General features: G+C 38.2%; 15 protein-coding genes and 10 pseudogenes across 29 annotated transcripts in view; 1 reads left to right on the forward strand and 24 right to left on the reverse strand.

Annotated features, from left to right (window-relative positions):
- LOC109109133 (protein diaphanous homolog 1) overlaps nucleotides 1–5,190 on the forward strand; it is a 20,917-nt gene extending 15,727 nt beyond the window's left edge. The window contains exon 9 of the mRNA XM_042737870.1: nucleotides 3,034–5,190. Coding sequence (XP_042593804.1) covers nucleotides 3,034–3,221 — 188 coding nt within the window. The 3' untranslated portion in view covers nucleotides 3,222–5,190. The remainder of the gene's footprint in view (nucleotides 1–3,033) is intronic.
- Nucleotides 5,191–16,356: 11,166 nt separating this feature from the next.
- LOC109079679 (protocadherin gamma-A11-like) lies at nucleotides 16,357–175,599 on the reverse strand. Of its 15 annotated transcripts, none has more exons than XM_042737885.1 (5): nucleotides 167,087–167,811; nucleotides 140,955–142,745; nucleotides 23,550–23,608; nucleotides 19,370–19,467; nucleotides 16,357–18,505 (listed from the first exon to the last, which is right to left on the reverse strand). In XM_042737885.1, the coding sequence occupies exons 1-5, from the start codon at nucleotides 167,669–167,671 to the stop codon at nucleotides 18,231–18,233; spliced, it is 2,808 nt and encodes a 935-aa protein (XP_042593819.1). In that variant the 5' UTR covers nucleotides 167,672–167,811; the 3' UTR covers nucleotides 16,357–18,230. The 15 variants fall into 15 exon arrangements, with proteins under 15 accessions (XP_042593819.1, XP_042593820.1, XP_042593818.1 ...); XM_042737886.1 differs by lacking the exons at nucleotides 140,955–142,745; nucleotides 167,087–167,811 and adding exons at nucleotides 117,669–118,398; nucleotides 137,618–139,459; XM_042737884.1 differs by lacking the exons at nucleotides 140,955–142,745; nucleotides 167,087–167,811 and adding an exon at nucleotides 173,058–175,599.
- Nucleotides 45,373–48,603, reverse strand: LOC122139590 (protocadherin gamma-A11-like). Its single transcript, XM_042737897.1, is given in 2 exon segments — nucleotides 45,373–45,618; nucleotides 45,621–48,603. Coding segments are annotated over 2 exon segments (2,292 nt in total). The 5' UTR covers nucleotides 47,815–48,603; the 3' UTR covers nucleotides 45,373–45,520.
- Nucleotides 53,759–56,623, reverse strand: LOC109108266 (annotated as a pseudogene).
- LOC109086844 lies at nucleotides 56,971–59,698 on the reverse strand (annotated as a pseudogene).
- Nucleotides 60,296–63,573, reverse strand: LOC109108548 (annotated as a pseudogene).
- LOC109108547 lies at nucleotides 63,580–67,061 on the reverse strand (annotated as a pseudogene).
- Nucleotides 70,964–74,043, reverse strand: LOC122139592 (protocadherin beta-1-like). Its single transcript, XM_042737899.1, has one exon. The coding sequence runs from the start codon at nucleotides 73,359–73,361 to the stop codon at nucleotides 71,109–71,111; it is 2,253 nt and encodes a 750-aa protein (XP_042593833.1). The 5' UTR covers nucleotides 73,362–74,043; the 3' UTR covers nucleotides 70,964–71,108.
- On the reverse strand, nucleotides 74,836–78,294 carry LOC109108544 (annotated as a pseudogene).
- On the reverse strand, nucleotides 78,523–82,202 carry LOC109048865 (annotated as a pseudogene).
- Nucleotides 82,252–85,625, reverse strand: LOC122139591 (annotated as a pseudogene).
- Nucleotides 86,706–88,570, reverse strand: LOC109086823 (protocadherin gamma-C3-like). The gene has a single exon (XM_042737902.1). The coding sequence runs from the start codon at nucleotides 88,097–88,099 to the stop codon at nucleotides 86,846–86,848; it is 1,254 nt and encodes a 417-aa protein (XP_042593836.1). The 5' UTR covers nucleotides 88,100–88,570; the 3' UTR covers nucleotides 86,706–86,845.
- On the reverse strand, nucleotides 94,831–100,853 carry LOC109108265 (protocadherin beta-15). The gene has a single exon (XM_019121449.2). It carries the CDS (start codon nucleotides 100,004–100,006, stop codon nucleotides 97,613–97,615), a length of 2,394 nt encoding a protein of 797 aa, XP_018976994.1. The 5' UTR covers nucleotides 100,007–100,853; the 3' UTR covers nucleotides 94,831–97,612.
- On the reverse strand, nucleotides 153,110–155,074 carry LOC122139594 (protocadherin beta-15-like). The gene has a single exon (XM_042737901.1). It carries the CDS (start codon nucleotides 154,478–154,480, stop codon nucleotides 153,125–153,127), a length of 1,356 nt encoding a protein of 451 aa, XP_042593835.1. The 5' UTR covers nucleotides 154,481–155,074; the 3' UTR covers nucleotides 153,110–153,124.
- LOC122139596 (protocadherin beta-15-like) lies at nucleotides 160,755–163,751 on the reverse strand. The gene has a single exon (XM_042737905.1). The coding sequence runs from the start codon at nucleotides 163,113–163,115 to the stop codon at nucleotides 161,988–161,990; it is 1,128 nt and encodes a 375-aa protein (XP_042593839.1). The 5' UTR covers nucleotides 163,116–163,751; the 3' UTR covers nucleotides 160,755–161,987.
- LOC122139593 (protocadherin gamma-A10-like) lies at nucleotides 169,945–171,888 on the reverse strand. Its single transcript, XM_042737900.1, has one exon. The coding sequence runs from the start codon at nucleotides 171,826–171,828 to the stop codon at nucleotides 170,080–170,082; it is 1,749 nt and encodes a 582-aa protein (XP_042593834.1). The 5' UTR covers nucleotides 171,829–171,888; the 3' UTR covers nucleotides 169,945–170,079.
- A 9,881-nt stretch (nucleotides 175,600–185,480) lies between the features above and the next one.
- Nucleotides 185,481–208,782, reverse strand: pcdh2ac (protocadherin 2 alpha c). Its single transcript, XM_042737872.1, is given in 5 exon segments — nucleotides 185,481–188,690; nucleotides 197,484–197,569; nucleotides 200,774–200,832; nucleotides 205,247–207,790; nucleotides 207,792–208,782. Coding segments are annotated over 5 exon segments (3,039 nt in total). The 5' UTR covers nucleotides 207,843–208,782; the 3' UTR covers nucleotides 185,481–188,391.
- A 13,697-nt stretch (nucleotides 208,783–222,479) lies between these two features.
- Nucleotides 222,480–224,198, reverse strand: LOC109101876 (protocadherin alpha-3-like). The gene has a single exon (XM_042737714.1). The coding sequence runs from the start codon at nucleotides 224,196–224,198 to the stop codon at nucleotides 222,480–222,482; it is 1,719 nt and encodes a 572-aa protein (XP_042593648.1).
- A 339-nt stretch (nucleotides 224,199–224,537) lies between these two features.
- LOC109101877 lies at nucleotides 224,538–228,456 on the reverse strand (annotated as a pseudogene).
- A 151-nt stretch (nucleotides 228,457–228,607) lies between these two features.
- Nucleotides 228,608–231,479, reverse strand: LOC109101882 (protocadherin alpha-3-like). Its single transcript, XM_042737889.1, has one exon. It carries the CDS (start codon nucleotides 231,017–231,019, stop codon nucleotides 228,623–228,625), a length of 2,397 nt encoding a protein of 798 aa, XP_042593823.1. The 5' UTR covers nucleotides 231,020–231,479; the 3' UTR covers nucleotides 228,608–228,622.
- A 4,282-nt stretch (nucleotides 231,480–235,761) lies between these two features.
- LOC122139587 (protocadherin alpha-3-like) lies at nucleotides 235,762–238,713 on the reverse strand. The gene has a single exon (XM_042737891.1). The coding sequence runs from the start codon at nucleotides 238,153–238,155 to the stop codon at nucleotides 235,762–235,764; it is 2,394 nt and encodes a 797-aa protein (XP_042593825.1). The 5' UTR covers nucleotides 238,156–238,713.
- A 498-nt stretch (nucleotides 238,714–239,211) lies between these two features.
- On the reverse strand, nucleotides 239,212–242,147 carry LOC109075528 (protocadherin alpha-3-like). The gene has a single exon (XM_042737890.1). The coding sequence runs from the start codon at nucleotides 241,603–241,605 to the stop codon at nucleotides 239,212–239,214; it is 2,394 nt and encodes a 797-aa protein (XP_042593824.1). The 5' UTR covers nucleotides 241,606–242,147.
- A 446-nt stretch (nucleotides 242,148–242,593) lies between these two features.
- On the reverse strand, nucleotides 242,594–245,851 carry LOC109101886 (protocadherin alpha-3-like). Its single transcript, XM_042737892.1, has one exon. The coding sequence runs from the start codon at nucleotides 244,985–244,987 to the stop codon at nucleotides 242,594–242,596; it is 2,394 nt and encodes a 797-aa protein (XP_042593826.1). The 5' UTR covers nucleotides 244,988–245,851.
- Nucleotides 245,852–261,338: 15,487 nt separating this feature from the next.
- LOC109101528 lies at nucleotides 261,339–278,497 on the reverse strand (annotated as a pseudogene).
- A 9,292-nt stretch (nucleotides 278,498–287,789) lies between these two features.
- LOC122139589 overlaps nucleotides 287,790–288,358 on the reverse strand; it is a 3,441-nt pseudogene continuing 2,872 nt past the window's right edge.

Here is a 288,358-nt window from a genome sequence, read left to right on the forward strand (position 1 = left end):
CAACCCTAGATTAGTTAAAATATTTAAAAATACAACTGCATTGTTTTGATTTGTGTGATTAAAAGATAAATTTTGTCATTAAAAAAAAAATCTTAAAAATATATGGTCTCATTCTAGTGAACCAAGTATCTGTATATCTCATGAGCTAAGTGTATTGTCACACACCCTAGTGTTGATTAGCGGGGATATAGCTCATGATTTCCCAAGTGTATGATACAGCTTTCATTCTTCAGGTCAATCATATTCATGAAAAAAAAATTAAAAGACAGTTTGAATAAGGAAAGCGATAACTTTGCCATAGTATTCCTTTAAATGTTAAATTGCCACAGTCATTGCATGCTTTTGCGCTGCACTTTATTTGTGCCATTTAGTTTTATTAGTTTGTTAGAATTTGAAAGATAATAACAACATAGTTTGATAAGTAAGATCTCTAAGATTTTAGTCCTTGAAAACCAAAAAAGTAGTGCTTGAAAAGTTATTGAAAGTCCTGGAATTTCATTTAGCAGTTTCTGTACGAACCCTGTAATGATCCACTGATCAAAGTCTCAGAAGACTCAATCTTTTATTTATTAAGTTAGCATGACAGTGGAGGTCAACATTGTATTGTTTTACTGTAATTGAGTAAAAACTACCTTTTCCATAACCAATCTGATTTTTTTTTTCTTAACCAACACTATTAAAAGTAATGTTCTTTAATATTTTGTCTTATTTTCCATTACAAATACCAACACATTCTTAAATCAAGATATACATAATTGAGATGCTAAATGACATCATAAGTCTTATTTTCTGAATTTTTTTTATTTATATTTTTTCATTTATTTAAAAAATATATATATTTATTGCCTAAACAAGAAAAAAAAACTGAAAAACTTTTTTTATTAATATTTCCCGTATAATTTTTATTAATAATAATTATTATTATATTATATAATTATACATTATTATATAATTATATACATAGAGATGCAAAATTACATCTTAAGACTTTTCTTTTTCTTTTTTATTTATTTATTGCCTAAACAAAAAAAGGGGGGAGGAAACAGGTTTATTTTTAAAATATTTTTACATTTTAATATACCCTTTTATTATTGTTGTTGTTGTTGTTGTTATTTAGAATTTTTATTTTTCAGACCACATTAGCAGATATTCCATCTTTTTAAAGAGGAAACTTTCCTAATACATTCCTTTGATACATTTCTTTTATATACAAGTGGAAACAAGACTTAAAATGTTACTAGATTAAGCCACTGTGCATCTCAAGTAAATGCATCCTGATTTAAAAAGTTTTAGATATTTGACCTGGAAAACTAGACAAAAATAGGTTAAAGAGTAAACTGTGACAACTGACTGACTTTTTTGTGTTGTCTGTTTCTGATTCATGTCACTCTGTAGTGCTGCAGTGAAATGTCATTGGTCCGAAATCCACATGACTGTATATTAAACATCAAACATTTTCCAATAAACTGTGATCATATGGTTGCATTTTAATAAGAAACAACCTAACAAAAATACTTCTTTTTGGAAACCTGTTTAGACACAGTGTAGTAATAGAAAGTGGCCATCATTTTAAAGCAGAAACAACTCTTATAAATGTTTATAGGGTCCCATCTGTCTGACACTTACAACCCAAAGCTACAAACACACCCATAACGACTTTTTCTCCCCAACAGACTCTGTACTGTCCTTATCACAGCTCACACTGGACACCTGCTTGGTAACGTGTGTGTGTGTGTGTGTTCTTTACACCTCCGCATGCTTCATTACAGATGTTTGTTCAGAGATCGTTATCAGTGGCACTAGGGATTCTGCGTGTGTGTGTGCGTGTGTGATCATGGTTTCCTCTGCATGGTCTTGTTTTGCATACAGGCTGGAGAATGTGAATGGAATATGACAATGACAATATTTTCCTATGAATGTCGCACCACAGGAGATTTGTTTTGCAGCTGTTACTGGAGTGTTTAACTTGTGTGTAAACTCTCGATTCTCTCACAGTGTCCTAAATATACCAACATAACTGCCAGCGCACATATCTGATGTTATGCAGCTGTCTCTTATGTCAGGATATCAATCTGATGGTGTTTACAGGAATTATTCCAGGTTGTTATCAACTTGATGTGGATGAATAGCATGTGTGGCATGCTTTAGATTATCACAGACAATAACTTCAACTCATCCCTCAGTTGTAAAAGGTTTTTATAGTATTGATGTTGAAATAATAAAACTAGAAACATGCTAGATTGTGACACATCCAGTCACGTATAGTGCAAGAAATTATTTTCTTAATCAATAAAGTCGTCGTTTTTTTTTTTTTTTTTTTTTTTGCAAAAATAAATAAATACATAAAAATTACCTTTCAAAACTTTCAATCAGCTTATTTCCCCCGTGATTGTTTTTTTTTTTTTTTTTACAACTGCAAATTCAGACTTTTTAAGATATAAACTTGCAAGATATAAACTCTGGATTGTGAAGCAAAAGTTAATTACTCGATAATACTTGATATTTTTCGGGTTTTTAGTAAAACGTCTCTTAAATTTGATATTTTCCAGAAAACATGACTTAATACCTCGTCAATTTCCTTCTCAAGTAGATGTGTCTTGATTTCATTATGTTTAGATATTTAAATAAATTGTTTACAGTGTTGTAAAGTAATCCTACCTCAAAAAATGGTTCAGACATTTACATTTTAATACATTTACATTTTAATTATTAATTATTTATTTATTTATGTGAGCTTCACATTTATGCTTTTAAACCTTTCAAGCCGTAAGCTTATTTTGTATTGTAAAATGTGGTCTGTTTTTCTAACTGAGGAACGAGTTGAAATCTGAAATTTTCTGTAGGGATCATTAAGTGGAAAATAACCTGATATATTCATGTAAACATGTAAGTTGTTGGTTGTTTTTGACTGCAGTGTTTTAAACAATGACCGTTGAACTCTAACACCTGTGTCTGACCTCACAGAGCTTTCCAGCTTGTTGTTTGAATATCTTTTTAATTGCCCTTCATTTACTATTGCCCTTTCCATTTCAGCCAACAATCGTAGAGGAGCTGGTCACGCCGTGACAAACATTCTCGCCAAAGAGCTTCTTCAAGAGGACGCCCCTCGCAGTGCCAAGAAAAAGACCCAGTTGGAAACAGAGGACAGGAAGGAGTCCTCTCCGGAAGACACGGGCTCACTGGAGGACCTCTTAGATGATGCGCCGTTACGGTCAAATTAAGGACTTCCTCTGCTGATCCTGCCGGTTAAAAGACAGACTGTGTTTGGGGACCAAGTCTGCGAGGGCGGGGCTCTCGTTAAACCGCACCCCTTGAGTAAGCCTACATGGCTTCCTATTGGCCGTCACACTGAAGGAGTGGCCTCATCTCATCACTGTCACAGTCGTTTTGTCATTTTCTAGCACTCTTTCTCTAAACACAAGGTTTCATCTGTCTATTGTCTGCATTTAAAAAGATTCCAAAGATTTGTATATAGATTCCAGAACATTTTGTTCCTTTCCAAATTTATGGGTAAATTCATTTTAAAACAAACATCTGTTCCTCTTAAACATTTAGCTTTTTTGTTTTGCTCTTTGATTTCATATGGCTGAAATAAGTTACATTATTGTACTCGAAACACAACGTGCCAATAATGTCGATCCCATAAATGCATGTTCAATTACATAAGGTGTTCTCACTGAGGTTCTGTAGCCATCACAAGGAGGCCTGATACCTATTCACAAGATTATTTCTCTCTTCCTGTGCTCTCCTGTTAATGGGTATTTCATTCTGTCATTTTAAGTGAATGGTGGTGTTTGAATCTCAAAAATACTTGGATTTTTTACGGTCTACAATTATTGAGCCTCAATCATAAAACCATTCTTGTATAAATCATTGCATGGAATTAAATGTGACAATTTATGTAAAAATGGTTTTAGATAGAACTGATAAAACATTAGTAAAAAAAAAGTGCATAAATTGTTGCATTGAATTTAATGCAATAATCTACTTCACAGTGGTTTTATGAATAATTTGTGTGTTGATTGCTGCACTTCCTACATTTTCATAGGGTGTTTCATGAACGGCATTGTTCAGTTATGCGTGTTTTCATAAATGTCAGTTGTGTGTTTTTGTGTTTGTGCTATAGTTGATATGCTGTTTTCATCACAATGAAGATCCAATCTGCTGATACATACATCACACAATTTTCAGTGGCGTTTCACCATCACAAGATAAATCATTTTTTCATTTTCTGGCAGACATTGAGTAAAAAGTCACTGTGAACTGGGCAAATGTAACATTGACAGGTCCTTTGGCTTTTTTTTCTCTGATAAACAGTTTGATCAAGACAAATCTGAGGGACTATAGCAGAGCACTTCTGTCATTGGTGCTGAAATATCTGCACATACTTATTAAACTTTAGTATTTTTCATTGCAGTCTTCAAAAGACAGTGTGCGAATGTCCCTGCCTTTATGTCGACTGATCACCAGCAGATACTGTTTAACCTGTTGAGCATTGAGATTGTTCTCGAGTCGTAAACTGAGTTTGTGTCAGTGACGCGGGGAAATATGACCTCAAGAGTTTCAGCTTTGCAATATGACTTACCTGAATGTTGATGTTGGCTGAAAGTTTGAGGGTAGAGATCACTGTTTAAAGCCATAGCTCGGACTGCATTTGTCAAGAAATCCTGAGAAATATATATGCATTTATGTAATGTGTGTAAAACAACGTCAATGTTTTGGCAGTGAATCGGTATCTAAATGATGCCTATAAACCAGCAAGTCCGAGAGAGCTTAAGAACATCCTGTTTTTTTTTTTGTTTTGTTTGTTTTTTTTGAGTTTTTGAAGCCAAATTTCCGATTTTTGAATTTTTGTAGACTGCAATTTTGGAGAACTGGGAGCCAACAGATTCTGCTTCAGAGCCGATTGATCGTACTGATGGTTGTGCAAGTCAGTTTCACTTTATTAAAAAAGCTGGATAAAGATCACTGGAAAAACAAAGAGACTGTGTGTTTTCTTTGTTTTGATGTTTGTTTGTTTTTAAGAACACGGTTTTTCTTTGTCAGTTTTTATTGTTTTAATGTAATAATATAGAGATTGTTTTGGTGGGATTCATTTGGTCAAATTGGTCAAATGGCATTTTGACTGTAGAGATGTTTATTCTGGCTGTCTCTAAAACCACACCATTAAAATATCATCTTTAAAATTTATTCCACATTTTGTGTTTGTTTGTGTGTATGTATATTCGTTTGTTTGACAGGTTTTGCTATTATTGGATTGATGGAAATATTTGAAAATGGTACTTGTAAGGTATTTGTAGTAACTGAAATTTACTTATGGACCCCAAAGTATTTGGACACTTACAATAAAAAGTATTAAATATTCAAAACCTTTCAAAAAGAAAAAGAATGAAAATCCAAGATGTAGATGAGTTTGTTTCTTCATCAGAACATATTTGGAGAACTGTAGCATTATTTCACTTGCTCAGCAATGGATCCACTGCAGTGAATGGGTGCCGTCAGATTGAGAGTCCAAACAGCTGATAAACACATCACCGTAAACAACAAGTAATCCACATCAATCCAGTCCATCAATGAATGTGTTGTGAAGCCAAAATCTATATGTTTGTAAGAAACAAATCCATCAAGATGTTTTTTAACTTCAGTCCATTGCTTCTGGCAAAATACAAGTCCTCTATGCATAATAATGCTTCCTCTAGTAAAAATGTCTGAATCAGGAGAGAAATATGCACAGATCAAGCCAATACCCTTCTAAAAAATATAGTGGTGGGATTTTTCTGTGAAAGGACAACTTTTTCATGAAAGCAAGCATTATTTTGGATTCTGGACTCATATTTTTGGCTAGAAGCAACTTCAAACACCATAATGATTGATTTGTTTCTTATAAACATGCAGCTTTTCAATTCACAAGGCATTTATTGATGGACTGGATTATTGTGATGTTTTTATCAGCTGTTTGGACTCTCATAACGGCATCCATTGCTGAGCAAGTGATGTAATGCTACATTTCTCCAAATCGATGAAACACTCATCTAAAATGAAAAAACACTCATCTTCATCTTAAATGACCTGAAAGTGAGCACATTTCTGGCTGAACAATTTTTTTAATGTGATATACATTTACAATTTATTTCAGTTGAAGAAGTACAGTTTAAGAACATCCAAAAAAGTATGAGGTTTTACAGAATACCATAGTAAATTTCCATAATCATGTTATCCCTATGGTACACTTTTCTGGAAACACATGATAATACTATGGTATTTTATGACTTTTTTTGTTTGTTTGTTTGTTTTTGTTAGTGCCTCAGATATATGTAAAGAACTTGCACAAAGTCAATTTAACTACAGAACACAAATGCGTGTTAACGTTTATGGAACATGTCTTGTGTGTTTAATTTGGTATGACTGGAACAGCATTTATTTGACATTCCTGTGTGTGCATCTGTGCACTGGTTTTATGTCTCATGAGTGCAGAAAAAATGGAGCTATGATTTGGAATTTCCTCTCAGCAAATCCCAGACTAACAATCACACACACACACACACTTCTCTGTTTCAGCTCATACAGACACAGGGAGAAATGTCTCTTACATTAAACACACAAAACATGAAGTCACACAAAATCTGATTTCCTGTTTGTGAGTTGTTTAGCACATGGGTTAATTGGGTTAGCAGTTTCTGACATGTGCTGTCGAGGTCCATCCGTCTTTCTCAGTGGTATAGTATGTGGGGTTTTTTAAGAGATGTTCAATGAGACGAGGAGTTGGGAGAAGGGTGGAATGTTTGCTTTGGAATCCCTCCATTCCCTGTAACCACAGTGATTTTTCCTCCAAGAATAGAATCAGACTCATCCACAGAGCAGCTCATGCAGGATGTGTTTCACTCACAGACTCCCGACAGCATATATGTGCTTGTTTGTTCTGTACATGCATCATTATTACTATCGTTTATACTTGGTGTTAGGGGTTTGTTAAAATCTCTAACCTTCAATATAAAGACCAATAATAGTTAATGTTGTTTTGTGAATTACAGTTGTTTAATGGAGTGTTTGACGTTCTAGTTGTCAGGAAGAGTTTGACTCAGGTGTCTCTGTTTGTGTCTTTAGTGCTTCAGAGCCTTTTTTTGTGTGTGTTGTTGAATGGGAGTGTGTTGAAGCATGTGAGTGTTTCATGTCTCTGCTTTTGTGGCAGGTTTTCATTAAAGCTTGACCTCTGACCTCTCTGGGAGTTCATAAAACAGTGGCGCACCACATTCTTACACCCTAACATCACATCGCAGGCTTTGTTATTAAGTAAAATTAAAACTATTAAAAATTGTTAAATGAAATAAATATGATATTATAATTGTAGAAATTAATATTAAACTAAAATTAATAAATGCTGCTGAAGCTCATTGAATGCTCATTGTTAGTTGTTCAACTAATGTAGTTAATAATTTATTAAAATAATACTTTTTATTAGTTTTAATTTATTAACATTAACTACATTAAATAATAAAAATGACAAATGCACATAACAAAATTACTAAAACTTAAACTAAAATTAAAATAGCCTGAAAATCTTAAAATAAAAACAAAATATTAATATCTACTATGATAGTATATAACTTATACAGAAATAAAACTGTCAAAATCACTCATTTACTTAGAAAAAACCTTATAAGGATAAGTGAAGCATGTATTTAATTTAATTTAATTTAATTTAATTTAATTTAATTTAATTTAATTTAATTTAATTTAATTTAATTTAATTTAATTTAATTTAATTTAATTTAATTTAATTTAAAATTAGAAAGAAAGAAAGAAAGAAAGAAAGAAAGAAAGAAAGAAAGAAAGAAAGAAAGAAAGAAAGAAACAGGAAAGAAGGTTCAGTCTTACTTAAAAAAAAAAAAAAAAAAAACATTTAACATAAAACATTAAACATTGTCATTGTGTGCAGTACTAGCAATTCCTGAATGAATATGTACACTATTTTTTTTTAAGTGTAGAAACCTAGATTTTCAACAGAGAGAAAGTGAAGTGAAAGACAGGAAGAGAAAAATAAACACGATGAACTGATTAGAGCTCTTAAAGAAGATAAAAGCAGCTCAGAATTATTTTGTTCATGATGAGATGCTGTGTGTTTTGTGTGTGTTGACAATGCACATTTGCTTTCATTTAAACACATTGTTTAAACATAAAGGCATAGAGCTCTTTGTTTATGTGTGTTTCTCATTACAGATCCTCTTTGTTTCTTGTTACATGGCTCTTGTTATATTTCACCCTCTGCTTTGCTTTATTATCTGGTTGTTTGTGTTCTTCAGGAAAGACTCTTGGCCAGTAATTGGCTCAGCTGTGGCCAGACAGCACAATGACGGCCGCATTGATGCTGTAATGAGAGCTGGAGCGGCCGGCCAATCGGAAGGCAGGAGTTGAGTTCTCAGGCAGCTGATTGGCTGGCTCAGTGTCATGGTGTCTCCAGGTAGCGAGTGAATGTGGGAGAGTATGTGGCTGTTTTTGGAGGGTGGAGTCAGAGAGAGAGAAGGATGGACTGCTAATTTGTGTGTATTGCCAAATTCTTGAGTCTCTCTGTACAGGGGATATAGATGAAGGCTGCCAAAAAGATGGATATGAAACACAGTGATGGAAAATAGAAGGAAATGTTTTAATCCCTAATTCAGAGTGTACTGGTGTATGGAGTATACTGATGAGTGATCAAAAAAAATAAAAAAATATCCGTTTGGGAGAGCATCTTCAAAAAGCTGGGCAAAAATGCTGTCTCTGTGTGGACAAAAGGCCAAAATGTAGAGAAAAAAATTTGTTTTCAGATATATCTGGATTAATGTGAGCACAGCCTCAGGCAGGGCAGACGCATATTTCATTTGACCCACATGAAAACAAGGTGAGAGCAATAGACAGTCTGTTCAAACACTTGACTTCAATTATTCAGCCAATGAAACAAAAGGCAACTGACAAAAAACTAGATGTGAAAATGAATTGTCTCTCATAGCCCTGTTTTTATTTGTGTAGAATTAAGTAGAAGTAAGTCACCTTATCATAACTAGTAAGTCATCATAACTAGTGTTTTATTAGTAAAACACTATTTTATTAGTAATTTTATTACTAAATATCATCCGGTCTTGATGCCTTGATCTTCTCTTTCAGTCCTGTGTGAGAGATGATGATTATGGTGAGAGACAGAGATGCTTTGATTACAGCTGATCTGAAGATAACAAACTGACCTCAATCAGTCCTGCTGCTCTTCAGCGAGAAAGAGAAAATCTCTCCCAGTAGTTAGATGTCTTCAATGTTGACCTTCCTCTCTTTTTACAGGAAATAAATGGCAGACGGGACAAGTCTATATAGCTTGAGGTCAGTATTTTTTTAACAATCATATATTTTTGTCAGCAAAAGTACATTAGAATTGATCAAATGTGACATCAAAGACATTCATATTGATGTTACAACAGATTTTGATTTCAAATGCTCTCTCTCAGTATAGTGTCTCTTAACACTATTTTTATGAATTATCTGATTTAGTTGCTTTACATACTGAATGCTACGTCCTCTTTTTGACCCAGATAGTATAGATCCAATTTGTGTGTGTGTGTGTGTGTGTGTGTGTGTGTGTGCGTGCCTGTGTAAGAGTGAGTGAGTGCTGAGTGAGAGAGTGATTGAGAGAGAGAGAGAGAGAGAGAGAGAGAGAGAGAGAGAGAGAGAGAGAGAGAGAGAGAGAGAGAGAGAGAGAGAGTGAGTGAGTGAGTGAGAGAGTCTCTTTATGTCCATGCTGCTGTGAGCCTCATCAGACTGCAGGTCGTCTAAGCAGAGGGCAATTGCCTGAGGACATGACATGTCATGTGAATAACCAGTGACTGTTTGGTTGACTGATAAAGACACATTGTATGTTTTGTGATGTGAAGTGTCTGAATGATTGATTGTTATATTTAGATTTTTTCTTTAATGTGTTGTGATTTTTAGTTTGGGCTCCTTATCATTTTCTTGTTTTCCGTATCTTATCTTATCTTATCTTATCTTATCTTATCTTATCTTATCTTATCTTATCTTATCTTATCTTATCTTATCTTATCTTATCTTATCTTATCTTTTTTTTTTTTTTTCATTTTGACTCCTTGTAATTTTGTTGTTTTCCAAGATTAATTAAAATGAAACCATTTTATATTATTTTATTTATTTATTTATTGGAGATTTGGACTCCTTATAACTTTATTGTTTTCCAATTTTTATTTTATTTTATTTTATTTTATTACCATGAGTATTTCTAAACTTTTTTTGTGTTTTGGTGCAGGCTAGTTTGTAAATGTTTGGGGTGGAGTTTTGAGTCAGGAATGTTATTTCATCAATAGTTTTCCATGATGTTACCCCTTTAGTCTGAGACCCAGGGGACTGTTGCAACAGTCAGACAGTGTAATTAAACTTATTACACACACAGACGTTTGCATGAGGATTTTTGGTGACTAAAGGTGAAATTTCTGCAATAATTTCATCATTCCCCCTCCAAAAACTCACAAAAAACTCTTTAGATCAGTGTGAGTCACTTGTTTGTTCATGGCTGAGTGTGTATGTGTTTCATGGGAGCTGACACGTGTATAACTGAGTCACTCTTATATCCTGCTTTATTTATGCTCCTGGTAACTTGGACAACTTTTTTTCCTGCACTGTCATTGTTCAAAATACAGATTTCCCTCATATTGTCTTCCTACAGTAGTTGGGCGGGACTGTGGCTATGTTTAGAATTGCATATCTACTACTTATACTATTTTTGAAGTAATTGTTGTGGTATCGATGGTTACCCAGCATGCAATTGTGGCTGGTGTCAAGTCAGAGTGATTTTTGTCTCTTAGTGCACTATACTTAGTATAGCTTTACATGATCTAAAGTGTTTTGTGAGTAATGAATATTTAAAACGTGCCTTTTCATCTGGCTCTCTTTTCCTCGGTTCTTTAATCTTTCCGGACAGACTCAGAGGGAGGGATTGTTGGCAGAGGGATTGTGGGTAAAGTAGGGCAGTAGATCTGTGATGACTTGACACTGTAAAGGAATTTTCTCTGGACTTCCTGCTGTTATTAAAGGAAGCTTTTGTTGCTGAATTGCTGGACTGTGTTCAGTCACTGTCAGAGTTCATTTGGAAAGAACACGGTCCAAAATAATCCATCCAGCACCACCACAACCACAAAACCCTTTTTTCCCTGAGTCTGTTTTCACCATAAACATGCACCAGCCCATGTTTCTATATAGAGCCAAATGCGCCAAAATAACAGCATCAATGTATCTATTCCTCTCTGAGAATGTAGAATATTTTGTAGGTCTCTTTCTTAGATTATTCCCATGCTGATCTTTGACTTGACAGAATGTTGCCACGGTTCTTTTTTAAAATTTAGAAAGGCAAACACCCTCGGCAATGTTTACCATGAGTCCTAATGAATTCGTTGTTGATATATTTAGTCATGTTGAGCACACATTACTTACAGCTGTTGTGTGTCATTTCTGCAGCTGTTATTCCACTCTGTAAAACCTGAAAATGTTGTTAATAAAATATTTTAGTACCTTACTCAGTTTGCAACAGTTAGCAGAAATCATTCACAAAGTATGCCGAAGTTATTCAGAAACCTTAGTTAAGTTGAGTGAGAACTATTTTATATACTACTGTTGTTGGGTCACATAATGTAGTTTTAAGAGTTTTTTAAGACAAGAATGTACTTTTTTACATTTACATTTAGTCATTTAGCAGATGCTTTTATCCAAAGCGACTTACAAATAAGGACAATGGAAGCAATCAAAAACAACGAAAGAGCAATGATATATAAGTGCTATAACAAGTCTCAGTTAGCCTAAACACAGTACACGTAGCAAGGACTTTTAAATAATATAATAAATAAAAAGAAAACAGATAGAATAGAAAAAGAATAGAGCAAGCTAGTGTTAGAGGTCATTTTTTTTATAATTGTATAATAAATGAAAAGAAAATAGATAGAATACAAAAAGTTTAGAAAGGTAGTTAGATTTTTTTTTTTTTTTTTTTTTTTTAATTTTTTTAATAGAATTAGAATAGTGAGTGAAAAGGTTAGAGGGTCAAATAAAGATGGAAGAGATGTGTTTTAAGCCGATTCTTGAAGATGGCTAAGGACTCAGCTGCTCGGATTGAGTTGGGCAGGTCATTCCACCAGGAGGGAACATTTAATTTAAAAGTCTGTAAAAGTGACTTTGTGCTTCTTTGGGATGGCACAATCAAGTGATGTTCACCTGCAGAACGCAAGCTTCTTTTTTAGACTTAAATATGTGGTTTGCTAATAAAGATAGCACCTATTTGAAAATTTGCTTCATTGTTCTCGGAGATGTGAGCTCTAGGGAATCAGCAGCTGTTAAGCTCTCATGTACCCACTGTGAGTAGCCTCACATCAGCCTGATCTTCTGGAATTTGCTGCTGGCTCTGGTGTCCCTATAGCGACATATGATGTAATTTGTTTGGGTAAATCTAACAGGCAGCCTTTGGTCTCATTAATCTCTTATTTGTTTCAGAGCAAACAGTTTTGGCTGTGGGCAAAGTTTCATAATTTTATATTTTTGTATATCTTTGATGCTGGATCAGTGGGCTGTCTTTGTACTTTTGACTGAATTGCCTAGCAATTCAGACAACACAACTGACTTCCTAGGGGATGTCGTGGCCTAATGGTTAGAGAGTTTGACTCCTAACCCTAAGGTTGTGGGTTCGAGTCTCGGGCTGGCAATACCATGACTGAGGTTCCCTTGAGCAAGGCACCAAACCCCCAACTGCTCCCCGGGCAGACTCCCTGGGCACCTCAGCATAAATGGCGGCCCACTGTTCTGGGTGTGTGTTCACGGATTAAATGCAGAGCATGAATTCTGAGCATGGGTCACCATACTTGGCTGTATGCCATGTCACTTCTAAGCAATTTTAAAATGGCTGTTGTGGTTTATTAAATGTAATAATAATAGTAATAGTATTTGGAATTGAGAAACGGTCTGTGTATTAGTGATGGTGATTTTGGTTACAATGTTTTGTCATTAGATGGTGACAAGAGTCTGTCTTTATGAGTCACGAGCAAAGACTTTTATATTATTTTTACTTTCAGAAACACCTTGTAAATGCATTGACCACATTTTCATGGGAAATTCCTGTAACAGTTGAAAGGATACTAAGACAAAGATATCGCTTTCCTCGGCGGAAATTCAAACTAATGTTTTGTTTTGAATGTGATTGATGCTGTATCAGATAAAGGTAATCTCGCTCAGTCCATCTCTCTCTACATAATATGATCTTTCAAGTTGCTCAACATTCATTCTAGTTCTAAGGTGTTTTTTTTTTTTTTTTTTTTTATTAACAGTAACAGAGGCTTGGGCTCATCTGTCAACTTCAGATTTGAATCCGTTGCAGAAGGAAGTAGTTCCGAACACAAAATGTTTTTTTTTTTAAAAACACTCTATGGTTGTATCTTATTTATTTACATACTGTGTGACATTGTTCTATATCAGCACTGCTGTTATTACGGCACTCGGATCACTGCTGTGCTAACATAGAGCACTATCACATGGCTACTCGTGCGATATAGCTCATTTAATAGGATATTCATAAGGATATTAATAATTGTATATATAGTTAAGGCATTATGTTTGGGTGGAAATGAGACTGAAGCTTGATTGGTCAGCATGATTATCAGATGATCTGTGATTGGTTGTTTGTTGCATTCCTCACAATTCTGTCAAACCATTTGGGAAACAGTATGAGGGCAACATCCCAGAATATCCTAAGCAGCTGCCTTATTGCCTTGACAACACCTGTCGCCATAGTGCTGAAGTCTGAGTCTGCGTGTCTAATGTTCTTCGGATGTCACACTTTCACACACACACACACACACACACACACACACACACACACACACACACACACACACACACACACACACAATGGTTCTTAAATCAAATGATCTGGTTATTCACTCTCTGTGTGACATTAATATCGTTGTTCTTACAGACCTGAATCTGTCCTCCAGATGCTGTTCACTGCAAGACTAAAGTTCCACTCAGAGAAAACAACTAAATTGTACTTGCTCTTTTGACATTAAAGTTAGATGTACTATGTAGACATGGCCTACCATTCACATTTCTCACATTTAAAACTTTTAATTGAAATTATAAAGCACACTGAAAAAAAAAAAAAAAAAAAACAACTTCCACGAAAGTCAGCAAAGTCTTTTTTAAATTGAGACTAAACAGAATTTAACATTGGGTAAGAAGAAATCTTATGTAAATAATTGTTTGGACAAAGCATGGGGAGTTATGAGGATGTGTACAATTCTTATTTAATATAAAAAGATATTTTAGATAAATTTAGTTTTTTTATTATTATTATTATTATTATGTTTGCTTTTTTCTCCCAGGTTTCTGTGTAACTATGAATGTTAGTTCATACTTGCACTTAAATGTGTGGATCAATAAATGTGGATCAAAAGAGCTTGATTTAAGGTTTAAAACTATTTGATTTTTTAAATAAAGGTGCCCAAAGAAGCAGTTTTGAGTTTTGATGTTGACTTTTTATCTCCCACTTCTAAAAGTGGTTTATGTGAAATAAGGTTAACTACTGTCTCCAAAAAGCTATTTGGCTATTGGTTACTCTCTTTACATGACATTAGCCTTTTTTAATAGTTTTCAGTTTCAGCAGTGGAGTGAGTTATTACATTGTGATGAAAGATTATGAAGGCAATACATTTTTTTGGACTAAGGTGCACAGTTAAATGGTTCAGTATAACATCAGGAACATATGAAGGTAAAAGTTTTGAATTTGATATTTATTTGAAAGAACTTGATAGGTTTAAAAGAGGTCTAAAATAGCTAACTAAAATAGCTGCAGTTTAAAATTTGTCATAGCAATCAAACATATTTAAATCGAACTGAAGAGTTAATAATGTGTAGATTGTGGCCTCTTTAATCCACTTTGTGATCCAAGTAGTGATCAAACTGTTAAAAAGAGGATTTCCTCTGATTTGCATTCCCGATAATCCTTCAGGAAAAGCTTCAAGTGTGTCTTCTCTGATCTGTGTATTTCAGTCCTTCCCCCACACCTTCACTTTTCCACATGTCTGTATGTTTTGTTGGTCTGTCCTCTTTTTTTTTTTTTTTTTTTTTGCTCTGTTTGGATTCTAAGCACTCTTTCCATTCGAGACTCTTGGAAAAGGAAGGGGTTTCCATGGTAATGCCAGCTGAAGTGGAAAAGACATTTTTTTGTAAGGGTGCTGATGCAGTGTGTGTTGGGTGAACAGATGGGCTTCTCTGTGTATTCTTTTTGTGCTTGACAACAGAGTGATTTTTCCCTAGGGTTTTATGACAGCGAAAATGAAGCACACTTTCTTTTTGTCTCTGCTGGATTTTTATTGCCATCTGTTAATTGTCTCAGGCTAAAATCTGGCTGTGACCCTAATAAGGCTGACTGTAGAGAAACAACTTTGACCTCGGACCCCTGCTGATCTTCACATCTCCTAAATCAGATCCGATCCTGATAACCTGTTTGTAACCTGGTGAAAATCTTTCGTTTGTTGTCAAACCTCACAGCTGTGAAAACATTGAATAATTTTTGGCAAAGGAAGCAGAGATTTGAGAAAAACACAAAGTCTTTGTGCTTCTGAAAGAGAACAGTGTTTCATCTATTTTAGTTAGACTAAAACAGAGCTGAAAATGCAGATCACTGAACCAAGGGTCAAATCCTTTAACTGCATACATTTTTGAGGCCATTTAGACCACTGTAGAGAAAATACATCTTATTCAAGACTGAACAGTGAACTAGAAGTAGATTCATACGTTTATTGAAGTTCAGTTGTTCGTTAATGCAAATCAAACCCTCAGGAGACTATTGCTCTTTTCTTTTTTTCTTTTAATTTTTCTATTTTTCTTACTCTTTTAATGCATTAGGATTTCAAAGAACATTCATTATGCAAACTATTTAATTTACAAGTCGGTGGGAAAATCTTTTATGGCCTTACATGAAAAACATATATATACATTTTTTTAAATGGCATAATGTATGTGAGTGCGTATATATCATTGTATAGTACTGTGGTAAATACCTTATTGGTTTGATATATGCAGGAGTATAGTGTCACTTAGAAGTTGGATAAATTTGGCAAACATGAGAGTGTATATACATATACACACACACACACACACACACACACACACACACACACACACACACACACACACACACACACACACACACACACACATTGCTGTTTAAACATTTTTATTTCATGTGAAACTATAACTTAGATTCACCCTTACTGTGCTATGGTGTATAAATTCTGAAAAAATTCAAACTTTTACAACTGAAAAAAAAAAAAAGACAACAGATAATTTGAGAACCTTTTATTTGAAATGTCAGTGTTCAGGAAAAGAAACAAAAAAATAATACAGCAATATAAATATTAGCATATAAAATGCAAGTAGCACACAGGAGCCGGGACTCAAAGCGTCTTATCAGAGATGTTACAGCAGGATTACAGCATCAGCACACACACAGATAATAGATCTATTCAGATTCTTCATATAGACATTAAGAAGCATTTTCACATGTAAGCATGACAGAGAGCACAAAATTAATAACGGAGGACTTTAGGTCTATTTGCCCTCCTTTTTGTGTCTTCTCATGGAAAAGTGACAGGAAAAGAGGAAGATGAACACAAAAATATATGCATAACATCACAACTTCTAGACTAAGAGTGTGTCACTATTTATTTTCATAAGTAAGTTAAACTCTTTATTTACAGGTGCGTTAGTTGGCCTTCATAGTACTAAAGAACTACATTGGTAAGTGTGTCAAAAGTGTTTGTTTTTTTCTTCTTTTTCTGCATTTTTATATTTTTGTGCATTTCTTTTTGTAAAATAAAATGACATTCCAGTAGTAAGCCATTCCTTTTGAGCTGAATATCATGGGTTTTTAAGGGCAAATTTCTATTTACAAAGGAACGTCATGCCAGTGGTATGAGAACTGTTGTATTCAGAGGGAAAGTGAACTGGAACCAGCATTTGGATGAAATTTTAGCACTATAAGTATTTTCTAGAACCAGCTTTCAAAGTTCTAATAACTGACTCTAATGACAGTTACTGTGCTTGTTGCACATTCAATGAGGGCAAGTTGCCTCCTAAAACAGCATCAATCCTAACTGGTATTGGATTTTAACAGTATTCATATTCCATCCGTAATTTCTTGAGCTTGATTGCTGCCTAGATCAGCAAATTACAAAGTCAGGAGGTTTTGAAAACAACAGACACTCACTGAAAGTATCATAACTAACCCATCTAAGTACAACCAGCGCTGATAAAGAGCTTCAACACTTCAGGATAACCTGGAAATACTGAATACTAAGGATGATATGCCACTGCGGGCACTTGTGGACTTGTGACTGGTTTTACAACGCTCTCATTATGGCTCGGTCTTCACTAATGCTCCATAAACATTCCGTTAACATTACAAAAAAGCAACAACAACCAAACTCAGGCTCAGTGATACACAGGGGGATCCATTCTTTAAAAGCAAATGCAAATCATCATAAAAGCGGATGGTTTAACTGCTAACCTCCACTGTGAGAAGGTAAGAGGGGTGTTTATAGATGTCAGGTGATATGGAGATTATCTATAGCGCAAAAAACAGCATGCAGCAATAATCACCTGACTTGCATCTACATCAACACTTCTCCTAAAACGATCAATTAAAAAAGAGTCCATAGTGGTATTTTAGCAAACAATAACAAAAAGTTAAGTAATCACCATGATGCATTTTACAAACATTGCAACATCCACAGCACTGGACACTGTGTCTTTGTAGAAACAAGAATGTGATTGTTATAAGAATACATTTCCTCTTCCTGTCCAGATGTCAGTTTAACATGATCACGGTAAAGTACTGTGGTAAATACAATATTGGCTTGATATACGCAGGAGTATAGTGTCACTTAGAAGTTGCATAAACTTGGCAAACACGAGAATGAAAAACAAATTTCTCTCCAAATATGTGAACGTCCAATGAATCAGGAAACAATTTTACAGTACTTAAAACAAATGCATGTGTGAAATAGACAAAGTGGTTAGAAGGGGGTTTACATTGACATACTGTCTTATTTTTACACTAATTTTTTTCTCTAAACAGTTACCGATTTCCAGCAAACCTCAGAACAGCACAGAATAGAGTCATCCAGCTATTTTAACCTCCCTAAACCTACGACTCTCTACTTCTTATCTTTCTTGGTGGATTTCTTCTTGCTGGCGGGCGTCTGGGCGGCTTTGGGCGGCTCAGGTTGGGCAGCGGCAGCGGCTATGGCGGCCTGTGGAGGCGGCAGGGCCTGCTGGGGTTGCTGCTGGTTGGAGGTCAGGGTGGCGGTGCTGCCAGGGATGTAGACATTCTGCCGGTAATCAGGGACGTGCTGCAGGGTGAACTGAGGGCTGTAGCGGGTGCTCAGACCCATGGTGCCCGGACCCAGAGTGTTGGTCGCCTCGCTGACTTCTGCAGAGAGAAGAGAGGTTTCTGTTAGGTGATTCTGAGAGGATTTCACACAGCTCCTGAACTCTTTTTCAAATTATTTGTTTAACATATTAAGTCTCAATAAACCATCTATGCAACAAAGCTTACTCTACAAGATTTCAATCTACAAAAAAGAACAATGATGAATTCAAACTGAGTGTTAGTGGAAAACTGCTGAATGTCTGATCTCAGAACAGTGCTGGACAGAACAGTGGAAACAGTGACGCTCTCCAGTGGGAACCAAATAACTCAATAATGTTTGTCTCAGAGTCTTTGTGAACAAATATAAAATGATTCCACTTGTTCTCATCTGTCTGTGTGAATGGCTTCAGGATCTGGCCAAAACAATCTGCTCTAATTAGCTTTTACATAAGCTAATGTACACTACAGTTCAAACGTTGGGGTCAGTAAGATTTCTTTCCCCTTTATTCAGCAAGAATGAATTAAATTCCACAAGAAAAGAGACAAAGACTTTTATAGCAGCAGCATTCGTCAAAATGATTAAGAAATGCACAGCAACGTGAATGTGCGATGAGTCACTTTCTTTTTATTCCTGCTCAGTCACAGCAGCAGTGAAAATAAAGGAAACATGAGAGAGGCTGACGTCATGCTGCTGTGTGTCAACAGCTTTGATTTGCTTTGTATAGATATGGGCCACTGAACTGTGACTGTGCTTGTGCTCATTCATTGTCAATCATGCATGCAAGCATATATGCAAAAATTTGTCTGATTAAGATGTAAATGACTGATTAATCAGATAGCAATGCAATAAAGTCAATGTTGACTGTTAGAATGTTAGAATGCTAGATGCTTGACACCATTAAAGAGCAAGTGAGAGATTCTCACCATTAGCAGCGGCCATCAGAGCCTGGAGCTGCTCGGCCTCGGTTGGGGGGTTGGGCCAGGGTCCTGTTCCCATGGCAACCTCAGGAGTGGCAGCAGCCCTGCAGAGAGGAAAAGGAAATAGAGTCAGCAAAACAGAGGCCGTTCTGTAATGCTGCTATCAGCAACAGCTGCAGTGAGTGTGAGGCGCTTTGTGCCCTAATTTAATACACACACACAAAATCCTCCATGTTACTTTTAACTACACCATGTTGGAAAACGAAAACGAGCGGAGAATGAGCAGTAACAGCTGCTGAAAACTACAGCACATGCACACAAAACCACTGAACACTTCCATGTGCTCCTACTTGATCATCAAAGGCTTGTTTTAAAAACTCTGCATTTTGCATCCACGGTGAACAAAAGCCCTGATCGCACTAAAATTCAACTCATTACACGCACCAAGCTTGCTTCGCTGTCGGTAACCAGGAAAAGCAACAAATACGCTTCCAATTTACTTCCATTAATTCCCCACAAACACAGGAGTTTAGTTTTGAAGATTACAGCACCACAAACAGCACATAATGCGTTAATTAAAACATTAAAAACTTTCCTTAATTAGTAAAGGCTACGTGAACAAAGGACAAAATCGCTGTTCCACATAAAAAAACATCCCGGATGTCTTTTCTCTGCGTGTGGGAAGAATAATGGAGGTTCCTCATCCTGTTCCCAGTAACATCAGGAAACACATTTCCTCTTCAAAATTTTAAAAGAGTTTTTTATATAAATGTTTTTGGAAAAAAAAAATGTCTTCTGCTCATTAAGACTGCAATTATTTGATCAAAAAATATGGTAAAAACTGAAATATTTTTAAAATTAAAAATAGCCATGTTCTATTTGAATATATTATATAATATACTTTATTCCTGTGATACAAAGCTGAATTTTCAGCATCGTTACTCCAGTCCTCAGTGTCACAATCCTTAGAAATCAATCTAATATACTGATTTCCTGCTTAAAAAAACATTTCCTGTTATTAATTTCAAAAAGAGTTAATATACAGTATAAAGTACTGCTTACTATTTTTGTGGAAAAAATGATACTTTTTTTAGGATTCTTTGATTAATAGAAAATTCTAAATAACATCAAGTAGTTTTATTTTTTATTTTTTTGTAATATCATAAATGTCTTTACTGTCACATTTGATCAATTTAATGCAATCTTGAATAAAAGTTTTGATTTCTTAAAAAAAAGTACAAGCTTCAAGAAGCTTCAGTGTGAGAAAATCTAGATCAGTTCAAATTGGGGAAAAAATTGCAGGAACTTGAAACTTAAAATGCATAACAATGCTTAACAATTACAGTTATTAACAATAAACAAACAATAAATAAATCACTGGGCTAAATAATTAGCTTATTACTGCTGCCTGTTTACTGTTCTGAAGCCTTTCATTTGGTTGAAAGCAAATGAACACAGATGCTGGAAAAATCAGGTCACAACGAACAGGAAAAAAACCACTGAACCCACCATCTCACAGTCTGTATGGACAAAATTCAAATAAGTATGAATTACTAACAAGCTCCTCTAGCACAGAGAGAGAATGTGATGCTAATGCTAAAAGCCATCTGTCTCTGAAGTCGGGGTCTCGTGGGGTCTCACTTCCTGTCTTAAATGAGCCCAGCGGCTGTAAAACTGTCTATCACCACATACACCAGACAATCAACCGCAGCGGCACAGCACAACATCTGCATACAAGACACAACCACAGGACGGGTGGGAGAGGAGGCTAAAACAGACCCAAAGACAGGAAAGACACTGGGAAAGAAAGAAAGAAAGAAAGAAAGAAAGAAAGAAAGAAAGAAAAAGAAAAAGAAAGAAAGAAAGAAAGAAAAAAAGAAAGAAAGAAAAAAGAGAAGAAAGAAAGAAGGAAAAAAAAGAAAAGAAAGAAAGAAAGAAAGAAAGAAAGAAAGAAAGAAAGAAAGCTGAAATTTTGGGCATGTGAAGGAAAGAGTGACAGAAAGAATGAAGGGCAGAAACACATTTGAGGAGGGAAAGACTTGTTTTTGCCAAGCATTTCAAAAGAGATGAACTCACAGTGCCAAGATGAGGGAAAAACAGGGTGATGTTTTAAAGTGATCAACCCTTATGAGAACCAGAGCAATGATCTATTCAGTTCATACTGACAATACTGAGATCAAACTGTCTTGAGACATTTGGGCCACCAGTTCAGATCCTTAACCACTTAACCATCGCTACTTTCAAACACAGAACAAAGCAAACCGGGTTAACTCGCCATATCCTGGCACAACACTTCAGGACAACAGTCAAGATTTCCTGTTTAGTAGCATGAAAATTAAATGCCTCATTTCTCTACAATCAGCGTCTAATTACACTTTCAGGAAATCAGACTTCCTGTGGTCAGCATTATCACATCCTGTGGTCAGATAATCACTTCCTGTGGACCAGATTGTGAGTTGTATAAAAAATGTGAATGTTATAGTCCAAGATGTCATTGTTTGTAGCTGTTCATTCATAAAACCCCTTACAAATGTTTACACAAAGGACATTGTGCAATTCCCTTCAAGAATCCAAAACCGTGGGATGCGCTGCAACAAGGTCGAAGATACTAACGTACACAACTCTACACACTGTTTTCTATTCTATTCTATGAGCAGAACGGCCCCAGCATCACTATTGGACACTAACACAGCACCAATAGCCTCAGATGAGGAACCTGATCCTACAGGAACGAGCAGGGACTCTAGCTACACTTCAATACCTCAGCCTGCTCGGCGGCGTCCACCTTACATGTGTAGGCTGGAGCTTGAAGGAACTGAAAGAAAAGACTGATATTAACTATGGTATTTTGACAGAAACTAAGGTAAAATAAGTTTAAAACTGAAGCACTGTGTTTTTTTAGTATCTTTGAGATACTATTATTGTTTTAATTAATATTTTAAATTAGATTGTATTATATTTTTAGCTTAAATTTGTGTATTTTTATTTTATTTTTGTAATTTTTATTAGTTCTTTATTTATTAGTTTTATTATTTCATCTATCTATCCATCTATCCATCTATCTAGCTATCTATCTATCTATCCATCTATCCATCTATCTAGCTATCTATCTATATAATTTGTAATGATATTTATGTATTTAGATTTATATGTATTTAAAATTTATATTCATTATTTATTTTTACCTATTTTAGTACGTCAAATGAAAATAAAAAAGTATTCAGTATTTACTTCACTCTTTCAAGGGGGATTTATATGGTTTTAGTTTTAGTTGCCTATACCCTGAAACTTTGAAACTATTTTCACTCCAAAATTGCAAGAAAATACCCAAATAATTAACATATAAACATACTCCCATTACCTTTGATTTATTTACAACTTCAAAAAATTATCTTTTACAGTATCATAACCTTGCTAACAACACACAGATCTTTGGGCTTGCTGCGATATAAATAGCGCTGCCAATTTAAACTAAACAAAAATATTTAATTTCTTCCAAATGGATTCTTTCAAACTGGGTCCTGTCAGGCTGGAATGTGTTGTGTAACGTCTGTTATGGAAACCGATGCGCCGTGAACACTGGCACACAAGAGAATCTGGACACTATTGGCTGCCTGTGGTCGACCCCTCCCCCTCCCCCTAAAGAGCATCTGATTGGACGATTCGCTGTCAATCACACTGAAATAGTCAAAGTTCTTTGGCATCTTAATAGTTCCAATCAGTTTCAGCACAATGCATGACTATAACAGGCATTAGCATGGCAATAAACTTCACTGTCCCGCTTTTTCTCTTTCTGGCCTCTTTCTCTTTCTCTTGGCAGATTGAAGTGTTGGGGGTGGAGGGGAAAGTGCTTGAAAAACAGCAGCCATTTTGTTAAGAAGAAAAGAACATTAAGATTCAGCACAGCTAGTTTCTTTCTCTTTTGGCTTCTCGCTTTCTATTTGGAATTGCATTATACCTGTCTTACATTTACGTTAACAGCCTATATTTCTTATACACAAGCAAATCTACATGCAAATTAATTTTTGTATGTCTTCTATTATTCTATACACACACATATACAGTGTATATGCACCTCAGTGTGTGTGCTATCCATTTATTCAATGCAAATGTTTCTGCTCTCAAAAGAGGGGACTTTCTGCCTTTGCATAATGCAAATCTTAGTGAACGTGTGTGTGTTACTCACCCACTGGGCCCGGGCCTCTGGTTCTGGGTGAAACGCCAGTCAGCGCTGGGTGGTTTTTGCTGTAACGAGACAAAAGGAAAGCATGAGTAATGACATATAAAAAGAAAAGAAAAGTACAGCACCATTCATTTGCAAGTCTATTTGTGTGACCTCGCTGTTGCCATGAGGACAGAGAAGTGATGTAAGAGCGTATCCTGTATGCGGTGACGGCCGTCAGTGTGACCTTGAGGACGCAGCATGTGACCAAACCACGAGAACAAGAGACTTGTTCACTTTATTACATAGTGCCAAAGGAAACATGAGTACGATAAAGTCTAAATGAATGTCAGAAGCAGCTTTGACAAATGACTTCTAGAGAGGTTTCATTTGAAAAAGATGGGTGCTTCACATACACAAATATACAATTAATAATGATAGCGTGTCTGAGAGATGGCTGGGATGAGCAGGAATTCTAGCGTTTCAGTCTGAACACACACACACACACACACACACTTGATTGTTCCAGTGAGCAAGAAACAAGCTCTGTGACTAATTGGTCCAAAGACAGAAAGACCATTGTGATTCCATCCTCAGGACAGCACTCCTCTCACACACTGCATATTATCTCTTTAACACATCAGAAACACACAAAATAAAACTACTTATATGATAAAAAAAAAAAAAAAAAAACAGCAATGATAAAAGCCTTTTCAGTTCTAGAATTTGGGATCCTTTTTCATCTGCATGCTCTTATTGTGCAGTGAAATGGAGCACTGCCAAATTAGCTAATCAAGATCAAATTAACAAACAACTGAAGTCTTACGTAAATTAACTGTAACTAGAAATTCACACTGAACTTAAAGCCCATTTAGTTCCATATTCGCACATATTTCAACAATAAAAAATGCAAGACCATGTACAAGAAACAAACAATACACACACAGACACACAGTAAATATTTGCATCAAAAGCAACACCCACAAATGCAAACATCAGCTGAGTTCAGAGAATACACACAACACATACACATATCCTTAATGAACTATATAAATGGGGGCCGACTGTTTTATATACATTTATACAAAATATTGTTTTATATAAAATGTTTATTTTTTCTAAATGTGCTAAATGTTATCTCATACAGGTCAGCTTTAGTAATCCAGTTATTGCAAAAAAATACATTAATAATAATTTAAAAACTGCCCAACTTGCATAACTTTTGGGGACAATTTTGGTCTTAAAGTATAGCAAAATAAGCATTTAGCTATAACATTTTTTTTTTTTTTTTTTTACATTTGTAAACATCCCTACTTTTTCCTTTTAGTATGATTTAGACAACCTAAGTAACCTGGCCTGTATGAAAACAAAATGTTACAAATGCATTTTCAAACAAAACAAAACAACACAAAAAAAACAAAACAAAAAACTAAACTAAACTAAACTAAACTAAACTAAACTAAACAACAGTTATTTACTTATTTTGGGGACAAAAAAAAAAGTATACAATATCGATTTTTCCTGAATTAAGACTAATTACTACCAACCTAAACCCTAACTGTATGAAAATCTATGAAACTAGGCACAAATAAAAATAAATAAATAAATAAACCCCCTTCTTTTCTCCAATTTAGACTACTTTTGGAGACAATTTTGGTCACAAAGTATAGCCAGGTAATTCAATAAACACACAATCGTAAACACAACAACTGCAAGACTAACCTAAACCAACCTGTATGAAAAAAGTAAGTATTTAAGTTCATGAAAAAAAATTATTTACATAGTTTTTAAATTTGCACCCATTTAGGTAATATCTGTGAACATGTTTATTCACAATGTAAAGCCAAATAGCCAAACAGAGCACAGGTTTCTCTGACCCAAACATAAAAACACATAACTTTGCACACAGAACATTATTCACTAAACCACATCAGATTAATCAGAACAATCACAATATTAGTCAGATTCAGGGTCAGAGTCTTTCAGACAATAATGATTCCTGCATATCCTCATGTGTACAAAACACTCATTGGGCAAGGACACAAAGAGTTTAGAGCGAGTGAGCATGAAGGTCAGGAATGTCAGAAATAAAGTCAAATCTTCCATAATGAGGTATCTGGCTTTCTTATGAGCATATGTTTTAAAACATTATGCAGTTAAAACAATTAGTTTTTCAAATAGTACATTTATGCCATGAGACCAGGTAGCAACAGTTACATTGCTGCAATAAGACTTCACTATGTTCCCTTTCTAATTCAAGATTCACCACAGCCATGGTGATCAGAATGAGGTCACACAACTTGACCTTGCCACACTAACTCAAGGTCACAACTGCAGGTGGTAATTGTCCACTCAGAAAATTCTATTTACATACTGAATATTTATACAAATAACATACAATAGATGTGTCACGCTCCCAAACACACACACACACACACACACACACCAAATTCGCCTAAAGGTCTGTGTGACATCTGTAAACACACTAATGCTCTGCACACATGCTGAAGCAGGATGAAGCACACCTACTGTATGTATGAAAATACACACATTTGAACTATTGCAAAACATGTGTATCAAATCTGTCATGATAAAACTTGAGCAGCAAATAAAAGGAATCATACTTACTCTTAATTCTAATTGAATGAGCCACATTCAAAGCCACTGGACTGCGATAAATTAACACATTGAGCTTACAGATATAAGCTTTCATAGATGAATTACATGTTCTTATTATAACTATAATTCATAACCCTTCAGTCTTAATCTGTAGCTTTACATCTGGCACACACATATGAACCAGAAGTATCTGGGTCAGTATATCAACTCTGAAAGATCCTGTGAATGAACAAACTATATTTATATAAGACATAGATCACATGGAAAACATCTGTATGTGACATATATCCTGATCACACAATAGAAACATCCCTAAGCATTTTCTACACACTGAACAGGAAGCTACCTGATTCCAGAAAGATCTATTTTACTTTGTATAACTTGTAAACACTTTGCAGGCCGCTCTCTGTAAACTGTACACACATTATCACTAGAAACAGAAGGGCAGATGCATATGTCTAGAAACCCTGACAGACTTAACGTGTACATTTTTGACTTGAACCACCTAGCAACCACCCAAAACTCCCTAGCAACCACACAGCAAAATGCTAAAACCACTTAGTCCAACCAACCAGAGTCTGATTGTACTGATCAGGATGGTCACAGCTGAATAGAATAAATGTAGGACACTACAAGAGCTTCAGAGAAACGCAATGGCAACATGATCAAAGTGAAATGGGTGAAACTAAAAACATGGACAAATTTGGCAGAAAGTCATGAAATGTGTTTACTGTCATAACATGACCGCAGAAAGTCAACAAATACAGAAAGTAACAAATTTTACAGAGTATTGGTCACTGGTAGTTTGGAGCCTTTCCAACAGATTGGCTCATAAAACTGTCTGGCATGTATTAAATTGGCGTTTTAACATAAATATTGGCATATAAACAGATTAATTTCCCATAAATTTGTCCAGGCCACATTTTACCTTTAAACCAAAAGGTAAAGATGGAAAATTATATATATTTTTTTAAATTAAACATATTTCCTACAGATTTATCATTACTATCATTTGTTTTGGATATTTTTATAGTGATTATTCTCATTAAAGTCTGAATCAATATTTAAAAAATACATTTCATGCATATGTTTTGCATTACAATAATGAGAACTTGTAGTAGGTTGTGCATTAATTGTAATGAAAATGCAAGAGATTTGATTTCTAAAATTCTCATTAGTCTATCATTTCAAGAGATTTGATTTCTAAAATTAGAAGAAAAGGTAAAAATAACAATTTATGACTATTTAGGAACATTTGACATTTTTACAAATACAAATTACTGTAACTTTTAAATTCTGAGCTGAGCTGAGTCATTCTCATTAGATTCTTATTCAATATTTTACATTTAAAAATACAATTTACTGCATGTTTTAAGCAATACAATAATAATAATAAAAAATGATGTAGACTGTGCACAATTGTCAAGAAAAGACAAGAAATTCTAATTTCTTAAATTCTAAAAGTTTTCATTAAGCACAATATGATCTAGTAATTTTTTGGACAGATTACGTGAGATTCCGTTTTAAAAAAGTTAGAAAGAAAGATGCTCAAAGTAAAGTGAAAGTCAAAAGATGTTTTTGACAAGGTGAAAAAGAAAAGGACCACACACACACACACACACACACACACACAGGTGAACACCCCCATCTCTCTGTCCTCAGGTCCATTAGTGATTCTTTCATCTCTATTGAAACTCACATGCCCGCCTCCTCACACACACACACACACACACACACACACACACAGAGAGAGAGAGAGAGAGAACACGTGTCATGATAGCAGAGCCAGATGGAAGCCCAGCGACCCGAGAGACAGAACGACTCTCAAGGGACTTAGAGATAGGACATTAGGTCCCGAACAGAGAGAATGGGAGAAAGAAAGAGGAAAAACTCAATTTCTCAGGCTCATCCCCTACAGACATAAACACATGAGATTACGGAGGAATTCAGTTTCAATAAACAGCAAACTTGTGTAACATTTGACTAAAACTCTACAAATAACCGCTTCACATGCTAAAGAAACACAGAAGGAACTTGCAATAAGAAACTGGCAAATCCTACACAAGAGCTCATGTAAATGAGAATTGACTCACTATGGGATATCCCAGATGTGGGTCACATGACTCAGACGTGTGGAAGCAATAACATGAGTTCAGCACAACAGGAAGTCAGGGGTCAATGCATGACCTCTGGAATCCTGTTATTCCGTCACCTCTTTTTTCCACTACCTACTTCCTATTTCTCTCTCTCCATCCCTCATATTCCCGCCTTTTCCTTCCCCCATCCAAATCCTCATTTCTGTCTGTCAGTCTGTTCCTCTTCCTGTCCATCTGTTATCCATGTCTCTTTCAACCTCACTTCAGAGTTTCTGTTCTGTGCACTCACTATGTCTGCTCCTTATTTCTGTTCATATCTTTCATTTTAACCAGTGCACTCCAAAAATGTTTCCTTACTCAGATTTTTTTTTGTCTTGTTTTCCAGTACAAAGTCATTAATGTTTACTTTTGTACACTAAACAATTTTGGTGTCTCCACTTGATGTTGAATTCACAATCTGGGTCTTGAAGCAAAAATAGTTTAGAACCACTAATCTAGATGTTTTTCTCTCTGACAACCATGTTTCCAAGTCTAAAATCCCAAAGTTCATGTTATCCCAATACTCTCTAAGCCTCTTTCCTTACTTTGACTTAATTTTCTCCTCCCTTCTTGTCTGAAACCATCCAGACTCTTCTAAATGCTTTCATTTTTGTTCTTAATATGTCTGCAGCCTTTTCCTTTGTGAGCCCACATCTTCTAACTCCCTCTTCCTGTTTAGTCACAGGACTCACACCCTGCCAGTCTGTTGCTGCTTTTGGAAGCCAGTTACTAAATCATAATAATGGCACTATGATGTACAGTTGAAGCATATTTAACAAATTACCCAGCTGCTTCATTTGAAACAAAACTATGCTCATAAAACATCAACAAATCAGAGAACCCAGAGAAAACAAAACACAAAATAGGCATCAACGTGTGTTAACCAGCTCTGAGGCTGAAACATTACCTGATATATTTTTCCACCTGTACTACCAGTCAAATGTTTGGATTAACTACAATTGTTTAATGTTTTTGAGAGATATCTCTTCTGCTCACCAAGGCTGCATTTATTTGATCAAAAATGCAGAAAAAATAGTAATATTGTGAAATATTATTACAATTTTAAAAATTGTATTTTGAAATGTAATTAATTATTGTGATGTACTGCTGAATTTTCAGCATTACTCCAGTCTTCCGTGTCACATGATCCTTCAGAAATAATTCTGATATCTGATTTTGACATGGAACATTTTTGATTATTATCAGAATTGAAAACAGTGCTGCTTGATATTTTTGTGGAAACTGTGATACACTACCATTTAAATGTTTTGGGTAGTTAAGATAAAAATCAATACTTTATTCAGCAAGGATATATTAAACGGATCAAAAGGACCATAAAGACATTTACAATGTGACAAAATATCTATATTTTAAATAAATGCTGTTATTTTGAAGTTTCTTTTTATCCAAGGATCCTGTAAAAATAAATGTACACAATAAATAAATAAAATTCAACTTTGAAAATAAGAACAATTAGGTTTCAACACCAACATCAACTCGATAATACAGCACCAAATCAGCATAGAATGATTTCTAAAGGATCATGTGACACTGAAGACTTGAGTAATGACGCTGGAAATTCAGCTTTGCATCAAATTAATAAATTCTATCTTAAATAATTTAAAAAAGTAATTTTAAATTAAATGAGTAAATAATAAGCAAACGAACAGCAAAAAGCCTAATTAGATGAATAAATAAATAAATCCAAACTTTTGAGAGGTAGTGAAAAAAAACCATTAGTGACTCCACAGTGAAGAACCTGATTGGCTGTAGGGATGAGTATGCTCTCACCTCATTGGTTGAGTTCATTAAGTGCTTCCTAGTCAAAGTCATGTTTAGTGTGTTGTTATGACTCAACATGGGAGTCTTGACAAACACAAAATCACTCCTGCTGGAGAGCGTTGAGTAGCAGGGCCTGTAGGTCCTCATGTGAGGTTCCTGAGGCCCTCCAACCACCTCCATATATCTAATGGGTCCATCAGTGTTAAGCTGGAGGTGAAGGTCCTTATGGACTCTCTGCTGATAGGAGTGCCTGGAACGGAAGCCCGTTCTAGAGTAGCAGCACATCGAACCATCCTTGTGCCTGATGCACCGTACCAAGAGCACCGTCATGGTCAAGAGTGACACCAACGTCACACAGCCCAATGAGATGATGAGGTACAGAGTGACGTCCGTCATTCCCGCCCCCTTGTGTGGCGTTATATGGAAGTCTGTAGATTTGTCCGGGCTTTTTTCTTCTATGGTAACTGTAACCAAAACGCTAGTGGACAAAGCTGGCTGGCCGTTGTCTCGCACAACCACTATGAAGTTATAAGCTGGGTGGGTTTTACCACCCTGTTCATCATCCATGAGTTTCTGTGCGGTAAGCAGTTCACCCGTGTGAAGTTCGATGTGAAACAGTGATGAATCGTCTCCTGGAGCGATGCTGTAGAAGAGCCAAGCGTTGTGGCCACTGTCGGGGTCAACGGCGACGATCTTGTTAACACGATGACCGACAGGGGCACCATGTGGGACGGTCAGCTGGAGCCCTGTGTCTTCAGAGTGGGTTGGGTAAAGGATGACGGGTGGGTTGTCGTTCTGGTCGACCACAAAAACATGAACGGTGACGTTAGATGTCTGTGGCGGCGCTCCAGCATCACGTACCTGCACTTCGATCTTGAACGCGTTCATTTGCTCATAATCCAAAGAGCGCATGGTGAAGATGTTCCCGTTCTCTGGGTTGATGTAGACGTATGAGGAAATGGGGCTGCCGTGGATGATGGTCGGTAGGATGGAGTATGACAATCGGGCGTTGTCTCCGACATCTGGGTCTGATGCCAAAACGGTTGCTATTGGAGTACCAGGAGCGTTATTTTCAGCTACATCTACTGAGTAGGAGTTCTGTGAGAACACTGGAGCATTATCATTAACATCTGATAAATGGACCGCAAAAGTCTTCTGAGAGGATCGCGGAGGTGAGCCGGAGTCTGTCGCAGTGACAACAACAGTGTACTCATCATTGACTTCTCTATCTAGACGTCCGTCGGTCACAAGTTTGTAGTGTTCTCCAAAGACCGACTTTAGTTTAAACGGAAGCCCTTGGGATACTCTAAGTGTGAGTTTTCCATTATCCCCAGAATCTAAGTCTTTCGCACTGATTAATGCAATAACAGTGCCGGTTTCAGCATCCTCCCGGATGGAGCTGGTTAGGGAGGTTAATGTCACCTCTGGAGTGTTATCATTCACATCGATTATTTCCACTTTAATGTTGCATGAGCCCTCCATGGCGGGAGAGCCTCCATCCCTGGCTTGAACTGTGATGTCATACATATTAGCTTCCTCATAATCCACATCCCCCACAACATGGATTTCCCCCGACTGAGAATCAACACTGAACATTTTAAGTACTCTCTCTGTTGTATATTTACTGAATAAGTAAGATATTTTCCCGTTTATCCCAGAGTCCACATCAGTGGCATTCAGTTTAGTCACAAGCGTTCCCGGAGGAGAGTTTTCCAAAAGACTAACCCTTTTCACCGGCTCATCAAACACCGGCGCGTTGTCATTCACGTCCAGAATCTTAATGAGCAGGAGGGTGGTCCCTGATTTCTCCGGCTGTCCTCCGTCCACGGCCGTGAGCGAGAGGCGAAACGCGGCCTGCGCCTCCCGGTCCAGAGCCTTTTCCAGGACGAGCTCTGGAAACTTACTACCGTCGCTTTTAGTCTCCACGTGTAAAACAAAATAGTCGCTGCTGGAGAGGCTGTATGTGCGTAGGGAGTTAATGCCCACATCGGGGTCGCGTGCGCTCTCCAGACGGAACCGCGTTCCTGGAGCGGCCGCCTCGGAAATCTCTATTGATGAATTCACGTTTGGAAACTGCGGCGCGTTGTCGTTTACATCATCAATTTGAACAAGAACTCTGTGAATTTCTAAAGGGTTCTGAAGAAGAATTTGAAGGTGCAAAGAGCAAGTCGAACTTAAAGCGCAAATATGCTCTCTATCTATAGTCTCTCTAATAACTAAGACACCGTTAGGATTTACCTCGAAATACTGCGCGTTAGATCCCGACACGACTTCTAGGTTTCTTTCAGTAATCCTCATCGCGCTGAGACCCAAATCGCTCGCTATATTCCCAACGACAGACCCAGGTTTCTGTTCCTCCGGTACCGAATAATGGAGCTCACCGGACGCGATTGAGAGGTGCATGAGGGAGAGCGCGAGGCAGAGCACGGGCCACGAGCGTCTCCTCTCCATTATGTGCGATCCGGGGAGGGGACAAGTATTAACTTTTTCGTCTTACAGAATCCATATTCCAATTAAAGTGGCGCTACCATGTCGCGCGTAACGCAATCCGATTTGCGCGGAGTGAAGGAAGAAGTTTAACACAATTCATGACGTCTGTAAACCTTTCGGGAAATCACAAGAGAGGAAAAACAGTCCTCCATCTAGCTTTCTCCAAAACTCCCTGAATTAGCTGCGCCTCCGCTGCGCAACAGGGCGGAGACTGAGTCACAAAGTGGCCCGTCCTAGTGCTCGCACACACTCACATACACGGATCACACACACAGAGCGAGAGAGACACCCACACACTTCTCCTAGCGCTTGGAGAAACTTTCACTGCTCAGGTCAACCTGTTTCCAGCACACATGCCAGTGATCCCATGTGGTTTAAAACATTTACGAGTCGAGATAATGAACATTAGAGACTCAAAGGAACGCTGCCAATTTGTGAACACGGCCACAGACCACAAAACCATTGAAAACTTCTATGGACATCTCTGGCAATGTTGCATTACAAGGTAATAAATATGCAATTGTATATTTTATAATGATAAAATACTGACGAGACAAAATACGAGAGCCATTTAACACATACAATATTCTATATTCAGTATTATACAAAACAATATTCTACAAGTCAAAAGAGAATTACAACGACACGCCACTAGACGGCGCAGTTTCCCCTCTTTGCTATCTCATAATATTTGAATAGTGCCCGAAATGTTCTAAATATTGTTTTTATTTCACGGCAGATTATTAGGATACAAATGCATATTTTTAGGCTTAAAGGAAAGCAATTCCTACAGGCTTTAAGACCTTACTACAGATGAATTACTTATCTGTCAAAACATTACATAATTCCAGTTGATCAAATACATTAAGCTTAGTCATATGGGTACTCATACTATATCTCACCCGTTAAAAATCTCAAAAGGATCAAAATACATTTTTCTTTTTCATTTTTTTTCCACTGCAGCTTTGTGTCTACAGATGCTATGCAGAATAATGCATATCTTTCTCTCTCCCTCTGACTATTGGTGAAAGTAGACTGGATGAATGTCTTGGTCTGTGCAGTTCTGCTGATTCAGAGTTTTAACCATTTAAATATGAAAAAAATGTGGTGGTTGTATAAACTATTTAGTTATTATATGTAGTCAATAATAGCAAAAAATACTATATATATATATATATATATATATATATATATATATATATATATATATATAATGATAATGTAATAAACATGCAAAATTTTATACGCCATAATTTTATACAGTTTCTGTATATTTAAATGGATGATAACATTGTCCTATAGAAAACAAACAAAAATGTTGCTATTGTGTAGTATTTATAATTATACACAATTATATGTATATTCATTTGTATTATATTTATAATTATATTTAATTTCTTTATAATGACAATAATGTATTTATAAGTATTAAAGATACAGAAACTGCATAGTAGTTTATAAGTTTTTCACTGTAAAAGTCTATTTTTAGAATGATGCAGATCACACCTGTAACACATTTTAAATTTAATTGTTGTTATTGTGTGATTTAAAATGTGATTCTTTAAAGATACCAAAACTGTTTAAATAAACTGCATGGTAACATTCCTAGTATTTGTCAATAATCATTATTATTATTTTGGTATTTTGTAGTTTCTATAAATATAATGGAGTAAATCACTGATGCCACCTGGTGTGAATAAATCTTTATTTGCGCACGGATGACATATTTGTAGACCTCTTAAGAATGTATGTTAAATTATAACCATGTGACTGACAGCTGCACGTGTGTTTGTGTGTTATCTTTACTGCCGCCCTGTGGTGAGTTTCATGAACTGCAGCTCTGAGCGCACGCCTTCAATAGCAGAAAATACAGTACAGTACAACCGCATATACAGGCCTGTGTATAAATGACACAAAACAATACAAACCTTTTTTTCTTTTAATTTAAACTTATAAAAAATGACAAATGAACATTAAAAAAAAAAAAAAAACCTCAAACTACTGTTAAAAAGCAAGCTGAAAGGCTAAAAGACAGCGGATCTGAAATGTTGCTAACAGAGACACTGAGAAGGAGGGTGATGCAAGAGCCCGTTTCAGCACTACAGCGGCGGACAGCGACACTCAGTTTAACGCCTGCTGCTGCACGCAGCCAACCCAGCACACACACACACACACACACACACACACACACACACACACACACACACACACACACACACACACAGGCTCCATCTGTAATCCAATCAGCTCCCAGTAAACCAGTCAGCAACCTCTTCATACAATGAAATTAAGCTCGATCCAAACAACAGTACAGTCTTTTGGTATCACAGACTAACTATACAACATACTTAGACAGCTCTATCACATACAACAGTACCAAACTACAATGACGCTGAAAATCTTAAAGATACCATATTTTTAAATCAGTTTCAGATGTAGGTGTGTCAATTTTAAAATACAACAGTACAGTATTAAAAAACACCAGACAAACCGCACTAAAAGAAACACAAATGTTTTGTAAAGACAATACATAGACCATTTGTCTACCAAAGTAATTGCAAGCTTTTAAGTAAAAGCCTTTAGAAAATAAAGATTGTAAGATTATAAGAAACAAATTGATTTAAGTGTATCTAAACTGATGGCTAGCAGCATATATTAAAGAATACAAAATACTATAGAAAACAGATCTACGTTTTTACCTTTAGAAGTGGAATAATAAAATGTGTGTTTGATTAGACTATTTCTAAATAAAAGAAACACAATTCAAACACTGTTTGGATGAGAAATGTGTGTGTTTGTGTGTTCTCCAATGTTTTCTTACCTTGATTTGCAGACACAGGTATGGATCAGACACATGAGCAGGAGGAGAAGATACCAAAGCATCAGCATCAGCAGCAACATGAACATGAAAAAGAAGAAGAAAAAGAAAAAACAGATTTCATTAGAGTGACGCAACAGCATATGTGTGCAGGACCCTCATACTTACCAAACCTTTTAGTCTGTGACTTTTAACAGGTCTTAAGACACTTCAGCAAGGACAGAAATACATGATTATTTATTTGTTAGTTAGACAGAGATCATAATGAAAGAAAAAAAGAAAAGAAAGAACATGTAAAGAAATATCTCTGATGAATAGTAGGTTCAGATATTAATAATTCAAACCTCCTTCATATTGCTCTCTCTCTCTCTTTCTCTCACTCTCACAGACACACACACACACACACACACACACACACACACACACACACACACACACACACACACACACACACAAATCTCATCCTTCATAACTGCAGATGACATTGCACATTGCTGACAAGGTGCTCAAATTGATTTTCTTTTTGTGCAAACCTTCAAAATATTGATATTATGTGTTAATAAAAATTAAACAATCAAAATAATCCTTATATATATATATACATATATATACACACACACACACACACACACACACAAATATTATTATTATTATTATTTTTCAAAAGCATTAGTTAGAAACTTTTAATGTTTTAAGTATGGATTATATTCATGAAATGGAAATAAAATATTATTGTAGAAGAATTAATCAAAGAACCATAAAGAAAATACACTAACTAATAAGAACAGAATTCCAACTCTCACTGAGACAATCATGCTCTATATAAAAATATACACGTGTTCCTTCCCCCAACTCATTAAACCTGAATCTCTGGCCATTGCATGCCTCCATCTATAACAGGGGTGTCAACGGGCTTCAGCAGCACCTCACAACATCACATCCAGCTCTGAAACTTTCACTGCCCCCCTGTGGACTCAAGAATAATGGTACAGCCCTACCCATGAGTCAGCCTGTTGCCATGACAACAAGACCCACCAAGGGATGGAAAATGGGCCAGAAGAGGAATGAGGGAAAAGCACCATAAGAGGGGCTTTTGTAAACATTTATAAACACAGAGCAAGGCATATTTATCCTCCACAAAAACAACATAGGAAATGACCATCATATCTCATTTAGGCACAAACATTACCTCTCATATATCATACCAAACAAAGCAAGAAATATAATCAGTGTGACCAAGGCCAAAATTTAAGGGTTTGTGGTGAAAAATATGCATGGTTTTGATGTGCATTTTTATTTATTTATTTTTTTGCGCACTGACTGACTATCTGTGCATAACCCATACATATATCAGACAAAGACTGCAGGGAGGAGCAGGCGGAGAGGGGGAGGGGAGAAATAAAAGACAGGATGAGAGAAAAAGATGTGAAGGAAAGACAGCTTCCCTTGTATAGGGATGATTCCTTTGCTATAAGTACACAAATTATATATTAGGACATACGATTAAATTTAGTTTTGTGTTTTATCTGGAATCCACAGAAAAAAAGTCAACCATCAAGAGATATGACCCACATTCAGAAAAAACAGAACAAAAACAACTAGTATAAATGGCTTTGCGCCCACGTGGTTTTAGTTTACTGTCTGTAGACACAGGTCACTGTATATGTGTGTGTGTATGTGTGTGTGTGTCCCCTACTGTCTCACTGGCCTTGATAAACCCTGTTTAATCCTTTCAGAGGATCAGTGTGCTGCAGGATGAGGACACACACAAGCTCACGTGAGACAGATTTCTTAAGGAGAGATGCACTGCTGCATCAAAGTGAGAAGCAAAATAGGACAGAAAATAAAATAATTAATTTAAAGATGCTCAAGAGACAAGAAACATAAACTGTTTTTCTAGCAATAAGGACATTAAATGCTTCCTTTTTGCTATAACCACCACAAAGACATTTTAAGATTTTAAACACCTGACTTTGATAGCTATATGCAATTTTTTTTAGGAATAACATTTTTCTAGATAAAGCTAAGTAAACATATACGTCTTGAAGGAAGCATTACAGTCAAAAACACTGTACAACCAGTCAGGTAAAGTGAAATATAGAATACAAAGGCGATCTTGACCGTTTTACATATAAAACAGTGTCTTTGACCTTTCATATTGGCTTTTACACAACGGCAATGTGCCAATTAAGAATGCTTTGAAGCAAGAAGCCCATTTCAGTGATTTGTGAGGAAACAGCTCCCAAAGCTAAAGAGCATGTGGATTTATGATGTACATTAAAGAAAAGGCACTAATAAGTACAGGAACTGAAGATTAGAGAAATGAAGGCCAGATGTGGGACACCCAAAGGCAAAGAGGGTAACAGTTCACACAGTCACAACTGAAGAAATGCAGATGTGCCCGCCACAAACAAACAACAGAAAAAGTCTGTGTGCATGATTGACTTTGCATATAATTATGGTAGACAATAAAAAAGTCATTTAAGACTTATTTTCATTTAAGAAAAATGACAGGGGAATGTCACTAAAATGGTTATTTTGAGTAGCAACTTCCATATTAGCAGTTTGCATACGCAAGCAGCACATCTGACTACCACATGTCTCTTCTTTAATGTGCTGCAGAGAAAAGAGGCTCCACAACTGAAAATGAGTCTATTAAAGAGAAGCCAGTAGGGTACGCTGGAAAATAAACTAAAACATACAAGCTATAAAGTTGAAGTCAACCTGAAATGACTCCCAAGAAGCACTTTACTTCCGTAAAATGACGCATTTCAGAGTGGAACAGAACATTCAAGTGAAGCTACAGCTAATTCATTATGTGCATGACTGTTTACTGTAGAAACACATGGGCAAGTCTCGAAGTGTGTTTCTGTATTTGTGATAGCTCATTTGTGATAGTTATATGTTAAACAAGTTCAGCTTTTTCCTACATGTATAATAAAATTGAATCTTTTATATAAGCTCTTACAAGGCTGTCACAATGGCCTGTATATGATTTATTTGTCATCATCTTCATATTCTAAACCGTCTGTCTGCATTGCCTGTAGTCACAGGACTGTGCAGCTTTATAGATGTCCTTATAGTTGTTCTGTCTCAAAATGTCTACCCGCATCACACTGCAGTGGTTTTATATAAAGTGCATCTCTCTACATCCCTATTTCAGCTTGTTTACCATTGAATATTTGCCTTTTCTCCTGAAAATAGTTTACACGGTCTGTGTATCAGTATATTATTTAGTGCCACTGTATGATCAGGGCAATAATATGTGTGTGAAGCAGAAAATGGGTCAGTGAGGGAAAAAATAGTATGCAGTGTCCCTGTTCTTTCTGCAGCACTAGTCCTCCTCCTCCTGCATCTCTCTCTTTCCTCTGCTTTACTGCCCTTTGGACCATCAGAATGTCCTGCATGACACAAAACTGATATATTTGAGAATGCAAAATATCAGAGCTGGCATTCAAGTTATTCATCATCTGATGACAACAAAGATTCAGTTTGGATTTTGCTGCATTAGCTTCGACTCGCCTCTCAGCACACAACCCCTCCCCCACGACTCTGCAGTCTGTGAGATCAGAGCGCATTTCCTGTTTTCTCCTCCTGACAACAGCTGACACATTCTAAAGGAGTGATTGTGTTTATATGCCACTGAATGTTTCTATGAACACATAGAATACAGTTGCTACAGAAGTATTTAGACACTAAAGTTTCACAAAAATGTGTAATACACTAAATTACACAAATATCATTATTTAAAAAATAAAATAGCACAAGCACACATTAAATTAATAGATTTACTGTTAAAAACAACTTTGTGTTTGTGAAGCATTAGTGGATCATGTTCACAGTTAATGTGCTTTTCTATTCCTGTGGTTCCTCTACTTGCGCACCTGTGTGAACTTGAGGAAAACCAACTTCACACATTCACTAAACATCACAAAAACAGCAGTTGACGGTAGTGTCAAGCACACTAAGGAGACATAATGAAGAAAGGCAACTTTAGAAAGGAATAAAAAAAAAATTCTGTATAAATACTTGTAAGCAATACTGTAGCAGTCACATTAAGAAATCTCACCTCTGCACTAACATCTTCTGTATTCCTGTTTTGCTTTGGCATCGTTCTTGTGCCACTCAAGTCAAAGTTTAAAACACTTTGACTAGAGGGCCGCAGAAACTTCAGATCACTCTTTCTGGAGTCAGTAGTGCCACAAACCTCATAATTGTACACGTGCTGTAAAGTTCCTGTGGCCCCTACGTCTGCGTAAAGAGGCGGATAATACGGAATAACTGGAAGATTCGCTCCAGATTTGTAAAACATCCGCTCGCGTCTCCATCTGTAGCATTTGACTGACAGTATGGCGATGATAGACACGATAAAGAGAAACGAAACTACAGCCAAGGCCAAGACCAGATAGAAAGTCAGGTTGTTGTTGTAGTCCTTGTCGTGCGTAAAGTCAATGAACTCCGAGAGCACTTCAGGGAAGCTGTCCGCCACCGCCACGTTAACATTGACTGTAGCTGATCGAGAGGGCTGCCCGTTGTCCTCCACTACAACAGTGAGTCTTTGTTTCACAGCATCTTTATCTGTCACTTGGCGCACAGTTCTTATTTCTCCATTCTGTAAGCCCACTTCAAACAGCGTCCTGTCTGTGGCTTTCTGCAGTTTATATGAGAGCCAGGCGTTCTGTCCAGAGTCCACATCAACAGCCACCACTTTAGTCACCAGATAACCCACATCTGCAGAACGAGGCACTATTTCAGCCACCACAGAAGCACCTGACTGGACCGGATACAGAAACTGAGGCGCGTTGTCATTCTGGTCCTGAATTGTTATTTTCACGCTCACGTTGCTGCTGAGAGGAGGGGAGCCTCCGTCCTGCGCTTTCACTGTGATTGTAAAAGATTTTAATTGTTCATAATCAAACGATTTTGTTGCATAAACAGTCCCACTGTCAGAGTTGATAGAAACTAATGACGAAATTGGTGTACCGTTCAAATCATTATCTGAAATGAAGTAGGACACGCGTGCGTTTGCCCCCAAATCTGCGTCGTGCGCTTTAACATTGAACAAAGACAGAGAAGGCGAATTATTCTCCATCACATAAGCATTATATGAATCCTGCTCAAACTGCGGAGCGTGATCATTTACATCAATGATCTTTACGTTCAAAATATTTTTGCTAAACAATGAAGGACTGCCACTATCTTTGGCTGTGATGGTAATATTGTACTCAGGTATGTCTTCTCTGTCTAGCTCAGAGTCCGAGACGATACTGTAATAATTAGTCAAAGACGATTCGATTTTAAACGGAAGGTCCCTATCAATAAAACAGGTAATCTTTCCATTTTCTTCAGAATCGCTGTCTTGTATATTTATCATGGCCACAACCGTTCCAAGAGGTGCATTTTCTGGAATATTGTTAGAAAAAGACATAAGCGTCATTTTTGGCGCGTTATCATTTACGTCTGTAACTTCTACGATCACCTCAGAGGAATCTGATAACCCCCCCTGATCTTTAGCTTGAATTTGAAACTCATGAATAGCAGACTCCTCAAAATCAAGCTCACCAATCAATCTTATTTCACCGCTGGATGGATCGACAGAAAACAGGTCTCGGATTTTGGGTGTGGTGTGCTCGAAATAATATCCAATTTGTGCATTTGAGACAGTATCCGCATCGGTTGCATTAACAGTAACCAGCAACGATCCCTTTGCGGTGTTTTCTGGGATAGATATTTTGTAGGTGTCCTTTTGGAAAACCGGAGCAGTCATTTATATCCAAAACAATAACGTGTATTTTCACCGTGCCAGATCGCTTGGGGTTGCCTCCATCTGTAGCAGTTATAGTTAAATATAAATATTCTTGTTTCTCTCTGTCTAAAGGTGTTTGCAAAACAAGCTCTACGTTTTTACTGCCGCCTGATCGACTTTGTTTCTTTACAGTAAAATGATCAGTAGGATTAACTGAATAACTCTGAATACTGTTAATGCCGACATCAGGATCGACTGCGCTATCCACAGTAAAACGCGCTCCCGTTGAAGCAAACTCACTGATTTCTAATGTAATTTCACCTCTTGGAAACGCAGGACTGTTGTCATTAACATCCAGTATTTCTATGGTGATGCGATAGAGCTCGATGGGATTTTCTAAGATCACTTCAAAGCTCAGACTGCACGCAGATACAGCACCAGCGCACAAAAGCTCCCTGTCGATTCTCTCCTTAATAACGATATGCCCTTTCTCCCGGTCCAGCGCAACATATTCGCGGCCACCTGCTGTAAAGATCCGTGCTTTCCCCGTTGTCAGCCTTTTAAGCTCAAGACCTAAGTCTTTAACTATGTCTCCGACGAAGGAACCAGATGTCATCTCCTCTGGCACGGAATAACGGACCTGTCCGTATGCGCCACAGAGAAAGTGTACAAAGAAAAGAAGAGCACACGGCGGCCATGCAGAATGACAATCCTTCTTTCTCATGTTGATGGCGGTGCTTCGATGAATCTCTCAACAAAAATATATACAATATCCACTCGACAGCGCAGTAAAGGTTTTAAAAATCTAGAATATTAAAGTGAATGTTACAGCAAGAACATGGTGTCAAAAGCATCCTCAAGTATTTGCGGTGCGCACGGCTTTGTACTAAATGCACAGCCCTTTCATACGAAAGTGGCACGGAAGGCGTGTATGATGCATAAAATCAGACAGATCTACCTTAACAACCAACAGCGACTCTTAGGGTTCAATCCACGAACTGCAAAATGCTTGTCACAGGTACTTTATTAGAGCTATCTATAAAAACAGTGGTACTGGAGCAGAGTGCAAGCTGCAACATCAACTTTTGCGCACATCATTGTGAATTAAAAGCACACCATTTCTTTTCAAAGCAGGTGAAATAATTATAATCACTTTTAAACAGACAAAAGTATTTTGTGGAAATTTCAAGGAAAATGCTCAAAACTCCACAAACTCGTTTACGCGATGTTTTAATTATGTGTATATTTCCAAACATTAATAAATAAGATAATATTTCCAAAATGCAGCATTGATAAAACTAAATTAAGCAATTAAACTAAACACAATCTCATTCCATACACCTCACCTGATTTTCTGTATCTCTGGATATCTGTTTATGTTCCTGAATGTGCGTGAGTGTCTGCGTTCCATCGGCGTCCAAACTAATGATGCTCTGACTACAAGGTCGGACAAATGTCAGATCACTCTTTCTTGAGTCAGTAGTGCCACACATTTCATAATTAAACACTTGCTTTAGAGTTCCTGTGCCCCCTACGTCTGCGTAAAGAGGCGGATAATACGGAATAACCGGAAGATTCGCTCCAGATTTGTAAAACATCCGCTCGCGTCTCCATCTGTAGCATTTGACTGACAGTATGGCGATGATAGACACGATAAAGAGAAACGAAACTACAGCCAAGGCCAAGACCAGATAGAAAGTCAGGGTGTCGTTGTAGTCCTTGTCGTGCGTAAAGTCAGTGAACTCCGAGAGCACTTCGGGGAAGCTGTCCGCCACCGCCACGTTAACATTGACTGTAGCTGATCGAGAGGGCTGCCCGTTGTCCTCCACTACAACAGTGAGTCTTTGTTTCACAGCATCTTTATCTGTCACTTGGCGCACAGTTCTTATTTCTCCATTCTGTAAGCCCACTTCAAACAGCGCCCTGTCTGTGGCTTTCTGCAGTTTATATGAGAGCCAGGCATTCTGTCCAGAGTCCACATCAACAGCAACCACTTTTGTCACCAGATAACCCACATCTGCAGAACGAGGCACTATTTCAGCCACCACAGAAGCGCCTGACTGGACCGGATACAGAACCTGAGGCGCGTTGTCATTCTGGTCCTGAATCATTATTTTCACGCTCACGTTGCTGCTGAGTGGAGGATTTCCTCCGTCCTGAGCTTTTACGCGAATGTTAAATTCTTTTGCCTGCTCATAATCAAACGAACGAACAGCAAGAATCTCTCCACTCTCTGCATTCACTGAAATAAACGTCGAGGCAGAGACGCCATTCACGAGAATATCTTCTAGAAAATATGAAATACGCGCGTTATTGCCGGAGTCTTTGTCATGCGCTTTAACAGATAAAACAGAGACTCCGGGTGAATTATTTTCCATCACATATGCGGTGTATGACTGACGCTGAAACAAAGGGGCGTTGTCATTGACATCAGAGATTTTCAGAGTCAGTGTTTTATTAGTAGAGAAAGAAGGCGAGCCCTCATCAATAGCTGTTATTGTGATATTATATTCAGACATTTTTTCACGGTCTAAATTCTGATCAGTAACTAAAGTGTAGAAATTTGAGGAGGAAGATTTAATGCCAAATGGCAAATCTGAATTAACCAAGCATTTAAATTGCCCATTTTTACCGGAGTCTATATCTTTAATGTTCAGCATCGCTATCACTGTGTCTGGAGTGGAGTCCTCTGGAATGGGACTGGAAAATGAGATAATGCTGATAACAGGTGCATTGTCATTAACATCAGTCAATTCAATAAGCACTTTACTATTATCTGTCAGTCCTCCCTTATCTATGGCCTCAAGATTCAGTTCATAATGCTTCGATCTTTCATAGTCCAACAAGCCATTTACGGAAATTTCCCCAGTGTTCTGATCAATTCTAAAAAGGTCTAAGTCTTTCCCAGAGCTTTGTGAAAATGAATATGTTACCTCACCATTCGCTCCTTTGTCTTTGTCTGTAGCACGTACTGTTAGCACTCCTGTACCTATAGCTACATTTTCTGGTAAAGAAACTCTGTACACTGACTGACTGAACACGGGTGTGTTGTCGTTGACATCAATTACTGTAACATCTATCTTAATTGTACCAGATTTTTGAGGGCTCCCTCCATCAAACGCCGTCAAGATCAGTTTAAGTTCCTCTTCTCTCTCCCTGTCTAACGGCGATTGCAAAACCATTTCAACGTATTTTGTACCATCATTGCGCGATTGTTCTTTCAATGAAAAAGAATCAGTTGGCATTAGAGTGTACCTTTGAATCGTATTTAATCCAACATCAGGATCATGCGCACTGTCTAATGAAAAGCGAGCACCGGGAACGGCAAACTCGCTAATTTGAAAGTTGATCTCTTTTCTATTAAAAACAGGAGCATGATCATTTATATCTAATATTTCTACATCAATTCTATGCAGCTCCATGGGGTTTTCTAGAATGATCTGAAAATGTAAGGAGCAGGGAGACACTTGGGCGCACAGCTCCTCTCTATCTATCCTCTCTTTCACTACCAGAGTCCCTTTATCCACATTCAGACCGATGTACTCACGACTGTCCTCCGTAAAGATCCGCGCTCGACCAAATTTCAGCCTCTTTACATCCAAACCGAGATCCTGAACAATATTTCCCACCAGAGAGCCCTTTGTCATCTCCTCTGGAATAGAATAACGGACCTGCCCGCGCGCAACGGTCATGACAAAGACGCACAGCAAGAGAGGCTGCATTAGCCATGATGAAATCCGCGTCGAAGATGCGCCTCTTTGGGCGTAAAAACAAAGAACCCACATAATCCAAATATTCTTTCACAAAAAGACTTAGAAAGGATGTAAAATTTCAGTGATGTTAAAAGTAGAATCAATCGATGGTTCAACCATCCAATGTTAGAAAGAGACCGTGTGAAAAGAAAGAGATATTCTGCTGACTGTATGATGTCAGAAAGTGGAGGAGGATCTAAGAAAGGCTGTTTAAAAAGCTCCACATGCTGACCAACAGCGGCACTTAGAGTATAACATAAATATTGCGTTGAAACATTGTTTGATACAAAGTAAATCGTAATAAAAATTTTAAGAAATAATATTAATAATAATAATAAAAAAAAAAAAAAAAACATTTTTAACAAATGTTTGTTTGGATGACTTGTTTACTTAACGACTTAAAAGTTAAGGTCCGTTTGTGTTTGTAAACACATACACTAAAAAGCAATTGACAGTTAAAATGAAAAGCAGAAAATCATATTTATAACGACTCACTCGAGCTCACCTGATCAAAAGGATCCTCATTATTCAGTTTTGCTCTCTGCGCATGCGTGAGTGTCTGTGTTCCACTGCTGTCCAGACTAATGATGCTTTCACTGCAAGGTCTGCCGTATTTCAGATCACTCTTTCTGGAGTCAGTGGTTCTGCAAACCTCATAATTGTACACGTGCTGTAAAGTTCCTGTGGCCCCTACGTCTGCGTAAAGAGGCGGATAATACGGAATAACTGGAAGATTTGCTCCAGATTTGTAAAACATCCGCTCGCGTCTCCATCTGTAGCATTTGACTGACAGTATGGCTATGATAGACACGATAAAGAGAAACGAAACAACAGCCAATGCCAAGACCAGATAGAAAGTCAGGTTGTCGTTGTAGTCCTTGTCGTGCGTAAAGTCAGTGAACTCCGAGAGCACTTCAGGGAAGCTGTCTGCCACCGCCACGTTAACATTGACTGTAGCTGATCGAGAGGGCTGCCCGTTGTCCTCCACTACAACAGTGAGTCTTTGTTTCACAGCATCTTTATCTGTCACTTGGCGTACAGTTCTTATTTCTCCATTCTGTAAGCCCACTTCAAACAGTGCCCTGTCTGTGGCTTTCTGTAGTTTATATGAGAGCCAGGCGTTCTGTCCAGAGTCCACATCAACAGCCACCACTTTAGTCACCAGATAACCCACATCTGCAGAACGAGGCACTATTTCAGCCACCACAGAAGCGCCTGACTGGACCGGATACAGAACCTGAGGCGCGTTGTCGTTCTGGTCCTGAATCATTATTTTCACGCTCACGTTGCTGCTGAGAGGAGGATTTCCTCCGTCCTGCGCTTTTACGCGAATGTTAAATTCTTTTGTCTGCTCATAATCAAACGAACGAATAGCAAGAATCTCTCCGCTCTCTGCATTCACTGAAATAAACGTCGAGGCAGAGACGCCATTCACAAGAATGTCTTCCAGAAAATATGTAACACGTGCGTTATTGCCCGAGTCTTTGTCATGCGCTTTAACAGATAAAACAGAGACTCCGGGTGAATTATTTTCCATCACATATGCGGTGTAAGACTGACGCTGAAACACAGGGGCGTTGTCATTGACATCAGAGATTTTCAGAGTCAGTGTTTTATTAGTAGAGAAAGAAGGCAAGCCCTCATCAATAGCTGTTATTGTGATATTATATTCTGAGACCTTCTCCCGATCCAAAAGCTCATCAGTGACTAAACTGTAAAAATTTGGGCTTGATGACTTTATTTTAAACGGTAAATTCTGAGCAATGTAACACTTGACTATTCCGTTTTTCCCCGAATCTAAATCTTTGACATTCAGCATTGCTATTACAGTCTCTGGTGCTGAACTCTCCGCCACTGGGTTTGAAAATGAAATTATGCTTATTATAGGAGCGTTGTCGTTTATATCAATAATTTCAATATGTACTTTGCTAGTATCACTTAATCCTCCTTTGTCTGTTGCTTCAACGTATAATTCATATTTTTTTGATTTCTCGAAATCCAACTGACCATTAACTATAAGATCTCCAGAACTGGAATCTATCTGGAAAAGGTTAGATAACCGTTCACTGCTCTGTGAAAAAGAATAGGTAACATCTCCATTAGATCCCACATCTTTATCAGTTGCACTCACCCTTAAGACAGAGGATCCTTTAGGAAAATTCTCTGGAATAGATGCTTTATAGATTGACTGACTGAAAACAGGAGCGTTGTCATTTGCATCTAAAACAATAACGTTTATCTTGATAGTGCCCGTTTTTTGAGGGTTTCCGCCATCGAAGGCTGTTAAAATCATTTTCTGTTCTTCTCCAGTTTCTCTGTCAAGGTGTTTTTGCAAAATCATTTCTACATATTTTGTATCGTCGAGATGAGCAGGTATTTTAACTGTGAAATGATCAGATGGGGTTAATTTATATGTCTGAATAGAATTTAGACCTACATCAGGATCTTCAGCGCTATCGATTGAATATCGAGCCCCAGACAAAGCAGATTCACTTATATGAAAAGTAATCTCTTTTTTCATGAAAACTGGTGAATGATCATTAATATCTAATATTTCCACATCAATTCTATGCAGCTCCATGGGGTTTTCTAGAATGATTTGAAAATGTAAGGAGCAGGGAGACACTTGGGCGCACAGCTCCTCTCTATCTATCCTCTCTTTCACTACCAGAGTCCCTTTATCTACATTCAGACCGATGTACTCACGACTGTCCTCCGTAAAGATCCGCGCTCGACCAGATTTCAGCCTCTTTACATCCAAACCGAGATCCTGAACGATATTTCCCACCAGCGAGCCCTTTGTCATCTCCTCTGGAATAGAATAACGGACCTGCCCGCGCGCAACGGTCATGACAAAGACGCACAGCAAGAGAGGCTGCATTAGCCATGATGAAATCCGCGTCGAAGATGCGCCTCTTTGGCCATTAAAACAAGGAAGAACAGACATAATCCAACTGTTCTATTCACCGAAGAAGAAAATCTTAAAAACCGAATGATTCAGAAAGTGTGAAAAACATAAAAGTTCATCCGAAAACACAAGGCACCGAATGTCTCGATGCTTTAGTGTAAAGAGGAGATCGTCTGAATGGAAGAGAGATTCTGCAGAATGTGATGTCAGAAAGAAGAGGAGGATCTAAAAATGAATGTTTAAAGCCCGAACATACTGACCAACAGCGGCACTTAGTGCATCAGAGAAACATTACAATGAATGAATAAATAAACACTGATAAGGAGCAATACAGATAATGACATGAATTGCGGCCATATTAGTATAAACGTACATTGCGTTAAGGCAGAATTTTGCTGAAATATTTATTAATGATGCTTTGAAATGAACACTTAAAATATGATGAAAGGAAGATAGTCAATAACAAAGCAGAAAATATTATATAGCCCTTAAGTAAATCAGGTATGATTCATTGTGTGCACAAATTTGGAAAAATTAAAAAAAACTTTAAGAACAACTGGCAAAATGAAAATGACACCATGACTGTATCTGTATTATTTATTTCTTTTTTATATATAAAACATAGAAGGTTATGGTTTTGATTTGAAGTGTGAAAAATGTATAGTCACTAAAATATTATAGGGTAAATTTCAACTACAGCACTATCTATTACAAATAAAAGTTAAATAAATAAATAAATAAATACAAAATAAATGAAGCAGTGCACAACCAAAAAGCGATGAAGCCAGAAAGAGAAAATAATAATTATAAATAATTATATGAATATAAATAATTATATAATTATCAAGTCACATTCAGGATCATTCACACGAGCTCACCTGATCAAAAGAATCTTCATTATTCAGTTTTGCTCTTTGCGCATGCGTGAGTGTCTGTGTTCCGCTGCTGTCCAGACTAATGATACTCTCACTGCAAGGTCTGCCGTATTTCAGATCACTCTTTCTGGAGTCAGTGGTTCTGCAAACCTCATAATTGTACACGTGCTGTAAAGTTCCTGTGCCACCTACGTCTGCGTAAAGAGGCGGATAATACGGAATAACTGGAAGATTTGCTCCAGATTTGTAAAACATCCGCTCGCGTCTCCATCTGTAGCATTTGACTGACAGTATGGCGATGATAGACACGATTAAGAGAAACGACACTACAGCCAAGGCCAAGACCAGATAGAAAGTCAGGTTGTCGTTGTAGTCCTTGTCGTGTGGAAAATCAGTGAACTCCGTGAGCACTTCAGGGAAGCTGTCCGCCACCGCCACGTTAACATTGACTGTAGCTGATCGAGAGGGCTGCCCGTTGTCCTCCACTACAACAGTGAGTCTTTGTTTCACAGCATCTTTATCTGTCACTTGGCGCACAGTTCTTATTTCTCCATTCTGTAAGCCCACTTCAAACAGCGCCCTGTCTGTGGCTTTCTGTAGTTTATATGAGAGCCAGGCATTCTGTCCAGAGTCCACATCAACAGCAACCACTTTAGTCACCAGATAACCCACATCTGCAGAACGAGGCACTATTTCAGCTACCACAGAAGCGCCTGACTGGACCGGATACAGAACCTGAGGCACGTTGTCATTCTGGTCCTGAATCTTTATTTTCACGCTCACGTTGCTGCTGAGTGGAGGATTTCCTCCGTCCTGCGCTTTTACGCGAATGCTAAATTCTTTTGTCTGCTCATAATCTAATGAACGAACAGCAAGAATCTCTCCGCTCTCTGCATTCACTGAAATAAACGTCGAGGCAGAGACCCCATTCACAAGAATGTCTTCCAGAAAATATGAAATACGTGCGTTATTGCCCGAGTCTTTGTCATGCGCTTTAACAGATAAAACAGAGACTCCGGGTGAATTATTTTCCATCACATATGCGGTGTATGACTGATGCTGAAACACAGGGGCGTTGTCATTGACATCAGAGATTTTCAGGGTCAGTGTTGTATTAGTAGAGAAAGAAGGCGAGCCCTCATCAATAGCTGTTATTGTGATATTATATTCAGACATTTTTTCACGGTCTAAAATTTGATCATTGATTAAACTGTAGAAATTTGAGGATGATTGTCTTATTCGGAACGGTAAACTAGGGTTAATTAAACATCTCACCTGTCCATTTTTCCCCGAATCTAAATCTTTGACATTCAACATCGCTATCACAGTCTCAGGAGCTGAATTTTCTGGCAAAGGGTTTGAGAAAGATATTACATTAATTACAGGGGCATTGTCATTAAAATCTGTAATTTCCACCATAACTTTAGCAGTATCTGTTAAACCACCATTGTCTGTCGCCACCACATTCAGTTCGTATTTCTTTGATTTTTCAAAGTCTAGAGGTCCAGTGAGTAATATATCACCGTTAGAAGGATCCACATTAAAAATATTCGAGATGCCTTTGCTACTTTGGGAAAATGAATAGGAAACTTGTTTATTTGTTCCTTGATCTGCGTCAGTTGCACTAACTTTTAAGACTAATGATCCCATCGGTGCATTTTCAGCTACAAGTGCTGTATATACAGACTGACTAAAAACAGGAGCGTTGTCATTTGCATCCAAGGCAATAATGTTAATTTTTAAGGTTCCAGTTTTCTGGGGGGACCCACCGTCAAAGGCGGTTAAAATCAGATTATACTCCTCTTGTTTTTCTCTGTCCAATGGAGTCTGTAAGACCATTTCGACATATTTAGTACCGTCAGCGTGAGACAATGTTTTGAGCACAAAATGGTCGTTCGGATTTAATTTATACGTCTGAAGTGAATTTAAACCCTCGTCAGCATCATCAGCGCTATCGATTGAGTATCTGGCTCCAGGTAACGCTAATTCGCTAATCTGAATATGTATCTCTTTGTTTACGAAAACGGGAGCATGATCATTTATATCTAATATTTCTACATCAATTCTATGCAGCTCCATGGGGTTTTCTAGAATGATCTGAAAATATAAGGAGCAGGGAGACACTTGGGCACACAGCTCCTCTCTATCTATCCTCTCTTTCACTACCAGAGTCCCTTTATCCACATTCAGACCGATGTACTCACGACTGTCCTCCGTGAAGATCCGCGCTCGACCAGATTTCAACCTCTTAACATCCAAACCGAGATCCTGAACGATATTTCCCACCAGCGAGCCCTTTGTCATCTCCTCTGGAATAGAATAACGGACCTGCCCGCGCGCAACAGCCATGACAAAGACGCACAGCACGAGAGGCTGCATTAGCCATGATGAAATCCGCGTCGAAGATGCGCCTCTTTGCGCGTAAAAACAACAAAGACCCGACATACTGAAAATCCTCTGTCCCACTACAGAAGAAAAGTCGAACAAACAAAAGATTCAGAAAGGTTGAAAAATATCAACTTCATCCGAAAACACAGGGAGTGTCTCGATGCTTCGGAGTTAAACAAGGATCGTCTGAATGAAAGAGAGATTCTGCAGAATGTGATGTCAGAAAGTCGAGGATGATCTAAAAAACAGTGTTTAAATCCCAAACACACTGACCAACAGCGGCACTTAGTGCATCAGCGAAACATTACACAGAAGAAGAACCCCCACCCCCTCCCCCACCACTTTTTTTTTTTTTTTTTTGTTAAAGAGAAATAATAAAGTAATAATAAAAAAAACGTCATTAACTGCAACCAAAATATACATTTAGCGTTAACATTATATGGTAGTGATTTGCTGTATGGCAACAATTAATTTATACTCATTTCCTTGTTATTTTGAAAAAAACTACGATATATCACATTATGGGAATTAAAAGGTTAGGCCTTAAGGTAGCCAATGACGTGCTGTTTTTAAGTCACATGACAACTGAATGTCCTCCCAAAACTCCTTTTCCCACTGTCACCCTCACACAGAAGACACCTGTTGAAGTGCTCCAGAAATTGCTCTATTAACCTAATTTCTAAACATCTTTTCTCAAGGGGGATTTTTTTGCAACATCTTTGGTAAGTAAATTAGATATTTTCAATCATAAATACATTTTGTCTAACATAGTTTTACTGTAAATTAAGAAAATATCAAGGTTGCCATATGGCAGCTCTGTACCACTATGGAAAAATAGGTGTGTTGCCATATGGCAACACTGTACCACAGTGGAATTGCAGGAATGTATTTCCCCATTGGGATTTTTTTTTATAGATAGTACCATCAATAAAATTATCACAGTATATTTAATGATTTGAAGTGTTTATTGTAGTATAGTTGTATTTATGTATAAATAACAAAATTATGTCTTCATTTCAGAAAATGAATATAGCTATATTTTATGGAAAGGGCAATAGGAAGAGTGCAGAGTTGGCCTGTCATGGAGAATAAAGGGAAGTGCAAATACCCTGGCTGCAGGGGGATCGTCCGCATGAAGTGCAGCAAATGTGACTTGCACCTTTGCATCACAGCTGGAAGGAACTGCTTTTTTGCAGTTTCATGGTATGTCATGAATTGTGACTTGAGTTGGACTGAGACATGTGCACAGTGATGGACTGGGAAAACCCACAGTGAGGGGCAGCTGTGGCCTAAAAGTCAGAGTGTTGGACTAGTTACCCAAAGGTCACCGGTTTGAGTCTCGGTGCTGGTAGGAGTTGCCGGTGGGTGGAGAGTGAATGAACAGCGCTCTCTTCCACCCTCAATACCCATGGCTGAAGTGCCCTTGAGCAAGGCACTGAACCCCCAGTTGCTCCCTGTGCGCTGGATATAGCTGCCTGCTGCTCTGGGTGTGTGTTCACGGTGTGTTCACTTCTCACTGCTGTGTGTGTGCACTTGGATGGGTTAAATGCAGAGCACCAATTCCGAGTATGGGTTACCACACTTGGCAAATGTCACAACTTTCACTTTTCACTTTACTTCAGGGAGCCCCCTATCGTAATACCTGAATTTTATGTTTTCATGTTCTACATGGTATTAGTGCATTTTTCCATGCTACCATACATTTACTTAACTTGTATAAAATACTTTCAAAAAGACTTGTTTTTGGAATCTTTGTGGATGTAAAACAATAAAAAGTTGATGAATTTGATATGCATATATGGTACAAAAGCGAATTTTTTTGTCCGTTTGCAAGCATTATTATAAACCTTTTAAGTACTATTTTGAAGGTTAAATGATAGGAACCTACTTACTTTTGGTTTGCATGAGTTCAAAGTATAAAAATCTATCAATATCTAAAAGAAATGTCAATTTAAATAGAAAAGATAATCATAGTTTAATAGAAAAACTACTTTTTTGGTCATTTTCCATTGTGGTACACTGTTGCCATATGGCAACGTTTTCCTAAATACCCCCCCATAAAAAATTTTTTACATTTTTTTTTTGGATTTGTATAATTGAAGCTATTTCATGTAATAAAAACTTATTTAAAAAAAAATATTTCATGGTTAGAACATAATGCGTACCATATAGCGTTAACGGGGTTTCTCCTAAAATACCAATAACAACATTATATTAACCAAAGACCTAAATATGACAAAAGGAAACAACCGGAGGCAAAGCAGAGAATATAAAACAGCCCTTAAGCAACGAAGGTACGATTCGCTGTGACTCACTCAGGCACGCACACATAAGCACGCAAGCACGCACGCACACACGCACGCACATACACACACACAAATAATTTTGTGTAAAATATTAAAAGTAATAAGTTTAATATGAAAATTGTGAAAAATGTATAGTCACAAAAATGCTGTCGATACAGTACATTTGTAATTGTTTGCCATTTTGCACAAAAAACTGAAAAACTTCAAAAAGAAAAACTATTGAACGGAAGACAAAGTCATATTTCTATCCATTCATGCGAGCTCACCTGATCAAAAGGATCCTCATTATTCAGTTTTGCTCTCTGCGCACGCGTGAGTGTCTGTGTTCCGCTGCTGTCCAGACTAATGATGCTTTCACTGCAAGGTCTGCCATATTTCAGATCACTCTTTCTGGAGTCAGTGGTTCTGCAAATCTCATAATTGTACACGTGCTGTAAAGTTCCTGTGCCCCCTACGTCTGCGTTAAGAGGTGGATAATACGGAATAACTGGAAGATTCGCTCCAGATTTGTAAAACATCCGCTCGCGTCTCCATCTGTAGCATTTGACTGACAGTATGGCGATGATAGACACGATAAAGAGAGACGAAACTACAGCCAAGGCCAAGACCAGATAGAAAGTCAGGGTGTCGTTGTAGTCCTTGTCGTGCGTAAAGTCAGTGAACTCCGAGAGCACTTCAGGGAAGCTGTCCGCCACCGCCACGTTAACATTGACTGTAGCTGATCGAGAGGGCTGCCCGTTGTCTTCCACTACAACAGTGAGTCTTTGTTTCACAGCATCTTTATCTGTCACTTGGCGCACAGTTCTTATTTCTCCATTCTGTAAGCCCACTTCAAACAGTGCCCTGTCTGTGGCTTTCTGCAGTTTATAAGAGAGCCAGGCATTCTGTCCAGAGTCCACATCAACAGCAACCACTTTAGTCACCAGATAACCCACATCTGCAGAACGAGGCACTATTTCAGCTACCATAGAAGCGCCTGACTGGACCGGATACAGAACCTGAGGCGCGTTGTCGTTCTGGTCCTGAATTATTATTTTCACGCTCACGTTGCTGCTGAGAGGAGGATTTCCTCCGTCCTGCGCTTTTACGCGAATACTAAATTCTTTTGTCTGCTCATAATCAAACGAACGAACAGCAAGAATCTCTCCGCTCTCTGTATTCACTGAAATAAATGTCGAGGCAGAGACGCCATTCACAAGAATGTCTTCCAGAAAATATGAAATACGCGCGTTATTGCCGGAGTCTTTGTCATGCGCTTTAACAGATAAAACTGAGACTCCAGGTGAATTATTTTCCATCACATATGCGGTGTATGACTGACGCTGAAACACAGGGGCGTTGTCATTGACATCAGAGATTTTCAGAGTCAGTGTTTTATTAGCAGAGAAAGAAGGCGAGCCCTCGTCAATAGCTGTTATTGTGATATTATATTCGGATATTTTTTCACGGTCTAATAATTGATCGGTTGTCACACTATAGAAATTTGAGGTGGATGACTGTATTTTGAATGGCAAATTTGGAGCAATAGAACATTTAACCTGTCCGTTTCTCCCTGAATCTAAATCTTTGACATTCAGCATCGCTATCGCAGTCTCCGGCGCTGCGTCCTCGGGTATTGGGTTAGAAAATGAAATTACGCTTATCATGGGTGCATTGTCATTAACGTCCATTAATTCGATAATAACTTTACTGGAATCTGTTAAGCCACCTGTATCAGTTGCTTCAACGTTTAATTGAAAATGTTTTGACTTTTCGAAATCCAGGTCACCGTTAACAATAATGTCACCACTTTGTGAATCTATACTGAACAGTTCTAAAGCCTTTCCTGATGTTTGTGAGAAGGAATACGTCAGTTCAGCATTCGTGCCTTTGTCTTTATCAGTTGCAGTCACGCTCACAACATCAGTGCCCTTTGCTGAATTCTCTAATAAGGAAACTCTATACACGGGGAGACCAAACACAGGAGCATTGTCATTTGCGTCGATTACAAGAACACTTATTTTAATAGTGCCTGATTTCTGAGGACTGCCGCCATCAAACGCCGTCAATATTAATTTATGCTCCTCTTGAGTTTCTCTATCTAGTGTTTTTTGTAGGATCATTTCAGCATATTTCAATCCATCATTGCCCATCTGTTCTTTCAGAGAAAAATGATCAGTCGGATTGAGTGTGTATTTCTGAAGGGTATTTAAACCCACATCAGAATCTTGCGCCTTATCTAAAGAAAATTTGGCCCCAGGTGTAGCAGATTCACTTATTTGAAACTGTATTTCTCGGCGTGTGAAAACTGGAGCATTATCATTAATGTCTAAAATTTCCACATCAATTCTATGCAGCTCCATGGGGTTTTCTAGAATAATCTGAAAATGTAAGGAGCAGGGAGACACTTGGGCGCACAGCTCCTCTCTATCTATCCTCTCTTTCACTACCAGAGTCCCTTTATCTACATTCAGACCGATGTACTCACGACTGTCCTCCGTAAAGATCCGCGCTCGACCAGATTTCAGCCTCTTTACATCCAAACCGAGATCCTGAACGATATTTCCTACCAGCGAACCCCTTGTCATCTCCTCTGGAATAGAATAACGGACCTGCCCGCGCGCAACGGCCATGACAAAGACGCACAGCAAGAGAGGAGGCATTAGCCATGATGAAATCCGCGTCGAAGATGCGCCTCTTTGCGCGTAAAAACAACAAAGAACTGACATAATCCAAGTCTTCTATTCCACTACAGAAGAAAAGTCAAACAAAAAATGATTCAGAAAAAAAAATAAAAATAAATAAAAGTTCATGTGAAAACACAAGGCAGCGAATGTCTGAATGCTTCAGTGTAAAGAAGAGGCCGACTGAATGAAAGAGAGATTCTGCAAAATGTGATGTCAGAAAGAAGAGGAGGATCTAAAATTGAGTGTTTAAAGCCCGAACACACTGACCAACAGCGGCACTTAGTGCATTAAAGAAATATTACAATGAAAAAAAAAACAAAACAAAAAAACAAAACAAAACAAAAAAACACTACTAAGGAGCGATGCAGATAATGACATGAATTGCGACCATATAGTCACTCTGACTTAACTTTGCGTTAAGGCAGAATTTTGCTGAAATATAAATAAATGATGTTTTGAAATGAACACTTAAAATATGATGAAAGGAAAATGGTCAAAAGCAAAGAAGAGAATATTATATAGCCTAGCTCTTAAGTAAATCTGGTAAGATTCATTGTGGCTCACTCATGCGCACACACATAACCACAATTAAAAAATAAATAAATAAATAAATAAAAAAAAAAACTCTTACTTGACTGAGTGTAACTGAAAAAAAAAAAAAAAAAAAAAAAAAAAGCCTGTGTTCCCTTTTTTCTTATTTTTTTTTTTTATTTTATTTTTTTACAAAACACCGAAAAGTTATGGTTTTAATATAAAATGTATAAAATGTATAGACACCAAATTGTTATCGGGTAAGAACATTTGAACTATAGCTGCTATTTCTTCAGTTATATATCTAAAAAATAAAATGATACTTATACAGCGCACAACCATGAAACCCATGAAACCAGAAAGAGAAGACAAGTAAATAAATAAATGGATACCAGTAAGTCATAATAATGATCATTCACTCGAGCTCACCTGATCAAAAGAATCCTCATTATTCAGTTTTGCTCTCTGCGCATGCGTGAGTGTCTGTGTTCCGCTGCTGTCCAGACTAATGATGCTCTCACTGCAAGGTCTGCTGTATTTCAGATCACTCTTTCTGGAGTCAGTGGTTCTGCAAACCTCATAATTGTACACGTGCTGTAAAGTTCCTGTGCCCCCTACGTCTGCGTAAAGAGGCGGATAATACGGAATAACCGGAAGATTCGCTCCAGATTTGTAAAACATCCGCTCGCGTCTCCATCTGTAGCATTTGACTGACAGTATGGCGATGATAGACACGATAAAGAGAAACGAAACTACAGCCAAGGCCAAGACCAGATAGAAAGTCAGATTGTCGTTGTAGTCCTTGTCGTGCGTAAAGTCAGTGAACTCCGAGAGCACTTCAGGGAAGCTGTCCGCCACCGCCACGTTAACATTGACTGTAGCTGATCGAGAGGGCTGTCCGTTGTCCTCCACTACAACAGTGAGTCTTTGTTTCACAGCATCTTTATCTGTCACTTGCCGCACAGTTCTTATTTCTCCATTCTGTAAGCCCACTTCAAACAGCGCCCTGTCTGTGGCTTTCTGTAGTTTATATGAGAGCCAGGCATTCTGTCCAGAGTCTACATCAACAGCCACCACTTTAGTCACCAGATAACCCACATCTGCAGAACGAGGCACTATTTCAGCCACCACAGAAGCACCTGACTGGACCGGATACAGAACCTGAGGCGCATTGTCATTCTGGTCCTGAATCTTTATTTTCACGCTCACGTTGCTGCTAAGTGGAGGATTTCCTCCGTCCTGCGCTTTTACGCGAATGCGAAATTCTTTTGTCTGCTCATAATCAAACGAACGAACAGCAAGAATCTCTCCACTCTCTGCATTCACTGAAATAAACGTCGAGGCAGAGACGCCATTCACAAGAATATCTTCCAAAAAATATGAAATACGTGCGTTATTGCCCGAGTCTTTGTCATGCGCTTTAACAGATAAAACAGAGACTCCAGGTGAATTATTTTCCTTCACATATGCGGTGTATGTCTGACGCTGAAACACAGGGGCGTTGTCATTGACATCAGAGATTCTCAGAGTCAGTGTTTTATTAGTAGAGAAAGAAGGCGAACCCTCATCAATAGCAGTTATTGTGATATTATATTCAGACATTTTTTCACGATCTAAAAGTTGATCAGTAATCAGACTGTAGAAATTTGAGGTTGATTGTCTGATTTGAAATGGTAAACTAGAATTAATTAAACATATCACCTGTCCATTTTTCCCCGAATCTAAATCTTTGACATTCAACATCGCTATCACAGTCTCAGGAGCGGAATTTTCTGGCAAAGGGTTTGAGAACGATATTACATTAATTACAGGGGCATTGTCATTAACATCTGTAATTTCCACCATCACTTTAGCAGTATCTGTTAAACCACCAATGTCTGTCGCCACCACATTTAGCTCGTATTTCTTTGATTTTTCAAAGTCTAGAGGGCCAATAACTGTAATATCACCATTTGTTAGATCAATATTAAATTTATCTAAGATACTATCACTGCTTTCCGAGAATGAATAGGAAACTTGTTTATTTGTTCCTTGATCTGCGTCAGTTGCACTAACCTTTAAGACTAATGATCCCATCGGCGCATTTTCAGCTACAAGTGCTGTATATACAGACTGACTAAAAACAGGAGCGTTGTCATTTGCATCCAAGACAATAATGTTAATTTTTAAGGTTCCAGTTTTCTGGGGGGACCCACCGTCAAAGGCGGTTAAAATCAGATTATACTCCTCTTGTTTTTCTCTGTCCAATGGAGTCTGTAAGACCATTTCGACATATTTAGTACCGTCAGCGTGAGACAATGTTTTGAGCACAAAATGGTCGTTCGGATTTAATTTATACGTCTGAAGTGAATTTAAACCTACATCTGGATCTTTAGCGCTATCTATTGAGTATCTGGCTCCAGGTAACGCTAATTCGCTAATTTGGAAGTTTATTTCTTTTTTTAAGAAAACAGGAGCATGATCATTGATATCCAATATTTCTACATCAATTCTATGCAGCTCCATGGGGTTTTCTAGAATGATCTGAAAATGTAAGGAGCAGGGAGACACTTGGGGGCACAGCTCCTCTCTATCTATCCTCTCTTTCACTACCAGAGTCCCTTTATCTACATTCAGACCGATGTACTCACGACTGTCCTCCGTAAAGATCCGCGCTCGACCAGATTTCAGCCTCTTTACATCCAAACCGAGATCCTGAACAATATTTCCCACAAGCGAGCCCTTTGTCATCTCCTCTGGAATAGAATAACGGACCTGCCCGCGCGCAACGGTCATGACAAAGACGCACAGCAAGAGAGGCTGCATTAGCCATGATGAAATCCGCGTCGAAGATGCGCCTCTTTGGGCGAAAGAACAACAAAGAACCGACATAATCCGAATTTTCTATTCCACTACAGAAAAAAAGTCGAAGAACAGAAGGTTCTCAAAGCTTGAAAAACATCAATCTTCATCCGAAAACGCATGGAAGCGAATCTCTAGATGCTTTAATGTAAAGGGGAGACCGTCTGAATGGAAGAGATTCTGCGGAATGTGATGTCAGAAAGTGGAGGCGTATCTAAAAACAAGTGCCTGTTACACAGAAACACTGACCAACAGCGGCACTTAGAGCATCAGACAGATATTACATTAAAACTTTGATAAACATAAATACAAATAAATAAATAAATAAAATTATTTTTGCTCATTTATATATATATATATATATATATATATATATATATATATATATATATATATTTGTGGTGTTTGTGTGTGTGTGTGTGTGTGTGTGTGTGTGTGTGTGTGTGTGTATGTTTTTAACCTAGGATCTCAAGCATGATAAATGGAAACGTCAAAACACAACAAACAAATACAATATCCATTTATGAAACTAATGCAATGGGACTCATTCGTGCTTCCTTCTGTCTAAATTTATACAGCATTTTGCAGCACAGAATGATTTTAGGTGTGAAAAAATTACTTGATAAAAAAAGTCGTACCTGAAAACCACAGGGTGCAATGCCATTTCTTTCTTTCTTTCTACTTACAAATTGTTAAATGAAACAATTTCTTACGGTGCGTACCAACAAAAACAGGGAAAGTCAAGCATAGAAAAACAACCGTTCAATACAAACAACAGAAAAAAAAAATAATAATGTAACAATTAATATATTTAAAGATTTCATAGTATAGCAGTCATGACACGACCTTGTCAACATTTTTACGGAAATAAAGATAACACATATGAGGAACTTGGCTATAATATAATTCTCACCTGATCCTCACAATCATCATAGTTCAGTCTCTCCCTTTGCGCATGCCTGAGCGTCTGTGTTCCACTGCTGTCCAGACTAATGATGCTCTCACTGTAAGGTCTGCCGTATTTTAGATCACTCTTTCTGGAGTCAGTGGTTCTGCAAACCTCATAATTGTACACGTGCTGTAAAGTTCCTGTGCCCCCTACGTCTGCGTAAAGAGGCGGATAATACGGAATAACTGGAAGATTCGCTCCAGATTTGTAAAACATCCGCTCGCGTCTCCATCTGTAGCATTTGACTGACAGTATGGCGATGATAGACACGATAAAGAGAAACGAAACTACAGCCAAGGCCAAGACCAGATAGAAAGTCAGATTGTCGTTGTAGTGCTTGTCGTGCGTAAAGTCAGTGAACTCCGAGAGCACTTCAGGGAAGCTGTCCGCCACCGCCACGTTAACACTGACTGTAGCTGATCGAGAGGGCTGCCCGTTGTCCTCCACTACAACAGTGAGTCTTTGTTTCACAGCATCTTTATCTGTCACTTGGCGCACAGTTCTTATTTCTCCATTCTGTAAGCCCACTTCAAACAGCGTCCTGTCTGTGGCTTTCTGCAGTTTATATGAGAGCCAGGCATTCTGTCCAGAGTCTACATCAATAGCCACCACTTTAGTCACCAGATAACCCACATCTGCAGAACGAGGCACTATTTCAGCCACCACAGAAGCGCCTGACTGGACCGGATACAGAACCTGAGGCGCGTTGTCATTCTGGTCCTGAATCGTTATTTTCACACTCACGTTGCTGCTGAGAGGAGGGGAGCCTCCGTCCTGCGCTTTTACGCGGAACTGGAAATATTTGATCTGCTCATAATCTAAAGATCGCACAGCGTGTATGACTCCACTATCAGCACTAACTGACACTAGCGAGGAGACTGGCACTCCGTTAACCGACGAGTCCTCCAGTATGTAAGACACACGGGCATTCTGGTTAAAATCTGCGTCTCTGGCTCTGACTGTGAATATGGAAAGTCCCGGTGTGTTGTTTTCTTGAACAGAGGCCTCATACGAGCCCTTGTCAAAGACAGGTGCGTTATCATTCACATCTGATATCTGTAAGGAGAGAGTGACGCTGCTGGAGAGAGAGGGCACGCCCTCATCAGCGCAAGTAACACTGATATTATACTCAGACTCGCGCTCTCGGTCTAAATTACGGTCTGTCACAATACTATAAAATCCATTAGAAGTTGATTTGATTGTAAAAGGAATGTTTTCATTTACACTGCAATGAACTAGTCCATTACTGTCAAAATCCGGATCATTAACATTGATAATGGAAGTCACAGTACTCTGTAGAGAGTCCTCAGGAATTGCATTAGATTTTGACATAACTGTGATGACGGGCGCGTTATCATTTATATCAATCACATCGACCATTATTTTGCTAGAATCAGACAGTCCACCATTATCTACTGCTTCTATATCAATTTGGTAATGTTTAGCCGTTTCAAAGTCAATTTTTCCGACTAAAATCACCAATCCATTTTCATCAATATGAAAAATGTCAGATACACCGTCACTGTTTGCAATTAAATAACTGACATCTCCATTTGTCCCTTTATCTGAATCAGAAGCACTAACAGTTATGAGTGGCGTGCCACTCTGGGAGTTTTCTGTAATCATCGCCGTATATACAGGCTTAGCAAAAACTGGAGCATTATCGTTTATATCAAGCACTGTAATATGAATCTGAACTGTTCCTGATTTTGGTGGTTCTCCACCATCTATTGCGGTTAATATCAGAGACATGTTTTCTTGATTTTCTCGGTCTAAAGGCTTTTGTAGAATCATTTCAACCTTTTTACTTCCATCACTCTGACCATGAAGTTTTAAATTAAAATGATCAGTAGGTTGCAGAAAATAGCTTTGTAGGTCATTTGCGCCAATGTCTGCATCTATCGCTTTCTCCAGCATGAATTTTGATCCTACAACTGCTGATTCGCTTATCTCAAATCGTCTCTCATCTCTTTTAAAAAGAGGAGAATTGTCATTTATGTCTGTGATTTCAACAGTTACCCTAAACAATTCCATAGGATTATCGAGAATAATCTGTAAATGTAGCGCGCAAGGCGTTGTCTGTCCGCATAGCGTCTCTCGGTCTATTCTCTCTTTGATAAGGAGGACTCCCCTTTCTTTATTCAGCTCGATGTATTCAGCGCTGTCTCCTGTATAAATACGCGCTTTACCCGATTTCAGTCTCTTTAAATCTAAACCTAAATCCTGCCCTATGTTCCCGACTAAAGAGCCTTTTGCCATTTCCTCAGGAATGGAGTAACTAACCTGCCCGAGAGCCGAACTGAGAGAGAGAAACCAAATAAACAGCAGTACTTGCCGCGCCATTGTTCTGTCCGACATTTTGCTTAAGTGCAAATAAACGAGGTCACGGTGTATCCAGTTCAGAGTCTCAATGTTTCCAGATTCCAAATAGAATAAATCTAAAACTAGTGGATAATTTCTAAGACAACGTCTAAACATGGATCTATAGGTGACTATTTATTACAGCGTCGATGTCCTCTGTGTTATGCCCCCGCATGTGCATTATGCAGACGCCTCAGTCTCCTCCTTCTTAAAGTGCAGTTAGACAAGGCGGTATTAGGGGACTTTTGCGCTCTCAGTCGCATCCCCCTAACAAACAGCGGCACTCTGAGACCATTCAGAGTTACTGCAAAAATACATCTAAATTATATATAAAATGCACATACTTAAAAGATATATACGCAGCGAAATAGAATAATCAAAAACACAAAATTAAATCCTGAATTTTTGTTTGTGTAATTATAATGAAAATTTGCCAATATACGTAACTGTAACGGAATCTGTTTAACAATCACAAAGTGTTGGTTTGAGAATGATTAAAAGGTCTGGTATTTAATCAAACTGACAAAATTATCCAGTGCAGACAAAACCAATGCACATTCAATAATACAATTTTTACACTACAGGACATCAGCATATAATTAATGAATTGTATTTGGTATGCCAAAGCACATGTTTGCGTAGAGGGAAGATGAAACGAAGGCAACTGATATTGATTCAGCACCTTGGACAGCGAAAAGAATGCCGCTTATTCATTACAGAACGCTGATTGCTTATTCACTACTCGCTGAGAGATGTTGAACAACAACAACAACAACAACAATAATAGCAAACAAAAACATAAAACCGTTACTGTTTTCGTAAATATGTGTATGAATTTCCAGGGAGAAATTATTGTATACCTACTATACAAAAACAGTCAACCTCACCTTATCAGAATCATCAAAGCTCAGTGTCTCCCTTTGCGCATGCGTGAGTGTCTGTGTTCCGCTGCTGTCCAGACTAATGATGCTTTCACTGCAAGGTCTGCCGTATTTCAGATCACTCTTTCTGGAGTCAGTGGTTCTGCAAACCTCATAATTGTACACGTGCTGTAGAGTTCCTGTGCCCCCTACATCTGCGTAAAGAGGCGGATAATACGGAATAACTGGAAGATTCGCTCCAGATTTGTAAAAAATCCGCTCGCGTCTCCATCTGTAGCATTTGACTGACAGTATGGCGATGATAGACACGATAAAGAGAAACGAAACAACAGCCAAGGCCAAGACCAGATAGAAAGTCAGGCTGTCGTTGTAGTCCTTGTCGTGCGTAAAGTCAGTGAACTCCGAGAGCACTTCAGGGAAGCTGTCTGCCACCGCCACGTTAACATTGACTGTAGCTGATCGAGAGGGCTGCCCGTTGTCCTCCACTACAACAGTGAGTCTTTGTTTCACAGCATCTTTATCTGTCACTTGGCGCACAGTTCTTATTTCTCCATTCTGTAAGCCCACTTCAAACAGTGCCCTGTCTGTGGCTTTCTGCAGTTTATATGAGAGCCAGGCATTCTGTCCAGAGTCCACATCAACAGCCACCACTTTAGTTACCAGATAACCCACATCTGCAGAACGAGGCACTATTTCAGCCACCACAGAAGCGCCTGACTGGACCGGATACAGAACCTGAGGCGCGTTGTCATTCTGGTCCTGAATCATTATTTTCACACTCACGTTGCTGCTGAGAGGAGGGGAGCCTCCGTCCTGCGCTTTTACGCGGAACTGGAAATCTTTGATCTGCTCGTAATCGAAAGATCGCACTGCGTGTATGACTCCACTATCAGCACTAACTGACACTAACGAGGAGACGGGTACTCCGTTAACCGACGAGTCCTCCAGTATGTAAGACACACGGGCATTCTGGTTAAAATCTCTGTCTCTGGCTCTGACTGTGAATATGGAAAGACCCGGTGTGTTGTTTTCTTGAACAGAGGCCTCATATGAGCTCTTGTCAAAGACAGGCGCGTTATCATTCACATCTGATATCTCTAAGGAGAGAGTGACGCTGCTGGAGAGAGAGGGCACGCCCTCATCAGCGCACGTAACACTGATATTATACTCAGACTCGAGCTCTCGGTCTAAATCACTTTCTGTAACGAGGCTGTAAAACCCGTCTGATGAAGAATGGATGACAAAAGGAATGTTTTCATTTAACTCACATTTCACGATTCCATTTTCATTTGTATCAGCGTCTTGTATGTTCATCATCGCTACAACTGTCCCTGGTGGGGAATTTTCAGAAATGTCATTTGATTTTGACATTATACTGATAACTGGCTTATTGTCGTTTGTATCTGTGACGTCAATAATTACTTTACAAGAATCAGAATGTCCTCCTTGATCACTGGCTTGAATCGCTATTTGATAATGTTTGTTTTTTTCGTAGTCAACATTACCAGTTATCCTGAGAACGCCGTCATATTGGCCAATGTCAAATAGATTTGCAGACGCTGCTGAAGATAACGAATAAGTGACGACACCATTAGAACCCTGATCTGCGTCTGAAGCGCTGACTGTGGTCAACACGGTGCCTTTTGCGGAGTTCTCGGCTATACTGGCTTTGTATACAGACTGACTGCAAACAGGCGCATTATCATTCGCATCTAAAACTGTAATGTGTATCAGCATTGTGCCTGACATTTGCACCTCGCCGCCATCGACTGCTGTTAACAATAAAGAAATATGGTCTTGTTTTTCACGATCTAGTGGTTTCTGTAAAAGCATTTCTACCGCTTTACTACCATCGGCCAAACGTTGAGTTTTCACAACAAAATTGTCACTTGGTTTCAAAGTATATCTTTGAAGACCATTCAAACCCACATCGGTGTCAACCGCAGTCTCCAAATCGAATTTAGCTCCAGTCTGAGCCAGTTCGCTGATTTCAAATTTCATTTCATTAAGGCTGAAAATAGGGGCGTTATCATTAATGTCTTGTATCTCAACTGTTACTCTGTATAGTTGCATCGGGTTTTCAAGAATAATCTGAAAATGTAGCGCGCAAGGCGTTGTCTGTCCGCATAGCGTCTCTCGGTCTATTCTCTCTTTGATAAGGAGGAATCCTCTTTCTTTATTCAGCTCGATGTATTCAGCGCTGTCTCCTGTATAAATACGCGCTTTACCCGATTTCAGTCTCTTTAAATCTAAACCTAAATCCTGCGCTATGTTCCCGACTAAAGAGCCTTTGGCCATTTCCTCAGGAATGGAGTAACTGACTTGCCCGAAAGCCAAACTGAGAGAGAGAAACCAAATAAACAGCAGTACTTGCCGCGCCATTGTCCTGTCCGACATTTTGCAGAGGACCGAATGAAGATTGAAGCAGAAAACAAATAAGTCAATCCAAGAAGCTGGAGGAAATCATGTATAAATCCAAAGTGACAAAGACTAAGAAAGTCTGTAATTCCAGAAGTATATTGAATACAGTATCGCTGTGATTTGTATTCTCTCTTCTTCTCAGACTGTGCTCTCAGCTTCTGTCTCTCTCTAATAATATGGTGATGATGAGGGTGGAACTGCAGCAGATCTGCTCTCTAAACTGACATATTGACCAACAGCGGCACTATGAGTCCAGTCTGATGAACTACAGAAAACGTAAAAATGATAAACTTTTAACTTAGTGACAGACTTATCTGAGAAAAGCAATTTACTAAAAGTCATGAAATATATAACTAGCAAATGTCAATCGTAATACAAATTTATATTATACGAAACGATTATTCGAGTTTGTGTAAATAAGATTTAAAAACATATGAAAACAAATAAATGTATTGTTCCCTCAGTGTTTTGAACAGGTCTTATCTATGTGTTCGCTAGTCAGATCTAAAATACAATTAATCACATACAACGTATCTGAGAACTAATGAAAGAGTGCATGGTTTAAATATGAACAGGACGACAGACCGATCAGCTGCTGAAAAAAAAAAAAGAAAATAAAAAAAAAAAAGACTGAGGTAAAGAGACGTATCAGAATGCATGAGGGGAAATGACCGCCGTGTTGTATTTCAGGACCATGGTCAGGGAAACTGAATTTCCTTTTTACATGACAATGACAACAATTAGTGTCATAAATAATGACACTAATTGCTAAATAAATATGCAATAATAATGATAATAATAATAGTTAGAAAAAAAAAATAAGAAAATTTAGAAAAAATGTAATTCCACTTGACGTATCTGAGGGAAAAATTTATTACTAAGAATACAGAATAATGACCCGAGTAAAATAACTTCAGAAAAGAAAACTACACAAATGATCAAACCATACTAAAAGTTAAAATGTCCGTTTGTTAGAATTTCAGAAACGATTCGCTTCAGAAAAGTAATAGTTTCAACAGGTGAAGCAAAAATGACAAATCGTGAGAACCAAAGTTTTAAATGCTGTATCAATTAGTTAAAAATCTCACCTGATCATTAAATTCTTCATTGATCAGGTTCCGTCTTTGCGCATGCGTAAGTGTCTGTGTTCCACTGCTGTCCAGGCTAATGATGCTTTCACTGCAAGGTCTGCCGTATTTCAGATCACTCTTTCTGGAGTCAGTGGTTCTGCAAACCTCATAATTGTACACGTGCTGTAAAGTTCCTGTGCCCCCTACATCTGCGTAAAGAGGCGGATAATACGGAATAACTGGAAGATTCGCTCCAGATTTGTAAAACATCCGCTCGCGTCTCCATCTGTAGCATTTGACTGACAGTATGGCGATGATAGACACGATAAAGAGAAACGAAACTACAGCCAAGGCCAAGACCAGATAGAAAGTCAGGGTGTCGTTGTAGTCCTTATCGTGCGTAAAGTCAGTGAACTCCGAGAGCACTTCAGGGAAGCTGTCCGCCACCGCCACGTTAACATTGACTGTAGCTGATCGAGAGGGCTGCCCGTTGTCCTCCACTACAACAGTGAGTCTTTGTTTCACAGCATCTTTATCTGTAACTTGGCGCACAGTTATTTAATTTCTCCATTCTGCAAGCCCACTTCAAACAGCGCCCTGTCTGTGGCTTTCTGCAGTTTATATGAGAGCCAGGCATTCTGCCCAGAGTCCACATCAACAGCCACCACTTTAGTCACCAGATAACCCACATCTTCAGAACGAGGCACTATTTCAGCCACCACAGAAGCGCCTGACTGGACCGGATACAGAACCTGAGGCGCGTTGTCATTCTGGTCCTGAATCCTTATTTTCACGCTCACGTTGCTGCTGAGAGGAGGGGAGCCTCCGTCCTGCGCTTTTAAGCGAAACTGGAAATCTTTGATCTGCTCGTAATCGAAAGATCGCACTGCGTGTATGACTCCACTATCAGCACTAACCGACACTAACGAGGAGACGGGCACTCCGTTAACCGACGAGTCCTCCAGTATGTAAGACACACGGGCATTCTGGTTAAAATCTGCGTCTCTGGCTCTGACTGTGAATATGGAAAGACCCGGTGGGTTGTTTTCTTGAACAGAGGCCTCATATGAGCCCTTGTCAAAGACAGGCGCGTTATCATTCACGTCTGATATCTGTAAGGAGAGCGTGACGCTGCTGGAGAGAGAGGGCACGCCCTCATCAGTGCACGTCACACTGATATTATACTCAGACTCGCGCTCTCGGTCTAAATCACTATCTGTAATTAAACTGAAGAAATTGGCATTTGTTGACTTCAGCTGAAAAGGGATATAATCATTAATGGAGCATTGAACCTTTCCATTCTCACCAGAATCGGAGTCTTGGACATTCAGCATAGTCACAACGGTGCCTGGTTTTGAATTTTCGGAAAGAGTGCTTGATTTTGACATTATATTAATTACTGGTTTGTTGTCATTCACATCAACTACATCAACAATCACTTTGCATGTGTCAGAGTGACGTCCAGGGTCTCTTGCTTGAACGTCAATTTGATAATGTTTTGCTCTTTCATAGTCTAAATCGCCAGATAACCTTAAAACTCCCTCATTTCTATCTATTTCAAAGAGGTTAGTGGTGCCACCAGAAGATTTCGAAATATGATATTCTATTTTACCATTCTGTCCTTGGTCAGCATCTGATGCTTGAACTGTAGCTAACATTGTACCCTTTGGAGAGTTTTCCGCAACGTTGGTCTTATAAACAGACAGTAAGCAAACTGGCGCGTTATCATTTGCGTCTTCAATTGTGATTATAATCGGAATTGTTCCAGACATCTGTGGGTCTCCCCCGTCCACAACAGTAAGTAAAAGTGAAATGTGCTCTTGTTTTTCTCGATCTAAAGGTTTTTGTATAATCATTTCAACATTTTTGCTACCATCCGGCATATCTTGAGTTTTTAAAATAAAATGATCAGCGGGATGTAAAGAATAACTCTGTACGCTGTTGAAGCCAACGTCATCATCCACTGCTGTCTCTAAAACAAATTTAGCTCCTGTCGGAGATGATTCACTTATATTAAATTTGATCTCTTTAGCTGCAAAAACAGGAGCATTGTCATTTACATCTAAAATCTCAACTGTTATGCTATAAAACTCCATAGGGCTTTCCAAGGTTATCTGAAAATGTAGCGCGCAAGGCGTTGTCTGTCCGCATAGCGTCTCTCGGTCTATTCTCTCTTTGATAAGGAGGACTCCTGTTTCTTTATTCAGCTCGATGTATTCAGCGCTGTCTCCTGTATAAATACGCGCTTTACCCGATTTCAGTCTCTTTAAATCTAAACCTAAATCCTGCGCTATATTCTGTTTTTAAGAGCCTTTGGCCATTTCTTCAGGAATGGAGTAACTGACCTGCCCGAGAGCCGAACTGAGAGAGAGAAACCAAATAAACAGCAGTACTTGCCGCGCCATTGTTCTGTCCGACATTTTGCAGAAGACCACGGAATAAAGATTCACGCACACACACACAAAAAATATTCCGAGAAGCGGGAGGAAATCATGTATATCCAAAGTGACGAGAACTAACAAAAAGTAAGTCAAAGAAAAAGATACTAAATACAGAATCTCCGTGATTTTTCTTCTCTCTCCTTCTCAGACTGTGCTCTCAGCTTCTGTCTCTCTCTAATAATATGGTGATGATGGGGGTGGAACTGCTGCAGATCTGCTCTCTAAACTGACATATTAACCAACAGCGGCACTATGAGTCCAGTCTGATGAACTACAGAAAACTTAAAATGAATAAACTTTTATCTCTGTGTCAGACACGTCTAAGAAAAGCAATTTTCTAAACAAAGTACTTAAGTATAAAACTAGCAAATGTCTATCATCTTACAAACATCTATGAGATACAATGATTGTATGAGTTTGTGTAAATAAGATTTAAGGGGAAAAAAAAAAATTCTCGTTACCTCAGTGTTTTGATCAGGCCCTATCTGCGTGTCCATTAATCCGAGAGAGAGGGAGAAATATCTAAAACACAACTGAACACATCTGAAAACTAGTGACACGTTGCATCGCTTAACTGTTAACAGGAGGATAAACAGACAAACTGAAGTTAAAAAAAAAAAAAAAAAAACTGCTGTAAAAAGATGTGGAAAATCTCAGCCTCGTTGTATTTCAGGACCATGGTCAGGGAAGCTGAAGTTTCTCACTTCTTGACAAAAGGAAGTATAACAGTCGTGCAGAAAAAAAGAAAAAAAGTTAAGGTCAAATAAGAATTTAAAATGTAACCGCACGTTACTTCGCTAGCCTATATATCAGTGACAGTGTTCCATATTACCTCGGACTTAAAATTAAACCAAGTAAACAAATAATAATAATAATAATAAAAAACCTAATATATAAAAACACTTCTACTTAACGCACAAACTTATAATTTCTTTTTTTTTCTTGTTAAACAAAAAGACATGTACAAAAAGGAGATACGAATAAAAAGAGAGAATAATAATTTGAGTAATAGAAAGGCAGAAAATATATAGCTGAGGAAAAACAAACAAACAAACAAACAAAAAAAAAAAAAAAAAACCCCTGACCGACCTATAACAGACTGAGACTCGGTGTCATAAGTAAAAACTACCATCCACAAATAATTTATCAAAAAGAATTGAAACTGAAGCTGAACTATAAAAGATCATGCAATAATGAATGTTCAGCTATTATATATATATATATATATATATATATATATATATATATATATAATATATTGTATGTATGAGTTTTATGTTTGTATGTATGAGTTTTATGTATTTTATTGTCAACTATTTAATCACAGAAACTAATTATTTTCAGAAAACTAATCAGCGATACTATCAACAGCTAAAGCAAAAATGATTTATTATGACATACAACGTTACATATCTAATATATATATCAAAATAAATTAGCTGTAAACATATTTCTTACCTTATCACAATCATCATAGTTCAGTGTCTCCCTTTGCGCATGCGTGAGTGTTTGTGTTCCGCTGCTGTCCAGACTAATGATGCTTTCACTGCAAGGTCTGCCGTATTTCAGATCACTCTTTCTGGATTCAGTGGTTCTGCAAACCTCATAATTGTACACGTGCTGTAAAGTCCCTGTGCCCCCTACGTCTGCGTAAAGAGGCGGATAATACGGAATAACTGGAAGATTCGCTCCAGATTTGTAAAACATTCGCTCGCGTCTCCATCTGTAGCATTTTAACTGACATTATGGCGATGATAGACACGATAAAGAGAAACGAAACTACAGCCAAGGCCAAGACCAGATAGAAAGTCAGGTTGTCGTTGTAGTCCTTGTCGTGCGTAAAGTCAGTGAACTCCGAGAGCACTTCAGGGAAGCTGTCCGCCACCGCCACGTTAACATTGACTGTAGCTGATCGAGAGGGCTGCCCGTTGTCCTCTACTACAACAGTGAGTCTTTGTTTCACAGCATCTTTATCTGTAACTTGGCGCACAGTTCTTATTTCTCCATTCTGTAAGCCCACTTCAAACAGTGCCCTGTCTGTGGATTTCTGCAGTTTATATGAGAGCCAGGCATTCTGTCCAGAATCCACATCAACAGCCACCACTTTAGTCACCAGGTAACCCACATCTGCAGAACGAGGCACTATTTCAGCCACCACAGAAGGGCCTGACTGGACCGGATACAGAACCTGAGGCGCGTTGTCATTCTGGTCCTGAATCATTATTTTCACACTCACGTTGCTGCTGAGAGGAGGGGAGCCTCCGTCCTGCACTTTTACGCGGAACTGGAAATCTTTGATCTGCTCGTAATCGAAAGATCGCACTGCGTGTATGACTCCACTATCAGCACTAATTGACACTAACGAGGAGACGGGCACTCCGTTAACCGACGAATCCTCCAGTATGTAAGACACACGGGCATTCTGGTTGAAATCTGCGTCTCTGGCTCTGACTGTGAATATGGAAAAACCCGGTGTGTTGTTTTCTTGAACAGAGGCCTCATATGAGCTCTTGTCAAAGACAGGCGCGTTATCATTTACATCTGATATCTGTAAGGAGAGAGTGACGCTGCTGGAGAGAGAGGGCACGCCCTCATCAGCGCACGTCACACTGATGTTATACCCAGACTCTCTCTCACGGTCTAAATCACCATCTGTAACTAAACTGAAAAAATTCGTCGTGGTCGTCTTTAAGGCGAACGGATAATCCTCATTAATAAAGCATTGCACTTTGCCGTTTTCATTGGAATCTAAGTCTTGTGTATTTATCACTGTAACAACAGTATCAGTTTTAGAATCTTCTGATAACATAGCTGACTTTGACATTATATTGATGACTGGTTTATTATCATTGACATCTAAAACGTCGATTACAATTTTACTTGAATCTTTTAGACCACCACAATCACTTGCTCTAACATTAATCTGATAATGCTTGCATTTTTCGTAATCGATATTACCAATTATTTTTAGCTCACCATTTTGCCTATTTATTTCAAACATTTCAAGAACATCGTCGTGAACATTAGTGACTGAATAAACAATTTCAGCATTCGAGCTCTGATCCGCATCAGAGGCTTCAACTCTAATGACAACGGTCCCTTTCGGCGAATTCTCGACGACAGTGGCTTTGTATACAGAATGAGTGAAAACTGGTGCATTGTCATTAGCATCAAGTATTTTAATATGAATTTGTGATGTGCCAGAGAGCTGCGGATCTCCTCCATCGAAGGCTGTCAAAACTAAAGCAATATTTTCCTGTTTCTCTCGATCTAGAGGATGTTTTAGGACCATTTCAACTATTTTCCTACCATCTGTCTGACTTTGCAGTTTTAAAGTAAAATGTTCGTTCGATGAAAGTGTGTAGCTTTGGATGTCATTCGACCCGACATCAGGATCCAGGGCTTGCTCAATGTCAAATTTCGCCCCGTTTACAGCAGATTCGCTTATTTCAAAATAGGTTTCCGTTTTTTTAAAATAAGGGGCATTGTCATTTATATCAGTTACCTCAACTGCAACGTGGTAAAATTCAATTGGATTTTCTAAAATTATCTGAAAATGTAGAGCGCAAGGCGTTGTTTGTCCGCATAGCGTCTCTCGGTCTATTCTCTCTTTGATAAGGAGGACTCCCCTTTCTTTATTCAACTCGATGTATTCAGCGCTGTCTCCTGTATAAATACGCGCTTTACCCGATTGCAGTCTCTTTAAATCTAAACCCAAGTCCTGCGCTATGTTCCCGACTAAAGAGCCTTTGGCCATTTCCTCAGGAATGGAGTAACTGACCTGCCCGAGAGACGAACTGAGAGAGAGAAACCAAATAAACAGCAGTACTTGCCGCGCCATTGTTCTGTCCGACATTTTGCAGAAGATCACGGAATAAAGATTCACGCACAAAACAAATTAGTCCAAGAAGCTGGAGGAAATCATGTATATCCAAAATAACGAGAATGAACAAAAAGTATGCAAATGCAAGTCAAAGAAAAAAGATACTAAATACAGTATCTCCGTGATTTGTCTCCTCTCTCCTTCTCAGACTGTGCTCTCAGCTTCTGTCTCTCTCTAATAATATGGTGATGATGAGGGTGGAACTGCAACAGATCTGCTCTCTAAACTGACATATTGACCAACAGCGGCACTAAGAGTCCAGTCTGATGAACTACACAAACTAAAACTGAATAAACCTTTATCTCTGTGTCAGACACGTCTAAGAAAAGCAATTACCTAAACAAAGTACTTAAGTATAAAACTAGCAAATGTCTATTATTATACAAACATCTAAGAGATACAATGATATGAGTTTGTGTAAATAAAATTTAAGGGAAAAAATCTAAAAAACAAACAAACAAACAAAATCTCGCTCCCTCAGTGTTTTTATCATGGCCCTATCCGCGTGTTCATTAATCAGAGAGAGAGAGGAAGAGATATCTAAAATACAACTGAACATATCTGAAAACTAGTGATGTTGTATCGCTTAACTGTTAACAGGAGGAAAGAGAAACTGCAGTTAAAAAATAAATAATAATAAATAAAAATATCCAACAACAACATACTGCTGTAAAAAGACGCATCTGAATCCATGAGGAAAATGTCAGCCTCGTTGCATTTCAGGACCATGGTCAGGGAAGCTGAAGTTTCTCACTTCATGACAAAAGGAAGTATAACAGTCGTGCAGACAAAAAGTTAAGGTCAAATAAGAATTTAAAATGCAACCGCACGTTAAATCGCTAGCCTATATATCAGTGACAGTGTGGCATATTACCTCGGACTTAAAATTAAACCAAATAAACACATAATAAAAAGCACTAATACATACACATACATATATAACTTCTACCTAACACACAAAGTTTTTCTTTTTTTTCTTGCTAAATAAAAAACAAATATACAAAATGAGTTACGAATAAAACAAGAGAACAATAATTTGAGTTATAGAAATGCAGAAAATATACAACTGAGGAAAAAAAAAAAAAAAAAAAAAAAAAAAAAAAAAAAACTGACCGAACTGACCGAACTAACAGACGGTGTCATAAGTAAAAACTCTCCCATCCACAAATAATTTATCATAACGAAGAGAACGAATTGAAACTAAAATTGAACTATAAAAGATCAAAATGCATTGTCAACCACTAAAATAAATTTAATATATTTATATATAAATATATTTATATATAAAATATATTTAATTGTCAAGTACTTAATCACAGAAACGAATTATTTTCAGAAACTAATCAGCGATACTATCAAAAGCTAAAGCAATAATCAATAATTATGAGAAACAACGTTATATATCTAATATATATCAAAATAAATTAGCTGTAAAACTATTTCTCACCTTATCACAATCATCAAAGTTCAGTGTCTCCCTTCGCGCATGCGTGAGTGTTTGTATTCCACTGCTGTCCAGACTAATGATGCTCTCACTGCAAGGTCTGCCGCATTTCAGATCACTCTTTCTGGAGTCAGTGGTTCTGCAAACCTCATAATTGTACACGTGTTGTAAAGTTCCTGTGGCCCCTACGTCTGCGTAAAGAGGCGGATAATACGGAATAACTGGAAGAGTCGCTCCAGATTTGTAAAACATCCGCTCGCGTCTCCATCTGTAGCATTTGACTGACAGTATGGCGATGATAGACACGATAAAGAGAAACGAAATTACAGCCAAGGCCAAGACCAGATAGAAAGTCAGGTTGTCGTTGTAGTCCTTGTCGTGCGTAAAGTCAGTGAACTCCGAGAGCACTTCAGGGAAGCTGTCCGCCACCGCCACGTTAACATTGACTGTAGCTGATCGAGAGGGCTGCCCGTTGTCCTCCACTACAACAGTGAGTCTTTGTTTCACAGCATCTTTATCTGTCACTTGGCGCACAGTTCTTATTTCTCCATTCTGTAAGCCCACTTCAAACAGCGCCCTGTCTGTGGCTTTCTGCAGTTTATATGAGAGCCAGGCATTCTGTCCAGAGTCCACATCAACAGCCACCACTTTAGTCACCAAATAACCCACATCTGCAGAACGAGGCACTATTTCAGCTACCACAGAAGCGCCTGACTGGACCGGATACAGAACCTGAGGCGCGTTGTCATTCTGGTCCTGAATCGTTATTTTCACACTCACGTTGCTGCTGAGAGGAGGGGAGCCCCCGTCCTGCGCTTTTACGCGGAACTGGAAATCTTTGATCTGCTCGTAATCGAAAGATCGCACTGCGTGTATGACTCCACTATCAGCACTAACCGACACTAACGAGGAGACGGGCACTCCGTTAACCGACGAGTCCTCCAGCATGTAAGACACACGGGCATTCTGGTTAAAATCTGCGTCTCTGGCTCTGACTGTGAATATGGAAATACCCGGTGTGTTTTTTTCTTGAACGGAGGCCTCATATGAGCTCTTGTCAAAGACAGGCGCGTTATCATTCACATCTGATATCTGTAAGGAGAGAGTGACGCTGCTGGAGAGAGAGGGCACCCCCTCATCAGCGCACGTCACACTGATATTATACTCAGACTCGAGCTCTCGGTCTAAATCACCATTCGTGATTAAACTGTAGAAATGGACATTTGACGACTTCAAAGTAAAAGGGATGTTCTCAATAACTGAACAATGAACTTTCCCATTTTCTCCTGAATCATGATCCTGAACATTTATCATAGTTACCACCGTCTCAGATGCAGAATTTTCAGCTATCACGTTTGTTTTGGACATAATATTGATCAAGGGTTCATTATCATTGATATCAATTACATCAACTATGATCTTACACGAATCAGTAAAGCCTCCGTGATCACTCGCTTGAACGCGAATCTCAAAGTGCCGAGCTTGTTCATAATCAACTAGACCGATCAATCTTACTTTGCCATCAGTCTCGTTAATTTCGAATATGTCTCGAACTTTGTCTAGCGTGTTTGTTATTGAATAGATTATTTCACAGTTTACTCCTTGATCTGGATCCGACGCACTAACTGTCGTCACAATTGTTCCTTTTGGTGAATTTTCTGTTACAGCTGTTTTATAAACTGACTGTGTGAAAACTGGAGTGTTATCGTTCACATCTAAAACAATAATGTATCTGAATATTACCAGACATTTGAGGATCTCCCCCGTCAATAGCTGTTAATGTTAAAGACATGTGCTCCTGCTTCTCACGATCTAGAGGCTTTTGTAAAATCATTTCGACATTTTGTCCTCCCACTGGCTGGCTCTTGAATTTCAAGGCAAAATTATCTGTTGGTTTTAATGTGTATGTCTGCAGACCATTAATTCCAACGTCAAGATCTCTAGCAGGTTCTATTGTAAATTTGGTACCAATTGATGCAGATTCACTAATTCTGAATATAATTTCATTTTTTTCAAAAAATGGTGCGTTGTCATTTATATCAAGCACCTCAACATTAACACTGTAAAATTCCATCGGGTTTTCAAGAATAATCTGTAAATGTAGCGCGCAAGGCGTTGTCTGTCCGCATAGCGCCTCTCGGTCTATTCTCTCTTTGATAAGGAGGACTCCCCTTTCTTTATTCAGCTCGATGTATTCCGCGCTGTCTCCTGTATAAATACGCGCTTTACCTGACTTCATTCTCTTTAAATCTAAACCTAAATCCTGCGCTATGTTCCCGACTAAAGAGCCTTTGGCCATTTCCTCAGGAATGGAGTAACTGACCTGCCCGAGAGCCGAACTGAGAGAGAGAAACCAAATAAACAGCAGTACTTGCCGCGCCATTGTTCTGTCCGACATTTTGCAGAAGACCATAGAAGAGAAGATTAAGACAGAAAGCAAATAAATAAATCAATTCAAGAAGCTGGAGGAAATTATGCATATATCCAAAGCGACAAGAACTGACACAAGTGTCTGTATTCCAGAAATGTATTATAAACTCAGTATCTCCGTGATTTGCCTTTTTTCTTCTTCTCAGACTGTGATCTCAGCTTCTGTCTCTCTCTAATAATATGGTGATGATGAGGGTGGAACTGCAGCAGATCTGCTCTCTAAACTGACATATTGACCAACAGCGGCACTATGAGTCCAGTCTGATGAACTACAGAAATAACCAAATAGATGCAGTTTTTTTTTCTACACTACGAGACGTTTTAGAATAATTCCACACTGCAATAATAATTAAAATACTGCCGCTGCGACTGTCACTCAAAATACAATTAGTTATGATTGCACGATTTCCTTTAAACAAATTTTAAAAGTAAATAATAATAATAAACTAAACAAAATGAAAAGGACTAGATATTGAATTAGCACAAGCTTATGTGTGCCCTTAACGTAATTATAGAGAGCAACGTGAAATACATGAATATGAACCAATATGAGACTTTTACATTTTTTAAAGGTATTAAGATACTGGAAAGACGTAGAAGTTCTAGAATATACAGATCGCTTCAACAAACGGAAGTAGGGTTAAAAAGCAAGCAGAAAAACCCAAGACTAAACCTTTCAGCACCACGGACAGTTACAATGAATTTGAATTTGGTCTTCACAAGCACATACGAAAGATCCTCAAAGCAGTCTTAAAAACGCATTGTGATTTAAAACTGTAAAATATGGATAGGACAGATAAAACCTCTTAACATTACAGCAGGAACTCCTGAAATAATCATCCTTCCAACGACCGGGAATGGTCTTAATGTAGCAACACGAGAATCTTCAGATTATTTAAAAAAACAATAAAATATCTGAATCATGTGACTATTGCAAATACACCTCACATAAAACGAGATAATTAACACGAGAAAATAAATAGCAGGGAAGTACTTCAACCTACAGCTACGATGACATCATAAAAATTACAGTCTAATTACGTGAGTATCAACAAGATCGTTATTGTATGCAAAATTGGAAATATGACATACATATATATATATATATATATATATATATATATATATATATATATATATATATATATATATATATATATATATATATATATATATATATATATCGGTTTAAATGCTTTTGCAGTCCAAAGTGTTGTACGCTGCTACACAACGTGTAAATAAATAAATAAAAAATCTCACCTGATCAAATTTTTCATTGATCAGTTTTCCTCTTTGCTCGTGCGTGAGTGTCTGTGTTCCGCTGCTGTCCAGACTAATGATGCTTTCACTGCAAGGTCGGCCGTATTTTAGATCACTCTTTCTGGAGTCATTGGTTCTGCAAACCTCATAATTGTACACGTGCTGTAAAGTTCCTGTGCCCCCTACGTCTGCGTAAAGAGGCGGATAATACGGAATAACTGGAAGATTCGCTCCAGATTTGTAAAACATCCGCTCGCGTCTCCATCTGTAGCATTTGACTGACAGTATGGCGATGATAGACACGATAAAGAGAAACGAAACTACAGCCAAGGCCAAGACCAGATAGAAAGTCAGGTTGTCGTTGTAGTCCTTGTCGTGCGTAAAGTCAGTGAACTCCGAGAGCACTTCAGGGAAGCTGTCCGCCACCGCCACGTTAACATTGACTGCAGCTGATCGAGAGGGCTGCCCGTTGTCCTCCACTACAACAGTGAGTCTTTGTTTCACAGCATCTTTATCTGTCACTTGGCGCACAGTTCTTATTTCTTCATTCTGTAAGCCCACTTCAAACAGCGCCCTGTCTGTGGCTTTCTGCAGTTTATATGAGAGCCAGGCGTTCTGTCCAGAGTCCACATCAACAGCCACCACTTTAGTCACCAGATAACCCACATCTGCAGAACGAGGCACTATTTCAGCCACCACAGAAGCGCCTGACTGGACCGGATACAGAACCTGAGGCGCGTTGTCATTCTGGTCCTGAATCATTATTTTCACACTCACGTTGCTGCTGAGAGGAGGGGAGCCTCCGTCCTGCGCTTTTACGCGGAACTGGAAATCTTTGATCTTCGTAATCGAAAGATCGCACTGCGTGTATGACTCCACTATCAGCACTAACCGACACTAACGAGGAGACGGGCACTCCGTTAACCGACGAGTCCTCCAGCATGTAAGACACACGGGCATTCTGGTTAAAATCTGCGTCTCTGGCTCTGACTGTGAATATGGAAATACCCGGTGTGTTGTTTTCTTGAACAGAGGCCTCATATGAGCTCTTGTCAAAGACAGGCGCGTTATCATTCACGTCTGATATCTGTAAGGAGAGAGTGACACTGCTGGAGAGAGAGGGCACGCCCTCATCAGCGCACGTCACACTGATATTATACTCAGACTCGCGCTCTCGGTCTAAATCACCTTCTGTGACTAAACTGAAGAAATTGGCATTTGTCGACTTCAGAGTAAAGGGCATGTTTTCATTAACTGAACAAAAAATTTTACCGTTTTCTCCTGCATCTGGGTCTTGCGCGTTTATCATTGTTACAACAGTTCCAGGATTAGAGTTTTCTGATATTGTGGTTAATTTAGACATGATGTTTATTTGTGGTTTATTGTCATTTATATCAATCACATCCACATCGATTTTACAAGAATCAGTCAGTCCCCCGTCATCGCTGGCCTGCACATGAATTTGATAGTGGCGAGCTTTCTCGTAATCTATATTCCCCGTTACTCTCACCTCACCGTTTGTTTGGTTTATTTCAAACTCTGGAACATTGTCGAGGGTATTTGTAATAGCATATGTTATTTTGCCGTTAGATCCCTCATCCAAATCAGAAGCGCTCACAATCGTCACAACCGTGCCTTTGAAAGCATTCTCGGTGATACTCGCTTTATATGTTTTATGAGTAAAAACAGGCGCATTATCGTTAGCATCTAAAACAGTAATATGTATCTGCGCAGTACCAGACAATTGTGGATCACCTCCATCTATCGCTGTCAGAACCAAAGACAAATGTTCTTGCTTTTCACGATCGAGAGGTTTTTGAAGAACCATTTCTACTAGCTTACTACCGTCTGCCTGACTCTGTAATTTTAAAGAGAAATTATCAGTAGGCTTTAATATATAAGTCTGAAGGCCGTTTATTCCGACGTCTAAATCCATCGCTCTCTCTAAAACAAAAACTGCCCCAGTCGCAGCTGACTCACTAATTCTGAATTTCATCTCAGCTCGTTTAAAAGATGGCGAATGGTCATTTATATCTGTAACTTCGACTGTAACGGAGTAAAATTCCATTGGGTTTTCAAGAATAATCTGAAAATGTAGCGCGCAAGGCGTTGTCTGTCCGCATAGCGTCTCTCGGTCTATTCTCTCTTTGATAAGGAGGACTCCTCTTTCTTTATTCAGCTCGATGTATTCAGCGCTGTCTCCTGTATAAATACGCGCTTTACCCGATTTCAGTCTCTTTAAATCTAAACCCAAGTCCTGCGCTATGTTCCCGACTAAAGAGCCTTTCGCCATTTCCTCAGGAATGGAGTAACTGACCTGCCCGAGAGCCGAACTGAGAGAGAGAAACCAAATAAACAGCAGTACTTGCCGCGCCATTGTTCTGTCCGACATTTTACAGAAGAGCATAGAAGAGATGATTAAGAGAGAAAGCAAATAAAACAATCCAAAAAGCTGGAGGAAATCATGTATATCCAAAGTGACGAGAACTAACAAAAAGTATGTAAGTCGAAGAAAAGGATACTAAATACAGTATCTCCGTGATTTGTCTTCTCTCTCCTTCTCAGACTGTGCTCTCAGCTTCTGTCTCTCTCTAATAATATGGTGATGATGGGGGTGGAACTGCAGGAGATCTGCTCTCTAAACTGACATATTGACCAACAGCGGCACTACGAGTCCAGTCTGATGAACTACAGAAAATGTCAAATGAATAACAATTATTCTTTGTCAGAAATGTCTAAAACAAGCAATTTACCGAACAAAGTACTGAAATATAGAACTAGCAAATGTCTATTATGATAAAAACATCTAAGAGATAAAATGATTTAATGAGTTAGTGTAAATAAGATTTCAATGAAGGTAAAAAAAAAAAAAGTAAATAAATTGATCGTTCCCTCAGTGTTTTGATCAGGCTCCATCCGCGTGTCCATTGATCAGAGATACAGGGAGAAATATTTAAAATACAATTATTCAGATAACAAGGATCTGAAAACGAATGAAAGCTTGAATCATTAAACTGTGAACAAGAGGATAGACAGACAAACTGCAGTTAAAAAAACAAGAAAAAGAATAAGAAAAAGAAAAAAAAAAAGACTGTTGTAAAAAGATGTATCAGAATCCATGATGAAAATTACCGCCTCGCTGCATTTCAGGACCACGGTCAGGGAAGTTGAAGTTTCTCACTTCATGACAAAAACAAGTATAACAGTCGTGCATAAAATAAATAAATAAATAAATAAATAAATAAATAAATAAATAAATAAATAAATAAATTAAAGGTCGAATAAAAATTTAAAATGCCCCAGCATGGTAAATCGTTAGCTTATATATCAGTGACAGTGTGTCATATTACCTCGGACTTAAAATGAAAATAAACAAACAAATAAATAAATAAATAAATAACCACAATATACAAAATAAATAAAAAAGAAACTTCTACTTAACGCATGAAAAAAAAGTATGTTTTCCTTGACTGTACAAAAAGAGATACAAATAAAAAACATACTAATAATTTGACTATAATAGAAATGCAGAAAATACACAACTATAAAAACTGACCAGACTATAATATAATATCAAAATACACCATTATTTAATAGTCAACTTAAAATTACAGAAACGATTTATTTCAGACAAATAATCAGTGACGGTGTCAACAGCTGAAGTAAAATGTATTAATTATTAGAAACATCGTTTTAAAATATGATACTCGCTTTAAAAATATTTCTCACCTGATCGTCACAATCGTCAAAGTTCATTCTCTCCCTTTGCGCATGCGTGAGTGTCTGTGCTCCGCTGCTGTCCAGACTTATGATACTCTCACTGCAAGGTCTGCCGTATTTCAGATCACTCTTTCTGGAGTCAGTTGTTCTGCAAACCTCATAATTGTACACGTGCTGTAAAGTTCCTGTGCCCCCTACATCTGCGTAAAGAGGCGGATAATACGGAATAACTGGAAGATTCGCTCCAGATTTGTAAAACATTCGCTCGCGTCTCCATCTGTAGCATTTGACTGACAGTATGGCGATGATAGACACGATAAAGAGAAACGAAACTACAGCCAAGGCCAAAACCAGATAGAAAGTCAGGTTGTCGTTGTAGTCCTTGTCGTGCGTAAAGTCAGTGAACTCCGAGAGCACTTCAGGGAAGCTGTCCGCCACCGCCACGTTAACATTGACTGTAGCTGATCGAGAGGGCTGCCCGTTGTCCTCCACTACAACAGTAAGTCTTTGTTTCACAGCATCTTTATCTGTCACTTGGCGCACAGTTCTTATTTCTCCATTCTGTAAGCCCACTTCAAACAGCGCCCTGTCTGTGGCTTTCTGCAGTTTATATGAGAGCCAGGCGTTCTGTCCAGAGTCCACATCAACAGCCACCACTTTAGTCACCAGATAACCCACATCTGCAGAACGAGGCACTATTTCAGCCACCACAGAAGCGCCTGACTGGACCGGATACAGAACCTGAGGCGCGTTGTCATTCTGGTCCTGAATCCTTATTTTCACACTCACGTTGCTGCTGAGAGGAGGGGAGCCTCCGTCCTGCGCTTTTACGCGGAACTGGAAATCTTTGATCTGCTCGTAATCGAAAGATCGCACTGCGTGTATGACTCCACTATCAGCACTAATTGACACTAACGAGGAGACGGGTACTCCGTTAACCGACGAGTCCTCCAGCATGTAAGACACACGGGCATTCTGGTTAAAATCTGCGTCTCTGGCTCTGACTGTGAATATGGAAAGACCCGGTGTGTTGTTTTCTTGAACAGAGGCCTCATATGAGCTCTTGTCAAAGACAGGCGCGTTATCATTCACGTCTGATATCTGTAAGGAGAGAGTGACGCTGCTGGAGAGAGAGGGCACCCCCTCATCAGCGCAAGTCACACTGATATTATACTCAGACTCACGCTCTCGGTCTAAATCGCTATCCGTGACTAAATTGTAGAACCCATCGGGCGAAGACTGAATGATGAATGGAACATTTTCATTTAAGTGACAATTAACTTTGCCGCTTTCATTCGAGTCTACGTCTTGAATATTTAATATAGCTAAAACTGTGCCAGCTTTGGAATCCTCTGATATCTGGCTTGATTTTGAAATAATATTTATAGTGGGATTATTATCGTTTGTGTCAATAACGTCAACAATTATTTTACACGAATCAGTATGGCCGCCTTCATCTCGTGCCTGCACATCAATTTGATAATACTTACTTATTTCGTAATCTATGCCCCCAATAAGCTTTACAACACCAGCATCAGGATCTATTTCAAAAATATCTGCCGCTATGTCTGCAGTACTTGAAATAGAAAATGAAATTCTACCATTTGAACCTTGGTCAGCATCAGAAGCGTCAACTGTAGTTAAAACTGTGCCTTTTGGAGAATTTTCAGATATGCTAGTTTTGTATACGGATTGTGAACACACAGGGGCGTTATCATTAGCATCTAAAACTTTAATATGTATCTGCATTGTACCGGACATCTGGGGCTCGCCTCCGTCGAATGCTGTTAAAAGTAAAGAGAGATGATCTTTTTTCTCTCGATCTAAGGGCGTTTGGAGAACCATTTCGACGGCTTTATTTCCGTTGGGGAGATTCTGAAATTTCAAAACAAAATTATCTGTCGGTTCTAAAGAATAACTCTGCAGACCATTTCCACCGACGTCATGATCAATAGCACGCTCCAATATAAATCTGGCTCCTGCTAAAGACATTTCGTTTATTTCAAATCTCATCTCACTCTTACTGAACATCGGTGCATTGTCATTTATATCTGTGACCTCAACTGTAACGCGGTACAACTGCATAGGATTTTCGAAAATAATCTGAAAATGTAGCGCGCAAGGCGTTGTCTGTCCGCACAGCGCCTCTCGGTCTATTCTCTCTTTGATAAGGAGGACTCCTCTTTCTTTATTCAGCTCGATGTATTCAGCGCTGTCTCCTGTATAAATACGCGCTTTACCCGATTTCAGTCTCTTTAAATCTAAACCCAAATCCTGCGCTATGTTCCCGACTAAAGAGCCTTTGGGCATTTCCTCAGGAATGGAGTAACTGACTTGCCCGAGAGCCGAACTGAGAGAGAGAAACCAAATAAACAGTAGTACTTGCCGCGCCATTGTTCTGTCCGACATTTTGCAGAAGACCATGTAAGAGAAGATTAAGGCAGGAAACAAATTAATCCAAAAAGCTGGAGGAAATCAAGAAAATATCCAAAGTGAAAAGTAGTAATAAAAATCTGTAAATCCTAAAAAACATATAATAAATACATTATATCTGGGATTTGCCTTCTTTCTTCTTCTCAGACTGTGCTCTCAGCTTCTGTCGCTCTCTAATAATATGGTGATGATGGGGGTGGAACTGCAGCAGATCTGCTCTCTAAACTGACATATTGACCAACAGCGGCACTAAGAGTCCAATCTGATGAACTACAGCAAATGAGTACACGTATACCTCTCTTGTTATTATTATTTCAGAAGTCTACCGTTCCAATCGCGACAAATTAAAATAAAATATAAAAATTTCAAAAAGTAAAATAATAATAATAATAATAATAATAAAATAATACATTATATAACAATACATTAAATATATACACTATAAATATATTAATTAACATACATTTGGATTGCAGTAAACTTCTAAGAAATGTGCGGTTGGTTAGTCTTTAAATTGTCATGTATGCCTAATTAAAAAATAGGATTTTTTATTAAATAGGAAAAATAAAAACATTTACGAAAACAAATGACAAAATGTGTAAAAATGTAAGCAACATGAGAAAACTATAGTTCTCAAGAGAAAAACGGACTGTCATAAAGAGGAACATCACACTGACTGTATTTCAGCACCATGGTCAGTGAATCAGGGCATTTTGTACACAACTGTTTTATACAACGAATATATTACTCATATATCGTATGATAACTATCTAAAACGACAAAATAGGGTGTAGTTTCACTTTGTTGAGAATTACCTTGGTACCAAAAAAAAAAAAAAAAAAAAAAAAAAAGCGTGTTTACAGAAAAGCACACAAGCAACAGTGGTCTTAACAATAGTCCCGCAAATAGATTTTATATATGTACACACACACACACGGAGAGGAAAAAAAAAAAAAACTCTAACAGATACCAGTATATAAATCTCACCTGATCATCGAAATCTTGATTGGTTGGCTTTTCTCTCTGCGCATGCGTAAGTGTCTGTGTTCCGCTGCTGTCCAGACTAATGATGCTTTCACTGCAAGGTCTGCCGTATTTCAGATCACTCTTTCTGGAGTCAGTTGTTCTGCAAATCTCATAATTGTACACGTGCTGTAAAGTTCCTGTGCCCCCTACGTCTGCGTAAAGAGGCGGATAGTACGGAATAACTGGAAGATTCGCTCCTGATTTGTAAAACATTCGCTCGCGTCTCCATCTGTAGCATTTGACTGACAGTATGGCGATGATAGACACGATTAAGAGAAACGACACTACAGCCAAGGCCAAGACCAGATAGAAAGTCAGGTTGTCGTTGTAGTCCTTGTCGTGCGTAAAGTCAGTGAACTCCGAGAGCACTTCAGGGAAGCTGTCCGCCACCGCCACGTTAACATTGACTGTAGCTGATCGAGAGGGCTGCCCGTTGTCCTCTACTACAACAGTGAGTCTTTGTTTCACAGCATCTTTATCTGTCACTTGCCGCACAGTTCTTATTTCTCCATTCTGTAAGCCCACTTCAAACAGCGCCCTGTCTGTGGCTTTCTGCAGTTTATATGAGAGCCAGGCATTCTGTCCAGAGTCCACATCAACAGCCACCACTTTAGTCACCAGATAACCCACATCTGCAGAACGAGGCACTATTTCAGCCACCACAGAAGCGCCTGACTGGACCGGATACAGAACCTGAGGCGCGTTGTCATTCTGGTCCTGAATCCTTATTTTCACACTAACATTACTGCTGAGAGGAGGGGAGCCTCCGTCCTGCGCTTTTACGGCAAAACTTAGCTGTTTAATTTGCTCATAATCAAATGAACGAACTGCATGTATAACACCGTTCTCTGAGTTTATGGACACATAAGAGGAAATCGGAGCTCCACCAATTTGAGTATTTTCTAAAAAATACGACACTCTGGAGTTTTGATTCCAGTCTAAATCTATCGCAGTTACACCACATATGGACATACCTGATTCGTTATTTTCAAGAAGGTGTGATGAATAACTACCTCGATCGAAAACTGGTGCGTTATCATTGATGTCAGAAACCTTGAGGCGTAGTGTCGTTGAGCTCGAAAGTGCAGGTGAACCTGAATCCCTTGCGGTCACTGTTATATTATATTCTGAGTGAGTTTCACGGTCAAGGGAAATCTGTGATCAAATTATAATAGTTAGTGAGGGATGATTTGATGTTAAATGGAAGGTTTTCATTAATAAAGCACGCAACCTGTCCATTTCTCCCAGAATCAAAATCTTTTATATTAAGCACTGCAATTGTTGTACCTGGAGCCACATCCTCTGCTACAGGGCTCGAGAGAGACATGAGGTTGATTACGGGCGCATTGTCATTTACATCCCCTACTTCAATTACAAGCTTACTTGTACTAGTCAACCCTCCTTGGTCTGTCGCTTTGACTCTAATTTCAAAACGTTTTTCTTTCTCAAAATCAATATTTCCTAAAACAGACACCAAGCCAGTGTTTTCATCAATGCTAAACATATCTCTCGAATGTTCTTTCAGGTCAGAGAATGAAAACGTAATGTGTCCGTTTGACCCACTATCTGCATCTGTGGCATTAACGGTAGTAATGTAAGTGCCCTTTGGTGCATTTTCTATCACATACGCGCTATAAATAGTCTGGTTAAACTCAGGCGCGTTATCATTCGCATCTAAAACAGTAACATCTATATTAACAGAGCCAGATCTCTGCGGGTTTCCGCCATCAACAGCGATCAGCATCAGAGATAGATTAGGATGCTCCTCCCTGTCTAAAGCTTTATCAAGAACCATTTCAACATACCTACTTCCGTCTGGATTTGAGTGTTGTTTTAGAACGAAATAATTGTTCCTTGTAAGAACATAATTTTGCAATGAATTCAATTCTACATCAGCATCATATGCACTCTCTAATGCAAAACGTGAACCAGTTGTTGCAGATTCGCTTATTTCAAAATGAATTTTGCTTTTCTCAAATACAGGAGAATTATCATTAACGTCTATGATTTCAACGGTTACCTGATGCAGTTCAATTGGGTTCTCAAGAATGATCTCGAAGCTGAAGCTGCATGGCGTGATGTCACCGCAAAGCTGTTCACGGTCTATTCTCTCACTCACGACTAGAATCCCTTTGTCTGTTCTAAGCTCTGCGTACTGAGTGCTTTCTCCGGTAACGATACGCGCACGACCCATTCGAAGCCTTTTTATATCGAGCCCCAGATCCTGTGCTACATTACCAATAAGCGAGCCTTTACTCATTTCTTCAGGGATGGAGTAGCGGATTTGAGATATGGTAAAAGGAATGTAACACGAGATGAAAAACAATACTTGCCACTGCGGTTGGAAGAAAACACGCCATTGAACGCATCCATTTCGATAAAAATCCTTAACAGCCATACTGATTAGCAAGCAAGTTCACCATAAATATTCCTATATGACAGAAGCATATTCCAAGGCAAGATTACAAAAACGTTTTGCATTCGTTTGGAAGAAAATAGACAGTCACCCTCTCACCAACCCGTAACAAATGAAACAGAGGAGTCTGCTGCGTCGCAGCACGCACTGATGGGGTGGTGCCATGGTTTACTGTGAGGCAAGCCTACTTCACATAAAGTATTTCACTGACCAACAGCGGCTCTTAGAGTCCAAAATAAGCATTAACAGAAGCATACATTTCAAGAAAAAGAAGAATAAAATATAATGTAAATCGACAGCAGCGCTGTCCACTGAGGAGGTGCTGAAATATATACAACCCCCCCGCACAAACATGTTAAGACAAATTGGTAAAATATTGCACAGGTCCTAAGTTTCAAAGTTCACCACATTGCATTAACTGAGTACACAACAATAGCGACAACAACAAAAACAACAATAATAAAAATCTCACCTCTACCGGCGAATCTAATTCATCAAGCATGTTTTTCTCGCTGGGCGCGCGCTGCACTGTCAATGTAGAATTAGGATCCACCATCAACACGTTCTGACTTGCAGGTCTGACAAACTTACAATCACTCCTTCTGGAATCGGTCGTTCTGTAAACCTCATAATTATAGGCGTGCTGCAGAGTTCCTGTGCCAATAGTGTCCGTGTAACGCGGTGGATAATAAGGAATAACTGGAAGAGTGGACTTGTAATACAGTCGCGATTGCCTCCACCTGTAGATTTTCACAGATATTATGACGACCAAACATGTTATGAAAAGAAATGAGACTGCGGCCAAGGCCAAGACCAGATAGAAAGTCAGGTTATTGTTATATTCCTTGTCGTGCGTAAAGTCAGTGAACTCCGAGAGCACTTCAGGGAAGCTGTCCGCCACCGCCACGTTAACATTGACTGTAGCTGATCGAGAGGGCTGCCCGTTGTCCTCCACTACAACAGTGAGTCTTTGTTTCACAGCATCTTTATCTGTCACTTGGCGCACAGTTCTTATTTCTCCATTCTGTAAGCCCACTTCAAACAGCGCCCTGTCTGTGGCTTTCTGTAGTTTATATGAGAGCCAGGCATTCTGTCCAGAGTCCACATCAACAGCCACCACTTTAGTCACCAGGTAACCCACATCTGCAGAACGAGGCACTATTTCAGCCACCACAGAAGCGCCTGACTGGACCGGATACAGAACCTGAGGCGCGTTGTCATTCTGGTCTTGAACGTTAATGAGAACTGTAGCATTTGAACCGAGAGGGGGAGACCCTCCATCTTGCGCTCTCACGTGTATTTTAAAATCTTTCATCTGTTCATAATCAAATGATCGCACCACATGGATAATTCCACTTTCTGCGTTAACAGAGAAATACGATGAGACAGGAGAACCATTTACATCTGTATCTACCAGATAATATCCGATACGCGCGTTTTGCCCTGCGTCAGGGTCTGTTGCTTGAAGAGACAGCAGAGAAACTCCGGGAGAGTTATTCTCAAATATATATGTTTTATATGCATGTTGACTAAAGGCTGGAGCATTGTCGTTAATATCAGTAATATCTAAAGAAATTGTTATTTTACTGAATAATGAGGGGCTGCCCTCGTCTGACGCAATTAATGTTAGATTAGAACTGGAAACCTTTTCTCGGTCTAGTGGTGCATCGGTGACCAAAGTGTAGTATTTACGCGGTGATGGTTTAATTGCAAAGGGAGACATTTGTTCTAAACTTAAACGGACCTGTCCATTTTTACCGGAATCTAAATCCTGGACGCTTATTAAAGCTACAACTGTGCCGGGCGGAGAATCCTCTTGTATTTTACCCGAAAAAGATGTCATTGTTATAAACGGGCTGTTGTCATTAACATCCACAACATCCACTACTAATTTACTCGCACCGGTTAGACCCCATGGGTCTTTAGCCTGCAAATTAAGTTCATATTGCTGAACTGTTTCATAGTCTAAATTGCCAGTGAGTGTTACTTCACCAGTGGCTGCACTGATTTGGAAGAGGTGCGCCGCGTCCTCTCCCATATGAGTAAATGAATACGTGACATTGCCATTGTAACCTTCGTCTGCATCAGATGCACTTACTTTAGTTATCAACGTACCTTTTACTGCGTTCTCAGAAACACTTGCTTTATACATGGTTTCCGTAAAAATGGGTGCATTATCATTGGCATCAAGGACAGTAATGACTATTTTAACGGTTCCAGAGCGCGGTGGGTCTCCACCGTCAATAGCCGTTAAAATAAGTGAATGCGCGCTCTGTTTCTCTCTGTCCAGCACTGACTGCAACACTATCTCTGCATATTTACTGCCGTCTGAGCGACTGTGTTGCTTTAAAGCAAAATTATCAGTAGGTTTCAGACTGTAGCTCTGAAGAGAATTCAAACCAACATCTGGATCAGTTGCTGTGTCTAACAAGAAAATAGTGCCTACAGGTGTGGACTCGCCTATTTCGAGAATTATTTCTTTCTTAGAAAAAACGGGCGCATGATCATTGATGTCTTGAATCTCGATGGTAATCGAGAAAAATTCCAGAGGGTTTTCAAGCAAAATCTCAAGACCGAAACTACACGGAGATTTCTGTCCGCAGAGCTGCTCTCGGTCTATTCTCTCTTTTACCACCAAATGTCCTTTGTTGCGGTTCAGCTCGACATATTGTCTACTGTCATCAATAACGAGACGAGCACGGCCAGAAACCAACCTTTTTACATCCAAACCGAGATCCTTCGCCACATCTCCAACAAACAATCCTGGTCTCATTTCCTCTGGAATCGAATAACGAATCTGCCCGGTCACGGCGCTCAGCACGAATAAAAGGAAAATGGAGTATCCTGCTTGCCATTTTACACACCGCCTCAACTGGAGTCCTTTGTTATCCTGCATCCTACAAATGTAGTAATCCAAGCAAAATGCAGTCATACACGTCCAGTTTTCAAATATTCGAGCATTTAAACAATTCTCTTCTGTATTGTTAAGAAGATTCCAAACCGAGCCCTTCCAATTTACAAACAACAGCTCGACGTCTTTTCTCTATGCCGTTTGACGCAATGCCTCCTATACGCAGTTGTTGTGCTTTGCTCACTGTTGTCTCCCTGGGCAACAGCACCTCTCACAGTCAATGAGCGGCACAACAGCAGGGCTGGACTGTCCAGCATAAAAAAATTTGAGCTACACTCTCTGAAATTAAGGTACTAAGCTGCCCCTGGGTGGTGCCTTATCAAAAAGTACACCTTTGTACATAAATGGTTGATTTTAATACCTGACGTCTCAGTGACAGCTTTTGTACCTTTATTTCTGGTTCTGTTGGTTGTCATTGCTGATCAGAAACACAATAGCAAGTAGTTGGTGCATCAACAAATCTTTCATTGTGATTATCTCAGTGCAGGAATGGAGACATGAAATCAAATTACAATGCAGAATTACAGAAAGTGAATCCAACCAGAGTTTACCAATTACAGTTTATCAAAAACCAATAGCACCATTTACCCTATAGCGTTTAAAAAGAGTTTAACAAGATTTTAGGTGCATTGTGCATCTAGTCCTGTACATTACACTAAAACCGCTTATTTAATCAAAATTATAAAATGTGTAAGATCAAGCCAGTCAGATGTGATTCTAGTGTCCCAGCAGATGACCTACATTTGAAAGAATAAAAAATAAGTGGAGTGTGATCTTCAAAACGGACCCAGACACAACATTGTGCAGACAGATCTGATTGTCAAAGCCTTGTAGCAATCAAAAATAAATAAATAAATAAATTCATTAACACTATACAATATGATTAAATCTGTCAACATTAGTTAATATACAGTGGTGATAAAAAAATGTTACAACACTTAGCATATTTAGGAGGTTTCAGTTATTTTTGTTGAATTGGCCATTTCAATACCCATAAAACGAACTATTGCCGGAACTACCTGTGACAGAAGGAATCTGCTGGAACACTGAAAATGATGGACTGGCCCCTTCAAAGTCAGGAACCTCAACCCCATCAAGCAGATTTGGGGTGAGTTGGAAAATAAACAGGACAGATCTATTCTACATTCAAAGTAAAGCCTTTGGCTTGAGTTGCAGAAGGCATGAGATAACATTAGTGTTTAAGTTCTCAGGAAATATATTGATACTACGCCAGAGAGATGTGCTGCTGTAATTGCTGCAAATGGTGGACATACCAAATATTAAAGTTAAAAGTGGATAAATATTTGTAGACAAAAATATTTTCTTAGATCTGTCAGGTGTTCTAACAATTTTGGGCATCAATAAAATTAAATAAATAGGAAATTTAAATTTAAATTTAAAATCAGCATAATTAATTAAATAAATACATATATATATATGTGTGTGTGTGTGTGTGTGTGTGTGTTTGTGTGTTAGAGTGTGTGTGTGTGTGTGTATTAGTCTATCTATCTATCTATCTATCTATCTATCTATCTATCTATACATATATATATAGAGAGAGAGAGAGAGAGAGAGAGATAGATAGACACAATACACACACACACACACACACACATATATATATATATATATATATATATAATACACACACACTATATATATATATATATATATAATATATATATAATCTAAAAATAATGCTATAAAAATTGTTAGTAACTAAGTAACTAAGCCTTATTAAAGTGTTACCATAAACAGGATGTGTGTTATTGTGTCGGTATGTGGTTTTGGACATTGCAGTTGATTTGTACACTTTAGCTGTGTAGATGCATAAAACATGAGCAGCACTAATGCTGCCACATAGTCATACATACTCAGTGTGATGAGATTGCATTATTCAGACTCTGTGTCCAATGATGCATTTTAATGCTGTAAAAGTGGGCCAGAGCCCAGCCTTAAAGCATAGTGACACAATGCTGCAGCAGCAGAGGAGAGCCAGAGACCTATGTAGGGCACCCCCCCACACACCACACACACACACACATTCATGCAGTAAGATGATGCGGTGTCTCTGACACAGTTTCAGTAAACCACCACAAGATGGAGCACAGCACATACTGTATGATAACATTCAGTTACTGAACTATACATAAGTAAACAGTTCATAAGAACAATGAAAATATAAAAGACAGAGAAAGAGAAGAAAAAGACAAAGTGTGCAAGGAAGTAAAAAGAGCTTTCTGTGAATTGCCAACTGTATTTTATTTAACAATAGCAGTAAATAAAATGTTTCTTACCTAAATGGAGATTGATTTGTTTCCATTCATTAGGATGGACAGCAGGTAGTGGAGGCAAGAAAAGAGAAGAGAAAATTAATTAATTAAAAAAACTAAATTTAAATTTCCTGAAGAAAATGTGTTTTGTTTGAAGCACTTACACTGTACAGAATAGTAATCAGATGCTTTCTTTGGCAAACACCGTTAATTAAAAATAAATAAATGTGGCCTAAACTGTTTGCATCAACTAAAAAAAAAATAAAAACAAATCACACACCAAAGTACACATAAAACAGGTATAAAATACATCTTAAACCAGAACTCTCTGACAACTGTATGATATACCAACTGTAAGAATGGTGTCATCATGATCTCCATTTTGATCAAAACAGTGCAACAGAGGAGTATGTGGGACATGTGAGGAGACACACATTTCTGCCTCTGTCTTTAAATCCCTTCAATAGCTTTTCATGAAGTCATCTCTGCCTTGTGTGCAAATCCACTAGCGTGACAATAAGAATGGATTACAAAGCAAAACTGGATTTTTACTGTGGTCTGTGCATGTTTTAATATTTTGCTGTCCATTTTTTCTCATCCTCATACACAGAGAACCCTTCTCACGTGTGCAGCAGTGTACAGCAGAAGAAGGCCTGCCTAAAGCAACAACTGAACCACACATGGGTGAACATTAAATAGCACACAGTCGCTGGCTGGGAAATGTACAGCATTCTGTGGATACAGATCTGCAATACAGACTCATATACATAGCATTTAACTACATACATATATTCCATATAATTTGCTTTTCAGGGTTATTCATTCATAACTGGCACTCATAACAACTACTGTTAAGCCAAAACCCACATTCAATTAATAAAACACCATTGCTGTGGATTTTAAGCAGTAAATTAACCATCACCAAATCTGATGCTAATTGAATCCACACTAATGTCACCTGAATGAAGCTCAGAATGACATTTGGGTGAAATAATTTGGAAATTCTTCACAGTCTCTCTTTTGTAGCCTTATTGTGGTGTAATGTATGTCGTTTATGGTCCAGTTAAATGCATGACGTGTTACACATTGCAGATGAGCTCAGTGCACAAATGCACAAACATCTGGCAGTTTAGAGAAAACATTACCATCTATTTGGACTGTAGACATGTAGACCCGGCAAAAACCAATATACAGTTTACACGTGACAAGACTAAATCATCCTTTATCCTATATAAGAAGCTCAAATCATGAGCCTGGAGTCATAAAGTTATGGTTAGATATTTGAGAATGATTCAAATAGCAATAAACTTCTAATTTTTAGGTACATATCATGACCATTTTATGGCAAAGTATATTAGCACCAAATGTAATTTAAACAATTAAGGGGTGGGGGTTCACAAATTTCCTGCATTAGACCTTTTACACTATGCCTAACTCCTAGGTTTATATGACTTCTTTCTTCTTTCAGACAAATCCAGTCAGAGTTATAATAAAAATTGTCCTGGCTATCCAAGCTCTATCATTGCAGTCAGTGGGTGTTGCAGTTGAACAGTCCACAAGTCGTCAAATAAAGCAAGTGCATCGATTATAAAACGTGCCTCACACAGCTCTGGGGGTGAATAAAGGCCTCCTGAAGTGAATCCATGTGTAAGAAAAATGGCCATATTTCAAATGTAATAATCACTTTTCTCTCACTTACGGTATCTGTCATACTTGTGGACTTGTGGACTGTTCAACTGCAACACCCACTGACTGCAATGATAGAGCTTGAAATAGCCAGGACAATTTTTAATATAACTCTGACTGGATTCGTCTGAAAGAAGAAAGTCATATACACATATGATGCCTCGAGGGTAAAACACAGGCTAATTCAAATTTTTGGGTGAACTAACCCTTTAACACACAGGGGAAATATGTAACGAATGCCTCACAGACACAAACGGGGTAAATATTTTGTGTTCTGATTAACGAAAAAAGTTAACATCGGCTCGTCACAAATCATGATGTTTATTAGCTTATCAGAGCTGTTGAAACTGGATATTCACACTAAATAAAACCAAATAATCCACACATTTGATTAAATAAACAGATGCAAGGAGTATTCACCCTTACGAAAATAAACCATGGTTTTACTACAGTAAAAGTGTAGTAACCATGTTTTTTTAGTGTATTGATTGCCATTTGTATAACCATAGTTTTATTACAAATACCATAGTTAAACTATGATTAATTTGTGGTTACCATGTTTTAATTATAGTAACCTTTTTTATTATTATTATTTTTTTTTTGTTTCATTCGCAGTAAAACTATGGTTCATTTTTGTAAGGGTGAGGAAGCCCGTGTGGATACTGTGTACTTTAAGTGTATAGAGATTTTCACAAAGGAAATTAACACATTTTTCAGACTTTGAAACACTGCCACATAAAACTAGATATGAGCTACTTATAATGATAACTGCTCAAACACAGTTTTATCCAGGTCCGGTTCCAGAATTAAATACTGAGGGAATTTCAGAAATTAGTGAGTATGCTCTAGCATCAATGCACATATATTTTCATGTTTATTTTTTGTTTTGTCTATTGCTCTTTCAAGTGTGAATACTGTATTAATATGCGGATGTCATTCCCGAAACTTTGTGGCATGCAGGCTTGTGTAGCTGAAAAAAATAAATAAAAATACATACAAATCTAAATGGATAATATAGCCTAGAAAGCATATAAAGAGCACTCCCTTTATAATCACTAAAAAGCTGTTTCTTGTTTTAGTACATCGCGATCTCAGGAAGTTTTGTTATAATGAGAGGATTCTTGGAAAACCCAGCACTGGCTTTGATGTTTTGAGTGGTGAGAGGATTCTAAATTAAATGCCTCTGATTGGCAAATTGCATTCAAGAAATCAACAGATATGGCTGTGATTGGCGGCAGAAAACAAGACATAAATGAAACTTTTGACTCCTCCAGAGTGCAAACACCAATATTAACTGGATAATTTGCCAGATCTGTTTCACCAATATGATAGTGAATACGGAATATCTTGAGTTTTCCCTGTGGGTGCTTGAGCCCCGGAGCACCCACGGGATCGGTGCCTATGATCTTTAGCCAATTTTTTCCCTTGGGTTTAGAAAGATTTCACACTAGTAATTTTAAACTTTGCAATAAGAATCCCTGCTTTAGAGCGAAACTGATACTAACAACAATGTATTACTAACTGAAGGCAGATATGACAAGTGTAACTCTAGACTAGACTTTAGAGTAATCCTTAAAATTTGAACGACTTGAAGGCCACATTACAATCTTATGCTACCTGGACTGAAAGATAAGCATATGCATAAACAAATCCTAACGTCGCACTGCTTATTTAAAGAGATAACATATCTGAGCCAAGACAAAATAAAAATCTCCAAATAAAAACAGGTCAGATATGCTGGAACACTGGGGAGACTGTTGAATGTTGCATGTAGTACTACCTTATTTCCAGTTTAAGGAAGACACTAAGAGTGTGGTCCTTTTGATAAACTAATTTTATGACATAACTCCTTTTCTAGAACTGAAAGTCACTTTACAAAGCACATAATGCACATAAATAGCACTATTCAGAGTAAATGTCAAAATAAATGGTAAAACTGATCTCTGTATAAATAAGTACATGCATGGTTCATGTTATACCATGGTTCAAAGGAAATATTTATTATTTGTTTTTTAAGTTTAAAGTCACTAGTAACAAACTGCACATACAAGACTGAATTTTACAATAACAGATAAGAAAGGAGACAGCATGATACAACAGCTTATGCATACACCCCCCACCTCCCAAAGATCTAGAGTACAGAAAGAGAAATGAATCTCTCTGATTAAAAGAGATAAAATAGTGCTTATGTGAAAGAATGTAAAGTAAACATCCAAACAAATTGAACTACTATTGATTTCTAAATAAAGTGACCAAAACTCCTTGCAAACTGTACACACACATTTCCCAGACAGCATCATAGTGTTGGCATAGATTTGGCCCACATCTGGCCCACGTGAAATCCATGCAGGACAGATGGGGGCCGTATCTGGGCCGACACTGCATGCTGTCTGGGTTAGAGCAGATCAACATACAATAAAAGTATCTTTTTAGAGTTTGGGTTTACAAGTTGTGTAAAAATCTTGTCACATGCTAAATTAAAGCAGAAAAGAACATACAACATTAAAGTGATGGACTTTGAGAGACGTGCATTATAATAATGAACATTTGTCATTTGTTTGATTAAAGGATTTTCAGTACAATTTGTTGATAAGGATTTTCTTTGTCAGGGTCAAACCATCTGAGTTAGAGTTTATGTGGCACCAATAGCTTTGCACGTGTGGCACTGTGGCCACTCACATGCAACAATGTCCCTCTCTTATTCAGCATGTCCAAATCTACAAAGTCAGAGCCAAATCTGAAGTCCCTTTTCCATGAGCCTGTGGTTAAGAATGAATTATATTGATCATCTTTCTGCAGAGTATTGAAGCAGCTCACATCAGAGTAGCCAGGTGGTCCATAGGTAGGAGGAAAAACGGGTAAGTTTGTAGTTGAACGGTACATGTATCGATATCTACATAATCTCATATAGACCACGGCAATGATGAGCACAAGGAAAAGACTGGACATGGCTGCCAGAGCCATTATTAAATATAAAGTAAGGTCACTGTTTCCATGTAATTTATCTGTGTCATGTGCAACGAGCTCATCGATGATAGGCAAGCCGTCTTCTATTATAATATTGACAGTTGCAGTTGCAGACAAAGATTCAAGCCCATTATCACTTACAGAGATTATCAAGGTTTGTTTGATTTCTTCACCTTCTGCAAATGGCCTTAGTGTCCTAATTTCTCCACAGTGCAGTCCAATGGAGAACAAATTAGGCTGTGTGGCTTTTACAATTCGATAGGACAGCCATGCATTATACCCTGCGTCTGCATCAATCACAACCACTTTGGTGACTAGATAATCTGCAGGAGCAGCTCGGGGAACAATGTCATGTGCAAGGTACCCATCCAACTGAACTGGGTAAAGAACAACTGGAGCATTGTCATTCTGATCTGCAATAAAAATCTGGACAGTGCATGTGCTAGTGAACGATGGCCTGCCTTCATCACGTGCCATAACCTGAACATGAAAGTGAGTGGATGATTCGTAATCAAAGGGGCGCAGAGTAAATATCTCTCCAGTTTCTGCGTTGATTGAAAGATGAGAGGCGGCATCTTCCGGAAGAGAATACAGAATTCTTGCGTTCTGGCCTTCATCTGCATCCTCAGCTCTGACCTTAATAACCAGGGTTCCCTGAGGCTGATTCTCTACAAATTTGATGCTGTAGTCACTGTGTCTAAAAATAGGAGGATTATCATTAACGTCTGTGATTGTTATGGCTACAGTTTTACTGCTGAATAAAGGGGGTGTGCCAGCATCCACAGCAGTCATGGTTATGTTATAATGAGGACACTTTTCACGGTCTAAAACTCCATCAATCACAAGCATGAAGTAATTCTTTACCTCTGACACAAGTTTAAATGGCACATCATCAGATATCTTACATGTGACCCATCCACTGGTGCCAGTATCAAGGTCATAAACGTGCAGCAAAGCCACCATGGTTCCAGGTGAAGCATCTTCTGGCACAGTAGAAGTAGTTGATTTAACAACAATAACAGGTGAATTGTCATTCACATCTATCACATCTATTATGAGTTTACAGTGAGATGACTGTCCGCCCCCATCTTTGGCTTGTAGATCCAGCTCGTGAGAACTGGCCTGCTCATAATCCAATGCAACCATGACCTTTACCTCACCTGTCACGTGGTCGACCTCCACAACCCCCCTCATCTTATCAGGCATGTGATTGAAAGAGTAACTAATTTCCCCATAAATCCCACTGTCTAAATCTGTTGCATTTAATTTAACCAACACGGTGCCTCGAGGTGAATTTTCCTGCACACTGACTTTGTACACACTTTGACCAAACACAGGAACATTATCATTGGCATCCAACACGTGAATATGAATTGATGCCGCTCCAGAACGAAAAGGTCGGCCACCATCCACTCCACTTAGAGTCAGAAAATGATCCGCTTGGTTTTCTCGATCCAAAGGCTTTTTAAGAACCAGTTCAGGATATGCATTTCTGTCCACCTGGGTGTACATTTCCAAAGCAAAATATTCATTCTCACTGAGTTGATAATGCTGAACTGAATTAGCTCCTATGTCAGGATCGTGAGCACTTTCAAGTGGAAAATGCCTCCCCAGGTCCGTTGACTCCAGTAGCTCCAGCTCAATCTGACCATTTTCAAATGTCGGACTGTTATCGTTGATGTCCTGGATGTCTAAGAGGAGACTGTACACTTTGAGCGGATTTTCCAGGAGCAGCTGGAATTGCAGGACGCATGGCGCAGACTGCACACACAGCTCCTCACGGTCCATTCTCTCACTCACCAACAGAGAGCCTGTTTCTGTGCTCAGTTCGCAAAACTGTCGGCTACCTTCAGCAACAACTCGAGCATTGCGCCTCACGAGCTCAGTCACATCTATTCCCAAATCTCTTGCCACATTGCCAATGGCAGAGCCTCGCTGCATCTCTTCTGGAACTGAATAACGCACTTCACTGAGAGTGCCACATATGCAAATGAACGAGAAACAAAGCTGAAGACAGAAATTGGCCCAAACGCATCTTGTCAAACAAATCATGTTGTGAAATATTAATGGCTATATTTAAATGAAAAAGAATAAAAATAATGACGATCAAAGCGCATTCTGAACAGATCCTCAAATAGCTGGAGCAGACACTGCACTCTAATGACTGCTCCTGTCGGCTTAAATTTTTATTTTCATCTCTCCCTTCCTCTGCATGCCTATGGCATTCCCCTCCCATCTATCCCTCATTCCTCCCCTCCTTTGCTCACTGTGTAACACTGATTATACTGAATCAGGGCACACGGCACAGATGAGATCACTTGCTAAGCTGTGTATAGCATAAGAGCGTCACCCAGAGACCAAAAGAAAGAGTTACAGACACACCATCCACAAACTTTAGTTACCATGAACAAACAAAAGACCACAGGATGTATTTTTTCATTTTATTTTATTATTATTTATTTTTTAAATAAAGAACATAGGAGTATACCTAGTACTGAGAAACTAATATCAATTAAAAAATATCTCAATTTTGATATGCTATGGTTTAATTTAGGGGCCTGAGGAGTACTGAATACAAAGAACAAAACGTTTTAGGGGGGCTAAATCCCTTTTGAAAATGTATGTAACTAGCCACTATTTAGAATTTCATATAAACTTCTAGGTCAAATAGATAGTTCAGTACATTACCTCACGACTATGTCGGATAAACAGGTATAAGCCAGCTTGTAACCTTAACACATGATGATGATGATAATAATAATAATAATCCATATAAATGGTTATGATGAGTTGTAATTAGCAACATTAGAGGGGAGTGAATTTCTAAAATGAAAAATGCCATTAAATAAAAATTTAACAGTCTAATTCAGATTCTATGGTGATGATTGCGGAACTAGTTTCATACCTTATTTTCAGAGGTAATGTCCCGCATAGCCTCGGCATCAAGCCCTTCAAGCTCATCCACAAAAGACTTTTTTAGAGTCAGGCCAGCAGTCAGTGTGCCCTCATTATAAGATCTGACGAACTTGAAGTCACTAGTGCGCGAGCCCGTGGTCAGGTATGCGTCATAATTGTAAGTGCTGCGGAGAGTTCCCGCGCCCTCCACCTCTGCGTAATTTGGAGGAAGATACGCGCTTGGTATGGCTACAGCTCCATCAAACAACAGTCTGGGCTTTCTCCTGCGACAAAACCTCACGGCCAGGAGGATGATTATGAAGGTCAGGAAGAAAGTGGAAACGGACACCAGCGCGATGATCAAATAAAACGTCAGTTTGGAGCTGCTCTCGTCACGAGACATGTCTTTCAGTTCTGGAACTTCAGCCAAGTTATCTGAGATAAGTAAATACAATGCGCACGTGGCTGAGAGAGAGGGCTGTCCGTTATCTCTCACAGACACAATGAGGTTCTGTTTCATGCTGTCAGATTCAGAAATGTCCCGCTGCGTCCTGATCTCTCCGTTGTGGACACCGATAGTGAAAAGTCCCGGATCTGTCGCTTTAATAATGTGATACGAGAGCCACGCGTTTTGGCCAGAATCCGCGTCCACGGCAATCACCTTGGAGACCAGGGAACGCGCCTGAGCAGCTTTGGGTACCATCTCGGTCATGAAGGAGTTTCCTTCCGGAGAGGGGTATAATATCTGAGGGGAGTTGTCATTTTCATCCGTTATGAAGACACTCACGGTCACGTTACTGTTCAGAGGAGGAGAACCGTTGTCTCTGGCTAACACGAGAACTTTGAAACTTTTCAACTGTTCATAATCAAACGACCTCACGGCATGAATGACCCCGGTGTCTCCGTTAATGGATAGGAAGGAGGACACCGGTGCGCCATTGAGATCAGAGGACAACAGAGAATAAACTACAGTGCCATTCTGTCTCCAGTCCGGGTCTGTAGCTGATACTGAACAAATAGAGGAGCCAGGTTTGTTATTTTCTTGCACATGAGCTCTGTAACTCTGCTCCTGAAATACAGGTGGATTATCATTCACATCAGCTACACTCAGGTGAATATTCTTAGTGGAAGATAAAGGCGGAGAGCCCTCATCAGTAGCAGTAATTGTAATATTATAATCAGTGAGCAGCTCGCGGTCTAATTCACCTGTGGTCACCAGAGAATAGTAATTTTTGATTGAAGGTACGAGTTTAAATGGGACGTTTTGCTGAATGGAGCAGCGCACCTGTCCGTTATTCTCAGAGTCTCTGTCCTGCGCATTAATGATGCCAACCTCTGTACCGGGTAACACATTCTCAGGAATTGGGCTATTCAAAGATTTTACTATTATTATAGGAGCGTTATCATTAATGTCACTTACACTTATTATAACATTCGAGTAAGATGTTAGACCTGATCCATCTTTAGCTATTATTCGCAGATTAAACGTGGCTTCTTCCTCAAAATCTATTGGCCCTTTTATGCTGATGACACCTGTCTTTCGATCAAGGTAAAACAATTGTTTGTAGTTTTCCATAACATGGCTAAACTCATACATCACTTCTCCGTTTTGTCCCTCGTCGGCATCAGTAGCGCTCACTGTCACCACTACAGTATCTAGAGGAGAATTTTCAGGCAGACTGACTTTATAGACGGCCTGACTAAAGACTGGAGCATTATCATTAGCATCCAGCACAGTGACGTGTATAGCTACAGTACCTGATCTCGGTGGTGTCCCGCCGTCTACAGCAGTGAGAATTAATGTTACCTCCTGCTCGCTTTCGCGATCGAACTCTTTATTTAAAATGAGTTCGGCGTATTTCTCTCCAAGAGAGTTGCTTTGCACGGATAAAAGAAAATAACCATTATTTTGGATAGCATAGCTTTGTACAGAATTTTGCCCAATATCCGCATCATTTGCTTCAAGTAAGAAGCGTTTGCCCTTATCGGCGGATTCTCTGATCTCCAGATGAATCTCATCTTTACCGAAATTAGGACTGTTGTCGTTAACATCTTGAACACGGAGACTGATACTATATAATTCTAAAGGATTCTCCATCACGAATTCTTGATTTAAAACACATGAAGCTTTCTTTCCGCATAGTCCCTCTCTGTCGATTCTCTCCGCTACGATCAGTTCTCCAGTATTCAGATTAATGTCACAGTATCGTTTTCTGTTACCTTCAGCATCAACTCGAGCCTTACGAGATGACAGTCTGTTCACATCGAGCCCGAGATCCTTTGCTATATTTCCAATCACAGATCCGTGTTTCATCTCCTCCGGGACAGAATAGCTCATGTCTCCATAAGCGGTGTGCGCCATCAGCACGAAGAACAAAAAGCCAAACATCTCACCAGCAATATAGTAGGTGTAGATATCTTTGCGGGAATGAGTGCAAATGTAACCACGTTATCCACATGTAAAGAAAGGCAAATGACTCAATATGGCAGATAAACGAGGACAACGGATAATACTCTCATTGTTGGCGAATTTCTACAGCAAGATGAGACGTCAGTCCAGAATGACATCATGAACAGGGTGGAGAGAAACATCTTTGTGAATGTCAACTACTAAACTGTTAAACAGCGACACTAAGAGTTCAATTATGAGACTGCAAGTACTCTTATAGCTCTGATATTAAATGGCAAAACTTGGATATAAGCACATTAAATTACTTCATAACATCAAGAGTTCTGCACGATGAAATATTCTCGTTAGATGTGAACAGAGAAGAAGCCTAATTTTCTAGAGCATCAATGCGTAAAATAAACACCGTGTATGTAGACAGACATACTTAAGCAAAACCTCCACAGCAATGGACACTGGCCCGTACAGCAGCGTGGAAAGCTTATAGATATATGCCGTCCCATTCTAAAACGTCTATTCAGTAAACTGATTTTTAAAAGAAATACTGAAATGAGAATTTAAATAACTTCATTAACTTAGTTCTGACAACATGGTTAAAAATGTGCACGACTAATGTTTAAGGACCGTTTCTCATCGCGTTTTCTTGAAAGCATAATTCCAGCGTTATGTAAAACTTTAGTAAATTACTGAAAAACTCGGACGACTCTTTACAACGTGCAGTAAGTTTATTTTTATTTTCATTTTTGTTATCTCTAATTTACCAAAATGATTCGAAATAAACGATGTCAAAACGTTCAGATAGATCTCCAATTGTCTTTAAGTTTGCTGTAAAGTATTGCCAATAATAATAATAATAATAATAAATAATAATAATAATAATAATAATAATAATAAATAATAAAAACTTGATTATGCGATAATTATAGGCACATAATCATAAATCGCTATGTTTTACGAATCTATTTATTTATTCATTTATTTAAATGTTTTAGCGCTTCTCTTATTAATGTCTCGCTTTTATGAATTCACCATATAAAGAGAATTAAATTCCGAAGCCAGTAACATTCTGTTTAGTAATAGGCCAATATACTTTTAGTTGTATGGAAAATTACACGGTAACTCTTTACTGTTGCTGTCCATGGTGCTGCATCAGCTTTTACGCTGTTTAGGTTGTTGCGTATATTTGGAGCAAGATATAGAGGAGAGAGACAGAGGATGGTACTCATGCAGCACACGCTCAAATAGCGTAATTGATCATTAAATTGTATATATGTATTATAAAACACTTTAAATGTAACTACATTTCAGACCTTAATTGCAGACTTGGGAATGTTTGAATGTGAATAGGACACGTGATCTTTTTCTAGAAGCGAGCCTGTCAATACTAGGCTGACCAAACATGCCATTTTCCCAGGACACGTCCTGGCCAGGATTTCTATATTGCCTAAAATATGCAGGTTTTTGCTTTGGTTTCCTGTTTTCATACTTAATGAAGGCAAAGATCGTTTGACCAATAACATGCAGACATTGTACGTAATCGACCAATCGTGGTGCGTGAGAAGGTGGGATCTACAGAGAACGGTCAAAGCGATGCAAATACGTGTACATATTAGTGTTCGACTTGAAGCAGCACATAGCATACCGATCGGTGTATGACATCAAAGTACCGTGAGAGCGATTAAAAAGCACAAGAATCCGTCTTTTCTCTACATTTATGCATTAAGCAGACGCTTTTATCCAAAGCGACTTACACTGCATTTAGGCTATACATTTTTACCAGTATGTGTTCCCTGGGAATCGAACCAACAAGCTTTTGCGCTGCAAACCCAATGCTGTACCACTGAGCCACAGGAACAATAGAGGGATCATGGTACTTAGTCATACAACAATTGGTCTGCTCAGCGCAAGCAAAGACAAACCGTGGATATTTTAGGCAATATAGAAATCCTGGCCAGGACGTGTCCTGGGAAAATGTCACGTTTGGTCACTCTATCAATACGATCAAATGAGAACACAAATTCACATTCAATTTCTAATCCCAGACCATTAACTATCTGTGGAAAACATAATAATTTAGTCCTACCTGAAACGAACCGCTCATTTCCGCATCAAGCCCTTCAAGATCATCCACAGCGGATTGAGTCTTTTTCAGAGTCAGGCCAGCAGTCAGCGTGCCCTCATTATAAGACCTGACGAACTTGAAGTCACTAGTGCGCGAGCCCGTGGTCAGGTATGCGTCATAACTGTAAGTGCTGCGGAGAGTTCCCGCACCCTCCACCTCTGCGTAATTTGGAGGAAGATAAGCGCTGGGTATGGCTACAGCTCCATCAAACAACAGTCTGGGCTTTCTCCTGCGACAAAACCTCATGGCGAGGATGATGATGATGAAGGTCAGGAAGAAAGTGGAAACGGACACCAGCGCGATGATCAAATAAAACGTCAGTTTGGAGTTGCTCTCGTCGCGAGACATGTCTTTCAGTTCTGGAACTTCAGCCAAGTTATCTGAGATAAGTAAATACAATGCGCACGTGGCTGAAAGAGAGGGCTGTCCGTTATCTCCCACAGACACAATGAGGTTCTGTTTCATGCTGTCAGATTCGGAAATGTCCCGCTGTGTCCTGATCTCTCCGCTGTGGACACCGATAGTGAAAAGTCCCGGATCTGTCGCTTTAATAATGTGATACGAGAGCCACGCGTTCTGGCCAGAATCCGCGTCCACGGCGATTACCTTGGAGATCAGGGAGCGCGCCTGCGCAGCTTTGGGTACCATCTCGGTCATGAAGGATTTTCCTTCCGGAGAGGGGTATAATATCTGAGGGGAGTTGTCATTCTCATCCGTTATGAAGACACTCACGGTCACGTTACTGCTCAGAGGAGGAGAACCGTTGTCTCTGGCTAACACGAGAACTTTGAAACGTTTCAACTGTTCGTAATCAAACGACCTCACGGCATGAATGACCCCGGTGTCTCCGTTAATGGATAGGAAGGAGGACACCGGTGCGCCATTGACATCAGAAGACAACAGAGAATAAACTACAGTGCCATTCTGTCTCCAGTCCGGGTCTGTAGCTGATACTGAACAAATAGAGGAGCCAGGTTTGTTATTTTCTTGCACATGAGCTCTGTAACTCTGCTCCTGAAATACAGGTGGATTATCATTCACGTCAGCTACAGTCAGGTGAATATTCTTAGCGGAAGATAAAGGCGGAGAGCCCTCATCAGTAGCAGTAATTGTAATATTATAATCAGGGAGCAGCTCGCGGTCTAATTCACCTGTGGTTACCAGAGAATAGTAATTTTTGATTGAAGGTACGAGTTTAAACGGGACGTTTTGCTGAATTGAGCAGCGCACCTGTCCGTTATTCTCAGAGTCCCTGTCCTGCACATTAATGATGCCAACCTCTGTACCGGGTAACACATTCTCAGGAATCGGGCTATTCAAAGATTTTACTATTATTATAGGAGCGTTATCATTAATGTCACTCACACTGATTATAACATTCGAGTAAGAGGTTAGACCTGAACCATCTTTAGCTATAATTCGCAGGTTAAACGTGGCTTCTTCCTCAAAATCTATCGGACCTTTTATGCTGATGACACCTGTCTTCCGATCAAGGTAAAACAATTGTTTGAAACCTTCCATAACATGACTAAATTCATATGTCACTTCTCCATTTTGTCCCTCGTCAGCATCAGTAGCGCTCACTGTCACCACTACAGTATCTAGAGGAGAAATTTCAGGCAGACTGACTTTATAGACGGCCTGACTAAAGACTGGAGCATTATCATTAGCATCCAGAACAGTGACGTGTATAGCTACAGTACCTGATCTCGGTGGAGTCCCGCCGTCTACCGCAGTGAGAATTAATGTCAGATCTTTTTGTTGCTCACGATCCAGCTCTTTATTTAAAATTATTTCGGCGTATTTCTCTCCAAGAGAGTTACTTTGCACTGATAAAACAAAATATTCATTATCTTGAATAGAATAGCTTTGTACAGAATTTTGCCCAATATCAGCGTCATTTGCTTCTTCAAGTAAGAATCGTTTGCCCTTAACTGCGGATTCACTGATTTCCATATCAATTACACCTTTACCAAAAAAAGGATTGTTATCATTTATATCTTGAACAAGAAGACTGATACGACGTAATTCTAAAGGATTCTCCTGCACGAGCTCTTGATTTAAAACACATGAAGCTTTCTTTCCACAAAGCCCCTCTCTGTCGATTCTCTCCGCAACGATCAGTTCTCCAGTATTCAGATTAATGTCGCAATATCGTTTTCTGTTACCTTCAGTATCAATGCGAGCCTTACGAGATGACAGTCTGTTCACATCGAGCCCGAGATCCTTTGCTATATTTCCAATCACAGATCCGCGTTTCATCTCCTCCGGAACAGAATAGCTCACGTCTCCATAAGCGGTGTGCGCCACAAACAAGATGGAGAAGAAAAGAAAGAACCTTTCCTGCATCATACTTGGGTGTGCACAAAAAGTCGGCTACTCGATAAAAAAGGTTCGATAAGTAGATAAGAACGAATAAATATCACTTTGAACAGAATTCCATATTCTGCTCTTTCAACAAAGACTAAAGACCATTTCTGTGCAGACACTGGACGAGCATTAAGCAAATATCCCAAATGGGTGGAGATAACAAAAAGAAATGGGAATCAAAGGTCAACAGCGACACCGTGAGGACTAAGTGAGATGTTAATTCATAGATTTATAAAACATATTACCATATTTCCTAAACACACCATAAAATCTAAATCGTTCCTTTAATGAAATTAAAATAAGTAACTTCAGGTGCTGTCCAAGTACACTTAATACACGATTTCTGAATTGTGATAAAGTGAGCGTTATAATGTTACACACTGAAACATAAGAACAAATCCGATGAGCAACCCAAAGACAAACTTTCTTACAAAATTGAACTTGCTGTACAGTTGTACAGTTCATACCCTGACACATCAGCACCATGGACAGCGCCACAGGAGGTCAATACACCTTGTATTGGTCATAACATGGTGGTCTGTTTGTAAAATTCTAGCTTTGTTTTAATCTCATCATGAATTTGAAAATGACAAACATCAGCACATATATCCATGAAATAATAATAATAATAATAATAATAATAATAATAATAATAATAATAATAATAATAATAAATACATTAAGCAAAATAAGCAAATTGGATTTGTTACTTCCTAACACTAATGACATCCACAATCCAGGAAACATACAAAATAGCAAACGCAGAATAATAGCAAAATCATGACAACTTGTATTTATGACTCGTGGAGGATGCTATGGCTTCACATAAATCTTAACACCCAGTGAGAAAGAAGAACTGTAAGAAGCAAGGAATTTTTAAAACATTAATGAATCAGTAACAGATTCCAGCCTTTCTAAATGTTACTAAATCCAACAAGTGCATCACCAATAACTGTAAACAAAACCGGCAAATCTAAACTAGCTTCTATCATAGTAATGATTCATGCCCCAAGTCATGCTGTGAACACCAACATCTAAAGGTTAAGTACAATAAAAAATAAATAGATAAAAAAAATGCATATGAAAAAAAAAATGTTTGACATTAATGGGTCCAACTTAAATTTGTACATAAATTTCAGGATGTGGTGCACCCTTTGGAATAATTACTTTGGATCTAAAATAAGCTGCTTTCAAAACATGGTTTTCCAAAAATAAATGAATCAATAAAATTGGTCTCTTGGCAACTTGCCCCCAGTGATGGGTAAATTGAACCTAGGGAGAGGGTAAGTTGAGCCACATGGAGTTAAACTGTGCCACTGATTATGCAGAAGTAAATAAATAAAAATAAACTAAAAAAAAAAAAAAAAATGAACATTTTCACCTCATGCTATATCAATAAACATGACTTCTTACAATCTATGTGTGAGCCTTGTGATGGACTGACCATCCATGCAGGGAGTTTCCCCACTTGTGGCTAAAGATGCTGGGTTAGGCTCCAGCACTCTGCGAACCTAATAAGGACAATAAAGTTTGAATAATAGAATGGATGGATGAATGCTTAAAAGTTTTATTCAAAGATATAGTTCACAACTCTGAAGGCATTTTTTAAATTATGTAAAAATTTCAGAACAAAAAGTTCAAATTGATAAATAAATAGGCTGTAATTGACCTTAAATAACTGGGCTAACAGTACTCAACACCCCACTTTCAAATGTGGCAGGGATATACAATTTTATAAAAACTTCAATGAACAATTTTCATAAACAAGGCCCATTTAAAATTTTCATAACTAAATCAGGTTTAAAAACAAAGAACAAAATCAAAAATGTTTGGTGTTAATACAATAAAATTACACTTTATGATCATAGGAATGGGTGAGCCACTGGCTCAACTTACCACAGGACACTTGGCTCAAATTACCCAACAATTTACCATTTTAACAAACTTTTATCATCCAGCAGTTTAGAGAACATCATGCTTATATTATAACTTCCTAAAGCACAAAGAAATGACATTTATTTAGATTTGTCTGTAATTATTGAGACGCAAGAAGCATGAGTCCTTGAACATAAAAAATTACTTTGAACAGCAAAAATATATTTATTGAGAAAAAATGATTCAGTGTTACATATCTGTGCATTGCAAAAGTTTGTGAATCTCTAGGATATGTTGTTCATTTGAAAGTGAAATTAGAATCCATTTGTTAAGAGGTGTTTTCATTCAGTGGAATAATTATCAAGGTGTCAGTGCCTTCCTGGTTTTATTTAAAGAACAGGGATCTATCAAACTCTGATCATGTTTGTGGAAGTAAATAATGGCACAAACAAAGGAGATCTCCATGGACCTCAGTTGCCCCTGCATGTAATAGTCTGCAAGGAATTCAGGGTAACCTCTAAGCAACTAAAGGCCTTTCTAACATTGGCTAATGTTATTGTTCATGAGTCCACCATCAGGATAACACTGAACAGCAGTGGTGTGCATGACAGAGTTGCAAGGAGAAAACCAATGCTCTACAAAAAGAAAATTGCTGCCATCTGCATTTTCCCCACCGCATTCAAGCAGGCTCAGCTGACCCCCTACTGCTCACAAAAGATCTACAGACCTGTCTCTCTCCTTCCATTCATAGCGAAAACACCTGAATGAGTTGTTTTCAACCAGGTGCAGCTCAACCTGGCAAAGACTGAGATTTTTGTCTTCCCTGCCACTCCAACTCTACAGCATCATTTCACCATCCAGTTAGGTTCATCTCCTCTCTTTATCTGCCTGCACTGGCTCCTGGTTTCAGCTAGAATGAAGTTCAAGACATTGTTTCTTGTTGAAGCTCTAATTAAATTCTGGGCATGTTTCTAGTTGAAGTTGCATTTGAGGATCTACATCCCCTCCAGAAGCTGAGATCTATGAGTGAGCGATGCCTCATGGTAACATCAAAGACAAGCCCAAAATCACTTTCCATAACTTTTTCGTTCATCATTCCTGGCTGGTGGAATGAACTTCCCACCCCTTTCCAGAATGCTGAATCCCTGACAAATTTCAAGCGACACCTGCAAACTCATCTCTTTTGTCACCATTTGACTTCATCTTCAAATAAATAAATAAATAAATAAATAAATAAACAAAAACAACAACAAAAAACTTTGCTTTCTCTTTCCTTAATTTCTCACTGTCTAGCCTGTGCTGATCTGATGCCTTAAACTTTGTATTACAAGCACTTTATACAAAAGCAATTTATTTGCCTCTTAATGATGAATAGCTTATTGTTTTCATCAATTGTAAGTCACTTTGGATAAAAGCGTATTCTAAATGAATAAATGTATATGTAATGTAATGTCTGCAACTTGCTAAAGATCATGTGGACCAACCAGAAGGCTATTGGAGAAATGTTTTGTGGACAGATGAGACCAAAATAGAACTTTTTGGTTTAGATGGGAAAAAGGAAGAAAGAAAAACACTGCATTCCAGCATAAGAAACTCTGAAACATGGTGGTAGTATCATGGTTTGGCCCTGTTTTGCTGAATCTGGGACAGGACAACTTGCCACCATTCATGGAACAATGAATTCTGGATGCAGCAAATTATAAAAGAAAACATCAAGACATCTGTTCAAAAACTGAATCTCAAGAGAAAGCAAGTCATGGAGCAAGATATCGCCCCCAAGCATACAAGATTTTTTATTTTATTTTTTTACCAAAAATGGTTTAGGAAGAACAAAGTTAATGTTTTGGAATGGCCAAGTCAAAGTCCAGACCTCAATCCAACTGAAATGTTGTGGAAGGACCTGCAAACAAAACAATCAGTTCATATGAGGAAACCCACCAACATCATAGAGTTGAAGTGGTTCTGTACTGAGGGGCTAAAACTCATACAAAATGTTGTGCAGGACTGATCAGCAGTAACAAGAAACTTTACTTGCAGTAATAGCTGCAAAATGCAGTCACACCAGATACCGAAAGCAAAGATGAGTAATAATGGATAGTTTTTCCTCTATAAATAAATGACTTTTTTATCTCCTGTGTTTATCTGATGATATTCCATGTCATATTTATGTAGAAAATAGAAATTCTAAAGGCTTCACAAACATTCAAACAGTGCTGTATATATTTAGTCGCATCACCAATTTTAAGGATGCCTAAAATCAAAGGGTGGCTCAACTTCCCCAGAGGCTATATATACTGTATATAACGATTGAACGAACTTAATGTAAAAATTTCTAAATAGATTCTGTGACATTTACTTAACCACAAAATCCCTTTTAAGCCAAAGCAAGAATACAAACAAGTCGAACTGCCGAAAAGGTTAACTGTAAAAGATAAAAACATACCTGAGAAACATACTCTATTCCCTCGGCAAAATCATTAAGATCATCGGCGGATTGAGTCTTTTTCAGAGTCAGGTCAGCAGTCAGTGTGCCCTCATTATAAGATCTGACGAACTTGAAGTCACTAGTGCGCGAGCCCGTGGTCAGGTATGCGTCATAATTGTAAGTGCTGCGGAGAGTTCCCGCGCCCTCCACCTCTGCGTAATTTGGAGGGAGATAAGCGCTGGGAATGGCTACAGCTCCATCAAACAACAGTCTGGGCTTTCTCCTGCGACAAAACCTCACGGCCACGATGATGATGATGAAGGTCAGGAAGAAAGTGGAAACGGACACCAGCGCGATGATCAAATGAAACGTCAGTTTCGAGCTGTTCTCGTCGCGAGACATGTCTTTCAGTTCTGGAACTTCAGCCAAGTTATCTGATATAAGTAAATACAATGCGCACGTGGCTGAGAGAGAGGGCTGTCCGTTATCTCTCACTGACACAATGAGGTTCTGTTTCATGCTGTCAGATTCAGAAATGTCCCGCTGCGTCCTGATCTCTCCGCTGTGGACACCGATAGCGAAAAGTCCCGGATCTGTCGCTTTAATAATGTGATACGAGAGCCACGCGTTCTGGCCAGAATCCGCGTCCACTGCGATCACCTTGGAGACCAGGGAGCGCGCCTGCGCAACTTTGGGCACCATCTCGGTCATGAAGGAGTTTCCTTCCGGAGAAGGGTATAATATCTGAGGGGAGTTGTCGTTCTCATCCGTTATGAAGACACTCACGGTCACGTTACTGCTCAGAGGAGGAGAACCGTTGTCTCTGGCTAACACGAGCACTTTGAAACTTTTGAAGTGCTCGTAATCAAACGATCTCACAGCATGAATCACTCCGGTGTCTCCGTTAATGGATAGGAAGGAGGACACCGTTGCGCCATTGAGATCAGAGGACAACAGAGAATAAACGACAGTGCCATTCTGTCTCCAGTCCGGGTCTGTAGCTGATACTGAACAAATAGAGGAGCCAGGTTTGTTATTTTCTTGCACATGAGCTCTGTAACTCTTCTCCTGAAATACAGGTGGATTATCATTCACGTCAGCAACAGTCAAGTGAATATTCTTAGTGGAAGATAAAGGCGGAGAGCCCTCATCAGTAGCAATAATTGTAATATTATAATCAGAGAGCAGCTCGCGGTCTAATTCACCTGTTGTCACAAGAGAATAGTAATTTTTGATTGAAGGTACGAGTTTAAATGGGACGTTTTGCTGAATGCAGCAGCGCACCTGTCCGTTATTCTCAGAGTCCCTGTCCTGCACATTTATGATACCAACCTCTGTACCGGGTAACGCATTCTCAGGAATCGGGCTATTCAGTGACTTAATTACTATAATTGGGGAATTATCATTGATGTCAGATATCTCAATAACAACAGTTGCATGAGATACCATTCCTAGTCCATCTGTGGCTTGAATTGGAAGCTCAAAGGATGACTCGTCCTCATAGTCAAGAGACCCTATTAATGTGATTCTGCCATTAATTGAGTCGATTGAAAAAAAAGTCATGTCCCTTTCTGAAATATGGCCAAATTCATATGTCACTTCTCCATTTTGTCCCTCGTCAGCATCAGTAGCGCTCACTGTCACCACTACAGTATCTAGAGGAGAATTTTCAGGCAGACTGACTTTATAGACGGCCTGACTAAAGACTGGAGCATTATCATTAGCATCCAGCACAGTGACGTGTATGACTACAGTACCTGATCTCGGTGGAGTCCCGCCGTCTACTGCAGTGAGAATTAATGTTACCTCCTGTTGTTGTTCACGGTCTAATTCTTTATTAAGTACTAGTTCACCATACATCTTCCCTGTTGTTTTTGCAGCAACAGCCAATTCAAAATATTTATTCTGCCCTAAATTATACGTTTGAACCGAATTAGTCCCTATGTCTGCATCGTGAGCCTCCTCGAGCAAAAAACGAGCACCTTTTACAGCCGACTCACTGATCTCAAATTTTATTATATCTTTTTTAAAGATAGGGGTATTGTCATTTACATCTTGCACGTTTACGTTAATGCGATGAGATTCAAGAGGATTTTCCAAAACCAGCTCCTGTTTTATAACACACAAAGCTTTCTTTCCACAAAGTCCTTCTCTGTCGATTCTCTCCGCTACGATCAGTTCTCCAGTATTCAGATTAATGTCGCAGTATCGTTTTCTGTTACCTTCAATATCAACGCGAGCCTTACGAGATGACAGTCTGTTCACATCGAGCCCGAGATCCTTTGCTATATTTCCAATCACAGATCCGCGTTTCATCTCCTCCGGAACAGAATAGCTCATGTCTCCATAAGCGGTGTGCAACACAATGGAGGCGAAGAGAAAACCCCGCAGACTAAAAGAAACCAATAACATCCACCTGTTATTCATTTTCGCTTGAGAATGATAAATATGTTTGGTTGAATATATCCTGTCCCATAAAATACTCCGAGGTTTCAGCACATAGGTCTACAAAACGAATGCTGCCGAAAATGTATATGGCGTCAATAATAATCGGCAGTACAAAGGGGAATGGCAATATTTCAGGGTGGAGAAATAACAACCACTTTACTTTGCAGGTGCACAGCGACACCGTGAGGATAAAAAAAATGATATTTTGTATTTTATGCTTAAATACATGCACAATGCTGAAATTTTATTTCATACTTTGTAACATTATATAAAATAGCCTAACTGATTTTTTCCCCCACGGCATTTTATATATATATATATATATATATATATATATACTTATATACATATATATATATATATATATATATATATATATATATATATATATATATTACCTTTTCAGAGAGACAATCTATTTAGAATATTGTTCTATTGAGAAATACACTACATGCCTGATTTAGTCTGCAACCTAACTGACAATAAAAACCATTTACAAGCTAACTGATGAGCCCACAATCTAAATTTAGCACGATAAAATATTTCTCTATTATTTTCTCTATTAAAAAAATGCTAATACAATTAAATACAAGCAAAATGGGGTGTGAAAATATATATATATAAATATATATATTAGTGTAAAATTAAATCTAATGCAAAATATTAACTATATATCTAATTCCAATTCAAAATATTAAATATATATTTAAATACCTTATATTTATTATGTATATATAAAATAGACACACATAAATTATATATTTAGAAAATATTTACATGTATATACATTTATATATTTATATTCTTATATTTTATATTATATATAAACATATTTAATATATAAACATAACATATTCTTCTTAAATATATACATGCATGTGTGTGTATTTATATATACATAATAAATATACACAGTAATACACACATATATTATGTAAACAAAACTTTTAATTTGGATGTGATTAATCGTGATTAATCATTTGACAGCCCTAATAATTATATATATATATATAATATATATATATATATATATATATATATATATATATATATATAGGCTGTTTATTATCCACAATCCTTTATTTTAAACCCCAAACAAAGCTAACACTTCACTAAACCACAAATAACAATTTTTATAAACAATGTGGCACAATTATTGGCACCCCTTGAAATTCTTAACAGTAACGGAAGTATATTGCTATTCAAGTTGTATTTTTTCTGACTAGCGGCAGTGATTAATACAGTGATTCAGTCTAGTTCTGTAGGCTACACAATCATGGGGAAGACTGCTGACTTGACAGTTGTTCAAAAGACAAACATTGACACCTTGCACAAGGAGGGCAAGACACAAAAGGTCATTGCAAAAGAGGCTGGCTGTTCAAAGAGCTCTGTGTCCAAGCACATTAATAGAGAGGTGAAGGGAAGGAAAAGATATGGTAGAAAAAAAGTGTACAAGAAATAAGGATAACCGTACCCTGGAGAGGAATGTGAAACAAAACCCATCAAAAATGTGGGGGAGATTCACAAAGAGTGGACTGCAGCTGGAGCCAGTGCTTCAAGATCCACTACGCACAGACATATGCAAGACATGGGTTTCAGCTGTTGCATTCCTTGTGTCAAGCCACTCTTGAACAACAGACAGCGTCAGAAGCGTCTTGCTTCAAAAAGGACTGGACTGCTGCTGAGTGGTCCAAAGTTATGTTCTCTGATGAAATTAAATTTTGCATTTCCTTTGGAAATCAGGGTCCCAGAGTCTGGAGAAAGAGAGGAGAGGCACACAATCCATGTTGCTTGAGGTCCAGTGTAAAGTTCCCACAGTCAGTGATGGTTTGGGGTGCAATGTCATCTGCTGGTGTTGGACACAGTGTTTTCTGAGGTCCAAGGTCAACGGAGCCATATAGCAGGAAGTTTTAGAGCACTTCATGCTTCCTGTTGCTGACCAACTTTATGGAGATGCAGATTTCATTTTCCAACAGGACTTGGCACCTGCACACAGTGCCAAAGCTACCAGTACCTGGTTTAAGGACCATGGTATCCCTGTTCTTAATTAGCCAGCAAACTCACCTGACCTTAACCCCATAGAAAATCTATGGGGTATTGTGAAGAGGAAGATGTGATATGCCAGACCCAAGAATGCAGAAGAGCTAAAGGCCACTATCAGAGCAACCTGGGCTCTCATAACACCTGAGCAGTGCCACAGACTGATCGACTCCATGCCACGCCACATTGTTGCAGTAATTCAGGCAAAAGGAGCCCCAACTAAGTATTGAGTGCTGTACATGCTCATACTTTTCATGTTCATACTTTTCAGTTGGCCAAGATTTCTAAAAATCCTTTCTTTGTATTGGTCCTAAGTAATATTCTAATTTTCTGAGATACTGAATTTGGGATTTTCCTTAGTTGTCAGTTATAATCATCAAAAATAAAAGAAATTTTTTAAATATCAGTCTGTGTGTAATGAATGAATATAATATACAAGTTTCACTTTTTTGAATGGAATTAGTGAAATAAATCAACTTTTTGATGATATTCTAATTATATGACCAGCACCTACCTATCTATCTATCTATCTTTTTTTATTTTTTTTTATTTTTTTTTTTTTATATATATAAATATATATATATATATATATATATATATATATATATATATATATATATATTATATATATATATAATATATATATATATATATATAATTATAACATTAAATTTATTCTTTCAGTTATTTACTTTAAATGGTAAGGTAAGATTATTGTAAATATTTTGAATGAAAGAACAAGATATTAAACAGCAAAAAACACTTCAATATTTAATAACTTAATTTAACTATGAAAACAGAAAAAAAATAAAAATAAAAAAATAAAACAAATACAGATTAAGCAGAGAACCAAAAGTAATCATTTAAAGACAAGCATTTTTTTCCCCGAAATCTACTATATTGTTTTCGGATTGATAAATTTGTATTTTACAGTATCACTGCATGTATTTTACCTGTCTGTAGGGAAACACTTGAATATTTGTAATAATAATAATAATAATAATAATAATAATAATATAATAATATATATATATAATATATATATATATATATATATATATATATATATATATATATATTACAAAAACACAGCAATCAGCTTTATAATGCACAATTATTATTTTAAAAGTACCTGGGAAGATTCAACTTCATTGCCAAGGTCATCCAGTATATTCTCAACAGACTGAGTCTTTTTCAGAGTCAGGTCAGCAGTCAGTGTGCCCTCATTATAAGATCTGACGAACTTGAAGTCACTAGTGCGCGAGCCCGTGGTCAGGTATGCGTCATAAGTGCTGCGGAGAGTTCCCGCACCCTCCACCTCTGCGTAATTTGGAGGCAGATACGCGCTGGGAATGGCTACAGCTCCATCAAACAACAGTCTGGGCTTTCTCCTGCGACAAAACCTAACGGCCAGGATAATGATGATGAAGGTCAGGAAGAAAGTGGATACGGACACCAGCGCGATGATCAAATACAACGTCAGTTTGGAGCTGCTCTCGTCGCGAGACATGTCTTTCAGTTCTGGAACTTCAGCCAAGTTATCTGATATAAGTAAATACAATGCGCACGTGGCTGAGAGAGAGGGCTGTCCGTTATCTCTCACTGACACAATGAGGTTGTGTTTCATGCTGTCAGATTCAGAAATGTCCCGCTGCATCCTGATCTCTCCGCTGTGGACACCGATAGTGAAAAGTCCCGGATCTGTCGCTTTAATAATGTGATACGAGAGCCACGCGTTCTGGCCAGAATCCGCGTCCACGGCGATCACCTTGGAGACCAGGGAGCGCGCCTGCGCAGCTTTGGGAACCATCTCAGTCATGAAGGAGTTTCCTTCCGGAGAGGGGTATAATATCTGAGGGGAGTTGTCGTTCTCATCCGTTATGAAGACACTCACGGTCACGTTACTACTCAGAGGAGGAGAACCGTTGTCTCTGGCTAACACGAGCACTTTGAAACTTTTCAGCTGTTCATAATCAAACGACCTCAAAGCATGAATGACCCCGGTGTCTCCGTTAATGGATAGGAAGGAGGACACCGGTGCACCATTGAGATCAGAGGACAACAGAGAATAAACTACAGTGCCATTCTGTCTCCAGTCCGGGTCTGTAGCTGATACAGAACAAATAGAGGAGCCAGGATTGTTATTTTCTTGCACATGAGCTCTGTAACTCTGCTCCTGAAATACAGGTGGATTATCATTCACGTCAGCTACAGTCAGGTAAATATTCTTAGTGGAAGATAAAGGCGGAGAGCCCTCATCAGTAGCAGTAATTGTAATATTATAATCTGAGAGCAGCTCGCGGTCTAATTCACCTGTGGTCACCAGAGAATAATATTTCTTGATTGAAGGTACGAGTTTAAACGGGACGTTTGGCTGAATGGAGCAGCGCACCTGTCCGTTATTCTCAGAGTCCCTGTCCTGCACATTTATGATGCCAACCTCTGTACCGGGTAACGCATTTTCAGGAATGGGGATATTCAAATATTTATTAGTGATAACCGGTGCATTGTCATTAACATCTATAACTTCTATTACTACCATTGAGTACGAGGTTAAACCTGCAGAATCTTTTGCTAAAACACGCAACTCGTACACTGATTTCTGCTCATAATCCGTTGATCCAATAACAGTTATATCTCCAGTGTTACGATTCAGTAAGAATGAGGTCTTATCTTCTTCCGAAACATGGCCAAATGCATACGTGAGCTTTCCGTTTTGTCCCTCGTCGGCATCAGTAGCGCTCACTGTCACCACTACAGTATCTAGAGGAGAATTTTCAGGCAGACTGACTTTATAGACGGCCTGACTAAAGACTGGAGCATTATCATTAGCATCCAGCACAGTGACGTGTATGGCTACAGTACCTGATCTCGGTGGAGTCCCGCCGTCTACCGCAGTGAGAATTAATTTTACCTCATGCTGCTGCTCACGGTCCAGCTCTTTATTTAATACCAGTTCACAGTACTTCCCTGTTAAATCGTTTGATTTAACATATAAAACGAAATTCTCATTGCTTTGCAAAGTATAAGACTGAACTGCATTGTTTCCTATATCTGGATCGTGCGCTTCCCCTAGCAAAAACCGTTCTCCTTTGTTCGCTGATTCCCTGATTTCCATTCTGATAACATCCTCGTCAAAATGCGGAGAGTTATCATTTATGTCATCAATGTGTAAACTAATTCCATGCAATTCTAAAGGATTCTCAAGCATAAGTTCTTGTTTCAGAACGCATGAGATTTTCTTTCCGCAAAGTCCCTCTCTGTCGATTCTCTCCGCTACGATCAGTTCTCCAGTATTCAGATTAATGTCACAGTATCGTTTTCTGTTACCTTCAGTATCAGTCCGAGCCTTACGAGATGACAATCTGTTCACATCGAGCCCGAGATCCTTTGCTATATTTCCAATCACAGATCCCCGTTTCATCTCCTCCGGAACAGAATAGCTCACGTCTCCATGAGCGGTGTGCGCCATCATGACACAAAAGCAGAGCGAAAGCGCTATAACAAATCCTGCGTTTCTCTTCATTCTCAAACAGTCTCATCCAGCGTGAAAAAATGAAATAGTGCAGACCAAAAAGGTGCCAAAATCAGTGGAAAAAACTCGAATTAGCAAACAGATAAAATATACAATGTCGACTGCTCTCTCTTGTCTGCAACAAACAGCCTTGTATAAATGAGAAAGTGGGTGGGAGAATAATGTTTGTCTTTGCTACAAAGGTATACAGCGACACCATGAGGCTGTAGGGAGACTGTCTGTATACTCTGTTAAACCAATTCCTCTATAAATACATGGTGTGCTGTTTACAGAAAACATAGGAAAGCAATTTTTATCGTTGACTCTAAAAAATGTTGGTTTAAATACAACCCAGCGCTGGGTAAAATATTGACAAACCCAGCTATTGGGTTGTTTTGTTTTGGGTTAAACATGTAACCCAATAGCTGGGTCAAAACAACCCAGTTGCTGGGTTTGTCCATATTTCACCCAGCGCTGGGTTGTATTTAACCCAGCATTTTTTACAGTGTATATATCGAGAGCTAATATATGCAGTAATGTGGTAAGCAAGTACAGTACTTCAGCACCACAAATAGGCAATAATAATTAATTTAAAATAAGTTATTACAGAGAGGCATTTAAGTTCCAGGAGAAATAAATATTTAATATTTCTTGAAATTCCATCACAGTGTATGGATAAACCTAAATCCCTAATGGCAAACTCGCATACAAACAAAATGCATCATGAAAGGGAACAAAAGGCTACATTATACTTCTGTGCAGAACACCACTAATTTACTTTTATGGCTACATATCTGAACATGAAAACACAAGTCTGACAAGCACACATACTGGTTAAAAGAGAACCTATCACATTATGGAAAAACAAAAAACAAAAACAAAACAAAAAACGAAGAACTAAATTCAGCAGCAACAAAGCAATATTAGGGAGAAATTATTTAAATGTCTAAATAAAACAACTTAATAGACACACATCTGAGATTCAAGCAACCCATTGTAAAAACAAATGGCAGTAATAATGTAAATAACTCGGTATAATAAAAAGTGTCATATTTTTATACAGTTTCATAACACTGGAGTAGATGTTTGAATCATAACTGGTCCAAACATAGTTAAATTAAAAACAACAGCAAACACCCAAAATGAAGAGCAATATCCTAGTGCAGTTTTTACTGTAAGGCACCAAAAACTTAGAACAAATGGTGATTTAATGTTTAAATTTAATCTTTGATGTCCATGTGGAAGGGCCCTTTATCATTCCTGTATATGTCTGGTGTAGAAGAATTTGACTGTAGTAGAACTTGACAATGACATCTAATGAAAGGTCTTCAAGAGCTGTTATAGCAGCAAAGGGAGGGGATAATGCTTTCAAAAATAAACTTTAAGCAAGACACAAAAGCATTACTGAGGTCAGGCACTGATATTTGGTGATGGTTCCAGATACACTGTTACAAAAGGTGTTCAATAAGGTTTGTTTTCACTGTAATTACTATAGAATCACTAAATCTATTAACCAGAAGGAGGGTTTCCATCATGTTAGACAGATGTATACATGTGGTTGATTACTCAATTTGACTCATTTGACTTCATGGAATCTTGGAAATGTAACTCTTCAATCTATAAAAAGATTGATCGCCCTAAAAGATTTTACGGGCACAAAAAAAAAAAAAAAAAAAAAAAAAACTTTAAATGGATATAGAATATTTTGATCAATTAAAATAAATAAACCTTCTCTCTGATTATGATGTCTGAATCCTAAAATTGAACAGCATTTCTAACCTTTAACAAAATGCAACTCTGCTGCCCTGGCATAAATGTGCACTGCTGTGCATGTTATTTCTAATTTCTCTGCTAACCGAAATTATATAATTAATTACTAAAACGATTGTTAATTACAAATTGTGAATCTGAATACCATATTGATGGAAATAATATTTTCAAAGAAACAGTTCTTCAGGAAAAGTGCAGAGTAGTTTGTCCTTATTTCCTCACAAAAGTTAAAATAAACAAGAAAAAAGTTTGGATAGACTAAAAGCACAAGAGTAAAATTCTGACAAAAACCACTAATATGCTATTCACACTACTGGGGACTCTAAAAACAAGGACATTTAAGCAAAGACACCTAAAGAACCATATAATACTAAGGACAATATTAAAACTCCTACCTCGGAAAAAGGAATGCTCACACCATCAAGCCCTTCAAGATCATCCACAGCGGATTGAGTCTTTTTCAGAGTCAGGTCAGCAGTCAGTGTGCCCTCATTATAAGATCTGACGAACTTGAAGTCACTAGTGCGCGAGCCCGTGGTCAGGTATGCGTCATAATTGTAAGTGCTGCGGAGAGTTCCCGCGCCCTCCACCTCTGCGTAATTTGGAGGAAGATACGCGCTGGGAATGGCTACAGTTCCATCAAACAACAGTCTGGGCTTTCTTCTGGAACAAAACCTCACGGCCAGGATGATGATGATGAAGGTCAGGAAGAAAGTGGAAACGGACACCAGCGCGATGATCAAATAAAACGTCAGTTTGGAGCTGCTCTCGTCACGAGACATGTCTTTTAGTTCTGGAACTTCAGCCAAGTTATCTGATATAAGAAGATACAATGCGCACGTGGCTGAGAGAGAGGGCTGTCCGTTATCTCTCACTGACACAATGAGGTTGTGTTTCATGCTGTCAGATTCAGAAATGTCCCGCTGCATCCTGATCTCTCCGCTGTGGACACCGATAGTGAAAAGTCCAGGATCTGTCGCTTTAATAATGTGATACGAGAGCCACGCGTTCTGGCCAGAATCCGCGTCCACGGCGATCACCTTGGAGACCAGAGAGCGCTCCTGCGCAGCTTTGGGTACCATCTCGGTCATGAAGGAGTTTCCTTCCGGAGAAGGGTATAATATCTGAGGGGAGTTGTCATTCTCATCCGTTATGAAGACACTCACGGTCACGTTACTGCTCAGAGGAGGAGAACCGTTGTCTCTGGCTAACACGAGCACTTTGAAACTTTTGAATTGCTCGTAATCAAACGACCTTACGGCATGAATGACTCCGGTGTCTCCGTTAATGGATAGGAAGGAGGACACTGGTGCGCCATTGACATCAGAAGACAACAGAGAATAAACTACAGTGCCATTCTGTCTCCAGTCCTGGTCTGTAGCTGATACTGAACAAATAGAGGAGCCAGGTTTGTTATTTTCTTGCACATGAGCTCTGTAACTCTGCTCCTGAAATACAGGTGGATTATCATTCACGTCAGCTACAGTCAGGTGAATATTCTTAGTGGAAGATAAAGGCGGAGAGCCCTCATCAGTAGCAGTAACTGTAATATTATAATCAAAGAGCAGCTCACGGTCTAATTCACTTGTGGTCACCAGAGAATAGTAATTTTTGATTGAAGGTACGAGTTTAAATGGGACGTTTTGCTGAATAGAGCAGCGCACCTGTCCGTTATTCTCAGAGTCTCTGTCCTGCACATTAATGATGCCAACCTCTGTACCGGGTAACGCATTCTCAGGAACGGGGGTATTTAAAGACTTAATCACTATAATGGGGGCATTGTCATTAACATCTGTAATTTCTATGATAACTTTAGTGTCCGAAGAAAGACCAGAGCCATCCTTTCCCTCAATAAGCATTTCATACCTCAATGACATCTCAAAATCAATAGGGCCTTTAACTTTAATCTCCCCATTGTTTGGATCTAGAGAAAATATTAGGTTGGCATTTTTCGAAATTCGACTAAACTCGTATGTGACTTCTCCATTTTGTCCCTCGTCAGCATCAGTAGCGCTCACTGTCACCACTACAGTATCTAGAGGAGAATTTTCAGGCAGACTGACTTTATAGACGGCCTGACTAAAGACTGTAGGATTATTATTATTATCATGAAGAGTGGTGTGTTTTGCTACAGTACCCGATCTCGGTGGAGTCCCGCCGTCTACCGCAGTAAGAATTAATGTCAGTTGTTTTTGTTGCTCACGATCCAATTCTCTTTCCAACACTAACTCGACATTTTTGCTTCCATCCGCCTTTGTACTTACAGATAAAAGAAAATGGTCATTCTTTTCAATCGAATAGCTTTGTACTCCTTTCTGTCCTATGTCCACATCATGCGCCTCATTCACGCGGAACCGCGAACCTTTACCAGATATCTCACTTATCTCAAGCTTTATTGGGTCTTTGGGAAAGGTCGGTGTGTTATCGTTGATATCCTGAATTTCTATTGTCACACGGTGTATCTCCAGTGGGTGTTCTAGAACTAATTCGAAATTAAGATCACAGGAAAGCCCCTCACTACAAATCTCCTCTCTATCGATTCTCTCCGCTACTATCAGTTCTCCAGTATTCAGATTAATGTCAGAGTATCGTTTTCTGTTACCTTCAGTATCTATGCGAGCCTTACGAGATGACAGTCTGTTCAAATCGAGCCCGAGATCCTTTGCTATATTTCCAATCACAGATCCGCGTTTCATCTCCTCCGGGACAGAATAGCTCACGTCTCCATAAGCGGTGTGCGCCATCAGCACGAAGAACAAAAAGGCAAACATCTGATGATTAAGCCAGAAGCTTTGAAAATCCATTTGAAAATATGCTTTAGACACAAGATGCAATGCAAAACTTAAATCTGAACACTACATCTACAATAATACACAAAAGACTCGAAAAAACGTAAGCGTCGACGATTTTCCATAAAACGATCTAGAAGCACTGCTAATGACATCACCAACAGGGTGGAGACAAGAAAAATGTCTTTGTTAATGATATTACAGGTGAACAGCGACTCTAAGTGTTTAAACAATAAACTGCATATTCAGTGCTCTAGAAGGAATAAGTTATGGTAGTATGACTGAACAGCAACGACCACGGAAATGACTTTACAACATCAAGAGTCTTTGATTGTTAACATTCTATTTTGGAGGATGAAGAAAAACAATTTTTAGGGTACTCCTAAAACCCACTGCTTCATGCAGAGTTACAGTGTATGAGAGGGGGAAACGCGATTCACACATAACTAGAGCAGCACCATGGACAGCAACATTAAAAATTAATTTCAAGTGCACACAATAAGTTACAGGATAGAAAAGTTTTGAAAACTCTCTAAATTATCTGCAAATTACGTTAATCTGTTTGAAAACGAGGCATTAATCACAAATGGAAAAAGTTCTCACCAAAAAATCTTGCAACATTCTACATACATATCCCCTTTACAAAGAAACATGAACCTAACCTCTATGAACGCAGCTCATTTGGGGTGGGTGGGTAGGTGGGGGGTGGAGGGACTAAACTTGCAGGCAAGCTATAAAGAAGTAAAGTCAATATATAAGAAAATCGCAAGAATAGTAAAAGAAGAAGAAGAAGAAGAAGAAGAAGAAGAAGAAGAAGAAAACAATACAATTACCTTTTTTGCATCAGATCGTTAAAGGTTATTGAAAACGAGAAAACACTAAAAATATTTGCAAATGCATTTAACAACAAAATAAAAAATAAATAAATAAAACAAATAAATAAAGGGTGCATTTTTTTTTTTTTTAAGACGTGACATTTTTAAGAGCATGCTGCGAATCAAAGCGGTAAACTTTGAACATAAATACACATTTAATATGGAAGCCCAGACCATTAACTAAAGGATAAAACACTTTGTTAGCCCTACCTGAAACGTATCGTTCATTTCGGCATCGAGTCCTTCAAGATCATCCACAGCGAACTGAGTCTTTTTCAGAGTCAGGTCAGCAGTCAGTGTGCCCTCATTATAAGATGTGACGAACTTGAAGTCACTAGTGCGCGAGCCCGTGGTCAGGTATGCGTCATAATTGTAAGTGCTGCGGAGAGTTCCCGCGCCTTCCACCTCGGCGTAATTTGGAGGCAGATACGCGCTGGGAATGGCTACAGCTCCATCAAACAACAGTCTGGGCTTTCTCCTGCGACAAAACCTCACGGCCAGGATGATGATGATGAAGGTCAGGAAGAAAGTGGAAACGGACACCAGCGCGATGATCAAATAAAACGTCAGTTTGGAGCTGCTCTCGTCACGAGACATGTCTTTCAGTTCTGGAACTTCAGCCAAGTTATCTGATATAAGTAAATACAGTGCGCACGTGGCTGAGAGAGAGGGTTGTCCGTTATCTCTCACTGACACAATGAGGTTCTGTTTCATGCTGTCAGATTCAGAAATGTCCCGCTGTGTCCTGATCTCTCCGCTGTGGACACCGATAGTGAAAAGTCCCGGGTCTGTCGCTTTAATAATGTGATACGAGAGCCACGCGTTCTGGCCAGAATCCGCGTCCACTGCAATCACCTTGGAGACCAGGGAGCGCGCCTGCGCGGCTTTGGGTACCATCTCGGTCATGAAAGAGTTTCCTTCCGGAAAGGGGTATAATATCTGAGGGCAGTTGTCATTCTCATCCGTTATGAAGACACTCACAGTCACGTTACTGCTCAGAGGAGGAGAACCGTTGTCTCTGGCTACCACGAGCACTTTGAAACTTTTCAATTGTTCGTAATCGAACGACCTCACGGCATGAATGACTCCGGTGTCTCCGTTAATGGATAGAAAGGAGGACACCGGTGCGCCATTGACATCAGAGGACAACAGAGAATAAACTACAGTGCCATTCTGTCTCCAGTCTGGGTCTGTAGCTGATACTGAACAAATACAGGAACCTGGTTTGTTATTTTCTTGCACATGAGCTCTGTAACTCTGCTCCTGAAATACAGGTGGATTATCATTCACGTCAGCTACAGTCAGGTGAATATTCTTAGTGGAAGATAAAGGCGGAGAGCCCTCATCAGTAGCAGTAATTGTAATATTATAATCAGAGAGCAGCTCGCGGTCTAATTCACCTGTGGTCACCAGAGAATAGTAATTTTTGATTGAAGGTACGAGTTTAAACGGGACGTTTTGCTGAATGGAGCAGCGCACCTGTCCGTTATTTCCAGAGTCCCTGTCCTGCACATTAATGATGCCAACCTCTGTACCGGGTAACACATTCTCAAGAATGGAGATTTTAACAGATTTACTCATTATTTTAGGGGCATTATCATTGACGTCAATAACATCAATTAATACAGAACAATGGCTGGCTAATCCTTGACCATCCTTGGCCTGAATTGGCAGTTCAATTGAACTCTCATCCTCATAATCAATGAGCCCTGTTAATTTAATTTCTCCAGACAACGAGTCGAGAGAAAATGTGTCCATAAGGCGTTCTAATAAATGACCAAATTCATACGTGACTTCTCCGTTTTGTCCCTCGTCAGCATCAGTAGCGCTCACTGTCACCACTACAGTATCTAGAGGAGAATTTTCAGGCAGACTGATTTTATAGACGGCCTGACTAAAGACTGGAGCATTATCATTAGCATCCAGAACAGTGACGTGTATAGCTACAGTACCTGATCTCGGTGGAGTCCCGCCGTCTACCGCAGTGAGAATTAATGTTACCTCTTTCTGCTTCTCACGATCTAACTCTTTATTAAGAACTAGCTCTCCATATTTTCTTCCATTTGCACGCGTTAGTACACTAAGAAGAAAGTGTTCATTGTTTTGTATCACATATGATTGCACCGAATTCATACCAATATCCGCATCATAGGCCTCATCTAATAAGTAACGAGATCCTTTTTCTGCCGACTCCCTTATTTCAAATTTGATCACACTTTGTTTGAATTGTGGGGAATTATCATTTATGTCCTGAATATTGATAATAAATCGATGCAGCTCTAAAGGATTTTCCAGCACGAGTTCCTGTTTAATAACACATGAAGCTTTCTTTCCACAAATCTGCTCTCTGTCGATTCTCTCCGCTACGGTCAGTTCTCCAGTATTTAGATTAATATCACTGAATCGTTGTCGGTTATCTCCATTATCAATTCGTGCCTCTCGACTTGATAGTTTGTCCATACTGAGCCCGAGATCCTTTGCTATATTTCCAATCACAGATCCGTGTTTCATCTCCTCCGGGAAAGAATAGCTCACGTCTCCATAAGCGGTGTGCGCCATCAGCACAACAAAGAAAAATCCAACCATTTCAGCAACAACACAGAAGGTTTAGATATCCAAGCGGAAACGAAGACAAAAGTAATCACGTTATCCACGTATATATAGAACTGAAACGACTGAATCTAGTTCGTAGTCGATACAAGAGAATTATAGATGAGGCAACGCTCACCATTTACGACTTCCTACAGCGAGCTGAGATGTCAGTCCTGTATATGACATCATGGACAGGGTGGAGATAAACAGTAACATGAAGGTCAACGGTTGCACTGGTGAACAGCGACACTAAGAGTTCGATTTTGAAACTGCGAAAACTTTCATAGGTCTGATATTAAATGTCTAAACTTGAATTTAACATTTATCGTGCACATTAAATAACTTGGCCTGGCGCAACCAAATATTTACGTAGAATGTGAAAAAAACAAGTCCAGTTTTCTAGAGCATATATTTAATAATAAATAAATAAATAAACAAACAAACACGACTATATATGCAGGTCTAGGGCATAAAAAGAAAAACCTCAACAGCAATAGACAACGCCCTCTACAGCATCATAAAGACAATATAGAAATATGCCATCTTATACTAAAATTTCAAATTCAATGAAGTGACGATTAATAATAATAATAATAATAATAATATAAAAAGGACATGAGAAGAACGCAACAAACTTAATGTGTACGGACCTTTCCACATAACGTGTTTTCTAAATTCATTATTAATACCAAACTTAAAACGTATTGCTTATTAAATTACATAATTCGTAATTCCATATGGTAATCTTAATCGGATTGTTGTCTTAATTTCTTTTTACCAAAGTTACACAAAATGAACAATATCAGTACATTCAGATCATTCTCCTGTAGTGTTCGTTTGTTTTAAAGTATTGGCAAAATAGTAATATTTACAAAGAAATTACGAAGTTTCTTCTTGGCTTGTAAACAAACTGAATTAATCATACACTTCAGTCAATATGTTTGAATTTATTAAACGTTATCTTCATGAATACATTCAGCTAAAGTCGAGGTATGACATCCTAAACTCTAAATCATAAAATCCAATTCGCAGTATATCTTGGATCCTGCAGTAGTTTTTTACAAATAGATGGGCAACATTTTATTAACACATGAGATACGTGAACTTGCTCCATGAATACCATACTCTCTTTTCTCAAAATCTTTCAATGGCAGGTTCAAATCTGCTCCAGCAAATTGTGTAACATTCGCGTAAGTTGCATAATGATAATAACAGTTATTTATTACACAGTCAGGTGTTTAACCCTCAAACCAGATGATCTATGAACGAAACAAGTGTTTATATTTGTCGTGGACAATCATTTATTAACAGTTCATTACTTGCAAGCAGCAAATGATCAGAATATACAAGTTTAATAAAACGCCTGGAATTATTTGGAGACATTTTGAAACGGAAGATGACGTCACCTGAATTATTAACTCAAATCAATTTCTAAAGAAGATATCATTTAAACCTTAAGCCAACGCTGTGAATTCAAACAAAAGTAGTAGTGGGTTTGAGATTAGAGCAAAAAATAATGATAACAATAATTAATAAAATAAAGTAAAATAAAATAAATTTTATTAAAAAAAAAAAAAAATAATAATAATAATCCCAAACAACAAATGTAAATGCTAATGCAGTACCATGGACAGCGACAGTTTGGGGAGGGAGAGAGAGAGAGTAATATCCATCCTTTAAGTTGGATAAGAAAAAAAGAATAATTACCGACATCGGTTTTTGAATCTCTTTATACACTAATTTCACAAATGCAACACATCGATAAAAGAATCGCAAAGCAATAAGCAAACATACAAATAAACCACGGATTGAAATACAAACTACAGAATCGCCATGTAAACACAAATTGATGTTAGAGACAATGTTGAATGAATTTAACGATGAATCAATAGAATGAGACAGATTTCGCAGTAATTTCCAAAAGACCACCACCACTAACATCTTTAAACTTTGAATAATAATAATAATAATAAAAAATTCCTAATAGCATGCCACATGACTGAAAATAGGCAAAGAAAATAAGCAAAATTAGACATACAAAAAAGGTAACTACCTTTCAAAAGTCAGACTGAGCTTCAAATACGCCTTTACAAAGGAACTACATGAACTTCACGTGCAATCACAAGTTAAAATCACATGCGAAATATACAGGGGCGTAGGAGCCATTATACATTGCAAAATCTAAGTTTTGTCCCCCTCACTATTTCCCAATGTCAGATTTTGTTTTGCATTGCCTGCATATCTCTGCCGATTTCATAGTCTCCAAATTAATCCATTCTGCAACTTTTAAATGCATAATTAAATTTTTAAAAACGAAATTGTAGGCTTAAGTGCAGGTTCCGAAAGTTGGTCGTTTTGTCGCTATGGTTACACACACACACGCACCGTTGGCGATGCGCTCAAAGTCTGTCAGTTGTGCAGTTACCCAAAATCTCCTGAATGAAGTTAAAACCCATCATGTCTCTGGATGAAATAAAATCGACTAGCAAAGATACAGGAGGCCGCCTTATAAACGAGTGTGTGGAGGATATTGTCATTTCGCCGTAAGGTTTTGATGGCGTCATTTATTTATAAGGAGGGCAACACTCCAGTCCAAAAGGTGGCGCTAATGCACCTAAAACGGTTTATTTTATGTTTGCTTCGGCAGCCGGTGTTTATTTATTGTATGTGAATGTAACCAACCGTAACATAGTAGGAAAGAAAAACCTGGAAGTAAAAATACTGAAATAAATACTGATCAGTGATAACATATTTTTTGGTGGTTTTGTGTGCATTTTGGCGAACAGTTTTGGGGCTGGAATTCATCAGCTAGGTCTGCCAAACAGATTTGGACGGTTGACGTTAACGTTACAACTAAACAACAATATTATTCACAGACGCACTTTGTATTTGAGGTAGGAGTAGGCTAATTCAGCCGATGAAATGGCAGATTGCTGGTTTTCAGTTTGATCATTAGTTTTATTTTATTTTGAAACTGTCAAATTTAGCCTACTTAGAAGCAAATTTTTACATTTTATGTTGTGTAAAACAGGCAAATGATAGCTAATTAGCTAATGTGAATTCAATGTGCCATTGATACGTGTCCATAAACTATGTAGAAGTAACATTAGTCAAAATATGCACACAGAGATGAGCATCCTACAATACTTTAAGAGGAAGAGGACAGAGGAGAACGAGCTTGTAAGTTGTATGGATAGCTACATACAGTATATTCTAAAATTCACATGGTAAAAGTACTTTAGGTCAGTAAAGTACTTTTTAAGTACTAAAGGCCAACGGCATGTCATCAGAGTTTGCATTGAAACCAGTTCTGTGTCCTTAAACATGTTACTTTCCTAGACAGGAGATGAAGAGACCACAGAACAGGGAGAGTTAGGTCCAAGTGAGAAACAGGTAATGGGAATATGGCAGAATGCTCATTTGTGTAGGATAACAGAATACGTTGGTACTGTGTCCAGCTAATTAAGTAGTTGTTGTTATGATTATATATATTTAAATGTAAAAAACTCCATGCATCCCCAGGCTCTGCCTCAGCCTCTCTCCATCACCTGGCTCTGCCTCAGCCTCTCTCCATCACCTGGCTCTGCCTCAGCCTCGCTCTATTGCCAGGCCCAACCTCTTTATCACAAGGCTCTGTCCCAGCCCGATCATCTTCTGAATGGTGTGTTTTCATTTATTTGTTCTTTATTAAATAAAGTATGTTTTTATACAGTTCATAGTATGTAGTCATTTGGTTGTAGTTATATTAGATCGCTTCTCTCTGTTATAATCTACCCAGTTTGTCACTTTATATACACTCCTACAAACAAATTAGTACAATCCGTTCCCAAAAGTCATTAGAAATGAGCATTTAAGTGTTTATATATATATAAATCAGGGGAATTTCCCCCGAACCCCCCTGGCATTTACTGTTCCCCCCAGGTTCACAATCGCTCCTACTCCCCTGGAAATATATGATAAGTTTTGTGTGTTTCTTCATGTATTTAGCATTTGATTTTGTGTGAAGTAGTCACCTGACCTTTTTAAGAATATATCCTGCTTCGATACAAGCAGACAACTTACAACATAAAACTCTAACTTGTAAACCAAGACCATTAAATTACTTATACAAAAGAGTCTATATATATATATATACTTATTCAAACAAAACAGTCCTACCTGAAAGGAGCCGCTCATTTCCGCATCGAGTCCTTCAAGATCATGAACAGCGGACTGAGTCTTTTTCAGAGTAAGGTCAGCGGTCAGTGTGCCCTCATTATAAGATCTTACGAACTTGAAGTCACTAGTGCGCGAGCCCGTGGTCAGGTATGCGTCATAATTGTAAGTGCTGCGGAGAGTTCCCGCGCCCTCCACCTCTGCGTAATTTGGAGGAAGATACGCGCTGGGAATGGCTACAGCTCCATCAAACAACAGTCTGGGCTTTCTCCTGCGACAAAACCTAACGGCCAAGATAATGATGATGAAGGTCAGGAAGAAAGTGGAAACGGACACCAGCGCGATGATCAAATACAGCGTCAGTTTGGAGTTGCTCTCGTCGCGAGACATGTCTTTCAGTTCTGGAACTTCAGCCAAGTTATCTGATATAAGTAAATACAATGCGCACGTGGCTGAGAGAGAGGGCTGTCCGTTATCTCTGACTGACACAATGAGGTTCTGTTTCATGCTGTCAGATTCAGAAATGTCCCGCTGCGTCCTGATCTCTCCGCTGTGGACACCGATAGTGAAAAGTCCAGGATCTGTCGCTTTAATAATGTGATACGAGAGCCACGCGTTCTGGCCAGAATCCGCGTCCACGGCGATCACTTTGGAGACCAGGGAGCGCGCCTGCGTAGCTTTGGGTACCATCTCGGTCATAAAAAGATTTCCTTCCGGAGAAGGGTATAATATCTGAGGGGAGTTGTCATTCTCATCCGTTATGAAGACACTCACGGTCACGTTACTGCTCAGAGGAGGAGAACCGTTGTCTCTGGCTAACACGAGCACTTTGAAACTTTTCAGCTGCTCGTAATCAAACGACCTCACGGCATGAATGACCCCGTTGTCTCCGTTAATGGATAGGAAGGAGGACACCGGTGCGCCATTGACATCAGAGGACAACAGAGAATAACCTACAGTGCCATTCTGTCTCCAGTCCGGGTCTGTAGCTGATACTGAACAAATAGAGGAGCCCGGTTTGTTATTTTCTTGCACATGAGCTCTGTAACTCTGCTCCTGAAATACAGGTGGATTATCATTCACGTCAGCTACAGTCAGGTGAATATTCTTAGTGGAAGATAAAGGCGGAGAGCCCTCATCAGTAGCAATAATTGTAATATTATAATCAGAGAGCAGCTCACGGTCTAATTCACTTGTGGTCACCAGAGAATAGTAATTTCTGATTGAAGGTACGAGTTTAAACGGGACGTTTTGTTCAATGAAGCAGCGAACCTGTCCGTTATTCTCAGAGTCCCTGTCCTGCACATTAATAATGCCAACCTCTGTACCGGGTAACGTATTCTCGGGAACGGGACTGTTAAGAGAACTAACTACTATCGTAGGGGTATTATCATTGGCATCAATAACGTCTATTATGACTGTACAATGACTGGCTAGCCCTTGACCATCTTTAGCTTGAATCGGCAGTTCGATTGAACTCTGCTCCTCAAAATCAATGAGTCCCTTTAATTTAATTTGTCCAGACATTGCATCAAGGGAAAATAATTGCCGGATAATTTCAGATAAATGACTAAATGCATATGCCACTTCTCCATTTTGTCCCTCGTCAGCATCAGTAGCGCTCACTGTCACCACTACAGTATCTAGAGGAGAATTTTCAGGCAGACTGACTTTATAGACGGCCTGACTAAAGACTGGAGCATTATCATTAGCATCCAGAACAGTGATGTGTATGGATACAGTACCTGATCTCGGTGGAGTCCCGCCGTCTACAGCAGTGAGAATTAATGTTATCTCTTTCTGCTGCTCACGATCTAACTCTTTATTCAGCACGAGCTCGCCATATTTTCTTCCATTTGCACCCGTTACTACACGAAGAAGGAAGTTTTCATTTTCTTGCAACACATAAGACTGCACTGAATTCATACCTATATCTGCATCATGGGCCTCATCTAATAAGTAATGCGATCCTTTTAGTGCTGACTCCCTTATTTCGAATTCAATAACACTCTCTGTGAACTGTGGTGAATAATCATTTATGTCTTCAACATTGAGAATGAAACGATGCAGTTCTAGAGGACTTTCAAGGACAAGCTGCTGATTTATTACACACGAAGCTTTCTTTCCACAAATCTCCTCTCTGTCGATTCTCTCCGCTACGATCAGTTCTCCAGTATTCAGATTAATGTCACAGTATCGTTTTCTGTTACCTTCAGTATCAGTCCGCGCTTTTCGAGATGACAGTCTGTTCACATCGAGTCCGAGATCCTTTGCTATATTTCCAATCACAGATCCGCGTTTCATCTCCTCCGGAAAAGAATAGCTCACGTCTCCATAAGCGGTGTGCGCCATCAGCACGAAGAACAAAAGACCAAACATCTCAGCAGTCACACAGAACCTTTGGAATGCTTCAGATATTAAGCAGCAACTGAATACAATAATATCACAATCTTAACGCACAAGAAAACAAGCATATAAACCAATCAAGAATAATAGACGTAGATTATATCATGCAGTCAGTGTCGATGATTTTCTAAAAAGAGATGAGATGAAAGCTCTATATGACATCACAAGCAGGGTGGAGAGATGTGTACTGAAGACACACATTGTTTTGCAGGTAAACAGCGACACTCTGAGTTAAATGAAGAAACTGCATCATGTTCATAACTCTGAAAGGATTATGTGTGGGTTATAGCGAAAATCGTTTAAGCAAAACAAAAGCCGGTAGCAACATTCCCTGATTAGTGGGAGATAAACACCACCACAATATTTATAATATTACCTGAATTAATGAATGAATGAATGAGCAAGCACATTGCGAGATCGTGATTTACATCACATAAAAAAGACACTAAATGTGAACTGACAGATCACAGACAGCAACAAGAAAACATGGTCTATGACATTTATAATCTGACTAAAAGAACGTTTAAAAGTTTCTGACATACGAAACTCCTTTTATAAGCCAATTTCACATAACTAAGTCATCGATGAAGATGAATCACAAAACAGCTTTAAACCTTTTGAATCTTAAAAAAAAGGACATAGTTCGTCTCAGCATTAAACCCTTCAAGATCATCCACGGCAGACTGAGTCTTTCTCAGAGTCAGGTTCAGTCAGCGTACCTTTATTATAAGATGTGACAAAGTTGTATTGAAATTAGTCACAAGCTTAAAAAAATATATTTCACGCAGATAATATTCACTTTGACAAGCAGTAAACAGATAAAAGGTCATCTACTTCTACAAAATTATTCCTATTAAGGATTCCTTAGCTAGAGACGAAAAATCAAATACGTATAAACAACGACTCATAAAACATGATTCATGGCATAAAATTCCTTAAATATGAGCAGCAAAATCTAAAGATAAATTATGCATAGAAGAACTACTGCTTAAGGGGCAGTCACACTAGACTTTGAACGTGCGAAATTTTTTCGGACACCGCTGCGAATATGGGCGGGAGCAGGTTAACGGTCTCCCCTCAGTTATCACAACATGGATTAATGTGCTTGTACTGTGCCTTTTGCGACGGCGTCGAAAGCGTTTTATTATGTTTTACTCTCTGTCTGTCTCTCTCTCTATATAAATACATACACACTAAGCAATAAAAAATTATAAAATGTGTCCTCATTCAAATGTACCATCTGTTCCTGTTTCCATTGACACTGCGAGCCATGCACCTTTTTTTTTTTTTAATAATCTTTTAAAAGATGTATTATATAAAATAGGATGGTTAAGGCTAAAACTGCCCCTTCCTTAATTTTTGAATTTCTGTACAGAGAGGTCACGCAGTGACTTATTGATATTCTACTGATCCCCCCGTCTTCACGTGATTAATTCGCAGGTCAGAGTTCACCAAACTTGAACTTTGGAACGCAGCGAAATGCGAAATTTTTTCTCATGAGCTTGCGTTTCCGGTCTGACGCATTCGCATGCGTATGAATGGAAGTCAATGGAACGAAAAGTGCAGTGTGACCGCCCCTTTAGACTTAAAAATACACTTCAAAATCTTTCAGAGCCTGTTGTCAGTGAAAGTAGTCTATTGAAATACTAATTTAATCTGTAAGGTTAGAATATTAAAAATACAACAACGGTTAATTCGACATGAAAAAAATAAGCACTCATGTCATCATCAAGTCCAAAAATCACAAGACCGCAAATGTAACCATTTCATAAACAATCTCATTGCATAAGAAAACTTACATTTGTGAATAAAGTTCATCCATTAACTCTTAATATATATAAAAACATGAATATAACACTTTGTTGAAAATGAAATGACTAAAGGACATAGAACAACCAAATATTATCTGAGAATTTGAGAGAGAAACAGCTCAATTACTATAAAATTTACTCTTAATATGTAAGTCTCTAGCAAAACGTCATCAGCAACACACACGACCTGTACAGCACCATGGACAGCTAATAGAAATATTCCCTTTTTACTAAAATATAAGTAACTGGGATTTAAAATTAAATACGAATTTAAAGTAGTTTATAAAATTGTTTCAGAGAACAGACAACGAGAGGGATGCGAGAAAGTTAGCGTTTCTAAAACCATTAGAAAGCATGCTGTCAAGAAAAGCAATCTGTAATCTCAAATTGTTATTTTATTTTTATTTTTTTTAAAGAAATGCTTCTTCAGTCCTACCTGAAATGAATCGTTCACTTCCGCATCAAGTCCTTCAAGATCACCCCCAGCGGATTGACTCTTTTTCAGAGTCAGGTCAGCAGTCAGTGTGCCCTCATTATAAGATCTGACGAACTTGAAGTCACTAGTGCGCGAGCCCGTAGTCAGGTATGCGTCATAATTGTAAGTGCTGCGGAGAGTTCCCGCGCCATCCACCTCTGCGTAATTTGGAGGGAGATACGCGCTGGGAATGGCTACAGCTCCATCAAACAACAGTCTGGGCTTTCTCCTGCGACAAAACCTCACGGCCAGGATGATGATGATGAAGGTCAGGAAGAAAGTGGAAACGGATACCAGCGCGATGATCAAATAAAACGTCAGTTTGGAGCTGCTCTCGTCACTAGACATGTCTTTTAGTTCTGGAACTTCAGCCAAGTTATCTGATACAAGTAAATACAGAGAGCACGTGGCTGAGAGAGAGGGCTTTACGTTATCTTTCACGGACACAATGAGGTTCTGTTTCATGCTGTCAGATTCAGAAATGTCCCGCTGCGTCCTGATCTCTCCGCTGTGGACACCGATAGTGAAAAGTCCCGGATCTGTCGCTTTAATAATGTGATACGAGAGCCACGCGTTCTGGCCAGAATCCGCGTCCACGGCGATCACCTTGGAGACCAGAGAGCGCTCCTGCGCAGCTTTGGGTACCATCTCGGTCATGAAGGAGTTTCCTTCCGGAGAGGGGTATAATATTGAGTTGTCATTCTCATCCGTTATGAAGACACTCACGGTCACGTTACTGCTCAGAGGAGGAGAACCGTTGTCTCTGGCTAACACGAGCACTTTGAAACTTTTCAACTGTTCGTAATCGAACGACCTCACGGCATGAATGACCCCGGTGTCTCCGTTAATGGAAAGAAAGGAGGACACCGGTGCGCCATTAGCATCAGAGGACAACAAAGAATAAACTACAGTGCCATTCTGTCTCCAGTCCGGGTCTGTTGCTGATACTGAACAAATAGAGGAGCCAGGTTTGTTATTTTCTTGCACATGAACTCTATAACTCTGCTCCTGAAATACAGGTGGATTATCATTCACGTCAGCTACAGTCAGGTGAATATTCTTAGTGGAAGATAAAGGCGGAGAGCCGTCATCAGTAGCAGTGATTGTAATATTATAATCAGAGAGCAGCTCGCGGTCTAATTCACCTGTGGTCACCAGAGAATAGTAATTTTTGACTGAAGGTACGAGTTTAAATGGGACGTTTTGCTGAATGGAGCAGCGCACCTGTCCGTTATTCTCAGAGTCTCTGTCCTGCACATTAATGATGCCAACCTCTGTACCGGGTAACGCATTCTCAAGAACGGGGCTACGCAAAGATTTCAATCGTATCTCAGGAGCATTGTCATTAACATCTGTAAGTTCTATTACAACCTTAGCATCACTGGATAAACCAAATACATCTTTCCCTTCAACACGTAATTCATACACAGCTTCCTCCTCGAAATCAAGTACACCGGTAACCCGAATGGCACCTGTATTTGAATCCAACGAGAACAGCTTTCTAGCTCTATCAGAGATACGACTGAACTCGTATGTCACTTCTCCGTTTTGTCCCTCGTCAGCATCAGTAGCTCTCACTGTCACCACTACAGTATCTAGAGGAGAATTTTCAGGCAGACTGACTTTATAGACGGCCTGACCAAAGACTGGAGCATTATCATTAGCATCCAGCACAGTGACGTGTATGACTACAGTACCTGATCTCGGTGGTGTCCCGCCGTCTACCGCAGTGAGAATCAATGTTATCTCGTTTTGTTGCTCACGATCGAGCTTTTTTTCTAGAAGTAGTTCCAATTTTTTTTCTCCGTCTACATTTGAATTTATACTCAACTGAAAATGGTCATTCTTCTGTAGACTGTATCTCTGAATTGCATTCTTTCCTATATCAGCATCATTAGCCGCATTCAAACGATAGCGAGAGCCTCTTTCAGCAGACTCTCCGATATCAAATGTGATCAAATCCTTTGAGAAAACCGGCGAATTGTCGTTAATATCCTGAATTTGAACTGAAACATGATGCAGCTCCAATGGATCTTCTAGCGTGAATTCAAATTTTAAAACACATGAAAGCCTTTCCCCGCAAATCTCCTCTCTGTCGATTCTCTCCGCTACGATCAGTTCTCCAGTATTCAGATTTATGTCACAGTATCGTTTTCTGTTACCTTCAGTATCAGTCCGGGCTTTTCGAGGTGACAGTCTGTTCACATCGAGTCCGAGATCCTTTGCTATATTTCCAATCACAGATCCGCGTTTCATCTCCTCCGGAACAGAATAGCTCAAGTCTCCATAAGCGTTGTGCGCCATCATCACGAAGAACAAAAGACCAAACATCTCAGCAGTCACACAGAACCTTTGAAATGCTTCAGATATTAAGCAGCAATTGAATACAATAATATAATAATCTTAACGCACAAGAAAACGAGCATATAGACCAATTTAGAATAACAGACGTAGATTATATCATGCAGTCAATGTCGACGATTTTCTAAAAAGAGATGAGATGAAAGCTCTATATGACATCACAAGCAGGGTGGCGAGATGTGTACTGAAGACACACATTGTTTTGCAGGTGAACAGCGACACTGTGAGTTAAATGAAGAAACTGCATAATGTTCACATCTCTGACAAGATTATGTGTGGGTTATAGCGAAAATCAATTAAGCAAAACAAAAGCCGGTAGCAACATTCCCTGATAAGTGGGAGATAAACACCACCACAATATTTATACTATTACCTGAATGAATGAATGAATGAATGAATGAATGAATGAATGAGCAAGAACATTGCGAGATCGTGATCTACATCACATAAAAAAGATACTAAATATGAAATGACAGATTAATGAATGAGCAAGAAAACATGGTCTATGACATTTATAATCTGACTAAAAGAACGTTTAAAACGTTTCTGACATAAGAAACTCCTTTTATAAGCCAATTTCACATAACTAAGTCATCGATGAAGATGAATCACAAAACAGCTTTAAACCTTTTGAATCTTAAAAACAAAAAGACATAGTTCGCCTCAGCATTAAACCCTTCAAGATCATCCACGGCAGACTGAGTCTTTCTCAGAGTCAGGTTCAGTCAGCGTACCTTTATTATAAGATGTGACAAAGTTGTATTGAAATTAGTCACAAGCTTAAAAAATATATTAAATGGCAGATAAGGTTCTCTTTGACAAGTAGTAAACAGATAAAAGGTCAACTACTTCTACAAAATTGTTTCTACTAAGGATTCCTTGGCTAGAGACGAAACATCAAATACATATAAACAACGACTCATGAAACATGATTCATGACATAACATTCCTTAAATAAGAGAAGCAAAATCTAAAGAGAAATTATGCATAGAAGAACTACTGCTTAGACTTAAATGAGCAAGAACATTTCTTTATGGTGATGTTGTTAGTGTAAGTAGTATATTGTAATTATGATTTGACAGATTTAAAACTTCAAAATACACTTCAAAATCTTTCAGAGCCGCACTCATGTCCTCATCAAGTCCAAAAATCACAAGACCACAAATGTAACCATTTTATAAACAATCTCATTGCATAAGAAAACTTACATTTTTGAATAAAGCTCATCCATAAATTCGTATTATATGTAAAAAACATGAATATAACACTTTGTTGAAAATGAAATGACTAAAAGGCATAGAACAACCAAATATTATCTGAGAATTTGAAAAGAGAAACAGCTCAATTACTATAAAATTTACTCTTAATATGTAAGTCTCCAGCAAACGTCAACAGCACACGACCTGTACAGCACCATGGACAGCTAATAGAAATATTCCCTTTTTACTAAACTCCAAGTAAACTGGGATTTAAAATTAAATACGAATTTAAAGTAGTTTATAAAATTGTTTCAGATAACATACAACGAGAGGGATGCGAGAAAGTTAGCATTTCTAAAACCATTAGAGAGCATGTTGTCAAGAAAAGCAATCTGTAATCTCAAATTGTTAAAAACATTTTTTTTTTTTTTTTTTTTTTTTTTTTTTAAAGAAATACTTCTGCAGTCCTACCTGAAATGGATCGTTCAATTCCGCATCAAGTCCTTCAAGATCACCCACAGTGGATTGACTCTTTTTCAGAGTCAGGTCAGCAGTCAGTGTGCCCTCATTATAAGATCTGACGAACTTGAAGTCACTAGTGCGCGAGCCCGTAGTCAGGTATGCGTCATAATTGTAAGTGCTGCGGAGAGTTCCCGCGCCTTCCACCTCTGCGTAATTTGGAGGAAGATACGCGCTGGGAATGGCTACTGCTCCATCAAACAACAGTCTGGGCTTTCTCCTGCGACAAAACCTCACGGCCAGGATGATGATGATGAAGGTCAGGAAGAAAGTGGAAACGGACACAAGCGCGATGATCAAATAAAACGTCAGTTTGGAGTTGCTCTCGTCGCGAGACATGTCTTTCAGTTCTGGAACTTCAGCCAAGTTATCTGAGATAAGTAAATACAATGCGCACGTGGCTGAAAGAGAGGGCTGTCCGTTATCTGTCACGGACACAATGAGGTTCTGTTTCATGCTGTCAGATTCAGAAATGTCCCGCTGCGTCCTGATCTCTCCGCTGTGGACACCGATAGTGAAAAGTCCCGGATCTGTCGCTTTAATAATGTGATACGAGAGCCACGCGTTCTGGCCAGAATCCGCGTCCACGGCGATCACCTTGGAGACCAGGGAGCGCGCCTGCGCAGCTTTGGGTACCATCTCGGTCATGAAGGAGTTTCCTTCCGGAGAGGGGTACAATATCTGAGGGGAGTTGTCATTCTCATCCGTTACGAACACACTCACGGTCACGTTACTGCTCAGAGGAGGAGAACCGTTGTCTCTGGCTAACACGAGCACTTTGAAACTTTTCAACTGTTCGTAATCAAACGACCTCACAGCATGAATGACCCCGGTGTCTCCGTTAATGGATAGAAAGGAGGACACCGGTGCGCCATTGACATCAGAGGACAACAGAGAATAAACTACAGTGCCATTCTGTCTCCAGTCTGGGTCTGTAGCTGATACTGAACAAATAGAGGAGCCCGGTTTATTATTTTCTTGCACATGAGCTCTGTAACTCTGCTCCTGAAATACAGGTGGATTATCATTCACGTCAGCTACAGTCAGGTGAATATTCTTAGTGGAAGATAAAGGCGGAGAGCCCTCATCAGTAGCAGTAATTGTAATATTATAATCAGAGAGCAGCTCGCGGTCCAATTCATCTGTGGTCACCAGAGAATAGTAATTTTTGATTGAAGGTACGAGTTTAAACGGGACGTTTTGCTGAATGGAGCAGCGCACCTGTCCGTTATTCTCAGAGTCCCTGTCCTGCACATTAATGATGCCAACCTCTGTACCGGGTAACACATTCTCAGGAACGGGGCTACGCCAAGATTTCACTCGTATCTCAGGAGAATTGTCATTCATATCTGCAAGTTCTATTACAACCTTAGCATCACTGGATAAACCAAATCCATCTTTCCCTTCAACTAGTATTTCGTAAATGGCTTCGTCCTCGAAATCAAGTACACCTGTAACCCGAATTTCACCTGTACTTTTATTCAAGTAGAAAAGCTTTCTAGCTCTTTCAGAGATACGACTAAACTCATACATCACTTCTCCGTTTTGTCCCTCGTCAGCATCAGTAGCTCTCACTGTCACCACTACAGTATCTAGAGGAGCATTTTCAGGCAGACTGATTTTATAGACGGCCTGACTAAAGACTGGAGCATTATCATTAGCATCCAGCACAGTGACGTGTATGGCTACAGTACCTGATCTCGGTGGAGTCCCGCCGTCTACCGCAGTGAGAATTAATGTTACCTCTTTCTGCTGCTCACGATCCAATTCTTTTTCTAGCAGTAATTCCAATTTTTTTACTCCATCTACATTTGAATTTATACTCAACTGAAAATGGTCATTCTTCTGTAGACTGTATCTCTGAACTGCATTCTGTCCTATATCAGCATCATGAGCCGCATTTAAACGATAGCGTGTACCTCTACCAGCAGACTCCCTAATTTCAAATGTGACCAAATCCTTTGAGAAAACAGGCGAATTGTCGTTAATATCCTGAATTTGAACTGAAACATGATGCAGCTCTAATGGATCTTCTAGCATGAATTCAAATTTTAAAACACATGAAAGCCTGTCCCCGCAAATCTCCTCTCTGTCGATTCTCTCCGCTACGATCAGTTCTCCAGTATTCAGATTAATGTCGCAATATCGTTTTCTGTTACCTTCAGCATCAATGCGAGCCTTACGAGATGGCAGTCTCTTCACATCGAGCCCGAGATCCTTTGCTATATTTCCAATCACAGATCCGCGTTTCATCTCCTCCGGGACAGAATAGCTCACGTCTCCATAAGCGGTGTGCGCCATCAGCACGAAGAACAAAAGACAAAACATCTCAGCAGTCACACAGAACCTTTGGAATTCTTGAAATATTAATCAGAAATTGAATCCCGTACTATGATAATTGTCATGTACAAGAAAACAAGTATACAATCCAATTTAGAATAACAGACGTAGATTATATCAGGCAGTAAATCGGCGTCAACGATTTTCTATGAAAAAAAAGAGTAGCTGAGAGCCCTGTGTATGACATCACAAGCAGGGTGGAGAGGTGTGTACTGAAGACACACTGTTTTGCAGATAAACAGCGACACTATGAGTCTAAAGAAGAAACTGCACAATGTTCATATTTCTGACAAGGTTATTTCTGGGTTATACAGTTAAAATAGTTTAGCGAAACAACAGCCGGCAGCAACATTACCTGATGAGTGGGAGATAAACACGACCACAATATTTATAATATTCCAAAAAGAGAGAGAGGGAGAGAGAGAGAATGAATGACAGTGCAGTACAATGGACATAAACTGGAAAACTTGCTTTATGACAATTCTAATACGAGTAAAGGAGCGTTCAGAAATTTGCTGACATACGAAACTGCTTTTATAAACTAATTTCACAAAGAAGATACCGACGTTAAATTACTTAGAAACAGCAGCGTTTTGTTTCAGATTCCGTTACATACTGATGTTGCAAAAATAAAATGAGTTTGAAATAATTATTAGACAACAGAACGAGATATCAGATTCCTTTCCTTAAAAGATCACCAAACAGGAAGAAAGAGATATATGTTTGATTTCTTTAATTAAGAGGACACAGTATTTGGCATTTATCAAAACAGATATAATTGTCTTATTGACAATTGGTAAACAGAAAGGAGGGGCAGTCACTTCAGCATAATTTATATTAAGGATTCCTTAACTAGCAATGAAAAAATAAATACATAAATAAACTCGTGAACCTGGATTTATGACTTTAGATTTTATATATATATATATATATATATATATATATATATATATATATATTAAATAATATATATATATATATATATATATATATTTGGTATGGTCATGTTTGAGCAATTTAAAGAGAACATATAAATAAAACAAGCTACTTCTAAGCATTCAAAATAAGCTTCAAAATATTTAAGAGCCTGTTGTCAGTGAAGGCAGTCTATTAAAATAAACACACTAATTTAATATGTGAGGTTAGAACATTAAAAAAAGTAAATAAGAAAAGAAGCGTTAAATCGCAAAGAAGCACCCATGTCAGCATCAAGTCCTTCACAAATAAATAAATAAACACACTAATTTAATATGTGAGGTTAGATAATAATAACAATAAAATAAAATAAAATAAAAATGCACAAATGTAACCATGTCATAAAGAATACAACAGCATCAAACACGGCCTGTGCAGCACCATGAACAGCTAATAGAAATATGCCTTTTCTACTAAACTCAAGTGAACTGGGATTTAAAAAGAACTACTAAATTAAATTACTTTATAAAATTGTTTCACAGAACAGTCAAAGAGATGGATGCAAGAAAGTTAGCATTTTTAAAACCATTAGAAAGTATGGTACCAATAAAAGTAATTTGCAAACCCCAAATATTAAAAAGATTTTTAAAGAAATACTTCGTCAGTCCTACCTGAAAGGGATCGTTCATTTCCGCATCAAGTCTTTCTAGCTCATCCACAGCGGACTGAGTCTTTTTCAGAGTCAGGTCAGCAGTCAGTGTGCCCTCATTATAAGATCTGACGAACTTGAAGTCACTAGTGCGCGAGCCCGTGGTCAGGTATGCGTCATAATTGTAAGTGCTGCGTAGAGTTCCCGCGCCTTCCACCTCTGCGTAATTTGTAGGGTGATATGCGCTGGGAATGGCTACAGCTCCATCAAACAACAGTCTGGGCTTTCTCCTGTGACAAAACCTCACGGCCAGGATGATGATGATGAAGGTCAGGAAGAAAGTGGAAACTGACACCAGCGCGATGATCAAATAAAATGTCAGTTTGGAGTTGCTCTCGTCGGGAGACATGTCTTTCAGTTCTGGAACTTCAGCCAAGTTATCTGATATAAGTAAATACAATGCGCAAGTGGCTGAGAGAGAGGGCTGTCCGTTATCTCTCACCGACACAATGAGGTTCTGTTTCATGCTGTCAGATTCAGAAATGTCCCGCTGGGTCCTGATCTCTCCGCTGTGAACACCGATAGTGAAAAGTCCCGGATCTGTCGCTTTAATAATGAGATACGAGAGCCACGCGTTCTGGCCAGAATCCGCGTCCACTGCGATCACCTTGGAGACCAGGGAGCGCGCCTGCGCAGCTTTGGGTACCATCTCGGTCATGAAGGAGTTTCCTTCCGGAGAGGGATATAATATCTGAGGGGAGTTGTCATTCTCATCCGTTATGAAGACACTCACGGTCACGTTACTGCTCAGAGGAGGAGAACCGTTGTCTCTGGCTACCACGAGCACTTTGAAACTTTTCAGCTGTTCGTAATCAAACGACCTCACGGCATGAATGACCCCGGTGTCTCCGTTAATGGATAGGAAGGAGGACACCGGTGCGCCATTGAGATCAGAGGAAAACAAAGAATAAACTACAGTGCCATTCTGTCTCCAGTCCGGGTCTGTAGCTGATACTGAACAAATAGAGGAGCCAGGTTTGTTATTTTCTTGTACATGAGCTCTGTAACTCTGCTCCTGAAATACAGGTGGATTATCATTCACGTCAGCTACAGTCAGGTGAATATTCTTAGTGGAAGATAAAGGCGGAGAGCCCTCATCAGTAGCAGTAATTGTAATATTATAATCAGAGAGTAGCTCGCGGTCTAACTCACCTGTGGTCACCAGAGAATAGTAATTTTTGATTGAAGGTACGAGTTTAAATGGGACGTTTTGCTGAATGGAGCAGCGCACCTGTCCGTTATTCTCAGAGTCTCTGTCCTGCACATTAATGATGCCAACCTCTGTACCAGGTAACACATTCTCAGGAACGGGACTGGTGAGAGATTTTAGTATTGTTATGGGGGCGTTATCATTGACATCAGTAACGTCTATTAATACGATGGAGTAACTGGCTAACCCCTGATCATCTTTAGCTTGAATGGGAAGTTCAAATGTACTCTCTATCTCATGATCAATCAGACCGGTTAATTTAATCTCGCCAGATACTAAATCGATGAAAAATAACTGTTGGACCTTTTGAGGTAAATGACCAAACGCATACGTGACTTCTCCGTTTTGTCCCTCGTCAGCATCAGTAGCGCTCACTGTCACCACTACAGTATCTAGAGGAGAATTTTCAGGCAGACTGACTTTATAGACGGCCTGACCAAAGACTGGAGCATTATCATTAGCATCCAGCACAGTGACGTGTATGGCTACAGTACCTGATCTCGGTGGAGTCCCGCCGTCTACCGCAGTGAGAATTAATGTCACCTCTTTCTGCTGCTCGCGATCTAACTCTATATTCAGCACGAGTTGGCCATATTTTCTTCCATTTGCTCTGGTTAGTACATTAAGAATAAAGTGTTCATTGTTTTGAAGTGTATATGACTGCACTGAATTCCGACCAATATCCGCATCATAAGCCTCTTCTAGTAAGTACGGTGAACCTTTGCCTGCTGATTCTCGTATTTCGAATTTAATAACACTTTCTTTGAACTCTGGCGAATTGTCATTTATGTCCTCAATATTGAGAATGAAATGATGCAGCTCTAAAGGATTTTCCAGTACAAACTCATTTTTAATAACGCATGAATCTTTCTTCCCGCAAATCTCCTCTCTGTCGATTCTCTCCGCAACGATCAGTTCTCCAGTATTCAAAATAATGTCACAGTATCGTTTTCTGTTACCTTCAGTATCAATCCGTGCTTTTCGAGATGACAGTCTGTTCACATCGAGTCCGAGATCCTTTGCTATATTTCCAATCACAGATCCGCGTTTCATCTCCTCCGGAAAAGAATAGCTCACGTCTCCATAAGCGGTGTGCGCCATCAGCACGAAGAACAAAAGACCAAACATCTCAGCAGTCGCACAGAACCTTTGGGATTCTTAAAATATTAACCAGAAATTGAATCCAGTAATATAATTACCACGCACAAGAAAACAAGCATATATTCCAATTTAGAATAATCGACGTAGATTATATCAAGCAGTCAAATCGCTGTCCACGATTTTTTAAAAAGAGATGAGATGAAAGCTCTATATGACATCACAACCAGGGTGGAGAGATGTGTACTGAAGAAACACATTGTTTTGCAGGTAAACAGCGACACTCTGAGTGAAATGAAGAAACTGCATTGTGTTCATATCTCTGACAAGATTATGTGTGGGTTATAATGCTTTAGCAATACCACAACAGGTGTTCTGACAAATAATGCTACCTATCAGATTATACTATCAACACTGTATTTATCCTACTGTAAGGGTAGGTTTAGGGTTGGGGTATGTGTACATGTTAATAAAGCATCACACCTTATTAATATCATGCTGGAAGCAAAATCTGATATGAAGCACTTTTCGCTATCTATTTATGCTACCATCTGTTTTAATGGGAGATAGCAAAATCTTGACAGGGTAGTGCAAATCGTCAGCAACATTCCCTGATGAGTGGAAGATAAACACGACCACAATATTCATAAAATTTCAATCAATCAATAAATCGATACATATATACGTATACATACGCACGCACATCGCGAGATCGTGATCTACAACACGTAAGAAAAAAAAAGACACTAAATGTGAAATGACAGCACAGACAACAACAGGAAAACATGTTTTATGGCATGTATAATCAAACTAAAAGAACGTTTTAAAAGTTTCTGACATTCGAAACTCCTTTTATAAGCCAATTTCACATAACTAAGTCATCGATAAAGAAGAATAATCACCAAAAGGCTTTAAACTTTTTGAATCTTAAATAAATAAATAAATAAATAAATAAATAAATGGCCAAAAATTCGTTCACTTCCGCATCAGTCCCCTCTAGATCATCCAGGGCAGACTGGATCTTTATCAGAGTTAGGTTAGCAGTAAGCGTACCTTCATTATAAGATGTGACAAGTTGTATTTCAATTTGTCATAAGTTTATGACAATTCCTATAAGGGATTCTTTACCTAGCGACGAAAAAATAAAATATGTAAACAATGACTCGTGAAACAGTATCCTTAGAATTGCTCAAATATGGACAGCAAAATTTAAAGATCAATTATAAATAGAACAACTACTCTTCAGACATAAAAATAAACTTTAAAATCTTTATGAGCCTCTTGTCAGTGAAAGCAGTCTATTAAAATACAGATACTTGTTTAATCTGTAAGGAACGAATAAAATACAGCAACGGTTAATTCGACCTGAAAAGCAGCATCCATGTCTGCATCAAGTCTAAAAATCACAAGACCACAAATGTAAACAATTTATAAAGAATCTATGCGTAAAAGACAATATAAATTTGTGAATATAGCTCATCCATAAACTCTTATAGGTCTGACATTAACCCTTTAAGCCCTGAGGGTATTTTTTGCCTCACTGAAGTTGTTTTTTTATTTTTTTATTTTTTTTTTCTGAGTGCCATACACAAAAAATAATGACTCATAACTGGAAGACTGTAGCAGGGAGAGTCAATAGGTTGGTAGCGTTTGATAGAAAACTTTGTTCTTTCAGGGGAAAATATATTTTATTTGGACATTCTCCTGCTGAGAAATAGCTGATAAAAAAAGTGTTCAAGAGAACTGGACATTCAATATCTCAGGACAGAAATAAGGTAGGAGGAAAATTATTGATGATGTTCCTCAGCATGTTGTATTTGTTTTAAATTTTGTAGTATAGCATAAAGTATCCAAAGGTTACAGTATGTTGTAACAAAATATGCCTTTTTGTTTAGCTCGTGACTCCCTGAAGGCATTTTAAAAACTGTTGTTTTTTTTTTGTTTTTTTGAGTGCCATACACAAAAAATAATGACTTGCATGTCTGGACCAATCAGACACACAATTTGTCATTTAATTTAACACATCAATTATTCATTAGATTAACAAATAATGACAGACCCCTCCCCAATAAATATACTGGGTGCCAGGATGTGTGGGATTGTTACAATGGCACTGGTTGCCATTCAGCTAGATCAGATAAACCTTTATGACCTAATGACATGTTTGAGAGTTCTCCCTCTCACTACATTTTCGATAGGAAAGACACATAATGCTTAGCAAAATGGACTCTTCTCTAATAAGTTCATACGAAAACCTCTCAGGTCATTGTGTATATTAGTGCTGTTCTTGTATATTGTCTGTTGAATTTGACTGTTTTATGCATGCTTATGATAGAACCACTTGTTCATGTAATCTTACCTATATGTAATCTTACCATGTTAAGTATCTATGAATTTGTCTTCTGATGATCTAAACGAGAGTGTATATTATATGCAATATCGCATGAAATAAATAAGGTAGGAGAAAATGTATTTTTTGGTGATGTTTCTCAACATGTGTGAATTCAATTTTGTGGTAATATCATGAAGTAAACAAAAGTTACAGCATTTGGAGCTAGGGCTGGGCGATGTATCGAAAGATATGATCATGCGCATCAAGTCAGTAAATCTGGTTCCCTGATTAGCGCTAAATCGCCATCACCTGCTTTCAAATGGAGCGGCATTAAATAGACAGAGCCGTAGATCACTAACAAGCTACGCAATATCGCGTTTATTATCCCAGATGAATCGCCTTCGATAATGAACGGATATTGTGTAGCTTGTCAGTGAACTACGGCTCTGTCTATTTAATTGTTGAATGATGTTAAATCTGGTGGTGGGTGTTTGCGGCTAATCAGGGAACCGGCTTTACTGACGAAATGCGATCTGAAAGCAGGTGATGGCGATTTACCGCTACTATTTGGAACCAAGGTAGCCTTTCTCTTAGCCCTCTACAGTTTTGATATTGTTTTGAATTTGAAGTAATGCCTCACTCAAGTTTACACAGCATATACAAAAAAATTATTGGTTTTTAGTTTTTATTTTCTGGTTTTCAGTTGTTCAGTAATATTCTAGGTTTTACATTCATGGGGTTTTAGGTATTATTTACACACGGAAGAGGCAATGGATTGTTTTGATTTTTTTTTCTCTCCACGATCGGAGTGTTTCATGAAATGAAAAGAGTAAATACCCCCCCCTCCCAAAAAAAAGGTGTGTCCATGTGTCCATTTGGGGTTTTATGTTTTATAACTGGATGAGAATATCTTTAGAAATCTAAATCACAGATTATCGTATGATTTGGCTCATTTTAATCAGGAGAACTTTCTGAAAATAATGATGCTATTTTCCACGAAAACGTAAGCTATATTTTTCTTGATTTAATGGTTTAATGAGTTTCGTCTCCTTTTAATCGGGAATTTTTTTACGATTTTTTAAGCTATATTTTTCCAATGATCTATGCACGTTTCATGAAGTTACAAATAAAAGCGCAAAGTGAAAGTACAGTTGTTTTTTTCGGCTCAAGCCCGCCTGTCTGGTTTTAATGTGTTACAGCTCTATGAACGAAAAACGAAATCTTTAGATCTGATCAACGGATTATGGTAAATTTGGGCTCTATTTAATCGGGAGAAGTTTCTGAAAATAAGATATATGAATGTTTCATGAAGTTACGAGCTAAAACGGCACAGGACTGCAACCTCAGATTAGTTTGCTAAACTACATGTCCTAATTCTGTTTTATGTGTCATAGCTCTATGAGTGATTTCTTTAGATCTGAACGATGGATCATGGTGAGTTTGGGCTCTTTTTAATCGGGAGAATTTTCTGCAAATAATGACGTGCCGCTTTCTATGATGCAGCTTTTGATCTTTTTGATTGTTCTATGTTTCTTTTTACAATTTTTTGTCGTTTTCTATGATGCAAGTTACAAGCAAAATGGTTACATGTCGCCTGTGTAGTTTTATGTGTTATAAATTCTTGAGGAATATCTTTATATATAAATTATGGATTATAGTGATTTTGGGCTCTTTTTAATCAGGAGAATCTGCTCTAAAAAAAAAAAAAAAAAAAAAAAAAAAAAAAAAAAAAATTGAAGTCACAAGCAAATTGTTGCAAATAATGACGTGCCATTTTCTATGATGCAAGTTACAAGCAAAATGGTTTCATCAATATATTATTTTCAGATGGGTCTGGGTGACTTCTTTTATGGATGATGTTTTTCAAATGAAATATGGCACATGACTATCTGAGCTGTATGATGTTTTTGACATATTAGGTTAAATGGCACAAAAAACATATTTTGTAAACTCCAAGTGGTTTATGACATATTAGTGTCAGTGGTGTATGATGTTTATCTTTATTTATTTATTTTTTAAGTTGCCTAGTAATTTGATTGTTTTTTTGTTTTTTTTTCCTGCCGAAGTGTCTCGCCGGCGGGACACCTTGGACTTAAAGGGTTAAGTGACAAAACATGAATATAACACCTTTGTTGAAAATAAAACAACTAAAGGGCATGGAACAACCAAACATTTTCTGAAGATGCGAAAAGAGAAACACATTAATTATAACAATTACTCTTACTAGGTCTTCAGCAAAACGTCATCAGCAACACACACGGCCTGTAGAGCACCATGGACAGCTAATAGAAATATTCCCTTTACTGCAGTGAACTGGGATTTAAAATGAAATACGAATTTAAAGTACTCTATAAAAATGTTTTAGATAACAGACAACAAAAGGGATCCAAGAAACTTAGCATTGATAAAAACCATTAGAAAGCATGTTGTCAAAAAAAAAAAAAAAAGAAAAAAAAGAAATCTGTAAACCAAAAATATTACACATTTTTGAAGAACGACTTTGTTAGTCCTACCTGAAAGGATTCGTTCAATTCAAGTCCTTCAAGATCATCCACAGCGGTCTTTTTAAAAGTCAGGTCAGCAGTCAGTGTGCCCTCATTATAAGATCTGACGAACTTGAAGTCACTAGTGCGCGAGCCCGTGGTCAGGTATGCGTCATAATTGTAAGTGCTGCGGAGAGTTCCGCGCCCTCCACCTCTGCGTAATTTGGAGGAAGATACGCGCTGGGAATGTCTACAGCTCCATCAAACAACAGTCTGGGCTTTCTCCTGTGACAAAACCTCACGGCCAGGATGATGATGATGAAGGTCAGGAAGAAAGTGGAAACGGACACCAGCGCGATGATCAAATAAAACGTTAGTTTGGAGTTGCTCTCGTCACGAGACATGTCTTTTAGTTCTGGAACTTCAGCCAAGTTATCTGAGATAAGTAAATACAATGCGCACGTGGCTGAGAGAGAGGGCTGTCCATTATCTCTCACGGACACAATAAGGTTCTGTTTCATGCTGTCAGACTCAGAAATGTCCCGCTGCGTCCTGATCTCTCCGCTGTGGACACCGATAGTGAAAAGTCCCGGATCTGTCGCTTTAATAATGTGATACGAGAGCCACGCGTTCTGGCCAGAATCCGCGTCCACGGAGATCACCTTGGAGACCAGGGAGCGCGCCTGCGTAGCTTTGGGTACCATCTCGGTCATGAAGGAGTTTCCTTCCGGAGAGGGGTATAATATCTGAGGGGAGTTGTCATTCTCATCCGTTATGAAGACACTCACGGTCACATTACTGCTCAGAGGAGGAGAACCGTTGTCTCTGGCTAACACGAGCACTTTGAAACTTTTCAGCTGTTCGTAATCAAACGACCTCACAGCATGAATGACTCCGGTGTCTCCGTTAATGGATAGAAAGGAGGACACCGGTGGGCCATTGAGATCAGAGGACAACAGAGAATAAACTACAGTGCCATTCTGTCTCCAGTCCGGGTCTGTAGCTGATACTGAACAAATAGAGGAGCCCGGTTTGTTATTTTCTTACATGAGCTCTGTAACTCTGCTCCTGAAATACAGGTGGATTATCATTCACGTCAGCTACAGTCAGGTGAATATTCTTAGTGGAAGATAAAGGCGGAGAGCCGTCATCAGTAGCAGTAATTGTAATATTATAATCTGAGAGCATCTCGCGGTCTAATTCACCTGTGGTCACCAGAGAATAGTAATTTTTGATTGAAGGTACGAGTTTAAATGGGACGTTTTGCTGAATTGAGCAGCGCACCTGTCCGTTATTATCAGAGTCTCTGTCCTGCACATTAATGATGCCAACCTCTGTACCGGGTAACGCATTCTCAGGAACGGAGATTTTAACAGATTTAGTCATTATGGTAGGGGCGTTATCATTGACATCAATAACATCAATTAATACAATGCATCGACCTGCTAGACCTTGACTATCTTTAGCTTGAATCGGCAATTCAATTGTACTCTCCTCCTCATAATCTATGATACCTGTTAGTTTAAGTTTACCAGACACTGCATCGAGATCAAATATTTCCAAAAGACTTTCTGATAAATGACTGAACTCATATGTCACTTCTCCATTTTGTCCCTCGTCAGCATCAGTAGCGCTCACTGTCACCACTACAGTATCTAGAGGAGAATTTTCAGGCAGACTGATTTTATAGACGGCCTGACTAAAGACTGGAGCATTATCATTAGCATCCAGCACAGTGACGTGTATGACTACAGTACCTGATCTCGGTGGAGTCCCGCCGTCTACCGCAGTGAGAATGAATGCTACTTCATTTTCCTTCTCACGATCCAACTCCTTGTCAATAACCAGCTCTCCATATTTTACTCCATTTACCCCCGTAAGAACACTAAGAAGAAAATGTTCGTTGTTTTCTATTGTATATGACTGCACTGAATTCACACCAATATCCGCGTCGTGGGCCTCATCTAATAAATAGCGGGATCCTTTGTCTGCTGATTCACTTATTTCAAATTTGATTATATTTAGTTTGAACTGTGGCAAATTATCATTTATGTCCTGAATATTAAGAATAAATCGATGAAGCTCCAACGGATTTTCTAGCACTAGCTCCTGTTTAATAACACATGAAGCTTTCTTCCCACAAATCTCCTCTCTGTCGATTTTCTCCGCAACGATCAGTTCTCCGGTATTAGTATTAATGTCACAGTACCGTTTTCTGTTACCTTCATTATCAATTCGTGCATCACGACTTGATAGACTCTTTACATCGAGTCCGAAATCCTTTGCTATATTTCCAATCACAGATCCGCGTTTCATCTCCTCCGGGAAAGAATAGCTCACGTCTCCATAAGCGGTGCGCGCCATCAGCACGAAGAACAAAAACCCAAACATCTCAGCAGCAACGCGTAAGGTTTTGATCTATCTATATGAAAATCAACAAAAACGGTATTGAAGTTTTCAGCATGTAAATCCAGATGAAATTACTGAATTTAGTTTATGGTCGATATAAGAGGACAACAGAGGAATGCACCGCTCACCGTCGACGATTTACAGCGAGCTGGGAGGTCAGATCTCAATATATGACATCATGAACAGGATGAAGAGAAACAACATGAACGTCAAAGATTGCACTGGTGAACAGCGACACGAAGAGTTCAATTATGAAACTGCAGAAACTCGCATGCCCGCTCTGACATGTACAACTTGGATATAACACTTACGATGCACATAAAATAGCATACTTGTAGTTTAAAACATACTTGTAGGATATGAAAAGAGAAGAAGCTAAAAATTCACATTTACAAGATACTTCGTAGTTTGCCCGTGGCACGAAAATGTATTCTACATCCCAGACAATAAGTTTAAATGCATCAAAGTCTACCTTTGAGTACAACCAACTGTAGTCTTGGAATGACATCTTAAAATCTAAAAATCACGATATCCAGTTTGCCAGACATATTATGCGATCTTGTGGTAGTTTTCACAATTAAACAGAGAGCCTGTGAAGAATGTATGAGTAAATGTGTGTTTTATTAGTTGTGTGTTTTCTCTTCCTTCAATCCCCGTTTCAAATCCGCTTCAGCCTCTGTAGCATGGCATACTAGAGTTAGCTGTTGCATAGTGTTTAGACCTCTAACTAGATGCTCTAAAAATTAACCAGATATTTATTTTATGTAATTAGTAAGAGCTCATTATCTGAGGGGGAAAAAAAACTGAAATACACTAACTGAACACACCTGAAATGTTTCAAAGCAACTGCTGGGAATATCACACGATTTAAAAATTGACACAGGAGAAAATATGATATAATTTGCATGTTGATGCACGACTTGAACCACGAACGTTTACAGAATAATACTTAGTGCTAAACGTCAATCTTTAAGCGGGCACTGGAAGAGAAATGATCTCAATCATGAAAAATTCACAAAATGTTTTCTTAATTCAAAAGCGAAAATGTTTAATGAGAGGACAGGGGTTACAAAGGACTAAATTGAGATAAATACAATAAAACAAAACTATAAACGACAAATAGGTCCCAACTTAACTTTTCTTTTCACTATTGAGAATTTCATGGTCTATTTCATTAACAAGAAAGGGACTATAAAAATGTACTTTCCCATTCCAGTCAAAATACATCGAATTCAAATGTAAAAATGTAAAACCACAAAGCAATAAAACAATCACAAAAATGGCCAATCATCCTACCAATTTCGATTCACCAATTTCTCTGCGGAGGCACATAAACATGATCTCAATATTCATAGCATTTCAAAAATAGGAAATATGATATAGATTGCATTACTTACGTAGGAGCAACAATCCCCAGAACAGTATATACCAGTGCAGCACCATGGACAGCTACAAGAGAAACATACGCTGTGCCATTTCCAATCTGACTGAAACGGAGTTTTAAAAGATTTTGCTGGCCAAAGTATTGCTGGTATCTGAATTGAATTCACTTCGTTAACTTCACATATCTGAGGCGTCGATGAAAGAAACGGAAAACATCATTCAATTTCAAACGACAGAAACAAGAGAGACTCAAAAACGAATGTTAGACAAAACGTAACGATGACCCTGTAAGAACTATTAGTTAACAGAAGACAGACTTCGATTATTATGAAACCTCACCAAACAACAATTTGTAAAAGATAACTTAACTAATAATTGCTCAAACATGACACACATCTAAAAGTAAATGATAAAAAGACCAAAGTACTTTCAGATTACAAGCTGCCCCTTAAACATTGATTGTATCTAAAATAAAGTTCTTAAATGTGTCTCGAGATTTTTTACAAGAACAGAGTCTTTTGTCAATGAAAGTCGATTTACTACAATAACACATTTAATCTGTTAACACACACATTATCTTAAAATGCGATTTTATTAGTCCTACCTGAAAGGAATCGTTCACTTCCGCATCGAGTCCTTCAAGATCATCCACAGCGGACTGAGTCTTTTTCAGAGTCAGGTCAGCAGTCAGTGTGCCCTCATTATAAGATCTGACGAACTTGAAGTCACTAGTGCGCGAGCCCGTAGTCAGATATGCGTCATAATTGTACGTGCTACGGAGAGTTCCCGCACCCTCCACCTCTGCGTAATTTGGAGGAAGATACGCGCTGGGGATGGCTACTGCTCCATCAAACAACAGTCTGGACTTTCTCCTGCGACAAAACCTCACGGCCAGGATGATGATGATGAAGGTCAGGAAGAAAGTGGAAACGGACACCAGCGCGATGATCAAATAAAACGTTAGTTTGGAGCTGCTCTCGTCACGAGACATGTCTTTTAGTTCTGGAACTTCAGCCAAGTTATCTGATATAAGTAAATACAGAGCGCACGTGGCTGAGAGAGATGTCTGTCCCTTATCTCTCACGGACACAATGAGGTTCTGTTTCATGCTGTCAGATTCAGAAATATCCCGCTGCGTCCTGATCTCTCCGCTGTGGACACCGATAGTGAAAAGTCCCGTATCTGTCCCTTTAATAATGTGATACGAGAGCCACGCATTCTGGCCAGAATCCGCGTCCACCGCGATCACCTTGGAGACCAGGGAGCGCGCCTGCGCAGCTTTGGGTATCATCTCGGTCATGAAGGAGTTTCCTTCAGGGGAGGGGTATAATATCTGAGGGGAGTTGTCATTCTCATCCGTTATGAAGACACTCACGGTCACGTTACTGCTCAGAGGAGGAGAACCGTTGTCTCTGGCTAAGACGAGCACTTTGAAACTTTTCAACTGCTCGTAATCAAACGACCTCACAGCATGAATGACCCCGGTGTCTCCGTTAATGGATAGGAAGGAGGACACCGGTGCGCCATTGACATCAGAGGACAACAGAGAATAAACTACAGTGCCATTCTGTCTCCAGTCCGGGTCTGTAGCTGATACTGAACAAATAGAGGAGCCAGGTTTGTTATTTTCTTGCACATGAGCTCTGTAACTCTGCTCCTGAAATACAGGGGGATTATCATTCACGTCAGCTACAGTCAGGTGAATATTCTTAGTGGAAGATAAAGGCGGAGAGCCCTCATCAGTAGCAGTAATTGTAATATTATAATCAGAGAGCAGCTCGCGGTCTAATTCACTTGTGGTCACCAGAGAATAGTAATTTTTGATTGAAGGTACGAGTTTAAATGGGACGTTTTGCTGAATGGAGCAGCGCACCTGTCCGTTATTCTCAGAGTCTCTGTCCTGTACATTAATGATGCCAACCTCTGTACCGGGTAACGCATTCTCAGGAACGGGACTGTTAAGAGATTTAATTATAAGAGTCGGGGTATTGTCATTTATGTCAGTAATTTCTATTACGATTTTTGAGTCTGAGGAAAGACCATATCCGTCCTTAGCCTCAACAATAATTTCATACCTTGATTCATCTTCAAAATCTATTCGCCCTTTCACGGCAATTTGTCCAGTTTGATGATCTAATGAAAATGTTTCTTTTGCAGATTCAGATAAATGCCCAAATTCATACGACACTTCTCCATTTTGTCCCTCGTCAGCATCAGTAGCTCGCACTGTCACCACTACAGTATCTAGAGGAGAATTTTCAGGCAGACTGACTTTATAGACGGCCTGACTAAAGACTGGAGCATTATCATTAGCATCCAGCACAGTGACGTGTATGACTACAGTACCTGATCTCGGTGGAGTCCCGCCGTCTACCGCAGTGAGAATTAATCTAACATTTTTTTGCTGCTCACGATCCAACTCTTTATCAATCACTAACTCGACATACTTGCTTCCATCTGTTTTTGAATTCACCGCTAAAAGAAAATGTGAATTTTTTTCTAATATATATTTTTGTACTGAATTGCGGCCGACATCAGCATCTCGAGCCTCAATGACACGAAAACGAGCTCCTTTAATGGCATTTTCACTTATTTCAAGCTTGATAACATCTTTGGGAAATATTGGCGTATTGTCATTAATGTCTTGGATTTGTAAAACAACACGATGCAATTCCAAAGGGTTTTCTAACACAAATTCGAAATTAAGCGTACAGGAAAGCCTCTCCTTACAAAGCACCTCTCTGTCTATCCGATCGGCCACTATAATTTCTCCCGTTCTCAAATTGATATCGCAGAATCGTTTTTTGTTACCTTCAGCATCAATGCGAGCTTTACGAGATGTAAGTGCGTTCACATCAAGACCGAGATCCTTTGCTATATTTCCAATCACAGATCCGCGATTCATCTCCTCCGGCAAAGAATAGCTCACATCTCCATTAGCGGCGTGCGTAATTACTATAATCAGAGAAATGCCCACAATCAGACGATGCGTCGGAAAGAATCTGCGATCCATATTTCCCATGCAGGCTAATATTAAACAAAAGCAGGATATTTCCGAGCGTTAAACGAAAGCAAAATGAGAATCTAGACACCTCGCTGAAGCGGATACAATAGGCGCGTCCATCAGCCAGAATCGAATAATATTTCACTACAGCTGTTGTGTCCTCACAAGGAATGACATCATAAACAGGGTGGAGATAAAATAACATTGCGTCTCAAAACCTCTGCAGGTAAACAGCGACACTAGGCGTTAAAATGTGAAAACTGCCACTTATGAACTCAACATATGTGCGCCAAATGCACTGTAAATCAGTAAAGTGTAATCAGATAAATGTGACACAACCAAACAGACAATAAATAAATGAATATTGACACCATAGTTATCGAAGTGTAAATGAATACAATCCTCAACAGAAACAGCTGAAAAAAATATATTAATTTCCCCCAAAAAATAAATAAAAAAATAATAATAATTACACAGAGCACGTCAAATTCAAAGCCACGAACAGAAAAAAAGATACTTCTATTAGATTCGAATCCTACAAAATGTTGAATGCTAGCCACCTTAAACGCTGAATACATTAATGATTTGCAAAAAATTATATTCACCAAAAATCATAATAATAATAATAAAAAATAATAATAATAATAATAATAATAATAATAATAATAATAATAAAAAAATAAAAATAAAGACATTTGAAAGAATGGGTGACAATAAAATTGTTCACGTCACTGAACAAATAAAAGTCTGGTCATATATCAACTGGAAAGGAAACCTCACTTTATTGATGAAAAAAACAAAACATTCTGCTCTCAGAGAGTTAATATATATGCCGATGTCATTTTAAACAAAATATGCAAATATAAAAACAATACTCGAGAGAGAGAAAAGAAAAAAAAATCCTGAAAATTTAAAAACTCGAGATTCAATGAATGCTAGAACCTTTTGAAACAACATCTGCATTTACAGTGGTGGCCAAAATTATTAGAACACTAGTATTGTCACCCGCTAAAAATGGTTTGGAGTCAGTTATTTCTATCTTTTGCTGTAGTGTAATATCAGGAAATATCAGTTTACATTTCCAAACATTCATTTTGCCATTAATTTGAATAATGAGATTTTTGTTTGCACAAGGAGTCTGACAACAGCCAATGCTCCACACAGAGATCTGTTCTAAACATCATCCAGTCTGTCTGGAATGACACGAAGAAACAGAATAAACTGAGACAGACTAAATCTAGAAGAACTGTGGCTACATCTCCAAGAAGCTTCAAGAAACCTGTTAAGCTACCTGAAAAACAATGCTCAAGTGCACCTAGAGTAAAAGCTACTTTAAATGCAAAGGATGGTCACACCAAATGTTCATTTAATTTAGTTAATAGAAGTTAATCGATAAAGGAAATCTATTTATGACATTATTTTTGACAGCATCCTCATTTTAAAGCATTTTTACACAAGTGCCTAAAACTTTTAACAGTACTGTAGCTTTGCATGTAGGTTTCTTGAAGCATCTTGGAGACGCTGCCACAGTTCATCTGGATTTAGTTTGTCTCAGTTTATTCTGTTTCTTCATGTCATTCCAGACAGACTGAATGATGATGAGATCAGATCTCTGTGTGCAGCACTGGCTGTTGTCAGACTCCTCGTGCAAACAAAAATATCACTGGATTATTACAATTAATGGCAACATGATTATCTGGAAGTATAAACTGATATTTCCTACTGACATCCTACAGCAAAATATAGAAATAACTGGCTTACAACCATTTTTTAGCTGGTGAAAACAGTGTTCTAATAATTTTGGCCACAACTGTAAATCAATGCCAAATAAAAAGGAATTAATTCAAAATAAAATAACATGAATCTTACCTCATTTGATTGTGCATCAAGTCCTTCAAGATCATCTAAAGCTGTCTTTTTCAAAGTCAGATCAGCAGTCAGTGTGCCCTCATTATAAGATCTGACGAACTTGAAGTCACTAGTGCGCGAGCCCGTAGTCAGGTATGCGTCATAATTGTAAGTGCTGCGGAGAGTTCCCGCGCCATCCACCTCTGCGTAATTTGGAGGGAGATACGCGCTGGGAATGGCTACAGCTCCATCAAACAACAGTCTGGGCTTTCTCCTGCGACAAAACCTCACGGCCAGGATGATGATGATGAAGGTCAGGAAGAAAGTGGAAACGGACACCAGCGCGATGATCAAATAAAACGTCAGTTTGGAGTTGCTCTCGTCGGGAGACATGTCTTTCAGTTCTGGAACTTCAGCCAAGTTATCTGATACAAGCAAATACAATGCGCACGTGGCTGAGAGAGAGGGCTGTCCGTTATCTCTCACGGACACAATGAGGTTCTGTTTCATGCTGTCAGATTCAGAAATGTCCCGCTGCGTCCTGATCTCTCCGCTGTGGACACCGATAGTGAAAAGTCCCGGATCTGTCGCTTTAATAATGAGATACGAGAGCCACGCGTTCTGGCCAGAATCTGCGTCCACCGCGATCACCTTGGAGACCAGGGAGCGCGCCTGCGCGGCTTTGGGTACCATCTCGGTCATGAAGGAGTTTCCTTCAGGAGAGGGGTATAATATCTGAGGGGAGTTGTCATTCTCATCCGTTATGAAGACACTCACGGTCACGTTACTGCTCAGAGGAGGAGAACCGTTGTCTCTGGCTAACACGAGCACTTTGAAACTTTTGAATTGCTCGTAATCAAACGACCTTACGGCATGAATGACTCCGGTGTCTCCGTTAATGGATAGGAAGGAGGACACCGGTGGGCCATTGACATCAGAGGACAACAGAGAATAAACTACAGTGCCATTCTGTCTCCAGTCCGGGTCTGTAGCTGATACTGAACAAATAGAGGAGCCAGGTTTGTTATTTTCTTGCACATGAGCTCTGTAACTCTGCTCCTGAAATACAGGTGGATTATCATTCACGTCAGCTACAGTCACGTGGATATTCTTAGTGGAAGATAAAGGCGGAGAGCCCTCATCAGTAGCAGTAATTGTAATATTATAATCAGAGAGCAGCTCGCGGTTTAATTCACCTGTGGTCATCAGAGAATAATAATTTTTAATTGATGGTACGAGTTTAAATGGGACGTTTTACTGAATTGAGCAGCGCACCTGTCCGTTATTCTCAGAGTCTCTGTCCTGCACATTAATGATGCCAACCTCTGTACCGGGTAACACATTCTCGGGAACAGGGATTTTGAGAGATTTAATCATAATTAAAGGGACATTATCGTTGATATCAACAACATCAATAACCACAGCGGAATAACTGGCTAACCCTTGGCCATCTTTAGCTTGAATATGCAGTTCAATTGAGCTTTCCTCCTCATAATCAAGGAGACCCGTTAGTTTAATTTCACCAGACAATGAATCCAGCGAAAATGTTTTCACGTGGGTTTCAGGCAGATGTCCAAATTCATACATCACCTCTCCGTTATGTCCTTCGTCAATATCGGTTGCAATGACTGTCACCACTACAGTATCTAGAGGAGCATTTTCAGGCAGACTGACTTTATAGACGGCCTGACTAAAGACTGGAGCATTATCATTAGCATCCAACACAGTGACGTGTATAGCTACAGTACCTGATCTCGGTGGAGTCCCGCCGTCTACAGCAGTGAGAATTAATGTTACCTCTTTCTGCTGCTCACGATCCAACTCTCTATACAGCATGAGCTCGCCATATTTTCTTCCATTTTCCCGAGTAACTACGTTTAAAAGAAAATGGTCATTATGTTGAAGTATATATGTTTGCACTGAATTCACACCAATATCCGCATCATGGGCCTCATCTAATAAGTAACGAGATCCTTTGACTGCAGATTCACTCATTTCGAAATTGATTAAGGTTTGTTTGAATAAAGGTGAATTATCATTCATGTCTTGAATATTAAGAATAAAGCGATGCAGCTCCAAAGGGTTTTCCAACACGAGCTCCTGTTTCATAACACATGAAGCTTTCTTTCCACAAAGCCCCTCTCTGTCGATTCTCTCCGCTACGATCAGTTCTCCAGTGTTCAAATTAATGTCACAGTATCGTTTTCTGTTACCTTCAGTATCAATGCGAGCATTACCAGATGAAAGTCTGTTCACATCAAGCCCGAGATCTTTTGCAATATTTCCAATCACAGATCCGCGTTTCATCTCCTCCGGAACAGAATAGCTCACGTCTCCATAAGCGGTGTGCGCCATCAGCACGAAGAACAAAAACCCAAACATCTCAGCAGCAACGCGTAAGATTTTGATCTCTCTATATGGAAATTAACAAAAATGTATTCGAAGGTTAACCACATGTAAAAGACAAATGAAATTACCAAATCTAGTTCATGTTCGGTATAAGAGGACAAAAGAGGAAGGCACCGCTCACCGTCGACGAATTTTACAGCGAACTGAGATGTCAGTCCTGACTATGACATCATGAACAGGGTGGAGATAAATATTAACACGATGGTCAATGGTTGCACTGGTGAACAGCGACACTAAGAGTTCAATTATGAAACTGCATAAACTCATGCCTCTGACATGCAAAACTTGGATATAACGCTTACGATGCATAAGCTTATAAATGACATACCTGTAGTTTCAAACGTACTTGTAGGATGTTATAAGAGAAGAAGCTAAAAATTCACATTTACAAGATACTTCATAGTCAGCCGATGGCATGAAAAAAAAAAAACATCTTACATGACAGACAATAAGTTAAAATGCATCAAGGCTTACCTTGATGTGTACCGCCAATGTATGGTATGACATCTTAAAATCTAAATCGCGAAATCCAGTTTACAAGACATATGTGACCATTTGGTAGTCTTATAGATAAGATAAACACAGATAAACAGATAGCATACATTTTTTTTTGGGGGGGGGGGGGGGGGGTTATATGAATAAGCATGTGTTGCTTGAGTACAATTCTCTCTCTTCCTTCAATCTCCGGTTCAAATCTGCTCCAGCCTCTGTAGCATGACATACGATAGTTAGCTATTGCACAGTGTTTAGACCTCCAACCAGACGCTCTTAAGAATTAACCAAATATGTATTTGTATGCTTACGTAGTAATTAGTAAGAGCTCATTATGTGAAAAAAATAAATAAATAAATAATAATAAAAAAAAATAATACATTGACTGGTATACAGGAGTTTAATAACAGACCTGAAATGTTTCAAAGCGACTGTGCAGCGGATATCACATTTCAAATTTGACAAAGAAGTAAATACAATATAATTTGCATGTCGATGCATGACTTGCACCACGAATGCTTCCAGAAATTTACTAATTGCCAAATCGCAAATATCCAACAAAGTTCAACAACAATGCACAGTAAGGCCCGTCAATCTTTAAGCGCTCCATGGAAGAGATGATCTCAATGGTAAATAATATGCTTTCTTACCGATTTTATAATAACATAACGCTCAAGTGGTTAACGAAACAGGGGTTACACAGGACAAAATTGAGAAAACAAAAACAACAACAATCAAACAATACCACAAACACAACGACAAATGGATCCCGAATTTTCTTCTCAGTATCGAGAATTTTCTGTAATTAAAAAAGGTGATGCAACTTTTCAGAGCTTAAAAATATCCACTAATATCTAATAGCATTAACAAGAAAATTATATTATAAGTATTTTCACCATTCAATTCAAAATAGGCGAATTCAAACGTAAAAATGTAAAACCACAAAGCAATAAAACAATTACAAAAACAGGGCAATTTTCGATCCTACTAATTTCAATTCACCAATTTCCCTGCAGAGGGACATAAACATGATCTCAATATTCATAGCATTTCGAAAATAAGAAATAGAATAGAGATTACATTTCTTATGTAGGACCAACAATCCACAGAACAGTACATACCAGTGCAGTACCATGGACAGCAACAGGCGAAACTTAAGATGCCATTTCCAATCTGTCTGAAACTGAGTTTTAAAAGATTTCGCTGGCCAAAATATTACTGGTATCTGAATTGAATTCACTTAATTTGTTAAGTTCACATAACTGAAACATCGATAAGAGAAACTCAAAACTATATAAACACACCACATTCAATTGCAAACGGCAAACTAGAAAGACACAAAAAATTGATGTTAGACAAAATATAAGGATGACCCAGTAAAGAGTATTAGTTTATCCGAAGGCAGATTTCGATAACTATGCAAGCTCAGCGAACAACCTAACGCCAAACAAAAATTCGTGAAAGATAACGACTATCAATTGCTCCAAAATGGCCATACACATCTAAAAATAAATGATAAAAATACCAAAGTAACTAGGCCTATTTTTAGAATACAAATTGTCCCTTAAATGTCAATTGTCTAAATAGTCAATTTAGTACATAAACACATTTAATTTAACCTACATATTGTATACTTTTAAAAATGTGATGTTTTGTCCTACCTGAAACGAATCTTTAATCTCAGCATCGAGTCCTTCAAGATCTTCCACAGCGGATTGAGTCTTTTTCAGAGTCAGGTCAGCAGTCAGTGTGCCCTCATTATAAGATCTGATGAACTTAAAGTCACTAGTGCGCGAGCCCGTGGTCAGGTATGCGTCATAATTGTACGTGCTACGGAGAGTTCCCGCGCCCTCCACCTCTGCGTAATTTGGAGGCAGATACGCGCTGGGAATGGCTACAGCTCCATCAAACAACAGTCTGGGCTTTCTCCTGCGACAAAACCTCACGGCCAGGATGATGATGATGAAGGTCAGGAAGAAAGTAGAAACGGACACCAGCGCGATGATCAAATAAAACGTCAGTTTGGAGTTGCTCTCGTCACGAGACATGTCTTTCAATTCTGGAACTTCAGCCATGTTATCTGATATAAGTAAATACAATGCGCACGTGGCTGAGAGAGAGGGCTGTCCGTTATCTCTCACAGACACAATGAGGTTCTGTTTCATGCTGTCAGATTCAGAAATGTCCCGCTGGGTCCTGATCTCTCCGCTGTGAACACCGATAGCGAAAAGTCCCGGATCTGTCGCTTTAATAATGTGATACGAGAGCCACGCGTTCTGGCCAGAATCCGCGTCCACGGCGATCACCTTGGAGACCAGGGAGCGCGCCTGCGCAGCTTTGGGTACCATCTCGGTCATAAAAGAGTTTCCTTCCGGAGAGGGGTATAATATCTGAGGGGAGTTGTCATTCTCATCCGTTATGAAGACACTCACGGTAACGTTACTGCTCAGAGGAGGAGAACCGTTGTCTCTGGCCAACACGAGCACTTTGAAACTTTTCAGCTGTTCGTAATCAAACGACCTTACGGCATGAATGACTCCGGTGTCTCCGTTAATGGATAGGAAGGAGGACACCGGTGGGCCATTGAGATCAGAGGAAAACAAAGAATAAACTACAGTGCCATTCTGTCTCCAGTCCGGGTCTGTAGCTGATACTGAACAAATGGAGAAGCCAGGTTTGTTATTTTCTTGCACATGAGCTCTGTAACTCAGCTCCTGAAATACAGGTGGATTATCATTCACGTCAGCTACAGTCAGGTAAATATTCTTAGTGGAAGATAAAGGCGGAGAGCCCTCATCAGTAGCAGTAATTGTAAAATTATAATCAGAGAGCAGCTCGCGGTCTAATTAACCTGTGGTCAACAGAGAATAATATTTCTTGATTGAAGGTACGAGTTTAAACGGGACGTTTTGCTGAATGGAGCAGCGCACCTGTCCGTTATTCTCAGAGTCTCTGTCCTGCACATTAATGATGCCAACCTCTGTACCGGGTAACACATTCTCAGGAACGGGACTATTAAGGGAATTAATCACTATTATAGGGGAGTTATCATTGATATCAATAACATCTATTATTACTGTGCAATGGCTGGCTAGCCCCTGACCATCTTTAGCTTGAATCGGCAGTTCTATTGAACTTTCCTCCTCAAAATCCACAAGTCCCTTTAGTTTTATCTCTCCAGACACTGTATCAAGGAAAAACAATTGCCGGACAATTTCAGATAAATGACTAAATGCATATGTCACTTCCCCATTTTGTCCCTCGTCAGCATCAGTAGCGCTCACTGTCACCACTACAGTATCTAGAGGAGAATTTTCAGGCAGACTGACTTTATAGACGGCCTGACTAAAGACTGGAGCATTATCATTAGCATCCAGTACAGTGACGTGTATGGCTACAGTACCTGATCTCGGCGGAGTCCCGCCGTCTACCGCAGTGAGAATTAATGTTACCTCTTTCTGCTTCTCACGATCCAACTTTATATTCAGCACGAGCTCGCCATATTTTCTTCCATTTTCCCTGGTTAGTACATTAAGAATAAAGTGTTCACTATCTTGAAGCGTATATGTTTGCACAGAATTCCGACCAATATCGGCATCATGGGCCTCATCTAATAAGTAGCGAGATCCTTTGTCTGCTGATTCTCGTAATTCGAATTTAACGACACTCTCTGTGAACTGTGGTGAATTATCGTTTATGTCTTCAATATTTAGAAGGAAGCGATGCAGTTCTAGAGGATTTTCAAGGACAAGCTCCTGGTTTATGACACATGAAGCTTTCTTTCCACAAAGTCCCTCTCTGTCGATTCTCTCCGCTACGATCAGTTCTCCAGTATTCAGATTAATGTCACAGTATCGTTTTCTGTTACCTTCAGTATCAATTCGAGTCTTACGAAATGACAGTCTGTTCAAATCGAGTCCGAGATCCTTTGCTATATTTCCAATCACAGATCCGCGTTTCATCTCCTCCGGAAAAGAATAGCTCACGTCTCCATAAGCGGTGTGCGCCATCAGCACGAAGAACAAAAGATTAAACATCTCTCAAGCAACGCGGAATCTTTGGAATTCTTCAGATATTAGGCAGAAAAGAAATGCAACAAAAAAACGACAAATGCAAAATTAAATTAAGAAAAATCGAAAGGAGTACACTATTAGACGATCAGTCACTGTCGACGATTTTCTTCAACGATAGGAGTTTGAAGCCCTGTGTATGGACATCATGAACGGGGCGGAGAAATGTGTATTAAAGACACACATTTTTTTTGCAGGTGAACAGCGACCCTATGAGTTAAAATAAGAAACTGCATGACATTCTATCCGACAGAATTGAATGTTATTACACACAAAGAACGCGTGTTGTATAATTAGCAAATAATTTTATTGTTATGCAACTGTGTAGCAAAACTAATGCCAGCAGCAACATCCTCTTAAAGGATTAATTCACCCAATAATGAAAATTTTGTCATTTACTCACCCTCATGTGTTCCAAACCTTTATACTTTTCTGTCTTATGTTGAACACAAGACAAGATATTTTGAAGAATTCTGAAGTGCCAAACAGTCGTTGATCCTCACTGACTTGCATAGTAGGGAAAGAAATATCACGGAAGTCAATGGGGTCCTCAACTCTTTGATTACCAGCATTCTTAAATCTTAAAATATATATTCAATCTTGCCTACATAAGAAAGAAAATCATACAGGTTTGGAACGACACGAGGGTGAGTAAATGATGATATATATATATATATATATATATATATATATATATATATATATATATATATATATATAATATATATTATATATATATATTTATTATTATTGTTATTATTATTTTTTGTTCGTTTGTTTGGGGGGGGGGGGGTGAACTATTCATTTAAGTGCGAGAGATAAAGACCACACTATGTATGTTATTAAAATCCATCAAACAAACAAATATAGAGAGATAGAGTGCTATACACACAAAATACCCAAAACCAGTAGTACATAGCATTGCAGCACCATGGACAGCAACACGGGAAACCCGTGCTACGCTATTTCCAATCAGATTAAAAGTACGTTTAAAATATTTCTCTCAAGGGAACGTTACCAACATATGCACTTAATTATCATTCTAAACTGACTGGAAAGAAAAATGACAAAGACAAGAGTAAAAGTATTTAAATAGCAATATTTTATCACAGACAGTTACAAATGGCAGACTCTATAAGGACACATATACTGATGACTGATGACGTTTTAACTAAAGGATTCGTCAACAAAATGAGACGGAAGTACTTGAAATCTTTAAAAGATCACTAACAAACTACTTGTAAAGCTTGACTTCAAAATGAGTCAAAAAGAGTGGCAAAAAAGAACTACTACATACATGACCAGATAAAGAATAAAAAAAAATAATAAAAAAAAAAAAAAAAAAATCACCATCAATATGTTCTAACTCCAAAATGACCATGTTCATGTGTCTACAACCAAGCATTTGAAAGAGCCACGTGAAATAGAAAATAAGAAATAAGAAAAAAAGAAAAGAAAAGAAAAATAAATCTTGCTAAAGAAAGCAGTCAGTTGAAAACACAGATATTACATTTAAACAAATCAAATCCACCCAATTAGTTTTAAAGAAATACTAAGTCCTACCTGAAACGAATCGTTAATTTCCGCATCGAGTCCTTCAAGATCTTCCACAGCGGATTGAGTCTTTTTCAGAGTCAGGTCAGCAGTCAGTGTACCCTCATTATAAGATCTGACGAACTTGAAGTCACTAGTGCGCGAGCCCGTGGTCAAGTATGCGTCATAATTGTAAGTGCTGCGGAGAGTTCCCGCGCCCTCCACCTCTGCGTAATTTGGAGGCAGATACGCGCTGGGAATGGCTACAGCTCCATCAAACAACAGTCTGGGCTTTCTCCTGCGACAAAACCTAACGGCCAAGATGATGATTATGAAGGTCAGGAAGAAAGTGGAAACGGACACCAGCGCGATGATCAAATAAAACGTCAGTTTGGAGCTGTTCTCGTCACGAGACATGTCTTTCAGTTCTGGAACTTCAGCCAAGTTATCTGATATAAGTAAATACAATGCGCACGTGGCTGAGAGAGAGGGCTGTCCGTTATCTCTCACGGACACAATGAGGTTCTGTTTCATGCTGTCAGATTCAGAAATGTCCCGCTGCATCCTGATCTCTCCGCTGTGGACACCGATAGTGAAAAGTCCCGGATCTGTCGCTTTAATAATGTGATACGAGAGCCACGCATTCTGGCCAGAATCTGCGTCCACCGCGATCACCTTGGAGACCAGGGAGCGCGCCTGCGCGGCTTTGGGTACCATCTCGGTCATGAAGGAGTTTCCTTCCTGAGAGGGGTATAATATCTGAGGGGAGTTGTCATTCTCATCCGTTATGAAGACACTCACGGTCACGTTACTGCTCAGAGGAGGAGAACCGTTGTCTCTGGCTAACACGAGCACTTTAAATTTTTCAGCTGTTCGTAATCAAACGACCTTACGGCATGAATGACTCCGGTGTCTCCGTTAATGGATAGAAAGGAGGACACCGGTGCGCCATTGAGATCAGAGGACAACAGAGAATAAACTACAGTGCCATTCTGTCTCCAGTCCGGGTCTGTTGCTGATACTGAACAAATAGAGGAGCCCGGTTTGTTATTTTCTTGCACATGAGCTCTGTAACTCTGCTCCTGAAAAACAGGTGGATTATCATTCACGTCAGCTACAGTCAAGTGAATATTCTTAGTGGAAGATAAAGGCGGAGAGCCCTCATCAGTAGCAGTAATTGTAATATTATAATCAGAGAGCAGCTCGCGGTCTAATTCACCTGTGGTCACCAGAGAATAATATTTCTTGATTGAAGGTACGAGTTTAAACGGGACGTTTTGCTGAATGGAGCAGCGCACCTTTCCGTTATTCTCAGAGTCTCTGTCCTGCACATTAATGACGCCAACCTCTGTACCGGTTAACACATTCTCTGGAATAGGAATGTTCACGTATTTAAGTATTACTATAGGAGCGTTATCGTTGACATCAATAACATCTATTAATACAGAACAATGATTGGCTAACCCTTGACCATCTTTGGCTTGAATTGGCAGTTCAATTGAACTCGCATCCTCATAATCAATCAGCCCTGTTAGTTTAATTTCTCCAGATAAGGAATTAAGATTAAATATTTCCAAAAGCCGTTCGGATAAATGGCCAAATTCATATGTCACTTCTCCGTTTTGTCCCTCGTCAGCATCAGTAGCGCTCACTGTCACCACTACAGTATCTAGAGGAGAATTTTCAGGCAGACTGACTTTATAGACGGCCTGACTAAAGACTGGAGCATTATCATTAGCATCCAGTACAGTGACGTGTATGGCTACAGTACCTGATCTCGGCGGAGTCCCGCCGTCTACCGCAGTGAGAATTAATGTTACCTCTTTCTGCTGCTCGCGATCCAATTCTTTGTTAAGAACTAGCTCTCCATATTTTCTTCCATTTGCACGCGTTAGTACACTAAGAAGAAAATGTTCGTTTTCTTGCAACATGTATGACTGCACTGCATTCCTACTAATATCTGCATCATGAGCCTCATCTAATAAGTAACGAGAACCTTTAAGTGCCGATTCCTGTATTTCAAATTTGATAACACTTTGTTTAAACTGTGGTGAATTATCATTTATGTCCTCAATATTGAAAATGACGCGATGCAAACCTAAAGGATTTTCTAGCACAAGCTCCTGGTTTATGACACATGAAGATTTCTTTTCACAAATCTCTTCTCTGTCGATTCTCTCCGCTACGGTCAGCTCTCCAGTATTCAGATTAATGTCACAGTATCGTTTTCTGTTACCTTCAGTATCAAAGCGGGCCTTCCCAGTGAGCATTCTTTTTACATCGAGCCCGAGATCCTTTGCTATATTTCCAATCACAGATCCGCGTTTCATCTCCTCCGGGAAAGAATAGCTCACGTCTCCATAAGCGGTGTGCGCCATCAGCACGAAGAACAAAAGACCAAACATCTCACTAGTGACGCCGAACATTTGTAATGCTTCAGATGTTAAGCAGAAATCAAATCCAGAAACATAACAATGCACATGTGAAGCAAACATACGCTTAAAACTATACACAGAAAAATTGAACAAAGTAAGGTATAGACAGTCAGTCAACGTCGAGGATTCTTTATCACAAAACCAGCTTGAAATCATGTGAATGACATCACAAGCAGGGTGGAGAGATGTGTACTAAAGACACACATGCTTTTGCAGGTGAACAGCGACACATTGAGTTGAAATACGAAACTGCATAGCATTGATATTTCCTAAAGCAGGGGTGCCCAACCCTGCTCCTGGCGATCGACTGTCCTGCATTGTTTAGCTTCAACCCTAATCAAACACACCTGCCTTTAATTTAAGTGAGCCTGAAGACCTTAATTAGTTGCTTCAGGGTGTGTTTGATTAGGGTTGGAGCTGAACTTTGCAGGACAGTCGATCGCCAGGAGCAGGGTTGGGCACCCCTGTCCTAAAGGATTAAGTGAGAAACAACAAACTTGTGTGTTTGTGTGTGTATGTGTGTGTGTACTTATTATTATTATTATTATTATTATTATTATTATTATTATTATTATTATTATCAAATGTAGCTAAAATAAATTGTTTGCAACCACTTACCTTAAAAACTTTTTATTTTTTTTATTTTTTCAGTGTAGTAAATGATGTTTATCTAAAAGTGTAACAATGCAAATTGGTTTTATGTAAGGGGTATGTTTAGGGTTCAGGGAAAGAAAATATCGTTTGGTCAGTATAAAAGTAATAGAAGCCTATGGAATGTCCCCACAATCCACAGAAACAAACGCACACACACACACACACACACACACACACACACACACACACACACACACACACACACAAATGACCTTTCCAGTTTGACTAAGAGGGTGATTAAAATAATTTGCTAAACAGAATATTACCAACATTACAACTGAATTCCCTTAAAAAGCTTATTTCACATTAAGGAAACGTCGAAGAGACAAACACAAAACTCCCTAAAATGCCAAAGTTTTAAGACAAACTTCATTACAAACAGCACAATCTATGAGGACACAACCCGGTATTAGACAAGACGGTAAAATAAGCTTTACAAGAGGCACATATGTCTTTGTCCCCTAAAAGGCTATTCAAATTCACAATATTAGAAATAAACAAATAATTGCATTTATTAGTGAAACAAGCCTAATGACTCCTCATACATACCAGAAAAAAGTGCATTTAATGCAGCTACTTTTCCGATTTCAAACTGTCCTTTAAAATTGTCAATGTGTCTGCAGTTATAAAAAGACAGTCAACATAAAACACAGATACGTTTTGAAAAAATAAGTTTTAAATAAAATGAAATAAAATAAAATAAATTATATTAAAGAAAGGCTCATTCCTAACTGAAACGAATCGAGCATTTCCGCATCAAGCCCTCCAAGATCATCCACAACGGACTGAGTCTTTTTCAGAGTCAGGTCAGTAGTCAATGTGCCCTCATTATAAGATCTGACGAACTTGAAGTCACTAGTGCGCGAGCCCGTGGTCAGGTATGCGTCATAATTGTAAGTGCTGCGGAGAGTTCCCGCACCCTCCACCTCTGCGTAATTTGGAGGAAGATAAGCGCTGGGAATGGCTACAGCTCCATCAAACAACAGTCTGGGCTTTCTCCTGCGACAAAACCTCACGGCCAGGATGATGATGATGAAGGTCAGGAAGAAAGTGGAAACGGACACCAGCGCGATGATCAAATAAAACGTCAGTTTGGAGTTGCTCTCGTTGCGAGACATGTCTTTCAGTTCTGGAACTTCAGCCAAGTTATCTGATATAAGTAAATACAGAGCGCACGTGGCTGAGAGAGAGGGCTGTCCGTTATCTCTCACGGACACAATAAGGTTCTGTTTCATGCTGTCAGATTCGGAAATGTCCCGCTGCGTCCTGATTTCTCCGCTGTGAACACCGATAGTGAAAAGTCCCGGATCTGTCGCTTTAATAATGTGATACGAAAGCCACGCGTTCTGGCCAGAATCCGCGTCCACGGCGATCACCTTGGAGACCAGAGAGCGCGCCTGTGCAGCTTTGGGTATCATCTCGGTCATGAAGGAGTTTCCTTCCGGAGAGGGGTATAATATCTGAGGGGAGTTGTCATTCTCATCCGTTACGAAGACACTTACGGTCACGTTACTGCTCAGAGGAGGAGAACCGTTGTCTCTGGCTAAGACGAGCACTTTGAAACTTTTCAACTGCTCGTAATCAAACGACCTCACAGCATGAATGACCCCGGTGTCTCCGTTAATGGATAGGAAGGAGGACACCGGTGCGCCATTAGCATCAGAGGACAACAGAGAATAAACTACAGTGCCATTCTGTCTCCAGTCCGGGTCTGTAGCTGATACTGAACAAATAGAGGAGCCCGGTTTATTATTTTCTTTCACATGAGCTCTGTAACTCTGCTCCTGAAATACAGGTGGATTATCATTCACGTCAGCTACAGTCAGGTAAATATTCTTAGTGGAAGATAAAGGCGGAGAGCCCTCATCAGTAGCAGTAATTGCAATATTATAATCAGAGAGCAACTCGCGGTCTAATTCACCTGTGGTCACCAGAGAATAGTATTTTTTGATTGAAGGTACGAGTTTAAATGGGACGTTTTGCTGAATTGAGCAGCGCACCTGTCCGTTATTCTCAGAGTCTCTGTCCTGCACATTAATGATGCCAACCTCTGTACCGGGTAAAGCATTCTCAGGAACATTGCTGTTTAAAGACTTAATCACTATAATTGGGGCATTGTCATTAACATCTGTAATTTCTATAATTATTTTAGTGTCTGAAGAAAGTCCAGAGCCATCCTTTCCCTCAATAAGCATCTCATATTTTACTTCCTCCTCAAAATCAATTGGGCCTTTAACTTTAATCTCTCCACTTTTCTCGTTCAGATTAAATAATTCTTTCGCATTTTCGGAAATACGACTAAATTCATATGTCACTTCTCCATTTTGTCCCTCGTCAGCATCAGTAGCGCTCACTGTCACCACTACAGTATCTAGAGGAGAATTTTCAGGCAGACTGACTTTATAGACGGCCTGACTAAAGACTGGAGCATTATCATTAGCATCCAACACAGTGACGTGTATAGCTACAGTACCTGATCTCGGTGGAGTCCCGCCGTCTACCGCGGTGAGAATTAATGTCAGTTGTTTTTGTTGCTCACGGTCCAACTCTCTTTCTAAAACTAACTCAATATTTTTGCCACCATCCGCCTTTGTACTTACAGACAAAAGAAAATGGTCATTCTTTTCAATGGAATAGCTTTGTACTCCATTATTTCCTATGTCTGCATCATGCGCCTCATTCACGCGGAACCGAGCGCCTTTCACAGCATTCTCACTTATCTCAAGCTTTATTAAATCTTTAGGAAATGCTGGCGTGTTGTCATTAATATCTTGCATTTGTAATGTCACACGATACATCGCCAATGGGTGTTCTAGAACTAATTCGAAATTGAGAGCACAGGAAATTCTTTCATTGCATAGTCCCTCTCTGTCGATTCTCTCCGCAACGATCAGTTCTCCAGTATTCAGATTAATGTCACAGTAACGTTTTCTGTTACCTTCAGTATCAATTCGAGCCTTACGAGATGACAGTCTGTTCACATCGAGCCCGAGATCCTTTACGATATTTCCAATCACAGATCCGCGTTTCATCTCCTCCGGAACAGAATAGCTCACGTCTCCATAAGCGGTGTGCGACATCAGCACGAAGAACAAAAGACAAAACATCTCACCAGCAAGACCGATGACTCTCAAAATCCGTATCGGGGTGAAAAAAATACAACGAAAAATACTTGTTATAAAATCAACATGTAAAAGAAAACATTTGTCTGAATAATAATTAGAAAACTAGATGGTAAAAAAAAAAAAGATTGGAGACACTCAGTGTCTACGTATTTGCTACGATGTGAGCTAGAAGCCCTAAACATGACATCAGGAACGGGGTGGAGTATGAAATACAAAATTAAACAAAATGATTTTACTGGTGAACAGCGACACTGTGAGTTAAACTGAGAAACTGCATAACATTCATAACTTTAACGATATACAGTGGAGGAAAACTCTGGATTCTGTGACATAGATATAAAAACAACAAAATGGCTAATTAAAGTGCTAGATAGTTAAAAAGCAAAACCTCAACTGTCCAGAGACAGACTTTCTATTAAAAGTCATTTATTTCTGAAGTGTTGTGCTGAAGTGAAATCTAATGATCTGAGAATTTAAAATCCTAAAAGTATTCAATATAACAACATCGAGGAGAGGAATACAAAAACTTCAACTATTAAAACTGTTAAATGTGCATACATTTTGCTATAGACATAAGGCAAAACGAGACAGGGACTTCAACTGGATTTGGCATAGAAGAAACATTTCTCGTTCCCCAGAGAACCTTTCAGTGAACAATTCCTAAAAGAACCATTTAGAAGTATATTTAAAAAATGTAAAGAACCTTTTTTTTTTTTTTTTTTTTTTTTTTTTTTTTTTGACTACAAAGAACTTTTTCTGCATTTGAAAGGTTCCATGGATGTTCAAGGTATATATTATACGTCGTTTTCTGTACAAAAACAAAAGCAATTAATGCATTTTCTTAAAGAAAAAAAAATGCACCTTTTCAAATTTAGACCATTGCACTTATTATGTTAAAAGTAAATAAATAAAAAATCAATAACCTTACTGGAACGAATCACTCTTGTTCTCATCAGTCCATCCAGGATCATCCACAACACAGACTACTGCATAACTTGGAGGGAGATATGCGCTGGGAATGGCTGAAACTTCAAACAATTTAATCTCTTTAGAACAAGCACAAAACCCTTTAATTTCATGTCACAACTCATCTGTAAATGTAAATGTGCATTAAATCTGAAGACTGAGACAGAAGTACAATCAGAAAATAAACGATCAGAACACCATCAGAAAATGAGTAACTGGACGTTTTATAACGATGTGCCAGTTAAATTAAAGAAATATCAACTTCTTTGACAGGATAAAGAAAATTACTTTCACTTAATGACTTCACAAAACGACTGTAAATGCTCAAGAACACAAATGCCAGTAATGGAATACTGGCACGACGGTTTAGAGCTGCATTATAATAAAATAATGATTCAGTGTGCCGGACCATGGACAGCGACACGCGCCACTCTCTCAAATAGAAATGCCATTGTCATGATTCTGGTTTCTTCTCCTCTTTCTCTGTCTCCCTCTTGTGGTCACACACTCACTCGCACACTCACTCACACAATGACGCACACAACATCCACTCCTACCCGCTCATTATCTCTTTCAGCTGTTTCCCCTTTCGTTCCCTTCTCCTCACCTGTCCCCTTTTTTCCTCTTGATTGTCTCTGCTTCTTATTCCCTCTTCCTAGCCCTGTCTTGATGTTGGATTATTCAATGACCTCTCGTGAGAAACGTCTGTTCTCTAGTCCTGTCCTGTCCTGTCCTGTCCTGTCCTGTCCGTGGAAAGTGAAATCATAATTTCTGCTGTGAGTTATACTGCCATTGGACTGTGTATTATCCAGCTGTGCCTGTTTGCAGAGTACCTGTTCAGCGCCAGCCCTTGGCTGTTCACCCTGTCTGCTGTCTTCACTATTTTCTGACTGGGCTGAATGCATCTCGGGGTCCCTGCCTCTGTCCTCGTGGAAGTTTATGCAGATTTTCTTAGATTCAGTCGTCTGGCAGTTTCTGTTCTGGCTCTGATTAATGCCTGTGATTTGTGTTCTAATTATTCAGTGGAGACAATTTACTTTATTCATTAAAGACTGTTAACTGCATCCCGCCCTGGTCTTCCATCGTTCCTACCCTAACAGCCATTTTATGATTGAAGTGAAATTAACTGTCTAGTGGATTAATCCAATTTTGCTCAGGTGAGGAAGAAAAAAGTTATTGGAACAACTCTTTAATAAGAGCAACAAGCCAATTATTAATGAATAGCTTGCAGCATTTCAAATGCAATGGAAAACGCACATAATAAGCCTACTACACAATATGAAACTATGAAACAATACAACAAACTATGAAAAAGACGTTTTACCTGAAACAGATCTGCTTACTGATTTTTTAAGAGTCAGGTCTTGTGGAAGGGCAGAAACGATTCCCACTCCGAGAGTAAATCGAATAGACAGGCAGAGTCTGTTCATGTTTAAATTAGCAAAGTAGGAGTAAGCGCTGTGCCAGTTTGAAAACGGCGGCCGAGGCATCACGAGGAAAAAAGCAAGCACATCCAGCGTAACGCGAGAGGGGTCCCCCTAGGGGGGATCCAGATATATTGATCCATGTCATATTAATAATGACATTTCCGATTGTTCAAATGGTCAGCTGTCGGGGCCCCCCTCAAAATGCGGAGCCCCAGGCAATTGCCTGTCTTGCCTGAACTATTGCTATGCCTCTGTAGACAGGGCACATTTGTTGAAGTTATTCTTTTAGGTTTAGTGCTGTTTTAACTCACAGGGCCGGCCGTGTCACCGTGTTTTGCATTATGTTGTTAAAATACTTAAGCAATATTTCTGGCCATATATCCTTGCTGTTCCACTTTTGAATAGAGGAGCAGAGAGCAGATGGAGCAGAGCAGCGACGCGCAGTGAGTCAGGCAGGAATTACATGTTAATCTCCTGCGCCTCACACCAAACAGTTCACACACCTCCATGCCAGATGTAGAGTGAGGCTGAGCCTGGACATGTATTTTTATTTTTGGATTTATGAATATTATTATTATTTTTATTTTTGTTTTTATTTTTATTTATTTTTTTTTTTATTTGTATGTTAGATTTTATAACAAATTAATTAATTATTTAATAATCACATATCTCACACAGAGATCGCACTGTTATAAAGTTTGGGAATATTCATGAATATTTTAAACACATAATCACATGAAATCAGATAATAATAATAATAATAATAATAATAATAATAATAATAATATTTTATTATTAATCAAAAAAAAAAAAAAAAATCACCACCTGGATTTAACTAAGCAAATATTTAAGATCCTTCCATTGGATAATTACTGCATGGATGATTATGTTATGTGCCCAAAGAATGAGGTTAGCTGACTATCTGAATATACTGAATGACCAGGTTATTCCATCAATTTTTTTTTTTTCTTCCCTGATGGCACGGGCATATTCCAAGATGACAATGCCAGGATTTATCGGACTCATATTGTGAAAGAGTGGTTCAGTGAGCATGCAACATCATTTTCACACATGGATTGGCCACCACAGAGTCCAGAGTCAGACCTTTACCCCAATGAGAATCTTTGCGATGTGCTGGAGAAGACTTTGCGCAACGGTCTGACTCTCCCATCATCAATACAAGATCCTGGCGAAAAATTAATGCAACCCTGGACGAGAATAAATGTTGTGACATTGCAGAAGCTTATCGAAATGATGCCACAGCGAATGCGTGCCATAATCAAAGCTAAAGGCGGTCCAACGAAATATTAGAGTGTGTGACATTTATTTATTTATTTATTTATTTGATGCCACAGCGAATGCGTGCCATAATCAAAGCTAAAGGCGGTCCAACGATTTAATAATAATAATAATAATAATAATAATAATAATAATAATAATAATAATAATAATAATAAAACATTAAAGAAGTTAAACTGTGTCGTCAGCCAGACGTTTCCCTTCATGCTGTTGATATGAAACTGCGCTCGACTGTACAATCCGACACAGCCGCCTCGCCGTTGCTAGAGTTTTTTTGGTACACTTCAGCGTGACATCAGAGCAAGTCGAACTTTTCGAAACCGGCATCCATCTCGCGGTGATCACCGGTGATCGGTTCTGAGCAGATTTTGGTAATCTCAAACGAGCCTAATGAATAATGCTATCACGTGATCAAACACCGACGTCATTCTGTTTTGAGGACCTGCAAAATTAAATTACCTAATCTTAACTATATCATTAGTTGACATACACATTGTCAACTTCTCAGTTTTAAATTATATGCATTAAAGTTCACACATACCCGGCCTAATCTTTCCCACTTCATTATTTTATTTTATTTTGCATTGTCATTTGACTATATGACAGTTGTAGGAATTCTCATTATTTTTGTCTTCAAATTTCACAATTATTTATTAAGGGATAAAACAGGATATACAAGACAGCATAGATACTTATTTCCTTATTCTGAATTCAAAAACCTCAAACACACAGAGATCGTGAAATGCTTACAGGCGGTGGCGCTGTTTAGTCGCACAGAAATTTAAGCAAACTCAGTATCTCAGTATGTGTGTGTTTCAGTCTCGATATAGATACCAGATGCTGAGACTGTGGGTTGAAAAGAAAGGAAATATTCATGAGTTATGAACAAGACTCATAAAGACACACAACACTGAAGGCGTTATGCATTTAGTTGGTATAATTTCATATATAAATGTAAATTGTTTTGTTCATAAAAATGTCATATTAACATTTTTGCTTTGTTTTGTTTTTTGATCTCATTATTTATTAATAAAAATAAATTGAATGCAAATAGGCCTTATTTCAGCTGTCATTTAAACTTCAACACTTTCAGTTATGTACCATGCCTGTAGTTTGAGTACTCATTACATACAGCATCTACCAAATCTGTTGGCAGGAATAAAAAGTGTCTTGTGATATGAAAGCTGTTACAACCTTCAGTTTAAAATCACTTTTTGAAACTATAAAACTGTCACTTGACATTTTTTTTTCCATTTTAAATGAGAATGTGACTATATCAAAGTATGTTTTGCTCAGAAATCTAAGACAAGATTGTCCTTGTCATTGCATTACAAAACTAAATTATGCTAACAATAACTGTAAACTTTTTTTCTTTTAATTTACATTTTATTTTCACATTTCAACACGTCTCGTCCTATATGGAAATTGAGATTTTCTCAGTTTTTTATACAATGCATACATATTTAGTGCATCTCATAATCTTAAGTAAACACCTTTAGTAAACAATCATCTAAGGTGGGGTTCAATGACACTTTATGCTAGTTGCTGTTAATGAGTTTAGCTTTAATATGAGTAGAAGAATAATGTTCAAAAAAGCTGAAACCAATATGTTTTCCCTTTGCACCAGATTACTTACTCTTCAGCTTTACTTCCTAAGGAACCCACAATTGTACATACACAATAAACTTGCACAGCCCTCCTGTTCTAACTCCTGTTGTGATTGAAAGTGCACATCAAGGTGAATGTTCTAACCTGTACTTTTATTCTGTTCCCTGTGGTGGATGGCAGTTTATGCAATAGATTCATCTCTGATTTATGGCAACCGTTCATTTAGCCGTCACTGTGTCTTTGATTTGCAAGTGCGTAGTCTCAGCAGGATATGCATGCTGAGTCATTCAAGCTTAAAAGAGCAGAACAGAAGAAACAAAAACACTCAGCTCACCTCACCTCACCTCACCTCACTACCCGACCGATGACCTCCGCCCCCCGATGAACTGTTATAGACAGGCGTCCCATAGACTTATCTGTTACCGTACACAATGTGTGTACTGCTGAAAACAAGCATACAATCAAGGAAACCTCACTTCGGAAAGCAGATGTGAATCAGTCATTGAAGGGCCTGATTGCATTTAATTAAATTAATACCTACAGATGAGTATTAATGACCACACTGAAAATTTACACCTGGAAATTAAAATGATTTTGAAATTTCCTGGAATTAAGAGTTAAGTGAAAATAAATATTTGAGGTTCCTAAGTGACTAAAAAAGCTTAATAAATAAATAAAATATAAACAAAATTAATATAACTAAATAGATAAAATATAAACATTTTCATTAATTACTGTCATTGGAGGACAAACCGGAACACTTGGCTTAGTAAAGGTGGAACTACCCATGAATATTATGTCCTGAGCTCTATACATTTCAGCAATGGCCTTTGCATACTGTATATAATTGTACTAATAATATACTTTTGATTTATAAATGTATGATACTTTGATACTAATTTGTAGTTTTATTCCAGAATAATCTGTACAATCTGATTTTATTTATTTATTTATTTTTGTATATTGACATCTTGTCCTGAATTTCAGTTTATTATCTGTTTTATTTTATTTTATTTTTTGTTTTTTTTTTTTTTTTTTTATTTTTTTTTTTATTTTTAGTTTGTGATCTGTTTATTTGTTGTAATGCAGCTCTACTGCCTTTGGCCATCAATGTCTCATTATAATGTTGTTTGTTTTTTTCTCACCACAAGCAGCCGAAATTAGAAGATATTTAAAACACAAACTGGTCTCGACCCATAAATAACTGCTTCTGGGTGCAGTATACAGCTCCCATGAGAACAACTCTAGTTTATGAGGTTAAATGGGTGGAGCCTCCAGAACTCTATGAAGTTATGAGACTGTCAGCAATAGTAGCACAGTCTGTACCAGTACCTCTCTCTCCATATTGTCACCTTTATGTCTGTTCAGACACTCAATTCTGAATTGAATTGTTGCCATGGAAATTTGCCCCATCATTGTAGTAACCATAGAAACAGCCTCCAAGATCAAATAAAAGAGAGGGTACTGAGAAAGAAAACATTTTTTTTAAAGAAAACATTTTTTTTTTCTCTGTAAGCTGAACCCTTGAACCTCCGTCATGCATCAACATAGATACACACTCACTCACTCACTCACTTTCTCTGATGTTAGATTAAAGCGGATTTTGAATATATGGAACAGAACAAACATCATATATAGATATATATATATATATATATATATATATATATATATAATATATATAATATAATATATATATATATTTATTTTTTTTTTTTTTTTTTTTTTTTTTTTATTTTTTCTGAGATGTCACGTGTTAAATGGCTGGAAGTAGCATCAAATCAGAGACAGATAACAAGCAATGCATAAATGGTACACACATTTATACCATGACCTTCCATTAACCTCACAGAGGTGCTGGAAACAGTACCATCATTAGCGTGAACAGCAGACACTCCTGGAAAGAGCATGATTTCAGAGCAAGATGTCTGCATTAGGAAATCTCTCAGTGAATTATAATCATGATTACTCAAAGAGGAACACTTAGGGGCAGATGAGTAGAGAGAAGTGTGGTAAATCTGAGCCTTCACACATACAGTGCAGTCACACTTATCTGGATTCTTGACTGAGAAGCTCTGACTGCTTGTCAAAGCTGATATAGATTAAATGTCTGTCTGTGGTGTCTTAATAACTGTTATGTTTATTTTTATATATATATATATATATATATATATATATATATATATATATATATATATATATATATATATATATATATAGCGATCCAGTTAAGACATATATATATATATATATATATATATATATATATATATATATATATATATATATATATATATATATATATATATATAAAACAATATGCCTTCTCATCAACTGTTTGTAGCAACTCATAATGTAAAAGCTGCACATAATGTAATAATTTACTTAAAATGTAATAAAATCTTGAGCTCATAATGTAATAACAATTATTACATGATGATAAATTTATTACATTATAAACTCACCAAAAATATTGTCATAATTATATAATTATACTTATAATAAAGTATAAGCAGCCCAACTTTCTGTATGGATTTAATATGGAATGTTAGTTAAATACAGGATCAGTTGGCAATCCTACTTTGCAAATATTAAACACTTACGTTATGGTTTTACTTTGGCCATGCATTAAATGCACATCTTTGAAAGAGCTAAGTTTGCTGACGTATTTACTTTAACTTCTCAGGTAATGTCCGTGGTGTGATGACAATAACAGTGGTTACATATAAATATATTTTAATTGATTAAAATTATTGCTAGGAACAATTCAGTTGTGTCCCTACTAAATTCTGTGTCCCTTGAACTGAGAGTATTTTTATGAACAAATTTGGAAAAAATAAATACATTTTCCAAAGTCTAATGTAGTCTGGGATAGATCGCATTATCTGCCTCAGGCAAAGGCAGCATGGAGCACGAGTTAAATGAACATTTCTTCACTTTAATACAAGTTATAACATGAATGTACATCAGAGAATATGTTGAACAATAAAGTAAAACTTACAATCACGCATCATTTCTGTGCCTATAAGCATAACGGTAACCATATCATAAGAATAACATAAGAATGTGTCAGCCATATGACATTTGCTTCAAGAAGATAAAAGTGTGTAATCACATTGCCAAATTATAAATACATTATACATTTGTTTATAATATAAAAACGTTTTTATAAGAACCATGTAAATAACTATATCTCAAAAATTAAGCATGTCATAATCACAAAATTAGTAAGGTTTTTATAAAAAATTAAGAAATAAAGTTCACAATATAGCCTGATAAGCCTAATAAACATATTTTTTCTTTAAATGTAATAGCTTATTTTACACAAAACTATGATTGTGTTTTATGCTCAAATTTATTATATTAAAAGATAATTATGATATTGTAAACATATATTAATAATTGCTTTAAATTATATTACCTTATGAACTGTGGTTACATTATAAGTTGCCACAGCGTGTTCATAATGTAATACATTTCTCCCACAATAACAATTACATTATGTGAAAAATTATTACATTGAAAAAAATATATATATTATTACATTATGAGCTCAAGATTTTATTAAGTTTTGAGAAAATTATTACATTATGGACATTTTCTTACAATAATAATGTAATATTTATTACATTATGCACATTTTTTTTTTAACATTATGTGCAGTTATTACATTATGAGTTGCTAGCTACACTGTTGGTTATTGAAAACTGGTGGTTTCAGTTGAAAAACTGTATTTGTGTAACTTATCTTCTAGTTTTCAATATTAATTATTAATGCTATTTTGATACTACAAAAGTTGTTTCCCTAGTGGTGAGTTTATCAGCTATGTTATGGACAAGCTGTGTGGGTTGACAGGTAACAATTTTACCATTTTGACTTACAATTTCAACGACAGACCTTATCTGGCTGACCAAATGTCTTGATCAGATTAACCTTAAATTTTAAAATTTATTTGAATTAAAAATCATAAAAATATTGCAAAACATAGCAATGTACCCAACAAAGTTGCTATACAATTAATATACTTCTTGACAATACAGTAGGCCATTGGAGATACAAAAAAAAAAAGAAAAAAAAAGAGAGAGAGAAAGAAAACTAAGAGCTCATTTTGCATAATGTGCATAAAATGTCCACCACATGATGCTGGTCACATGGTTTTGTGATAAACCACTTTTTAGGTTTCAGTGGGTGTGACAGGATTTTTGTGGGCATGAGTATAATTAAATTTTCTTATTTTAAATTAATTTACTTTCTAAAGTATTTAGATAACAAATTAGATAATAAATTATTAAGAAATGAATTTAATATAGATAATATCGACTTTAACAGTTTTTATTCATTATATTGAATTCTGTAGTTAAAGGGATATAAAGGCAATTTCAAGCAAACCAAAAGGGTCCACAAAATATATATCTGTGAGATTATAAAATATATTTTCTTGGATAATATCTATTTCTGAAGAATATTGTCAAGACCCAAATATCAAACCAGAGCAAGTAAGGTTATCTCTCTCTCTCTCTCTCTCTCTCTCTCTCTCTCTCTCGCTTCTCCAGACTTCCTTGCAGTAGACATTCTAGTAGTTCCTTGCAGTTTGGTTATCCATTGTACACCAAAGCCATTTATTTTTGGCTGCTGACACAAATATCACCAACTAAATGTTTCTGATTAAAGCATATCATCATCTTAAATTTAAAAATGGGCTCACAGATAGAGAAACACTGACAATATGTCACATTCTTGAGAAAGAAAAGTTTATTTAGTGATTTATAAACAAAACACATTACCACTTTTCCATCATAATCAAAAAAAAAAAAAAAAAAAGAAAGAGAAAAAAGAAAGGAATGAAGGTCACTAATTTACCATCACATATTGATGAGCAGGTGTACAAAAGAAGAGGGTTTTACAACAGATGAGCGCCATTCAGTTTGACAGCACAGCGCCACCTACTGATCACCACCAGACAATACGAAAGAATGACAGCATGAACGCTCACTAGACACAAGCATACACTACATATATTGTATTTTACACCAGGATGTTTTTTCCCCGTTTTTCTTTTTCTTTTTTTTTTTATTTCTTTGTCAAAGAAGTGAAAGAGTAAGGATAGAATCATCATACATAATTTAGCTACAATATACAGTGCTAGTTTGATCGGTATGTCAAAGCCAAACACATTTTCTTTTTTTTTTGGTCTTTTTTTTTTATTCTCATTAACAAAAATGAAAAGGATAGGATGAAAACGAGAGCTTCAGGGCATCACACTATAGAGCATTTACAAATACCAAGGTTTAGTAAGGTCATAACTGTCCACTGAAAGTCGGTGCAGAGGTGTCAGTATGCAAAAGGCTCAGAGACGGTACATACACAAATCTCTTGTGTGAATAATGAATAAAACTATAAACAAAAATAGTAAAATCATAGCCATCTATATCTATATTCATATATATCTCTATATAGTAAGTGTTTTCTTTCTAGTAAGGTCATGCAGCAGTCACGTTTGAGTAATTGTGACATCGGTTTGAGATGTTTTTGGATGTGTGACAACAAGGTAGGCAGGCAAGTGAGGGAACCAATAGCATGAGACCACAGACGTGTCACTGCCGCTGTAATCAGACGCTAGAAGGCATGGGGTGGAGACAACAGTCTAATCTTTATAGTGTATTATTGATGCAAAATGTTAAATTATCATAAATGAATAACATTTGATTGTTTTTATAACTGTACAGATGATTTGTGTATTTTTTTGAGGTTTAGATACTTGTGTAAACACTGGATGTGTCTTTGAAAACCTTGCTCTGTTTGTTTGAGCAACCCAATCAGTCTGACACAGCTCAAAACCAGAGGCTGGATCTATTAAAGGTAGACGGGGCAAAATTCTTTTTAGTGCTGCTAATGGCACAGAAATTACACAATTCACCCTCAACATCGGTTCAAACTGGCAAGCCACTATTTTCACTCCAAAGATATTCTCTACTTACCTCCACCCCTTGCCTAAGCTGCACATCTGTCTTCTCCCATTCCTCCTCTGTCTGAGAATGAACCAATGAGAGACCAGCAGAAAATACAATGTCTTATACAGAGACGGAGCTCAGATTGATTGGACAGCACTGGATCATTAACATATCACAGTGCTGTGGGAGGGGCTTCTGTCCTCTGTGGGGTGGGGGGGGGGGAGTTGACAGGCATCGTCTGCATTTCTCCATACTACATGAGTACACCACAATGTCTAGAGCTAGCCTACCCAGCAGAGAGATCAAGAAAGAGACAGACAGACAGAAGCTCTGTACAGTAGCAATAAAGTTCACTTAAAGCTTATAAAAACATCGCACAAAAAAACCTTGCCCTTCGAATTTGAAAAGCCCCAGCTAATATGTTGTGTTCTTTGCTCTTGGGGTGTGTTGGCCTTCCAAACAGCAAGCGGAAGGGAGGCGACTAGGTTTTGTGTATGACATACTGAGCTGAGAAAGCAGGCACAAAATTAGGGTTGGGATGACAGGGTCAAGGACAGTAGGGAAACTACAGGTATGAGGCAATGCCACAGAAAAAAATCATGGCATAACCCCCATGCCTTTTCTACAGAGGGTATTTAAGGATAGTTTATGGGATCAAAGGTGTTTAAGGTTAGGTGAATCAATAGTAATACTGTTCTTAATGCATAAACATTCTCTCAGCCATCAGAGCACATAACCAGACTCCCGAAGAGCTGATTTCTCATGAACTTTACATGATATTGAACTGTGAGCGTACCTCTCCAACTGTTGCTTAACCAAAAGGCCAACCAGGTTAGACATATTTCAGACCTGGTGAGTTTTTGGGAGTCGCTATAGAGATTCACTGATTGTTGACCCTGTTTACTAGATGCGTGTGTCTATATACTGTATGTGTATATATGGGACTACTTGCTCACATATATACTAAGCCTTGGAGAACATTTGCTGGTAACAAAATTAAAGCAACAAAATAAAAGTGCATTCCATCATTCGGTGTACTTTTTTTTTGTCTTTTTTTGATAAAACACTGTTTTGAGATTTTTTATAAGTGAAAATGTTTCAAAGTCTCTTGTTTTAAAGGATTATTCTTCAATCCCACACCAGGAGAAGTGAATGAGCAAAAGCGTTAATTTAGCGTCTTCACTGCTTTACATACAGCGGTGCCCAACCTGCGTATTTACACCAGTGTGTGTCCTGCTTCCATAATGTCTAACTTTACTCATTTTTTTCTCTTTTTTACCAAGAAAGCACATGTGAAGCGGCACACAGCTTACGAACAAATCAGATTTTGTCTCCCTATCAAAAAGATTGGAAAACAAAAACCAAGAGGATGAATAAGACAGACGTACCAACATGAGTCTGAAAGACATTTTTTGCAGAATAGTGGCTGAGGAATGAGAGTATATTAATCATATAGCAATTCATCAAGGTGAGATTAATCAATTACTTCATTAAAAGGAAGGGGAAGCTACCTGCTTAAAGCCAAAAGATCTGATGTGAAAGAACATCAGAATCCAAGAAAAAATGTTTGCTTGAGCCCCAAATATGGATTTTAGAATGAATAAAAAAAAAACGTTTTGTTCTACAGACTTCTGTTGAGACGGCTGTCTTAAAAAATCAGCTCTTTCTTTAACTCCTTCCTCTGTCTCTCTAATCATCATCATCATCTTTCCCTTTCTCCCGCTTATCCTTCTTCTCCTTCTTCTTTTTCTTCTTCTTCTTGGCCTCCTCCTTTTTTCCAAAGGTAATAAAGTCGCTCTTGTCATCTCCGTCTTGTCCTTGTCTGATGGAAATAATGGCTGGAGAACCAGGGATGATGAAGGCTTCAGGAGGAACCTCACCAGGTTTCAGATGTGGAGGGCCTCCCGGGCCCGGTCCGTATCGAAAATGCCAACTGTTGCTGTCCACTCCAGCACCTAGGGGGGGAGAGACCTCTCCACCTTCATTATCTATGAGAGAAAAAGAGACCATCGATTACAATTTATAATAATATCCCATGACGATTAGGAAAAACAGAAATAAGCAAAAGCATTATTTAACAGTCAATGTGTGTAATGAAAACATTAAGAGGGACCTCTCCATGTTTCAGGTATGATAAATGTCCTCTGGACCCTGAAATAAGCATGGTGGAAAACACTCGTCCCTCTATAAACATAAATTATCTCTGTCTTCTCTGTGCTGCAGTAAAGAGCTCCAGAGGGCACACAGTGAATCAGCAATGCTTAGCCTGGGGGAAAGAAAAGGCTTTGCTATACTGCTGGATAATCAAAAATTACAACTAACCCAATCTGTTCATATTCAATTAACTTGAACCCCCAACCATCTCCTCCAGCCCTCTTTCATATAGAGACAAAATTCACCATTCCTTCCCACCACACATTTTTATCTTGTTAAAACTCACTCATAAAAATGGAACAATAGGAAAGAATGTAATGCAGCGTAATGTACTCGTCTTTAAATGTAAATTACTGTGGTAAATGTAAATTACTGTGGTAAATTACTGTGGTAGCATTTGATCTATGTTTGACATCCCCGTGCACTACTGAAAATCTCTCTCTCTGTCTGATGAGCAAGTAATCGCATTTATAATGACACTGGATCACCACAACATCACTTAATTTAATACAGACAACACCTTTGGCATCATATCTGTGTGCTGGTCTTTGTTTGCACTTTGCCTTTTGTCTATAGCTTATGTTGCGGTGAAGATTAAGATGGATTACAACCTCGGAACCATTCTGACTTCGATATCGGTGAGTGAAAGCAGGTCTGTATTCAGGATTGTGGGTGTGAAATAAGAATGAGAAACAGGCAGCATCCATTATGAGTCCTCAGGGAACTGACAACCCTTCCAAATCCCTTAGCAACACAACAACTAAATGCCCAAATGCTTTATTTTCTCTCTTCTCCCTCTCACACATACTCTTTCATCACATCTAATCTTCCTCTCTCCATGCCCTCCCATTTTGTTTATCTCTTTCTGTAGTTATCTTTCTGACATTATTAGGCATAACATCCACTAGTGCTAGGGAGTAACTAACTAAAAGTAGTAATGCTATCGAGTTAATTTACATTGGTTTCAAAACTGTCAAATTAACATGTTCAAAAACTAGGCAGGACTTTTGAACAGAGCGGTGATGTGTACATTTTTCTTATTTTGCCTAAATATCATATTTTTATTTAGTACTGCCTTTCAGACTAGGCTACAGAAGATAGTTACATGTTTCCCAGAAGACAAAATAAGTTAAATTTACCCTGATCTTCAAATTCAAAAAGTTTTTACCCCCCAGCTCTTAATGCATGGTTTTCCTTCTGGAGCATCAGTGAGCATTTGAACCTTCTGTAATAGTTGCATATGAGTGCCTCAGTTGTCCTCAATGTGAAAAGATGGATCTCAAAATCATAGTCATTGTTGGAAATGGTTCAAATGCCCAAAAAATGCTGAAGGATTTTTCTGAAGAACAGCAGGCCGTTTAACTGTTCAGGACAAACAAGGGACTCAAGAACAAGTATCACTACACAAAAAAAAAAAAAAAAAAAAAATTGTGGATCATTCAGGTAACAACACAGTATTAAGAATCAAGGGCATGTAAACTTTTGAACGGGGTCATTTTTATAAATTCAACTTGTGGATTATATGTAAACATATTTTATGTGAAATATCTTATTCAGTACTAAATAAACAATAACATGCATTTTGTATGATCCCTCTAATTTTGGTAAAATAATTAACAATAAATAACATTTTGCAGATTCTGAAACTGATTCTCAACTGTATATAGATTATGTATTCATTATTTCTACAGATTGCTTTTACTGTTTTAAACTGGGAGTAGCTAGTATCTTTTAAAAAAACAGTTTAAGAGTAATTTCCAAATACATTTACACTGACTACAACATCCTCTGCATATCTCCATCTTGCCTTGACCTTTCGTGTAATGCAGTCTTTGACAGACACGTCTGGCTAGCAGATAATGGCACAGGTTTAATAAGCTGCATGACAAGGCCATGATTATTATGGCCAGTGAAAGATCCAGCTCATAAAAAGATGATGGGGAGAAAATCTAATCGTCTCATCATTAAGAAAACAACATGAGTCTGCTGACCCCCTCTCATCTGCACTCTATATATCCCTGTATGTCTCTCCTTTCTCAAGGAGTAGTGGAGTGGCGTCTTACATAATGCAGAAGAGGAGGTGAGGAAGGGCAGGCTGAGGATGAAATATGAGCCAAACTTCAACGCTAAACTCCTGAAGGAGCAGATTTCTGAGCAACACTGCAGAGCCAAGGAATTATGGGTTTGTTTAGATGAGACCACACCGCTTTTGAAGCAGTATGTGTATGTGTGTGCATGTGTAACAGCAGATGACAGCAGATTTGTGTTCATGCTTTTGCTGCATGAAGCACAGAATACTGGCTGATTGATCATATAACAGCTAGTCTGAAGATTACATATTTTTAATCTATAATTTGAAATAAATTTAGATTATAATACATGTTTGGTAGCTCTGTCTATTTCTGAATCACAGTTCCCAATTTGTTATTTACGGGCAGTATGTGTATGTGTGTGCATGTGTAACAGCAGATGACACTGTCTGTGTATATAATTTCATTAGATGTGTGTGTGAATAATAAAGCATTAGTGGGCATACAATATTAATTAGATATGTGCATGTGGTACTGATTGTCTGTGCAGAATTAATATAATCACACTTTAGTTTGTGTCTGTGTGGCACACCTTGGTACGTCAGGCTCTAGTAATCCTGATAAATTATGTGCCAGATGGCACCACAAGCTTTCTCATGTGCCTGCCAAGACAGCAGTGCATGTGTATGTTAAGGACAGTTCTGCTCTCTGTAATAACTGCATGCTTTGAGAATAATGCTGTAATTTTTAATAACTCTGTTTTCCATAAAGGCAGGGAAGAATATAAATACATGAATGCAAGTAATGCATAAATAAAATCATTCAATAAATAAATAAATAAATAAGATAATGGAGTGGATGAATATTGTTTTATTAATTTTTAATTATTACATAATTACCTCCAAAAATAATTTTTATTTTTATTATTATTATTATTATTATTAAATGAATGAATCAATCAATGAATCTCAACATCATATTTCAAAACCTCAAAAGACAAAAACAAACAAACAAACAAAAAAGATATGGAGACAAACACCGACACAGAAAGAACGAGAGGGATTGTCCCCAGTTTACCCTTTTGAGCTGACTAAAGCCCCTGGCGTGTTCTGGAAAATTCCACTAGACCTACAACACACAAACACTCTCGCACAGCCTTCCCTCTGTGTCACTGATTGACTAAAGTGAGTGATAAAACCAAAGTCATAAAATTACTACAAAATAACTGGAAATCAGTGAGACCGGTTGACATTTTTTATTTGAATAATGTGTCAGCTATATTAGTTTTTGTCTCTTGATACCTCTGACTGTTGTTTTTATTTATACTCTGTTTGCATAGAATTTTTAACATTTTGGAATAGCTTTTTGCCGATAAATACAGTAAGAGCATGTGTGTCAGACTGTGTGTATGAATGTGCGTTGCATTGTGGGCAAGTGTTTCTGTGCACCATATGGCATTGTAGTTGAAACGAGAGCCTGTGGGCTGTGCAGGTTGGCCCACCTGTAGAGATGATCTTTAAACAGACAGATCAGGATAGGTCACACTCATCCACCCATCCATTTATCTCTCCATTCATCCATCTTTACCCAACCTGCTATAACCCAACAATTGCATTCACAATAGAAAAATATTTTTTTTGTCAATTCATATAGCTTTACTGAGATGACAAAAGTAAGAAAAACTCTCATATTTCTATGTTTTCTCATCCATCTGTCCCCATTTCACCTGTCCTCATCCCTCTACACTTCCTTCTTCCCCTTACATGCACAGCTTTATCCATTTGTTTATTTTATATGACGTTCTGTTAACTCTCTCGTTCAGCCACACCTCTCCTCTCTTTCTCTCTCCATTTTGCACTTCTCCTTCACTTGTTTCTCTCTCACCCTGCCTCTACTCTTCCAGCACCCTGTTCATGGTATGAATGGTTGCCGTGGAAACTGCCTCCTCCAGTGAAATCTGGCTGTGGCAGAGACACTGATGGAAACTAATACAGAACGCTCTCTCGCTCTCTCTCCCTCTCTCTCTCTCCAATGGTCAAATGCTTCTCTCCCCTAGCAACAGAGGCAGTCACAGCCCCCTCCTCTCTGCATCTCTGTTTTCTCTTTCACTCTACCCCTTGGTCACCTTTTTTCCCTCATTGTCACTCTCTCAATCCCTCTTTCCCTTAGGCCGTCTACCTGGCCTCTGCCTCTGTCACACTGTTTTACTCAAACATTCTACAGCATTTCCCAAAAAAAAAAAAAAAAAAAAAAAAAAAAAAAAAAAACAGAAAATGTGACAGACACAAAAAGAGAGTTAGACAGAAATTTAGACAGACAGCATGCTTTATCCTATTTTCATTACTTTAATTCTGTAGATCTACGCTTTGGTAGTTTTGCCCATCTGTTTCACACACAACAAAGAGACAGAGAGAGAGAGAGAGAGAGACAGGGGCGTTGGTTTCTCCAGTGTTTTGCACGCCAGAGCTCAAAACGAAGCTCATGAAAATGCAGAACATAAAATAACCCAGCACTACTTTACACCTCCACAGACCTACTGAGCATTCACATTACCACCTAAACTGCCGATTCTCATTGCTGACAACAAAACTGACGGTGTTGTCTGATTTATGTATGTAGTTTTTCTCATCTTATACTGTTTTAAAAGGTTGGTTCAGCCAAAAATCAACATGCCATAATTTACTGGTCAAGCTCTCTGTCCATCTGTCAAGTTCCAAATCTCAGCAAACACAATACAAATGGTCCATATAATTCATACACTATACACTGTAAATTCTACAATCAATAAATCATGGCTTGGTTTTCATGTCTTTGACTTATCAAATTAATTGAAACCATTTTGAATTCATTTTTTTAATTTATATGTGATTCAGCTCATTTTTTAAAACCACTTTAATTTAAGTTGAAATGAATCATGTACATTCTACAACCGACTGATATGTATTTCATGCCCTTTGCAGTCTCCTGCTATTTTAAGAGGCATTTTATCATATTTGATTCTAAACATCTATAATTTTTATGTTTCACATGACTGATAAGCATTCTTGAACAGGCTTTAAAGAATAGTATGGAATAGACTTATAATTTCTTTTAGGAGCTTAATATAATTAAAAAAAAAGTTTGCTAAATTTCTTTGTGTTTTATGGAAGAAAGATTGGAACAAAGAGATACAGTATATACATTAAAATAATATATAATTTTCCATTTTTGGCTGAAATGTGTTAAAAAGCTAAGCAGCTTCTCAGACTTGGCATCTTGTGAAAGATTTGTAAACGAGACAGATGAACAGTGAACAGGAGAAAGAAAGAGAAAGAGAGATGGAGACAGAGAGAGAGCTAAAAATCTAAAGAGGCTTATTTCATTCATTTCCAGTCTTTGCTTTCGCCATCATCATCAGAGACTTAATTAGAACAAATTGCTCTTTCATCACACGAGTAATTGCGCCCGTTTTGTCCTCTCTCCCTCCTTCTCTCCCTTTCATCTTATTGAAACTAAATTACTTTCATTATTTCGAACACCTCCAGAAGTCACATCATCATTCCATCCAAGAGGGTCGAGGCTCAACCTAGACATCCGTGACCCTCAAGTGGAGCTAATTAGGAAATTAAATGTTCATTAATTGTATCCGGGTTCCTACCTATGACCTTGTGACCCAGGAAATGATCCCAGACAAAATGGTAGAGAGGTTTATTGCTGCCTTCATGTCATGTACATCATACGTCAACACAAGAGCAAGTCTGTTTTGATGTAATTCTAAAATTCATCACATTTGTGTAAGCAGATGTTTATTTCCTCAACATAATGTTCTACAATACACCACATCAATATTATATGGCTACAAATACAAGCCTATAGCATGACGCAATTTGTTATTCTAAGCATGTTCTTGTTGATTCTGACTTGAAACGTATTTTATCTTAATATGTTTTGCCCTGATGGTTGTGGTGATCCATTTATGGGCACTTTAGAGTGTGTGCAGACATCTCTGATTAATAACCAAAACTCTGTCTTCTACAGACAGACAGGTGATTCTTCAATCATTTGGAGTGCGAGAAAGAGACTAGATGGGCAAAACAGGAATGGAATCTAATATTGTGGATTAATTACCATGAGCGGACATCTCCACAGCAAGTGAAAAAGAATGTGTGCGTGTTTGTGTTGAAATACTCTGAGCTGACCATTATTAATCTTCATCTCCTAATCGAGTCATCTCTCTGTGCTTTCACCACGCTCTCTCGGTCGCCGCTTTGTACTGAGCTTCTCTTTCTCGCTTTTGCAGATAACCTCCGCATCCCGACTGTGTCATTTCCTCTTTCAGCTGATAAACTGGATTTATGCTTGATCTGGTCAGAGCTGTGGAAATTGGTGTCACTCTCTTCTTCATCACTTAGTTGTGATAGGCCACCTGAGCGAGCTAAATGCATATAATCCAACATTAAAACCAGGGGATTCCATTGTGATCAGACTGTGGGAAAATTTACAATAAATGTATGTACAATAGCAGTTTTAAAGGGATAGTTCACCCCATCTTTTACTCACCCTCATGTTGTTTCAGCTTTGTTTTAATGTATTTATTCCATGAAACAAAATGAGACATGAAGCATAAATGTAAACTCTTGTTTAAAATTTAAACAGACTTAAAATCTCTCATTTACTACACAATGAAAGAGGAGAGTGATTTGTACTACCAAGTTCCAAAAACAGAAAAAGTGCAACAACAGTTTATCTACTATACATTACCAAAGAAACCCAATTTATTCCTATAAATCTCCAAAATAATGCTATTATTTACAGATCATTTTTCCCTCCAGTCCAACATCAGGTTGAGCAAATGATGATGATAAATCTTAATTTTGGGTACATTAGCAACATTTTTGAATGGGCTGCTTCCATTATAAATTCATATTTACTGTTACTACTCAACATAGCACAAAAAGGCAGATTGTGGTATCACTTGCAGTGGTTTCTGAGTTGCTCCCTGAACTACTCAGCTATAGGTTTCCTAAAGAAGCCTCATGTAGGTCACATTCCTTATATCCTGCATGACTGCAGCAGCTAGGCTCAGCAAAAGAGGCCAACGCAGAGAAGACTGCAGAGAAAGAAACATGCAAGTGAAAGAATGATGTGAGACAGAAAAGAAGAGAGTGATAGTGTAGATCGGGACGGGGTTGATAGAGTGATAGATGGTCCTGCGGGGTAATATCAGTGAAACTGTGAAAGGCAGTGTCATAGTCCTGCCAGGACACCCAGAGGGAAATTGTACTATATTGCTCAGTGGTTACTCTATATGTGAAGACTTAATATGAGTTTTCAGTTATGTTTCATTTAAGTATCAACAAAGAATACACTGTAAAAAGTGACAGTGAACTTAATGGTAAAAGACTGTAAAAATGCTACAGTAAAAACCTGTCAAATGGTTAACTGTAAATTCCCCCGCTATATACGGTGGAAAAACTGTATTAGACATTACATGTAATTTTACGGTAGTATACCGTTTTTGAAAGTGAAAAAAGACTGTATAATTTACATTGAATAACAGTAAATTGACATTCACAGAATTCCCTGCTTTACATTTCATTTTTTTTTTTTTTTTTTTTTTTTTAAATAACTATGTTTCTTAGTTCTTTCTTATCAGTTTTGTATATTAGGGTTGTGTGTTACACCTAATGTTGTTAAATTAATATTTATTGCATTATTTCAGTTTAATGTGTGTTACCATGATGGTGTTTAGTGTTTGTGTGAATGATACTGTGCACCTTCTATATATGTTAACATTTAAAAGCTGCCGCTTGTGATGGGCTTTGGTTCATCATGTGACTTTCTCATCACCACCTGCATTTGGTTGTTATCAGTGTATTACAAAGGTACAAAACAGATTTCAGTACTTCAGTAGGTTGGTATATTAATGTTATATTAGTTAATTAAATTATGGTATTTAACTGTAAATTTAACTTAAAACCGTAAAACCTAAAATGTTGCTACCATATTTTTTTTACAGTACACAGCTGCCGGATTTTTACCATAAATTTTACAGGTTAAATTTTAATTTTTTTTTTTATTTTCTTTTTTTTATTTTACAGTGTACACTTTTAAAAATAACGGTGCTTAAAAGGTTCTTCACAGCTATGCCATAGAAGAACGATTTTTGGTTCCACAAAGAACCATCTCTTTCTTACCTTTTTGTAATCTGAAGAACCTTCTTTCACACAAAGAACCTTTTGTGAAACAGAAAGGTTCTTCAGATGTTAAAGGTTCTTTATGAAACCATCTATACAAAAAGGTTATTTTATGGCATCATGAAGCACCTTTATTTTTAAGAGTGTAATATGTTTCTCACAAAAAATATACAGGAGTTGATTATAGAGCTATAAAGTCAATGTGGATAGCAGCTCAGATCATCAGGAATTTCAATTTGGTTCAATCTCTTCCAAAGGCAAAACTCAAAAAGAGGAAACAGAGAAGCATTTGAGAAGTAAACAACTCTATTTGATATCAATCTGATTAGAGAAACAACTAAGAAATGAAAGATCTCATTTTAAAAAATTTAATTTCTTCAAGAGTGTGTCTGCCATAGAGAGTTAAGATTCTATATCTTACCAGGAGCACTGGAAACGGTAGGCCAGTTCTGAACCAGAACTCCTTGAGCACCCTGCATCACGGATGACTCCTCCATATGGACCGAACTATACACAAACAAGGGAGAAAGTTTTTTCAAATGAAGACAATTAATGCAAATTAAAAAAAAAAAAAAAAAAAAAAAAAAAAATAATAATAATAATAATAATAATAATAATAATAATAATAATATGGTTTTGATTGAAAACCAACATTGAAAATCTGTGAGCTTTGTTAAATTAATATTGATAAAAAGGTTTCATGATTAGTACTACTACTAATATGAAGGATCATTATTTAAAATTCTGCTCTATTTATGGGTTTCTTATATCAAAAACTAAGATATTATTTATAGTAATGCACAGTTTTTTTCATACTCAAATTGTCTCAGATCCCACTCTATGAGAAAAGATTTGTCTATAGATAATGTCCTAGATTATAAAGGAAAATGTGTGGCATGAAAGTAGGGTTTATGTTTGACCTGGGCTGAATGATTGAGCATGGGTATATGCAGGTCTTCTGTGAGAATTGGAATCTAGAAGCTTGGATTAGAGATTAAGGATTAGGCCATGCTCCTCTCTGCATTTACACTACCTCTGAAATTAAAGTTTCCACTCCTGTGCAAATTTCACACCAAAGACGTTCTCTCTCTCTCTCTCTCTCTCTCTCTCTCTCTCTCTCTCTCTCTCTCACACACACACACACACACACACACACACACAGCTATCAGTGTAATTTGTGCAGTTGATCATCCTGCTTCAATTGGAAATACGCCATATTACGGAAGTAAAATGTGTTGCAAACTCTATTTTATGTTGACTCTATATACCCACGTTTGTGTCTGCATCAGGAAAAAGCTTTAAAAATCGCCAGTGGCAGAAAATCAAACCAAGCAGAAGATTTCTGTTACTCTTAGAAAAGGGTGTTATCACTTGGTATGTTCTCTCTGCTGCTCTGTGTGCAGCTGCAAATGTGTTAACAAAAGGATTAGCTCACTGTGCTCAGAGTGGCTGAAAACATGAAGCACTTAGATTTGTTTCCAAACATCACAACATCATAAAATAATGGGGAGAAGTGCATTTCAGAAGGTAGTTGTTGAATGGTTCTGTTGATCTGTATACTGGTCTCTCTATCACAATGCCCCCCCCCCCCCCCCTCTTTTTATTCTACATTATATACGCTAATTAATTCCATGTCACATGATCCTTCAGAAATATTTTTTTACTCAAAATAAAAAATCTTTTATAACATTATACATGTCTGCACTGCCACTTTTGAACAATATAATGCATCTTTAGAAATTAACCTTTTCAATTTTTACCACTGTTCTCTCTCTCTATATATATAGAATTAAAACCACTGCAAAATGTATTTCACATTGTTAACATTGTTACACATTGTGTTTTCACATTGTTATACTGTTAAAAGATAAATAACACCTCTAATCTCCCCTATTTGATTATTTTAGCATGCCAGTCACTCTTCAGTGGATAGATAAGTAGGATGAACATAAGAGCAAATTCACCAGTCTTTGGTATCGTCTTCCATAACAGAACAGAAATGTATGTCATTTTAAATGTGAATTTTAAAATACAAGAATTAATATGTTGTGACATTTCTAATATTCGCAATCAACCAGTAATCAGGTACAACCCATCCAAAATTATCCAAAGACAGAACGCATGCAGAACAGAGGGGGGTGGGTGGAAAACCACCATTTTAGTTGCCCCCTCACTCTCCTTCTCTGATGAATGTTTGCAGTCCAAGGTCAGGCAGTTACTGCTGCTATTACATGCTGTGTGTGTGAGCGTGTATGTGTGTGTGGAAGCCATTTTAAAGAGCTGTGAAGCAGCAGTCAGTAAGGCTAATACATTATTAATGAGAAACACTGGACCAAATACATGATCCTCAGCTAATGTTCAAACATCCTCCTTGTTGCTTTCTCTCTGTCTGCCTCTCCTTCCCCTGCTCATTTCTGCCTGCATATCAGATCCTCAGCTAATGTTCAAACATCGTTTAACTGCACAAAGCTATTTTTTTGCATTAACCTGTTTGACTTTGGTGTAAATAAATCGTAAATGTTAATGATCTGTCTGCCTCTCCTTCCCCTGCTCATTTCTGCCTGCATATCAATGTCGTAATGTTTGTTGCAATTTAAATAATTCTGGTCTCTGGATATGGTTTGGATCCCTATGAATATTTAAAAAAAAAAACAGTTCTTATCACTTATTAAAATAACAGCAACAAGTCATGTCAAACTATTTTGCATATCAAAAAAAATAAAAATAAAATAATAATAATACTTTTGATTTTGGGTTTGTTTAAATTCTAAACTCTAAAAAAGAGCAACAGAAACTATTAATAAGAAGCCACTGACTTTACAAAGACACTACCAATGAAAGCCTTATAAATTTGCCTTAAGACAGAGAAAGCAAAAGCATCATAAATGTGAAATTAATTTTGCAGCGGCTTCTCTGAGCACATAAATTGTGAGACAGGAATCTGATTTAATGCATGAGAATGATTTGTATGGCTACATTAGCTCTCATTGAACCTTGCTGCAGTTAGGATGGAATCAGTGTACCACTAATGAAGATCGGAGGTCATTCAGTCACACACACATAGCCCTGGCATATGTGAACATGCTGCCCAGTCTGTTGTCTGCAGTGTCCTTCATTGCCATCGTTTTGCTGACATGGCTGCAGGCAATACTTCAATCGTCGCATGTGACCTACTTCTGCTTCCACGTAAATTGTTGCTGTACAGCTGTACTGGTCATTCAGTGGCTGCTGCATCTATATCAGAACATTGGTTGATTCACAATGAGTGGTGGATAACTATATGCTACCCAGCATGGTCCAGTGGTTTACGGGTAATGTAATGTCTGTGCACATGAGTTTCCATGATCATATCAACATCTGTTGTTTTCATAGGTAACTATGTCCATAAAATGTCTGTAAATTACTGTCTTGTAATATGTCTTTCTTGGTTTTCATTCACCAGATTCATCCATTTGAAGAAGTCATTATTATACATTTTATGTAGTAGTTTTCCCGTGGTCAACATAATATTTATTAGTACATATTTTGTGTCAAAATGTAGTGTGATAATTCCTCCTCAACTTTGGAACAATGAACACAGAAATCAAATTTACTTACTATTTATTTATTTACCCCTTAAAAGTAATAGGGCTTATTCAGCAGATGAAAAAAATATAAAAATAAATAAATAAAAATATAAATAAATAAGACAACAAATCATTTAAATCTTACCTCTGCATTCCTGCTCTGAGGGACGCTGAATATCTCCAGTCTGTATTGGGAGCTTTAGGCTGAGAAAGACAAAGACAAAAAGAGAGAGAGAAAGAGATGACATTAAGCACTGGGGTGGATCAAAAAACCAATATCATCTCATTAATTAATCATGCTGGAGTGCAGTCATATGGTCATGATGGCTGCAGGATAGAGTTGGGTCAAGATTTCATTCATGTCTTAAATATACACTGTTTTACCCTCACAAAGACACACAAACATTAATGCCAATTTAAGATGCTCATCATCCAAAACAAGATTTCAACCAACCATTCAAACAAATGAGATGAATCAATGTCATAAAACCCTAAAGGAGCAGCAACAGAAGGGTGGGATCAGTTTGAATGAGTCTCCTCGGGGAGAAGGAAACATAATGATGCATATCGGCAGTAAAAATGGTGAGTGAATGTCATGAAACCTTTCAAGAACATGTCTAGGTCACATTTCATTCCAAAATCAAAAAAACAAAAACAAGATACTGCATCTTGCTTAAAGGAAATGGAGCTTATTTTAGTACCATAAAGACTTATGGCATTGTGACATAATTGTCAGCAATGAAAATATGGAGGAAATGCTTGCTTGTTATTAAATGTCCCAATGCAAAGAAAAAGGTAAGGATCCTAAAACAGAAATTAATGAGTCATTCTCCATAAGTGGATAAACAAAAATGTAAAACAGATTTTCTTTATGCAAATTTGGAAAATAAAAAACTTAAATATTTTTCCCTTCTAATTTTAGGGTGAATCTTTATGTTTACCCAGGTGTGGTATGATAAGTCCTTTGCCCCTTTACAATCAATGTAAAATCTCCTTGAATTTAAAAGGAGGACATTTCAACTTGTATTATGCTGCCCAGATTTTCATTGCTATCAAATTTTATATACAAAAAGGCAGGCATGGCATCTGTGCTCCCTATCCATCCGTTTGTCACCCATTTTCCCTCAAACATCTCCTGAAGGATATTTATCAATGTGAAATCCAATTCAAAATGTAATCAGCAGGGCCTGCTTTTCCTCCACACAACACGCAAACACACACACATCCATCATACAACCCTGCAGCTAGCAGTCATGCACAAAACATCACATACTAACACTGATGTTAATCCTAGCACAAACCTTTCATAGATGGTATACAAACTGTCAAATATAACATTTTATAAAGAATTGTTGAATATAAATCAGTTTCAAATAAATGCACCAGGTCTGTAATGACCACATTTCAGTGGCTAAACATTTAATATCAAGGGGAAAACATGTAAATAAAAAAAGGGTTTAAAAATGTATTTAACCATCTGATACACAAACTCTTTTACAGAATAAGCAATAAGATTTTGAACGATTCTTAGGTTAAATCCTTCCTTTGAAGAAATGAAAGAAACTCAAATAAAGTGAATATGGTAACAGAGAATGTTGCTGAGCCAAGAAATTGGTGATCTGTTTTTATTCACCTCACAGGTCTTTGATTTATCTGGGTGTGTGTGTCTGTGTGTGAAGCAGATAATGAGTTCAGTCTGATCTCGTCTCACTAACAGTTCCTTACTCTTATTTTCTCTCTCTCAGTTCCCTTTTGAGTGGACACACCTCGCCTAGATACAGCATTTGCACCTCTGCACCAACCAATCAAAATCCTTCCGTCCTTTTCTTTCCAAACCGAACCAGCCAATAAGCCACCAGAAACACAGAGCTCAGCTCCACTGCCACTTAATCAGACACAGGGAGAACAAACATCACTGACATTTAATGAGAACAGCTGAAATGAGACAGTAATTACTTCACAAATAAGAGGCGCTCACACAGAGAAACCAGTAATCCTTGAAACACTCACAACCCAATCAACAACACAACATAAATGCGATTATGAACGTGGTTTTGTGCAGCTTCTCAGTGAACTATGGCTCTGTGTTGTAAATGTTGCTCCATCTGAAAGCACGCGCATGATGGAGATTTACCGCTGATTACAGAACTGGCTTTACTGACAAGATGTGCAAGAATATCGATTCGCATGTGATTTATCGTGGAGCCCAAATTTAAAGTTGACACTATGATCAATCTAATAGGGTTTAACAACACAGAAAGAGAGTGGTTCCTTTCATAAAATAAAACAAAACATAAAATCTTTCATTTATAAGCACCATTATTCTGGACAGTGAATCATATTGGATTCTCTCAAATTTCCTGAGATTTACCCATCTAATAGTAAGTCTGTATGTGTACAATGTAATATTTAAAGGAGATCTTGACATATTTGACATGTAAAGAAAATCTATCTATCTATCTATCTATCTATCTACCTATCTATCTATAATCAGATGACAAATCATGCTAACCTGTGTTCACAGATTAAATGCTCATCAATTGTTTTTTGTGGATGATGTCCAACATGAAGCTGAGTAACTAAACTGAAGCTAGACTGCAAAGTCTCTCTAGAGAGATTTAAGTGTGGGTACAGAGAAACTGGAGTGTTGTTTGAGCTTCACACCTCTAAATATAAACACACCCAGCTGTCCTGAAACAGCGCACTGCAGAAAAGGCTGCAGAGAGGGAGGGCAAGAGAACAAGCGCGAGAGACGGAAGGAGAGGAGAAAAGAGAGCTGTAAGGCTGATGCCAAGATAACTGAACCCTGATGAGGCCACTGTCCGAGAAAACAAAGAACTCTTATGAGAATCAACATCTGAACCCTTTCTCATGAGGTTAACAACTACCCCACTCCTCTCCTTCTAAACCCAGGAAAAAAAAAAAAAAAAAAACAGTGAACGAAATCAGTCAACAAGAGTATGACAATTCATGTTTGGTATCTTTTTAAAGGTCTTAGTGCATCTGAAAAAAATAAAAATAAAAACGACAAAACTTTCAATTAACCCTTAAAACACAAAGCAATGAAGTGCTACATTTAAAATAAAGGTAAAACACCTGAACCAGCAAAAAAAAAAAAAAAAAAATACATAAAATTATATTAATTGAGCAGGTTTTTTTTTTTTAACAGTGTACTGTATGCAATTCGCACAAAATAATTACTTCATGCATGTACATGAGATGCATCTTCCCACATAAATCAAAGAAGAATCCTGACCACTCACAACTCCCAGAATGATGTGCCAAAATCATTATAACAAGCAAACAACAACGTTTGGTAAATTGATGGTTTATCTGGATATTAAATTGAGGGTAGTAAAAGTTTAAGGAAATCTGTAGAAAGATGTCCCATACAATCACTGTGTGTAGTTCTCATTACCAGGTAAATGCTTCTAAATTTGTATTGGATTAAGTATAAATTGTCATGTTTGGAATAATTCTGAATTACTCTGAAATTATTTTCATCAATTATTATTTAGATCAATTGAAGGTCTATTTTTATCGTAATTATGTGCCCAGTGTTCAGTAAATACTAGATTTCTGGTTAGATAGAGGAGGTGGGATTCTTGATTTCTGACTAACTGCTTGACTTGCTAAGCTGTTATGCAGTCGCATTCACTGTAGGGGACTAGACAAAACTACCATTGAATTAATTAGCAAGCATGGGCGCATTAAATAATTTTAGTCATAACCACTGGCTAATGATCAGACTGGTGAGTTTGCAACCACGAGATCCGTGTTAATGGCAGTGCAAGACATTGAGCAACATAGATTTCTAATAAACAAGTAAAATATAAAGTAAAGAGTTCAATAGAATGATCAAACATTAAATTGTCTAAACATCTAAATTTGATTATCAAAAACTGATGTGTAAAAGGAAATAAAAGGAAAGACAGTAACATACAGGAATCCTTCTGCCACGCCAGCGGCTACCATCTTTGGACCAGTGGGTGGTCCCTACAGAGCGCTTCTCTCTAAATTCATAACTGATGAAATGCAATTTGATGACAGCTGTAAACAAGTGCAAAGAGAGTCTGATACCATAAATCATCAAAACTGCACACGCATAGATTCTGCAGTTCACACTGAAGGCTACTGCTGTGAATTAATGAGGCACAAAAAGAAAAAGCAAAAACGCTCCAATATAACAGGATGCATTGCTGAGCCCTGGTATACACCAAGCAAAACACCTGTTCTTTCCACTGCTGAAACAGGCCTGTAGCGTTAATGCAAAAATTCAGCAATACAACTAACAACTTCACTAAACTGTAAAAAAAAAAATAATAATAAATAAATACAAATTTTAAATAAAAAATAGTATTGGAGTATGTTTTACTTGCGTCTCATTGTAATAAATTGATAAATTTACTAGCAATTTCTGAGTGAAAACTGTTTCTACAGATATTTTGTGTGTGAGTGTGTATATATTTGGAAGCAAAACAAAAAATGTTGGGGCTACTCCTAAATCAACAACACATCTTAGGGTGAAAAGAATTTCTTCTCTCTTTACGCATGGATGAGACGGATAGATGGATGAGTCACTTAAAGGATGTTATAACAGTGTGGGCACTGCACACACCTGTATTGCCGTAGCGTCGGGCATGCTCAGTCTGCGCACAAACTGCCCACTCTGTCCTGTGAAGAAACGGTCTGCCCCTGAGCCCCAAGTCCCACTCAACGGCCGGCCCGTATTGTAGAACATAAAGGTATCACTTCCTGAGGTGGCGGTCAGGCAGGTCTTATAGCAGTATGTTTTGGTTAAAGAGCCATTTCCTCGGACCTCAATGTAGTGTGGTTCCACTTTCAGGTCCCTCCGCATCATCGCAGACTGTTGCTGGACTGTTACCCCTCCAGCAGCGCCACCACCTCCACCTGCGGCTCCACCTCCTCCACCACCTGCAGCCACACTACCACTTCCACCGTCTTTGGGTGTCTTCTTCATTGTAGTCTTCTTTTTCTTCTTGGACCCACAGCAAGGTGAGCAGGAGCAGGCATCCGGCTGGCTGCAGTAGGCATGGCAGCGAACAATTGCTAGGACAAAGATGGTGAGCAAGAAAACAAAGGTGGTTGCACTCAGGGCAATGATAAGATAGAGGGTTACATGGGAGAATATCATTGTGCCGTGTGGCTTGATAATCCGTTTTGGGTCTGGGGCCACTTTGGGTGGGAGCTCCATAACGGCAATGTTGATTGTTGTAGATGCAGAGCGGGGAGGCAAACCATGATCTCGTACATGCACTGTGAGGCTAAAGACAGTAGCATTATCCTCGTTTACTCGCCGTGTTGTGCGGATTTCACCTGTGTACTCATGCACCTTAAACAAGTCCAATTCCAGAGGGTGATGGAGGCTGTATAGCAACCAGGCATTTTCTCCAGCATCTAAGTCCCAAGCCAGGATACGTGAAACAAGGACTCCTGCCTCTGAGTTACGCAAAATAGTCTCTGTGGAGTGTGAGCCGTTTGCCGCTGGGCGAACAAATTGCGGGCTGTGGTCGTTGGAGTCCATGATGTAAATATAAACAGTTGCCACTCTGCTCAAAGGTGGCACACCGTTGTCTTGAGCTTTAACCTGGAAATGAAACTCACGCAACTTCTCGAAGTCAAACGATCGCAGTGCATACACCTCACCTGAGGCAGGTTTGACAGAAACATATGATGCCACTGAAATACCATAGTTGTTGTCATTTAAGACAGTGTATGTGATGCGAGCGTTCTCACCAGCATCAGGATCTGTTGCCTTGACGACGCACAAAGGGGCACTAGGTGCATTGTTTTCTGAGACATAAACAGTGTATGAAGTCTGTTCAAAACGTGGTGGATTGTCATTTACATCTGCCACTTCTACTCGTACCGTCATTGACGATGAAAGAGGTGGCGTTCCACCATCCGTGGCTGTAACTGTGACGTTGTATGATGCTATTGTCTCTCGGTCCAGGAAGGCAGAGGTAACAATGGTGTAATGGTTTCGGAATGATTTGATTTTAAAAGGTAGATTTGGGGGGATGATGTCCAAGGTGACCTGCTTATTTTGTCCAGAGTCTTTGTCATTTATGCTTATTAAAGCCACCAGAGTGTCTGCACGCACATCCTCCCGAACTGGACTGGAGAGTGAGGAGAGCACAATCTCAGGAGGGTTATCATTCACATCCAGCACCTCCACCACCACTTTACAGTGCACTGCTACGGCCCCTTGGCCTCTGTCTGCTGCCTGGATATACATCTCATAGGTGTTGGTTTCTTCATAGTCCACATTACTTTTAACTCTAATTTCTCCACTGTCTGTGTCTACGGAAAACACCTGCCTCACTCTTTCTGGCGTGTAAGAGCTAAATGAGTAATACACCTCCCCATTGGAGCCCTCATCTCTATCTGTGGCGTTTAATTTAATTACCAGCGCGCCAACAGGAGAGTTTTCCCGCAGTTTCACTTTGTATACGGAACTGCCGAAGACTGGCACGTTGTCATTTGTATCCAAAACGCGCACGTTGATTTTGGCTGTGCCTGAGCGAGGAGGAGATCCGCCGTCAGTAGCGGTGAGTAGAAACTGGTGCGACGGCAAAAGCTCACGGTCGAAAGGTTTTTTCAGCACGAGCTCTATGTGTTTTCCGTCAGCAGGTGGTTTAGTTGAATCGAGCGCCAGGTGTTCATTTGAGGTGAGGCGATAATGGCGCACGGAATTTGAGGCGTCGTCAGAATCCTGCGCGCCCTCAATGGAAAACCGCGTGCCTGGCTGTGCGCCCTCGGAGATCTCCAACTGGTACTCGTCTCGCGGGAAAAGCGGCGAGTTGTCATTTGCATCCAAAATCTCAACATCCACATTGTGCTGTTCAAATGGGTTTTCTAATACCACGTCGAGACTAAGCGTGCAGGTGCCGCTGAATTCACAGAGCGTTTCGCGGTCAATCCGGTCGCTTATAACAAGCTTACCAGTTTTGTGGTTGATGCTGAAGTATCGCCTCGCACTGTCGGAGCTGATTCTGATCCGACGAGCCGAAAGCTTTCGCAGATCCAGCCCGAGATCCCGAACAAGATCACCAACGACAGTGCCGCTCTCCAGCTCCTCCTGAATGCTGTAGCGAATTTGTGCATTTGTAAGGGCACTTAGTAGAACAATAAGAACAAAAACAAAGAGGCACGTTCTCTTTTATGCAGCTACATCGCCCTGCAACAGCCATCGCAAGCTGGCAACATCCACAGACGGATTAAAAACCGCTTTCCGCCTTGAGAGCTCCCCGCGCAACAGCTCCAAATCACGGCATCCAAAAAAACGGGCGGACTATGTGCAGGATGACCAAAGCCTCCGCTGCGCTGCCTTTTTAAACAGACATTTTCCTGCTTCATCCATGTTCTCTCTTTTGTTTGCGCCCCAGCTCTTTTTTTCTTCTCTCCTCTCCGCGAAGCTGACTCTTGTTTCCCTACACAAGGGTGCTGCCTATCGCTCCTTCTCTCTCTCCTGTCCCCCTCCCTTACCCTGTGCTGTACAGGCGGGGGATGGGAGCAACGCGCTCTAACCAGCGCAGCTCACTGCATTTCAGCACCTCCGAACAAAAACATCGACAAGCCTATTAACATCCAGATGTACCACGAAGAATAAAATAACACAAGTATAGTAAGAAAATGATCGCTTTCTCTCGCCTTTTACAGCATTCGTCTTGTTTTTAAAACGTTCTCATTAATATCGATTTAAAACACGGATGCATTCAATCACAGAGACCGTGCCACCGCCCTTTTCTCATTGTCTCCTCTTCTCAGCGCACAGCTGAGGTGACTAGATGGGATTCTGTACAGAAAATTGCTCACATGAAATAAAGGACATTTCACCAACATACGAACGACGAAATATATTTTATCACAACAACATATTTGATTTTTGAACATATACATTTGATATGCAATGTCCTGACTAGTTTGTTCTCGCTTTTCATTTCAGAAAGCCATCTCACTTCTCACTGTCTATGCATTAGATACTGCTGACAGCCTTTATAGTTAGCCGTCAGCATTCACTCGCTGGCCACTCACTCGCTCTTCCTACTATCCACAAAACTGACAGATTAAATTGTCACCGATTACAAATGGAGCATCTCTGACTGCTTTGCCTCTCCCACACATTTCCTTCCTCTCTCTCTCTCCTCTTTTGCTTTTACCATGGGGCTCATCCACTCGATCATTTTTTTAATTATTATTATTTTTTTTTATTTTTATTTTTTTTAATGTACAAAACAGGTGCAGGGATAAAGGTTCTGATGCAAGCCAGCTCACCAACATAATGCCACTTTCCTCTTCTATACCTGTGAACATGAAAAAAGTGCACACATACACTACGTGCAATTTGGCCACATTTTTTCAACTGATAGTCAACAGCAAACCAGAGGAATATAAAAAGAAAAAGGCAAACGCAATAAAGTGATTCATCCTAAGGATGCAACATGAGAAATGCTGCAATACAAAGTTACAAGAAAAGAAAAAAGGCTAAAATAGAGATAAAAAAGTATAAAAGAATAAGCAGAAAATTTCCTCTTTTTTAAAGATAAATATATAGAGTAGAGATGCTCACGGTAAAGATGACGGTTTGAGAAAATGATTTTGAGCCATGGGGCGCCGCTCATTCACCAAACGCAGGCTTCTTAAGTGGATGCAAGGTTTGTAAAGGTGATTGGAGGTAGGAAGGTGCAGAGCCAGTGGCTGTTTTCTACGCAAGCAACACATAGTCTAAATAAATAAATAAATAAATAGTCGTTAATAATATTTTCGCATTATTAGTTTAAGACATCCAAAGAGCCATAACAAATCAAAGATATAAAAAGGATACTAAAATACCGCACATTCCTCATATGGCTTGTGTGGGTCCAGTTCTGTTGCAGGGCTTTTGATGCCAAGTTTCAAACGAATAACGGTACCTCACAGGAGCCAACAAAACTTTAATTAATCAAGGCCAGGCGGGAAGTTACATCAGACCGCCAACAGTCCTGACACTTTATCTATTAATGTCCACTGGGGCTATTAGATATCCATTGGAAGCTATAAACTCTGGGCAGTGTATTTGGCGCGCTCTCTCTCTCTCTCTCTCTCTCCAGTCAGACATTAGCACACATCTCACACAATCGAGCCGCCAGCTCACGCTGTCTCTGGGCAGAAGTGACCAGACTATGGATTTTCACGGTGTTTTGCAATGCGACTACGATTGACGGTTACTGATGACTTGAAACGATGATGACCTGAGCTCATGTAAATTCAATTAAAAACAGAAATTCGATTAATATCACTTTCGTCTAATGTGATAAACACGACGAGTATAATCGCCTAAGGCGATCCTTAACACCTGCCTATCTTTTGTAGCCAAGACTTGAAGGTATGCGATTACACAGAAATAAACCTACCCTGACAAATATTTACTTGATTAAAAAATGTGACAACTAGTGGTGCTATTTGACGACAAGTGATGTCTGGCAGGATTTGCTGTACAAATAGCAGTGCTATGTTTAGGTTGATGTTTAGACGGAATGACCTAGAAGAACCTGGTGCTTTGAGTCATCAGGCCACAGGGCGAGTAAAAGCTCCCCCACATTCCACCCTCTCTCGCCTCAGCTCGCCTCTCTCCCTCTAGAGAATCCGCGCGCCCACGACAAGACAGAACGCAGCGACACGCTCTGATCAGAACCACTGTGTTTAAAAGAGAGAGAGAGAATTTAGAATTTTTCTAGCAACTTTATTTAACAAAAAATTTACTCACATAATTTATTTTTTTCACATTTTCTTTTTAAATCCATTATATAAAAAGAGTGCAGAATGAAGTTCATTTTCAATAAAAGAACACAAAGCTCTTCTATAACACCATATTCTTTTACAAATATTTAAAGAGTCCAAAGCTTTGTAAAAACTAAAATCAATTAAAAGCCTTGATTTGATCATAGCTGTAAACACCCTTTCAACATTATAATCCTTTTTTTTTTGCTCAATTTGATCTCTTCTGCTAATGTAAATGGCCATTTTGCTTTACCCAAAATAAAATTTAAAGGGGTCATATGATGTTGCTAAAAAGAACATTATTTTGTGTATTTGGTGTAATGAAATGTATTTATGCGGTTTAAAGTTAAAAACGCATTATTTTCCACATTATTGTTTCTCCTCTATGCCCCGCCTTTCTGAAACGCGTCGTTTTTTACAAAGCCCTTGGTCTGAAAAGCGAGATGTGCTCTGATTGGCCAGCTGTCCAATGCGTTGTGATTGGTCGAATGCCTCAAGCGTGTGACGGAAATGTTACGCCCCTTGCCGCAACAAGACAAAACCAATTAAACCCATTACAAACGAGCCATTTGTTGGATCCACTGGGGACATAATTATGGATTATAATAACTTATACCGTGTTTTTACACGTTGCATTGCGCCGAGTAAACATAAAACCATGTCTGCATTTGTGATCGGAGAAACGACAAACATAAAGCGCTACTCTACACTAGAGGTCTGCACGGGCTTTAAACTGACGCACGAACCCGGCCCGTACCCGAGATCAACTGACCCGACCCGACCCGACCCGAGCGGCAGAATTAAACTTAGAGCCCTGAAATCTTTTTTTTTTTTTTTTTTTTTTTTTTATCACAACGAATAGCCAATTAAAGTAATAATAATAATAATAATAATAACAATAATAATAATAATAATAATAATAATACATTCTGTAGCCTATTTCATGATTGCATGCAACTGACAGTAAACAAATACATGTAAAGAAACAGAATCATTAATACTCGGCCAGTTCACAAGGCAAAATAAAAAACACTTACTGGTTATGAAAGTTTATGAACATCAGGTGCAGCGGTGACATAAATTCTGCCGATTTTTTGAATGGTTGTACATATGAAAAGACGATAATTCTTCCAACGTGCAAATTATGGTCATTTTCGTTAGTTAAGGCTCGTTTGAATTCAGCCGGTTTTAAATCTGACACAGAGATGCAGTGCGGTAAGATCGCACTTATTTGAATTAATTAATTATATAATTTATTTGAATTAGTGTGTGTGTGTGTGTGTGTGTGTGTGTGTGTGTGTGTGTGTGTGTGTGAGAGAGAGAGAGAGAGAGTGAGAGTGAGAGAGAGTGAGAGAGAGATGAAAGTTGCGTCTGTGTGAACCTGCGTCTTCGCGTCTCTCTCTACAATCAATGGGGCATAGTTACTACAAAAACAGCGATTTCACCCCCTCCTTGCAGAGAAATACAACGTTGCGAGCCAGAAGCCTGTCGAACCTATAATAAAAGTTTCCGTGCTGTGTTGTCCTGTGCAATAATGTATGTGCCTGCGTTTATGAGAGCAGAGCAGCCTACTGCATATAGTTTTAGTTTAGCTATAAACCTGAGCTGACCCGAACCTGAAGCTATTCATTAAACATTAACCCGTCCCCTACCCGAAACCCGAAAGTATTTCGGACCAGTTGGGCTTGGGTCGGGTAGCAGACCTCTACTCTACACAGCTCAAAACTCGCGTTTGAATCATCAGTGCCAAATCCTTTAAATATGTAATTACTTACAGACTGTGAGTCAGAACAGCTGGCATTGTAGTCTTCTCTCCCAGGATCAGGAAACAGTCCACCATAAAATGCGCTGCACACATCTGAATATGAGGGTTGAACTATTCTGAAACAGTGTTGTAAATACAAACCTGATTCCAAAAAAGTTGGGACACTGTACAAATTGTGAGTAAAAAAGGAATGGAATAATTTACAAATCTCATAAACTTATATTTTATTCACAATAGAATATAGATAAAATATCGAATGTTGAAAGTGAGACATTTTGAAATGTCATGCCAAATATTGGCTCATTTTGGATTTCATGAGAACTACACATTCCAAAAAAGTTGGGACAGGTAGCAATAAGAGGCCGGAAAAGTTAAATGTACATATAAGGAACAGCTGGAGGACCAATTTGCAACTTATTAGGTCAATTGGCAACATGATTGGGTATAAAAAAGAGCCTCTCAGAGTGGTAGTGTCTCTCAGAAGTCAAGATGGGCAGAGGATCACCAATTCCCCCAATGCTGCGGCAAAAAATAGTGGAGCAATATCAGAAAGGAGTTTCTCAGAGAAAATTTGCCAAGAGTTTGAAGTCAAACATCTACAGTGCAAAATATCATCCAAAGATTCAGAGAATCTGGAACAATCTCTGTGCGTAAGGGTCAAGGCCGGAAAACCATACTGGATGCCCGTGATCTTCGGGCCCTTAGACGGCACTGCATCACATACAGGAATGCTACTGTAATGGGAAATCACAACATGGGCTCAGGAATACTTCCAGAAAACATTGTTGGTGAACACAATCCACCGTGCCATTCGCTGTTGCCAGCTAAAACTCTATAGGTCAAAAAAGAAGCCATATCTAAAATATGATCCAGAAGCGCAGGCGTTTTCTCTGGGTCAAGACTCATTTAAAATGGACTGTGGCAAAGTGGAAAACTGTTCTGTGGTCAGACGAATCAAAATTTGAAGTTATTTTTGGAAAACTGGGACGCCATTTCATCCGGACTAAAGAGGTCAAGGACAACCCAAGTTGTTATCAGCGCTCAGTTCAGAATCCTGCATCTCTGATGGTATGGGGTTGCATGAGTGCGTGTTGCATGGGCAGATTACACATCTGGAAAGGCACCATCAATGCTGAAAGGTATATCCAAGTTCTAGAACAACATATGCTCCCATCCAGACGTCGTCTCTTTCAGGGAAGACCTTGCATTTTCCAACATGACAATGCCAGACCACATACTGCATCAATTACAACATCATGGCTGCGTAAAAGAAGGATCTAGGTACTGAAATAGAAAACATTTGGTGCATCATAAAGAGGAAGATGCGACAAAGAAGACCTAAGACAGTGGAGCAACTAGAAGCCTGTATTAGACAAGAATGGGACAACATTCCTATTCCTAAACTTGAGCAACTTGTCTCCTCAGTCCCCAGAAGTTTGCAGACTGTTATAAAAAGAAGAGAGGATGCCACACAGTGGTAAACATGGCCTTGTCCCAACTTTTTTGAGATTTGTTGATGCAATGAAATTTAAAATCAACTTATTTTTTCCCTTAAAGTGATACATTTTCTCAGTTGAAACATTTGATATGTCATCTATGTTGTATTCTGAATAAAATATTGAAATTTGAAACTTCCACATCATTGCATTCTGTTTTTATTCACAATTTGTACAGTGTCCCAACTTTTTTGGAATCGGGTTTGTACAGCTTAACCACTGATTTCTAGTTGTGTCCTCTTTTGGAAGGCCAAACAAAGTATTTTTGCTTTGACAACGAAACAGGTCTCCACAATATGGCACTGGGGGCAACAGCAGAATCAAAGTTACCTTCTTTCTTTGCTGAACATTTGGGCGGCAAATCTTCCCACAACCTTATGTACACATCTAGGTGCATGTTTAAACAAGGCATTTTAGGAGGGCGTGGACAAGTCTAAACTTTTATAAAGAATATCTCTTTGGGTTTGAGACTTTAGTCTTTGCAACTTTAGGGATCTTATCTATCCACGAACAGCTTATAACACTCCAAAGAGAAAGGAAAACTTGAAATCGCATCATATGACCCTTTTGGTTTTTTTGACATACTTAAAGCCCAAAATAAAAGTTTGCAAAGAAAACTTCTCATTAAAACAAATAAAAATAGTTTGCAAACCATCAAATAGAGGCTTAAGTCTTGAACAATACAAAAAGGTATGAAAAATGGTCTCTCTCTGAAAACAAAAGGAGGAGATTTATTGCTAACACCTGGATTTAAAACAGAAATAAAAGCATTAACAGCGAGCGAGGGAGATAGGGAGAAAGGAGTGGATATTTAATCTTTAAAATAATAATAATAAGCAATAAGTCACAGAACTTGTGTATATATAAGCAACAAATTTGCAACTCTGCTAATTGAACTGTACAATGAATTAGAGCTATTTTTACTGCAGATGTGGCTTGCCTCATTTAAAAATATTTTATATATAAATGTATATGTAATTATATTCAAAATGCAATCTATAGCATTCGATGCAAAAAGAAAACCACAGGCAACTATTCAATTTACAAAAATATTTTTTGCCCATTCAAAGTCACAAAATGTATTCTTTTCTATTTTGCTCAGCAAAGGTGAGCTCTGACTGCGCTGTCCTGACATTTCACAGACGCTCCCCGCGGGACACACACGGCTGTTTACGCCCATTACAAAGAGGAGGAAGAAAAAAATCTGTGATAATCTTGCCAATTATGCATGCAAACTGATCTAAACACCTGGCCTTTCCTACGAGGTCTGTCTAGCATGTACACACGCACACGTATTCTCTCACTGTCGTGTTCTGTCTCTCATTGTGCTGTGATGCATTTGTACAACACTGACATCTCCCTGTCTTACCTGTTGGAACTGCATCCATCTGCTGTCTGCTGCTAATTGTTTTCCCCCTCTCTTGAGGTTTTAGATTAAGTTATCTCCCCTACTTTCTGCTCAAATGGAAACTTGTCAGACTCAACAAATATATGCTGTTTTGCTCCATCTGAAGCCAAATTTCACGCAAATCAGTGTCTTAAATGTTATGCAGTGGCTAAATATTTCAGTATTGGGAGCTTTTTTAACAACAAATCAAACCCTTTGTTCTACAATTCTCATTAATAATGATCAATATGATCACTGCGACCACCCTAAACCATTTATTCACTTACTCTGAAATTTGTCTGTACAATGTTACATTTTACACTTAAACTTGAACTTTCTCAGATTGTCTTAGCTATTCTAGATGTAAACAGGACATAAACACATTTACATGCAGTGGCATCCAAAAGTCTGAGACCACTTTTTTTTGTGCTTCAAAGTTACTGTTAGATATTAATTTCCAGCTCTACTCACTCATTATAAATGACTCTGAAATATTAACGCTGGATCATTACAGTGCAATTATTGCCCCGTTAAAAAGACATTCATTAGACTGCAATAATGGTTGTTATGCAGAACAGAGCTTTGCAGGCCTGGCTTTGAGACTGTCACACAGTCGTTATAGGTGAGTCTATGTAGAAACGTTTATAAAAGTGACTTCTCTATAATTCATGCGTTGAATTGTCCTCACATGTCTTTATAAAATGAGGGAGTGTGTGAGTCAGTTTTGTCTGTCTGTCTAAAAAAAAAAAAAAAAAAAAAAGTGTGTGAGTCAGTTTTTTGACTTCTGTTTGACTGGGGCTTCCCTCTTAATTGTCACACTGCTCAGGGCCATGAGTGATGACCTCACTGCACTCATCATTCACAGTAAAAGATGACATCATCAGAAGACAACAATGCTCTATTCAATAAACTATTCAGTCATTCATTCATTCATTCATTTTTACTACTATGTGTATCTGATTGGATATTTTCCATGGATATTTTGTTATAGAAACAAACAAGTGTAAAAATATATATATATATATATATATATATATATGAAATCAGTGTTATTTTAGTATTTTTATATATATTTTTGTTTTGTTTGTTTTATATATAAAGAACTGAAGCAATTAGATATATTTTTTCAACATTTAAATCAAATTCTAAATTGTTTAATATTACAATTTACTGTAAACCTCTCTGGATATTTGTATTGATTAAAGCTTTGCAATGGTATAAGCTACATGAAAATATCAAGCCATATTTTTGCTTGTTATAGAAATATATTCTTTTAACATTTGACTTTCCTTAAAATTAAATTATATATATATAATATAATTTATTATTTAAATTTAAATATATATAATATATATATATAATATATATATATTAAAATTATTAAAATTTGACTTTTCCTTAATGTTAAATAAATGTTTTATTAAAATTAAAAAAAAAATATATATATTTTTATTTTACATTTGTATTGTACAACTGAACGTAAACAACTTTGGATATTTGTACAGATTAAAACTTTACAAGCTACACACAAAAATATCAATATCACGTTTAATAAAGTTCAGCTTTTTCCTCTCCTAACTTTTTTTTTTTTTTTTTTCTGTCATCATCTTTTACTATTTCATTTCTAGGAGACCTGAATATAACTTTGATATAGGCTGAAAGACCAAGGAGAAGAAAATACTCTGGGTGTGTCAGCATGAACTGGACGTTGTTAAACAGAGGATGGGTAAAGTCAGACCTCTATGGGTAAAAAGAAGAACTGCATGTCTGCATAAGTCATATCAGAATGTGTGTCGTCATGAGGCAAATCAGCAATGTGATGTAATAAAAAAAACTAAATACATAAATAAATCCCTTTTAGCGAATTTCATCTCTAAACATTATGCTCTTATTCTCAATACTTATGTCTGCCAGACATTTCCATGTTTCCCCTGCAGTGTGATACATTTTTAAAACAACCTAATCTCCCTTCCCCTTATCCTTCTCAGCCACCCTTAAATAATGGCTTTACTGTAGAATAAACTGATATATCCTGACCAATAATGAAACTATTCACATTTAAAGTGAAAATTAAAAGTGAGTGAGAAGGCAAAATATATGTATCTTCTTTCTACATTGGTAAACATCAAAGTATGCACTAAAAAAATGTGTAGAAACAATTTACATTCAGAAATTGTTAGCAAATTTGACAGTAACAAAGAAACACCAAGAAACTAAGCATTACATCAAGTAGGAAAAAACTAAAACCGTATCTTATTGTAAAACATATTCAAATAATCGGTTTTATTTACAAGTTCAAAAAATAATTTTAAGGAACTAATTAAATTGAATCATTGTCAGAATAAATATTTACATTCTTTCTCTAATAATTAAAACTCCCATGATAGGCATTACTAATCATAGCCTAGATTTTCTAAAAAGCATTCAAACTTCTAGTACATCTTCAAAAGGACATTTTAAGGACAGCAGAATAAATAAAAAATTCAGAATACTCGGTTCTATTCTCTGCAGGCACAGCTAAACACACCCAAAATGCTCTCTGCTTCTGAAAACCAACGTGATCCCCGGATCTGTGATCCCAAAGAGTGTGTAATTTCTCCTCCATTACATTTCTCCGTCAGAGAACAGTCCATGATTTTACTAAACACAAAACAAGTCAACCTCCGGGACCATGATAAACCCTGCTGCCTCAGTGGCTGCCCTTCAGAAGCCTGATTCTAAAACAGACGCCTGTGGAGGTGAAACAAAGCTATCAGCCAATGCAGACAAGCCTCAGTAGTCCTCTGCACAGACAGAGCTGCAATGCCACAACTGAGAACCGCATAAATGTTGTGTATGTGTGTGAAAGCCAGAATAAATCAAGCAGTCAGGTTTTCCATTATTTTTCTCTTTTCTTTTTGCTGCTTACCCTACAAGGACAGTACTAGAGTCAGTAGACATTCAGGGTTTAGGACATACAAATAACGGTATATATATTTCAAAATGAATGCTGAAATATTATAATAGCATAGGGCAAGTGTTTTCAAGGAAAAGGGTACCAGAAGCAGCAGTTTTAATCTTGTATTAATCTTTGTATTCATATATTTAAAAAAAAAAGAAAGAAAGAAAAAAAAAGAAAGTAATAAATACATTACTAGTAAATTTCACAAGAGTTCTTGAACTGAAAAAAAACATTGGTTTAAACATGAGATTTTTAAGTAAAAAAATAAAAAAATAAAAAAATACTAAAATAGTACTTTATTGCACGATGGACTCCAAAACGATAATTATTTTCACTCTTTAATAGTTTTGTACATTAACAGAACAGTACACATAACAAATGGGTTGCTTCAATATTATTGTTTTATTTAGAAGGTTGTTAAATGAGTGCATCAGGAAAAAAAAATAAAAAATAGCTGCTTAGTTTACCAACAGTTGCAAAGTTCATTACATTGTGGCTTTCAAAGAGTTTTGTAAAGACAAATGTCCAGGTTTGTGTCCTACAATTAAAACTCCTTCCAAGCACAAGCTAATACATGCACCAGACTTGGCTTAAACACTACATATAAATTATAATACTGAAGCACATAATTTATTTCTGTTAGCAACAAAATTTAGCCACTCTGTGGGAAAGGAGGTGATTAAAAAAAAAATAATAATTATAATAAAAAGAAAAAAAAAAGGCAACAACAACATCATTCTGGACTTTCACTAAAAACAATCAGGGTTTACATCCTGAAAGCACCACTGGCACTGCCCATGTTTCATCATCTTTTCCTGCTTCTCGTTTCTCCCTCTCTTTCTTCCTCTCTGTCTCTCAATGAGCCTATGATAAATTCTGTCATGTTAAATCAGTGGCTAAACTCCCAGCGGCTGCTGTTTCTCCACTCACACTCCCGAGAGTGAATTAATTTAGCAAATCAGGTTTTTTATTGTCTCCCCGACACCCTCATTTGTTTGCCTGATGCCACTTGCTTCCCCTTTTATTTCCTCTTTTTCATGAACATGCTCTAAATGTACTGTCTCTCTCTTCCATTCATTTACCATACCAGCTCACCACACCCTTTCTGCTCACACAGACTCTGCATGCTCTTTCCCGTTTTCTCTCCCCTCTTGCTTTCTCTCTGTCTCTCTCACAGTGTGTGTGGGTGTGGCAAAATGCTGCATTGGTTGGTTGTAAAGAAACAGAGCCCAGTTGCTATGACGACCTGAAGATGAAGGGATAAGAAAATACACTAAGTGCCAAGATCGCAATGTAACATTATTATGGCGTGTGTTTGGACAGGAAGTGAGGGAGACAGAGGAGTAAAGGGAACAAAAGACACATGTTACTCGATTAACAACTGGTCAATGATTGTGCTAATAAATCATGTGCTCTAGCTCATAACTGTAGGACATAACTACGAATAGGTAATTATATTTTATAATGGTTAAAAATATTCAATATTTTATGGTTTATTTTGCTCTAAACTCACTTCAGGGAGTCAGGGTGACCATAACCCTAACCAAACAGCTATTATTGCCCATTTTATTCAAAATGTTTAAGGCTAGTTACAACAAATATTATGTGCTAAGAAAATCATGCAATACAGATTCTTTTTAAAATGATGCTGCAAACGGATAGTTAAATCAGAGTTACAAATTGATTGATTTGAACTGATTGATGGACAAAGAGTGGAAATGTACCAACGGATATTTTAGGAGTTGAAAAACATTTGCATTAATTTTGGAATTTAAAATTTTTTTTTTTGATGAACGTTCTCATTCTTGCAAGTCATGATACAAAGAAGTATCGGAAGGAAAATGTTCTAATGACATTGTCTTGAAAAAAAAAAAAAAAAAAAAAAAATCACTGCAAAAGAATATATTGTGAATAATAAATCTATCCTGCAGCACAACTGATGTTGAATTGAGTTTCTCTTCTTACGAGTGGACCTCTTTGCATTAAGACATATTACTAAAATGTAAAGCAATTAGCTGAACTGTACCTTGGTAATGTGCTTATGAATTCAATGTAATGCTCTGTACAAGCCAGAGTCAGTGCAGGACTGTAATGAAACCTTTGCTGCTGACAGTCTTATTCATACTGCTGGTCAACAAATATCAAATGCACAACTTCTGCTCATATAAACAAACTATCACAAACACACACACATACCACTCACTCTATAAACAGCATGACTGTGTTTGCGGTTGTTGTCACAGTGACTCTTGTCCTCAGCAGAACTGGAGCACAGGGTGGGGCTTCGGTGTGATTGACAGTGATGATGTAAGAACTATGAGCTTAGCCTGCAAACCATAGGCTCCTGCAGCGCAGAACGGAAAATTACCGACCCCTCCCCCACTACATGTCCCATCTCTCTCTCTCTCTCTCTTTTAATTTTTCCCTCTACCTTTTATCCCATCTCTCCTTCCTCAACACCCCCACTCTCCTCCCTTTCTCTGTCCCTCTTTTTCTCTCTCCCATCCCCCACTCGTTCTCCCACACAGGCAACATGCATCCGCTTAGAAGGAAAATCTCAGCCGGTGCAGAGACAATAACAGAGCTGAATTCTGCTTTGTGTGGTTCTGCTTAACACAACAAAACACAGCAAAGCACAAACCTGCAGGTGTACTGTAAAAAAGCAGAATAGATAACATTAAGATATATATATATATATATATATATATATATATATATAGCAAAGCACAAACCTGCAGGTGTACTGTAAAAAAAGCAGAATAGATAACATTAAGATATTTGTTTAGCCACAGTATGACCAAAGTTAGAACACTAATATGTTGCTTAGAGACCATCTAAATCATCCTCATGCATATAACTGATGAAATACACTAAAGTGTACAGCAGAGACAAACACAACCAGATCGACTTAAAAGCATAGGGACGATAGAGAGAAAGCATCCAACAGGCCATTAACAATATCAAACCATGCAAAAAATAAAATACAGGTTTAAACTGCTAAGAATTCAACTGGCCATTAACAATATCAAACCATGCAAATAATAAAATGAGAGACACAAATAATAAAATACAGGTTTAAACTGCTGGGAGGCCTCAGCTGCAAACCCTGTTTACAAAGTGAATTTAAATGAAAATTCAATTGGGAAATAACTTCTAAAATAATTGAAAGGCACACAAAGAGGTTGAAAAGGAGCACCACCAGTAATGAGTACTGCCTGCAGTAAGCAAAAAAATAAAAATAAAAAAATAGGGAAAAGGCATGTGTTCTGTAAAATAACATTGGCAAATTTAAGCCCAGTAACAGCATCTTTTTTGCTGTTTACATGCCAGAGATCATCCAAGGGGAGCACAGAAGCCAGGCATGGCCTCCTTAACCAACATGAGGAGGCAGCGATAAATCCGCTCCACGTGACAGCTGTGTGACTCATGTTCAGACCTAGAAACAAACGTAGTATTCTCTGCAAAATACAAGTGGCCAGAACTGGGGAAAAAAGCAATAAAGTAAAAATAAATAAAAATAACAATAAAATAACAGCTATAGTACAGTTTGGCCAAACATAAAATGTGGTATTCCATATAGGTACCATAAAAATACTGCTCAGTTCAGCACACTGTTGCTGGACAGATTCAACCCATGCTTATCAGTGTGTTTCAGCACCACGGAGAGCTCTCGGTCTCAGGCAACCTAAAAAGGCCCGTGATTCTGCAGAGGTGTCAAGAACTCAATACAAGACTTGGAACTACGTAAAAGCACACACGGAAACTTCAGGGGAAAAACTATATTTTAACTGGACAAATAGAGGCCCCCTAGAAAGGCTTACCTTTTCATTTTTAGGAAGGGTTTGTGTTCTGGTAAAAGTGTCTCCTCCATTAATACTGATCAGTTCTGCATCTGCAGGCGGAAATGGTGCAGGGAAAACCACTACGTCACTCTTCAGTGTGTCGGAGCTAAACACACGTCATACTGCTGAGCAGATTTGGAGTAAGACCAGCTCCCGTCAGGGTGAGTGGTGATCATCGGGGCGCTGTACCTGCCCAAACTGCTGTCTGTCCTGTGGCATTTTACAGCTATTAAACTGATGAGGCCCAGGAAAAAGATGACGGACACGCACACAATGGCGATCAGCAAATACAGATTTAAATCCGAAACTCTCCTCCTTTATCGGCGCGTGTCTGAATGGAGTCTTGACGTCACCTGCGCTTTCAACAACCACAACATCAATAGACACAGTCGCTGACAGTGAGGGCTCTCCGTTATCACAAACCAAAATGACCAGCGGGTGAGTTTTCAGGTCATTGTCACTCATTCTCCTCTTTGTCCTGATCTCCCCGCTGCTGGTTCCGATTCGGAACAGATTGTTTCCTTTGGGTTCAGAGATGTGGTAAGACAGCAGCGCATTGTAACCAGAATCTGCATCTACAGCCCTGATCTTGGCCACAAAGTAGCCCGCATCAGCAGAATAGGGAATGTTCTCTGTGTTAACGGAACCGAGCTCGGAATAGGGCGCGAGAACCGGCGGGACTGTTGTCATTCTCATCCAGGATAAAAACATTGACAGTCACGTTACTGCTGAGCGGAGGAACACCAGAGTCTGTGGCCTGAACTTTGAACTGAAATGTTTTTGTCTCCTCATAGTTAAATGACTGTAAACTGTGTATATCCCCACTATCAGGGTTTATACTAACAGCAGAATATGTATTTCCAGATTTATGAAGTGGTTTCAATAATCCATAAGTAATTTTGGAATTTTCATCTAAATCTGGATCAACAGCTGAAATAGTGTAAATGATTTGGCCTTTAGGGCCATTTTCTTTTACGAAGATATTTATGACAGGATTTGGGAAACATGGCGGATTGTCATTAACATCAGATACATATACTGTAAAAACACGAGTGGCAGAAAGAGGCGGGGTCCCTTCATCTGACGCCATGATTGTGACATTATATCGATCAACATGCTCTCTATTCAACGGCCCATCCACTACAAGAGAATAATAGTTTTTATACGACGACTGTAATTTAAAAGGAACATCACCTACCACTTTCCCATGCGTATTCCCATTCTTTCCCGAGTCTTTGTCCGATATCGTTATCAACGCAACCGTTGTTTCTTTTTTAGCATCCTCCCTTACTGTGTTCACTTGTGACATTAATGATATTTCTGGCTCATTGTCGTTTAAATCCAAAACCTCTACTAATATTTTACAGTGCGCGGATCGCGGACTCGACCCTTTGTCTTTAGCCTGAGCATGAATCTCGTATGCATTGTGTTGCTCAAAATCCACACTGCCCTGCACTGAAATCACGCCGGTGGAAGAGTCCATTTTAAAAACGCTATTTGCTTTGTCATCGCTGTCTTGGTGCACTAAAGAATAAACAATTTCACTATTCACACCCTCATCTACATCAGTGGCATTTAGATTTATGACTAATGTTCCCACTGGTGCATTTTCAACAAGTTGCACTTTGTAAAGAGCATTACCAAACACTGGTGCGTTATCATTCACATCTTGCACATTTATGACTATCTGCATTGTACCTGATTTGGGAGGTTTTCCTCCGTCTACAGCAGTCAGTGTGAGCTGGATCACAGGCTGTTTTTCTCGATCTAAAGCTTTCTGCAATACTAACTCAGACGACACGCTCTGCTTTCCTCCGCTTTGTACATCCAGAGAAAAGTGTTCGTTTGGACTCAGCTTGTAGCTTTTAACCGAGTTCGCTCCTACATCAGGGTCCGACGCTCTAGGCAGCTGAAATCGGTCTCCAACAAAGGACAATTCTGAAATATGAAATTGCTTAGAATTCATACGAAACGACGGAGCATTGTCATTAATGTCTAAAATGTTTATCTCAATGCGAAACAGGTTTAACGGATTATCAACAATGGCTTCTAAATTCACTGAACATTGCGGTGAGGCTGGACAAAATTCCTCCCTGTCGATCCTTTCGCTGACAAACAGAACACCGGTTTTCAAATTGACATCAAAATATGTCCTTCCCAAAACTGCGGGGATATGAAATCCGCGTGATTCCAGTTCTTGGACATTCAAATTAAGATCCTTTGCGACATTTCCAACAAACGTCCCCGTGTTCACCTCCTCTGAAATGGAATATGCGATCTGGGCTGAAGCTATAGACAGCAAGCGCAGCAAAACCTGACAAAAAACGGTCCCACCAAGAAGAATTATACGAGCCATTGCGCATTTATTTAGTCAATATTAATAAAACAGGTGCCATTCTTTGGTTAAATTATCCTATATGCCAATTCGTTTTAATGCTTACAGCCATAAAGACGAAACAGAACAAAGGGCATAAGCGCGCGATCAAATGATATTGAGGAGGAGCCAATGTGGGCGCTCACAAAAGTTGCAAAACACTTCAATACTGACACCAAGTGGCTTCGAAAAGAAAACTATAACATGACAGTATCAGTTAAAACATTACTTTTCTCATTATCTGTACATTTTAGAAATATGGCAAAACATTGTTTTGTTATTTTTCGAATTTGACAATTGTGTCTGGGGAAAAAAAATGCTTTATATGTTATGTCTTACCTTTTCTTTATTAGGAAGTGTTTGTGTTCTGGTAAAAGTGTCTCCTCCATTAATACTGATTAGTTCCGCATCTGCAGGAGGAAATTGCGCAGGGAAAACCACTACGTCACTCTTCAGTGTGTCGGAACTAAAACACACGTCATACTGCTGAGCAGATTTGGAGTAAGACCAGCTCCCGTCAGGGTGAGTGGTGATCATCGGGGCGCTGTACCTGCCCAAACTGCTGTCTGTCCTGTGGCATTTTACAGCTATCAAACTGATGAGACTCAGGAAAAAGATGACGGACACGCACACAATGGCGATCAGCAAATACAGATTTAAATCAGAGAAACTCTCATCCTTTATCGGCGCGTGTCTGAATGGAGTCTTGACGTCACCTGCGCTTTCAACAACCACAACATCAATAGACACAGTCGCTGACAGTGAGCGCTCTCCGTTATCACAAACCAAAATGACCAGCGGGTGAGTTTTCAGGTCATTGTCACTCATTCTCCTCTTAGTCCTGATCTCCCCGCTGCTGGTTCCGATTCGGAACAGATTGTTTGCTTTGGGTTCAGAGATGTGGTAAGACAGCAGCGCATTGTAACCAGAATCTGCATCTACAGCCCTGATCTTGGCCACAAAGTAGCCCGCGTCAGCAGAATAAGGAATGTTCTCTGTGTTAACGGAACCGAGCTCGGAATAGGGCGCGAGAATCCCGGGACTGTTGTCATTCTCATCCAGGATAAAAACATTGACAGTCACGTTACTGCTGAGCGGAGGAACACCAGAGTCTGTGGCCTGAACTTTGAACTCAAACGTTTTTATCTCCTCATAGTTAAACGACTGTAAACTGTGTATATCTCCACTCTCAGAGTTTATGTTGATCATGGATGTTACTGGGCCGCTTTTTAGCTTTCTAGTAAAGAATATGTTATCCGAGCATTATCACCTACATCAAGATCAAAAGCAGATACTGTGTGAATAACAGCTCCAATCTGACTGTTCTCTTTCACATAAACATTAATGACGGGTTCTGGAAGCTGGGGCGCGTTGTCATTCACATCAGAAACGTGTACAGTAATGACACTGGTGCTAGAGAGAGGCGGAGACCCTTCATCAGTAGCTGTGATAGTCACGTTATACTCGGACGCGCGCTCTCTGTCTAAAGGCCCATTAACAACTAAAGTATAATAATTCTTGTACGAGTTCTGAACTTTAAAAGGAGCAGAGCCATGAATGTTTAAGGTTACCTGTCCGTTTTTGCCAGCATCACTATCAGTTACAGTTATCATTCCAACCATTGTGTCAATCGGAGCATCTTCTTTAACAGCGCTCACTAAAGACGTCACAGATATCTCTGGTATGTTGTCATTGACATCCTCGACCTCGACCAATACTTTACAGTGTGCTCCTCTCGGGTTATTACTTTTATCTTTTGCTTGTACTCGAAGTTCAATTGCATTTTTCTGCTCATAATCTATATCTTTTTTTACTGTAATTTCACCTGTTTCTGGATTTATCAAAAATGCATCTACATTTTTATCGTTGTGGTTGACAATTGCATACATTATCTCACCGTTTACGCCCTCATCTAAATCAACAGCTTGAACCGTTATCACATGAGCACCAGGCGCTGCATTCTCAGTAATTTTAGCTTTGTACAAAGACTTACTGAAAACAGGAATATTATCGTTAACATCAATAACCTTAACTATAACTTCTGTTGTACCAGATTTGGGAGGTTTTCCTCCGTCTAGAGCTGTCAGTGTAAGGTGAATTACAGCTTGCTTTTCTCGATCTAAAGCTTTCTGCAATACTAATTCAGCAGACACACTCTGATCTCCTCCGCTCTGTACATCTAGAGAGAAGTGTTCATTTGGACTCAGCTTGTAGCTCTTTAATGAGTTACTGCCCACATCTGCGTCAAACGCGCTCTGCAATGGAAATCTCTCCCCTGAAATAGTTGATTCGGAAATATTCAGATGTGTGACTGATGTCCGAAATACGGGTGCATTATCATTAATGTCAACAACATTTATTTCAAATCGGTAAATATTCAATGGTGAGCTAATCATGGCTTCTAAAGGCAGAGAACATTTAATATTCTGCTCGCAAATCTCTTCTCGATCAATTCTCTCTCTGACGTGGAGAATTCCAGTTTTAGTATTAACATCGAAATACCTCTTGTTCGGTCCAGGAACAATATGAAACCCTCGAACCTCAAGGTCCTGAATATTCAGATTAAAATCCTTCACCAAATTCCCAACTGTAGTGCCTGTGTTTGCTTCCTCCGACACTGAATACACCAGCTGTCCGCCCGCTATATTCCAAAGCCAACACAGAATGTACACATAATTCCAAACCCGAAATCTTGATTGCCCTTTGGATGCCATTGCGTCTAAATCTTCTGAATATGCCAAAATCATAAAAATCCGACAGCATAGCTGAGGAAATATTCACACGAAATCACGCACTACAGCAGCTTCCAGACACAATGGCGAATTCTGAACAAAGCCTCTCTGCTCCAAAAGCTACACATTGAGGCGGAGCTTAGTGGAGTCAGGAAAATTCTCGAGTAAAATGAAAGGCTAGTGACATCGTGCGGACATCGGCAAACTCCACTGTTTCTAAATAAAATATTTTGATATGATTAAGCCTTCGGTTAAAGGAGCATAAAATTAAAATAAATTTGATAATGCCTAGAATGGAAGAAGTGTCCACATCATACTGGCAATAATCAGAACAGTGGCATTGAAATGACACACTTTACAAGACAATTTAATAACTGGGAAAAAAGTACAAGACAGGTTAAGAGGACCCGAAACGGACTTATAATACTTCTTTTAGTGCAGGGTTTGTTAAACCTTTTTTTTTTTGGTCAGCCAAAAACCTTTGCCTTTGGCTTAAATTATTTAGTTAAAGTACCACCTGTTATTTTAAATAAATATTTCAATAATTTAATCGCACAATTTTTTATTTATTTATTTATTTATTTATTTTTGCATGTTTGTTTCAAAAACCTTGCTTTTACCGTTTCAAAGTTTTTATCAAGATTCGTTTACATAGACATTGTTATTAGAGCTATAAAATGGCATGACAATTTCATCCCGATTATACAGTATACAAAATGACCAGAGTTATCAATATTATTACTGTATTGTAAAAAAAAAAAAAAAAAAAAAAAAAAAAAAGAAAAAGTCCTGGAAATGTTCAAGTACTCTCTCTCTCTCACACACACACAAATTAATTTGAAATCACCAGATTTTGAACAAATCAAAAATAATGGTTGGGTAACATACAGCATAACATATCTACTAACATGTATCACATGTTTAAATAAAATTTTGACAAAAGTTTTATAAAATGATACACCTCACATTTCAGCCTTTATTTATTTATTTATTTATTGGTCCAAATGAAACATTATAGAGTTTTTATCTGCTTCATAAAAATTCTACATAGGCTACTTTATTATTATAGCGTTTTAGACATTTTTAGAAGGCAAATTAGTTTGTTTTCCATCTACCAATTAAGATTTACCACAAATTGTTGGTCCAGGTTTCGCATTGGTCTGAACAAAAACAACAGACAGGCTGAATAAAAGCTTAAATCTACTGTTTGACAGCAGGTGCTTATGAAACAGAAGAAATAGCGCTGTTTTCACGGTAAACAAAGCACCGCTGCGGTCATAAACACTGCTTTATTACACATTTCAACCTTATATTTTATATTTCAAAATAATGAGTATTTTTAAATGTATGATTTAATTCTAATTTAATTAATTTAAATTTTACATTTTAAATAATTTTTAATTTTCATCAACTCACGAACCCACTGAAAGAACAGTAGAAAAGAACATATGCGTTTTCAGCACCATGGACAGAGTATGTCGGTGCAAAATTAGATAAAACTGCAGTTAAAACCATTGTGCAACAAGCGTAGATTAACGTAGGGAGAAATAAGGTAAAACTTATTCTTATTTTCCCTCAAACCTGATATAAAATCACCTGAATTAACTAGGCCTATATAGAGCACGAAAATTCAAAGTAGAAACACCAGCTCTAATTAAAGCGCTTTCTTCACTTTTAATACAAATATCTTACCTTTTCTTTATTAGGAAGTGTTTGTGTTCTGGTAAAAGTGTCTCCTCCATTAATACTGATCAGTTCTGCATCTGCAGGAGGAAATGGCGCAGGGAAAACCACTACGTCACTCTTCAGTGTGTCGGAGCTAAAACACACGTCATACTGATGAGCAGATTTGGAGTAAGACCAGCTCCCGTCAGGGTGAGTGGTGATCATCGGGGCGCTGTACCTGCCCAAACTGCTGTCTGTCCTGTGGCATTTTGCAGCTATCAAACTGATGAGGCTCATGAAAAAGATGACGGACACGCACACAATGGCGATCAGCAAATACAGATTTAAATCCGAGAAACTCTCCTCCTTCATCGGCGCGTGTCTGAATGGAGTCTTGACGTCACCTGCGCTTTCAACAACCACAACATCAATAGACACAGTCACTGACAGTGAGGGCTCTCCGTTATCACAAACCAAAATGACCAGCGGGTGAGTTTTCAGGTCATTGTCACTCATTCTCCTCTTAGTCCTGATCTCCCCGCTGCTGGTTCCGATTCGGAACAGATTGTTTCCTTTGGGTTCAGAGATGTGGTAAGACAGCAGCGCATTGTAACCAGAATCTGCATCTACAGCCCTGATCTTGGCCACAAAGTAGCCCGCATCAGCAGAATAGGGAATGTTCTCTGTGTTAACGGAACCGAGCTCGGAATAGGGCGCGAGAATCCCGGGACTGTTGTCATTCTCATCCAGGATAAAAACATTGACAGTCACGTTACTGCTGAGCGGAGGAACACCAGAGTCTGTGGCCTGAACTTTGAACTCAAACGTTTGTATCTCCTCATAGTTAAACGACTGTAAACTGTGTATATCTCCACTATCAGAATTTATATTGACCATGGATGTTACCGGGCGTTTTTTCGAGCTTTCTAGTAAAGAATATGTTATCCGAGCATTATCACCTACATCAGGATCAAAAGCAGATACTGTATGAATAACAGCTCCAATCTGACTGTTTTCTTTCACATAAACATTAATGACGGGCTCTGAAAAGCGCGGTGCGTTGTCATTCACATCAGAAACGTGTACAGTGATGACACTGGTGCTAGAGAGAGGTGGAGACCCTTCATCAGTAGCTGTGATAGTCACGTTATACTCAGACGCGCGCTCTCTGTCTAAAGGCCCATTAACAACTAAAGTATAATAATTCTTGTACGAGTTCTGAACTTTAAAAGGAGCAGAGCCATGAATCTTCAAAGTTACCTGTCCGTTTTTGCCAGCATCACTATCAGTTATAGTTATCATTCCAACCATTGTGTCAATCGGAGCATCTTCTTTAACAGCGTTCACTAAAGACGTCACAGATATCTCTGGTATGTTGTCATTGACATCCACGACCTCGACCAATACTTTACAGTGTGCAGCCCTCGGGTTATAACCTCTATCTTTTGCTTGTATTCGGAGTTCTATTGCAGTACTCTGCTCATAATCAACGTCTTTTTGCACAGTAATTTCACCTGTTTCAGGGTTTATCGAAAACGCATTTACATTTTTGTCATTGTCGTGGTTGACAACTGCATAAATTATATCACCGTTTACGCCCTCATCTAAATCAACAGCTTGAACAGTTATAACGTGAGTACCAGGCGCCGCATTCTCATTGATTCGAGCTTTATACAAAGACTTACTGAAAACAGGAATATTATCGTTAATATCCACAACATTAACAACAATCTGCATTGTACCGGATTTCGGTGGTTTTCCTCCGTCTACAGCGGTCAGAGTGAGATCGATCACAGGCTGTTTCTCACGATCTAAAGCTTTCTGTAGCACCAATTCAGCAGACACACTCTGATCTCCTCCGCTCTGAACATCGAGAGAAAAGTGTTCATTCGGACTCAGTTTGTAGTTCTTTACCGAATTAACTCCAACATCAGCATCAAATGCTCTGTTTAAAGGAAACCTCTCCCCCGGAAAAGCTGATTCACTGACATTCAAATTTGTTATTGATGTCCGAAATGCTGGTGCATTGTCATTAATGTCAACAACATATATTTCAAATCGGTAAATATTCAATGGTGAGCTAATCATGGCTTCTAAAGGCAGAGAGCATTTAATATTCTGCTCGCAAATCTCTTCTCGATCAATTCTCTCTCTGACGTGGAGAATTCCAGTTTTAGTATTAACATCGAAATACCTCTTGTTCGGTCCAGGAACAATATGAAACCCTCGAACCTCAAGGTCCGGAATATTCAGATTTAAATCCTTCACCAAATTCCCAACTGTAGTGCCTGTGTTTGCTTCCTCCGACACTGAATACACCAGCTGTCCGCCCGCTATATTCCAAAGCCAACATAGAATGTACACATAATTCCAAACCCGAAATCTTGATTGCCCTTTGGATGCCATTGTCTCAATCTTCTGAATTTGCCAAAATCATAAAATTCTGACAGCATAGTATCTGAGCAAATGTTCAAAAGAAATCACGCACTACAGCAGCTTCCAGACACAATGGCGAATTCTGAACAAAGCCCCTCTGCTCCGGAAGCTACAAAATGAGGCGGAGCTTAGTGGAGTCAGGAAAATTCTCGAGTAAAATGAAAGATTAGTGACATCATGCGGACATCTGCAAACTACACTATTTCTAATTGAAATATTTTGATATGATTAATTTTTCGGTTATAGGAGCATAAATTTAAAATATATTTGATAAAGTCTAGAATGAAGGAAGTGTCCACATCATACTGGCTATCTGCTCATAATATAAATAAAAAAAACAAAAACAATAATCACACACTTAACAACAACAACAACAACAACAATAATAATAAGTACAAAACATTAAGAACACCTGAAACGGACATATATTACTTCTTTCTTTTTTTTTTTTTTTTTTGCCAGCCGAACACCTTTGGCTTAAATTATTTACTTAAAGTAGCCCCTTTCATTTTAAGTAACTATTTTAATAACTTAATGCCATTTTTTTGTCTATTTCAAAAATATTTATTTTTAACCGTTTTAAGTTTTTATTAACAATAAAGCAGACTTGACTTGACTTTATCAGTTAGTTTACTTAGTTATTTTTATTAGAGATAGAAAATGGCACGAAAAATTCATCACGATTACAGTGACCAAAATGATCAGAGTTATCAATAGAATTACTGGATTATTAAAATGTGCTGGAAATGTTCAAGTAGTACTCATACAGACACAGACATTTACAGAAACAGATTTTCAACAAATAAACAAATATTGGTTTGGTGACTTGCAGCATAACATAAACAGAGCAGCGCTGCGATCATATACACTATTTCATTACACAATTCAAACCTATATTTTTATTTAAAAATTATTTGTTTATTTACATTTTATTTAAATAATGTTTTTTTTTTTTTTTTTTTTTTTTTTTTTTTTTTAATTAATGCAACAACACAACGATCAACACACGAACCCCCTGAATGAAAAGCAGATACGAAAATGTGCGTTTTCAGCACCATGGACAGAATATGTCGGTCCGAAAGAAGATAAAACTGAAGTTTAAACTTTCGTGCTAAGAGAGTAGATTAATTTAGGGAGAAATAAGCAAGAATAAGCAAGCATCTGAATAAGCAAAACTGAGCACGAAAAATTCTAAGTAGAAAGAGAAGCTTTAATTAAAGCGCTTTCTTGTTATATAAATCTCTTACCTTTTCTTTATTAGGAAGTGTTTGTGTTCTGGTAAAAGTATCTCCTCCGTTAATACTGATCAGTTCTGCATCTGCAGGCGGAAATGGCGCAGGGAAAACCACTACGTCACTCTTCAGTGTGTCGGAGCTAAAACACACGTCATACTGCTGAGCAGATTTGGAGTAAGACCAGCTCCCGTCAGGGTGAGTGGTGATCATCGGGGCGCTGTACCTGCCCAAACTGCTGTCTGTCCTGTGGCATTTTACAGCTATCAAACTGATGAGGCTCAGGAAAAAGATGACGGACACGCACACAATGGCGATCAGCAAATACAGATTTAAATCCGAGAAACTCTCCTCCTTTATCGGCGCGTGTCTGAATGGAGTCTTGACGTCACCTGCACTTTCAACAACCACAACATCAATAGACACAGTCGCTGACAGTGAGGGCTCTCCGTTATCACAAACCAAAATGACCAGCGGGTGAGTTTTCAGGTCATTGTCACTCATTCTCCTCTTAGTCCTGATCTCCCCGCTGCTGGTTCCGATTCGGAACAGATTGTTTCCTTTGGGTTCAGAGATGTGGTAAGACAGCAGCGCATTGTAACCAGAATCTGCATCTACAGCCCTGATCTTGGCCACAAAGTAGCCCGCGTCAGCAGAATAAGGAATGTTCTCTGTGTTAACGGAACCGAGCTCGGAATAGGGCGCGAGAACCCCGGGACTGTTGTCATTCTCATCCAGGATAAAAACATTGACAGTCACGTTACTGCTGAGCGGAGGAACACCAGAGTCTGTGGCCTGAACTTTAAACTCAAATGTTTTTATCTCCTCATAGTTAAACGACTGTAAACTGTTTATATCTCCACTATCAGAGTTTATGTTGATCATGGAAGTTACTGGGCCGCTTTTCGAGCTTTCTAGTAAAGAATATGTTATCCGAGCATTATCACCTACGTCAGGATCAAAAGCAGATACTGTGTGAATAACAGCTCCAATCTGACTGTTCTCTTTCACATAAACATTAATGACGGGTTCAGAAAAGCGCGGCGCGTTGTCATTCACATCAGAAACGTGTACAGTAATGACACTGGTGCTAGAGAGAGGCGGAGTCCCTTCATCAGTAGCTGTGATAGTCACGTTATACTCAGACGCGCGCTCTCTGTCTAGAGGTCCATACACCACTAGAGAATAATAATTTTTGTAATTCGTCTCAAGTTTAAAAGGCACTTTGTTGGACACAATGCAATTAACCATACCGTTTTTGCCGCCGTCCCTGTCAATCACTGACACGAGAGCGACAGCGGTCCCAAAACTGGCGTCCTCTTTCACTGTACTGAGGAGTGACGTCACGGTTATCTCTGGCTCATTGTCGTTAATATCCAGAACCTCCACCAGGACTTTGCAGTGCGTGGACATTGGAGGCTGTCCTTTATCACTGGCCTGTGCACGGATCTCAAAAGCATTGTTCTCCTCAAAATCTATATTGCCTTTAACTGTGATAACACCAGTATTTGGGTCGATATCAAAAATCTGCAGGATTTGATTCTGATCTCTTTTAATTATAGAATAAACAATATCACTATTACTACCTTCATCCAGATCTGTAGAATTTAACGTCGCAATTGCTGTTCCGATGGGCACATTTTCTAAAACGGTTGTTTTATATAAGGGCTTACTAAAAGCAGGAGTATTATCGTTAATATCTAAAACTTTAACAATTATTAAAGATGTTCCTGATTTAGAGGGTGTTCCTCCGTCTACAGCGGTTAGTGTGAGCTGTATAACAGACTGTTTCTCTCTGTCTAAAGCTTTCTGCAGCATTAACTCAGGAGATACACTCTGATCTCCTCCTTTGTGTAGAGACAAAGAAAAATACTCGTTCGAGCTAAGCTTATAAGCATTTATCGAATTTTTTCCAACATCTGCGTCTGTAGCTTGATGGAGAGAGAACCTAACACTAGGCAGGGTGCTTTCTGCAATTTCTAACGTTTGTGATTTCTCGCTGAAAGACGGGGAATTATCGTTTACATCCACAATATTAATCTCTATTTGATAAAGCTTCAGTGGATTGCTGATTACCGCTTCTACACTGAGAGTACATTTAGGTGCTTTGGCACAAAGCTCCTCTCTGTCTATTCTTTCGCTCACATAAAGAAACCCAGTTTTTAGATTTACCTCGAAATATTTTTTCTTGAATCCTGTGACAATCTGAAACATGCGCGACTCCAGTTCCTGAACATTAAGGTTTAGATCCTTAGCGATATTTCCCACTGATGTTCCCGTATTCACCTCCTCTGAAACAGAATAAGAAAGCTGCCCTGACACCGCGTCCCAACAACACTCCAAAACAACGAGCACGATACAGGCCACAACAGATTTCCGTCTGTACGGCGAGAACATTATTACATCCATTGAATCCCGTGAAATGATCCACGAAATAAAAGACAGTATTCCGAGTTCATCAATGCAAATAAAGAAATATTAGACAATATTCCATTTTAGCGACGAGAAAACACAAGGCTTTCATACACTCTCTTATACGTCCAGTCTGTCTGAAACAAAGCCCTGTGAAATATCCTCCCCACTAAAACCGGGAGGGGCTTACAGACACGTACACAGTTCGACATTCAACGGGCTATAGTGACACCACGCGGATTTATGAATTAATATCAATAAAACCCCCTCAAATATCATAAAGAGATCATCATATACGATCGCAATTATTTGCTTTTTTAAACTACTACTATAATAAAATATTTAGATTTGTTTGTATGTGTGTGTGTGTGTGTGTGTGTGTCAAATATATGAGGGAATTTTCGTCATCAAAACAAACTATTTTTATTTGCATATTCTGTTTTCTTCTTTCATATCAAGAGATATTTTTAAAAGCGTTAACTAGATTTCATTACGAATAACATGAAGTTCTATAATATCCAATTCACTTATTCACTTATAAGGATGACTTTATAGAACTAAATAAAACTAATTCATACACTGGTAATAACAAATTAATTTAAAAATATGCGTATTACAATAATTCAGTTGTACATCATCGCAATCATTTCATATTTAAGCAAGTTTAATATATATATATATATATATATATATATATATATATATATATATATATATATATATATATATATATATATATATATATATATAGCAACAGGAAAAATAGAAATAGTTGCAGCGATGTACATCAAAAAAGACCACGACAAGTTCAGAACCACGGACAGCTCAACAAAAGCGCGAAATTTTGGTTTTACTATGTAATAATATATTAAGTCATTCCTATAAGTCTGTTTACTTCAGCAAAACAATATTAACCATTAAGCCACTTTTAACATTTTAAGTCTCAGAAATTAGTAATACAATTGTATTTCAATAAAAACTACTCAATGAAAAGAAACACTAGATATCCCACTAATTAAAAAAAAATAAAAAATAAAAAAAAAATAAAAGAATCGCAATGAAAATCTTTTAATTCCTTACCTTCTCTTTATTGGGAAGTGTTTGTGTTCTGGTAAAAGTGTCTCCTCCACTAATACTGATTAGTTCCGCATCTGCAGGCGGAAATGGCGAAGGGAAAACCACTACGTCACTCTTCAGTGTGTCGGCGCTAAAACACACGTCATACTGCTGAGCAGATTTGGAGTAAGACCAGCTCCCGTCAGGGTGAGTGGTGATCATCGGGGCGCTGTACCTGCCCACATTGCTGTCTGTCCTGTGGCATTTTACAGCTATCAAACTGATGAGGCTCAGGAAAAAGATGACGGACACGCACACAATGGCGATCAGCAAATACAGATTTAAATCAGAGAAACTCTCCTCCTTTATCGGCGCGTGTCTGAATGGAGTCTTGACGTCACCTGCGCTTTCAACAACCACAACATCAATAGACACAGTCGCTGACAGTGAGGGCTCTCCGTTATCACAAACCAAAATGACCAGCGGGTGAGTTTTCAGGTCATTGTCACTCATTCTCCTCTTAGTCCTGATCTCCCCGCTGCTGGTTCCGATTCGGAACAGATTGTTTCCTTTGGGTTCAGAGATGTGGTAAGACAGCAGCGCATTGTAACCAGAATCTGCATCTACAGCCCTGATCTTGGCCACAAAGTAGCCCGCATCAGCAGAATAGGGAATGTTCTCTGTGTTAACGGAACCGAGCTCGGAATAGGGCGCGAGAATCCCGGGACTGTTGTCATTCTCATCCAGGATAAAAACATTGACAGACACGTTACTGCTGAGCGGAGGAACACCAGAGTCTGTGGCCTGAACTTTGAACTCAAATGTTTTTATCTCTTCATAGTTAAACGACTGTAAACTGTGTATATCTCCCCTCTCAGAGTTTATGTTGATCATGGATGTTACTGGGCCGCTTTTCGAGCTTTCTAGTAAAGAATACGTTATCCGAGCATTATCAACTACGTCAGGATCAAAAGCAGATACTGTGTGAATAACAGCTCCAATCTGACTGTTCTCTCTCACATAAACATTAATTATGGGCTCTGGAAAGCGCGGCGCGTTGTCATTCACATCAGAAACGTGTACAGTGATGACACTGGTGCTAGAGAGAGGCGGAGACCCTTCATCAGTAGCTGTGATAGTCACGTTATACTCAGACGCGCGCTCTCTGTCTAGAGGTCCATACACCACTAGAGAATAATAATTTTTGTAATTCGTCTCAAGTTTAAAAGGCACTTTGTTGGACACAAGGCAATTAACCATACCGTTTTTGCCGCCGTCCCTGTCAATCACTGACACGAGAGCGACAGCGGTGCCAATACTGGCGTCCTCTTTCACTGTACTGAGGAGTGACGTCACGGTTATCTCTGGCTCATTGTCGTTAATATCCAGCACCTCCACCAGGACTTTGCAGTGCGTGGACACCGGAGGCTGTCCTTTATCACTGGCCTGTGCGCGGATCTCAAATGCATTGTTCTCCTCGAAATCTATATTGCCTTTAACTGTGATAACACCAGTATTCGGGTCAATTTGAAAAATATCTAAAATGTGATCTTGATCTGTCTCCCTAAGTGAGTAAACGATCTCACTATTTGTTCCCTCATCTTTGTCTGTTGCGTTTATAATTATTACCGTGGTACCAATTGGCAAGTTTTCAAGAAGATTAGCTTTATACAAGGGGCGACTAAATTCAGGTGCGTTATCATTAATATCTAACACTCTAATAATTATCTGCGACGTGCCTGATCTTGGTGGATTTCCTCCATCTGCACCGGTAAGCGTGAGCTGGATAACAGGCTGTTTCTCTCGGTCTAACGCTTTTTGCAGAACTAGCTCGGCAGAGACACTCTGCTCTCCTCCTTTGTGCACAGCTAAAGAAAAATACTCATTTTGGCTTAATTTATATGTGCTCACAGTATTTTTTCCTACATCCTTATCAGACGCATAAGAAAGAGGAAATTTTACGCCTGGTAAAGTGTTCTCGGCGACGTCTAAATACTGAGTTTTAGCACTAAAAGATGGGGCATTATCGTTTACATCCACAATATTAATTTCTATTTGATAAAGCTTCAGTGGATTGTTGATAACCGCTTCTACACTTAGTGTACATTTAGGTGCTTTGGCACAAAGCTCCTCTCTGTCTATTCTTTCGCTCACATAAAGAAACCCAGTTTTTAGATTTACCTCGAAATATTTTTTCTTGGATCCCGTGACAATTTGAAACATGCGCGACTCCAGTTCATGAACATTAAGGTTTAGATCCTTAGCGATATTTCCCACTGATGTTCCCGGATTCACCTCCTCTGAAATAGAATAAGAGAGCTGCCCTGACACCGCGTCCCAACAACACTCCAAAACAACGAGCACGATACAGGCCACAACAGATTTGCTTATGTACGACGAGAACATCGTTACATCCAGTGAATCCCGCTAAATGATCCACGAAATAGCAGACGGTATTCCGAGTTCATCAATGCAAATAAAGAAATATTAGACAATATTCCATTTTAGCGACGAGAAAGCACGAGGCCTTCATACACTCTCTTATACGTCCAGTCTGTCTGAAACAAAGCCCTGTGAAATCTCCTCCCCACTAAAACCGGGAGGGGCTTCCAGACACGGTACACAGTTCGCGATTCAACGGGCTATAGTGACACCACGCGGATTTATGAATTAAAATCCTTAAAAAACCCTCAAATATCATAAAGAGATCATCATAAACGATCGCAATTATTTGCCTTTTTAAACTACTACTATAATAACATATTTAGATTTGTTTGTATGTGTGTGTGTGTGTGTCAAATATATGAGGGAATTTTCGTCATCAAAAAAACTATTTTTATTTGCATATTATGTTTTCTTCTTTCATATCAAGAGATATTTTTAAAAGCGTTAACTAGATTTCACTACGAATAACATGAAGTTCTATAATATCCAATTCACTTATTCACTTATAAGGATGACTTAATAGAACTAAATAAAACTAATTTATACACTGGTAATAGCATAAATTAATTTAAAAATATGCGTATTACAATAATTCAGTTGTACATCATCGCAATCATTCCATATTTTAGCAAGTTTAATATATATATATATATATATATATATATATATATATATATAGATATATATATATATATATATAGCAACAGGAAAAATAGAAATAGTTGCAGCGATGTACATCAAAAAGTCCACGACAAGTTCAGAACCACGGACAGCTCCACAAAATCGCGAAATTTTGGTTTTACTATGTAATAATATATTAAGTCATTCCTATAAGTCTGTTTACTTCAGCAAAATAATATTAACCATTAAGCCACTTTTAACATTTTAAGTCTCAGAAATTAGTAATACAATTGTATTTTAATAAAAACTAGTCAATGAGAAGAAACACTAGATGTCCCACTAATTAAAAAAAAACAAAAAATAAAAAAAAAATAAAAGAATCGCAATGAAAATCTTTTAATCCCTTACCTTATCTTTATTGGGAAGTGTTTGTGTTCTGGTAAAAGTGTCTCCTCCATTAATACTGATCAGTTCTGCATCTGCAGGCGGAAATGGCGCAGGGAAAACCACTACGTCACTCTTCAGTGTGTCGGAGCTAAAACACACGTCATACTGCTGAGCAGATTTGGAGTAAGACCAGCTCCCGTCAGGGTGAGTGGTGATCATCGGGGCGCTGTACCTGCCCACATTGCTGTCTGTCCTGTGGCATTTTACAGCTATTAAACTGATGAGGCTCAGGAAAAAGATGACGGACACGCACACAATGGCGATCAGCAAATACAGATTTAAATCCGAGAAACTCTCCTCCTTTATCGGCGCGTGTCTGAATGGAGTCTTGACGTCACCTGCGGTTTCAACAACCACAACATCAATAGACACAGTCGCTGACAGTGAGGGCTCTCCGTTATCACAAACCAAAATGACCAGCGGGTGAGTTTTCAGGTCATTGTCACTCATTCTCCTCTTAGTCCTGATCTCCCCGCTGCTGGTTCCGATTCGGAACAGATTGTTTCCTTTGGGTTCAGAGATGTGGTAAGACAGCAGCGCATTGTAACCAGAATCTGCATCTACAGCCCTGATCTTGGCCACAAAGTATCCCGCATCAGCAGAATAGGGAATGTTCTCTGTGTTAACGGAACCGAGCTCGGAATAGGGCGCGAGAATCCCGGGACTGTTGTCATTCTCATCCAGGATAAAAACATTGACAGACACGTCACTGCTGAGCGGAGGAAGACCAGAGTCTTTGGCCTGAACTTTGAACTCAAACGTTTTTATCTCTTCATAGTTAAACGACTGTAAACTGTGTATATCTCCACTCTCAGAGTTTATGTTGATCATGGATGTTACTGGGCCGCTTTTCGAGCTTTCTAGTAAAGAATATGTTATCCGAGCATTATCACCTACATCAGGATCAAAAGCAGATACTGTATGAATAACAGCTCCAATCTGACTGTTCTCTTTCACATAAACATTAATGACGGGCTCTGGAAATCGCGGCGCGTTGTCATTCACATCAGAGACGTGTACAGTAATGACACTGGTGCTAGAGTGAGGTGGAGACCCTTCATCAGTAGCTGTGATAGTCACGTTATACTCAGACGCGCGCTCTCTGTCTAGAGGTCCATCCACCACTAGAGAATAATAATTTTTGTAATTCGTCTCAAGTTTAAAAGGCACTTTGTTGGACACAAGGCAATTAACCATACCGTTTGTGCCGCCGTCCCTGTCAATCACTGACACGAGAGCGACAGCGGTGCCAATACTGGCGTCCTCTTTCACTGTAGTGAGGAGTGACGTCACGGTTATCTCTGGCTCATTGTCGTTAATATCCAGCACCTCCACCAGGACTTTGCAGTGCGTGGACATTGGAGGCTGTCCTTTATCACTGGCCTGTGCGCGGATCTCAAATGCATTGTTCTCCTCGAAATCAATATTGCCTTTAACTGTGATAACACCCGTAATCGGGTCAATATCAAAAATCTGCAGAATTTTATTTTGATCTCTTTTAATTATAGAATAAACAATATCGCTATTAGTGCCTTCATCCAGGTCTGTCGCATTTAACACCACAATTGTCGTTCCAATAGCCACATTTTCAACAACAGTTGTTTTATACAATGACTTACTGAAAGCAGGAGCATTATCATTAATATCTAAAACTTTAATAATTATAAGAGATGTGCCTGTTTTAGAGGGTGTTCCTCCGTCTACAGCGGTTAGTGTGAGCTGTATAACAGACTGTTTCTCTCGATCTAAATATTTCTGCAGCACTAACTCAGCAGACACACTCTGATCTCCTCCTTTGTGCACAACTAATGAAAAATACTCGTTCGAGCTAAGTTTGTAAGTGTTTATCGAATTTTTCCCAACATCTGCGTCTGTAGCGTGATGTAGAGCGAATCTAACACTAGGCAGGGTGCTTTCCGCAATGTCTAGCGTTTGTGATTTCTCACTGAAAGATGGAGAATTGTCATTTACATCCAGAATATTTATTTGTATTTGATAAAGCTTCAGTGGATTGTTGATAACCGCTTCTACACTGAGAGTACATTTAGGTGCTTTGGCACAAAGCTCCTCTCTGTCTATTCTTTCGCTCACATAAAGAAACCCAGTTTTTAGATTTACCTCGAAATATTTTTTCTTGGATCCCGTGACAATCTGAAACATGCGCGACTCCAGTTCCTGAACATTAAGGTTTAGATCCTTAGCGATATTTCCCACTGATGTTCCCGGATTCACCTCCTCTGAAACAGAATAAGAGAGCTGCCCTGACACCGCGTCCCAACAACACTCCAAAACAACGAGCACGATACAGGCCACAACAGATTTCCGTCTGTACGACGAGAACATCGTTACATCCAGTGAATCCCGCGAAATGATCCACGAAATAGCAGACGGTATTAGGAGTTCATCAATGCAAATAAAGAAATATTAGACAATATTCCATTTTAGCGACGAGAAAACACGAGGCCTTCATACACTCTCTTATACGTCCAGTCTGTCTGAAACAAAGCCCTGTGAAATATCCTCCCCACTAAAACCGGGAGGGGCTTCCAGACACGGTACACAGTTCGAGATTCAACGGGCTATAGTGACACCACGCGGATTTATGAATTAATATCCTTTAAAAACCCCTCAAATATCATAAGGAGATCATTATACACGATTGCATTTATTTGTCATTTTTTAAACTAATACTATAATAAAATATTTAGATTTTTGTGTTGGTGGCATATTCGTCATTCATTTTGCATTTGCATATTCTGTTTTCATCTTTTATATCAATAGATATTTTTTAAAAGCCTTAACTAGATTTCACTACGAATAACATGAAGTTCTATAATATCCAATTCACTAATATTACTACAAGGATGACTTTATATAACTAAATAATAAAACTAATTAATACACAAGTACTATCATAAATACATTTTAAAAAGTATACGTACTCCAATTAATCAGTTGTACAGCATCGCTATACTTTCACATTTAAGCACGTTTTTATTTTTTATTTTTTTAGGATATAGCAACAGGAGAAACAGAAATAGTTGCAGCGATGTACATCAAAAAGACCACGACAAGTTCAGAACCACGGACAGCTCCACAAAAGCGCGAAATTTTGGTTTTACTACGTATTAATTAATTAAGTTATTCCTATAAGTCTGTTTACTTCAGCAAAACAATATTAACCATTAAGCCACTTTTAACATTTTAAATCTCAGAAGGTAGTAATACAATTGTATTTCAATGAAAACTAGTCAATGAGAAGAAAAACTAGATGTCCCACTAATTAAAAATAAATAAATAAATAAAAACAAAGAATCGTAATGAAAATCTTTTAATCCCTTACCTTCTCTTTATTGGGAAGTGTTTGTGTTCTGGTAAAAGTGTCTCCACCATTAATACTGATCAGTTCTGCATCTGCAGGCGGAAATGGCGAAGGGAAAACCACTACGTCACTCTTCAGTGTGTCGGCGCTAAAACACACATCATACTGCTGAGCAGATTTGGAGTAAGACCAGCTCCCGTCAGGGTGAGTGGTGATCATCGGGGCGCTGTACCTGCCCAAACTGCTGTCTGTCCTGTGGCATTTTACAGCTATCAAACTGATGAGGCTCAGGAAAAAGATGACGGACACGCACACAATGGCGATCAGCAAATACAGATTTAAATCAGAGAAACTCTCCTCCTTTATCGGCGCGTGTCTGAATGGAGTCTTGACGTCACCTGCGCTTTCAACAACCACAACATCAATAGACACAGTCGCTGACAGTGAGGGCTCTCCGTTATCACAAACCAAAATGACCAGCGGGTGAGTTTTCAGGTCATTGTCACTCATTCTCCTCTTAGTCCTGATCTCCCCGCTGCTGGTTCCGATTCGGAACAGATTGTTTCCTTTGGGTTCAGAGATGTGGTAAGACAGCAGCGCATTGTAACCAGAATCTGCATCTACGGCCCTGATCTTGGCCACAAAGTAGCCCGCATCAGCAGAATAGGGAATGTTCTCTGTGTTAACGGAACCGAGCTCGGAATAGGGCGCAAGAATCCCGGGACTGTTGTCATTCTCATCCAGGATAAAAACATTGACAGTCACGTTACTGCTGAGCGGGGGAACACCAGAGTCTGTGGCCTGAACTTTAAACTCAAATGTTTTTATCTCCTCATAGTTAAACGACTGCATGCTCTCGATCTCTCCTGTCAATGAGTTTACTTTAAGGAGCGCTGAAACAGGTGTACCAGTGACAGAGCTTTGCAGTAAAGAGTATGTTATATGTGCATTCTCCATGATATCCGCGTCATAGGCCGTCACTGTGCATATAATGGAGCCAACTTCGCTGTTTTCGCGCAGATATGCATAAACTACAGAATTTGGGAAGCGAGGCGCATTGTCATTCACATCAAAGACCTGCACTTGTATTACTTTAGTTCTGGACATTGGCGGTGACCCTTCGTCTTCAGCAATGACTGTAATGTTATACTCCGTGACGTTTTCCCGATCCAGCACGCCATCTAAAACCAATGAATAGTAGTTCTGAAAGGACGACTGTAATTTAAATGGATTGGAGCTGGCAAGGCGAACGCGCACTGCTCCGTTTTTACCCGAGTCTGGATCTGATACCGCCATTAGTGCAATTACTGTTCCCTTTCCCGCATTTTCCTCTACTGGGCTAAGAAGTGATGTTACACTCACATCGGGAGGGTTATCATTAATGTCTAGCACCTCTATTAAAAGCTTAGTATGACCTGACATAGTCACTTGACCTTTATCGGTGGCTTGAACTCTAATTTCAAAAGCGGTGTTCTCCTCATTATCAATATCACCCTTAATTCTGACATCTCCACTTTGGGCGTCAATTTCAAACTTCTCCAAAATATTTTGGGGTGTTCGATTTATAAAGGAGTAAACTATCTCCGCATTCAATCCTTCATCTAGATCTCGAGCTTGTAGTCTGGTTACTGTGGTGCCTTTTGGCGCGTGCTCGGCTATGGAGACTTTATATAATGGCTTATTAAAAACTGGAGCGTTGTCATTTGTATCTATCACATTAACTTCGATCATTACGGTTCCAGTCCTGGAAGGCGATCCGCCATCAACCGCAGTCACTGTGAACTCGAGTCGCGGAGTCTTCTCTCTGTCCAAAGCCTTCTGAAGCACTAACTCAGCGGAGATCGTCTTATCACTATGAGTTTGTACATCTAAAGTGAGATAATCATTAGATGTAAGCTTATAGGTTTTTACTGAATTTACTCCCATGTCTGCGTCATGCGCGCTCTCCAGTGGAAAGCGCACACCGGGCGCGGTACTTTCACTAACATTAATCACTACAGAGCTCATAGGAAACACTGGAGAGTTGTCATTAATATCAAGAATGTCTATTCTTACCCGGTAGAGCTGTAGTGGACCGTGCACTACGGCTTCCAGATTAACGAAGCATGAGATTACGCCTGCGCAAAGCTCCTCTCTATCGATCCTTTCGCTCACCTGTAAAGCGCCCGTCTCTATATTTACACTAAAATACTGCTTTTTAGAACCTGACACGATGCGAAAGCCCCTGGATTGCAGATTATTTATTGAAAGGTTAATGTCTTTAGCTATATTACCGACTATGGTTCCCTGTTTCACCTCCTCCGATACACTGTATGAGATCTGTCCGGTTACAGCCTCCAATAAATGACAGGTCAAAGCAAACGAGAAGCAGGCTAGTAAATGCCTCTGTGTAGATATAAACATGTTTGCTTATTTTTTTCTCCACAATAATTCCGAAAATTGGCATCAAAAATGGATGAAAGTTTAATACCAGTACAGTAAAGGATCCGTTTTGGGCTACCAAAGACAAAAGAAAACAGCCAAAAATCCCTTTTCAATCCTCAGGACAAACCCATAGCGACACTAAATCCAAAAGCATGGAAGTTTTGCATCCGTCAAAAATCCTCTAAAACAGTCCAAATCCGCATACAATATTCCATAAATGTCTAGATGGTTTTTCACATCTGAACCCTACGTTCTTTAGTGAAGAGGTTTAATACAAGAGATACATGAAGGAGAGGGTGAGAGAATCACAGAGAGCAAAGAGAGAGAGGGGGGCTGGTCATGATTGGGAGGAGGAGGAGAGACACGCCTTTAACACGGCTAGTGGAACAAGAGTGACACATAGTGGCCTCTACATTAACTGCAGTTTATGATTCACTAAAAGCTACAGGGGGGGTTGAAACACTTGAGCATTTGCACTGATATACAAGTATTAATTTGAGCAATTTGTACTTGATTCGGGTACTACTGAAACTAAATACGTTTTCTCTTATTTTATATTACCAAGACAAAATAATTTGTTTTGCTCTTTACAATTTAATGTAGACAATAGTTTGTGGTCTGATACCAAATTTCACCCTATTTTTCATAACTTTTACCAACAACAGTCAAATTAATTTCTGTGTAAAGATCTCACAATGGCCATGCATCCTTATAAAGACATTTTAATCACAACACACTCTAAGCAAAACATGTATAGCATTGCTGAACATAGTCTATGATCTATCTATTGACAATTTTTAAATTTAAACTATAAAACAGCCACTGCTGAGTCTGAATGTTTATATCAGGTTTCAGGATTTTCAGTTTTATATGTGAATTTCTAGAACCTTACATAAAACAAAATGTAATTAATTTAGACAACCATTTTGCAAGTAACTTGTGAAAAGCTGTCACTTTAGAAATTCTCCTCTCTCTTAATTTCATTTGTAAAGTCAAGACAAAGTTTACTGTTTACTTATAAATTCTCACAAATCAATTCAAATGTGGAAATTTTAAAGATAAGCACTTTTCTTGCATTTGTAAACTTGTGGTATTCTGTAACATTCTCTGTTAAACATTTGCTGAAGAACTAATGGCAGGAATAAAAATAAATACATAAATAATAAATAAATCACCTGGTAAATCAGTTAACCCTTTTAAATCTGATTTGTGTATTTTCTCCAACCAAAATATCAACAAACAGAATTACATAAATAAAAATGGTTTTCAAACAACCTTTGCCTACCACCTCGTTATGCCCCTAGTTCTACTACGCCAACTCCAACATTAAATAAATACAACATGATAAATAATATTTGTTAAGATTTCAATACTAGCGAATACAAGAAAGCTAATTTTTAAAGAGATTGCATTGCTGAGGAATCAGGTTTGATGACACTGACTTAAACAGCAGTAACTACTGTGTAGTAAACTTCACAGGTTATTTCTTCTAGAAGGAAAAAAAAAAAAAAAAAAAAAAAGTAGGTTTAGTTTTTATTATTAGTGTTGGGTTTTGCTCTTTTTCTGTTGTTGGTTTATGATGATAAGTATTAATTGTTATTGTTATTATAAGTAAATACATAATATTAATATGCATAATAAATAATAATATTTACAATAATAATAAAGTGTAATATATACATATTAACTTAGTAATGAATAAGCTTACCTGTAGAGAAGAAACTCTGCCCTTATGAATAAGTGTCACCACACATTAAATTAGGATAGGAGAAAGTATTTTTAAAAAAAAGAAAATACACATTTCAGCTTTAAGTTACTCAAACTCATATAAATGGTTATTAATTGTCCTCTTCAATGTAATTTAAATTGAAGGATAGGGTCCGCCAAACTGGTTAGACTTTCTGTAGACCAAAAACAAACTAGCAAAAAAATAAATAAATAAATAAATAAAATGTTTGTTTTTGATTTGCAGTTAAACATTATTTCGATAGTAATGTCATAATATTAAAGAAAAAGTATGATGTCATTGCATTTATTTTCAAAATATAAAACCAAGTGTCTTTATACTGCACAAGGTTTCTTTTTTAAAGAATTAAACATACACAATGAGTGCGCATTAAGGTTAAATTAAGAATTAAACCAAAGCAACTGTTTTAGAGCTGCATGATTTTAAAAGAACACTAGCTGAAAGAAGCCTATCCACACCTTTCTCACAAATGACTTTTTTCCACTTACAGTATGTAATCCTGCTTTTTATTTTACCACCACCTTGCAAACACATGATAGAATAATAATGGAATCGTCACTATAGTTCACATACAAATAATCTTCAATTTTTTTTTTTTTTTTTTTGAATAAGATAAATTATAAACAAGTGTGCATGTGAGAAAAATAAATAATGTTATAAAGTAGGGCATTCTTGCTAAATATTTCACTGCATGTTTCCTGAAGATCTGTGAGCGAGACAGAGGGAGAGATAGAGAGAGATAAATAGAGATGGATTTTACATTCAAATTCTGTGTAATCCAGGGATTAGCTTCTGCTGGCAGCCTCCTATGCCCTATTTCTATTCCCTCAAATTTATTTCAAATATAAATAATCATAATCTCCTGCACTGGTAACAAAAATATGAAGGCACATCACACTAAGCCACAGAAATAGCAAGTCTTCTTAGACAATAAAGATAATATAGCAAATAAGCAATGGCACCAGACCTCAAATGGTGCAGAATCTTTTCTCAGAACTAAATTTACTTTTCTTTATTTTATCAAATATTAAAAAGAAATAGTCTCCCTGATAAGAATAAGTTTGTTTATATTGAAAGTTGCACATTTAAAAACAAGGTGATTAACATAAGTTATTATAAACATAGTCCTTTTTTTTTTTTTTTTTACTTTTGTTTAGATTAAATATAGTGGAAGACACTTATTACGAAAAAAGGTAGGTAAAATAAAATAAGGTAAGGCTTCATCCTATAACTTTTTCAGGTAATATGTAAAATGACATATAGTTATTATGGAACTGTAAATGAGGACCGGAATAAAAAATCTTGATGATGATGAAACCGGGATGAGAGAGAGAAAAAAAAAAGAAAAAAAAGAGGAAAGCTTACTTATAGCAAATATTTTTATGCATCAAACATGGTTCAGGAAACACATCATAAATTGTAGGTGTACTGACTTAATAGGTTCAATATCCGCTGTTTAATTTGCACTAAAATTAGCCTAGGATCAATTCTCACTGTTCAGTAATAGAGCATTAAAAATGTGACACTTGAACATGCATGTGTAGAAACATTATTGAAATGAAGCTTACTTAATGCATAATACAGAATTTGGTCATACTATGGCATATTCATTAACCAGAGGCTGAATCTGACCTTTCCGAGTCTGTGTGTGCATGCATGATAAAAAAAAAAAAAAATACATTTGCCAGAGGATGTGTGGAAGCATCATGAACACCAGAGGGGGCGGTTGGATAGTGTGTGTGATATCATCAAGGGTGGGGCTGCTGCTAGATGTGTGTGACTGTGTGTATGAGGAAGGGTCTTTAATATCTAAATGTGGTAAAGTGTAATCTGATTAATTATAGAGAGACAGAAAGAGAGGATGGTGTGTAAACCAGCATATTGGATTTTGATAAGATAAAGGGTAGGTATGGCTCTATAGGCACAGACGGTATAAGTACATATATGCCTGGGAAAGAGAGAGAGGAAAAAGGGGGAGGGGTGATATTGTCAGGCAGCAGTAGAACAAGCGCTGCAGAGTTGCCACGGAAACCGCATTACAGCAGGAGGGGGCTTTTTCCGAGACCCCATTCTGCTTTAAGTGAGAGTGAGGCAGATGGGCGATACTAGGGACAAATGATCAAATGAGCTATAAATCACAGTGTTTCATTACTATCTTATGAATATTAACATTAAAAGAGAGTCATTCAAATGACAGACAGGTTGAGGAAATTATAATGAGTCTTTTTGCATCTCTCTCTCAGACACACATGATATGTTCTGGAGAGCAGGTCAGCTCAAGCAGTGATGTGTTGCTACAGCAGCAGAGAGACAAGGTCCTGCTGACTTCTGTCACCTCCCCCACAAACACGCTTCTGCTACGAGCCAAAAACACTGCTAACACACCCTACTGTGCATTAAACATTCAACAGATTACAGTACTGGTACACCTGACATTTGCATTATAAATACAGTAGATCAAAATAACTCCCAACCAAAAAAAGATTATTGGAGTATAAATTAAAAAAAAAAAAAAAATACAATTTCAGTCTTTCTACTTCAAAATGCCATGTTTACTTACTGTCTCTTTTGTAATTATTTGTGAAATTTACTAGCAATTTCTGAGTGAAAACGTGCCCAGCATGGAATCACAGTTAACCCAATTTATGTTCCTGGTGCTCATGTGAATTATTCATTGGTGCACATTATTCCTAAATCCAAAATATAATCTTTAATGTAACAAATGTTGCTTGTTGAATATTCTGTTTAACTCGGATAATGTGACACAGTACGGAAGATGGGTATATGTGGTAGATGTGGTAGTTGTAAATACAATATACAATATATATATAAAAAAAAAAAAAAAAAATGTATGTATGTATAAAAATGTGTATATACTAGTTCTTGTGGAGCTGTTTCTACAGAAGAGAGCACACATTCTTCCACAGGCCACTGAAGGTATGTAAATTGAGGAGCTGCTGAAAAATTATACTTTTTTCCTGATTAAGAGCATGATTTTAAGAGGATCTAATCTTTCAATAAAAATCTAGTACTGACACACGAAATATGACTAGACTACAGGGTCTTAGAAAGAGACAAATACAACTGCTTTCTCAATGTCATAGATAAATCTGTGAGGATAAGGAAATAGTTCAGTTGTTTGTAAGATTAATAAGCAGACAAGCTGGATGAAATTGTGACACACTTAGATCTGTTAAAAATTATGTTTTATGTTGTATATCTGTTTTCTGTAAAAGCATCCCTCCCACAGGCCACACACATTTTACTATCCATTGTATGCCTTTGCCCTCTCTGTCTTTCTGTTCTTCTTTCACATTCTAATTGCGATGAAAGCATTCAAATATTTCAGATTAAATTCTGGTTCTGATACATGTTTAATCAAGAGCAACTTAATTCCACCATGTGTTAATATTAACTGAGCAGATGCCATCAAACACACACAAGTGTGAATGATATCTTGAGAAAGATGTAACTTTTAATCATTTCCATCAGATTGCTTTACACAGTTGCTCTGATGCAAATGGGACAGGGCAGGACGAGTCTGCCAGTCAAAGAGACAGTAACCAGGCCAGGCACATACAGTACTGTACATGCACACTACCTACCTAAATACTGATACATTTAATAAAGGGACAGAAATTACATTTTATTCATTAACAATAATGATGACCACAGAAATGTGTGGCACACCACAGCCAACTCTAATTTTAATCAGAATTCATAATCTCTAATTCACTTTCCCCCCAAAATCCCAAAGGATTCTGAGAGTAAAAGGTTAGACAATCAAATAAGACATGAAAGTCCCTTACTTTTTAGAAAACCATTTTATCTGTCAGAACGCACTGCTCATCCTTGAAATATTTAATGCTTATACACATGAACCCAGGCATATTATTAAAACAACAATGAAATATTTCACATAGAGATATATAAATATAAATATGGTACATAAATATAAAATTCATGGAATACATTTAAAAATAAATTCATTGAACAGACAAACTCTAATATCTGCATGGAAAAATGAAAAATCTATTTTAAATTATATTTGTATTAAATTAAATCACTTTTAATGTCACATCATCATATATACATAATGTTACAATAAAAAGTTATTTAATATTCATTTTCACAATCTAAAAGAATGAACAGCCACAGCGTGCTTCACTGATTGTGAGTTCGGTATAAAAACAAAGAAATAGAAAGAGAGAAAATATTTTTGTGTGTGCATGAAAAATAAAATCCATTTCAATCTCATAAATATGCTTTTTAGGTAATAAGGCTAAAGCAGCATGTGATGAAACAGCTTCTGCTAAAAGATGCACTGGCCTCTCAATACTGACTAAAAGCTCTGATTGGCTCCTGACACACTGCAACAGCTATTTCATTAACTGATTGGTTAAGCACACTCTGTTTGATGCTCTGGCTATTTGATTGGTCGAGGTGTTTCTGTGCACAGCTCTGCTGGTGAGAGTGGTGATTGAAGCAGATTTATGTCTATCAGACTCTCAAGAGAATAATCGACCAATGAGGTCCGAGTATTGATATACATTTTGGCTGGTTTTGTTCACAGATGTAAGGGCCACACCCTCAGAGAAACCAGCAATAAGGAGAGGGTGTTTCACAACGACAGATGATGCATAAATCACAAACACACACACACAGACACATACACACTAGCTGCTGTAAATAGGTCATCACCTATTAAACCAAATCAATTCTGACACACTAACACATATTGGAACAGAAAGAATGAAGCACTTATTGACAAACACTGCTAAAGTGTAAACTGGTGGCAACCTTTTGTATGAAAAAGCTAGTGCAAGCACACACACACACACACACACTTAAATACACCCAAAACACACACAATAAATCATTACACTGATCCGCCACCAGGTGGAGATTTTCATTTGTGAGTCAGTTGTGAAACAAAGAAACCAAGACTCTTTCACACACACTAACACACACACCTCTCTCTCACACTCCATGTCAGAGGAAATGAAAATGCAGCTGGCATAATGTTAAGATGAGAGAATCCACTCAGTAAAGGCAGAGCAATCTGATAACACGCACACACATATTACAATTCTAGGCTGAAATATTTATTATATTGTGCATGATTTGTACAGTATTATAGTGTTATTTAGTTGCCTATTGTGTGTTGTATTCATACAAGTTCTAATAAAATTAGTTTCAGATTTATGAATGATTTCACAGAATTGATTTGTAGTCACACACATGTACGTATATATATATATATATATATGTATATATATATATATATATATATATATATATATAGACAAAGAGAGAGAAAGGTGATGGCATACAATGCCACACATTATTGTATGCTGACTTCTGTAGATTTTTTTGTCACCAAACTATATCATAACCTAGTGACTAACCTGTCTGACCCCTATTCCCTCCATAATCCATTAACCTGCAAAAGTCGCACAGAAAATATAATCCACCTGCGACCTAATTATTGACACAAAATAAAAAAAAATATATATAATTTATGTATATCCTCAGTGGTTTATGTTTTTGTGTGTGTGACTGTGGATTGTGTGTAAACAGTGGTGTGCAGATTTCTATGAAAAGGTTAAAGAGAGAGAATGGATAGATGGAGTATTGCTGCAGGTGTGTGTGCTGGGGTACTGCAGAATGACATCAGCAAGAATTATTATGGGACATTTCAAGTGGACAGAAACAGAACCCAGTGTTCCAAAAGTTCTGTTCTATATTCAACCTTCTCTCTCACACACACATACACACACAAGCTGAACATCATCTTTCACTCTCCTCATCAAAACTTAATAATTTCACTTGGTCTCATGCATTATCAAGAGCTTCATATACTAATTCTTTTAAAACCACTTTAGCTATCTTCCTATCTACTTCCAAAAAAAATTGTCATGGTCTTACCTTGAGTGTTCTCTGGGGACACAGTATATGCATGGAGAGCACAATAACAAAGAGAGAAGAAGAGAAAGAAGCAGAGGTTAGTACTTTACTTTTGTTAAAGCATTATCTTGCAGTGCACACATTTTAAACTCAAACAGATGTGAGATCCGGTCAGAGGCCCAGCTGTGCTGAGACACACAGATGGACATTTGGAGTTTGCCTGAAGAAGACCTACAGTTGCAAAAGACAACATTTTTTTGTCATATGTGGATTAAATATGGGTTAAAAATTTAATACCAGTTTAAATACTGAAATGTATGATATGAGATAGTTAGATTTAATCGTCCAGGACACCTAAGTCAAACAATGTGGCCACCATGTACTTACCATTGTTATTTTACATCTGTAAATATTGTACCATATTACTGTATTGTACCATATTCAATTTTTTTGGTCTTTTTAAAAATATTATTATTGTTATTGATTCTGAATCTTTATATAGATTTTATAAATGTATCTGAGATGAGCATACAGATGTTTTAAACTTATAGACTATTGGGAAAGCATTTATAAAAGGTCAAAGCATCAGCACTAAGAGGCTCTAAATATGCCAAACCTTTATATAAACATATAAACATTTCAGCCTCCTAACTTGCTGGATAGGCTTCTTGGAAAGTAAATGTTTTTGTAAACATAATTACAGCAGATGTGAAAAGTCTGCAAACTCGAAAACCCACTGGTGCAGTTTTCAGCCCAAAAACCAAATATGCATTATAACAATAATCCATGACTTTTAAAAAAAACTTTAAGGGCAAAGAGCAAATGCATCATCAGTATTAATGCCTGTGCCTCTCAGTGTTAAACTATACATGTAAAAATACAACATCCAAGGCCAGGGAGAGAGAGACATGATTAACAGTGTGACGAAAGGAAGCAATGGAAATGGAGCAAAACAAGCAAAAGGAGAAGAGAAATACAGTGAGTAGACCAGTCACAAGGACAAGAGAAAAAAGAAGAGCAGCATGAAAGAATGGGGTCATGAGGGAGTGAATTAAAGAAAGATAAAGGGAAATTAAACTGGGATTAAGAAGTGGAGAACGAGTGAGAGGAATACAAGATAAAAGAAGTGTGTGAGAACCAAATTAGTCAGTAAATGAACTAGCCTTAATTGTTACAGTTTTTAGTGGCTCCCAGTGGACTCTGTAAATGTATTTATATTGCATGTGTGGATGGCAGGTCTTTTGCATGCTGGGTAAAGTTCTTTCCCCCTTCAGACCACTGTAAAGCTGATGACTTTCCTCTGTAATCCCATTAGAAAGCTCATAGTTGGATTACTGTCTCCCTGGTTATGCTGACAGGCCTAATACAACAGCAAACATCAACACCACCGGGACCACGGCAAGCGTGTTGGACCAGATTAAACTCAAAACACCTGAGCTACAGAATGCGTGATTCAGACTCCGCCATAAAGACTCTCTTCAAAGCGATTCTGAAAATATCGACACTTATGGCGTGGCAGAGTGATTCTAAAGAGCACAAGGTCACAGCTAACTTGCATATTCCCTATTGACAGTTCAAGCACGCTAAACACAACTTGTCACATCAGTGTTCATTATTAACTGACAGAATGAATGAAATGCTTTTCTGTCTTCTTGATAATGTTTAAAATAACATTGCTACAGTGTTTACTGCAGTTTATTCATGTCAGAAAGTATGAGACATTTTAGACCAGACAGTTTCAGCCTTAATAGACCCAACAGATTATCAGTGAATGTACATCTATAATAATTGAAAATGTCCAGACAATCATTTATTTTATAAATAATTTAGACCTGCTTCAGTGTTTTCAAGCCTTTGCACACAAAACTAATCAAACAGGGGGGAAAAATCATGTCCTGCTGAACCCACAGGCAGAATGGTGACTTAACCTCACTGTCAGCCTCAGTTATAAACCCACATTACAGCCAATGCTCTGATTACCTTTAGTAAAGGTCACTGACCATCAAACTCACTGGCAATGACAAAGATAATATCATTACACATACTAGCATTATACTATTTATTTATATGTATGCTATCTATAAAACATTGTCATTATCAGTGAGTTTGATGGTCAGTGACCTTTACTGAAAGTAATCAGTAATCACACATAAAGATACAAATAATAAACCATTACAGGTATATGAACTGTATTCATATTCTAATTATTAGGAAGGACAGAGAGAGTGAGAGAGAATGAGATTGAGGCATAATTTCAGACCAAGCAGACAACAGCTAAAACAATAAAAATAAAAATAAATAAATAACATCACACTAACATTCAAACATCAATCAAACATTCTATGAACAAATATTTGGTGTATACAGAATTCAAATGATATGCGGTTACAGATGTGTGTCTTATACACACACACATGGAGAGTTTAGATCTACACAATGAATATTACAATGAGCACAATGAGAAGCAGAGTGATAAAATGAAAAAGAGAATGAAGTAAAGTTAAAAAGATGAAGGAAAAGATAATGGACAAAAGCAAATCTGACACTAATTCAGAACCTGAGCTAATCTAAATGTCGTTCACGGCTGACACACACACACACTGCTCTCTTTCAGAGGGAGCAGCTGCAGAAGGATGTGGCTGGAATCACTCTCAGGTCTAATGAATACACACACGTCCAGAGAGCAGCAGACACACAGAAAAACCATGCTAATTCCCTGCACCTGCATGCCAACCATTATTCTCAAAACTAGAAACCCATAAACACAGTTGCTGCAATGATGAAAAGTTATGTATAACCAGGCCAATATGGACATAAAACTTGAGCTCTACTGATTTAAAGCTGCAGTCTGTAACTTTTGGTGCTCTAGCGGTTAATAAACCAAACTGTGTATGTCTTGTGGAATTAAGAACATTGCAGCCAGAGCTACTTCTCTCGGTTTATGTCTATGACGAATCACCCTGGTACAGGGCTACTCCGCAGAGGTTCCACCAATACCAGTCTGAAATAGTCCGAATATAAAAACGTATTATAGGTGTACCATATTGATTCAGGATAATCCAAAAACACGGTTTGGAAAATGGATTCATGATGTTCTTGCTCATTATATTAATTTAGTAAATTTTGAACACAAAAAAAGGTTACAGACTGCAGCTTTAAGTAGAATTAACATACTAGAATTCACATTTTCCATCCCAAGTGTTCATTAATAAAATATTCTGAATGATTCTGATGATCGTTTCAGCGACCAGTAAGAGTATAGTACTGTCAGCTGTTTAAGCCATTTCACTACATTTAAATTCATGCAGTAGAATTCCATAGATTTTCCGTTAAAATCAGTGCAGAAAAAGTATGCAAATTCTGTCAGCATGTACAAAAAAGACATTTAAATGCAATATTAAAAGTAGATTCAAACAAATACATGTTATTTTTAGACATTAACTAAAACTAAATTTAAATTGTATTAAATACAAAAGTACAATCAGTCAACAGACATATTAAAAGAAAAATAGCTGTATTATAAATGCATTATAATCAAGTTGAGATGTATATGTATTAAAGCAACTTCTTAATTCTAGACAGTAAAAACAAAAACAATCAATACAAAACAAACAGAACAATTAAAGAAATGCTACTAAATAAATAAAGAGATGCAGCTTGCAAGGTTATCTATACAAAACCTCTTTTTAAAAGAAGAAAGGAGAGAGAGAATTCAGCCATATTTAAGCTGCAGTCAGTGAATAGACTAAATTATTCACATCGTGCTGGCCTACATCTTCCAGGCAAATGTCTGTGAGTGTGTGTTCATGTGTGAGGGATGCAAGGATGCTGTTCGGACTCAAACATGCTCTTAAATTCACAGCGACATTAAAAGCTTCTGTGAAATCCCCAAAAAAACAACTCTCACTGGAAAAGTCACTCTTCTAGAGAATAAAAACTGTGAGAACAGAAACACTGGCTAGAAATCTACAGAGCAGAGCGTCAGATTTCTCTGTATTGTTTACAGGGAAAACACAAATCATTACAACTGTGTATAAACCTTTGCAAAGATTTCACCTCGAAAGTATGCCTTCACACAAGATTTTGAAGATTTCAAATAAGCACACAAGTATATAAAAAATACACACACCAGACCCTGTGCAAAGTTTGTATTATAAATCCCAAATGGCATGAAAGTGTGCATATGCCCAGTTTTATAAATAATGTTTACACATTACATTCTCTTACATTAACACAAACGCATGAGATGCACAATGATCCTCGTGTGCATGAAACATGGATGAGACATCCATGATGTCCCTGCTGCTTAAATCACTGATACACACCCACACACACAAGGCTTGTATTTGACATGCATAAGTGAGTCACTGTCCAAATGTCTTTGCTACTCACAAAACATACATACCCAGATGACCACGCAAACAACACTGGCTGCCATTTTTACATGTTCTTCATTTGTACACAGCATCTAAGATTAACACTGGGTAAGTGCCAAATGAGAGTAAAATTGCTTTGGCAAATACATTATTGCAGGACTGGTTACTTTATCAGGAAGAATAATAAACATTAGAAATAAACATCATTGCCACTCTCACTTTCTCTCCACTATCTTCTTTTTTTTTTCTCTCTGAGGTTTCTTTTGTTTTCCTTTGTTTCTTTCTTTATGCATTAAGAATTTACAGTATGAGTCTAAAGCTAGTTGAGTGCACCCATACATGTACATGCATGTTCACAAGCACACAATTCATGACACAGTGAATGCATGTTGTTTCTTGGGGTATTTGCTCTAAAACCCCTCCCTCAGGGTAGCAATCTAAAATACACACACAGAAGGATCCTGTTTGAAGGGAATTGAATGTAAGAGAATCTGCTGAATAAATTGCTTTTCCATGGAAACAGCTTGTCATATAAAACACTGACTGCCTGTTAGCTAATCTTTTACATGTTTGGCATGATATCTGTTTACTACAGAAAAATAGACCATGATACAGACGCTGAGGTTTCTATTTCCTTTAATAAAAGCATATCTTGTTGTTCTATGAATACTTTCAAAATGGCTGCTGTCTCTGAAGAACACACATATATGAACCTGCTCTTAGCACATGCACACACACACACACACAGTCTGACTCAAGTGGAGATGAGTCACTGTTTCTCCTCCTTGCTTTCATGTCAAGTCTCTCTATCGCTATCATCCTGAATATAACTAAATACATTACTGAGATTTTAAGGAAAACTTTAAAAATGTAATTATTTCATCATCATCTTCTGGTACCAAAAAAGGAAACAAATTATTATTATTATTATTATTTTTAATTGTAACATATTTAGATTTAAGCTAGCCCATATGGAAATCTGATATATGGCCATATGTGTGTTTATATATATATATATATATATATATATAAATAACAATAGTTAATATATGTGATGATATATGCACACATTTGTAATTCAGATGTTTGCTGGAGACATACAGGTGCATCTCAATAAATTAGAAAGTTGTGGAAAAGGTCATTTATTTCAGTAATTCAACTCAAATTGTGAAACTCGTGTATTAAATAAATTCAATGCACACAGACTGAAGTAGTTTAAGTCTTTGGTTCTTTTAATTGTGATGATTTTGGCTCACATTTAACAAAAACCCACCGATCTCAACAAATTAGAATACTCAGATAAAAAATAAATAAATAAATAAAACTCTTTTTAGTGAATTGTTGGCCTTCTGGAAAGTATGTTAATTTACTGTACATGTACTCAGTTCTTGGTAGGGGCTCCTTTTGCTTTAAATACTGCCTCAATTCGGCGTGGCATGGAGGTGATCAGTTTGTGGCACTGCTGAGGTGGTATGGAAGCCCAGGTTTCTTTGACAGTGGCCTTCAGCTCATCTGCATTTGTTGGTCTCTTGTTTCTAATTTTCCTCTTGACAATACCCCATAGACTCTGTAGGGTTCAGGTCTGGTGAGTTTGCTGACCAGTCAAGCACACCAACACCATGGTCATTTAACCAACTTTTGGTGCTTTTGGCAGTGTGAGCAGGTGCCAAATCCTGTTGGAAAATGAAATCAGCATCTTCAAAAAGCTGGTCAGCAGAAGGAAGCATGAAGTGCTCCAAAATTTCTTGGTAAACGGGTGCAGTGACTTTTCCAAAGACACAAAATTAGATCAGTTAACCTTAAACACCGCATAAAGCATGTTCCTCTTAGACTGGATTTTATTTATATTTTTTTTGTAATTTTTTTTTTCTGCACATTCTGCTCTGTATTTTCACATTATTCCATGTTTCTTTGTTGCTCTCAAGTTTAAATGACATAGAACAGAGTGGAAGCAAGAACCCTGGCAAAATGCTGACTTGCAAAACATTTAATTTTGCATATCATTAAATATTTCCCAGAATGCCAAGCAGTACAGAGACCACAGGGGAGATATGACCTAACAGCTCAGGACTCCAGAGACCATCTATAAATATGCCTAGAAACATGGATACCATAAGAGAGATGCTTGTTCCCCACAGCATGGTTTTAACCCAATTTAATTTGGGATTTACACATCATAATACTTGCAAATAAAAATCTCACATATAAGACAAGCAGCAGAGACCTTCTAAAAATAGCACTCATATCCCTGACTCCACCCACATTAAGCACACAGCTCTGCTTTCAGCCTAAGAGATCTCTTGTGGGCTTTATAGCACTCCAGCAATCACAAACTAAAGCTTTAAAACTGTGCCAGAATCATCTGTGTTACAGTCATGAAGCTATGTGTTTGGAATAGCATGCTGACTCTTTCTGTTTGCATATTGTACAAAGAATGTAATTTTGCTATCTATCTATCTATCTATCTATCTATCTATCTCTACACACACACACACACACACACACACACACATATATATATATATATATATATATATCTGGATGACCTACAGCATTTTTCAATGCGTATGTAATCAGAATACAATGCATGGAAAAATGTATCCTACAATACAGTTAAATTAACCTGAAGTGATATCAACTGTCTGTTTGATCACTCTCTAAAGACCCTAAGACATCTATATATATCTGGATGACCTACAGCATTTTAATGCGTATGCAATCAGAGCACTATGCATGGAAAAATGTATCCTACAATACAATTAAATTAACCTGAAGTGATATCAATTGTCTGTTTTATCACTCTCTAAAGACCCTAAGACATTTTTATACACATCTGTATTCAAATGCAAAACAGCTAGAAAGTAACAAAGCAACACTTGCAGTCATAAACATGTAATGTGATGAGGTCATGTGACAATATAACATACTATTTGTAATGTAAAGCATCTGACACACACACTTAAAGAAAGAAACAAGAGTATGCTGAAGTGTATACTATATAAAGTATGCTAATACTAGTAAATGAACAAAGACAGACAATAAAGGCATTATACATATCATTATAGACCAATGCATCTAATAACAATATTCATCATTTAAATTCAACACACTTCTAAAGCCGACATGACCATTTCTATGACCATTAGGAGAGGCAGAGTTCAGAAGATGAATGAAGACTTAAAGTCAAAGATTATATAAATGAGAGAGAGATACACTTGAGACCAGCTGCAGACAGAGATATAGAGGACAGAGCTACTTATAACCACATGAACCAAAAGCAGAACTGATGTGACCCACTAAAGTCCTGAACCACTGCAGAATGGACCTGGCCTGCTCTCATGCAAATACATTCACAGAACTGTCTTCCCTGCCCTGTTATGGCATTGCTGTGTTTCCTGCTCAAGCCTTTTGTACATTTACATCTGCACAGTACATTTTGTGTTCTACAAACCTGTAGTGTGTTATGTTTGCCTTAAAGCTCATCTGCATTGACCTGCCAGAGCTATAACAACATATGTCAGTGCATGGACCAGACCTGCTAAACAGACATTAAAATGATCTCTCATGTGCAAAAGGCTCAGGCAATTCTGTTCTGCATTAAGAGAGAGAGATGCCAGCTGATTTGGATCCTGGATGATCTGTCAAAATGAACACAGCTCTGGAAAAAAAATATAATTTGACAGTAAAAACTCTAAATTGTGAATATGGAAGGCTGATGCATTACTAAAGAAACTGTATCCTGAATAGCTATCCCAACACAGTCCTTTCCAATTATCATACATATTATAAAAAAAAAAACACATTTAATAGGTTAAGAAAGATGATTGAGGCAACACACAATTTAGTGTCTGACAGAGCAAACAAGATGAATTATGCGTTTAAAAAGCAAGTTTTATATTTGAAAGATTACAAAAACAAACAATTTTCCTTAAAATAACATGCATCAAAATATAAACATGAATATGTGTTAGATTATATTATGCTCTCTGCCAGATGTTTTTGTGCCTCTCTGCAATCCCTCCTCCCTTCTTACTCCTTTTCTTCTGTCTTGCTCCCTCCTCCCTTCTGTGTTCTCTTTCTATACCTCAATGTATGCGCACACATGTATATTTCCTCATGAGTTCAGATGTTCAGACCAGGACGGGGGCTATAGGCCTGAAGGTTATTGAGTTCGGTCTGTCCTTCTGCTCAGAGTTGAAGTATCCTTGGCCAAGTGTATGCCTAATATGTCCAGAACTTCCTGGCCATACTTCCATTCTATATAACATACAGATGTACGGACTCTAGAGGCAGCAGGAGGGGAAAACCCCTTGTTTGCTAGACATTCCTATATGATGTAGTATACAGTGCTTATTGGATAAACCACTACACCAACCCTTGCAATGCAACTATATAATGTGTGAATGTAATAATAAACGGGGAAGAAGTTTGTGAGCAGACTAAAAGGCTTCATGTTCATTTACTTCTTTCCATGAGCTCATGCAAGGACTGAGAATGGTCGGACGGCATCGAAAAGATAAAGACAGAATTATGTGGTATTTAACAATATGCATCTAAGTTATGCATCAAGAAGATAAAAAAGGCAGCAGAGCAGAGCTTAGATCCAAATCAACATACAGGTAACAACAAAACCACACTTAGGAGAATGTCCAGCTAACAGACAAATAAACAAACTAAGCTTAATTGCTTTACTTTAAATGTAATTGTAAAATAAATAAATTAACAAATAAATTAAAAAAAAAATCAGTTACTCCAAAATAGCTGCAAAGGCCTTTATGTTACCTAAGCAACTGGAATCAGTAAACAAAGCAAGTGTTCTAGCTCTGCTGTTACCATAGCAACTGGGGTGGGCAAATTATTATTTTATAAAAATTCAAAATATTTACACAATCTAATATTGTGAAATCATTTAACAGTTATTTTGTACAGACTGGATGTCAGAGCATTGATGAATCAACTGCAATGCTAAATAATTAAATATGTAAATGAGTTTAATTTAACTGAAACCTGAACCAAAGATGAGCGTTTATAACAGAGACCACCTGAATAGATTTCCACTGTTATAAAATCCAAGGTTTATATTCAGACACGGAACAAAGACTTTAAATAGTAGATGCTGCAGCAACTTAATGAGATGCTGAGCAGCACCCAGCTGGACTGGTCTACGATCAGTGTGTGTGTTTTTGCTGGACCAGACTCAATATTCTGCTGATCTCTGCAATACTTGATTAAACCTGCAGTTCAGTACTCTCTGCGCAGTAGGATAGTGGATTTCATCATCCACACAAAGAGCATTTAAAAACCTGACTCATCCCAACATTCTATATAAAATACTGATTTAATTTAGACAAAATAATTACTGTAATAGTATACAATAATTTGTCTATATTAATAGTAATAATAATACAGATAGGCAGACAGACAGACATACTTTAAATGAAAATTACATGTGAAACAAAAAAGATGAGGAGAGTGAGAGAAGATAAAATAGAAAAAAAAAACCTTAAGAAGAGAGATGAAAGCACTGTTGCTGAGGGAGCACTGTGTGTGTTCAGCAACATGGAATAAGGCCAATCCTGTCTGCTTGATGGACTAAAATATGCTCAAATAACAGCCTGAGGTGTTCACCACATAAATAAACTCCAACAGATAAAAAAAATAAAAATAAATCTGCTGTCATCTTAGCGCTACATTAAAGCGAGCAACCTCATTAATATGATGTTTATTTACACAGAAACAATCTTATTAACCACAGACAAGCACGACAGCACAATCCACTACACACACACAGAGAACACGCAACTGAGACTGCTTCCCGCAATCAAACACATGAGTCTGTGTGTCCTCGTCACAGGGGGATGAATCTGTTGACACCATCTGCTGACGAAATGACAGTATTAACTTCTCCATCTAAATCCATTTCACGTAATAAACCCAGTTGTTTAAAACCCAGCAAGCTGACCAACCAATGTATTCTGTTAATCTCTCTATTTGTCTCCATTTCCTGTTCATGTTTCCTTTTCTCAGGGTAACGAGTGTGTTGCTATGGATACAAGACAGAGAATGAATGGGAATCAGAATGTGCAGTGTGATGGAACTTTAATGATGACAGAATTTGTCATTACATCTGCAAGCATGTGCTAATGAGACTGACAATACATAAACAAAATTCACAAATACAGATAAGGTCAGGGGAAATAAGTGAGTGAGTAAGAGAGGAATTATCACTCAATTCCTGGGATTTGAGCTTTCAGCATTAGGGGGCTTCAGTCTGGCTGTGAAGGCCTTGAATGAGACGGCCTGGAGGGCATTTTATGCCATAAAATCACGGTTTGGGCAATTAAAATGACCAATTAAAATATGGATCAAATTATAATGCGCAATCATTAAACCAATTCTACTGTACGGGAGTGAAATTTGGGGGACCAGTATTAAAGTTTGAAAATTGGGATAAAATTTTAATAGAAAGAACACAATTGGAATTTGCAAAAAAAAAACAACAAAAAAAAAACCATTCTAAGGGTAAACAGACGCACTTCTAGCAATGCCTGCAGGGTTGAACTGGGCTCATACCCCTTACACACTGAAACACAAAAAAGAGCTGTAAAATTCTGGCATCACCTGAGTCAATCTGACACTCAGTCTATTCAATATAAAGCCCTCCTTGCCAATGAATCCCCCACAGTGTCTCATCCTCGAAACACACTCATGCTTCAACTAATGAAAGAAACTCAAGCTGAGTCTGACTCCAACCACAACCCCAACATTCATAAAGACATTGACAAAAATCTAAAGTATAATTATGATGAAAAATTTAAAAACGACCTCCAAACCAAACTCCAGTGTTATTCGGTCCTAAATAGAACCACCAAAATGGCAAACTACTTATCTATCAAACAATTAAAAGAAAGACAAATCCTTTCAAAATATTGACTTATAAAATATTGACTTAGAAATAGAGAAAGGAAGACATAAAAAATCCTGGATACCGAGGGAAAAGCAACTATGCAAACACTGTGACTTAAATCAAATAGAGGACGAGAAACACTTTCTTCTTGTCTGCCCCAAATACACCACTACAAGCCAAATATTCTTTCCACAATTTGAAGAATTTAATTGTTCTTTATTTTTTCTCTGGATGACTCAGTGTAACTCCGCTATATACTTGGAGAGGATGAGATGGGAGTCAAACTAGCTGCAAAATATGTATACACCACACACACCATACGAAATGGTTAATTCATTGTATCCATTTGCTTTATTTGACATTCTTCATTGTATATAATTGTAATTATTATTATAAATATTAGAAATACTGTCTGCTGTTGTTATTTTTTATTTTATTGTATTTATTAATTTATTTTCTCTCAATTATTACTCATTTTTTGTTTCCTTTTTTACTTTGATGGTGTAATCATATTCTGTATTTTACACATCTAAAATGCTTTGGAAAAAACTGTAACACAAATGTCATGCCAATAAAGCAACTTGATCTTGAACTTGAGAGAGAGAGAGAGAGAGAGAGAGAGAGAGAGAGAGAGAGAGAGAGAGAGAGAGAGAGAGAGAGAGAGAGAGATTTGAGATTTCATACACCTTTATTATACATAGATATTAAAAAAACATTACAAAACAACTTAGACCAAAACAAATCAAAACATATACCCCAAGCTCAAATTAACAACATATCAAAAATTAATTCTCCATCAATTACAACACAAATAATATTATTAAAACACCACTGTAATTCAAAAGGACTCCAAATCATTCATTAGTTGATAATACTTAAATTCAACACTCACTCGAGCCCTTAAAAAAGCTTTAAAAAGAATTACAGCATCTTGATTTGGTCTGTTTTCAATTCTGTTTCTCCTTGTAACATATATTGCAAATTTTGCTTGTCCAACAATAAAGTTGATCAGCTGCCACTTTATTCTCTGCTTCTGACAATATCTCAATCCTAAAATAAAGGCATTAATAGAGAAGTTTTCCTGAAATCTTAAAAATAAGCCCTTTAACAAGGCAAAGATCGGTCCCAGTCGAAAACATTCTGTAAAGCAATGAAAAACAGTCTCTCTTATCCCACAAAACACACATTTATCAACAACATCTGAGTTAATAACAGAGACAAAGGCTTTCACCGCTATAGCCCCATGTAAGATACGCCACTGCAGGTCACCAGACTGCTTATTCAATGGTGGTTTGTATAGCACCCTCCAAACCGGCTTGTCTTCCTCTCGTAAACCACATTTTTCTCGCCAACTAGTGTCTTTTTTTTCTGGTTTAATGCCCCTTTATTCAAAATTTTAACAAAACACCTATAAAGCTCTTTTCCTCCAGCAAAACTCAGGTCCAGATCTTTTAGACCTTCTATATCTAGCAGTATGCTAGACATACCTCTCATATCAGGAGAAATGGCAACTTTGGGAAAAGGATCTTTTGTATCTGGAATCAAAATTCCATCAGCAAAGCTTTGTAACATAGTTAATTCTTCCTCTGTTAATCTTTTTTTCCAGAGTTTTAAAATAAATTCAGTTTGGCGTGCGGATCTCTGACCTAAAATGGCGGCCAGTGCAAGAGCATCGCTTAAATGAGGCCCAGCCACATCAATTAAGTTCCTTAACTTTACCAAACCAGAGCCACAAAGTCTTAATGATAGACCTGGCAAACACTCATTTGACAAGTCAAAGCGAGATCCTTTAACCAAAGGCTCCTCAAGTAACCAAAACAATGACTCTGTTTTACAAACCCTGATAATACTGAAAAGTCCCCACATTTTAAATAATCCATGATAAAATGAAGGAAGTCCTTTGAAATTCAGTTGTTTGTGATCCGTAAATACCAGAGTACTGTCAAGTCCAAGTCCATCAATCCTCTGTAATATGTTCTGAGCCACTTTCCTCCAGACTAGATCTTCAGGCCCAGTTAGCAGTCTCTGGATAAACTGCAAGCGAAAAGTTCCAAGTCTACTGAACAGATGCACCAGACCTTGACCTCCTTCATCCAAAGGCAGGAAAAGTATGCTTTGAGGGACCCAGTGAAGCCGATCCCAAAAAAAGTCTACCAGCATTGCTTGTAATCTTGAAAGCAGACCGGGAAGGAGGGTCTACACATACCAGTCTGTGCCACAATGTTGAAGCAGCCAAGTTGTTAATTATTAAAACACGTCCTCTAAAAGAAAGTTGTGGATGAATCCACTTCCATTTTTTTTAGCCTACCCTCTATTTTTTCGATCACCCCAAACCAGTTCTTTTCTTGTGTGACAGCATCTCCAATAAACACACCTAGATATTTAAGACCTCCTTTTTTCCAAGTTAACCCACCCGGTAATAAAGGTGGCCCCTTCTCCCATTTTCCAACAATTAAGGCATCACTCTTACTCCAATTTATTTTAGCAGCAGATACATTCCCAAACTCTTGAATTATTTTTAAAAGAGTATTTATGTCATTCTGCCCATTGACCATTATCATTACGTCGTCAGCATAAGCTGATATCTGGTGTTGCAGATTAACGTTAGGTAACAGTAAACCTTCTATATTAGACCGTAATTTGTTTAATAATGGTTCAATTGCTAAGGAGTACAGCATTCCAGAGAGTGCACAACCTTGTCTGATGCCCCTGTTAACACTAAAAGGGGCGGACAAACCACCATTGATTTTTAACATACTTTCAATGTCTTTATATAACACTTTGATTACTCCAATAAAACCTGGACCAAAACCAAAAACATCAAGGGTGTTCCAAAGATACTGGTGCTCAACCCTATCGAAAGCTTTTTCTTGATCAATGGAGATGAGTCCTAAATCAATGCCCAAAAGGCCAGCAACCTCCATTACATCTCGAACAAGATTTAGACTAATGTTTTTTCTGTGCATTGTCCCTGATCAAATTTGGTCTGGAATGTATAATGTCCCCCATCACTTCTCTTAATCTATTTGCCAGAGTTTTAGAAAAAAAAAAATCAAATCGGAGCACAACAAGCCCACTGGTCTCCAGTTCTTAATTTCCTGAAGGTCACCTTTCTTGGGTAGGAGAGTGATCACAGCTCTCCTACAGCTCACTGGTAAGAGACCTTCAGCTATGCTCTCATTGAGAACATCCAAAAAATCCTCACCCAACACCTCCCAAAAGGCTTTATAAAACTCAATCGGGAGCCCATCAATTCCTGGAGCTTTTCCACTCAGTCTGCAGTGCTTTCCAAAGCTCTTGTGCACACAAAGGCTTCTCTAGTGCCTCCTTTGACTTTTTTTGGAAGCTTCGGTAAAACTTGATAAAAACTGGAAGACATTTCTTCAATCATGTTTATATTCACTCCCCATACAGATCCTTATAAAACTTTACAGCCCTTTGTCTTATTTCAGACAGCACTGTAAGCTCTTGCCCGTTCTCCGATCGCAAGGAGTGAATGTATCTACTCTGGCCATTCTTTCTTTCCAAATTAAAAAAGAATTTTGGATGGGGCATCCATTTGTGTTAAATTTTGGTAGCGTGACCTAACCAATGCACCTTTTGCTTTCACGCCTAGCAGGTTTGCAAGAACCATCCTTTTGGACTTGAGAACATCAACACCATTTTGTCCTCCAGTGGACTCCAATATTGTTTGCACCTCTACAATTTCCTCTTCAAGTTCTTTCATTTTTTGTGTGATATTTTTTTAGAGACATTGAAAGTATACTGTTGACATAATAACTTGGGTTTCAACTTTTCCAACATCCCACCATTGTTTTAAATTGATAAAACACTTTTTCTTTAATTTAAATTCCTTCCAAAAAAAGCGAAAAACCTCTTTAAACTTTGCATCACTCAACAAAGATACATTAAAATGCCAGTAGGCACTCTTTGACCTTATATTTGATATAAACACTTTTACAAATAACAATAGCATGATCAGAAAATCCAGAAGGACTAATTACACAGCTTTTGACAATATTAAAATGATATTTAAAACAGTAGAGTCTATCTAATCTGGCCAAAGAAATAAAATTCTCCCGAGTATGCAACCATCATTTCCGTTTAAACGTCTCCATATGTCACACAGTTTATGGGTTTCAATCAAGGTGCGCATGGTACGACTGGAAGCTGTATGGGGTTCAGCATGATTTCGATCTAGTACACAATTCTCAGTACAATTAAAATCCCCACTAAAAAACACATATTCATCTGAATTACAGCTCTGCAAAATTTCATTAAGATTATTAAGAAAACAAACTCTCTCATTACCACTATTAGGGGCATATACATTAATAAACACCACATTAAATTTTTCAAACTGTGCACGTACAAAAAATTAGTCTACCAGCAATTTCTTGCTTCACTTCAAAAGAAACAGGAGTGAAATGTGTAGCAAAAAGCACAGCTACCCCCTCCTCTAGAAAACTCATATGAGAGCACACCACCACCCCTTCCCATTCTCTCCTCCAATCAGTTTCATTTAACACATCACTGTGTGTCTCCTGAATAAACATCACATCAATTTTCTTTTTGTCTTATTAATTCAAATAACAATGCCCTTTTATAAGCATCTCGTGCACCATTAATATTAAGAGAGCCTATTCTCACCCACACTCATCAAGAAGATGAGAGAGAAGGATTACACACAAAGCAGCTTTCAACATGTAAAGACATAGAGAACTACATTGTTTCAAACCCATCCTCTGCCTGAAGTTCTGATCTTAGTTTAGCAATAATTTTCCTTAATCTATATACTTCTTGAACGGTGAACTTTTCTTCACCCTCACTCCTCATCAACATCACAACAGAATCAACAAACATTTTACGATCAGGAAAAGAGTCTGTAACCTGCACATTTTTCACATTTTTTGATCTTTGTAGAAAAGATTTGACTTTATCAAAAGAATAATCACTACTTGTATTCCTTCTACTCTTAATTTCCTGAGTTTCACTGTCAGAATCTTCAACAGGACTACTTTCAACATCATCACATTCATCAACCTGTGTTTCAGACCATTGTTTTGACTTTTCATTCCTCATCTTTGCTTTGTTTCTTTTTCTCTTAACAGGAGGTGTCTTAAACAGTGCTTCATCGCCCACATAATCTGTAATAATTTCTTCTCCAGTCACCCGTTTAGCTGCTTTAACAGCATCAATCACCGTTTCCTCCTCTATCAGCTCGGATTCTCCCTCCGCAGCAGTACTCGCTCCTGCCTCTGGTGCAGCAGACGCACCTTCAGCCTGATCAGCTTCAGCCGAACCACTGACAACCGCATCTACAACCTCTTCATCAGCCTCGACATGAGTGCTGTCATCCGCGCTCTGTACCCGACACGAACTACGAATGTGGCTCTCTGATCCACACTTAAAGCATTTCATAGTCTCAGAACTTGCATACACAACATAGTCAAAGCCATCAATTTTGAATTTGAATGCCAAACTTAGATCCTCGACTTCACTTTTAAGAACCATAAAGATTTGCCGTCTAAAAGAGACTACGTGTTTAAGTAAAGGGGACTTACAGCCTAGCGGAACTTTCCTCATTGTGAAAACAATTTTTCCATGTCTAGACAATTCTGCTATCAACAAGTCATCTTTTATAAACGGGGGAACATTGGACAAAATTATCTTTTTTGCAGGTTGGACTAGAGGAATTACTGGCGTAAACGTATCCTGAATAGAAATTCCATTTTCCACCACCCTGTTTACTTTCTCAACGTTATCCAAAAAGATCACCACAGCACTATTCATTCGAGATGCTGACATTATACTGTCGTGTCCAACAATCTGTCCGACCGCTAAACTGCAGTCTTCAACTGAGCAGTTCATTACCGGCGCGATCTTGATTCCATGCCGGCGAGAAAGCCGCTCAAAACTCACGCGCTCTGAAGACGCCATCGTCAACCAGCGCGCGCTGGAAGACTGCGCTTCCTGAACACCTTACGCAAACCTAAGTTAAACTCTGGCAGACAGAAGCAAAAGTAGCTTAGAAAAAAAGGAAAAGAAACTCAATCTCACCGAAGAACTCTCACCCACACGCTCTGCACACTCACGCTCGCACCGGAATTAGATAGGGGTAGAGAGAGAGAGAGAGAGAGAGAGAGAGAGAGAGAAAGACAGAGAGAGAGAGAGAATTTGAATTTTAACAAAACTTTTATTACAAATACATCTCACAGTACAATTAAATTACAATGTGCATAAATATTAAGAGCAACATCAACTCACTATAAATGTGTAAAAAACAAATCACCCTCAGATACAGAACACAAAGCCTCGTTGCAACACCAAATACCTTCAAAGGTTTATGAGATCATCCATTTGCTTGTAATAAGCAAAATCAATCATTATTCTTGCTTTCACCATGTTTGAAAACATTGCTACTACATTCTGTCCCAAATTTTGCTCAACTTTCTTTTTTCTACTTATATAAATAGCCAATTTTGCTTGGCCTAACACACAATTTAACAACTGACATACAAATCTGTTTTTCAACACATATTTAAAACCTAAAATAAAAACCACAGTAGAAAAAAATTCATTACAACTCTGAAAAATGGCTCCTAAAAGCAAAAATAAAGGCTCTAATCTTGCACATTTTACAAAAGCATGAAAGATGGTTTCTCTCTCAGTGCAAAAAGGACATTGAGCATCAACCTCAGGATTTTAAAACCTAAATAAAAGCATTCACGGCGACAGCGCCATGAAGAATTCTCCACTGTAAGTCACCTGTCTTTTTCGTCAACGGTGGTTTATAAAGTGCTCTCCACTCAGGTTTTCTATCTATATTCAATTTAAAAAACTCACGCCATGGCGTATCAATTTTCTTACTTAACACCTTTTTGTTAAAAATAACAACACAATACTTATACAAACTTCTCCCCGAACAAGAAAAGAAATCTACACACAGGGATTGAACAGTTTTTAAAAACACTCCAGAAACCTCTTCTAGATTCGGTGAAAGAGACAGACAAGGAAAAGAGTCTTCAGGATCTGGTTCACAGCGACCATCACCATACTCAGCCAACAAAAGTCTTTCTGTTGCATTGAGGAGCCTCTGCCACTTCACCAATAGTTGTGCAACTAGACGGGTTGATCGAATGCCCAGATGTTGAGCCGTTGCTTCATCATTCATGAAATCCATTCCTGATACTTCCAGTAACTGTCCCAAAGTGATGACTTTACTGTCAGTGAGTGTCTTGTTAAGTCCTGGGAACAGTCCACTGGCAGACAAATCCAGGCGTGCTCCACGGATTAAAGGCTCTTCTAACAGCCAATGAAGTGACTCTGAATCCTCTGTTTTTTTTAAAACAAAAAGACTCCACACTTTAAAGAGGTTTCTATAATAAACTGGTAATCCTGAAGTGTTCAATTTCGTTGGGTCGAGTAAAAAAAAGAGTTTTATCTAGTCCAAGATTCTCAAGATTACGTAAAATCATATATGCAACAGCACACCATCTAAATTCAGCTGAACCAAGAAGAAAGAAGTTTTTTGAATAAATTGCAACCGAAAAGTTGCTACTCTACTTTGAAGATGTATTAAGCCCTGTCCACCCTCCTCCTTAGGCAAAAATAACACATTCTGTGGGATCCAATGCAATTTATCCCGAAGAAGTCTACTAAAATTGCCTGGATTTTTACTAACAGTTGCGATGGAGGATCAATACATGCAACCCTATGCCATATTGAAGAAGCAACTAAATTATTTATAATTAATATACGCCCTCTAAACGACATTTTTGGAACTAACCATCTCCATTTATCTAGGCGGCCTTTCACTCTTTCAATGACTCCTTCCCAATTCTTTTGCACTGTTAACTCATCCCCAATATACACTCCTAAGTATTTAAAACCTGATTTTCCCCAAACTAACCCTTTAGGGAGATCTGGTTTCCCACCTGCCCACTCACCTAAAAGTAAGGTTTCACTTTTACTCCAGTTTACACTGGCAGAAGATAACCCTTTAAAAGTTTTAAGTAAACCTGACAAAACTTGGATGTCACTTTGCCTACTAATAATAATTATAACATCGTCGGCATAAGCTGACAATGTAAGATTCTTTACACAGTTTGGCAAACATAAACCATAAAGTTTGACCCGTATTTGCTGTAAAAGTGGCTCTATTGCCAAAGAGTAGAGCATACCAGACAATGAACACCCCTGCCGGACACCTCTCTGAACTTTAAAAAGGAGCACATAAACCACAGTTCACTTTCAGAATACTCTCAACGCCACTGTAAAGAACTTTAATACAATTTATAAAATTTTGACAAAACCCAAAAGCCTCTAAAACTCTCCACAAATAGCGATGTTCAACACGGTCAAATGCTTTCTCCTGGTCTAATGAGATTAACCCACAGTCTAGATTCACCATCTTGGAGACCTCTAAAAATATCCCGAATCAAAGAAACATTGTCAAATATTGACCTACCAGGAACACAGTAGGTCTGGTCAGGATGGATGACACCATCCATCGCTCCTGCCAGCCTGTTAGCCAGGGTTTTTTGAGAGCAGTTTGTAATCGCTACAGAGTAGCGAAACGGGCCGCCAGCACTTTATGTCCGTAAGGTCTCCTTTCTTGGGCAGGAGGGTTAGCACTGCTCTACGGCAGCTCAGAGGCAGCTGGCCTTCGGCCAAGCTTTCATTCAATACCTCCAGAAGGTCTTCACTCAGTTCTGACCAGAAGGACTTATAAAAGTCTACTGGCAGGCCGTCAATGCCCGGCGCCTTTCCAGACTCCATTCCTTGTAGAGCCTTGTACATTTCACCCATGCTCAAAGCACCAGAAATCTCAGCATTGACTTCCTCAGACACCTGGGGTAAGTCGCTGAAAAAAATCACTGTCACTCCTGTATTCTGGCCCAAGTTCATTTTTATACAGGTTTTCATAGAACACAACTGCTCTCTTGCGAATGTCCGCAAAGTCTGTCAATAAACCTCCAGACTCAGAGCGCAGAGCATGGATGACTCTGCTCTGACCGTTCTTTTTCTCCAGGTTAAAAAAGAACTTGGATGGAGCATCCATTTGGTCCACACTCTGGAACCTTGACCTGACCAGAGCCCCCTGTGTTTTGATGTTCAATAAATCAGCCAACTGTGTCCTTTTCTTTGACAATGAATCTAAATACCTCCGGCCATCAGTTGACTCAGCTAATTCTAGAAGTTTTAAAATGTCAGTCTCCAAGGTGTTCATAATCAAACTTGTCTCTCTAGTGACGTTTTGAGTATACTGCAAACAAAATTGTTTTATTTGGGCTTTTTCCAAAATCCCACCACTGTCGTAGAGACTTAAAAGAACCCTTTGTGGTTCTGAACTCATCCCAGAACAGTTTAAAGATGTTCTTAAAGTACCTGTCACTTAACACAAAGTAGTGTTAAGCTGCCAGTATGCACTTCTTGGTTTAATGGAGTTTAAAAAACACAGAACACAGCACCATACTGTGATCAGAAAAACTCACTGGGGTAATTAAACATTTCTTTACAATATTACAGTGATGCTTAAAAACATAAAACCGATCCAATCTTGCCACGCGAAATCACACTGTCACGAACATGAGTCCAAGTATACTGTTTTTGTGCCCCATTAAATTGTCTCCAAACATCACATAGCTCATGGGTTTTGACAAACTGGATCAAACGATTACGAGACGGCAAGTGAGGTTCAATATGGTTTCTGTCCAAGTTTGACTGTGTACAGTTAAAGTCACCACCCACGAATAAATATTCTTCTACACAGCATTTCTGTAAGACCGAACATAAAGTATTTAAAAATAGCATTCTTTCTATTGGTGCAGTTGGAATATACACGCAAATAAAAAACAAAAATAAAATTCTCAAAAATAGCTCTTACTTTTAAAAGCCTACCCTTAACTACTTCATCCACCTGATAAGAAGTTGGACTGAAAGCTTTAGAAAAAAGAATAGCCACCCCTCCACTGACGGAGGTGTTGTGGCTCAACACAGAGACCCCGTCCCACTCTTCAGTCCAATCAGCAGCATTCCTCAAGTCACTATGTGTTTCTTGCAACATAAGAACATCTATTCTTTTTTGTTTAACTACTTCAAACATAGCTGTTCTTTTTCTAATTTCTCTTACTCCATTTATATTTAAAGTCGCAATATTCACTTCACTCATGCTTGGAGAAATGAAAGAGACTAAGACACAGATTAGCACTCCATACACACACACCACATTACTAGCCAGGCTGCTATACTTTCTCACTACCATCATTGGCCTTGTCAGAAGTGAGTTTTCTCACAATCTTTTTTAGTCGATATATAACTCCTTGTTTGTAAACAAACTCTCCGACATAAAAAACCTGGTTTTTATCAACGAACTGCTTCGTGTCCGAAAAATAATCAGCTACACAGACCCCTCTCTTGTTTTTAGTAGCTTTTAAAAACAGTTTAATGTCTTCCACTTCACAACCTCGACTAGAGAAGTCACTCTGAGAGAGACTGACGCTAGAATCAGAAGATTCACTGTCACTTTCACCACAACAAGCATCCACGTCAGCTTTCTTAGCTCTAACCGTCTGAAACTCGTCAGATGTTTTCCTTTTCGATGGAACTTTGAAATCAGTGTGCTCTGTCTCCATTTCAATGCCATCACCAAACGAATCGAGCAGTAAAACGTTAGGTAAATTGACACTTTTTTGGCGTATTCGATGTTTTAACATCACCCGGTCTTTTTTCCTCAACCACATTTTCAGGTACATTTACCTGGATCGCCGCACTCTCGGCCGCGGGCGGATTCACTGCAGCCCTGTCCTCCACCGCACCTGTCTCCGCCACACCTGTGCCCGCTGCACCCGTCTCTGTCGCACCTGTCTCCGCCGCACCCGTCTCTGTCGCCGGCCGAACCGCGTCTGACGGACCAGCCTCGACCGGCTCACTAACATTAATGTCATCAGCCGCTGAGGCGTTTTTCGTATCTTTACCAGGACAGGCACGGATCAAGTGCCCCGCTAATCCGCATTTAAAGCACTTCATCTTGTCCGTGGTAACATAAACGACATAATCAAACTCGTCCACTTTTATATGCAGAGAAAGATCTAAATCCCCATCATCTTTTAGGATCATGTAAACGAATCTCCTAAATGAAAAACCACATGTTTCAAAAGAGGAGATCCACTACCAATCGGTATCATTTTAATAGGTGAGACCAATTTTCCATATCGTGATAAAATTCTTACCAAAGTTTCATCGCTAATGAAAGGCGGAACGTTCGACAACAAAAACTTTTTTTGATGGCATAGAAAGTGGGAGAACATGAGTAAAAAGATTCTCAACCACTATACCATTCTCAACTAGGTCATTTGCCTTTTCAACAGAGCTAAGAAAGATGACAATGGAACTGTTCATTCTGGAGGCCGACATTATATGTTCATGCCCAACAACCTCTCCTGCAGCCAGGCAACAGTCTTCCACGCTCACCGCGGACGCCACTTTTACTCCATGGCGCCGCGTGAGTTTACTCAAACTTTGCATACGTGGGGCCGTCATGCTGCCCGCGAAAAAAAAGCACGGTAGCACGCGGCCCAAACCAACAAATACCCCACCACTTCTTAACAATTTGCATACGTGGAGAAAGAAAGAAAAGAAAGAAAGAAAAAAAGAATTCACTCACAAACTCCAATTCACACGCAAACGCTCCTCTCACACTCAGCAGTCACACGTCACACCGGAAATGAGAGAGAGAGAGAGAGAGAGAGAGAGAGAGAGAGAGAGAGAGAGAGAGAAATTTTCTCCATTATTTTCATAAATTTAAAAATGGAAGATGAAATACTTTAAAAAACATTATAAAACAATAATAAAAAAATAAATAAAAAATCAAATCCATCCTTGCATCTTTTGCAGCAAACCCTATACTGAAGTTATTGAGATGATCTATTGAGAATAGTCTAGTGAGATAATCTAGACTTCATCATATACTTCCATACAGATTATACATAAACACATACATATGTTCAGTCCATAGGTCTGAAACTTTCCTAATCTCATCATTCAGATTTAGGGTCCTTCAGTCTGTTGAACAATTGCATATTAGAGATCAGTTTCTCTTTCTAGGACATGAACAATTACTGCATAAGTTTGTTTTGAATGTATTTAAGATGGTGATGAGAGGACAGTATGGCTAAACAATATAAAGACACACAAAATCCATTAGAGATCACAATTTTACCTCTCCAGAATCTCTCCTCCTGCGATCTGGGATCACTAGAGTATTTCCATTACTGCCTGGGACTATAGTAGAGCCGATACTCATTCTGGGTCCAACTAACATGTACCGTTTGTCTCCAGATCTGTACTGGATGCTGTGACACAGAGTCCCGTCGTAATTTGTATCCTGTAAATACTTGGACGAATAGTCTGTCGATTTAGAGCACTGCATTGCAATCAGCACGATGATGCTGATGACAAAAGCAATGAAACCGAGCCCAAAGTGATGATCAAATAAAATGTCACGTTGGTTTCCTCCTCGTCTTTTACTGCGTTTTTCACATCAGAAGCTGCAAAAGCCTCTTTGGGCTCCACAACTTTGACAATCACAGTCGCTGTTGCTGAGAGAGAAATGTTCCCATTGTCTTTGACCAGTATGATCAGTTTATGCAGGGCCTCGTCTGTTTCTGTGAATGAGCGAAGGGTCCTTATCTGTCCTGTGTAGCGGTCCAAACCAAATAGACTGTGGTCACTAACTTCCTGCAGTGAAAATAATAACCAGCCGTTGTATCCTATATCTGCATCATATGCTCTGACTTTAGTCACCAAATGACCTGCGTTCACATTACGGGGAATCTCTTCCACACCCTCAGCAGAACCGTTAGCGCTGACTGGATATAAGATCACTGGAACGTTGTCGTTCTGATCCAGAATAAACACATTCACTGTCACGTTACTGCTCAGAGACGGAGTTCCAGAGTCTGTAGTGAGAACATGGAACTGGAACGTTTTAACAGTTTCAAAGTCAAAGCTCTTTAGTGCATAAATCTCTCCATTTTCAGAGTTAACATTAATGAAAGATGCATATTTGTTTTCATCTCCAGGGTCTCTCCAAATGTTATAGTGTACAACAGCATTTTCATCTAAGTCACGATCAGAAGCAAACACAGAAAACAAAGATTTTTCCTGGAATATATTTTCCATCACATAAAAAGTATAGGGTGAAAGCGAAAATGCTGGACTATTGTCATTTACATCCGATATCTGCACAGTTATAGTTTTAAATGAAGACAAAGGTGGCTGTCCAGCATCTTTGGCTACTAATGTGATGTCATATCGAGGCACAGTTTCTCTATCAAGAGATGAGGCTGTTACCAGTGCGTAAATGTTATCTTGGGATGATGCCATTAGCCTGAAAGGTACTTCTTCAGTTATGTAACACAACACTTTCCCATTTACACCAGAGTCCAAATCACTGACGCTGATTAAAGCCACTGTAGTTCCAATTTTAGAGTCTTCAGGCACTGCACTTGAAAATGATGTGACTTCTATCTCGGGCACATTGTCATTTACATCAATGATTTTAATGGTTATACTCTTATCTGATGTGAGAGGAGCACTCCCTTTGTCTGATGCTTGGATATCTATTTCAACGTTATTAATCTCTTCAAAATCTATTTGACCGATTACAGTCATTTCTCCAGTCCTGGAGTTTAAATCAAAAAGATTAATTAGCCTACTGTCTATATCCTTACCAAACGAATAAAAAACTTCTCCATTTGGACCATCATCCATGTCAGTAGCATTAACCTGTATAACAGTTGTGCCTACAGGGACATTTTCTTGAAGTGTTACAGAGTAAATTTCTTGTGTGAAAACTGGCATATTGTCATTAACATCTAAAACGTCAACTATTATATCCATTGTTCCAGACTTTGGGGGTCGCCCTCCATCAAGCGCAGTGAGGACTAGCTTGTGTCTACGGCTTGTTTCTCTATCCAAAGGCTTTTGAAGAATTAAAAAGGGCATTTTGCGATCTTCTCCGCGATCTTTAACCTCTATGCGGAAATTTTCATTATGGGTGAGTTTATATTGTTGAACAGAGTTCATTCCGCCATCGGGATCCCGCGCCGCCTGTAGCTGATACCGAGCTCCAGGTAAGGCTGATTCCGAGATTTCCAACTGCTTTTCTTTTTCCGGGAATGTCGGAGCATGATCATTGACGTCCACAATTTCGATCGACACGTAGTGGATATCTAAAGGGTTTTCTAGAGCGATTTTTAGATTGATGACACACGTGCCGCTTTTCTCGCACACCTCCTCGCGATCTATTTTCCCATTTACACTTAAAATCCCATCATTCTGATTTACCGTGAACAGCGAGTCGCCTGAGGTTGAAACGATCCGAAATCTTCTCTCCTTTAAAGTTCTGATATCGAGACCTAAATCCTTCGCAGGGTTTCCGACCACAGATCCTTCTTTTTGCTCCTCAGAAAGAGAATATCGTACTTGTGCGCATACCCCTCTCCAAAGCAGCATCCCCAGTGCCATGAAGATCAGTCTGCGGCGCCATGATGAAACGTGCCCTTTGTTGCATTTTGCAGGAAATTAAAACGGCGTTTAAGATGTTCCACTCTAAAATGTTGACCCATAACAAAGTTACGCGCTGACCATAAAATCCTTAGGTACGAAGCAAGTAGCTCTTGGCGAATGTGAAGGCAATGTCCACAGCGTTCTTAACGAACTGATGGGAGAGAGCGAATGAAACTGCCAACACACGATGCCACTTCAAGTCCGTATTTTTGGTGTGCACTGACACCATGCGAATTTATTTTTCACTGCAAACGAACGTAACTAGGAAATTAAAACAATAGACAGGCCAAGTCGAAAAACAGGTTTATCTGACAAAATAATAAACATTCTAAAAACAAAAAAGAACATAAAACGGAATAACATGAACATTTAAATAAGTCATATTTAGGACAAGAGATGTATGTCCGAATGGCACACATAAGTAATTAGAATTACTTACAAACCACTCAATTTATATAGTTTCATATTTCATGCCAACCAAAACAATCCACTTTTATAGCCCAGGTCTACAATCATAAACGTGAACTTGTGATCTTTAAACAAGCTAGAAAGGAGTTCATATTTCATTGACATCAAAAAGAAGTTCACTATATTACACATACAGGTAGTAGCTGGATCACTGTCACTCAATATTTATGTGAACTTGAAGCTTATTATCAAACATTCTAACTGAAAACTTACATTCTAAAGTCATCATAGTATGACATGGAGCTGACAAAAACATGTGTAAGGCCAATAATTCTCAGAGTGGGGACTACTGTATGACGCCCTTGCTTTACTAAAAGCTAAAGTACTAGGATTTTATAACATTGACTTATTTTTTAAATATAACTAATTTTAAGACTTGCATTTTATATGTAGGGAAAAAAAAGTGTAAACCACTACATAATAATAATAATATTAATGAATCAATCATCATAATAGATAGATAGATAATGATAGATAGATAGATAGATTAAAGTCCTAACTGATGTAAATGGAAAAGGATAGATGGATAGATAGGTAGTTTTAGGCAAAGTTTGCTAGTTTTCTCTGAACATGAAATTGTCAAACTGTACCATCAAATACATTTTTTAATTAAATGAAAACATATCAATTTAACTTGACTTACTCTATAAATTTCACCTCAAAATATCTAATTAATCTTCAGTTTTTAAAAAAGAAAATATCTAGCATAGGTCATTTTCACATGCTGAATATAATTTTAATAAATATTATTAACTGAATGTAATATATAAGAAGAGTAAGCAAGAAAAGACACTGCACTGGCATTTACTGCATATTTAGTAAAGCAGCACTATGGTCTTCATAGCGGCCCACAATCTCAAGATCCATGCTTCAGCACAATCGCAACCACAAACATGGAAACAACATAAACTCTTCTAAATATGAAAATTAAACACTAGCGAGTATACCCTGCACTTAGCAACCATTTCAACATTTACTATTCTGATCCAATCCCATGCAAAGTATGTTGGGACTCAGAAATCCACTATCCAGATTCAGTAATGTATGTCTAAAAGTTTGATGCAACTCTTTCACATGATCTATAGCTCAATGGTAATGGGCATAAAAATACATGTAAAAAATGAAAATATATCATTCCTTAAAGTGTCTTACCTCCCCAGAATCTCTCCTCCTGTGATCTGGTATAACTAGGGTGTTCCTATTACTGCCTGGTGCTATAGTAGAGCCGATACTCATTCTGGGTCCAACTAACATGTACCGTTTATCTCCAGATCTGTACTGGATGCTGTGACACAGAGTTCCGTCGTAATTTGTATCCTGTAAATACTTGGACGAATAGTCTGTTGATTTAGAGCACTGCATTACAATCAACACGATGATACTGATGACAAAAAGCACTGAAACCGAGCCCAAAGTGATGATCAAATAAAATGTCACGTTGTTTTCCTCCTCGTCTTTTACTGTGTTTGTCACATCAGAAGCTGCAAAAGCCTCTTTGGGCTCCACAACTTTGACAATCACAGTCGCTGTTGCTGAGAGAGAAACGTTCCCATTGTCTTTGACCAGTATGATCAGTTTATGCAGGGCCTCGTCTGTTTCTGTGAATGAGCGAAGGGTCCTTATCTGTCCTGTGTAGCGGTCCAAACCAAAGAAAACTTTTAGACTGTGGTCACTAACTTCCTGAAGTGAAAATAATAACCAGCCGTTGTATCCTATATCTGCATCATAGGCTCTGACTTTAGTCAACAAATGACCTGCGTTCACATTACGGGCAATCTCTTCCACACCCTCAGCAGAACCGTTAGCGATGACTGGATGTAAGATCACTGGAACGTTGTCGTTCTGATCCAGAATAAAACACACGTTCACTGTCACGTTACTGCTCAGAGACGGAGTTCCAGAGTCTGTAGCGAGAACATGGAACTGGAACATTTTAAGAGTTTCAAAGTCAAAGCTCTTTAGTGCATAAATCTCTCCCTTTTCAGAGTTAACATTAATTAAAGATGCATATTTGTTTTCATCTCCAGGGTCTCTCCAAATGTTATAGTGTACAACAGCATTTTCATCTAAGTCACGATCAGAAGCAAACACAGAAAACAAAGATTTTCCTGGAATATTGTTTTCCATCACATAAAAAGTATAGGGTGAAAGCGAAAATGCTGGACTATTGTCATTTACATCCGATATCTGCACAGTTATAGTTTTAAATGAAGACAAAGGTGGCTGTCCAGCATCTTTGGCTACTAATGTGATGTCATATCGAGGCACAGTTTCTCTATCAAGAGAAGAGGCTGTTACCAGTGCGTAAATGTTATCTTGGGATGATGCCATTAGCCTGAAAGGTACTTCTTCAGTTATGTAACACAACACTTTCCCATTTACACCAGAGTCAAAATCACTGACGCTGATTAAAGCTACTGTAGTTCCAATTTTAGAGTCTTCAGGCACTGCACTTGAAAATGATGTGACTTCTATCTCAGGCACATTGTCATTTACATCAATGATTTTAATGGTTATACTCTTATCTGATGTGAGAGGAACAGGTCCTTTGTCTGATGCTTGGATATCTATTTCAAAGTTATTAATCTCTTCAAAATCTATTTGACCGATTACAGTCATTTCTCCAGTCCTGGAGTTTAAATCAAAAAGATTAATTAGCCTACTGTCTATATCCTTACCAAACGAATAAAAAACTTCTCCATTTGGACCATCATCCATGTCAGTAGCATTAACCTGTATAACAGTTGTGCCTACAGGGACATTTTCTTGAAGTGTTACAGAGTAAATTTCTTGTGTGAAACTGGGCATATTGTCATTAACATCTAAAACGTCAACTATTATATCCATTGTTCCAGACTTTGGGGGTCGCCCTCCATCAAGCGCAGTGAGGACTAGCTTTGTGTCTACGGCTTGTTTCTCTCTATCCAAAGGCTTTTGAAGAATTAAAAAGGGCATTTTGCGATCTTCTCCGCGATCTTTAACTTCTATGCGGAAATTTTCATTATGGCTGAGTTTATATTGTTGAACAGAGTTCATTCCGCCATCGGGATCCCGCGCCGCCTGTAGCTGATACCGAGCTCCAGGTAAGGCTGATTCCGAGATTTCCAACTGCTTTTCTTTTTCGGGAATCTCGGAGCATGATCATTTGACGTCCACAATTTCGATCGACACGTAGTGGATCTCTAAAGGGTTTTCTAGTGCGATTTTTAGCTTGATGACACACGAGCGCTTTTCTCGCACACCTCCTCGCGATCTATTTCCCATTACACTTAAAATCCCGTCATTCTGATTTACCGTGAACAGCGAGTCGCCTGAGGTTGAAACGATCCGAAATCTTCTCTCCTTTAAAGTTCTTGATCGAGACCCTAAATCCTTCGCAAGGTTTCCGACCACAGATCCTTCTTTTTGCTCCTCTGAAAGAGAATATCGTACTTGTGCGCATACCCCTCTCCAAAGCAGCATCCCCAGTGCCATGAAGATAAGTCTGCGGCGCCATGATGAACGTGCCCTTTGTTGCATTTTTGCAGGAAATTAAAACGGCGTTTAAAGATGTTCCACTCTAAAATGTTTGACCCATAACAAAGTTACCGCGCTGACCATAAATCCATGGTTTATGTTAGAAAATCCTTAGGTACAGAAGCAAGTAGCTCTTGGCGAATGTGAAGGCAATGTCCACAGCGTTCTTAACGAACTAGATGGAGAGAGCGAATGAAAACTGTCAACACACGATGCCACTTCAAGTCCGTATATTTTGGTGTGCACTGACAACCATGCGAATTTCTTTTTTCACTGCAAACGAACGTAACTAGGAAATTAAAACAAGAGACAGGCCAAGTCGAAAACAGGTTTATCTGACAAAATAATAAACATTCTAAAAACAAAAAAAAAAAAGAACATAAAACGGAATAACATGAACATTTAAATAAGTCATATTTAGGACAAGAGATGTATGTCCGAATGGCACACATAAGTAATTAGAATTGTTTACAAACCCACTCACAGTTATATAGTTTCATATTTTCTGCCAACCAAAACAATCCACTTTATAGCCCAGGCCTACAATCATAAACGTGAACTTGTGATCTTTTTAAACAAGCTATCAATGGCATTAGAAAGGAGTTCATATTTCATTGACATCAAAAGAAGTTCAGCACTATATTACACATACAGGTTAGTAGCTGGATCACTGGTCACACCAATAAGTTAATGTGAACTTGTAAGCTTATTATCAAACAATTTATAACTTGAAAACTTAACATTCTAAAGTCATCATAGTATGACATGGAGCTGACAAAACATGGTGTAGGCCAATAATTTCTGAGAGTGGGGACTACTGTATGACGCCCTTGCTTTACTAAAAGCTAAAGTACTAGGATTTTATAACACTGACTTATTTTAAAATTACACTAACTAATTTTAAGACTTGCATTTTAATATGTAGGGAAAAAAAGTGTAAACCACTACACTAAATAATAATAAATCATCATCATCATAATTAATGAATCATCATGGATAGATAGATAGATAGATAGATAGATAGATAGATAGATAGATAGATAGATAGATAGATAGACAGACAGACAGATAGACAGATAGATTTCGGCAAAGTTTGCTAGCTTTATCTGAACATGAAATTGTCAAACTGTACCATCAAATACATTTTTTAATTAATTCACTCAAAAAATATCAGTTTAACTTGACTTACTCTATAAATTTCACCTCAAAATATCTAATTTTAATAAAATATTATTAACTGACTGTAATATACTAAGAAGAGAGTAAGCAAGAAAAGACACACTGCACTGGCATTTACTGCATATTCTTAGTAAAGCAACATGAATATACACTCCCTGACAAAAATCTTGTTTGCCTATCCAAGTTGTAGGAACATCACAAATAATAACTTGACTTCTAGTTGATCTCTTTTGGAATCAGAAGTGGTTTATATGAAAGGTGAAGGCCTCTAGATTACGCTTATTTTACCCAAAATAAAATCTTATCAAGCCTTGATTTTTAATTATTTAATTAGGACAGAAAGGTCAGACTTTTCGTAGACAAAAATCTTGTCACCAGATCCTTAAAGGATTCAACAAATCACAGATTAGAGTTGTCACCTGTGACAAATCTATAAATTAACCACATTCCCAGGTGTGTAGAAGAAGAACCCCAGCACCCCCAACCAACCTTCATTTAAAATGCATCCTGACCTCTGACAGTATGCCAAAGATTCACACCACAGACAAAAGTGCTGATCATCAAGAGCCTGAAGACAAAGTCTCCTGCTGAGGTGGCAGACATCTTTAATGTATCTTAATGTCAAGCGGAGAGGATAAGAAAAAGATTTGAAGAAACTGGGTGAATTGTCTTATGGACAGGCCCAGGTCATTCAGACCTCGTAAAACAACTGTTCGAGAGGACACGTTTGCCGTTTTTTCGACAGTCCAGGGCCCAGCCCTTTTTCAACAGAGCTACCTAAGAACTGGTCACCAGAAACCCCTGTATCTACAAGAACAGTTTTTTCGAATTCTCTCATCAATTAGTGCTCAGAAACAGAAGACAACTAAAAAAAATCATGTTGCATTTGCCAGGCCCACAGCTTGCAGGAAGGATGGACTGTGGAAAGTGGGGCAGAAGGTTGATTTTTTCAGATGAATCATCTATTGAAACTGCATCCCAATCATGGCAAAATACTGCAGAAAGACCTATTGGAACCCACATGGATCACCAAGTATTCACAACAGAAAACAGTCAATTTCGGTGGATGGAAAAAATCATGGTTTGGGGTTACATTCAGTTATGGTGGTTGTGCGAGAGATCTGCAGAGTGGATGGCAAAATCAACAGCCTGAGGTACAGTCTTGCTGCCCATTACATTCCAAACCACAAGAGAAGGGCAAATATCTTCAGCAGGATGGCCGCTCTGTTTCCTACTCTCAGCCTCCCCACATCTATGTTCCTGAAAGCAAAGAAGGTCAAAGGTTGCTCCAGGAATGGCCAGCCCAGTCAACAGACCATGAAAATTATTGAGCATGTCTGGGGTAAGATTGAAAGGAGGCGAGCCATTGAATATGAAACCAAAGAATCCTTGATGAACTCTGGGAAGTCCCTTCAAGAATGCTTTGCCATTCCAGATGACTTTATTAATAAGTTATTTGAGTCATCAGCCGAGACGTATGGATACAGTCCTCCAACCTCATGACATGGGAGTCATACACAATTCTTTTTCCACTGCATGACTTTATGCTCTGTACTGTACATTATTTCTGATAAGTGAAAAGACTTTTGTATAAGCAAAGTCTGACCTTTCTGTCCTAATTAAATTATTAATAATGGCATGATAAGATTTTATTTTGGTAAAATAAGCGTAATCTAGAGGCCTTTGCCTTTCATATAAGCCACTTCTGATTCCAAATGATCAACTAGAAGTCAATTTATTGTTTGTTGTTCCATACAACTTGAATATTCAACAAGATTTTTGTCAGGGAGTGCAAGTTCATGGCTCCATGATGAACGCAACTTTACTTTGTTGCATTTTTGCAGGAAATTAAAATGGCATTTTAAGATGTTCCACTCTAAAATGTTGACCCATAACAAAGTTGAGCTGACCATTAATATTTGTGTGAAAACTGGCATATTGTCATTAAACATTCTAAAAAACGTCAACTATTATATCCATTGTTCCAGACTTTGGGGGTCGCCCTCCATCAAGCGCAGTGAGGACTAGCTTGTGTCTACGGCTTGTTTTCTCTATCCAAAGGCTTTTGAAGAATTAAAAAGGGCATTTTGCGATCTTCTCCGCGATCTTTAACTTCTATGCGGAAATTTTCATTATGGGGTGAGTTATATTGTTGAACAGAGTGCATTCCGCCATCGGGATCCCGCGCCGCCTGTAGCTGATACCGAGCTCCAGGTAAGGCTGATTCCGAGATTTCCAACCGCTTTTCTTTTTCCGGGAATGTCGGAGCATGAATCATGACGTCCACAATTTCGATCGACACGTAGTGGATATCTAAAGGGTTTTCTAGAGCGATTTTTAGATTGATGACACACACGTGCCGCTTTTCTCGCACCTCCTCGCGATCTATCTGTTTCCCATTTACACTTAAAATCCCATCATTCTGATTTTTACCGGGAACAGCGAGTCGCCCTGAGGTTGAAACGATCCGAAATCTTCTCTCCTTTAAAGTTCTGATATCGAGACCTAACTCCTTCGCAAGGTTTCCGACCACAGATCCTTCTTTTTGCTCCTCAGAAAGAGAATATCGTACTTGTGCGCATACCCCTCTCCAAAGCAGCATCCCCAGTGCCATGAAGATCAGTCTGCGGCGCCATGATGAACGTGCCCTTTGTTGCATTTTGCAGGAAATTAAAACGGCGTTTAAAGATGTTCCACTCTAAAATGTTGACCCATAACAAAGTTACGCGCTGACCATAAAATCCTTAGGTACGAAGCAAGTAGCTCTTGGCGAATGTGAAGGCAAATGTCCACAGCGTTTCTTAACGAACTGATGGAGAGAGCGAATGAAAACTGTCAACACACGATGCCACTTCAAGTCCGTTTTTTTTGGTGTGCACTGACACCATGCGAATTTATTTTTCACTGCAAACGAACGTAACTAGGAAATTAAAACAATAGACAGGCCAAGTCGAAAAACAGGTTTATCTGACAAAATAATAAACATTCTAAAAACAAAAAAAAAAAAGAACATAAAACGGAATAACATGAACATTTAAATAAGTCATATTTAGGACAAGAGATGTATGTCCGAATGGCACACATAAGTAATTAGAATTGTTTACAAACCACTCAATTTATATAGTTTCATATTTCATGCCAACCAAAACAATCCACTTTTATAGCCCAGGTCTACAATCATAAACGTGAACTTGTGATCTTTAAACAAGCTAGAAAGGAGTTCATATTTCATTGACATCAAAAGAAGTTCACTATATTTACACATACAGGTAGTAGCTGGATCACTGTCACTCAATATTTATGTGAACTTGAAGCTTATTATCAAACATTCTAACTGAAAACTTACATTCTAAAGTCATCATAGTATGACATGGAGCTGACAAAACATGTGTAAGGCCAATAATTCTCAGAGTGGGGACTACTGTATGACGCCCTTGCTTTACTAAAAGCTAAAGTACTAGGATTTTACAACATAGACTTATTTTTAAATATAACTAATTTTAAGACTTGCATTTTATATGTAGGGAAAAAAAAGTGTAAACCACTACACTAAATAATAATAATCATCATAATTTATGAATCAATCAATGAATAGATAGATAGATAGATAGATAGATAGATAGATAGATAGATAGATAGATAGATAGATAGATTTCGGCAAAGTTTGCTAGTTTTCTCTGAACATGAAATTGTCAAACTGTACCATCAAATACATTTTTTAATTAAATGAAAACATATCAATTTAACTTGACTTACTCTATAAATTTCACCTCAAAATATCTAATTAATCTTCAGTTTTTAAAAAAGAAAATATCTAGCATAGGTCATTTTCACATGCTGAATATAATTTTAATAAAAATATTATTTAACTGAATGTAATATATAAGAAGAGTAAGCAAGAAAAGACACTGCACTGGCATTTACTGCATATTTAGTAAAGCAGCACTATGGTCTTCATAGCGGCCCACAATCTCAAGATCCATGCTTCAGCACAATCGCAACCACAAACATGGAAACAACATAAACTCTTCTAAATATGAAAATTAAACACTAGCGAGTATACCCTGCACTTAGCAACCATTTCAAACATTTACTATTCTGATCCAATCCCATACAAAGTATGTTGGGACTCAGAAATCCACTATCCAGATTCAGTAATGTATGTCTAAAAGTTTGATGCAACTCTTTCACATGATCTATAGCTCAATGGTAATGGGCATAAAAATACATGTAAAAATGAAAATATATCATTCCTTAAAGTGTCTTACCTCCCCAGAATCTCTCCTCCTGTGATCTGGTATAACTAGGGTGTTCCTATTACTGCCTGGTGCTATAGTAGAGCCAATACTCATTCTGGGTCCAACTAACATGTACCGTTTATCTCCAGATCTGTACTGGATGCTGTGACACAGAGTTCCGTCGTAATTTGTATCCTGTAAATACTTGGACGAATAGTCTGTTGATTTAGAGCACTGCATTACAATCAACACGATGATACTGATGACAAAAAGCACTGAAACCGAGCCCAGAGTGATGATCAAAAAAATGTCACGTTGTTTTCCTCCTCGTCTTTTACTGTGTTTGTCACATCAGAAGCTGCAAAAGCCTCTTTGGGCTCCACAACTTTGACAATCACAGTCGCTGTTGCTGAGAGAGAAACGTTTCCCATTGTCTTT

The sequence above is a fragment of the Cyprinus carpio genome, chromosome B14 (genome assembly GCF_018340385.1).
Source record: "Cyprinus carpio isolate SPL01 chromosome B14, ASM1834038v1, whole genome shotgun sequence".
In the NCBI taxonomy this organism is placed as follows: Eukaryota; Metazoa; Chordata; class Actinopteri; order Cypriniformes; family Cyprinidae; genus Cyprinus; species Cyprinus carpio.

Coding starts and splice junctions, on each gene's coding strand:
- LOC122139592 (XM_042737899.1), bottom strand. CDS start 73,361: ATGTCGGACAGAACAATGGCGCGGCAAGTACTGCTGTTTATTTGGTTT.
- LOC109086823 (XM_042737902.1), bottom strand. CDS start 88,099: ATGGCTGTTAAGGATTTTTATCGAAATGGATGCGTTCAATGGCGTGTT.
- LOC109079679 (XM_042737873.1), bottom strand. CDS start 91,049: ATGACTGCATTTTGCTTGGATTACTACATTTGTAGGATGCAGGATAAC. Junction 19,468..23,549: donor CAGAGGCCCGGGCCCAGTGG/GTGAGTAACACA, acceptor TCCTCTCTGCAG/GGCTGCTGCCACTCCTGAGG. Junction 18,506..19,369: donor TCTGATGGCCGCTGCTAATG/GTGAGAATCTCT, acceptor TTCTCTCTGCAG/AAGTCAGCGAGGCGACCAAC.
- LOC109108265 (XM_019121449.2), bottom strand. CDS start 100,006: ATGATTTGTTTGACAAGATGCGTTTGGGCCAATTTCTGTCTTCAGCTT.
- LOC122139594 (XM_042737901.1), bottom strand. CDS start 154,480: ATGTTTGGGTTTTTGTTCTTCGTGCTGATGGCGCGCACCGCTTATGGA.
- LOC122139596 (XM_042737905.1), bottom strand. CDS start 163,115: ATGTTTGGGTTTTTGTTCTTCGTGCTGATGGCGCACACCGCTTATGGA.
- LOC122139593 (XM_042737900.1), bottom strand. CDS start 171,828: ATGATTTCAAGCTGGTTTTGTGATAAAGAATCCTCGACGTTGACTGAC.
- LOC109101876 (XM_042737714.1), bottom strand. CDS start 224,198: ATGGCTCGTATAATTCTTCTTGGTGGGACCGTTTTTTGTCAGGTTTTG.
- LOC109101882 (XM_042737889.1), bottom strand. CDS start 231,019: ATGGCATCCAAAGGGCAATCAAGATTTCGGGTTTGGAATTATGTGTAC.
- LOC122139587 (XM_042737891.1), bottom strand. CDS start 238,155: ATGTTCTCGTCGTACATAAGCAAATCTGTTGTGGCCTGTATCGTGCTC.
- LOC109075528 (XM_042737890.1), bottom strand. CDS start 241,605: ATGTTCTCGTCGTACAGACGGAAATCTGTTGTGGCCTGTATCGTGCTC.
- LOC109101886 (XM_042737892.1), bottom strand. CDS start 244,987: ATGTTTATATCTACACAGAGGCATTTACTAGCCTGCTTCTCGTTTGCT.